At 40.3% G+C, this 288358-nt stretch overlaps 5 protein-coding genes and 1 non-coding gene across 15 annotated transcripts in view; 4 read left to right on the top strand and 2 right to left on the bottom strand.

Moving 5' to 3' along the window:
• Window positions 1-6258, top strand: part of ADGRG2 (adhesion G protein-coupled receptor G2) — a 51921-nt gene extending 45663 nt beyond the window's left edge. For 4 of the 5 annotated variants that reach the window (XM_054050863.1, XM_054050883.1, XM_054050873.1 and 1 more), the window contains exons 24-28: window positions 540-639; window positions 952-1226; window positions 2861-2962; window positions 3637-3789; window positions 5440-6258. In XM_054050863.1, the coding sequence (XP_053906838.1) occupies window positions 540-639; window positions 952-1226; window positions 2861-2962; window positions 3637-3789; window positions 5440-5624 (815 nt within the window). In that variant the 3' untranslated portion in view covers window positions 5625-6258. The remainder of the gene's footprint in view (window positions 1-539; window positions 640-951; window positions 1227-2860; window positions 2963-3636; window positions 3790-5439) is intronic. The other variant, XM_054050893.1, reaches the window with a different exon arrangement.
• A 3726-nt stretch (window positions 6259-9984) lies between these two features.
• Window positions 9985-54434, top strand: PHKA2 (phosphorylase kinase regulatory subunit alpha 2). Of its 2 annotated transcripts, XM_054067565.1 has the most exons (32): window positions 9985-10122; window positions 15454-15612; window positions 16877-16924; window positions 17395-17563; window positions 18421-18503; window positions 19164-19244; window positions 21331-21429; window positions 22295-22441; window positions 22651-22704; window positions 23257-23379; window positions 25542-25637; window positions 27041-27148; window positions 27850-27928; window positions 29308-29442; window positions 30697-30806; window positions 33555-33699; window positions 34205-34283; window positions 35160-35323; window positions 35927-36100; window positions 37226-37287; window positions 38474-38607; window positions 40128-40284; window positions 41757-41836; window positions 42085-42163; window positions 42288-42417; window positions 44133-44234; window positions 44844-44962; window positions 47370-47417; window positions 49319-49486; window positions 51489-51542; window positions 52809-53009; window positions 53465-54434. In XM_054067565.1, the coding sequence occupies exons 1-32, from the start codon at window positions 10045-10047 to the stop codon at window positions 53636-53638; spliced, it is 3639 nt and encodes a 1212-aa protein (XP_053923540.1). In that variant the 5' UTR covers window positions 9985-10044; the 3' UTR covers window positions 53639-54434. The 2 variants fall into 2 exon arrangements, with proteins under 2 accessions (XP_053923540.1, XP_053923626.1); XM_054067651.1 differs by lacking the exon at window positions 47370-47417.
• Window positions 54435-54568: 134 nt separating this feature from the next.
• PPEF1 (protein phosphatase with EF-hand domain 1) lies at window positions 54569-106218 on the bottom strand. Of its 2 annotated transcripts, XM_054067776.1 has the most exons (17): window positions 105808-106218; window positions 98586-98764; window positions 94038-94165; window positions 93187-93238; window positions 79940-80112; window positions 77147-77261; window positions 74782-74828; window positions 70477-70643; window positions 68897-68933; window positions 68285-68434; window positions 66021-66221; window positions 64374-64559; window positions 63601-63743; window positions 62883-62989; window positions 61827-61990; window positions 60916-61000; window positions 54569-60439 (listed from the first exon to the last, which is right to left on the bottom strand). In XM_054067776.1, the coding sequence occupies exons 2-17, from the start codon at window positions 98647-98649 to the stop codon at window positions 60246-60248; spliced, it is 2013 nt and encodes a 670-aa protein (XP_053923751.1). In that variant the 5' UTR covers window positions 98650-98764; window positions 105808-106218; the 3' UTR covers window positions 54569-60245. The 2 variants fall into 2 exon arrangements, with proteins under 2 accessions (XP_053923751.1, XP_053923829.1); XM_054067854.1 differs by lacking the exon at window positions 98586-98764.
• A 6090-nt stretch (window positions 106219-112308) lies between these two features.
• Window positions 112309-112381, top strand: TRNAV-UAC (transfer RNA valine (anticodon UAC)). The gene has a single exon. It is a non-coding gene; the product is annotated as a tRNA-Val (tRNA).
• A 6160-nt stretch (window positions 112382-118541) lies between these two features.
• RS1 (retinoschisin 1) lies at window positions 118542-134468 on the top strand. Its single transcript, XM_009565556.2, has 6 exons — window positions 118542-118664; window positions 127642-127667; window positions 127941-128046; window positions 132540-132681; window positions 132830-133025; window positions 134157-134468. The coding sequence occupies exons 1-6, from the start codon at window positions 118613-118615 to the stop codon at window positions 134307-134309; spliced, it is 675 nt and encodes a 224-aa protein (XP_009563851.1). The 5' UTR covers window positions 118542-118612; the 3' UTR covers window positions 134310-134468.
• A 4119-nt stretch (window positions 134469-138587) lies between these two features.
• Window positions 138588-260602, bottom strand: CDKL5 (cyclin dependent kinase like 5). 4 transcript variants are annotated; one of them, XM_054071407.1, is made up of 18 exons: window positions 260519-260602; window positions 217997-218225; window positions 217456-217490; window positions 191780-191825; window positions 188702-188838; window positions 185620-185740; window positions 184864-184923; window positions 179724-179814; window positions 175044-175233; window positions 171457-171537; window positions 168036-168196; window positions 164716-165742; window positions 161650-161755; window positions 159582-159705; window positions 152060-152162; window positions 148292-148414; window positions 147112-147231; window positions 138588-145833 (listed from the first exon to the last, which is right to left on the bottom strand). In XM_054071407.1, exons 2-18 carry the CDS (start codon window positions 218058-218060, stop codon window positions 145447-145449), a joined length of 2976 nt encoding a protein of 991 aa, XP_053927382.1. In that variant the 5' UTR covers window positions 218061-218225; window positions 260519-260602; the 3' UTR covers window positions 138588-145446. The 4 variants fall into 4 exon arrangements, with proteins under 4 accessions (XP_053927382.1, XP_053927392.1, XP_053927402.1 ...); XM_054071417.1 differs by lacking the exon at window positions 260519-260602 and adding an exon at window positions 257249-257316; XM_054071427.1 differs by lacking the exon at window positions 148292-148414.
• Window positions 260603-288358: the final 27756 nt, after the last annotated feature.

Raw genomic sequence — 288358 nt, 5'->3', positions numbered from 1 at the left:
TCCTTGTGCAAGCACAATGGAACCAATTTTGAATGTGCATACTTTCATTTCCATTTACCAGATGGACAGCATCAGTTGTATTTTGAAAATAAATGACTACAAGTATATATATTCCATTTTTGGAATAGCACTGTTGCTTACAAAAGCAGTATCCTGGATAAAGGATGAAGATATTCTGGACCCGATTATCCTCTCTGATGACTTGAGTAAACATGAGTGAAGGCACTAAACCCAATAGAATTGTTTTCTTAAAACAGATATAAAAAAGAGAATCAGGTATTCTGTATTTGATGTTTTAAATCAGTTCGATGAGTATTTGTCACCTTATTCAGAAAGGTTTGGAGCTGTCTGTGGAGAAGAACCCGTTTCTTTGCAAGTTACGCTCCTGAGCAGTTTGAATACTCCAGGTTTTTAGATTGTCAACAGAATTCAACAGACAAATTTCAGAAACAAGTTGTAGATTTCACAGAAAAAATATAGTAATTTCAAGTCCTCATAATAACTGATTTTCACTTATGTGTTTGCTCATAATCTTTTAGGATTACCAGCAGTAGTTGTGTCCATTGTTTTGGCAGTATCACCAGATAATTATGGACTTATAACCACTGGGAAAGTTTCAATAAACAGACCTGATGAATTGTAAGTTAAAGAGAGGTACTTTTATGGTGTGGGTGGGAGGGAGGTCCTACAAAATCACTTTTCTTTAAAGTAAAGGTAGGGAAGGAAAGGAAGCAATGGGGGAGCTTTGACGTGGTATAGCTCTACTGTACACCATGTGTTTTGTGGTAATTGCCTGTGTGAAAGCTCTTACCCTATAGCCAAAAGCTCTTACCCTTTTTACTAAGGAGGCAAAACCAGTTTGCATATGCAACAAACTACACCTTTATCTTGTGTTTATTTTACTTAATTTCTTTTTCTAATAATGGTTGACAGACTATTCTTGTGTTCTAGCTGTTGGATTAAAAACAGAGTTGTCTTCTACATTACTGCCGTGGGATACTTTTGTGTGATATTCCTGATCAATATCAGCATGTTCATTGTTGTGCTGATCCAGCTCTGTCGTATCAAAAAGAAAAAACAACTTGGTGCCCAAAGAAAGACCAGTATTCAAGACCTTAGGAGTGTTGCTGGCCTCACATTCTTGTTGGGAATTACTTGGGGATTTGCTTTCTTCACAGTAAATGAGGTATTTACTTACCTCTTTACCATTTTCAACACTTTGCAAGGTAAGGTTATCCTTCATGTGACAGCCAATTGCATACAATATAATGAACAAAACATTTGGAGATGGCATTTTCTTGATTCAGCAATAAAGATGTAATTTTGGTACATGCTTTAACATGTTAATTAAATAAGAGATGAAACTGCTTTACTGTAATCTTAAGTTACAATTATGTTACAGTAAGGTACAGGAAAGCTAGCTACTGTTTACAGGTATAGTATATTTATATATATATAAATATTTTTATATATAAATATATATAAATATTATCATTTAAATAATGTATGCAAACCAGACACCACTGGAAATTACTGTATTTTTCTAGTCAACAGATCAGTTATAAATACTCAGTTACAGTAAGTGTTCACTTAATAATGCAAGTAATGTAGTGTCATTTCTTCACTTACCCCTCAGGTTTGGGGGTGTGATGTGACATTCAACAAAGGGCCATTGAGACAGGCAAGGCGCAAGGCTGCAACATCTAAAAGTTAGTGGCCTAACTCTTAAGCATGGCCTTTAGTACTTAAGAACATATTGGAAGTAGATACGATGGCATGCAGCTTCACAAAGGCCAGGATGCTATTGGACATATCCAAAAGCGGAGTTTCAGAGGCTGCAAAAGCTTTCATAGAAATACAAAGTACTGTAGGTGTCTACATTTACCTAAGTATACCTAAATTGCCTTACTGAAGTTTGGATCCAAACTTCTGCTTAAATGGCACTTTAGATGACTGGTTGAGTGGGATCCCAGAGAGACCAAAGCAAGGAATATTGCACAACAATGTATATACTCCTCCTCTATTTACTGTGTTCATTTTTGAGCACTTACTCTTTGGTAATTTGAGGGGTTGAACCCACCTCTTTCCAGGTCTTGCATAGGATTGTGTGGAACTAACACAAGACTAGATTCTAAGTGGTCAGAGTAATCAGTTATATGAAGCTAAGTTTCCCTTTACCCAGTTTTAAGCCAGTTGCTGAGCAAACTTTGATATTAGAAGTAATAAAGCTGCATGAATTGCAGTCAGAAGTGAATGAGAAGCAGACAATGAGTCTGTAATGTGGCACTGACAAGAGACAGGGATGAGCCGCATCTCTTCCAGAAGATATTTGGCTTTGGATTTGTGGTAAAGGGGTTTTCATTTATTATTATTTTAGATATGAGATATTGTCTTTGTATGCATGTCCAACATTTTGTAGCATTGCAGGTTCTCTTACAGGTTTGGAAACAGGTTAGGTGCTAGTAGAAGATGGGATAATGTCTCACGTACTAACAGCTGCATAGCCTGACAGTGTTGTATCATACCCTCTGTTTGACATTGCTTTGAATTCTTTTCCCAAAGTGTTAAGTAAATTTCAGGATCCACAGAATTTTTTCCTTCTTACTTAATAGGAGGAAGCTTTATGCACCTTGTGAATTTGGCTATATTTGTTTTTCTTGGATTTGTGTGTATGATTCCTTTCATCTGTGTACTGGAAAAAATATTCCTCAGTGTTCAGAACTGTGAACATTTTCACCAATGAAAGATGTCATTACTTTTGAGCAGAAATTTTAAAGAAATGAAAGAAAACCAAAACATTGTTCATTAAGAAGTAGAAAAAGTAAATTTTGCAACATTGTCGAATGTTATTGCCTTGCAGGGTTCTTCATTTTTATCTTCTATTGTGTAACAAAGGAGAATGTCCGTAAACAGTGGAGGAGATACCTCTGTTGTGGAAAATTCAGGCTGGCTGAAAACTCTGGTAAATATGAATATTTCTCTTTTATTTTAACTTCTGAATACTTATACTGAGTGTTAAGTTCCTAGTATTTTGTAATACTTAAAAAAATAATAAATCATGCTGCTGCAATTGCATTTCTAATTTATTATCCAAGGTATAATAAACCTCCAAAATTATACTTTTTAAAGGTGGTAGTTTATGCAGGTCTTACATGCAGTTGATCTCTTCCACTGTAGTATAAAGACTTGTCTTTGCAGAAGGCTTTTGATCAGTTAGAAGCTGTAAGATTCATTCCAGCTTCTGAGTCAATGGTTGTTTTACCAGTGACTTCCACAAAAACAAGGGGAAGCATAATGTAAAACAAAAAAACTAGCAAATATTTTATGTTGTTTTCTTATTCAGTAGTTGACTTCTTGTAAAGCTGTACACTTTTTATAAACTTCAACTTACAGGATCAACTGTATTTTAGCTATTTTTCTATGACAGTTGGCTGCTTGTATTGCAAGTGACAAGAGAAAAAGGAACTAGACAGATAATTTTTAAACATGAAGAATCATTAAATTCTTAGAACAATATCTTTGTACAGACGGGAGTTGAGAAAGTCTTGTTTTTATTTTAATTCAGTGGCATTATTAACTATATTTTTATAAATTGCTTATGTGAGTTTGCCATTTTCTGTAACATGTTTATTGCAGACTGGAGCAGAACTGCTACAAATGGTTTAAAGAAGCAGACTGTAAATCAAGGAGTATCCAGTTCTTCCAATTCCTTGCAATCAAACAGTAACTCCACTAACTCTACAACACTGCTAATGAATAATGATTATTCAGTGCACGCAAATGGAAATGGTATGTATAATGCAAAATAGTGTTCGTCAAGCTATTTTTTTTCTTGTCTTAAAACAGAAATGCTGTGCTCTTCATGCTAATATAAAGTGAAGTGCTGGCAAAATATTAATATGTATAGGGTCAGAATATTTCAGGATGCTCTCACAAACAATACTACATGTCTGATTTAGCAAACTATAGACAAAGTTTTAAAATATCTATTTCTCCTACTCAGTAGGAACTCTTGATTTATATATCAAATAATAGGTAACGGTCATTATTAGAGCGATTACTTAGCAGCAGCTGCTGCTAACATTTTTCTTGTCACCTGAATAGATGACAACAAACTTAAGGTGTGTTTTAAAACAGTTCATATTTTAAACCTTAGTAAAACAAACATTGCCTGAAGAAGAGAGAAATATAAGATAACAATATAGCTTGAAAGTATGAAAGAAGTGTGTAGGAGGTAATAGAAACGTTATTGGAATGCTAAGATGGAGCATCCTTATGGGAGGAGAAGTAAGAGAGACTGGAGACTGTAACTTATAAAATCACCTCAGTGAAGAGAGCACTCTGAGAGGGCTGCCTTGCTCCTGGCTGTAGAGGGAGTGTTGAAACTGAATTTCTCTGTAGCTCTTTATTTCCTCTGTGGAGTTCTTAAGGATGTTTTTGCCTAACAGAAATATATCTTTGTTGGAGGAAACAATTCTTCAGAAGTAAAATTCTCTATCCTTCCTGTTTTAATACAGTACTGTCCTCTGAACTGTAACCCTCTGAGAAGTTGAAATGCAGCTGTATGTAGCACTCCAGCCAATTTCAGTAGCAAATTGGTCTGGCTTATTTATCTATTGAGAAAACCAGATATGACTCTTCACTGAATGTACTTACTAAAAAATGATCTTTTTTCAGTGGACATAATCTAGTTTTTCACACTTTAGCTGGACACACAGAATGCTGCTGATCTGAGCTCACATATTTTCAAAGAGAAAAGTAACTTATAAATCGCTAATGCATAAAAGCCTAAGTCAAGCAAAATTTACAGGACATTATTCATGTCTGGGGTATTTTTCCCAACTGATTAAAAGCTGAGGCTAAGAAGACATGCACTCAGCTAGATTCTTTAGTATGAAATTATAGAATGTGCTCTCAGAAGCTATGTTGTCCTCGTTTCCTGGCATATGTTGTCAGAAGACAGCAGATAATCAATGGGGTCATCTCAGCAGTTAATCTCTGAGATGTCCAGAGTAAAAGCTATTGAGTGCCTTTCAAAGATAAAAAAAAAAAAAAATCCTTGTTTTCTCAAACACTTTCTTGTTTCAGATCATGACAAACCTGAGAACCCTTTTAAACTTCACTTGTTAAAGCAAAACTAGAATGAGAAGTATTTTGCATCTTGTTCAGTGATATTTGTTCCAAGTCAAAGTTTACATTCTGAGCATTGTAACCTTCACAGCTTAAAATATGGAGTCCTTTTGTGCATAAATATCTTAAATCTCTTGTGGTTTTATGAAGGAAAATAAACACGTACGCAGTATGCACAAAAAATCCACATTTTGAAAGTGTTGCAGGGATAAAATGAGAGTGCATGAACTCCCTACAGTGACTACAAAAGCATGGGATGCTTGATTCTGAACCTTTCTGATAGGGGATGCACTTCTTTTGTTTCAACAGGTCACCTTTGCAGTGAGAAAAATGGTGTTTCTTTCATTGTACAGAATGGTGATGTGTGTCTCCATGACTTTTCAGGCAAACAACTTGTATTTCAAGAAAAGGATGATACAGGCACCCAAAAAAGCCGAATCTCGGTCAGAAGGACTTCAAAGAGGGGAAGCCTAACTTTTACTGAGAAAATGTGATTTCCTTTTAAACAGCACATTGTTTTACAGCGTGAAGTACAGATTTACTTTAACAGTTTTTCATAATGTGAGCAGACCAAGAACTGATTTTATTTAATATATGGTACTGGAACTTCAAGGCAGCCACACAATGGATTGACAAGGACAATTATTTAAAAAAACAAAAAAGCAAGCTACTATTTTGACAAGGTGTCTTGGATGTCAAATTACAGCTAGCATGTTTCCATTTTGATTCTTCACTAGAGGTTCTTTTTTACATTTAAAGGAATGTTTTGTTTAGACTTTTTTTGTTACAACTAAGTTTATCTGGATATAACCCATAGTAGTGTTGTATAAACCTAGGAAGTTAAAACTTGTTGTACAAATGGTTATCTTTAAAAATGTTAGCTACACTGTCTCAACTTTTTGTACCTTGTAGTAAACTCTATAGAGATGTACATAAGCAGAAAAATATCAACCTTTAAGCATCTTAATGACACTTTTATATTTATTTCTTGTAATATAAATTTAAATATTCCTATGTATAGAAAAATAATTGGTGTTTTGCTTTAACTCTTATTGTAAGTTTGAATTTTTCTTTAATTGAGATAATTAACATAGAACGATGCAGAAGTTGATTTGTTCAGTAAGTGAACTTACTGAACTTAAATTTAAATCACTTACAGTGGTTTAAATACATTCACTAGATACAGAACTGTAAATACAAACACTCTTGGTCTTGAACCTTTAGTGACCCCTTAGTACGCCATGGAGGGATGGAAACTGAGTATCTTCTAAGTAGAGTGCCATGAATGAGAGAATGATAAGTAAAGTAGTCAGTAGGTTATGAAATAGAACTAAGCTATGCTAGTGGCTTGAGTAAGTCAATAGGAGCTTTTGCCATTGATTTCACCAGGGTGAATATTTTATCTTCAGGGCTGGTTCCAGACATTTAAACACTGCCATTTCTAATTTGCAATGATAAAGAAAAGTAGAGAAGTGTTATTTTTTAAAGAAAAGACACAGAGAATAAATGCTAGCTGCTGCAGTTAGTAGCTGAGAAATTGTTTGTTTTGTTGTATGGCTTTTGTTTAAGGGGCAGCTTAATGAGTAATTCTGCTTTGGCCTTAGTTGACAAGCCCAATCCTGAGGCCTGAGCTCAGTAATTCCTGAAACAAAATTTCATTCCGTTTGTGATATTTATCTGAAAGAGCTGGATTTGGGGTCTTCTTGCACAACAGCTGAAAGAAAATAGAGCTCATACAGCATTGTGAAGTCTTCCTGAACAGAAATTAGCTTGAGCCCTGGTTGTGCCTCTTCTTCCTCACACAAATGTGCAGCTGTGGCCATTACTTTTTAATTTTGTGTTCTTGGGTGAAGGTTGGATGCTCCTGAAGCAAGAGCTAGAACAAACTGCTGCCACACTGCAGAGTGCCAGGCCCTGTAAAGGGGATTTTTTGACGCAGATGCACACTGGAGAGAAGCAAGGGCTTTGCATTCCCAGTGGACTTGATAGGGAGCCCTGGAAACACTATTCTCAGCAAAAAGTATCAGTTAAATGCCTCCTATCCAGGATTCTGTTGTATTTCAGCCGTCAGAACTCTTTCAGTCCTCAAACCCTCTTGTGGTTCTACATACAACGCAGGGGTTCTTTTGGTCCCCTGTGTCCACGACTACTCTGAATATGCTTTTAGAGCGAGAATTTAAAGTATTTGTTGTATTTATCCACAAAGTTTTAACTGCATGTTAATAGAAGATGGTACTGGAATGCTAGTAGCTGGAATGCATTTCTGTGAATGCTTTAACTATTTGGCTAATGGCCTTTGCACTGTTTCTTGTAAATTTATTTAATGTTCTTGTATTTATATTTTCAACTGTAAAAAAAGTAATAAATTTACAGCAAGTACAACACAAAATATATAAACTTTGTCTTTTAGAAAAATGTGTCATTATACTGGGCTGTGTTACAATTCTTCAGATTATGTGAGCTGCATTACATAACCCCTTGGAGAAAATGCTGACCTAGCCCATACTTTTATTGTCTTCCACGTATTTTATCTTTCATGGTTCTAGCAGATCTGTTTTTTCAGCAGAAAAAACCCTGACTTGTCTGTCCAGCCAGTGCTTGCCCTCAAGTCTGCTGAACCTCTCCCACACAAATGCTGTGAGCAAAACCACATAGCTGAGTTTGCCTCAGTAAGTGAATTCCCTATGGGAAAGCACACTCCACTGTCACTGACCTGTATGGAATCTTTGGTTTTATTTTTGCACACTAAAACATATGTTAGGACTCTTTTAATCATTTTTATTCTGTACATTCCTGGGGGGAGGGGGTCTTTTCTGACTTAGCCACTTAAAAGCACACAGGTATTGTAGTAAAATTTTGCACCGACAGGAGCATCTATTTTAGCTCAGTGAGTTATTATCATCATTAAACTAGATGAAAAAGTGTGTGCACGTTGAGCGTTGTAGCATCCTTCCGGTACTTGGTCTCTTGTGCACTGCTAGCAATTTAGCCATGGCAGCCCAGAGAGCAACGGAAGTGCAACCCCTTACCAGAATGCAAAGTAAAATTCTGTGCATCACCTTGTGGTTGCAAAGCTAACTTGGAGACATCTGTAAGGAGGTTTTAAGCTTAGTCATAGATACACAGCAGCATGGCACCACCTTGCTCAGCAGCCCTATTCACTAAGCATATGCCATCTTCTTTAAAGAACAGTGCCCTGAAGCAGGAATCTTGTGCAGCATTTAGGGGAGATTGAACTGGTCCGTGCTCCAGGATATTGCAGCCTTCTGAACTGTAGCTGCAGGGCTCTGGTCGATGGAGTTAATGAACCTCTGAGCAGTGCTGTGTCCCCTTCCTGCTGTGCTCTACCTACAGAAATGCTGTTCCACAGCCACTGCTGAAGGAACAGGTTTCCTTTTAAAACCTTTGTCAACCATGGCTGTCAGCTGCACAGTCAATGCAGTAAGCACAGCGAAAAAAGTTACAAAATTAGCGCTGTTAATGCTGTAATTTGACATGAGAAAAGAAATAAGACAACAGAAAAATCCTTTCTGCAGTTCGAGTGTAGCCCACACCTCCAGCTACTCTGCAACATCCTTTCTGTGTTTCAGCACCCATCCACGCTTATTGTTGATTTTCTTCCTGTTACCAGGAGCACAGAGTGAACTCTCTGAATATTTTTCAACTGTGTGTAACACATGTCTTTTTCTTTTTAAATCTTTGTCAAGTTTTCAAGTCTTGGTTCTCTTTGCCTGACTTCCCATTCTGCGCACTCCTGTTCTAGGCATGCTTTGGAACTACAGCATGGAAGAGCCATGCAGGGACAAATTGGGTCAAAAACGCACATTGCCTAATGCCTCTGAGGGAGTGCATATGGGAACAGCAGTTTCATCCCCATCAAAGATCTCTAAATCGGGTGTATTAAGTTGGAAAGGCAAGGCTGGGGTGTGAAGACCTGATAAAATCCTGTATTTTTTGCCTTTCATCGTTTCAGATCTCAAACCAGTATTTTTTACAGATACCCCCCAAAATAAGAAGAGTGTTTGCAACAAACGTTGTGGCCTTTTGCATTTTATCTTACGATCTTGCAAAGAGGATGTATAAAACCACTGTTATTTTGACGGTTTAGCCTGACTTTGGTCCCTTGTCCTGCTATGGCTCAAGCCACTCTCCTTTGCTCCAAGTCAGTCCATTGGGTATTGGCTCCACTTCCCCGGTGTCCATGCTGCCATCCCTCACGCTCGCCCTTCTCCCGCTGAGGCTTGGAAAAGTGCTGGTGCTTCAGAAAAGCTGAATTTGGGATTTCAAGCACCCCAACTGTACGAAGCGACCCTGCTCTCTGGTGGCCCGCAGGCTCATGTACCCGCTCCTGCTCACGTCGCTGCCAAGACAGCCCACCCTCACCGTCCTCATCCTCACCCTCTCCTACTCCCTCTCCCAGCCCTACTCCCTCTCACAATCTCACTCCTTCTCCTTCTTTCTCTCCCACTCCCTTCTCCCTCTCCTTCCCCCACTCCCACTCCTATTCCCTCTCCTAGTCTCACTCCTTCTTCCAGTCCTACTCCTTCTCATACTCCCATTCTCTCTTCCATTCCCTCTCACACTCCCATTCCCTCCCCTTCTCTCTCCCGCTCCCTCTCCCTTTCTCTCTCCCTCTCTTTTTTCCCACTTCTATTCCCTGTCCTAGTCCCACTCCCTCTCCCAGCCCTACTCCTTCTCGCACTCCCATTCCCTCTTCCACTCCCCTTCCCGTTCCTTCTTCCTCTTGCACCTCACTCTCCCTCTCCTCCCCTCTCCCCCTCCGAGCCCCGCTCCCGCCAGCCCGAGCAGGAAGGAGGCCGGGCATCCCCCGCCTCTCCGCCCCTTCGTCGGGAGGGAGGAGCCTGGCGCCATCTCCGGCAGCTGCCGCGCTGATCGCCGCGGGCCCGTGGGGTGATGCGGAGCCGCAGCAACTCCGGGGTGCGCCTGGACGGCTACGCGCGCCTGGTCCAGCGGACCATCCTCTGCCACCAGGTGAGGGCGGCGCCGGGGGCTCCGGGAGCGGGGTGGGAGCGGAGCTGGGGCTGGAGCCGGGTCGGGGGCTGGGGCTGGGGTCGGGGTCGGAGATGGAGCCGGGGCCGAGGCTTGAGCTGGAGCCTGGGGCAGGAGCCGGGGACTGGAGCCGGGGCTGGGGCCGGGGGCGGGAGCCGGGACAGGAGCCGGGGGCTGGGGCCGGTGCAGGGGGCAGGAGCCGGAACTGGAGCTGGGGCAGGGATAGGGGCTGGAGCTGGGGCTGGGGGCAGGAACCGGGTCTGGAGCTGGGGGCAGGGGCTGGAGCTGAAGCTGGAGCAGGAGCCGGGGCTAGGGAAGGAGCTGCTGGGACTGCCCACTGCCTGGCAGCGCAAGAGACACGGCTGGGCCAGTGGAAGGAGGTATCTCCTTTCCCTGTCTCCTCCTTTCCCTGCCTCAGGGAAGCCGGGGCATTGCAGATCCTTAGGGTGCTCCCCGGCAGCTTACATAAATGCAGGTTGGAAAGTATGTGGATACGAGATATGTAGAAGTACAGCAAGTGTGAGCTTGCAGGCACCAATACAGTGTATGGAATGTGCTGATGGACATGTTATATGCACCTTCCCGCTGTGACACTCTCTATATACATGCCTGCAATGCTGTTCAGTCCCAGCGGCACAGAGCTCCCTTTGAAATACATCCGTAAGCATCGGTGTGAATCCAGGACAGCAGCCGGCATGTGCGCTTTGTGTGGTACGTGTGTGCAGGGATGCACGTCCGAGAGATTCCCATCCAAGAGAGTCCCGTCCTGCCCTGCTGGTGCAGCTCATTCATTGTTGGTTTTACTAGAGCAACTTATCCCTGCGTTACCCTGCCTGGGCTCCAGGTTGTCAGGCGGTGCTGCCTGTGTATGTGAGCAGGAAAAGAATGAAAATGCCCCTGCTGGTAGGGAAAAACTGTTTTCCACTTTGTTTTTTTTGGGCCAGCGTGTATGTATAAATGTGCTGCATAGAGCTCTCTGCTTAATGTGCTTGCTCTGAGGATGGGCACTCACTGCCTGCTCTGCAGCATCATGGTTTGGTTAAAACAGTCCAGTATGTAAAGGTGGGAACAGCAGGGCTTTTTGCATGAATCAGTTCCCAAATATACTTAGTTGATGAGGATTATAAGCAACTGGAAAGTCGTGAGGTCCCAAATCCACTTAGGTCAGTGAGATTTTTTGTCACTGACTGTTGTGGGCGCAGGTTCCTGGCACCTGTGAATTAATGTTTGTATACTAATTATTGTAAATTTATTAGAAACAAACACAAGGACAAGGTGTAAGTGGTGTGAGAAGATAATTCTGCTCTCTTACTCAGCTGGGGTGCAGGAGTTGCTTTGAGGTGTGTTCCTGTCTCTGTATTTTGTTTGTGGGATGACCTTGGAGGAGTCACTTGGCTTCCATTGCCTGCCTTGATTTCCATGTTTATAGGGTGGGGATGCTGATAACAGCCTCCATTAGAGAAGAGATGGAGCCTCTGGGATCCAGAGATCAAATGTGCCGCGTGAAAGCTGTGCCTTAATGATATTAACAGTTAACAATAGTAGAAAGGCTAACTTAATGGCAGTATAGGAGTTTATAGAAGTTAGATGGTTGGACTTGATGATCTTAAAAGTCTTTTCCAGCCTTAATGATTCTATGATTCTGTGATTCTACCAGTGACCCAGAATTTTATAGTTTATATTAACAGTGCTAAGATGCCTGTCCACGACTCAGTGCTGCCTTTTCCACTAAATGCTGAATGCTGGGGAGAGTTCAGAGGTAGAGGAAGGAGATAGATAAGTTTTCTTGTGTGTGTGGAAAGTAAGTCATAGGCTAGCAGCAGTGTGGAGAGGCAACAATATCATGAGGGCCCAGAGAGATGCTGCAAGGCAGGTTTATGGGTTTGTTCTCTGTATCTATACTCTTTTTGGTTTTCGCTGCAATACACTGAGAAAGTCCTGCTCACCTGGGTGAAGAGGTGCAGTGCTTGCTTGAGCAAGTTAAGGTGGTTGTCTTTGGTCCACGTGCTGCCCTGGCTTGCTTGGGAGCAGAATGGCCTGTGGTGGGCTGGGCAAACCAATGGCTTAAGTTCCCCTCCCTGGCTCTATCCTGAATGGCACCGGGAGGGCACCAGATGTGGAGGCCTGGCGCATCAGCTGGTGTGCTCTGGGGGAGGGTGGTAATGAGCTTGCTTGTTGTAAGAATGCAGCAAGGAGAACACGTAGTGTGTTCAGGCACATTTTGCTTTAATAAGAAGATGTGAATACACCAGGGGTCAGGTTTATCAGTAGCAGCAATTAGTCATGCATTCTTTCCAATCACAGTACATCAATGTCAGTTTAGAGGCAAATTTTAATGTAGGCTATATGTGTAATAAGGAAGACGTGCATTCAGATCAACCCCTTGCCAAAGGTGAGAATATTCCATATGCGGCACTTGCAGGATTGGATCGATGGCAAACTCTTTCATGTTTTACAGGCAGTGCATTCTGCTGATCAGTCCCTGCAGCATGCTTGGTGACAGATACAATCCTGTTTAAGGTTCTGCAAGGAGGCTAAGGCCAATCTACTGGCTCCTGTCTCGTGCCCTTGCATTGGTTATACTGCCTTGCTGTGGTGTGGGGTCTGCCAGTTATAGCACATGCCAGTGGGAACAGGAGCGGGAGGGATGCTTTAATACTGTAGCCGAGCAAACACAGCATCACCAGAAGGCTGTTCTCAGCTGCTTATCATACTTGTTAATTTGAATGAGATAAGAAAAAATGAGAACATTAAGATATGTCTTAACCTCTATATAAATTTCAAGTGTTACTAGAGTACCATAAGAGAAAAGCATATGGAGCTGATAAGGAAAGTAGGTTTGGCATACATTTATGGGTAACCCAAATTGTGTTATGTCTGGTTTCACGCAAACAATCTATCTGCAAACTTTGCTAGAGCTTACATCAGTTTTCTTCTGACAGATCAATGAGACAGATGAAATAGATTTTCAACAAGATGCTAATTATGAGCTTCCTTGTATTGCTGCTCTGAGTAGAACACTGCTATTTTTGTGCCTGTATTGATGGAGTTCTTATTAGCATCTGGGCCCCTGTAGGAACAGGTGCTGTGGTTTGGGTTTTTTAGTCTTCAGACTAAGAGGTAGATTTAAAGGTAGGATCGGATGTGATACAACTGTTTAAAGTTTTAGTCCATAAATCAGCTTTCTTTTGTGGTGCTCTCAGCTCACGGAGCCCATGGATGTATCACTCTTTGCTCCCTGGATCTGAGTGGGCTGTGCGATTTGCAGGATGAGACCTGCTAGTCCAATTAGTGATCACTGTGTCGACGTAATGATTTGAAGTACTAGCTAAGCTAAAATCCCTTTGACATCTTTGGGGTTAAGCACATTCAGTGTTTTTTGGGGGTTCTTTAGCACCTTGTAAGGGTTGTACTTTTCATGTGGTGTCAGCAGGCAACAGAAGAAAATCAGTGTAGTTTTTAAGAGTAAGCACTTCCTTAAAAAGCAAAATGAACAATTCCTCCCCCGGCCAAAAAAAAATCAAAAACCTCGAAATACTGTGTTTTTCTACTACCATTCTAAATGTGCATGCAGAAAGACATTAATGTATCGTTAGTCTGTGAGAGCCAGCTCCAGTGTGACCAAAGAACTGGGACCTTCTTGTGGAAGAGCCAAAGGCACTGAAATGGTAATAGCTGCTTTGAAGCCTTGAATGTTTATAATGAAGCCTCTTGAAGGCAGGCAGGTCCCTCCCTGAGGACTGAAATGTCTTTTAAAATCCCATTTTTCTGGGATTTCCATCTAGGTACCTGGAAGCATTTTTAGTTTGCACCTGGCAGCCAGACCAGCATGGAGGGAAGGGAGAAATAAACCAAAATAATAGTTTCTCAGACAGCAGGGCAATCTCTGTCAAGCCAGGGCTGCAGGTACTGTAGATTTTTGTTGTCCTGCACAGGAGGGAGGGAAACAGACTGCCTTCTAAAACTACTGTGAACGTGGCTTCTGCCTGTTGACGTTCAGGTTTTTATCGCATGAGTGGAGTGCTGAACTGGGAGTGGGGTCTCCTTTCTTTGCTTGCTCGCTTGTTCTTCTGTAACTCCCTGGTTTGACTTTTAGAGTTCAGAAGGAAGTTTTTTAAGCTCTTTGGGTGAATATGTGCTACTTAACATAGATGAGTAGGTGGTCCTTCGGTTGTTACTTGGTTTGTGAAGCCTGTGCTTTGGGACTGTTCCAGCAGAACAACACATTTCTGCTCTCAGCAACCCACTGGACATGGCTGTATTTAAACTGTAACAATAGCCCTGACTGTACCCAGTCGTGTGTGTCGGGCTGCCACCTGTGTCTCATTCCATTGTCACATGCAAAGCCCAGAAAACTGTGAGTGAAACCCCTCCCCCTTTGTCTTAAAAATAACTAGAGGAGTTGAGTGAACCAGTGTGTGGCAGAAATGAGAAATTGCTGTGTGTATTCTTTTTAATTTTACTTATCTTTATTGTTTTCATCTTTGCCCCCTGCCAAACCAGCCCTGGCAACTGGTCTTTGTTAGCTGAAATTTGCTGTAAAGGCTTGATTTGACTGAAAGCTCTATCGACCTTTAGCCTCTCTGCCTCATTATTTTGGTGATGAAGAATATGCAGCTGGGAATGACGGTCTTAAAAATTAATGATAACGAAGTGAAGGGAATTAATGATGCAATGAAAAATCTAATGGAGTGTTTGGGATGTGGGAGACCACTCAGTGTGCTGTTTTGCAGAAACTGCTGCTTTTCAGCACCATCAGAATTTGTTTATCAAAGGAAGATATAAAAAAGCTTTGCCCGCATTCATGCTTCCACTGTCATAAACCAAGCAGATAAATAAAACTTTTTTCCCTGGGAGGGAAGTAGTGTTCTTTTAATTTCCTTAAAATTATGACACAGATCAGTTACACACAGAATAGATCCCAGACTCAGTTTCTAATGTTGACCCAGTACTTTCTTTTCCTTACAAATATGTACAATATAAATTCTTATTTCCCCAATGTAATTTCAAATTTCGCTTAGTGACTTAGCTAATAATCCTATGTGGATGTGGATGCCCAGCTGGACTCTGTAAGATTTATATCATGAAGTGTTCAAAGAAATTTTGCATTTCACTTGTGTGAGTTTGGGAAAGAAAGACTGAACCTCACTTTTGTTGTGAAATTGTGAGCAGCTGTAGTGTGTAGTCACTGTGAAATCATCTCTGGCTCTCTCTTTTCTTTAGTTACCTTTTGATATCGGAAGAAGTGATGGATTTTAATTGATGGGATTTCAGATAGTAATGTTTGTTCTTTATTCCTTCTGCCATGGTTAGAATCCAGTTACGGGGCTGCTCTCGGCTGGCACGGACCATAAGGATGCTTGGGTTCGGGACAATATTTACAGCATCTTGGCTGTGTGGGGGCTGGGGATGGCTTATCGAAAGAATGCGGACCGGGACGAGGATAAGGCGAAAGCCTACGAGCTTGAGCAGGTATGTCAAAGTTCGGTGTAAAACAGTTATGCTGTTTGTTTTCTTCATATGATGGTGGCTTTCAGTGCTGCATTCACATTGCTGCTGTGTCTAGGATCTGGCAGGGGTTTCCCAGCTTGGACTACGTGTCTTGTTCCTATGGCAGCAGCCATCAATGCAGTGTGTGGTATACAGTGTTCCTTGCAGCCTATGGGCAAGCAGAATTTTGAGAACTGGGTTGCAGAGAGGCTAGCATAGACAAATCAAAAACATGTAGGAGTCAGACTTATTCAGTTGGTTGATTGTTGAAAACTAGGCTTCTGAAAGATTTTATGGTCAGACCTAGCAGCCTCTGCTTTGAGCCTAGAGATCCCTCATGAGATGATGGAGCAGAAAATCAAGCCTAGGTGCCTTGGATCCTAGGGTAGGAATTTATCTGCTAGACCATTGTTACTCATAAGGAGAAGCACGCCATTTGAAGTAGCAGTATTTGAAATGTGCATTTGTGTGATCTTATGAAAGTCGTTTGTGGTGTATCAACATGTTTCATTGGAGCAAACAAGGTAAGGATCTCCAAACTGGTGAGGTTCGTGTGCTGGAGAATTGGAAGGGGAAGTAACTCACAGTTTCTATAATATGCAGCTGGGAAAGTAGGCATCAGAAGTGAGTCTGTAGAGATGGGTTAGATGGGAAATGAGGGACTGTTAGTGTCAGTGTCCTGCTCTTGCTTTGAAGGCACTGGGTAAATTGTCTGCTGATGTGTACTGCTGAAACCAGGGAGATCTGTGGTGACAGAATAACCTTGACTCAGTTTGCATCATAATATTTTGAGGGTACAATAATTTTTGGATAAAAAGATGAGGCTGCTTTCTTCATTTAAGGCAAAATCTTGCGCTTGTCATCTACTTTCTGTATAAAGAGCGGAAGAAGCTCTGAAGGTTTTCCAGTCATGTCAATGTCTTTCAGTCACCTACCACTGTTATCATTATTCTTACAAGACATAGTATTCCTTTTACTTCCTTAGCTGGATAGAAGTACCTTTAGAGAGTTGCTCTGCTGTTTAGACAGGGCCTTTGGGAAAAGATTTGTTCTCCTAGATCGGGGTGTGGGAATGGAAATCCATCAGTATATATAGAAAAAAAAGTAATTTCAAGTAAATGTATGTTTCTTGACCTTTGGCAGTACGTTTGTAGGAGGGGTGACCTTGGTCACTTTTGAATGTTGTTTGTAACAGCTGATGATTCTGGCCTTGTGTGGGTGTCATAAGTCTGTTTTGTTCCTGCAGAACGTTGTGAAGCTGATGCGGGGACTCTTACAATGCATGATGAGACAGGTAATGTCATAGGTATGAGCTGAACTAGTTTGTGTTGTCTTTACAAAGCATTCATCCATAGCATGTATTTCTTTTGTCTTTTATGTAAAGTGATTTTTTTGCATGTGTGTAGATGGTGGTGTCAGGAGTCTTTTTAAAACTCTTTGAGCAAGACTCTGATCTTATGTGCACCTTTTTTGAGATTGCTTGTAGCAAATCACAGTTCTGCCTTTGCAAACTGATTTTCACCAAGATGCCTACCTGTAACTAAGATCTGAATTGAACAAGGTAATTTCATCTTATTCTTTCCCAAAGAGCTGGAGCCTAAGGTTAGAGTTGTGCTTAAGCACTCTGATCAGTTGAAACGCACTGAAGTGAGGTAATAGGCTCTCAAGTTTCTCCTCACCCAAGAAAAGTTGTTTATTTTAAAATAGTTTGGAGAATTTCTTCCTAAATGTTTCAAATTTGAGATTTACAGTGGGTTTTTTTAGGTAGATAAAGTAGAGAAGTTCAAACACACACAGAGTACCAAAGACTGCCTACATGCCAAGTATAATTCTGCGACTTGTGCCACGGTGGTTGGAGATGACCAATGGGGGCATCTACAAGTGGATGCAACTTCCCTTTACCTGCTCTTCTTGGCACAGATGACTGCATCAGGTAAGCAGCAGATGTTTTGGCCTTGACTGTTGTCTCAGTCTTTTTCTATTCTAGCCTTCATTTACAAAGGAAAAAAGGTTGTCTAGCTACAAAGACCTTTACATAATTATTACTCAGAAGAAAGTAATATTTCACTGAAAAAGAGATTTTCCTTAGTTGGGATTTCATGTTTATGGTAACTGGCGGTATTCATTCTCTTAGTGTTTGTTAGTGTACAAATACACGAGATTTTTCAGAGCCATGTCAGAGAAGAGTTTTGTGTTTGAAGACTCTGTAGGGTGTCCTAATGGACAACCAGTTTTTTTCAGACAGTGGCAACACTGAGTCAGGTGCACTAGTGCCGTCTGTGTTCCTCTTCTTGCTGGCACTGTTTTATCTTGTGCTCTTCTCAACTGCACTCCTCCTATGAGGATAACGATTTCTTTCCTTACGTGTTTTTCTGTCCTCAGAGCCCCTTGCAATTGACCCCTGCAGAGCTGACGCGTGGTCATCCTGGTGGTCCCTCAAAAGAGCACTAAGAGGACAGAGGGGTGGGGATCTGTGGGAATTGGGATACACTTCTCATGAAGAGCCAGAGCTAGCTCGGATATCTCTGCTTTCTACCCACTGTGTCTGAATGCCACCCTCCTGGGATGGTTTTTGTTTTTTCTTTGAAACAGCATTTATAGGTAGCATGTTAAGTGTTTTAGCAGCAGCAAGTATTGAGGCTTGCTTCGTGGTCTTTTGAAATCAGCATGAGGTTTTCCATTGATTTCTGTGGGTAGTAGTTGGTAGCAAATAAACAAAAGCATGAAACTTACAGAAGAGTATTTCAGTTTGGATACAGTATAATTACTCTTTTCCCTTCTTTTAATCAGGATTACGTATTATCTTCACCCTTGATGAAGTAACCTTTATTCAGAATCTTGTTTTTTACATAGAGGCTGCCTACAAAGTTGCTGTAAGTAGTTATTTGTATGTAAACCACCTGAACACTGCTCAGATGTGGGTGGAAAATTATTTATTGATGGAGGAAAAAAATATGGACTTCTTTTTCCATGAGAAGTTATCAGAACCTGTTAGTACTTTACGTTGTGAGCAGCATTTTTGGAGATGGTGGGAGGGCTGTGGAGGATTTACTGCTACTTGGGTGAGGCAAACTTTTCTATCATAGTAATAGTTTTCTTTATTTATAATTAATACTATTTCCTGATGTCTCATTAAAATGTTATGAGTCTTTCTAAAAACATCAGTGTTACCAAACGTTTTGGAAAGTGACAGATTGAAGGGACACGGGAGAAGCATGCTCAGGAGGAAGGATAAAGGGCTTTGTGGTCTGTGAAGGCAGTAATTCATGACTATTGATCTTATCCTGATGGTGCAAATCTTTATGCGCAGCTCTTTAAACATGAGGAGGGGCTTTTTGGAGACTTGCAGCCTTTCTCTTTTTTTGTTTCTTTTCTTTCTTTTTTTTTCTTTCTTTTTTTTTTCTTTCTTTTTCATTTTTTTTAAGGCAAATAAGCTAATTTCATACAGGGATATGGTTTTGTTCTGGGACAAGGGGGGGAACATTGTTTTTCTATATAATCATGCCAATTTTTCCTTTATTATGTTGTTGCAGGATTATGGAATTTGGGAACGTGGTGATAAAACAAACCAGGGCATCCCTGAACTGAATGCAAGCTCCGTAGGGATGGCCAAAGTGAGAATGTCTTCCTGACACCTCCTTCATGGCTCTTCTGTCATGCTGAAGGGCTCTGACAAACCTTATGACTTCCTTTGCATAGTCGTCTTGGCCACTGCGATAGTTAACTGATTGTATAAGAATTTTTGTTTGGGTGTGAGTGAGTATTTTTTAGTGTGAAATCTTTGTGATAATGACTTTCATTGAAGGACCTCAGTACAGTTGTTCTGGGGATTGCGAAAAGGGCGCCGGATTCATTGAGTCATGAATCTGATAGATTCATTTAGGTGCAGTCTCATGAAGTGGCCTCTGGTTTTCTGTCCCTCTTTCTCAGTTCACCAGCTTCAGTATTATATGTGATGTTTTCATGCTAATATTAAGGCAGATGTAAATTCTGGAAAACAGCAAAATATCAGTCCAAGAAATTAGCAAGTAATTTACAGAGAAATATGAATAAAGATGTACTTGAAAGAAACTGGATACTTTTTGTTTCCCCCCCACAGCACAAGGTCATGGAAATTATAAATGAAGCTCAGAAGGTCAAAAATGTAGATGTGTAATTGACAACTACCTGTTTACATGGTGTCTGGGCGACAGACAGAAGCCAAATATGATTAAGGCCAAAGGTCTAGTTGCATTTCAGCAGGATTTATTAGTTATCAAGATCTTGTATGACTGCAAGAGGCTGCTGGTCTTGGCAACAGTTCAGTTGAATATGTGTGGGGCAGTGTGTGTGGGAGAGGTCATTCTTAGATGTTCAGTACATGCTGAACAGTCTGGTGTGAGTTGCTGTGGTCTCTGCACAACTTTTGGCTGTGTTGATGTCAGGATCATCTTGCAGCAAAGCTTTGCTTCTCTGTGGATCTGAGTTCAATATGAGTGCTGTTCAGGGTGGGGATTGAGGGAGCACACCAAAGATTTGCCTGCAGAGGGTGAGGTAGATGCTATTTTATTCAATCTGCCTAAGGAATCCTCCCTCTTAACATTTCTCTCCCATGTCTGCTTTGTGTGGCTACCTACATCAGCAGTACAACACAGAGTGTATGCCTTTGAGTGGATCTTGGTGCCTTTTCTGCACCGTTAAGTCTGCCCATGGTCCTGGCTGTTAATTACTCAAAGGAGCTTTCTGGAACATCTACTGCTCTAGTGCTTGGCTAGAGGGAGGGGTGCTGCAGAGCCAGTGATTCTATGTTTGTGTTGGAAGAACTAAAATAACCTTGCCCTTCTGCAGAGAGATAAGGCAAGCTGTGCTGTGCAATCCTTCCTTTATCAGAGACTGACGTTACTGTGAAGCTGCAGGACAGAAATGGACATGGAGCAACGTTCAGTGCTACTGCAACCCTGTGAATGGGAAGGCTTTACTAGCCTGGCTCTGGCTGTCTGGTCCTTGCTGTCTTCCTGCCCCATTCCCTGCGTGGTGCTGCACCACCCCACTTCTTCAAAGCCAAGTGCCTTAGGAGAGTTGGTGGCTGGGCTGCTAATGTCTTCACTAGGCAAATGTGTTACGGCCAGGAGGTATGAGATGTGGAGTTTGACCTATTGATGTGGAGCATGCTGTGTTTCGGTTGGCTGTGGACGGAGCAGGCATCTCATTTCTCTCTGCATCAGGAAGTGATAGCTTAAGAGAGATGGTGATGCTTTCTTCTCTGGGCACTGGCCTCCGCTGATTCTGGGCCTCGAACAAGCCTTCCTCTATGAACAGTAAAGCAAGGCCACTGAACATGAGGGCTGTTTTGGAATATAGAATCACAGAATAGTTTGGGTTGGAAGGGACCTTAAAGGTCATCTAGTTACAATACCTAATATAGCATAGGAAAAGCATTTATAGATATTGTCTCGGTGGAAGCCCGGCTCCCCATTGCTTTGCATTGTCTGTAAATGGTGAGAGGAGTCAACAGCACATCAGTCCTATAGCAGAAAGACAGAAATATTTGGGTTTTTTTTTCTAAAATATTGCCGAGCTTTCCTTTAAAGATAACAAATGTCTATGAAGTTAACTTCTGCCTTATGTGATTTCCCTCAAAGGGTAAGCAGAGATGCTAGGGTCTATAGTTGCCTTAAAAGGTATTTAATGTTTTTGTGTTGTTTGGTATTTTTTTTGAAGGCTGCTTTGGAAGCAATTGATGAATTGGATCTTTTTGGAGCTCATGGGGGACACAAATCAGTGATTCATGTTCTTCCTGATGAAGTAGAACATTGTCAGGTAAAAAATTGTTATCCTTTTCCTTTGTTAGGGAAAACCCCAGCACTTTCTCCCTTTTGTTTTTAAATGAAACACTGATTAACTGAACCAAGAACTTAACATAATGAGGATGGCTTCAGAGTGTGCCATTTTAGTAGATCATGTGAAAGTGAGTTTTAGTAGATCATGTGAAAATGAGTGGAGTGATGCGTTCTCATACTAACTCAGTTAAAAACAAAATTGAATTCTCTCAAGTTCTCTCAAAAAAGTGAGCTCTGTCAGTTTGCAAATAGTGTTCTCTAGTGTTCCGTTTGCACATAGAATAGAATAATAGAATGTTTGGGTTGGAAAGGACCTTAAAGGTCATGCAGTTCCAATCTTGCCATGGGCAGGGACACCTCCCACTAGATCAGGCTGCTCAAAGCCCCATCCAGCCTGGCCTTGAACGCTTCTAGGAAGGGGGCATCCACAACTTCCCGGGGCAACCTTTTCTGGTGTCTCACCACCTTCATCGTGAAGAATTTCTTCCTAATGTCTAATCAAAGTCTTACCCCTCCCATTTTAAAGCCAAACCCCCTCATCCTGTCACTACATGCCCTTGTAAAAAGTCCCTCTTCAGCTTTCTTGTAGCCCCCTTCAGGTCCACTATAAGGTCTCCCGGAGCCTTCCCAACTCCAACGTTCTCAGCCTGTCCCCATAGCAGAGCTACTCCAGTTCTCTGATCATCTTTGTAGCCTGCCTCTGGATCCATTCCAACATTCCTATATCCTTCTCATGCACACAGTATTCGAGGTTGGGGTGTCATGAGAGTGGAGGGGATGTAGTTTTGACATAGCCTTTTGAAACAGGTGAATTGTATTATATACCTCTATTCCTGTTTTCTCAGTCGATTCTATACTCCATGTTGCCGAGGGCGTCCACATCAAAGGAGATAGATGCTGGCCTTCTCTCTATTATTTCTTACCCGGCTTTTGCAGTGGAGGATCTAAACCTTGTTAATGTGACCAAGAGTGAAATCATATCCAAACTGCAGGTAAGGATTTCCTTTATTTTTGTTTTCCGGAGGGAAAGAGAAGCAGTACCTGCCTTTCTGTATTGCCAGATTTGGTACATCTGTGCATGGAAGAGAGGCAGAAAAATTGCTAAGTGACGCTTAAAATTCAGCACATACATTTGTCCTTGTGTTAGTCCGTGGGGAAGAACAGCTTGTGAAGTTTTCTATAATTTTATCTGTTTTTACAGGGTCGGTATGGCTGCTGTCGCTTTCTCCGAGATGGTTACAAGACACCCAGAGAAGTACTTCTGATATATATTTTTAGTAGACATTAGGAAGTATTTTATCTCTTGTTTATAGACATTTTTTGTCTCATTTACATGAAGGGGTGAAGTTCTTTATCACTGTTAAGACCTCTTAAGGGATTTGGAGTTAGTCTAGGTATCCACTTTAGAAATGACACATATCTGAAGAAGACTCAGGGTTTAAAAACCGGTTATTAAGGACAGAACTTAATTCATAATTCTGTAAAGAATGAGCACTTAGATATATTTATGGTTCCTCAGGGGAAGCAATGTCTCTGAGGCATCCCAAAATATGTGAACTGAGGCAGAGCCAAGGTTATTTGGGTGACACCTAGATTCTGAGACTGGGAAGGGTTGATTTGCCTGTGGAATGATCAAATGAGTTGGACGCTGAATGTGGAAAAGGAGTTGAAGCTACATGGAAACTGTTTCTGGTGGTTTTATTCTTTTCCCAGTTTTAATTACTTGTGTAAAATAGGCTACCATTATGATCGGAATATAAGTAACTAATTTAGCATTGTGACTAAACAAATATGTTTGAATTTCTAGGATCCTAGCAGGCTGCACTATGATCCTGCTGAGCTCAAGCTCTTTGAGAATATTGAATGTGAGTGGCCGGTATTCTGGACATACTTCCTAATTGATGGAGTATTTAATGAGGACAAAGTTCAGGTGAGGAAAGGAGAAATTACTCTAAATGGAAATGGCAAAGCTATTTACCCACAGTATTTTGTAGTTGTGCTCCATGTTTATTTTTGGGTATCAGTTGAATACTCCATTAGCAGGATAGGAATAGTCTTCAGTCAATCTTGCCTTCCTGGGGAGTCCAAGATGTGGTAGAGACTGCAGCGTTGTGCATGCTGAGGCCTTGTCGCCCTCTCTACTAGGTTGAGTGTCTCTGCTAGCTGGTGTGGTGCATCTGAGCTTAACAGGGTTTATTTACCTGGTTCTATCTTATCGCCAACCTTGATGCCCTTTTCCCAATTACTGCAGGATGAGCCCAGCTTCTTTTTCCCCCAATCTTTGCGGTTTAGCTGCTGAGAACAGGATTCATAGTACATTCAGTCCTTTTGGACATTTGGGGATCTTTGGGGTTGGATTATGAAGACCCATTTAATTTCATTTCATTTCACTAATTTTCTAAGTTAATTGATGATTTCCTAAATTACTTCATGCCTTTACTCTGTCAAGGTGGAGCCAAATTGATTGTAGGGCTCCAAGAGTTACAGTGGCACCTGGAGAGTACAAGTGAGTTAAAGAGTGAGAGGTAGCCAGAACTAAATGTATTCATAGCAAGACTTCTGTATATTAGTAGGTTGGATGTAGTGAACAATACATTGGATTCAAAATTGACTAGTATGCAGAGGAACAGGAGATTGGTCAACATAATCCCTTAAAATAATAAAATGGCATCAGAAACAAAGTGGGAAATTTCAGACCATAAAGCCCTTTTCTGTACCAGATGTTGTAAACCAAGTGAAATCCTTACTGACACTCGGTAGAAATACAAGATACTTTCCTGAAAACAGTAAAAACAGTCTGGTGGAATGAGAAATGACATTATTTCATGAAAGGGTGTTTGAGCTAACAGTTTCTAACGTCAGTAACTCAAGTTACTTTTGGCTAAGTAACTTCATTTTCTGAAAACCGCATGTTTTTCAGACAGTGTTTGTCATTTCCCCTTTTCCTGGAGGTGGTGGCAGGGAAGGGAATTTGGAGTCCAGCTGCATGGTTTTAGCTGCCGAAATTGGCTAGGCCAGGGCTAAACCGTGGTAGAGGGGGAAAATTAAAAGTTTTCTGAAACTTCAGTCATTTGTAAAATACAATGAAGCAGTCTCTAGAATTTAGTTGCATGATCTGGGACGGTAGGTACCTGGTTGCCTTTATGATGGGCAGGTAGGCTGTGCTAGGGCATACTCGGAGCAGGCAGTTGCTTCCCATTGCCGCAGTTTAAGCATAACTGGTGAGTCACTGAGTCACTTGAGTGAGTGTCTAGTCTTCCCCAATTACTGCTGCAAACAAGTGGTTGCAATGGTAGCAATTGTTAGGAAAAATAAGCACCCTGAGGACTCAAAAAGAGTGGAGAAGAACAGGGTGCTGAAAATGTCAGTGTACCATAATACAAACGTGTGGTACCTTACCTTGCATATAACAGAAGTAGAATTTCTGAGGCAGATGTTGGTCGTGCTTGAAAACAGTTTCCCTGTAAGTGAAAAGTTGGAATGGGATAGTTAAGATTTGGAATACAAGTGATCTGGTAAGAAGAATTCTAAATGTTCTGTTTGTTGTGTCAGTCTGCTGTTCATGTTCACAATATCTTGTCTAACAACAAAGAACAAGAGGATTTCCTTTTCAGTTGACTTTGGTATTTTTAAACAGTTTTCCATAGGGCAAATTTTTAATCAAATCGGAAACTGATTTCCCAATACTGCAAAGCAGAATTCAGAAAATCATACAAATGTCCCTGGTAGAAATATAACAGTTTATGCACCTTACACTTTTATGAATATTGGTGGTCCTGACATCCATGTCACTGCGTTGCAAATTTCAAGCAGGATTTGTTCCAGTGACTCCCCTATAGACGTGTGTTGGAAGTGTTGTACTGCACTGGTGTGTTACAGATTAAAGATTTGTGCCTTTACTTCTGAGAGATATTGAGATGCTGGAACAGTCTCTGAGAATTTGAACCTTGATCTTCCATCAGCAAGTCACTCCCCTTTTTTAAAATTAACTTTCAGCAGAAAAGTACTCTTGAAAAGTACTAAAACTTTAACCTTACTGTTTCTGTTTTGCTCACTGTATTATGATTCTCACTCTCTTAAAAATATTTCCAGGTAGAAGAGTACAGAGAGGCTCTGGAAGGAATTCTTATTAGAGAGAAGAACGGAATAGTGCTAATGCCTGAACTATACGCAGTCCCCTCAGAAAAGGTATTGTGAAAACACAGCATCCAGGTTAGTTTGCAAAGTGTAGACATCAAGATGAATGTAGGTTTAATAGTTTTCCTATAGCTGATAAATATAAACGAGCAATGAAAAAAAAAAGGCTACCGCACGTTATTTAAAAACTAAGAGATCTCTCATAGCTCCAATCGACAAATGGTAAACTTTAGGCTTCCAAGTAGTTGCTGTTCTTACTTGGGAATCTGGGTGCCAGCAGAAATATCAGACCAGGTCTGAAGTTTTAAATCCTCATAGTGAGACACGTATTTAAGAAGTGCTGATGCCGACTTGGGGACTGAAGGTCAAAGATGAGATAAAGCATAGGCTGTCCTGCCTGTCTAGTGTACTGATTGATTGTGTTCTTTCTTTTCCAGAGCTTGTGTGTGAGAGAGAAACAGGTTTCAGGTGGATTAGGATTTGGGTTGATTTTTTTGTTTGTTTTGTTTGTTTGTTTTTCTTTTCCTTCCTTTGCTGTTACTGTTTACCCAATTCTCCCATTGTGACAGAGAAATTCAGATGGGCTTACGTGCTCTTCCATGCTGTTTGCCTTTTTATCCCTCCCTGCCAACTACTCCTGCTCTGAAGTTCTCAGCCCTGCTCATTAAGGATGTGGTGCCTCCTGGGTTGGTCTGAGTTTGGGTAGAGAGCATTGACACCTGATATCTTGCTCACAGATGTGAGGTGGAAACCCTAAACTGACTTCCTAGTGGGAACAAATCTGTAAGAGTTCAGAGCCTTTCTGTGAGTTTTGGTACGATGATGATCTTGAATAATGTGCCAAATAAATAGGGTAGATTTTTGCCTGTCATTTATAAATTTTAAAATGGCTATGGTTAAGATGTTATGTAGGAGGGTTTCCCCCTCACAGTAGATCTGTGTACTGCAGAACCAAGGCATGTTTTCTAAATTAATAAGAACCTACTCTTAATGTTTCCATTGACCCTTGTTGCTAACACAGGAAAGATGAAATAGCCTTCATTTTTGGAAGGTACCTTTACTTCAGGAAGCTAGATAAATGTCAGGGAAGTTCAAGTGTCATCTTGCAAAAGGTTGAAAAGCAGACACACGACTACCTACAGGCTGCCCAGAGGGAAAGGAGCAAAGATGTGATGAGAAGAAAGGGGAAGTGCTAACAGCAAAGCTGTAATTGCATGCAGAGTCCCCGTTCAGCCTCCAGCTTCGAAGGGTGGGGTGAGGTACAAAAAGAAAGCATAGTTCTTGTCCCAGAAAATGTACAGCCTTAAAAGTAAAAGCAAGAGATCTGGATGTGAGTAATAGTAGCAGGTTAGAAAGGGTAGATGATAGACCATATTTTTTTCAAATACTTCCGTGTTATTGATTGTCCTTTAGAACTTCACGGTAATTTTTCTTGCTTATGCATTTGTTTTCAGGTGGATGAGGAGTACGAAAATCCTCACTCAGTGGATCGTATCCCAGTGGGAAAATTGCCTCATCTTTGGGGCCAATCATTGTATATCCTTAGCTGCCTGTTAGCAGAGGTAATTGGTTTTTTGTATAGTAGGTGAGCTTGTATTTTGTTTTGCTTAGGCTTTAAGTACAATTTGGCTGAACAGGTAGGGGACAGTATGTTTTCTAGAAGAAGCGTGTACATGAATCATGGAGGGGTAACTCAGAGCTTACAAGAGCTTGGGGTTTTTTTGTATGTAGATATGCAATTGTCTATTTCTAATCAAGCTGAATAAATTTTCAGATAGGTTGGAGGTATGGTTAGGCTAGAGGAATATTTACAAACTGACTTGGCTATCCCAGAGCTAGAATTTTGCACTGTTTCAGCTCTGCTAGACTAGGCCTTACTCTGTGGCATGAGATACCTATGAAGTTGTCCCTTAGCCATAACAAGCCACAGACTTGTTAAACAAACCATTGAATATCTCTGTGGGGCTGATAAAAAAAAAATACTAGCCTGGCAAAATTACATTAGTTGCTGCAACGCTAAAACAGAAAATCTGAACATGCAGACTGTGTCAGTTATAGCCATTCTCTTTTTCTGAAAAATATTGCAGCCATTGTTCTATTGAATGTACTACTTGGTGGACCTGGTTAGAGATACCAGGCTTTAAATCCTACTCTCCTGATAAGATGTAGTAATTGGTTAAGATTACTCCTATATGTCATCGGAAACCTTTTTCTTATTTTTGTTTGCTTCCTTTCTTTTTTCTTTGTTTTGTATTTATTATAGGGATTTCTTGCTGCAGGTGAAATTGATCCCTTAAACAGGAGATTTTCTACTGGATTTAAACCTGATGTTGTGGTACAAGGTGAGGGAGTTTTTTGAATGTTCTGGATGAATTGGGTTGTGTGATGACAAAGTCCCTAAGTACAGGAGAGAAGACAGACATATTTAAAATAGGCGCATTTAAAATGTGGATTCTTGCATGGGACGGGGATGCTTTGGTGCTACTGTAAGAAGGAAAAAAGGGTTGTTTGCCTAGCTGCTATTTTCCCAGCGGGAAGATCAGGTTTAACAAGTTTTTAAAATATACATATTAAAATCTCAAGAATGGTCAGGGACTGAAGAGTGGTGAACTTCATCTTGTAGTATAAAAGAAGATCTTGGTGGATTCGAGCAAGAAAGGACAGGAAACAGTCGATTAAGGTTTCTATGCAGCTCCCTTTTGGAGAAACCAGAGAGCAGTGAGTGGGGAGGATCTGTGTACACACCGGTGAAGCATCCAGACTCACAGCTAGCTTTTGGCTACCACAGGGTAGTGGCTTCTCTTTTCAATACAGGAACTGCCAGACCCAGAAAATTAGGCAAACATCAGCTCATCATGACTTAAAGGCTTTTCAAGGGCCTGTGCCTCTCTGAAAAAGTAACCGCCTAGTTTATCAGGAGCAGTCTTTGTCAATGATGCTGTGACATGGGCAGGTGCTTGTTTATCCCATTTATGTCTCACAGGTGTGGCATTTTGGCATTCTGAAGTGCTTAATTTGTAGTAGAAATGTAAGTGCTTGCCTGTATCTGGCATTCTTTGACAAGTCATTATAACACAAAAAAGAACACTGAATTGGTAGTCCCAAACCTGCCAGCTAACATGGTCAAAACATCAAACGGAACAAGAGGTTGGATCAAGGACTAGGTTGTAAAATCCTCTGATTTGGGGACCTTTTTTTTCCCCCCTACGTCTGCTATTTTATGGCCTCTGTAACATTCACTGCTGTACAGGTAACAGCCTCTGTTCCCCACTGACTTGGCTGTGTTGTTATCGTGTGCTGTATTAAAACAAGGAAGATTGTTCAAGTTGGGTTCCCCCTTATTTTATGGGTGAAAAGCACTCTCTGCTGAAAGAAATTGCATGATCCAAACTAGTGGTACCAAAAGAAATCAGAAGAAAGCGATAAAGCCATGAAGAATCTTAAGAGCTGCTTTGAATAGGAGGTCGGAGTAGAGGTTGTGAACTCTTGTAACTTCAATTACCATGCAGTCCAATATGGACAAGGATGGCAAGACCAAAGCTGTCTGACACTCTTACAATCCATTTTGATCTCACAGGCTCATAAAGTAAGAAAAGAAACAAGGCCTTTCTTTGTGTGTATTTTGTCAACTGTGTAGTAGTTTGGAGGTGACAATACAGTCAGTCAGTTAAAAAGAGAGGAACTTTGACTCTTACTAGTGTTTTTGTTTTCTGTTACGCAGTAACTGTTCTGGCAGAATCTAATCAAATTAAGAATCTCTTGCAAGATCATGGAGTCAATGTTCAGAGCATTGCTGATATCCATCCTCTCAGAGTGCAGCCAGCCCGCATTCTGAGTAACCTCTACACCATGCTGGGTAGGTATTTGAACATGGAAGCCTCTCTCCACTGCTCTGCAAGGTACCTTTTAAGGGTAGCGTTTTCTTTTATTGTTTTTCTTACTTCACACTGTCTCAATTTCTTGACTTACTTTATTTAAATACATTTCTTTGATTTAAAAAAAATGCATTTATGCAAAGAAGCTTAACAAAATTAGAACTTTAGTCTTAAACAAGGAACTCCAACAGGAAAAATTTGCCTCATTATGAAAGATGACCAAGGTACAAATTTCCCTGTACCCTTGCCGTTAGGCAAGAACTGACTCTTCTTGTCCGGCAGGAACTACTTCCACAAAGAAAATGGCTTTAGTAAAGGGGTTTGGGGGTTTTTTTGTTGTGGTGGATTTTGTTGGTGTTTTTTTAGTTTGTTTCATCAGGAGGCATTTTGGAAGCATCCCAAATAATGGGGCCTTCAAATATATCTTAGAAAGCATGCCCTTTACATGGAAAAAGGGAATTGCATATGCTACTTATGGGAAAGAATTTGTCTTTTTATCAGAAAGAATTTTTAACAAATGAAGCATTTGCAGGGCTTTGCTGAAGCTTACATTTATTTCATAATAAATCATAATAGCTTTATGTCACTAGTGAGGGCGAGTAGGATGATTTGACACATTGGTGCATTGTGTTTAACAGTGACTTCTTTGGGAATGTTTACAGTGGTATTTTTTCAGGCACGTGGTTGGTTGGCTCATGTTTTTTGTCAGACACACTGAAGTCAACTCATGGCTGCTAGACCAAAGAGTGCAGTGTGGATCATTCGCTAATAAGCTCTGCTCAGAAAAGTGTAACTTATAAACCTGATGAAAAGAACGCAAATCTCTTTGTGTTTGAATGTACTTTTTATTTGGATTTAGCCCTCTATGGTAAAGAATTCATAAGGTTCTACAGAGAAAGCACTGCAATTTCTGTTGTATGTTAATGGCCTTGTTTTTTCAAAGGGCATGCCTCCTGTCCTTCTTGGTAGGAAGCTTTGGGTGCTGAACAACAACTATAAAGACCTCACCCTATGGTCAGTGAAGCCGAATTTTTTATTTTTAATCAGGCCTTTGAAGAAGTCTAGCTATTATACTAGTGGTTGCGGCAAAACAGACCCGTCTGTAGCGTCTCACTGTTACCTGTTTTCTACCTTGCTGATATCAATGAAGTAGATTTCCTTGTCTGAAATGGTTGTTGTGGAAAACCACACAGGGAATGTTAGGTGAGACTATTTTCTGTGTCTTTTCTTTACAGGCCGGAACAAGAACATGAAATTAAGTGGGCGGCCACACCGACACATTGGAGTCTTAGGCACCTCCAAGCTGTATGTGATCAGAAATCAAATATTTGCTTTTACCCCTCAGGTGGGTGTGTAAAGCTGGCCGGTAATCACTGGTTACTTAATGGCTGATCATTAGTGAAGCACTTTACTTTCACGTACTATGAATGAACACTAGGTAGCGCAGGACTGATAAAGCAGGTGTGCTTTGTTATTTGGGGTTTTTAGGAGTGCTGGTTGATCAGCATGGTAGGAGTGTCTCTTCTGTCACACAGTGTGGCTTCTTTGGCTTCTGACTTGGGACAACACAGCAAATTGATAGTACGAAGTTGTTACTGATATCTGCCCAAACCAACATTCTAGCTAATGAAATTCTGTTTCTACAGAAACAGGTCACTTACTGTATCTTCCTACTGACTGCTTTGATGGAAAATTTAGTTTCACATAAGCGTGCCGAGCGCTACAACCCCCAAGAGACAATGATGTAATCTTTTCATTATACTGTTGAAAGGGTCAGTAGTGCTGAGAAAGGGTTGTTTTGTCTTTGTTTCCTGTCTAGCACCTCTTTCAGTGTAGCTGGAAGTTTGGATTCTCCCAGGACTAATGACTCTCATTTATACATTTAATGAAATATGACACACTCCAAAAGTGTGCAAATGGAGCAGCATAAAGAATGCTAATACCCTCCTAAGCAGATGTGCGACTAATGTCTTCCTTAAATTCAGGTGTAAGATATTCAGTGGATTCCACAGATGGTCCTGCAATGCTTCCTGTTGTCCAAAGAACATCAGATTTACTGCAAATAATGTGGCTCCCTCCCCGTTGTTCCCTGTGTCAATTGATCACAAGCAGCTTTGTAACAGATTATTTATTGTGTTGTTCTGCCGCACCAGTTTTCACTTATGCAAATAAAGGAAAAATTCCTTAGAGTCATGATTTTGTTCAAAATAACTCTTTATCTGCTTTTTGCAATGTAAGTAGGAGTCAATATTCCAGCTGAAATCTTGCTGTGTATCAAGTATGGATGTGCTTATTAATATCTTCCAAAATAGCAATTATCTTTTCATCAGCAACACGCTGACAGTTCTTGCTTATTCCACGTTTGACTAAAACCTCTGTAACATTTTCAGTTGTACTTTGTGGCCAGACAGTTCCCCCTGACTTTTATTTGGGGAGTGGAATTAATGTTGAATTTCACTTTCCTCAGGTTAGCAGTTAACTCGTCTGTGTTGATCTTGAATAACGTCCACAGACTTTGTGATTTTGTAGTTTGTATTTCATCCTCTTCTCTAATGCAAACACTGATTAGGTATGGGGCAAAGGCTGACCTCGTTTAGATACCCTCTCATTCTAAGAAAAAAATGGTGAATAACTACCTTTTAACAACAATTTTTCAAGCAGTTCTGCCTCCTCAGATGTTTTCTCTTCAGCTCACAAGTGTGAACATATACAAAATTTGAGAGATATCACTCACTTTCTTGTGCCTATTGTCTCGTTGCTCCGAAAGAAGGAAGTTGAACTGGTTTGCTGAGATTGTTTTTTGATGTGGCTGTTTGGCCACCTTGCTTTATCCTATTATTATTATCTTGGCAGTCTCAGGTTGGCTTTGTGTTCCTCTGCTTTCTGGCATTGAAATTACTTGACTAGTCTGTCTTATCCTAGCTCTTCCTTTTTAAAGACGGACAGTGTGTTTACTTCTCTGTGGATTTCTGGGGCTTGTTCATCCTGAATTGTGGCTCAGGGATTGTTTTAGCTAGTTCCTTAAGTTCTGTGAAGTAATTTGCCTAGGCTTTGGCAGCTTGAATTTACGTGCTCTTTAACCTTTTCTTCCCAGACTCAGGCTGGGCTCCTATTGCTTCACTAAAAGCAGTATCCACTACTTTTCTTCTTTCAGTAAAAACAGCATCACGTGCTTCAGCTTGTCTGTATCCTCTCTTCCTACCTCCTTTCTTTCTCCGTCAACAGACCTACAGTTTCTATGTTTTCCTACTACTTCTGTTGGCATTTACAGGATGTTTTCTCCTTGGCTATTATGTGTCTTACTAATTGATGTTTACGTTGCAGCCTCCTTTTTCCACCTCTCCCCAAGGCTTATGTGCTTCCTTATTGTTGTGGCTGATATGACGTACTTTCCATCGTTTCTGACGCTTCTTTGGTTTGCAGCTCCTGAAGTAGCTGTAACAGTCTCTTACTATGATTCTTGGCTTTCCTCTGTAGTGGGAACAGCACACTTTATCATTGTACATTTAATGTGCCTTTTTTACCAACAGTAGCTAGCAGCTTTTCTGAGTTCTGCTTGACTTTCAGATTGTTCCCAGCAGATGTACAGTTGCTAGCTCCTAGTCCCCAACATGTACTTAAGCCATGTTTATTGGGTTTTTTTTGTTATAGTCAGGTTTCCGTCCACTTTCAAGGTATTCCCATCTCCTGGTTCATAGGTTACTGTAACTCATCGTTGGGAAGATTTTATGTCATGGATGTGATTATCTACTTTTTATTTATATGGCTTACTTCTTTCATGGACAGCCTACAAGTTTAAGGAAATGGAGTTCGGCACTGGAAAGGAACAACTCTGCAGATGATTCTCCATGGGGACAACTTTCTGTGGGGAAGGTTAGGTTTTGGGGCTCCCCACAGAGACTTTGCTGCAGAGGGTTGTACTAAATCTGTCTGCGCAAGCATGGATTTCCTTTTCATGGTCATAGGCTATATTCAGTTAATTTATGCAGTCTGTATTGTGGTCAGGAACAGTTTGTATGGCTTTTGTGAATGATTTAAGGGAGAAAAGAGAGTGCTGACAGCTACTCATATGCCATATTTCTCTGTTCTCTAGTTTACTGACCAGCATCACTTCTATCTGGCTCTAGACAATCAGATGATTGTGGAGATGCTCAAGACAGAGCTGGCTTACCTCACTTCTTGTTGGAGGATGACAGGGAGGCCAACCCTGACATTTCCAATCACCCACACAATGCTTGGTAAACTTCATTTTCTCTGTTTCAAGCAGAGTAGGTTACTGCAGGGGAGTAAGATGGGAATTGGTTTAAGAGGAGACAGGAGGAATGACTGTTTCAACATCTGAATTTTAACATTAAAATTATAGTGTTACTTTCTCAAGTGTGTCCTGGATTTGAATAACATGGTAATATTTCATTTTAATTTTACTCCACCTCTATATTCTTGCATCTCCACATCATCTATGTGCTCTTTCTGTCCAAAGAAATTTGATATACATTCCTTTGGAACTTCTTTTGAGTAGGCTGGATTTTTGTCTTGAAAATTCCCTTTGGAACTTGTCTCAGAGTTGGTTTTTTGTTTGCTTGTTTGTTTGGGGTTTTTGCGTAAGGTGTTATTGGTAGCAGTTGTGGGTCCTGTTTTAAATTTATCTGATTTACTTTGTAGAGAATGCTCAGTAATCCACTTTGTTTAGACATGGTAATGTAAGAATGTGTTGCTTCAAAATCTTCTATTATTCTTTTTCAGTTGATGATGGTACTAACATTCATCCAGCAGTTCTTGCCTGCATAAGAAAATTAGAGGATGGTTATTTTGGAGGTGCAAGGTAATGTCAAAAACCCCAACTGAGTCTCTCCATGTTTTTTTAATTAAATCCTCTACAAGCTTCAGGTTTGAACTTGTGATAGTGCGTAGACCTTGTACTGAAACTCTGTAGAACAGAAGTTTTTGCTTTAATTATTATGTCATGATTAGGTGGTAGTTGGACTTAAGATGGAATAGGAAGGATCTGTCTCCAAAGAGGTGTACCATCTCTGACTGCCATTAAAGGATAAGAAAAACCCAATGTCAAACCTCTGGAAATGCAAAAACTTTAGTTTGACTGGACTTCTGTTTTTTGAGAAGTAATTATCTTTCACAGTTATTGGACATATTTTACAGATGAATTACAATTAGTACTTGTAAGTGTATGCGTTTCATTCACTTACATATAAAAGCAACTTAATACGATGTCACGGTACCTCTCCGTTCTCTTTCTGCTTGCCCTCTCTCGGTCAGTATTTTCCTCTTGCAGTCAGATTTGCTTTCTGTTTTTCAGCAGCACTGTGGTTCTGTGAAAAGATGCTTCTGTTCATGGCAACTTCTCATCCCCAGTTTGCATGCATTATCCTTTGAGTTTAGGAATCTGTTCAGGGTCTCTCTTCATAGAAACATGGCACCCTCCATAATTAGGCTTTGGGTAAGGGCTGTACATGTTACCATGACACAGCTGAAGTTCAATTAGTAGCTACAGCAGTAAGTGCTCCGCTGGATCTGCAACTATAGTTTTGCATTTGTTTATCTTGATATTGGTTTCCTGCTTCTTTCTAGTGAGTTTGATAATACATCTCGGACTTCAGAGGAGTTGTTGAAAGCTCAGTGAGCATTCGTCATATCAGAGTAATGGATGTCAGTGCTCTCTAGCGTGTGTTCACATTTTCAGGGTGAAGATAGGCAAGCTATCTGAATTTCTTACCACCTCTTTTCATACGCATCTGAGCTTCTTGGATCCAGACTGTGATCTAAAACTGTTTGATGACCCTAACGAAGGTCGTAATAGTCCTGACAGTGAATATGGAGGCTATCCGGCAGACTTCTGTGAAAAAGGTAGTGGTTTCTCAATGCAGTTTTTTTCTCTTTCAAGTTCTTACTGCAGAGCCTGGGTGTACCTACAATGCAAACTCTGTTTGGAGCACAGTTTGTGGTCATTCAGGTTTCTCATGCATCAGACTGAGGACAGTACATACATGACAGTGTGGAGCAGGAGTCTGTGTGTATTCTCCCCACATTCATAGCATGGTGTTAGCCAGTAACTACTGCAGTAAAGCTGGGTCTGAAGAGTCAGCAGATGGAGGGGAAGTGTGAAAGAGGCTAGATGGGGGAAGAGTGGAAGCTGCTGTGAGGAGTCACAGACGACAGTTTGTTTGGAAGAGCTGATCTTTGAACTACCAGAAAGAAAAAAGCTCTTTTGCTTCCTTTCAAAGGGAAAAAACAACTTCTAAATGTAACTTCTGAAAATGTCAATAACTGATTAAGAGGAAATTCTTTCCAGTTTGTTCAGCTTAGAAATCTCTTGCTTGTGATATAATTGCATTTTTGTTTTCTCTTCTGTATAAACAAGAATAGAGTGGAGTGTTTGAAAAAAAGAAAGCACTGATAAATTATGTTCTTACCTTTAATAAACCTTTTCGGTTTTGTATGTCACACTAGAAAGCCAGGATGAGCTCGATCAGTATATAAATGATGTCCTACAGAGTACAGCACTGAAGTCATACCTACCTCCAACTTCGAAGACTGCGAATCAACCACCTGTGTTCAGTTCAAGCCATTCCACAAAAGAGATACTGTCAATAATGGCCAAGACAAAGGGCTTGGAGGTTCCAGGTATTTCTCTGTATTACTTATTTAGTGATAATAATAGAAAACATGTTTTGGGTGCTTAAAGGAGTAAGTCCAAGTCTTTCAAAATGCTACAGTTTAAAAAGAACTAGTGACACAAGTATGTTGTAGTTTTTAAGAAATAAGTCTACATAATAAGTCTACAGTTGTTGCTGTGGTGTTCCCACAATGTCACATTTCTTGGTGTATATGTAAATAACCTGTTATGAAATATAACATTTAATCAAACTGCTGCAGCTTCTCACTGGGACAGAATTTTAGAATTAGATTTTTCTGTCTTTGTATAAACAAAGGCAGACAAAATGGACTTCATTACTTTAATAAAGTTGTGGTGAAAATAAATGTTTCAATGGCAGAGAAACATGTGCTTTCTACATTTGTGAGAACAAATGGAGTAGAGAGGGGAGGACAGTTTCCCCAATTAAGCTATATTGCTAATTGATTGAAGGATTTGCATAAAATTAATGCTTTTACTGGATTTGTAAATGAATTCCAACATACGCAGTGTTTTATATGTAGGCATTCAATGCGATGGTTAAAGGAAGGCTTACCTCAGCTTCAATGTATATTAATAACTTTCAGGCCTTTTTTTAATCTTCTCTCCTATCTTTCGTATGCAACACCATCTGATCCTCTATTAAATTCAATATATGAAGTTGGCAGACCATTGGCCTGCATTTACATTTTTATCACTTTAGTTATGGTATCTTACTAGGTGGATCGTTTTCTTCATGTCATTCCTATTAAAATGTTTAAAACACTTAGCAGGGTCAGGTCATTGGGCTGTAGGATTTCTGAGGCATGGGCTGTCATAAGAGGTACTAGTTGAGCATGTAGCACGTGAGCCTTTGGTGTGCTGGTCTCAGAAGCTCTTGGAGTGACCCTGCAGGGAAATAAGTCTCAGAGGGTGAGCTTGTCTGCGAGCTCTGTGCACAGCACCTCAGAAGCTTTGCCTCTCTACTTTGACTCCTAGGGGTAGTTCTGTTTGTTTTACCTAGTATAGTTGCTTCATGTAGGTGTTTTCAATTTTCATGTTATTGGTATGAACTATTTTCTTTATTTCCTGATGGCTTTGCTTTCCATCTGTGCTTATGTCTCTTCCCACTGAAGTTCTGAACACACACCGGAAGTCTCTGAATCTTGTTGATAATCCCCATTTCTTTGACACTAAGGTAAGCTGTGGGAATTTTTATTTCTGTATTTTTTATTTTATGTAAAACTACAAACTTGTTTTTAGGATGGAGTACTGTGGCCTTTCCCGTGTTTCCCACCCAAAGCCCTGTGCTGGTTCTTGCTTTCCTTCACAGACAAGCCATTCTGCCTGAGGCACTGGGTTGCTACTCTGTTTTGGAATTGATTTACTTCTGGCTGTATTGAGGGCGTTTTTGTTAAATAGACATTATCAAATGGAAAATATTTATAGTATGTGCAAAAGAGAAAAAAGTATAATAACTAGTTATTTTAAAGTCTAAGGGTAAAGTCTAAAGGTAAAGTCATCATCTCTAGTCTGAACTGAACATCATCTCTAGTCTGAACTGAACACAAGGGAAGGATGGGATGTTCACAGCCCTTAGAGATTTTCTCTAAGACATGCTGCTTACAGTAATGTCTGGGCAGGAGGGAAGTGTGTGAAAGGATGGATGTCCTTAAGGCACCAGCCAAATCCTACTAAAAGACAGGAAGGTGGGGTTGTGCTGAGTACCTGTTTTGTCCTTGTATATGTGACCAGCTGCTGAGGGCATAGGAGGTTTTATCCAGCCTCCTGAAGGATTCTGCCCTACAGGCTCTCTCTGTGGAAATGGGATTCAGGAATTTATATGGTCTTAAAATATCTTTTAAAGCAAAACTTCTCTTCATTGAAGAACTTGCCACAGGATTGCATTATCTGATTAGCTAACATGTTAGTTTCATAAGCTTGGAAGATTTATGATGGCAACATCTGCATTCATTAAGCACTGCATGCAGATTAGAGCGGAAATTCAAAAACCTCTAAATGATTTCAGATTTTAAAAGGTAGTATCCTGCATTTCTGTTTACAAATAACAGCATACAAAAGGGAAAGCGTACAAATAATTGTTTCCTTCTTTTACAAAATATTCTTTGTTTTGTCAAAAAAAAAAAAAAAGATTTCTTTGTTGATTTAACTGAAACTAAAGACAAAATTCCATTCTGGGTATTGTATTTCCTGGGGCTAATCTCCTTTTCATGTCTGCAGTAGTCTGACGTGTAGTAGTCTGTATGTCAAGGGCAGAGTTATGGTGCCTGGATGTTGTATTTTTAATGGGAAGCTGCAGCTTGAATTTCATCTGCTACTTTTCTCAAGATTGTTTCTTTGATTTTTCATCTCTTTGTTACCAGGACTGTGAAAATGTTTTGCACTTGCCTAAAGATGCTCATGGTGATTTGGATTGCAGGAGACTTGTTGAGCAGCTAAAGGAGTGCCCAACGCTCCACGATCAAGCAGATATCTTATACATCTTGCATATACTAAAGTGAGTTATCTGAGTATAAATGTCAGCAAGTTTATAGTTGGTCACAACTATCTGGTTATTCTTGTGGAAAAGCTTCCAGCTGTTTAGGGTTGAGTTTTGAGGAGAGGAGCTAAAATAGTTTGTGCTTTAAGGAGATACTTCCAGTTTACTCCATTACATAAATAATTTGTATACAAAATATACCTGTGCAAATTTCATAGTTGATTGGCGTACAATTGTGAATGCATACAGACTTGGAGGCTCATAAGTGAAATGCACAAATTGTTCCGTGACTGGCACCATACCTCACTGTATTTGTGGCACTCTGTAAAGTTCATGAACATCTGGTATGATTTTTATACACAAGACAGGAAGTGGAAGAACACTTTGTGTTGTCATTTTCTAACTGAAAGCAAAATGCAGTTTTAATGAGTAGTCACTATTTTTTCCTCTCATCCCGCTGCATGATTAAGTGCATCCCTGAGTAAAACTCAGTGCTCTTAAACACATTCTTGGAAATGGTCTAACCCAAGCTGTTGGGGTTGGTAAACAAACGCTCGTTAAATAAGTTTGATGGGAAGAAAATGCAAATGCAAACCAACGGAATAATGTTCTGGAGTGCATATATTGGACTTCTTTTCCTATGCAGGAGAATACTGCTGTAACCAGGTGGAAAGTGAGCTTTCAGTGTGAAGATAAACATGTGTTAATCACAGATGGTCTTCCTTACTGCTACAGAGATTGTATTTTTGTTTATTTTAGTCTTTCTCCTGTGAGGACCCCTTCTTTGCTCTTGCTTCCCCAAGCAAAATGCTTAGCAGCCTCTCTTGAAGAGCAAAGGAAGTCCTGAAAAAACACCATGTTGTTGTTAAACTACATGTTACACCCTTAATTTCCTCTACTGGACTTGTTTCACTGAGGGAGTCTGTGTTGCATGGGCAATTGGACTTCTGGTGGACTCTGTCCCTCTAACAGGTGTTGAAAGGTCATTCTGTGATGCTTCAAAACATTGTCGGCAAGAAGCCATAAAGCAGTGAGTCTCCAAACCGGGAGAGGAACAGAAATCTCCTTTGCTTTTTCGGTAGTGGCATATGCTGTGTGGAAGCTCAGTTAATAGCTAAGAAAGAGGAAGAGCAAAAAAAACCTGCATCTGAAAACGGGATGCAGTCTTCAGCAGTACCAAAGACGTTGCTGCATCCTGCTTTGAAAAAGCACCACATGGACTGTTGCTACAGCAAATTGTGTGTGTGCATGCTCATTTTAAAGTCTGGTGGGAATTCCCTTGTGTGGTTGCTTTGAAGACACGGGCTCGTGGCTAGATGCTTGCTCAATTTAATATGAAATTTCCTGGTATCACAAAAGTTTTGTCCATATATAGTTGATCTCTGGTGATGGCCCACATGTTCTATGTACTTGTCTGTCACCAAAATGTCTGTCACCAAAATGAGCAATGCAATCAAACTCGGGCTGCCTGCTGTGTGGTAAGGTTAAGCAGTGTAGTGTTTAATCTGATGACCATTACCTTCTGTGTTTTCTGGCAGAGGCGCTGACTGGGACACAGAGCTGGATGGACAGTGCGGCGTCACTGTTCATTGCCTACTCAACGAGCTCTACAGAAAGGCAGGCCTCAATCAGGAATGGGGCTTAATTCGTTATATTTCTGGTATACTCAAAAAGAGAGTGGAAGTTCTGGCCGAGGTATGAAATATAAATTATGCTGGTTTGTTTGGTTTCCTGCCTGAAACAGGGATGAAACTACCAGTTTCCTGGTGGGGATTCTGATTGCCCTTCTTCTGGTCTTACTTCACAACGTACACAGTGCAGGATTTTTCAGTAATCACTGATTGCTTTTCTGATCTAAAGCCTTATTACAACATCCTTACGTTTTATCTGTACTGCGAACTGTGATACTGTTGGCATGGACTGAGAACGTCACATTGTAAGTGATTGTGGAGGCATCATTTAGTCCATGTTCAACAGAGAAGCTTAATTATGTGCTTTGAAAGCTGTATTTGTTGTTGCTAATTGTCTGTTGCTGTTGTGATAGCATAAAGACTTTTGAAGCACTCGTACATCAACGTGCTAGTGATGATGCAAACCCATGTTCTACCTTTTTCCATTCCATTGAGCAGACAGTCTGTTGTGTATGTGTATGTTTGGAGGCATTAAAATATCTGGGGCTATTAAATGATGAGATCCACTGTAAGGGTACAGATGTGATTTTGAACATTGCAAAAATGTTTTCTCTCAAGTACTCTGTAAAGTATTTTGTTTAATTTCCTGCTTATCCCAGTGTGTTTCTGAAGAGCTCTTTCTCTAATTCCTGGCCACTTTCAAAGCTTTGACTGTCACACCCGAGACGCCCTGTTTTAGTGATTGTGGGGAGCAATTATTGATAATTGCCCTGTATGGTACTTCATTAAACCTGTAACCTTTTCCATCCCCAAGATATGGTGGATGAGCAGTATAGACACACTAAGAGAAAGCTGTGTATGCTAAATTGAGAAGATACTGACAAAGAACTGGGGAGGAAGGGAACAGAGGTGATCTGTGTTGTTCCATGTTAAGGCAGGGAAAACAGACTCTTCAAAATCAGAGGAGCATCGCTGTGTGAAGTCTTTGATTCAAGATGCTCAAACAAGTTAACTGAACGCTCACGTTTAAGGGAGACAGATATAAAAGAGTAAACACTGTGATACTGAGGAAATTGCCTATTTCCGAATGTAGCAGGGTGCCTAATTCAGGAATGTGATGCAAGATATTTGGTGGTTTTTTATTTAAAGATTTTTTTTTTTTTTAGATAATGCTGCCAAGTTTTTCATTGATTAAAAATGGTTTTTGTCTTAACTAAAGAGCAAATATTTGTTTCATGATAAAGGATAAAGTCCTTTATTGATCTGCCAGCCCCACTGGGGTCCCTAATCATTTTTCTGCTGATTTCACTGAGCAGGGAAGCAGGCTTTCAGCTTGGGCAGACTCTTATAACCCTGTTGATTTCAGAGGCTCTTTGGCAACTAGTTAATGGCATTCTCAGGATCTGCATGTCAGATAATTAATAGAAATGCACTTAAAAAATGATTAAAAAAATGCTTCATTCTGGGGAATTAAAAGCTGTATCACTTACATGTGACTCAGAGAAAGGTCTCTTGCTTTCTGTCCCATTATGACAGGCATGCACAGACCTTCTGTCACACCACAAGCAACTTACAGTGGGCCTGCCACCAGAACCCCGTGAGAAAATTATTACCACGTAAGTTGGAGCTCTGCCTCAGTTACAGAAACAGCCTGACCTTCATATTCCTGACAGTACTGTTCTGCTGCTATTACCTTGTTTTAAAACTTATTTCTCACTTTCAGAAGGAATTGCAGCCATCCAGGTAGAATCATAGTCACCTTTGCACTACAAAGGTGTTTCTGGGTGACTTTGTTCTGAAGCTTGTTCAAGAGGTGAATAGCAGGTGCCTCAGTTGCTGCTAACTGTGGTTTGCCTTCTTGCAGCCCGCTGCCACCTGAGGAGCTCACAGATCTTATTTATGAAGCCAGCGGCCAAGACATCAGTATTGCAGTCCTGACCCAGGTATGCAGCATGTGTAAAAGGGTTCTTTCAGATGTGCTCACCGTGGCACCAGTGTTTGCTCTGTGACTGGGAAAGCCAAGAGGACCCACTCTGAATGGGTGCCCTTATATATTTGTCCTTACAGGAAATAATTACGTATCTGGCGATGTACGTCCGTTCACAGCCTAGTCTTTTTGTGGAGATGCTCAGGCTCCGCATTGGTCTGATAATTCAGGTGATGGCCACTGAGCTGGCTCGGAGTCTGAAATGCTCAGGTAAGAGCAATTTTATCAAAAGAGTGCAAATGGTGTTATTTCTGCCTCACGTCATTTGTTGATTTTTTTCATTTATACATGTTAATTCCTTTTATTAACTTCTTCATGCAGCATGCACAGTTACAAACTTTGAAAATAACTTATCCTTTTGACATAATCAAAGATTCCTGTCCCTCTATCCCTCAGTTATTCAAGCTGAAGTGGACTTAAATACTTAAGTTCCCTGACTTTCAGTAAGTATTTGAGATCCAGGTCATCAAAGTGCCTGTGTGTGTATTTAAGGACCTAATGCACCAATGTCAGTGGGAATTAGAACCCTAGGTGTCTTCTGAATATTTCAGCTTTAATTCATAGTTCTGGTAGTTTTTATTCAAAGTAGCTTCTGATCTTCTTCCTTTTATGTGTAAGCCATCTCCCCTTGAATGTGCTTTGTTGAAAAATATTTGCTGCTTAGATTTCAGCTAGTGATATGTTATTTTGCCAGGAGGTCAGTAGAAAAAAATTCTTACAGGCCCCCAAGATGTTACTTATGCCCTACAAAACCCCAAGAGTTAAGTAACAGACAAGTTGGTGCAAGGCAGAAGTATTTCATAACTCTTTTTGGAAGACAAAAGTGAAACTAGAGAAAAATCATGACTAGAGAGAGATTTGAGAGATCACAGAAGAGTTTTCCCCGTTGAAAGGAGCCAGAAGTCTAAGGAGTAATCGTGAAACACAATCAAATTAAATGTCACAGATATACTAGTCAAATGCTGACACTTGGGAGCATGATCTGGGCCATATTTTTTTGTAGCTTAGCTCTTGTTGCCATTTGTAATGCCCTAGCATATCCTAAAAGGGGATGACTTTGTGGAAGCATGTTTTCTCCCTCATGGAGTGAAGAGGAGGGTCCCTGCTGGTTGGTTAAAGGGAGCTCACTTTGGACACTGCTGCTCCTTAACCTGAGTACTGTCCTCCTGCTGCCACTGGAGGACAGGAAGTTTTCCCCTTAGGAGAAGTTGACAGAAGGAGCCAGGTCATTTTCTGGGATAATTCTGTTTCTGTATGAAGAGTGTAGAGAAAGCCCTGTTTCCCCCAAACCTGTGGCTGAATGGTGGAAGCTGCTTTATTCACAGCACAAAACCACTCTTCCCTGAGGTCCATTTTGTTATTCCTTAGCCTTAAACAACAGCTGCTTTATTACACTGCCCTCAGCTTCATGTCTGCCTTTTCTGTTTTCCTGTGGCAGGTTTGTCTGCACACACATGTGCTCGTGTGTATGTATGTGCTTTCTCTCTCACTTACAAGCATGATCTTTTAATCAAATAAAACACAAACCTTCTACTTGTGTGCTTTTCTTTATGAAATAACTCTGATTTTGTAATTCAGATCTACATGTGATTTGCTGTTGGGAGATCTGCTGTAATGCCAAGATCCAAGTGATCTTGCTCCACAAAGGAGAAACTGCTTTCTCATCACCAGCTTGCTTCAGTGTGATTTTGCACAAGCTGCAGCATAATGTTCACTAGTGTAAATAGTGTTATTTCCATGCAGTGTTTGTTGTTTAGTTCTGAAATGTATTTCCTTTGATATGCGAGTCTTGTATTAACTTTTTTTTAAAGGAAGCATTAGCCACAAAAGTAGGTGATTGGGCTTCATTCAGTCAGCAGTTTACTTGGGGAAAGAAGCTATAAAGTCACCCATAGAGATGTTTGGTTTTTTTTTTTTTTGACTAGGTGAAGAAGCTTCGGAGAGTTTGATGAATCTAAGCCCCTTTGATATGAAAAATCTCCTACACCATATTCTCAGTGGGAAAGAGTTTGGAGTGGAGAGAAGCTGTAAGTTGTTCATTTGGGTACTTGTATATGTTAAGTGACAACTATAAATATATAGTTAGACTGTCTACTATCTCAGCACATAAAACAGAGGTATAGGTAATGTATTAATCATGGGTGACCAGCACATGGGTATGTCTGCCATGGAATAAACAAAGCAGATAGAATGGGAGCTGTCCTGCACAGTTGTATCAAGTTTTCAGTGATATGAAGCAAGCTTTTAAACTGAAGAAATTTATGTGAACATAATGAAAATCATTAGAAGGTCGTATCTTGCCTGCCTTCAAGGAGCATGTCTGTGATGCCCAGATATTCTCATCTGGCATGTCAGCTGTCTCCAGGGTTCATTCTTAGGTTTTCACAGGCTCATTCCAACTCTGACATCTTTTGAAGCTATAGTGTCTTGGAACATCAGGCCTCAATAACCAAGTGTAGGTCTGAGCCCCTTACCTGAGGCAGTCAGGTTTGAACTGTTGATGGGATTTGAAAGGATGCCATCACCAAGAGCATTGTACCCTTCTGAATGGATATCTATTCATCTTTAACCTCTAGATATAATTTTATCTTTTTTCTACCCCTAGAATTTTTAAAATGTCCATTTTCTTCTTTTAGTGCGACCTGTAGATTCCTCATCATCTAGCCCTGCGATTTCTATTCATGAAATGGGGCATTCCGGAGCAACAAAAACAGAAAGAAGTGGTATTACTAAACTGAAGAGTGAGATGAAGCAGGTGAGGGGTTTCTGTCAGTGCTCATCAGAAAATACAGCTGCTCTGTAACTGTTTTATGTTAGGTTTTGTTGCTGATAAGTGGCAGAAGTTTCCAAAGCTCCCTTGATTTAAAGCTGATGACAAAGTAGCAGACATTAAGGGGTTGTTTCCTCCAAAATGTACTTCTTGGTTTTGTTATTGTTTCACTTGCGGAATATATGATACAAGAACTTGAACAAACTCTAACTTGTTCATGGCATCAACTTTAAAACAGCTCTTTTGTCCTCTTTAGCTAAGGAAAGGTCAGTTGTACAAAGTAGAGCTTTCATGCAAACTGTTCATTTTTAAACTCTGCAAGAGCTGCTGGTGTGGTTCACTTGCCTTTTGGAAAACATACACTTGGAAAATAAATCTTGGTTTGTTTTCTTCCTGTTTTGTTTCTTCAGGAATGGAGGATGATTGCTGCTAGAATCTATCGGAATTTACATTCAGTACTTTAAAATCCAACTGAGCATATGGAGAAGTAGGATTGAAAATACCTCCAAAATATTCTGAATGAATGTGACAGATGGTTTTGTTATGGGTGGTTTTGATTTCTCTGTTTTTATGTTTCTATTAGTAGTTTACTTTTGTTATAGATGAATAAGAAGTAGGATACATTTATAAGAATAGCTTCATATTGTTCAGCCTTCATTGTTCAGCTTGGAGAAGAGAAGGCTCCAGGGAGAGCTTACTGTGGTCTTTCAGTACACAAAGGGAGTTTATAAGAAAGGTGAAGAGAGACTTTTTGCCAAGGCCTGTTGTGACAGGGCAAGGGGCAATGGTTTTATACTGAAAGTGGGTACGATTAGATTGGACATAAGGGAAAAACTTTTTATGTGAAGGTGATGGGGCACTGGAACAGGTTGCCCAAAGAACTTGTGTTCAAGGCCAGGTTTAACAAGGTTTTGAGCAAAATGATCTCATGGAAGATATTCCTGCCCATGGCACAGACTAGATGATCCTTAAAGATCCCTTCCAACACAAACTCTTCTGTGATTCTATATTAGAAAAGCATTTTTTAAGAGCCCTCTTTACAAGCAAACCTGTTTCATTTAATCTGAGGCCATTTCTGTAATTTTCTAAGGAAGTATTTAGTGTTTTCTCTTGATTGTATGAAACAGATTTTCTCAGTAAGCCTTTCTCAGACAGGACTGGCATTTCCGCACGGTCTTGACATGGTGGCAATAAAGTTCAGTTAATGATTCTTCATGGGAGAAGCAAGGCACCTGCAAAACGCATGGTGTTGGTTTCACGAGACCTGGTTGCCGTGTTTGAGCCATGGCGCTGCCTGAGCATTGTCATGGCCAGGCCTCATAGTATGGCTGTGGCTGTGAAGGTGCTGCTCGCTGCCTTCCACCACCCCTAAAGTGACTTAGGGTGTCCACTCTGAGCAGGGCTTCCAGTCCTGAACTTCAGCGCCTTTCCAGGAAGAAAGAGGAACTGAGCACTAGATGGCAGTATTATTTTGTTTTAAATGCAAAGGTGGGCCTGAGCTGGAACACTGGAACCTTTGTTGACATTGGAAATGTATATCCTGCATTGCTTTTGTAATAGATGGAAACTTGGTGTTTTGCACAGAGAAGGAGATGTCTGGGTTTGGTTTTGTTCCCCTCACCTTGCCATTCACACTGCTTCCTGTCATGTTTCACTGTATTCTCTGAATGATTCACTAGATGCTATTATAATGTCATTTTGAGTGGGGAAAATCAACCTTGTGTTACAAGGAACGTTTCAAATACTTGTACTATTGTCTCTTTGCACCAGAGCTCAGGTGTTGAGTGAATGCAATGCTTTTGTTTGTTGTTGTTTCTTGAACCTGAATATCAAGCCTTTGCCTGGGTCTGAACCATTAATGGTTAATTAGGAGGCATGGCTTGGGGTAGACTGTTACAGAAAAGCACTCTAAGTCTTGAGGTTCTGCATGTACATTTTGCCTTCCAGCTGTTTGCTTAGCGCTGTCCACCTGGCCAGACAGTCACCCAGAACTCTTCTTGCAGCTGGTGGAGAGAGATGCGTGCCTCCCCAGGCCAACAGGTGCCTCCTTGTACGTCTCTATGACAGGGGAAGTCATTGCTCTTCGGGAATGTCTAGACGAACCTAACAAACCTAGACACTCACCAGTTGCTGGATGGCATGGCCAGCTTGTGGCTGGCAAACAGGCTCCTGGCATGGCAGGGTGTACCTCATGGTGACTGTTGGAATAGGCAGCAGATGCCCCAAAGTCCACTGAGGTGCAGCACTGCAAGAGGCCGGGGGCTGTTGCAGTTTTCCCCTGAGCTTATTCCGTGTTTCTTATCTTTGCATGGATGAGCTACTTGACCTTGTTTGCATCATGTTCTGTCATGTCTGTCTGTCTGACATGTTGGTGTCTGTTTTTGTTTTGTAGTTCTTTCGTGAGGGCCACTCCATGTCCAGCAGCATGTTCGCTTCCACGGTAAAACACCGTCTGCAGCTGCACTCCTGCTCTTCACCCTTTGCGTGTATTTGTGTGTGTGTATGTGTGCGCGCGTGCGCGGGTTTTGTCTCTAGACACCTCCTCTGACCTCTCCTGCATAAAAACTTGTTTTCAAATGCTGCCCCTTTGTCTTGTTCCTGTGCACTGGAAACCAGTTCTCATTAGTGATCTTTTAATAGAAGTTGAGTCTTGCATTTAGATCCACTTAGTTCTTCTGACGCTTAAGCAGTTGTAGCATATAAAGCACTGTAGAAGGTTTAGCCAGTTGATGGTGGATTATGTTACAGGTGTCATTGGGATTTAAAAGTAATGCAGCATTGATAAAATCTGGCAGTCCCTGGATGGTGATGAGCCCAGAATAGCTTCCGATCGCTGAGACAGGGTAGGGTTTATGGGCAGGGGTATCTTCTCGGGTAGTTGTCTTCTTTCTAGGCAGAGAACTGTAGCTCTTCTTTCACTCTTGCTGTTGAGGAAGATGGTTGTTAACATATTCTATCAACAGAAACCTCAGCAGTGTAAAGTAAGTCTGAGGCTCCAAATCTGTCATGAAGAGATGGAAAGTTTGCAGCTATATGTGTGCACTTTGAACTGGCTGTTGTGATTCATGGTTCTTCACATCTGCAGACTTACTGTTGATGGCACACCTCCCAAGGTCCTAAGTACATAACTGCAGAGCACCACTAGCCCTGTGGCCTGGCCCAAAAACCGCCAGGTTGCTGTTCTCACCCTCTCTTCAAACATACCAGCGCAGAAAGGCAGGCTTCCACTGCGTGTTTGATTAAAGTATACTAAATTGTTCAATGAGATCTTTGCTTCTCTGAACCACCTGAGTTAGCCAGATCAATTATTGTATGCAGGTGGTTTTCTCTACTTTGGCACCAACCCTCCTGCTGACCTGCTGCGTCTTCTAGCTCTGCTCAACAGGGTTGGAGGAGGTTCTGTCTGTCTTGGTTAGCATGCAGTGGAAAGGAACAGGAAGCATCAAAACGTCAACCATCTCTGCCTCACTGACACCAACAGGAGTGGAAATGGACTGTATTCTGTTTGCAGAGCTTGGCTGTGTAGAATAAGTGATCCTACCCTTTGCAAACATACAGGTTTTGGTCTTATTTTTGTCCTTCCTTACTACTTTGCTCAGGCGGTTTCTTACTTGGAGATTATGGGATTTGAGATGGGGCTGTCAGTGTAGTCCTTACTAGGCTGAAAGGAACAAGGAAGCAGAAGATCATGTGGTGTCTGGGAGTGCACAGAGCGGGCAGAATGCATGTGTGGAAATGGGAACGAGAATCTGGTGATAGTGGCACATTTTTGAAGATAATTTGCCGCCTAGTTGACTTTCCAGGTCTGGTAGAGTAAAACAATACAGCAACAGTGACAATAAAGGAAACAAACAAGGCTGATACTTACAGAGAGGCAGGCAGGATGACTACACAACCACATTAAGTCAATTTTTAACCTACTTACTTTAATGGAGCTTTTGGCATGGGGCACTTCTCTTGCCGGACTTGTGGGTCCTTTGATTCTCTTACAACACTGAGCCCAAAATCTGAGTCAAATCCCCACCAACTTGAACACTAGTAACACTGCCCTGGGAGCAAACGCATGCTTTTAGTCATGGCAAGTCATGCCTTGTGTTGAGCCAAGCAGTGAAGTTACACCTTGTTCGACTGCTTGCCTGTTTTGTTGAGAAATGATTGAAGCAGTGGATAAGTGAAGGTTGTTGTGAAGGAGAGAGAAAGGGATCAGTCCTGCTCTGTCATGACATCATAGCCTGTATTTTTGCCATGGTTCTGAGGTGGCATTGCAACAGAATGATGGATTCACAAGGAAGTAGCACTTGGGGTGGAAGCAACTGACAAAGACTGTAATTTTTCTTACAGAGGGGCAGTACTCCATCATCTCCCACTAGTACTTCTTCTACTGTCTCCACTGGAGACACGAGCTGGGGTGACCGAAAAGGGCAGTGGCTGCGCAGAAGGAGGCTTGATGGTGCTATTAACAGAGTTCCAGTGGGCTTTTATGAGAAGGTGTGGAAAATCCTTCAGAAGGTAAGCTGACAGCAGTGCAGGGCAGGAAGCAAGCAAGCTGTACGGTAACTTGGGGACGTGGTGATCCAGAGACGGCATGTTGTCAGGAGCTGGAGTTGGTCTTCAGCTGACAGACGGGTGGAAAATAGAGCCATTACTAGGAGGGTGTCTCTTGAATGTAGAAGGGCTCCATTAACAGAAGTTCATGTTTGTTTGAAAGTGTACTTTTCTCTGAAACCACCACTGTTTTACCACTGCGTGTTTCACCTAAAGCAAATTGTGGGCAGTGCTGCTGAGAGGCATTGCAGTGCAGAGAATTTCATGTGCTTCTCTTCAGCAAGGCTGTAAGGAATGAGGCAGGGAACTGCACTGTCTTTTCCAAAATGTCATGAGATCTCTTGTTGGCTCTTCTGAGCTTTATGGCATTCTTAACAGATATTCTATTTGGTTTTAAGTGAAAGGTAAATCCTTGCCAAGCACCTTGGAGATCAAGGGCATGGAAATATCTTGAAGCAATCCTCCAGGAAGGAGGAGAGGGAAATTATGAATTCTTACTCATTTGAGTGGTTGTGCACCTGTTTTTCTGATTTCCCGGATGAAAGTCAGCATTCAGCACCTTGCAGTGCTGAGCTGTTTGTAACTAGACAACTGGGAAAAATGTGCAACACCAGCTGATGTTGATTTTGGTTGTCTTTTTAAAATCACTTATGCTGAAGCTGTTAGTGTTGATGTCAGCCAAGATGAGTTATATGTGACCCTGTGGCTATTTACTAATGGGATCTCTCAGTAGAGTGAGCATCACTTCTGTTTTGACCTACTGTAACAGCTTTGAATGGAATTGTATTGGAATGTTTTTCTGGCTATTAGAATTAGTTATGCTTATTTAAGTTGTCTTCAGTACTTCGCTCTTTGCCTTTCTTTGGACTACTCATAAGAGCTGTCTCCTCTTCTAGGCATGTTTTTATGTCTCAGGTACCCAGGTCTGTCATTTCTTATCCTGCATTCTCACTGCTTAGGTTTTGTCACTCTTTCCTTGTACACCACTTGGTATTTCTAACACCACCTTTCTTCTGCTCTTTTCTTGGCCCACATCCAAGCACCACAACATGTTGATATCCTTAAATTGTGGTGCCCTGGATCTGAAACAATTAAATGTTGTTTTAGCAGAAATTAAAAGTAGAGGTTCTTCTGTAGTCTGTTGTCCTGCTTTTGCATTATCTTTATTTTTTACGACCTTTCATACAGAATGTTCTCACTGATTTATTTTCCTCCTTCATTTTGCCTCCTGCTGTAGTGGCTCTATGAGTGTTTTTTCCCTCTCAGTATCTGGACTGGAGCTCAACACACTCTCTACGTGCCATAGAATTATAGAATGGTTTGGGTTCATAGAGACCTTAAGGTTCATCCAGTTCCAACCCCCCTGCGATGGGCAGGGACATCTCCCACTAGACCAGGTGGCCCAAGGCCCTATCCAACCTCATCACGAAGAATTTCTTCCTAATGTCTAATCTAAATTTTCCCCCTCCCGTTTTATGCCATTCCCCCTGATCCTGTCACTACATGGCCTTGTAAGAAGTCCCTCCCCAGCTTTCCTGTAGCCCCCTGCAGGTACTGGAAGGCTGCTACATGGTCTCCAGGATCATTCTTGCCTCCAGCCTGAACAAACCCTACTCCCTCAGCTTGTCCTCATAGCAGAGGTGCTCCAGCCCTCTGATCATCTTCATGGTCCTCCTCTGGACCCTTTCCAACAGTTCCGTATCCTTCATATGCTGGGGATTCCAGAACTGGACACAGTATTCTGTCAGGCTATTTCTAACTTCTGCCAGATTACATAGTAACGTCTTCAGCAAAAGTGAAATAGTATTTTAAACAAGCTTTTTGTTGTTTGGGGACTTTTGTGAATTTTTGTGTTGTTTTGGTTTTTTTTAACGGAAGGTTGTTGCATATTGGCTGGTATCAGAGAACACTCAGATTTACTTGCAAGAACTGTAATTTCTGTTTATTGTCAATGTTGTTGTTTCAGTGCCATGGTCTGTCCATTGATGGATACGTCCTTCCTTCCTCAACCACCAGAGAGGTACAGTAAAACGCCAATGATTTTCTAGCTCCATAACCGAATGTTTGTTTTGACAGTGCAAGATGCAGCGGTGCTGTTGTTGCAGATCCTTGGGTTTAAGAAGGTGAGGAGATCTGGGCCTTCCCCCAGTACCCTCACCAGCTTCCTAGAGTTGTGGCAGGTTTTCCACTGTGCTAAGTCTGCCCTCTGCCCACCTTCAGTCACCGCGTGCGCCCACAGAGCAGTGCTTAAAAGAGGATGGCTGATGGCAATCCTTCGGGCAGGGTGAGGAGAAAGCATAGCCCTTCTAGAATGAAGCAGACACGTGGCTTGCCACTTGATAATTTTTTTTATCACATCACAGTCACAAAAGTAGGTGCCAGTTAAGGATGATTGCTTCTTAACCAAGGCTTTGACTCTATAAATCTATAACCTTTCCTTACCATTTTTTCCCGTAGTTGGATTGCCATTCTGTCTTCAGGCGCTCTGGCAAGTTTCGAAATCATATCTATTAAACTCTTTTGAACAGTATTGCATTGGTTGAAGAGAGCTGCTTGAGTGCCTGAGACTGTTTTCCTCTCTGGTTCCCTTTGGCTTCCTTCTCTTCTGAGGGATGGTGGTAACAGCTGAAGAGAGGAGCTGGAATTTTCTGCCAAATTTAAACCTTTTTTTTTTTCAGAATGGAGAGCTGTATTTATTCCTATTGTATAGATAAATAGGCTTATATTTTTAGCCTGTCAGACCTAGACAATATCTAATTTTGCTGTTTAAAGGAATCCAATGAAATAAGCACAAACCTCCTCAGGCGGCAGCCTTTCACGTAACATCTGTACAGCTATGCCAGTGCAAGTTAAGCTGCTCTACTAAAAATATAGTTATCTCAAAACAGGTGGCTATATTTAAAACTTGACAGTAATTTCAGCTTTGCAACTAACCTGTGATGCCAAAAAAGGTTCTTACAAGGCAGGGTGCGTGAGACTGCAGCACGAGGAGTAAGAGTTAACTTGCCAGCTCAGCATGAGCAGTCCTGTATGTAACTACAACGTGTGTGTGATGGGTTGCAGGGCTGGAGCAACCTTCTGGAAGTTGCGTAACTGTTTGCAGGATCAGGGCCTAGTGACACTAAAAGTTTCTGTTAAGTGCTAAAGCCGTGCAAACATTTTGTTTGCTTCAGTCAGACTACTCTCATGTGCAGAGAGGAGCATATGTTTAAGTGTTTGCAGGATGTGGGGAACTAGCCTTTTGGGTTTGTCAGTTTTCCTTTCCATTTCCACTCAAACTTGCCAGATGACCCCATGCGAAATCAAGTTTGCTGTGCACGTGGAGTCGGTGCTGAACCATGTACCCCAGCCTGAGTACAGGCAGCTCTTGGTGGAAGCTATTCTCGTTCTCACATTCCTCTCTGACATCGAGGTGAACAGCATCGGGGGCATCATCCACGTGGATCGAATTGTGCACGTGGCCAATGACCTATTTCTGCAGGAACTGGTGAGTTCAAAGGGCAGTAGTGGGAAGCCTCCGCAATTGAAAATTATCCCCTGATGGTTTTTTAATGTATGTGATGAGCTTGATCTTATCTTATTCTTTCTTCTACAAAGACAGACCAAATCACTTAAGTATCTTCTCTGGAAAAGTAATTTAGGAATTGTGGCAGATTTAAAGGGAATAAAATTGTAGTGGCTAACGAGCTCTGAAGTACATGGGTAGATTGAAGTGAAGTTTTGCTTTACCAAGGTATTAGAATTATCAATACTTGAGTAATTCCACCCGCCACACTCATCCAACTAAGTCATGTGGGTCCTGTAACAACCCTGGTGAAGATTTTTGTGAGGAAAAGGAGAATTGCTTTCAGCATAAATGCAAAATCATGTGACTGGTTTTTTTCCCCATAAATAAGGATTACATGCCTGACTTTCTCTAATTCTTTGCTTGTGTCTTTTCAGAAATCATTCGGAGCTACTGGTAGTATCTTGGAGAAAGATGTAACCACAGGAATTTGCCACTTTTTTTATGACAGTGCTCCGAGCGGGGCCTATGGCACCATGACGTACCTTACAAAAGCCATAATTATTTATTTACATGATTTCCTGCCTAGCACAGGCTGTGCAATGCAATGAGCAATGCCTGATGTGGGAGGGAAGGCTCCAGAAGTCCTTTCTCCTCTTTACCCTGTCATGAAGCTCTGGTTTAGTTGCTGCATGTACGTGTGCTGTGCACTACCTCAGCGTTCTACACTAGTTGTCATGTTAGGTGCAGGCCTGCCTGCAGGAGACAGGTAGGTGGAATTTGGCCTGGTTTTAAGAGAGTGTGAGAAATAACAAATAATGAGGCTTCTTCTGCCCAAAGTGCATGAATGTAATTCATATTAAATTAGCAAGAATTACACAGTTCCACCAAGGGGAAAACAAATTACTCTGTGGAGATCAAAAGGCATAATAAAATGAGAGCACTGTATCTCAGACATAGTCTCCCAAATAAGGGAAGTGGTGGAATTCATTAATTTTTCTCTTGCTGTGTGTAAATGTAAATTGTCGTGAATCACTAATGCACAGTGTGAAACATCCAAGGAAATGTACGTTGGAGGAGTAGGCATAACTTAGGTGGTATTTCTAATACATGTCTATGCTGATTCTCATCTCATTTGCACCAAGTCAGTGCAGGGCTAACGCCAGTGGAGACAAATGTCTTAATGTATCCACTCACTTGAAGGGATAGCCTCTCTCAGGAAGCACCATCTCTTTAATCTGAACAAAACAGCTTCCCTGCATCCCCAAGGCTTTGGAGGCAAAATCTCAAAGACTCCAGCTTCTCCAAGGTGACAGACAGTTTTATGCCTGTAATCCCTTCCTCTGAATGGAGCAAGATAAACCTCTTCCACTCAAGGACCCTTTCCAAGTCCCCCAATCCTTTCCCTTGCAAATAGCTTCAGAGTTAAGAATGGCATAATTGCCACCCTTCTAGCACAGCGAGAGTTTATGGAAGGCTTTGATGTTTCTCTTCCCTTTTTTTTTTTTCTTTTCTTTTTTTCTTTCATATTTTTTTTTAATTTAAAGTCGCACTTGTCACATGTAGTTAGGGGTGGGCTGCCTGAAAGTCTCCCTTCACTCAACTCCCAGGTTAGTGCCTGTGCCTTGAGTATTTCCACTGAAAATCAGCTTCTGCGGCTGCTCGGAGAATAGGTGTGTCCTGCAGGAAAATGGCTCTCTGGCCACATAAACTGAAAACAGAGGGAGGCTGCCTTTTGGGGGAGAAAACCCTGCTGGACCCCAAGCATCCCATCAGCTGTGGTTTTCCTTGTGCCGGCACTGCTGGTTTTTCCACCAGCCAGCACGCATCTGGCTGACAGCTTAGGAATGGGGCTGTAGCTTCAGCCTTTCCCACGGCCATGGGCTCCCTCAGCACCACTGGGTTATGCTGGCACTGCTGCTGTGCGAGCCAAGAGGATCAGAGCGAGTCGGTTTTACCAGGTAGAGGGGAAAAGAGCAGATCTTGCCTGTGAAAAGTAGGTATTTTCTGTGCTAATAAGCCTGATAAACATATTTCTGTGAGAACTACTCCCCCCCCCCCCATTCTCTCAAAACATAACTGCCATTTTCACAGGATTTGAAAACTTTTGTAACAATAGCACATGGTGCTTATAAGAACAAGTTGTTTGGTTCCAGTTTCACATAGATGCCTGAAATACTTTGTTGAAAGAAGGGAAGTAAATCCTTATCTACTCTCTGGTTGACAGCACCCATGGTTGTGGGGAGGCCAAGCTCCCGACAGCTATGCCACCCTGCTTGCTGTCACTGCGAAGTTGCTGCTGCTGTAACAATGTCTGGACATGAGCAGAGCACGGATGTGGTAGGCATTAGGAGGTGATCTTACCTTCTTGCAGAGACCAGGAGATTTTGGCAGTCCTAGGACCTAGGAGCCCTTAGACTGGATGCTCTGGAAAAGGCACGTGCTGTGTTAACCACCATGGAAACTGAGGGCCTTTTGAGGGGCTAATGTAAAGGTATGGTTCAGGTACAATTGGCACTTGGATGTGGAAGTCATTTTAGTGGCACAGTGCCTGTTTTGTATGGTTTTGCCTTCGTTATTATGTGTGATTTGTTCTTTTTCATTTTTATATGTGTTGTGAGAGATCACCATGCTTGTTTCCCAGTAAATGAAAGTAAACCCCTTTGTAGAGTTTAAGCAGACAAATGTGACAGTGTGGAGAGTGAGCACACAAGAGCCTGTGGCATTGTTTCTTGTTCTGTCCAGTATCAAAGGAAAAGGCAGTATGGTGGTTAGTTTTGCTTTTCTTGTTGAATCCTAGTTTGAGAGGGATGCGAGGTAATTTTCCTTCAGACCACCTAATGTATTTTGTTTTACATGCAGCTGTATTGAAGTTTAAAACAATAGAGCCTACACTAAAACATACCCAGACACCCCTTAATTCTTTCTTTTTAGTGGAAGTATCATAGAATGGTTTGAGTTGGAAGGCACCTTAAAGCCCACCCAGTACCAACCCCCCAGCCATGGCAGGGACACTTTCCACTAGACAAGGCTGCTCAAAGCCCTGTATAATCTGGCCTTGAACATCTCCAGGGATGGGGCAGCCTTGTCTTTCCTGGGCAACCTGTTCCAGTGCCTCATCACCCTCACAGTAAAAGATTTCTTCCTAGTATCTAATCTAAATCTCCCCTCTTTCAGCACAAAACTGTTCCCCCCTGCCATCATATCCCTGTACTCACTGATAAAAGAGCCCCTCACCAGCTTTCCTGTATCTCTAATTTGAAACTCGTGGTATGACCTAGCTTACAGTATGTTTATGATCATCATGACCAGCTATCACATGGAGTACAGGCGCTTGGGTTCTAGTTATGTGGTAATTTGAAGAGTTTAGGTAGCTGATGGTGAAGGCTGGGATGTGGAAACAAAAGGCAAGTGGAATGAAAACTCTTGTCACCTCTGGGTCAGGACCAGTCCCCACTTGCTGCTGCATTAACATTCAGACCGAAGAGCCATTCCAACTGGAGAGCCACATTTAGTGCAAACTTTATTAAGCAAATAAGGTTTTATACAGCCCCCCCTGCTTTGCTGAGGATCCACCTGTGTGTGTGTGTTGAGCTGTTGCAAAGCAGAGCTGGTGGTGGCGAGGGGGTACTCCCAGATACAATACGTGACAGCTTTGCAGTTTGTGCAGCACTGAGCTAATTGGCATAGGCTTGACTTGTCTGTCAGGCTTCCCAGGGGAGACAGCAGAGGATAACACGGTCAACTTCAAGTCTTTGGAAACTCATTTATGGAAAAGGAAGGCAAAGATAAACAGAGACGCATCGTGTGCCTCAGAAACAAGGGCGTTCATGAATTAAAATAGAGCTGGATGAAACCTGGTCTTCCCAGTTTGAGAGGCACTGCTGCCCTAAGCAGTTTGCAGCTGTGGGCACAGAGGCATCTCCCCAGCTCCAGCGGGCACTCAGCTGTGCCAGTGGGCAGGAGTGGGGCTGGCTGGGGGCGCTGGCCGAACAAGGTGTTACGTCCAGCTCAGAGCATGAACTGTCCACCCCAACCCAGCTCCTCCAGGGAAGCACACTCCCTGCTCGCAGCCTCACAGCTGCTTCCTCCTCCCACTTGATATGTCAGACCAGACAGATCAAAAGCAACATTCACTCTTTGTGGCTCCTGTTTCTGCAAGTAGATGTGAAAACTTAATGGCTGGGGTATGAAATACGTTTGGCTTCTCTCCTGCTAATTGTGGTCTCCTTACTTAGGGAAAGAGCCCTGCCAGGAAGTGGAGTGCTTAGTTCCTACTAGTCCTAAAAAGGGGCAGTCACTTTCTATCACGGAAGACCTGGGTTGCACTGCTTGTGTCCATGGGGCACTGTGGGACCGTGTTGCCCCTCTGGCAGCAGCCAGGGGCTTGAGTGAAGCAGGAGCATGGGGGCAATCCATGTGCAATGTCAGGTACTCTCTGGCATTGTCCATAGGTAGGAGCAGAGTTGTCCAGAAAGTGGTAACAGGAGAGATGCCAACATCAGCCAAGACCTTGGGTCCTCAGCTGCAGACTGATTGAGTCCCTGCTCAAAGGACTGATCAGAGCTATAATATTAAGTAGCTACTGCATAAAATAGTGGAATTGAAAAAAAAAAAAAAAGATTGGGAGTGGGGGTTATGGAAGAACTTCAGCTTGAACACTGGATTTAAGTAAGCAGTTGGGCTATCTCCCACTCCCAGTTTTAGTCTTGACTGGCTTTTATTCCTGGCATTGGATGTTTCAGTTTCTCCCCCCTGCCACACCCTGCTGCTTCTGTCAGGTCCTTGAGTGCCTTGAGCAGCTGACAGGGCAGGCTTTTTTTCTGGCTCTATGACTCAGCTCCTCGCTCTCTTCAGCGCTGCATCCCTGGAAGCCTCCTCTCACTGCCTGCAGAGGGAAATGCAACACTGCAGCCTTAACTTTAATCCCCTCTTATGGAGTGATCCCCCGAAGTGAGCTTTCTGCTAGGGTAGCTTCAGGAGCATGTCATTGGAGGGGAACATGGAAGCTGGAGACTGTCAGCTGTGTTTTGGAACTCCATGTCTTGTTGCACATCCTAGCTTTTTCCACTTTTCTTGGGGGTAGGGTGAGTGCTAGTGGTGGCTAAGGAGGACTCCAGAGCTGCACTGTCCCATTCCACCCTGTCAGTTCATGCCCACAGCAAGGAATCCAACAGTGGGAAGTGAGATCCCATGACACACCAAGGTGTTTGTCCATCTTAGGAGGAGCAGTTGTTATTCCACTGTAATAAGGTGGGGCTGATCCTGGCTGATCCCTAGATTGGAATAAATGCATGCTAGCAGCAGAAATTCGCTGCTACTGATGCCATTGCAATTCTACTGTCAACTTGTTTTGCACTATAGAATATTTTTCTTCCCCCCTCCCTTAGGCAACAGAAGTGAGCATGTGTGCATGTCCAGCTACAAAATACTTCTGCAGAAGTGCAGTACCTTGAGCCTGGGTTGCTGTTAACATGCTCTGATGATAAACTGCTTTTTGATTTTGTACTTCCAACACTGTTATTAAATAAAAACTAGCTTCTTCACTTAGCTTTATCTTTCACTATTAAAATTTAAAGATGCGCTAGGATGGAACCTTTTCCTACCCAAAAAGCACTTTGTGCACACTGTCGTTACTAAGGCTGAATTAGGTAATGCTGTTTTCAAAGAGCCCCTGGCTGGCTGCACTTCACTTTATATTTTAAAGTCGTCCTTATCACTGTCTACAACTACCTGAAAGGAGCTTGTAGCAACATGGATGTTGGACTCTTCTCCCAAGTGACAGGCAGTAGGACGAGAAGGAATGGCCTCAAATTGTGCCAGGGCAGGTTCAGATTGGACATCAGGAAAAATTTCTTCACCAAAAGAGTAATTAGGCACTGGAACAGCCTGACCAGGGAGGTGGTCGAGTCCCTGTTCCTGCAGGTATTTAAAAGACATATAGATGAAATGCTCAGACATATGGTTTAGTAGTGGACATGTATAGTTGGACATGATGATCTCAAAGGTCTTTTCCAACTGAGTGATTCTATGATTCTTTATCAGTGGGGGTCTTTTAGAGCATAGTGTGCATGAAAGTTGTCTGTATCTTTTCGCTTCTTCCCACAGGAGCAGGTAGGATGGTACTGGTGGGAATGGGAATATTGGCTTGCATTTTGGGGGGAGGCCGGGGGCACCAGACTCTTCCATCTTGCTGTGTTCCAAAAGCTCAGTTTCAGAATTTCTTAGTTTACTTGGTAAAGAACTGGTGCCCAGTTATATGCAAGAATATTTGAGTTTGCTAGTACCCAATTTATTTTTTTATTTTTTTTTTTACTTTTGTGTCCTTATTCATCTTTGTTTTAAGGAAACCCAGTTAATCTTCAGGAAAAGCGTGTTGTACTCCAGTATGTGTAGGACACCAGAATGCAGGCAAAAAACCACTACACTTACACATTACTGTTAAAGCTAAAGCTTTATTTTGTGATTCATTTTATGTTACATTAATGCGCTATGGATTTAGTGTTAAGGTGCTGAGTTATGACTGTTTATTAGCTCCAAACCCCAACAAATGTAGGGAAAAGTAACAAGTGGCAAGAAGAAATACAGTGCAAGGATAAATGTCTTTCAACTGAGATCCTTTAAGTTGTGTCTGTAAACTTTAAGGAGGACAAACAGTGACCTGGAATGTTTTAATTTCACTGTATCATGCAAAGGGCAAGATTAAACGTAGGACTATTGTTTTAAGTAGATGGTGGTTCTCCCCTATTTTCTTTCCTGGATTGGGTAGCCTGCAGCAGGCCTCTGTCGTGTATGTTATATCCCAGAGAAGAGTTTGATATGTTTCTTGTGTTCATCAATGCTGTTTCTCAGCTATTACTGCTGAAAGAAACACTAAAGCTTCTCTTCCCATGGGGCTTGTAGGTGTGACCTTGGCAGTGTTCACAGATCAGATTGATGGGGGAGATGCCACCAAGGGGGAGGATAAGCTGTAAGGTACTGATGTGGCAGTGACACAGTCATACTATAGGCAGTGAGGTTTTATCTCTTATGTCTCATTATGACCAGTTATCTGTCATCCAGAAGGGACTAAATAAAGGCTTGCACAGTGACTGCAGTGCTTTCTGTGTCGAGCAGCCTATGCATGGTTTGTTAGGCTGGAAATTGGTTTCCCAGGCTGCTTCTGGCTAGTGCCAGGAAGGTGAGCTTCCATGTCAGCCCAAAAGCAGTACTGCCTTTTCATGAGTTTGCCTTTTTCTCTAGTCTGTGAACCACGTGAAAGGCCTCTAAAAATTCATTGAAGTCAATGTGGCCATCCTTGTTGTAATCTATGTGGAGGACTAACTTGTCAAGGGATTCATCGCATACATCGATGCCCAGGTGAGACATGAAGAGTTTCCATGTCTGGCCGAACTCCTCAAGAGAAATCAGACCTGAGGAAGACAGATGGCAGTTTGCTTTTTCCAGCACTGTTTCCCTTTCCTACATACATGTACTCAGGCACGCATGCACTCTCCTTCACTTCAAGGAAGTTACCTGCCTGCCATGGCTTGGGAGTGTTTGGCGATTTCATGACTAAAGTATATTTTTACTTCAGATAATGATGGAATGCCTTCAAACAGCAGAATTAAGAAAGCAGTGAATATTGAGAGGGAGACTGGAAGGGTTAGAAAAAGCCCCCAAAGAGTGAAGCCTGTGCTGGAGGTGAGATATGTGAGATTTTGTTCTCAAGCTAGGCTCTGTGCACTGTCGCTTATGTGGTTAGAGCCTGAGTGCTTGAATTAGTTTTCATTAAACTGCAAAAATGACATCACCTCTGGTTCCTCTGTATTTAGAAGCCTTAAGAAGGAAACACAGTGGGAAAAGCTAACTATCGTAGAGCTGGTACTGTGAAATTATCTAGACTTACCTGAGTGGTCTTTGTCAATGACGTTAAAGATGATCTCCAGATCCTTTCTGTATCTGCACAGTGTTTCCGCCAAAGCTGGCTGAACCTGGTTTTGAAATTCCATACAGGAAACCATTCAGCCCTTATCTTGAGTTAGTCTAACCACAAAATATCTACTGTACAAATCTGTGTTCCCAGTTTAACTTCTTAAATGTTTAAAAAAAACCCTTATGGTCAAGTTCCCCGGAATGACACTTTGTGTCTTGCCCTGAGGAATAATCAGCTAAAACCTGTCGCTTTCAGATGGTTGGGGGGAAGGAGCCCTTCACACCTCCTACATTCAGTAATTATTTGTGGAAATTTGGATAATCTAGGGAAGATGCTGTATGTCATGCACTTGTAGCAAGCTTTCACTGTACATATGTGAGTGGATCCTGCCATTTAGAAAAAAGATGTAAGACAGCAAAGTACTGCTATGCAGCCGCTTGGCAAAAGCTGGACTCCCTAGAAGAGACCTCAGCTACCATTAAACATCTAGAAGTCTGCCTACAAATGTGACTCCCTCCTACAGGTGCCTTAATTGGCTCTGGAGCACATTTGAAATGCTCATCTTAAAGAGTGAGGGTTGAGTGCTCAGGGTAGGATTTGTCTCATTTCCTCAGCTACGTTATCAAAATGCCCTTGACAGTCAATGGAAAATAAGCAGCATTTCTAGCATGTGATTCATCCAACCTATTTTAGGCATCTACCTTCGCAGGGAATGATGATTCGTACCATAGCAGTGCTCATTTCCTTCCAATGACTATAAAAGGAAGCTTGGCAACTAGTTCAGTTGTAGATGTCTACCTGACTGGCCAAACCACTGTCTTGTGCCTCATGTTGCACTAAAAGCTGTTCCTTCAAGATGTGCGAAGAGATGTTTTCCTCCTTACCTCTTTTATAGGTTGATCTATTTTCAAATCGTAAAAGCACGACATGAAGTCAACTTCTCCATCTGCGTTCGCATGTGCTAACTGAGGCCGCAGCATCCTCCAAGGCAGCCCCAGCTGTAGGACAGACTCCATTGCCGCAGCCCAGTCATTGACAGAAATCTTGCCTGCCGGAAGGGGTCGATTCATTGTTACAAGTGTTATGTGACACAGCACGTACCGGCATTCCTTCTGCCGGTTTTGAGAAAGGTTGCAAACCAAATATTTTTTCTAGCCCTGGGATAAAAACCCTCATAACAATGAGCAGCAGGGTTGGGCTGAACATTTCCATGGGTCCTTTTCAACCTCACCAACTTTGTGATTGTATTATGACATTCAGCATGTTCTAATACATTTTGAGAAAGGAATATGTTAAACAGTTGTTCAGTGGCCAAAGAAACGGTCCCATCATGTTACTGATTGCCCTCTTAGGGGCACAGATGACAACCCAGTCAAGTGAGATCCTGACACGAGGAAAGGTTGTGTTTGTGCTAAGAAATTATTAACTCCTTGCTCCTACATAAAAGGTTTATGTATTAACTTAGCAATGACTTTCCTTCAGCTGATGGATGAGCATGTGTCTGCTACTGGCATAGCCAGTCAACTTTACTCAAATTATCTCTGAGACTCAGGAGACCACTTTCCTCTCACCTGAGACCCCAATTCCCTGTCTGACATCTGAAGACATTCCTAGGTAAAAGTGGTGACCTCTGAGCTTCTGGAGCTGGATTTACCTGCCCAAACCATGCCCAGCAACACTTCTGTATTTGCCTGTGTGTTTCAGTTGTTTTCTTTCTACTTAAAGCGTCATCCTGTCAAGTTGTTTTCTGGGGCTGAGCACCTGCTAACACCTATCTTCCTCTGTGGTCAGGAAGAACATAAGATCAACCAGCCTCTGCTGCCCTCCAGTCTTACACTGCAGGCAAGACCCTTCTCCAAGGGATTTGTCCCCTCTGCCCCAGTTGACGCATGGAAACTGTTTTCCCCTATGGTGGCAACTGGGCAGAGAGGTAGTCTTACCTGTGCCGTTGACATCATATTCTGCAAAAGCACTAGTGAGTTCAGACCTGCGAGCATAAATCTTCTCTCGTAAGGACTTTAAGGCAGATGATTCAATTGTACCCACCCTAGGAGGAAGGAAATGCAGAGATCATTAAAGGATTAAAATCCTCCTCACATTTTATGCTTTTCAACATTCATTATCAAATTCTTACATCCTTTAGCATGTAGTATGTTTAAGGTCATTCTAAAAGACAACACTGGAGGAAAAAAAAAACCCCAAACCCAGCAAAACAAATAAAGCCCCATAAGAATAATCTGAATTTACGAGATAATTGAGTTTATGTAGGTAATTCTAAGCCGCTTTGCTTTAGTAAATCTGACCATAGTGCTAGGTATGGCAAAGCTGTCATGATAAATATTTTGCACTCAATTCTTAACAGGATTTGTTCAGATTAACTCTGCAGTCTTAAAGCAGAACTGACAGACAGGTGCAGGCTCTTTATGAGTCCCTGGCAATTGTCTGTTCTAACTGCTTACCGTGCCTAAGTACCTTTGGGAGTTTCTCAGGAAACCAAGTCAGAGCATTTAGAACATGTTTTGTTTACTGTATTATTTTTTAAGTTGTAAAATAGAAAACCAAACCAAATAGATGTCTGTTTAGTCAGGCAATAGATTTGCGACAGGTACTGAGGTGTTAAGCGAGCACACGCTCACTGCATACACAACACGGCTTTACCTCTCCCGAAGATTCTGCCTGCGTGTGTACTTGCTGACTTGATACTGCACAAAGCGAGGAATCAGTTCAGGATTCAGTTTGATGTATGCTCCCCGGTTGCTCCCTTCCTCATAATAGTTGGAGGCAGAAAATATAGTGATAACCTGATCGTAGGAAACAAAGAAATTGGATTGGCTAAAACAACTCTTCTTCAGACAGATTAAACTGATCTTAGGAAAACACGCAGGTTGCAGAGCTAAGTGCCTGCATGTAAAACCAGAGATCAACAGCTATCATTAGCCTTGTACTTTTTGAGTCAGAGCTGCAGGGTTGTGTTTTTGGCTTGTCACAGGGAGACTTCTGTTCAGAGGGCAGCTCGATAGAATGTTCTGTTAAACAGAAACCTCTTTCTACGATATGGTTTTCAGGACTCTTGCTGACCTTCTGACAGACTGTCAGAAAGACAGGCCAGGAGAGAAATTATTAAGTTAAAAGGTTTCTTAAGCCTTAGAGCACCTCTTGCACTATATTTACAAATAAATTTCCTCAGGGGTTTTGTTGATTTTCATTTTTTTTTCACAAGAGTAATAAGCCCATCCACACTCACTGAAGCTGTAAAGAATTTCTTTTGTCAGAACACCATCATTTATTCTAACATCTGTCTAGCATACAGCTCCCCAAAACCCGCTTTAAAGAATTCATTCATTTTTTTAAATTAACTTGGCAGACAACTCTACTGTGGGTGCGCCTCTGAAATTCATGGGAGAATTCTACTTTACATGGAAGCATCTTACCTTCCCATCATGACTGATCTCATAACCTTCCGGCTTAAATTCATGAGACCTGATGAGCATTTTCAGATTATACCTTTCAAACAGCTTGGCAGTGACATCGGGGCCAAAGTAACAACCTCCTCCTCGACACTTGTTTGGTGTGCAGCCCTTTTGGCTTCTTGGATCACTCCAGAGAATGTCAAGGATCTGTAAATAAACTCAAGGAAGTTAGGACTGGAGGCAGTTGAGGACTGACAGGCTTTGGCTGTCTAAAGTACTGGCCATGGCAAAAGCCTCACAGTACAGAGAGAAAACACACCTGAGCTAACAAGTACATCTTGTGTTTTCTTCATTCCTTTCAGTAGGACATTCTTTTGGGCCGAAACTTTTGTTCTGCTTTTCTTAAGAAACATTATTTAGATTTTGGATTAACTTTTTCAGGAGAAATATTGTTTCAGAAACAATTGCACCTCCTTTTGCAGCTGAAGTTTTCAGACTCGGGTGGTGCATCAGGAATGGTACCAGGTGCCTGGGCTATTGCAATTAAAGCAATAGCCGCTACCTTCACATGTAGGTGTGAGAGGGATTTTCTATTTTGCATCACAGACCTAATAATCATGTGTGTCAGTTATTTTACCTAAACTAAGCTTGGAAGTGCCTGCTCTAAACATGACAGGAGTTGCCTTTGGCTTTATTGCCTAGGGTTAGCTCATGTTTCAAAACAAGATTTTACTGCCATGAGGGTGAATTATTGTGGTTTAAAGTCACCCCTAATAATTCTAGTCAGGAGCAAAGATTAGGCAAAATGTGTTTGTTTAAACCTCACTGGACAAGGTTTGTACTAACACATTACACTTCATGTTTGTGACCATGGCTCAGTGGAGGCTTGATTAGCTGGGGGAGTGTCACATTTGAGGGGTTCCTTGTGCCCATTCCATTAGTTTGTACATTAGGTATATGTCTTGGGAAATCAGATTTTCAGGGATGGATTTGCCTCTTGAGAAGCAAAACAAAGTTGTGTGCCCCTTAAAACAGCTGCCTGAAGAGAAGCTCAGAAAAATGCAACTCAATTTTGAGCTTTTAAATTGCTGTGCAAATTAAACTTTCCAAATTGTCACACTTTATTAAAATTACAGCATGATAAGAGCTTCATATTGCCCTAATATCCAAGAGGAAATGAACAGCCAGAGGACAAAAAATTCCCACTCTTAAGTAATCAGCCTGCAGGTCTCAGGAGCTGAGTAGGTTTTTTCTTTTTTTGGACAATATCAGCATTCAGCTGTCAAAACCACAGCCAAAAGAAGGTGCTCACTACCACTGACAACTGCAAAGTCTGACCTATTTAGATTAACAACCACTTATGTACCAACAGATTCAACCACACGAGGGCATGCAAAGTCATCTCATCCTGAGCAGTTTCCTCCTCCTAACTGCTAAGTAAAGAAAACACTGGGTTAATTGCACCTATAAGGTATAAAATCACAAGCCTTTATCACCAAGTCTACAAAAAGCATCCAAAGAACTAGTAGCTGGGTAGTTTACTCCCAAGAATGATGGGTTTTCTGTTAAGAGACAGGGCCTTCAGACTCAAACGCTGTGCCTGGGCAGAGCGCCTGCCAGTTTTGTGCAGGGCAGATTCCGTATCAGTCTGTCTTCTGTTTCACTTACTTGTTTCCATTCCTTCAGGGAGGGCTCTGAAGGCAAATTTGAGCCTGAAAGCTCAGTTGAGCCCGATGAAGAGACGTGTTGTGGTTTTCCTGCAACGTTCTGGTTGGCAATGTGTTTACTCGGTTTGGTTGTGGTAATTCTCTCCTTCACTGGGTCCTGTCTGTTTCTCACTGATTTTGGTGGCCGCATCAAAGATTTCAACTTTAAAACAAACAAACAAAAAAAAAAACCCAGACATTGGAATTGTTACCAGACTATAAAGATGGTACAGAGGTGTCAGCTGAAAAGCAAATCAGTTCCTGTTTCCTGTACTTAATACTGAACTCTTCACGATGTCCTGAATTCACAGGTTTGGTGAAAGCTGCACGTTTGGCACTTGCAGCAATTTTGCATTCTGTCTATCAGCAGACATCCTCTTCAGAGCTATTTTCTTATTCTTGTGAAGACAGACAGACTCGTTCCAAACCATGTCAATCACCAGGTCTCACTGTAGAACAAATACGGTCCGGGCTCAGGGCAGACACTGAATTGCCCAGCTTCACTGGAAAATTAATGTATATAGTACTGAAGATGAAACAGCAATTGCCACTGCTCTGATACAGCATCATGCTGCAAGGTTAATATGGCTAAAATAAATGGTATATAAAGAGGATAACAGTGAAAGTGATGCAGTATTACATCAGGCCCTTTTATTGTTAAATCAGCCTCTTCCAATATGCATAAACATTTGCTTGTTTGGGGCTGTGTGCTACAGCTTCATGAATGCCCATTAGTACTGACTCTTCTCCAGGGAGTATCTTTTCTTCTCATTTGAAATTTTCTCATACTAACTCATTTTTTTTTTAACAAAAAAAAAACCCACAACCAACGCCCCAAACACCCTACCCCTAAAGATAAGAACTGATGCAAAACAAAATTTGAAACATGGGGTTATTCCTCAGCACGCTGACCAATACCTGAGACCGGCCAGTTGCCAGCTGTGCCAATTAAAATACATCAGTTGAGTAATATTGCCCTGAGTTTTGCCCCACACACATCTCATTAGCAATGCCCTTCTGTGGCATCAACTCTGACCTGTTAGCCTGGCATTTCACAGACAGCACATCAGTAAATATGCTGAACCCAGCCTTGGTGAAAGTGTGGGCAGAACACAGCTTACAGTTAAGACACATCTGTAGACAGGTACCAAATTTCAGTGTACAGTGGTATAGACAATGGAGCCTAGACTGATGACCAGAAATATGCATTACCCTTTTCCATGCACCTGTAAACTGTAGAGCTTTACTGTCCTGTAAAGCATTTATTCCCGTGTTAGAAAACATGAGGATGAGAGAAATAGCTCTAGATTTCACAGATGCTAATGACAAGGTACACAACTGCCTTGTGTCATCTGTGATGCTCTACCATGTCTGTGAATTAGCATGCGCTGGGTGGATATGAACCAGACCTAAATGAGATTGGTAGAGGAGACCTGTGAAGAAGACTTTTGCCAGAAGCAGGCAGAGGCCAGAGGAGACATCCCTTGGCTACAGGGTGCTCCCATAAACAGCACTGGAGACCTGTGTCTGAGCAATTACAAGATCTGGATCTCCACCAGATCTCCTGGATCACCAGTGATTATAAGGAACCCAAGCACCTCGCTCACAAGCAGACATCTTAATTTAGTTGATTGAATCAGCCAATTTGGAAGAGCTATTTGCTCACCATTTCAGAACAAAATTGAGGTTTCTGTCTTCAAAATGGCTGAAAAGCAGTAGCTTCTGTTTTCTCAAGACCAGGTTCTCAAGTTTGATCTTGTTGGAAAGGCTCTCCCACATGTGCAAAGCTCAACTGCTGCCAAGGGAGCGCATCACAGGTGGAGAACTTCCCCCACACAACAGATGGCAGAAGCACAGCCCCAGGGTAAAAAGCAGTGCTAAAAAAGACATGGCTACATAGACTTTTAAAGTGTGTAGAAATGTCTGAAAATTAATACTTTTCATACTTTCTGGCTAACGCATCATCATTACAGGAAGGCATACCTAAAGTGTTTTTAGCTGTTTTAAAGTCGAAAGACTTGTGTTATTTTACAGCGGCCAAACAATTGGCTCCCAAAACTTACAGAAGCATTCCTTCCTAAACACTGATTTTGAAGAAAAACAAGAGGTTTTTGTATCCCTTACGTGCCTTATACTGCAGCCATTTACCTTCTTAATGCAAACAAACTGATCTTAGCATTTCTTTAAAGAAAACCAAATAACCCCCACATGAGTATGATCTCTTACCTTATTTCTCTCAAGTGCATTTAGGAAATCCAAATCTGTGGTGTCTGAAATCCCTCCGTGTAGGATAAGAACTTTGCTATCAATTATAGTGGCAAGGGGAAGCCAGCTAAAAACATCTTGCAAAAGACACAAAATCTGTTTCCCATGGTCCTGTAAAACACACTCTTTTATTAGATCCTGTTTCCAGGAGATTCTTTTGCTTCTAAGTTCAAGGTTTCGCTGAATTGTCTGCCACACACTATATGAACAGTTCCATTCAGGTGCCACTCCGAACCACAGCACTGACAAACATGTTCTGAAATTTACTTGGGGGGCATTTGATTGCGTGCATAGTATTTAATTTTTCTTTAATGCTCACCTCTTTTTGTGTTCTTGAGTGGCCTTATGAATGGTAGTTATTTCTTCCCATAGTTCTCTCAGTATAAAAGGCTAACACTTAAAATTGTTTTGCCAGTTATTCCACTGAAAAACCAAAATAATTTCAACTCCATTACTAAAGTCATTCTGTACTACACCTAAATAAATCAGATGGAAATTTCCTTGTTTACACAGGTTTCGTTTTACATGCGCAAGACTACAAAGACAATAGAGGGGAAGGAGGAGGAATCTTACCTTGTATTTCTTTGAAACTTCTTTCGTGAAGCCATATCTGAAAATAGGACAACATAATGAACCCTTCTTCATGATTTTCTGTAATGTTTGCCAGGAGTTTTCTATCCCTCTTTTCTCCTGCCGTTGTGTCTCACCTCTGTTTAAATGTGTTATCTCCTGCTCTGTCTCAAGAATTGAGTTAAACTGATTTATTGTACATACAAGAGATCAGGAACAGAATCCAGACCAATAACTATTAAGCAGCCTTTTTCCCATCTAAATTAAATAATTTAGCAGTTTTGCCTTTTAGATACTGGAAATAAATTTCGAAGGAATCTAACTGATGATGGGCAGAATTCCCACAAAACCTCCACAGAGCTCTTGTTCTAAATCATTCAGCTTTGTTAGACAAGTGTTGTCTTATCATGTCTTTTCCCTGGCAAGGGACAAGGATTTTGACTCCTCATTCATTTAAAACCAGGAAATCCTTGGTGCAAGGGGAATTTTCACAACACCGTAACTCCCAGCTTTCACATTTACTGATGTTATTTACTGCTAATCAAAATGCCCAATGAAGAGCCATACACAGGAACACATCTTTGCACTCCGTACCACCACAGACTTCATTAGTATTTTCCACTCTCTTGGGTGGGATTTTTCCTACCTTGTAGGTAAAGGAACTGATCTTGGTTTGTGTTTTGGGGATTGTTGTGTTGGTTTTTGTTTTTTTTAAATTAAGTGCTGGAAAAGGAACTATCATGTGAAACTGATTCTCTCAACATTGATAATTAATAGGATTTGAACCTGGGGCTCTATCCCAGCTTTATGCCTGGGCTAAAGAACAATATATTCTGTGTGCATGCAGCGAATGAGAGAAGAGGCAGAACAAGCTATCTGCCAGTTAGTCACCGAAATACTTATTGGGACAGCTGAGAAGTGCAGCTACCAGGATGGAGTTCTTCTCATGTCTCTGTGATGGTTTTGTCTACAAGTCACACTTTCGCTACAGCCAGAGATGATGGCTGCGCTCACTCCCTTCCAGCGCTATACAGCTGAGTACAAATATCTGTGTAAGAAAACAGGGTCCTGGCTGTCCTGCAATGGGGTAGACTGCCACCTCTCAACTAACAGACGTCCATGGTGCAGAAGACAGGATTTTACCCATCCTTTGTGTTTGGGAAGTGACATCTTAGTTTAAAGTTAAGTGAAATATCAGCTCCTGGTTCACTGGTTCCATTATATTGCATAATGTTATGTCCTTTGCTATGCTGTGGAAAGAACCAATATTTTAACTAAAATATAATCCTCCCATCCATCCCGTTCCCCCAAGTTTGGTACTCTGGAAGCTGCACAAGGCCCATAGACATCAATGGATTGTGATTAGGTCAGAGCCAAGACGTGACTCCTGCTCAATTGCCTGTTCATAATGAGGATGTTCCTTGCCCCTCCCCCCCATCCTGAAGATGCAGCGCTACACCTGAATACCTCATAAAATATTAATTTTGGTTTAGAGTGTCACAGCAGCTAAAGCAGAATTCAAAAGCTCCAGCATATTTAGTGAAAGGCCAGATACCCCGTCCCCCCAGCCCCCTAAAATCTACCTCAGGTTCATGATGTAGTCTTCATGGTTTCCTCTATTCAAATGTAAATCATTGGGGTAGATAAGAAGAAATGCAAACAGGATTATAAGTATTTCCATAGAATTTTTCCCTCTGTCAACAAAATCACCATTAAAGACATAACGGTTTTGTTCTGAGGGCAGACCATTCTGTAGAAGGAAACAAAACCAACAACATTTAGAGACGCTTTTATGCTACTGTAATAAAGGAAACAGCTTTTCAAATGAGATCACATTGCTAGAAATTCTGGGAAAAAACACTGCACAATACAGAGATCTAAAATGCTGCATTTCTTCACGTCCAATGTGTTGAACAAAAATATCCATATCAGACAACCTGTATGAGCCATCAGAGGAGAGATAACCTCTCTGACTGTTCTTATGATGCCATCTCTAATCCCTTCCTCCATCTACTAAATTAAATTGAAAGGGACCACTAGGAACACCCTTCTTCTAATAAAATACACTTTCCTGTTAATGCAACTGCCTCCAGGAAGTTATGCACTTGCAAACAGAAAGAACTTATTCATTTTGAAAGGAAGACAAGAAAAATGATGTTCTGACACAAATCTGAATGTTCATAGGCTTTCTTACCTGGTGAAAAATATGGATTTCATATATTTACGCTGTTTGCAGTGTATGCTTCTAAAAGTCTGTAGAAAAAGTCTAGTCCAGAGGACATCAAAGGTTAATACAGAACACTAAAGAACTTGTTTCCAGTTGCTTTAATCCTGAAAGCACTACTTGAATTTTACTCACATTGCTCTGAGTGGGGGCAAAGTGCAAAGATTACTTATATGCTCACAAACCTGAGAGGCTGTACATACAGGTATTTCTTACTTTATTTTTTCTGAAGACATACAGCAAGAATTTATGAATGGTGACTTATCAAAAGACAGTATTGTGTGTTTCATTAGATTAGTTATCAACATGTCGACGGGTGCCATCAGCTTACAAAAGTACAGCAGCAATTGTGTGTAGCTTCATCATTTCCAATTATGAGTATCAGAAATATTTCAATTTTGATTTGCTAGAAAAAAGGAAACCTCTGCTTTCACATTTGGCATGCACAAGAATAATCAATAGAACAACTACAAAATCACATTACAACTGTGGAAGCCACTTTTAACAGGTCTGGCAGCATTGCAAGACATTCCACTCCCTGAATGTATCTACTGTGTCAGTGTCCAGCCCTTCCTATGATTCTATGGCATTCCCTGGTATACTACCTTAGCCAGTTTATTGCATGATGCATGATCTGGCCAGAGACTGAATTAAACATTTAATTTGAGCCCATTAGGAAACCTGGTTTTTTGCCCCTGTCCCACACTGTTACGTCAGGATGCAGTAATAAATCCTGGGTCTCTCCACTCCCACAGTAGCACAATCCTGACTGCTGTAAATTGGGTTTTGCCATAGCTTCTCCCCATCTCTCTCTAAATTAACTTAGAAGAGTAGTGTGGTTGCTTGGTTCTCACAAGAGTAGCAATTTATGAGATTCTGCTACTGCAGCAGGTTGTAGGGGTTTTAAAAAAGAAAGGACAGATTTCAGGTGTGGAACAGACAGGGGAGACTCAGCAGCAGCTCCTGGGAAGATGAATTAATAAAAGCTTTACCTTAAAACTGATAGGCGTGTGAATCACCAGCAGACTGTCAGTATACACACAGCCACTCTGTAACTGCAGTCCTCATGGAAAGACACATCTTCTGAAGCACACTCCAAACTCTCTCATTCTTCTTTTCCAAAAGCTTACCTATAACTCTTAGTTTTAAATGAGGGTTTGTTCTGGACCTCCAACTTCAATGTGACATTTTAGTTTTGTTCCACACTCATGCAAAGTTTTTATTTTATTTTCTGTGGTCTTACCCAACAATAACAGCAAAAGTAAATTAAAGGCTGTTGCAGCCTCTGACATGAGGGACAGGTGAACAAGACCCTCTAATGATTAGCACCTTGCTGCTGGGCATCGTTACTGTACCTGCTGGGTCAGTGATTAATTAATTTCCGTTTGTCGTTTGCATTTTCTACAGCTTCAGGCTATTTCTATCCACAGCATCCATTTAACAATCTATGTTATCAATATATAATTTAAAATTCAAGAGTTTCAAGGAATTTCAGGAAATGCTGTAATTTAATGGAGATTAATGCAGGGACTGAATGGACCTCGCAAACTGGCTATTAAGAAGTAATTATCTTAGCCTCACCCAAACCTGATTTAAGATTTATACACACTATTACCACCAGCATTGTATTGGTAAGTTGTACATTATTGGCTTCTGCGTTTTTGCTTTTGGTAGTTTGTAAAACTGTTGCGATAAAAGTTTCCTGGACGTGCTTAAAGCCTCCAAAATGCTTCAGCAGCCACTTCAGCTCTGCACAGTTCTGCACAGGCCTGAGATCATCACACTCTTCGTGGCACTGTTTGGGATTGCACCCTCTTGTTTAAGGTTATGGGTGGTTCATGTCAACTCAGAAGAAGAAATCCTTTCCAATTGAACCAGAGTTAGGGAAGCAGAAAAAAATGGATCCCAGAGGCTGGCTAGGTTTGCTGCTCAGCTGAGTAAAATGCTCAGAGGGGAGAGAAGATGCTGTGTCATTTCATTTGTTTCTAAATAACTCAGCAGCTCTATCACATGCGCTCTATTTTCTCAAGCGCTTTGAAATGACAAAATATCTGTCCATTTTATTTGGTTTGGTGGAAGCACTCCCCTAGCATTGTAACAGGGAATGACTGAGGGTAAAATGTAGTGCCTGAAGTCAGTGGGACTTTCAGCTCTGAATTCAGAAGTCAGGATTTAGTCCTTGCTTAGAATTTTTTCTCTTTGTAACATGTATTAGAGAGGAGGAAAAGAATCATCTTCTGTTTATTCCAAAAGAATAAAATGACAGCTGATTGCCACTGTAAATATAAAAATATCTATATTTATATCATCTATTGTCAAAATTATTTTTCCAATTCCAGGTCCTGTGTATGAAACCAGTCTGTATCATACTCTACAGCTTCGAAAAGGAAGACTGTCTAATTAAAATAACAGCTAAAAGACTGCAATCCAAGGACCAGCTAAATGCAACTGATCGATTAATAAGAAAAGCAGAACTCTGTAAATAGGTCTGCTTATACTTCAGTGGGCTTCTGGTATGCACTTGAGCAAAACCACCAAGTTTCCATTCAACAGGTATCAGATAAAGCATAACAGAGTTGAAAACAAGGGGGATTTACAACATTTAAACACCTAGTGTAGCTCACTTCAGCCTCCATTCAGTGCAGATGAATGTATAAGGATCATACATAAGCACTTTCTCCCAGAAAGCTCAAATTAAAGATGAGGTCTGCTAAACGAAAGGTGGTGATTCATGCTAAAGATAAATGTGAAGCTAAATATAGGAAATTTCCTGCATCTTCAGTTAAATATATAATTATGGAAAAGATAGCCCGGAGCTTATTTTTTTTTCACATCAGTAAAACAGAGCTATGCTCCCATTAAAAAGTGAGCAGCTGTTCAAGGGTATGTAAAGGGTGCCCAAGGTATTTCCATTTCATGCAGCCTACATGATTGCTTCAAAGACTTAAAAAGCTTTTAATTAGATAACACTCTTTTTTGTTTCCTGTATACAAATAATAATTAAAAAAACACTTCAAAGGTATCAATGGAAGGCCTAAATGAAAGCTTCTGCATTTTTTTCTGGTGGGCCATTGTGTGGTGTTACATCAGGAGCTAAATTAGCTCCTGATTTTAGAAGACTTTAGTCAATATGGAACATAAAACTGTGGCAGGACGTCAGAGACAATGCAAGGAACCCTCTTAAGTTTTGGTTCATGCTCCAGTTCAGCATTTAGGAAGAGAAAGATCTCCCGGATCTCCTCCTTCACAGTGAGCAGGAGGATATCATAGAATCATAGAATAGTTAGGGTTGGAAGGGACCTCAAAGATCATATAGTTCCAACCTCCCTGCCATGGGCAGGGACATCCCACTAGATCAGGCTGCCCAAGGCCCCATCCAAACTGTCCTTGAACACCTCCAGGGATGGGGCATCCACAGCTTCCCTGGGCAACCTGTGCCAGTGCCTCACCACTCTCATGGTGAAGAAACTCCTCCTTATGGCTTGTCTAGATATGGAAAAGAAAAAGCTACAACCAAAAAAACATTCAAATTGTTCCAGAATTTGTATGTGTGGTACACACATGCCACATGTACAGTTGTAACAGTGATAAATCTATCCGATGTAAATACGTGTTGTTTACAAGTCATTAAATGAAAATGCTATATCACGGACTGCCTGCTTACCTTATAGAATATCAGCAAAAGATCATCCAGGTTTCCGTGCAAATCTCCTACAGGAAACAAAACATGATTTTTACTTCTCTTTTTTTGGCTCTCACAAGAGAGGAAAAAAAATGGAATTATAAAACTGGAATTCGTTAATCCTAACAAGTTTCCCCCGTGTTCTCTTTCAAAATTTGCCTTGTTTTAGGATTAGCTTCATTTTAATGTAATGAAGCTGCTTGTAAAATCTGGCAATTAAATACTTGAAAGAGTACACAATTATCTTGCATAAAGTATTTGTCTTTCCATCTGGATCTGAAGATCAGACCAGTCACACAGCCAAAGGTTTGCATGGAAATGGGAGTAAGATGAACATATTATGAACATGAAAAACAGGAAATGTCACTAAAAGACATTTAGATATATGGTAGAATTCTACATACCAAGTGGTTTAAATTTACTAAGTAGGGCGCTATGTACAGCACAATTGTCTATCATAATCTGTCTGATTCAGGGCCAAGTTGTTATTACTACAGGCACGATTTGATGGACAGTGTCAAGAACTGTCCATGCTTGCATGCCTCAGTGCTAAGGCCACAGGAATGACAGATTTGTCCCTTTCCAAGAGTTTTTTTTCGGAAGAGGCAGGGGGATTTCACGCCAACACAAAGGATCATTGCAGCATAGCTCCCCTCTGCATATGACTGAATTTCATGCTTATAGAACCAACCTTCTCATGTCTCTGACTCACCATCACAGAACCACAGATTGGTTTCAAAACCTAACTTGTGACAATATGCTTTCACCACCAGTGAGTAGGAAAGAAGTGACATTTCTGTCCTGTCTATATGTTTTCTATACCATTTTTTATTAATTATGAGCCTGATGATGTCATTCTAAGGAGTCCTTCAAGCTATGACAGATTTCATCACATATATGGATGCAAACATTTCAGGTGCATATTTAATCTGCATTATTAATTTGAAATTAAAATAAAATTGGGAGAGGGATACTTTATGTTAAGGAAATCAACATTATGGACCAATTATGTCTAAAAATAGGTCTTTCATCTACTTTCTGGTTGCAAAAGCTATTAGTTCCAATGGCGGAAAAGGGACCCCTTTAGATGCCGTTTACATAGTGCAAATGCAAGATAAACATGAGGAGGCATGTTTTGCTTAGTAAGAATATGCTGTGTAGGAAACGAGTTTCCTTGATTTGGAGAGAGGTTTGTTGGTTTGCTTAACAAACTACTATTTATACAAAACTGGGTTTAAATAAACTCTTTCCTGGCAATCAAAGTAGGTGGATAACCACATCTTATAAAACAGTATTTGTTTTGCATGTGTCACAGTACCGCTCCTTATACCATTTTACTATTACACACAGCACATGCTGCTGGCTGTCAAGAGTTAATCTCACCATTACTGTTCTGTTTTGCAGCTATTGCATTCTATGGCAAGTCAGGATACTGCATCCCTTTATTCATAAATTACAAAAGTATAACAAAATAGATGGGCAATGAGCTTTTAGTTCTTTACCTTGTGACACATCACATCATTCTGTGAGACTAATTTGTTGGTTGTATAAAGACTGATCCATCCTCTTGGGTCCCTTTAGAAATGAGGGTTTATCGTAATTTCAATTTATTCTAGATAGTCATGCTGTCAATGAAAGCTCTTGTTTGCCACTCCTATTATGCCCTCATTAAAATCATTACTGAGTAAATTATGATGGTGAAGTCTTTTTCTCAGTAAGTGGAGGAAGCGCTGAGACTTGCAGCCAGTGATCAAAAGCTCAGTGGCATTTTAGAGATGGAAATGCAGGAAAATTTAAGCTACACTGCAGTGTTAGCTGAATTAATATTGAGTCATTTCAAAATGTTTAATGAGAAAAGGAAAGAGGAGGTGAGGGACTTCCTTACAATATGCTTAGTGTGACTCAGGAACCTTCTGGTTTTTTTGTTTGTTCCAATTTATGCATTTGTGGGAAAAAAAAAAAAAAAGAAGGAAAAAAAAAAAAGCATCAAGAACTTTCTCGTAATGGCAACGTTTGGAAGTGTCTGTATCATTCTCTAAGCACTTAGAATATCAACCCATAACCCAAAAGAGTTATCTTAGAATTGTAGAATCATAGAATGGTTTGGGTTTGAAGGGACATTAAAGATTGTTCACTTTAAATCCCCCTGCCATGGGCAGGGACACCTCCCACTACTTCAGGTATCTCAAAGCCCCATCTAACCTGGCCTTGAACACCTCCAGGGATGGGGCATACATGGATTCTATGGGCAACCTGTGCCAGTGCCTCACCATCCTCATGGTAAAAAAATTTATTCCGAAGTAAAACATTTCTTCCTAAATATCTTCCATCTTCTCTGGCACCTTACCACAGACAGTTATATCCTTGGAGTAGGAAGTTGAAAGATGGGTGATGTTTGGCATCTCTTTGAGAACCCTCCTAGTTTCACATAGCAGCTGCAGTACATAGCGGGCATGAAGGAGCTGTGGGGAAAAGAAATGCAGGGAGAAAAGGGAGACTTAGTAGTAGTAGAAATACATCTGTCTGCTTTATTAATATCAGATGCGTATTGCCAAGATTATTTATACTACAGACCTCCAGACATGATTACAGTCTGTATGGTTTAGTGCTGGGAATTACAAGTGTTCAGAGTTTTGCATTTGCTTCCTGGTGAATGGATATAGAGCCCTTAACAAACTTGCTTTATTTATTTTCCCATTTTATTTCTAGTGTACTGTTTCTAGTCTTGCCATCTACAGAAATGATAAGAGACTGAGTAATACAGCACTCAGGATCATTGCGTAAGGTTATCTGTTCCAAGTAACTGGAAAAAAAATTAAAAGGATGTAGTTTCAGCTGTAAAAGAAAACAAAACAAAACAAAACAAAAACACCCAACAAAACAAAACCCACAAACCAACCAAAACAACACATAAGGCCACTAATGATAGTTCAGCAAATTGCAAAAGTAATGAGGGGAAAGTCCAGCAAGGGTTGTCTATTAAGAGTTGCTTCCAGTTCACTGTGAAGATATTATCAGAATGCAACATTGACGCCTCTAGCCTTCTCTGCTAATGCTTTTTATGATAATTTTGTCTGTCAGTGATTTTTAAGTCTTTTAATTCAAGCATAGCTCTGAGCAAGCCTGACAGAGGAGAGGTGAGCTACAAACTGACTTTTCAAGATTCATGTTTTTAAAGCAAACAAAAAAGACCCATTACATATAATAATTTCCTTCATAAAATGCTAGCCATAGTAAGAGAAGAGAGAGTTGACGGTAAGGTGAAGTCTAGGTGGGCTCATTTATTATGTGCTTTATATTTTGCTACTTTTAAGATCAGCCTGCAGAGAAAATAACAGGGAAAAAAAACCCCCACCATTATTTAGTAAATTGAAAAGCAAGGTAGATCCTTATCCTTCATATACAGTGTATTGTTAAGCACAAATGATCACAAATTCAAACAAAGCTGTGATATGCAATGCCTCCCTGTCCCACCCTCATCTTATAAGAGGGCAGCAAAGGGGCTTGCTCAGGAACACAGACAGAGGATCAGTAACAGCTTTCTTAGTGTCTTGGCAGCTGCAGACAAGGAGCTCCTGAAATTTGTGCTATCACCCTCTTCTGCTACATTAACACTGTTTATATTCACTCTTCCATTGTAGCAGAGTCTTGCACACTGGAACAAGGGGATTAACTCTTGCACTTCAATTCCTCTAAAAAGAATGGGGGTGGGGGGAAAGAGAGGACAACACAAGGAGCACTTTTAACCCAGAAAAAGATGATAACTATTTTCTAGGTTAGCTTAGGACACCTTAGGTGACCCACAGGGGTCAGCACTGGGACCAGTGCTGGTTACATTCATTGATGATATAGACAGCAAAATGGAGTGCACCCTCAACAGATCTGCAGATAACACCAAGCTGAGTAATGCAGTTACCACACTAGAAATATGGAATGTCATCCAGAGGGATCTGGAGAAGCTGGAGAAGTGGGCCTCACGTTGTGAATCTCATGATGTTCAACAAGGCCAGGTGCAAGGTCCTACAGCCAAGTTGGGGCAATCTGCAGTTTCAGTATAGGATAGGGGACAATGCAATTGAGAGCTGCCCTGTGGAGAAGGACATGAGGGTGTCATGAGAAACTCAACATGAGCCGGCAATGTGCGCTTGCAGCCCAGAAGGCCAACCGTGTCCTGGGCTGCATCAAAAGAAACACGGCCAGCAGGTCAAGGGAGGTGATTCTGTCCCTCTATTCCTCTCTTGTGAGACCTCATCTGGAGTATCGTGTTCAGTTCTGGAATCCTCAACATAAGAAGAATACGGAGCTGTTCGAATGGGTCCAGAGTGGGGGACTACGAAGATGATCAGAGGGCTGGAGCACTTCTGCTATGAGGACAGGCTGAGAGAGTTGGAGTTGTTCAGCCTGGAGAAGAGAAGGCTCAGTGGAGACCTTCTAGGGACCTTCCAGTATCTGAAGGGGCTACAAGAAAGCTGGGGAGGGACTGCAGTGATGGGAGGAGGGGGGGTGGCTTTAAATTGGAAGGGGGAAGATTTCGATTAGAGATTAGAAAGAAATTCTTCATGATGAGGGTGATGAGGCACTGGAACAAGTTTCCCAGAGAACCTGTGGATACTCCCTCCCCGGAAGTGCTCAAGGCCCCATCCAATCTGCCTTGAGCAGCCTGGTCTGGTGGGAGATGTCCCACTGGCAGGGGGGTGGAACTGGATGATCTTTAAGGTCCTTTCCAACCCAAACCATTCTATGATTCTACGATTCTCCAGTCCTGCACCCTCACTGATAACCCCTGCCTTGCAGCTTCTAATGGTTCCCGTTTCATGACCACTGTAATTTCAGTGCTAGAAGAGGAGGCCCCCACTAGCAACTGCCCGTTCCCCAGATCAGTTCCTGGTGATCATGCAGCCAAGTAGTGAATCAAATCTGGGAACTAGTCTGTCTGAGAACTGACCGCTTTTGATTCTGTTGTGTTAGATACCTATATAATCACATGGGGCTAGCAGGAAAGGGGAACAGCATGGAAAAGTAGGGAGAAATTGCTCCTTAGGAACTAGTTTAGCCTTACTTTGGATTCAACTGATTGTGGAGCTACAACTTGATAGAGATGTAAAATGATTAAAAAGAAATCAGACTAGTTGCCACTTACTTGTTCATTCCTGAAAGCATGAAGAAGAGCATTGGCATCTTCAACAGTAAGGGGGAATGAGAGTCGTGGTCCATAATAGGAGTCTGGAACATGAATCTTCTTTTCAAATTCTGTCAAACATAAGCCTTCATCCACCACCTGAGAAACACTAGGACTGGTGAAAAGATGAGAAACTGGAAGAAGAGGGAAGAAAAACATCAATGAAGAAACTCCACCAGCCCCTCATTGGGCTGTAGCAGCATGACCAGAACCAGTGGAATGTAACTGGTGCTTCACTCGCTGCACTGTTGCAGTGGCTAACTCCTGCCTTGTATAATGGAAGAGCTCCAGGTCTTCCCCGATTGATTCACTAAACAAACAAACCAACCCCCAAAACCAGGCAAACCAAACCAAATGAGAAAACAGGCAAAAACTCTGTCTCAACAGCCAGTAGCTGTGCTCAGGATGCGAAACGTACTGCACTGAAGCTGTGGAACAGTCTGCTGTCACAGGAAATGTGAAACATAGCCTGTTGCAGACTTTTTTCTCCTTCCCCCACATAGCAAGGAGATTAAAAATTTATGGCTGATCATGCAGAGACCAGCATCTGTTTAAAGTTCAATATTACACTTTTTATAGAGTTTTTAAGGATTCACTTTTATTGCTTTCATTTTCTATGTCATGTTTTTAGGCTAAATATCAGCAGGTTGGTGATTTTTTGAAAAGTCATCAACAAAATCCTATTTATTCACAGTGGATTGCAAAGAACTCCTTTCTGATACAAATAGGAGACAATGTCAGCTTTTGGTTGGCTGCCATAAAACCATTGGATGAAATAAAGTAAACAGAAGTATAGCATTAGAAGTAGAGCACAGCTTCCAATTTTCCTGGAACAGGGAGAAATCAGGAACACTGCTAATTGCTTCAATCCAACATTTTCTTGACATAGCCTTGAAATGTAACTGAGTGAACAGTAGATTTCAGTGTTTTCTTCTTGCAGGTTTTCTTTATTATATATTATACTAAAGGAGAGAACCAGACCCTAAAGGACTCTGGTAGCTGCTGTTGCGGAACTGCTCTTGTGAGATGATTGCTGTAAACACTTTTTGCTGGGCTTCAGGTAAGTTTTCTGTAACCCTGATTAGATGCAACTGGAAATAAAAATGTATTATTTAATGCTGGCAGAATATCTGTGTCTGTGACTCAAAACTGACAGCAGCCCAAACCAGAATTAGGCCTAATAAATTATGAGATTCATAAAGGCCAGCTTGTCTTGTAACTGGATAAAGTCCATATTAAAAATAAATAGATAAAAATACATCTTTGTTATCAGCTATGAATTAAAAAAACCATCTTTTTTTTATCAGCCTTTGTGTTGTGAGCTGATTAGCACATTCAGCATAGGGCCATGTAAATGGATTAAGGCATCAAATAACAGCAAGGTGCTCCAGGGTTCACCTGTTCCACCAAGTACAGCCTGATTTGTAGCCTTCCGCCACATTTACAGCTTTGCCTGGCTGGATGCCAGAACATCACCAATGGACTGAACTGCTGGTTCCCACACACTGATGAGCCAAGCACATCTGCACCAAGTCTTGTCCCAATTCTAGCAGCATCTCCCTCTCCGCCCTATCTCTCAGGTGGTGGGTGGCTGCAAACCGCAGAGCCTGTTCCTCACATCATGCAAATTCCTCACTGCTTGCCTGTTCTGGACAGAGACTCTCCTCATCTGACACAATGCCTGCAGAGTCAGTGGTCTTCATTTCAAGCCCTTGCTTACTCCTGCTCCAGCCCTCCCTCCCTTCCTGCACACCGCAGGCTACCCTTCCCTTTACCTCTGAACATGAACCTGCCTTCCTTGCAGCCTTGCTTCCTTCTTGGCACATGCCCAGGCTGAGAAACACAATCTTCCTCCCTGCAGGGCATATCTCTGCAAAGTACACCCCATTTTCCACTTCTGGATGAGTCATCAGAAGAAAGTCATGGTCATTAGCGTTCGAGTGTACTTACACATCCTCAGGCAGTCTTTCAGCTGTCAGAGGAGTCAGTAATGGATGCCCTAATGCAGCCTGCGCATTAGCGCACTGGCTGATGAGTACCCCAGCTCACCACAAGCCCCATGCAAAACTAAACCTGAAGGATTCTGCACCCTTCTCATTTTAGTCATCTACTAGTTGAAGCTGTCAAGGCTCTTCCAGTCCATATTGAAAGACAGGGATGAAAACTCTGGATGTGCCTAGTTCAGGAACCCACCTTGAGACAGAAAGGAATACCCTCTGCCAATATCCACATCTTCCCACCGACTACAGAGAGCACAGGGAAAGACCTGCTTTGTACTGACACCAGAGGTATAGCCCAAGCTCAGTGAGTTGAGCCCTCACTATTAGCAGACCCCACGTGTGGAGAGTTTTTGTAGAGACATGGCTTGAGGAGAAGGGACGTGAGAAAATACAGCTGGTGAAATAATAACAGCCTCGTACAAGGCCACAGTCTCCCTGAGCAAGAAGTTAGGCGATAACAGGAGATAAAAACAGGACCTAGAAAAACCACAAACATCCTAGGAATGTAGCAATAGAGGCAGGGCTGACACTCTGTATCGGACCAATGATGAGCCTTACTTTTGTAATATGTATGAGCCTTATTACTGCTATTATAAAAGCATGCCTATCGTATCAATAAATCGAGACTTGTTGATCATCATCGGATGTGCTTGTCTCCCGTCGACTCCGTCAAATGGTGACCCCGATGTACCCCCTGGACACCACGGACGACCCCGTCAAATGGTGATCCCCGACATGCCGGAGCAAAATGCAGGCATTGAACCACGGACGAGCGACGACAGGGTAAAAGTTCGGGTCCTGAAGCAGCCAGGACGGCAATAAGCGCGAATAAAAGTAAGGTGACCGTATAGACGAGCCTGAGGACGCGCCGTGCTCTGGGCGACCATATAGATGGGCCCGGCCGATACGTGCTGCCGAGACCTTGAGGGGCTGCAACAGCGCTGATAAATTAGGTATGGAAAGGCAAGCAGCATATAATTTATTTACCGCTTTCCTGGAAGAGCGGCGGGTTAAGGGAATAGATTTGCAGAAGGAGTTAACGAGTCTTTTAACATATGGGCATGCTAAAGGCTTATTCATAAATCCGCATACCGTACATGAGCTGACAGAGTGGCGAAAGTTCGGAGATGTGTTGTGGGAGGCTACATTACAGGATGATAAAACGGCAAAAAAGTTGGGAAAGCTATGGAGGGTGGTACATAACGAGCTTTTACAGTACCAGGCAGAAAAGAAAGCAGCTGAGCAAGCATCTGCTGCTCACACAAAAAATAGAAACTATGAAAGAGAATGGTCCCAAACTACTCCTTTGCCCCCTACGGTCACGCAGGTGGCTTTACCCACCCCGCCGCCACCGCCTTCTGGCTCTGGCTCAGAGGCAGCTTCTGAGCCGTCCGCACCCCCCGAAGAGCAGGAGCCGTCCGCACCCCCCGAAGAGCAGGGGCCGCGGCCGAAAGCTCCCCCGGCCGTTCTCCCTCTGGGCAATGAGACAACCCCTGGGGCGGAAAGCGAGTTAGCGGAGGTCATTGCCAGGGAGCGGAGAGAAGCTTGGGCTGCGCTTGCAAAAGACGGCTTGGAAAGGGGAGATCACTGTGCGGTTAATGCAGCAGCACAGCTAGCATGCCCGGTGATCTTCCAGGCTCAGGCAGGTGGAGGACTGATGGCAACAATTACTGCCCTCGATTGGAAATTGCTGTCACAGTTGCGATCTACAGTCAGCCAGTTCGGGGTGACAAGTGAGCCAGTAAAGCAGATGTTAGACTACATATGGGGCACTCAAGTGCTTCTGCCCGCTGATTGTAGAGGAATAGCAAAGTTAATATTTACACAGCATCAACAGCTTTTATTTAATGCACATTGGCAAGCGATTGTTAACGAATGCGTGGCAGTACAGAGGCAGCCAGCAGATCCTCTTCATGGAGTGACGGCTGATGAGCTTATGGGGCTGGGAGCGTTTCTCCGCACGGAAGCTCAGGCTATGGTGGGACCAGACAAGTGCCGAGAGGCTATGAGATTGGTCAGATTGGCTATAGATAAGGTAAAAGAACCTGGAGGAGTACCCGTATATATGGGAATCAAGCAGGGTCGGGAAGAACCGTTTGGTGCATTTATAGATAAGGCTGCTGCCGCAATAGAAAAAGCAGGGGTACCCGAATACATGCGAGGGGCACTGCTAAAACAGTGCGCTCTTCAAAATTGCAATCAGGCTACACGGAGTGTGATTAACACCTTGGGTGCAAATTGGACCATAGAGGAGGCATTAGAAAGGATGGCTCAAATGCCGTTAGGATCACAAGCATTTTTAGTAGATGCTATTAAGCAGCTGGGGCTGGGATTACAGGAACAGGCAAAGGCTTCACAAAATCAGGTGTTAGCTGCTCTCGCACCCCTTCAAGCGTCAGCCGCAGTTAATTCGGCTCCATCGGGAACCCGTACGCGATGCTACAGATGCGGAGGCATGGGTCACATGCGCCAAGAATGCCAGGCTACAGGGATATGGTGCCGAAAGTGCCGTTCGGATACTCACACTACGGGCGCCTGTCGGCGGAGGTCGGGAAACTCCGGCAGGAGCGCGAATCGCAGTGGCCGCGCTCAGACACAAGTCGCCTCTGCAGCTCAACCGACCTTCCCTGCCCCCAACCTGCCACCACAGGGAGCCTCGGGCTGGACTTGGCAGCAGCAGTAGAAATCACGCTAATGACATCGCACCCACAAAAGATCCCAACAGGAATTAAAGGACCTATTGTCATACAAGGTCGAGCAGTGGGTGCACTGCTATTAGGACGATCGTCTGCCTCTATGATTGGATTATTTGTGTTACCTGGTGTTATTGATGCGGACTTTACTGGAGAAATTATGATCATGGTGCATACTCCTTTTCCACCCGTTCAAATTAATAAGGGACAGAGAATTGCTCAATTGGTACCATTGGAGCAAATGACAAAAGAGATAAAGCCTATAAGGGAACAAGAGAGGGGAGAAAAAGGTTTCGGATCCACTGGCGGCCTGACCTTGCTGACTTTAAATCTTAATGAAAGGCCCAAGAAAACCGTGGAGGTGGAATATCAAGGACAAAAGAGGTCATTTTTAGGCCTTTTGGACACTGGGGCTGATTCCAGCATTATTAGCCCTAATTGCTGGCCTCCACATTGGCCTTTACAACCGGCTGCCACCACAGTGACCGGGGTTGGAGGTTTAACCCTGGCCAGTTGTTCCCCTCCTATCAAGGTGAACATCGATGGAAAACAATTAACAGCTACTTTCTCGGTAGTCCAATTGCCACCTACCGTGCAGTGCCTTATAGGGCGGGACATTCTGACCCAATTGGGAGTGGTGCTAACCAATGAGCACCCTTTGGGGTAGTGGCCGTTGCCTGGACTTTCCCGATACCCATTACCTGGAAAACCAGCTCTCCGGTGTGGGTTAAGCAATGGCCTTTAAAAAGGGAGAGTCTCCAGCGTGCTCATGATCTAGTGAAGGAGCAATACGAACAGGGGCATCTGCGACTATCCACAAGCCCCTGGAACACTCCAATTTTTGTGATCAAAAAGAAATCAGGAAAGTTTCGTTTGTTACATGATTTGCGTACTGTCAATGCCCAAATGGAACCCATGGGGGCTTTACAACCAGGATTACCTAATCCCGCAATGATTCCTAAGGATTGGCCACTACTAATTATTGATCTTAAAGACTGCTTTTTTACTATTGCCCTTCATCCACAAGACATGATGCGATTTGCATTTACATTGCCTGCACTTAACAGGGAGGGGCCAGACCAAAGATTTGAATGGACAGTACTCCCGCAGGGAATGCGCAATAGTCCTACTTTATGCCAAATTTATGTTGACTCTGCATTACAGCCCCTGAGAAAGAGATGGCCAAATGTAGTGATTTATCACTATATGGATGATATATTGTTTGCCCAACCAAAACCTTTTACTGAACAGCAAATTCAGGAGATACGGACTGCCTTGGCACAATTTTCCCTTGTTATAGCCCCTGAGAAAATTCAAACAACAGCTCCGTGGAAATATTTGGGATGGACAATGTCGGAACAAATAGTTAAACCCCAGAAGCTACAACTGCAAACAAAACTCACAACTCTGAATGAGGCTCAGAAGTTACTGGGCGATCTTCAATGGTTAAAACCGATTGTGGGAATACCAAACGAACTGCTGGACGAATTACGCCCACTTCTCAAAGGTACGGACCCAGCAAGACCGATCCGTGTTACTCCGGAACAACAGCACACTCTTCAGAATATAATGGACTGCATTACACAGGGGCAAGTCCATCGGCGAGATCCAGAATTATCCATAGACCTGACGATCTGGAACGGTCCCAAATACCTCCTTGGGGCACTGACTCAATTGCAAAAGAAAACGGGGGAGATAAGGGTATTGGAGTGGATTTCCCCCGCGTTACAACAAACCAAAACTCTGGTTCAAAAGGTCGAAATGCTAGCAGACTTAATAAAGAAAGGCAAGGAGAGAATGCTACAAGTAGCTGGAACCGAGCCAGCAGTAATCAGGATGCCAATTAAAAAGGATACCTTGGACTGGTACTTGTGTAATAGCGAGGAGCTGCAGGAGGCACTTTTAGGTGCGAGCTGCCCCATTGAAACAGAAAAGCTCCGGCAGGCGCCAGTTCAATGGATTGGGGAATGGAATTGGATCACTCGGCCAAAACGAGAAAATTCCCCTATCGCAGATGCTCTTACGGCATTCACGGATGCTGGCAGAAAATCCAGAACTGCTGCAATAACATGGCAAGAAAAGGGACTATGGAAACATCAGATTTTACAAGCAGAAGCTGCAGACAGTCTACAGACTATGGAACTTTTAGCAGTAGTATGGGCAATATCACAGCTAAGAGGACCACTGAACATCGTAACAGACTCTTTGTATGTTGCTGGGGTCGTAGCTAGAATCGAAGACGCCTCTATAAAAGAGGTGCAAAACCAGAGGCTGTATGAGTTGTTGGTACAGTTAAAAAAGGCTACAAGGTTAAGGGAGCACGCTTATGCTGTGATTCATATTAGAAGCCATAAATGGGAAGCTGGCTTGGGTGAGGGTAATGCTAGAGCAGACAGACTAGTGTCTGTGGCTCGGGGCACTCCACTGCCAGGCCAGCTGCTAGCCAGAGAAGCTCACTCTATGTTTCACCAAAATGCAAAGGGCTTGCACCGAGAGTTCAAAATCACAATGGCAGAGGCGAAGGCCATAGTTAGGGCCTGCCCGATTTGCAGCCATCACAATGGAGGTGGTGGTCTAGGCCTAGGGGTAAACCCACGGGGACTACAATCAAATGAGCTATGGCAAATGGATGTTACGCATGTCCCTAACTTTGGTAGATTGAAGTATGTGCATGCATCTATTGACACCTATAGTAAGTTCATTTGGGCAACAGCACAGGCAGGAGAAAAGGCTATCCACGTGGAAAGGCACCTATATAGCTGTTTTGCAGTAATGGGGACGCCAAAAAGGATTAAAACAGATAATGGGCCTGCTTACATTAGCAAGAGAATAGAAGGGTTCTTAAAGAGTTGGGGAATTGAGCATATCACAGGCATTCTAAACTCCCCAACAGGGCAAGCTATCATCGAAAGGGCTAATGGCACTCTGAAAAGGTACTTGGCAAAACATGAAAAGATTGCTGATCCCCAGGCAAGGTTATTGAAGAGCTTATTTGTGATCAATCACTTGTGCATATTTGGGGACGCAGAGTACCCTCCAGCAGAATTACATCATCGGCCAAATGAAACTACCGAGCAGAAAAAGGACGTGTGGGTGAAATACAGAGACCCTAAGACAGGGTTATGGAAAGATCCTGCTAAGGTTATGTTTTGGGGGAGGGGATATCTTTGTGTCTCTACCCCTACAGGACCGGTATGGGTGCCTGCAAGGTGGACTAAACCTGTTCTCGATGCAACAACTGCCAAGCAATCTGATGGAGGAAGACAAGAGGAGAATAGAGGAGAAGCTGCCACTGATCCTACGACCGCTGCTGTTACAGTCGAAAGGATACTCGAAAGCCATCGACAGGGTTTTGAAGCACTGCCAGACCTTTGAAGGACTAATTACAACTATTGGACGGTTATCGGAAGTATTACATATGGGGCCAGCGGGTCAAAATTGTCTTGATTGTAATAATCCATGTTGTGCTGCTTGGGTAGCTTTGTACTGCAGGGGTTGCGATAAGATCTTTTGGATAGAACAGTCCCTAGTATGTGACTTATGGTGTAACAGGTGTGCATTTAACCATAACTTTAACAGCTGGCAGAAAGAGCTGCAAGAGCAAACAAGGCTAGCAACAACCACGGCCTTAGCATTTTTTTTGAAGCACCTGAACAGAAAATATTGGCTTACTACCGTTGGGAATTGGAGAATATTGTTAAAAGGGTTATAGTTCAAGGTAGATCTCATATTATCTCTGCGAGGTGTAGCAAATTGGTACCCGTAACACAGCATTACGTGGTAGGGCCCATAAGAGGAGATCCTGACAGGGAATTGGATCAGTGCTTGAGCAAGTTACAGGAGTTAAAACTGCAACAGCTAGGAACAGTAAGGACTAAAAGAAATAGGGGGAGAAAGGATAGAAGAGAAAAATGAAGCCTGTTTCTGCTGTATTGCTTAGTGCTGTAGTAGCCAGCATAGCAGGAGTTATACGTTTTACACGCTTTAATCAGCCAAGAGATAACATCTGGGTAACATTGGCAAACCAAACTAGTCAATCGTCATTTTGCCTTAGCTTAGGAGGGGTTACTAATCCTTTCCTAACTTGCCTGTTAGGTTTGCCTGCTTGGTCCCCAGGGGAATTTTGTGGTTTTGTGAACGAAAGCAGCCTGTGCAAAAACTTATCGAGCGCTGAGGGCTGTAGCCAGGTGTCTCCCGAGTGGGGAGGTAACCCTCAGATTGAGGATGGCTGCCAACAATGTAAGATCATACTGTCCTTGAACATCACCCTGCACTCTCCCCCAGAAGAATTAGATCTCTTTGGAAGTGCAAATGCCAGTTTATCCAATGTCAAACAGGGGGGTTGGTTCGGTTTTGAGCCACTGAACCTAAAAGACTTTAACAAGAATCGCAAAATTGGGCCAGCCTAGACTTATCCCTGGAATCAGGAACAGTGAATAGCCAGCTTTACTCCCGATGTAATGGTGCCAACATTACGGCCCCGAAGAAATTGCCCCCCAGGATATTTTTAATTTGTGGAGACAGAGCTTGGAATGGTATACGGGCAAAGCCACAGGGAGGACCTTACTATTTGAGGGAATTTATCGTTGTTCCATCCTAATGTATCCTTATTAGTGCAATGGAGTCAGAGAAAAACGCAGTGTGCACGAGCTAGACTGCGGTCAGATAGGGAAACCCACGTTTTGGAGTCAGATGAACCTTCTTGCTCAGAAAGAAAATGGGGGAAATGTGGAGAGTTTTTGTAGAGACATGGCTTGAGGAGAAGGGACGTGAGAAAATACAGCTGGTGAAATAATAACAGCCTCGTACAAGGCCACAGTCTCCCTGAGCAAGAAGTTAGGCGATAACAGGAGATAAAAACAGGACCTAGAAAAACCACAAACATCCTAGGAATGTAGCAATAGAGGCAGGGCTGACACTCTGTATCGGACCAATGATGAGCCTTACTTTTGTAATATGTATGAGCCTTATTACTGCTATTATAAAAGCATGCCTATCGTATCAATAAATCGAGACTTGTTGATCATCATCGGATGTGCTTGTCTCCCGTCGACTCCGTCACCCACATAACTACCATGCGGGACAACAGCCATATTCCATGTTAAACATGAAAGCCCAGAGCTACGTGGAGTCAGTTTGGCCACAGGAAGCCCAAGGACCTGGTTCTCCTGATAAGACCACCTCACCATAAGAGTTGTTCAAAGCAGGTCAAAAGATGCCACTGCCAAGGATGTATTCACTACCAGGGTAGCAAGGAATCGGGTACTTGTATGTCTCTGAAATAAGCTCTCTGTTCTTCCACCACCCATGTGCCTTCAGACTAACCACTGAGGTGCCTGAGAGCACTTCTGACTTCTGAGGAGTGCTCTTACAACTGCCAGAAACTGATCCCCAGCCATCAGGTCAAAGCCAGGCAGACCCTGAGCCCACTAAGAGGGTGAAGATTTCTATAATGCTCCAAATTCTTTCATTCTGTTCCTGGTGCTGTAGGCTGCAAGCAGCTGTGACTTATTCCCCACTGCGAGAATCAGTCTGTGCAAAAAGACATGGAAGGGTGTCAGTGCTGTAAGGGAGGCATAATGGACACTGAAACTGCAGAAAACAGCACTTCTTTCTGTTCCCTTTTGAATGAAGGCTCCAAAACACATGGCTCCTTACACAGGGCTCCTTGCCCTGGTAACCTTCAGAGGCACAGCCAGGGGTGCCCCAGACTCCCAGTCTCAACACTTTGCTCAGGACATCCTTGCAGTCTTCTCACCCTCAATACACCCACAAAAGAGTGAGTTACCTTGTGCTGGAAAAGCAGTTTCAATGTTTCTCTGACCAGAGATCTTTCAATTGAAAGGCTGAGTAGGTATTCAGACTTTTTGGAGTGGGAGGGAGAAACGCATAAGGTGGAAAAACTTTTTAATTCTTACTTCCCACAAACCCTTGGAAAATAACTTTTAATCAGGAACAGAACAAAAAAAGACACAGAACTGTATAATATCCCAATCACAACTTAAACTGCACTGACATCTTAAGCAGGATGAGAGGACAAAACCAGCTTCAGGCTACATCAAATAAACAATCACATCAAAAGCACTAATGTATTAATGAGATGGTGGCTGCTTTCTTTCCTTAAAGAAATATATTCTGGCAAAGCAGATTAAAAAGATGAAAGTGACAAAATGAATAATGGAGACTGAGTGGTTTTTATTGCAAGAGAAAACACAGATCACAAAATCTTCAGGTAGCTTTCTCATCACATGCTGAGAAGAACAGGGAACATATTCTCTGGTAAGAATATTGTGTACTATCTCTTGGAGAGGGCTTTTAAGCCATATGCTATTACTCTCATTTCAGTGAGCACACTGACGAAAACAGTGTCAGAGAAATGTGGGTTTCAGAAAATGCTTGGGAAATTGATGCCTCTCTCCTTGCTATGTTTACACTCACCATGGCTTACACCTTAAAAACGGGATTCAGCAGAGTTGGAAACAGTTCATTAAGAATCACTTTATCAGCACTGATTTTGCTTAAATCAGTGGGGCTAGTGTGAGTGCTGCAAAGGTCACTTAGAGGGGCAAACAATCGAGAGTGTTAAGTAAAGAATGCACACAGCCAGCAGCTGGACAATGAACCACAAAACACAAATTTGATATGCAAACTCTCATAAGTCAAACCCTAAGTCAACTCTTTTGCAAAGGTGGCCTGGGCCATCTCTCTATTAAATATGTAACTTTCAAGACCTTGCTGTCTTTTTTTGGGTTCTGGTATCTGTAACGTGGGGAGTTAGAAAGGGTGAAGTAACATACTAAGACGAAAATAAAGACGATAACTTCGGAGCAGTTATCAAGTCTTAACAGCTTCAATCCAAACAGATGAAATTTTTAAGCAACCAATACAAAGGGGAACTTTACCACAAACCACACACTTTATCATGTTTTTCAGCCTTAATCATGTCTGCAACTCCCAGCTTCTGCAAAACCGAGAAACAGGTCACCTGTGCAGTGGTGATGAGGGGCAGCCCACAGTACCCTCTGCTCCTCCCTGTGCACAGGTGGGGCTGGGACCTCCACCTGCCTATGAACAGCCTGTGCCTGTAGCAGTGTGCTCTGTACCCAGCCATGTTCTGAGCCCTAGCAAGTCACCTGAGGTGCCTTGCTCCCTTTTGTTCCTTCTGTCAATAGACACAGTTAACAAAAGGTAGATAAATCATATCTACAACGAGCAGCTGTAAAATTCCCTTTTAATATTATAATGAAAATAGAGATTAACACTATTTTTCCAAATCACAGACCCAGCACCACTATTTTCTTTCCCAGTCAGGTGGAAAAGCTGAGCTGAGGTCCTCTATTAGCATGTTGAAGAAGTAGATGAAGTGAGCAGTCCCTGATTTTCTCTGAGTTTGCCAATTCCTTTCCAGGAAACTAAATGACTAAAGCAGATCTTTTTTGCAATGTACAGTGCTAATGGAAAAAAAAAAATCAAAGGAAAGACTATTGTATCATCTGCCTTGACTTTGGAGCAAGGCTCAAACATAATTTCTTTTTCTACACAGCACAGAGAGCATTAGGCTCTCTAAAGTATTTAAGAGAGGAAAAAATGCCATTTATAATGGTTGCCCTTAGAACACTGAACCACTTAACAGCTTTGTTGGTGGTTTTATCCTGCTATTAAAGTGTCTTGTGCAAATTTTAATTGGAATATCCTGTGGCTGGACCAGATGAAAGAGGAAGGACATTGTCTTGTAATTCAATAAGAAAAGGACAGCCTCCTTTTAAACTCCACTGGGATTAGATCTATTCTCAATTTGTTCAGGGAAGACATGTTTGTTTTCTGGATTTAGGAAGTCACTTTCAGTCTGCCCTTCTGTTAAGCTTGACCTCAATAGTAAGGTTTGCTCAAGGATCTCAAAATACTTCAAAAATTAAAGGTTATTCTTTGAATAACTGAGGTTTAATTGAGATGGTTTCTAAAGATTTATCTCCAGCAGTTTAAATTTATTTCATTTTTAATCATTTACATATTGATACAAGTTTCATAGTGAAATCTAGAACAAAATAAATTAAAAAGTGGCCCAGAACTGCTTTGGTGGTGGGGATGGGGAATAAAGAAAAAGAAGAACAATCTTTTTGAAAGCAATCTCTTTGATTGCACACACCCTAGACCAACTAGACTTACTCTTTCTGGATAGCCACATCTTATAGTTTAAGAAAACACGCATAGAAAGCTGTGAAAATTTGAGTCAGGAGAATAGCTTAAGGGTAGTAACATATAAGAAAGCACTCTGAGCACCTTTGAGTATTCTCATAAGCAAAACAGGTCTATGACTTGGCTTACATCCTGACACATTAGGTAGATATTGAGCAGAGTCAATGCTTACAGGATGAAATTCTTATGACAGAATTTGGGAATACAAGCCTCAACTCTATCATGTGCCAAAGGCTGTAAAAACCACATTGAAAATTAACTTTCCTCTCATCACGTTTTTCAAACAGAATCTCCACATTACTTTGATTTTTATCCTTACCTGTATCCGGGTGAGTACAGTAATCTAGCATGAATGTAAAAAAGTTGGATAGCTGAGGACAGAAAAGAAAAAAAAACCAAACACACACTGATTAGTTTAGAGGATTCAACAAGCATTAACATTCTTTCCTTACTCAATTACTATCAATTTTGCTTTTTAGGGAGATCTAAGATGCTACTGTATGTTCCCACAGCATCAGCCTGCAATAATGATACAATTTCTGTCCTACTACAAAAATGGCTTACTCCTTTCCTGCTCTGCTATGAATTAGTAGAATGACACTATATGAATACATACAAAGTTCCAGGGCTCTATCAATGCTGATGACATTTTGGGGTGTGATTCATCTTGCCTGTCATGCAAGCTATTTGCCTAGACTCTCTTTTTACTTCATAGAAAGAAGCTGCCATGATGCACTGAACTGCCTTTAGACACTGGTGCTAAGATGAACATAAAGCCCTGCAAGCTCCTAATTTTCTATACTGACCGTAAGGAAGCCTGAGCTAACATGCTGAGACATTGATATCTCTGTTGTACATATCTTGCCTCAAAGACATGATTAAGATCACCCGTTGGAGGATGACCTGCAATCCCTGACTAACAAAGCTGTTTTAAAGGACACCATGGGCAGCATGGTGTCCTAATGCTTACATAGTTACGTATGTGTATATATATATATATATACACATATACACAACTGAATTAGTTCACGTGTGAGGCAGGGAAGTAGTTTCATTACACAGGACACAGCTTTGTAGGTAGAAATAACCACATACCCGTTTTATTTGTGCAACTTCAGTCCTTTAGGGATAACATAACTGTTTTTAGAGGAGGAACTGAAGATTACAAACCTGCAGCTGATCTTGCTCATCAGCATATTCGATTGACTGAAAGATGCTCAGTGAATAGCGGCGCCTCATCTCTAGCCGGGCCATTGTAAAGCGGTACCAATTCTGGATGAGGATAGCAGCTCTTATGACTGTCAAAACAGAAATCAGTGGAGCACACATGGATGCAGTGTAAACAACAATGAAAACACACCTTTGCAGAATTTTGCAGACAAGATGACAAATTCAGTCCATTGTGCACAGTTGACATTAAGATGAATCTCTGTAAAATTAAGACTTAAAAAGTGTTTTCTGATAATGAATACATGATGCATTTTCTGTTTCTGTCTTCAGGGACAAATACAAAACTAGCTGACTTGCTCAGGCCTATATTGTTAGAAACTTCCCTCATTTTGTTGTCCTAAAGACAGTACCCGTGTGAGAAGTCAGGCATATTCAGCTGATGGGTAATATGTGGGTTTGGGGAAGGTAAGGAAAAGATCAGTTTGGACTACCAAAAAAATGTACTTCTTTACCAGGCTGTAGTAAAAAGCTTCAAGCTAGAAGCAGTAACAGGAGCATCATGTAATGACAAAGTTTGTCAACACCCTCTTTTAAGCAGAAAGTTTTTGCCTGTGCAGCTGTATCAGCAAGGCAGCAAAATTCAAACCTTGGGATAAGATGTTAACAAATGGTGCTGAAGGGCAGAATATGTTGCATAAATTGATGTGCGAAAAGGCACACAGGTACTTATTCAGCTAGCCTGGTGAACAAAGGAAAACTAAGAATTCAATGGGACCTTTCAGAAGACCGTTTTGAACCACGTGCTGAATATGTATCCCACTCAGCTCTTGAAAAAGTTGTGTTCACTATTGTGCCAGTCTAGAAAACTGGAAATTTCACTGAAGGACAATCATCAAGACTGCAACTTAGAGCAAAGGGCTTGCGGCCCGTAGTGCCCAGTCACACCACAAACATGTCACATTCCCTTAGCTGCTCAGATAAAAGTTTATCAAGCAGAACAATATCTGGTGGCACAAGAAGGGCGAGCACTGTCCTGTGGGAATAGCACCTCACATCTAATTCAAAAAGTTAGTGCTGCATGAACAGTGGCCACCAGCAAGAGCTATGAAGGAGGACAGGAGATCCAGGAGCTGATGCCCACTTGATCCCTCCATACTATGCTTACAATTCCCCCTGCTGCTCCTGGTACCCAAAGGGCAGCAGCTCTAAGGAGCAGAGAAGTGAAACAAAGGTGGCAGTAGCACTGCCAGCAGGAAGGCAGGAACAAAGGCGGGCAGGCATGCCCTCAGCATTACAAGTGATCACTGCAGCTCCAATAGACCTAGAGGGAGGAGTGAAAGCAGAAGGTTGGAGTAGCTGTGCTCAGCCTGAAATAACTATGAGTTTGGGAGAGCATGAACAGATGAGCTCGGCAGTAACTTCTGTTTCACAGAGGTGTGACTCTCTAGTGCTTCAAGGGTGATTACCCAGAAAGATCAACTAACTCTGAGAAAAGCATTCCTTGTTAACTCTTTGGGTATTTTTAAGATCAGCTAGAGAGGAATAAATGCACATTTCAGATACTTAGGGCATATCATCATACTTAGGATTTATCATCCAAAGGAGGACACCATTTCCTACAAAATTTCAGAACAAAATGTAGCTACTGCCTTGATGATTGAGCAGCCGAAATAATGGCAAATTCAAATCTAGTCATTTACTTAAATTATGGTCAGAAGGGGACTCTGTGTTAACATACTAACCCCTACAGAGCAATAACAGGGGCAGTCAAGAGTCATTACATGCATCATTGTGTAACAGCGAGAGGGAGACAGAGCAGAGAAGTATCGGGTCCTACACCTGTCCCAGTGCAACCACAACGCCATCACCATACGCTTGCCTGGCAACAAAAAATAGAATAAGGTAGGAGGCTGCTCTCAAGAGATGTCACATTTACTCACTTAAAGTTGAACATAATTCTTCTTGACTGGTTCCTTACCTCTTTTCCCTGTACTCTCAACAGGATACCAGTAAATAAGTATACAGGGCCAGAAATGTTAAGCCTTTGCCTCAAGCCCTGCAGCTAACACCTCACTTCAAGGAGTTCCTAAGAAACTCAACTCTGAATAGCTCAGCATAGGACACAGAAAAAAAGTTTTCATTCTTCTGATCTTAGGGGAACAAGTCAAAGCAGCTGCAGGGCAATTCTACTGAAGGTGCAAGGACCAAAGGAATACACTGAGTTTAGCTCCTGACACTCCCAAGAACTAGAGCACATTTCCGGGCAGCTGAACAGCCAACAATTCATACTAATGCTTTTTCTCTCCGCAAAACAGCAAATAAAGCTCTGTCCTAGAGGGACAACAGTTTACACTAGTCAATTACTTTACCTGATCATAAATATCAGGAATTTTGAGAGTAGGATGAGTGGCACATCTGAGTGCGAATGATTACTTTCTTAAACTCATAGTTATGCAGGTGAAGAAAAATCTCCATGGAAAAGTGATTCTATTAATGAATGTATAACATTAAGAAAGCCTTTTTAAAGAAAAAAAATGCTTACAGATACCATAATAGCACATTGTTTTCTTATTTTACCATTAATAAGTATACAATATAGTTAAAGTGGTGAAGCTTTCTAGTCCAGACAAGGCCAAAATCAGTAAAGACTTCCATCCTACAGACATCACATCCATCCTTGAAAAATCTTCCTGCCTGAAGCAGGAAAAGTAATCCTTATATGACTAAGACCAACCTTTGTTATTTTACATAAACTCTGACATCTCTCTTATTTTCCATCTTTTCTGGAATTCCCCACCACCACAAATCTGAAAGCCTGACACATTACAGCAAGGCTGTCGTCAGCTTTTCTGTCTAGAAGAGTACCTAAGTGGCAAAGCACAGCCACCAGCACAGAAACTGATTTCCAGCATCAGACCCATTAAATTTCCCATTAAAGCCCCCCTGGGCTGCTTAATGGTCCTGAGCACTTAACACAGCACAGTTCCACTGGTATCACATAAGATATATAAATGTACCGCCCACGACGGTTAATGTTGCAAATCTAACAGAATATTTCCTGCCATTTTTTAATTGTACTTATTACAGTGCTGTTATTCTCAGGACTGAATCAGAACACGATTTTCGCACTAGGCTACACTGCATCTGTAAAAGAAATTGTTATCAGTTGCAGAAGGTCTCTACACCAGCAAGTACCTGTTAAATTCCTGTTATTAATGCATTAGAGGGATGTACAGCCTCAGGCTGCAGATAGAATGATAGTTCAGCATCATTTGACTACTCCTGAAATACAGAAACAATACCACCCAGCAGCTGGAGAGGACAAAACATTGTCAAACAAGCACATAAAATCTTAAGTCAGCTCTGCGGCAGCAAAGCCTGGTTCCACATCAATGTGTATTGATGGTTGTAGACTGAGAAAGAGTACAGGTCCTCATGTCTGCTCCAAGCTTTTGCACCTTCAGAAATATTCCCAACTTGTCTCTGAGGCCTTACAAGGCACATATATGCTTAGCATGCAATCCCAAAGAGGAAGGGCTGCTTCGCAGTTACAGTTAGGTCTGGGACTCCGGATGTTTTCCATTCTATTTTCACTGCTGTGTTATACCAGTGATGCTGCTGCAACAGCCAAGAGGTGTAAACAAAGCTGAGGGCTACCTTTAAAGCAGTCAGCTTGGATCCCTGTAGCTATGATTAGGTGTTCCTGCTTCTTAGTCAGCAGTTTCCTGTGACTTGTGTCCTGGCTCGGTAGCCAAAAAGAGCCTTCCTTTTCAACCATCGCAGTTCAGCATAATAATCTCATAAATCCATGCACAGTGCCATGTAACATGGCCCTCGGCAGTCCTGTAAATTGTGCTTTAATGACAAACCTTGAAAGAGAACACGAAGAGTCTGAGCAAAGGTCTGAGCCAATCCTGGAACCCACCTGCCAGCGCAAAGCCCGGCATGTTCATACCAGGGTGTGGTATGATTAAAAGAAGAGGTATGACACATCAGTTTTTAAATTGAACAGCTGTCCAGGTATTGTGGAGACTTTCAGCTGACAGCCTCGGTGACTGTCAGGAAGAATGGCAGGCCAGGCACTTTGCACAGCAAAAATTTGTTTCTGAGAGCCATTGTAATAGCTCTGCGTGGTTACACTTGTTTTGCGATCAGGGTCACTTAGATGCAAGGAAATTGGGGCAGTGTACTCAGAAATCCTGTGTCATAAAAGGCCATAAAAGTCCCCCTCAATACTTTACCCCATAGGCTTGGCCAGTGACAGAGCAAGCATAGACATGTCTAAAATTCAGCTTCTGTCCCAGATGCTGCGAATCTTTACAACCCAATCTGTAGATGTTAGAGGTGGTTTACAATTGCCTTCCAATTTCTGTCAGCATCTAATAGCTATACACCCTTTTAAAAACAAGATAATTGGAAAATAATTTTCTCTGAACAAGTATTTTGACAACAGGACTGGGTCTGGGGGAGGGTAATGTTACCTTGCAATCCTCTTCTCGTGTTACAGAGAGAACAAACACAGACTCTGAAGACAAATGCGGCACTCACCATTCTCTGACCTTCTGTCAGCTACAGAGCTGGTGCACCCCATGGTTCCAATGATGCTGCCCATCAGTTTTAATGGCTGCTGACAAGAAGCATGTTTCTCTCAGCTGCTAGCATCACACACATTTCCTGTGTTCTTCCTCCAGTGATGAGGATTACACCCCTCTGGGTTACTAGCACTCCTAATAGGGAGAGGATTGAGAGAGGGAGAGGGAAAAAAAAGTACTTGACAACACAGAATCTAAAGTACCTACATCTCAAAACAAATTACTGTACAGTATGCCCTACACAAATTGGACCTGATGAACCATACTAGCTTTCTTTCTCACATCTGATCACCATCAGCTTGCATTCAAGACAGATGAATTCAGTAATTAATACAGTTTACTCCTTACATGTTAGCTGAAAGTTAATGTGCACCAGTGATTTTTTAATCTGAAGCACAGCCTTACTGCTACACACAACAAACTAAAGAGGCATATTACTCGTCATTCTTGTGATTTGAAAATCAGAACTGCAGAATTTTAAGGACTTTAAATTACATCTGATAATATTGCTAAAATCCTCAAACCTCAGCTCCTCTACCCTACCACCCCATTTGTCACTTTATCCTTCAGTGTCACCATGCCAAATCTACAAAGAGAGACAGTGCCACAGCAAATTGCTTCATTACCAGATTTCATTTGACTAAATCATCTAATTTTCTGTTGCATTTCTACTGAATCATTCTAAATAAAAGATTTGGTTTCATTAAATAAATGAACACAATACATTTTGCAGTATGGCCTTCTGCCTTTTACTCCTGGCACTCACTCAGCTCTTCACTAACACAATACACTTCCTAATCAACAAGTTCAAATGAATACAATTCCCCTGGGATACAAAATGCATTAATTTCTAAGTAAAAAGAAAGTCAGTGATGCTCTTAGGGAAACTAAACTTCATTTTACTTAGAGATTTCTTATATGATCACACAGACCCCTCTCTCTCTCTATCTCCAGGGATACAAGTTTCTCTCTAGCATGTCTTACATGTCTAAATCTTTGCATTTGTTGTTTTGTTTCATTGATATTAATTTACTTTTAACCTGAGTTTTACAACAAAAAGAACTTGTTGAACTCATGAGGTTCAACAAGGCCAAGTGCAAGGTCCTTCATCTGGGTTGGGGCAATCCACAGTTTCAATACAGGATGGGGGATGATGTGATCGAGAGCAGCCCTGCAGAGAAGGACTGGGAGTGCTGCTTGATGAGAAGCTGACGGTAAGGTGAAATCTAGGTGGACTCGTTTATCATGTGCTTTATATTTTGCTACTTTTAAGATCAGCCTCCAGAGAAAATAACAGGGAAAAAAAAACCCCACCATTATTTAGTAAATTGAAAAGCAAGGTAGATCCTTATCCTTCATATACAGTGTATTGTTAAGCATAAATGATAACAAGTTCAAACAAAGCTGTGAAATGCAATGCCTCCCTGTCCCACCCTCATCTTATAAGAGGGCAGCAAAGGGGCTTGCTCAGGAACACAGACAGAGGATCAATAACAGCTTTCTTAGTGTCCTGGCAGCTGCAGACAATGAGCTCCTGAAATTTGTGCTATCACTCTCTTCTGCTACACTGTTTATATTCACTCTTCCATTGTAGTAGAGTCTTACACACTGGAACAAGGTGATTAACCCTTGCACTTCAATTCCTCTAAAAAGAATAGGGGTGGGGGGAAAGAGAGGACAACACAAGGAGCACTTTTAACCCAGAAAAAGATGATAACTATTTTCTAGGTTAGCTTAGGACACCTTAGGTGACCCACAGGGGTCAGCACTGGGACCAGTGCTGTTTACATTCATTGATGATATAGACAGCAAAATGGAGTGCACCCTCAACAGATCTGCAGATAACACCAAGCTGAGTGATGCAGTTACCACACTAGAAATATGGAATGTCATCCAGAGGGATCTGGAGAAGCTGGAGAAGTGGGCCTCATGTGTGAATCTCATGATGTTCAACAAGGCCAGGTGCAAGGTCCTACAGCCAAGTTGGGGCAATCTGCAGTTTCAGTACAGGATGGGGGACGATGTGATTGAGAGCTGCCCTGTGGAGAAGGACATGAGGGTGTCATGAGAAACTCAACATGAGCCGTCAACGTGCGCTTGCAGCCCAGAACGCCAACTGTGTCCTGGGCTGCATCAAAAGAAACGTGGCCAGCAGATCAAGAGAAGTGATTCTCCCCCTCTATTCCTCTCTTGTGAGACTACACCCAGAGTCTTGTGCCCAGCTCTGGGGCTCCCAACACAAGAAGCACAAGGACTTGCTCAAGTGAGTCCAGAGGAGGGCCACGAAGATGATCAGAGGGCTGGAGCACTCTGCTATGAAGACAGGCTGAGAGAATAGGGTTGTTCAGCCTGGAGAAGAGAAGGTTCTGGGGAGGCCTTATAACAGCCTTCCAGTACCTGAAGAGGGCTTATAAGAAACCTGTGGAGGGGCTTTATAGGATGAGGGAGAATGGCTTTAAATTGGAAGGGGGAAGATTTTGATTAGACATTAGGAAGAAATTCTTCACAATGAGGATGGTGAGGCACTGGCACAAGTTGCCCAGGGAAGCTGTGGCTGCCCCCTTCCTGGAAGTGCTCAAGATCAGATTGGATGAGGCTTTGAGCAGCCTGGTCTAGTGGGAGCTGTCCCTGACAATAGAGGTGTTGGAACTGGATGATCTTTGAGGTCCCTTCCAACCCAAACTATTGTATGATTCTATGAAATTCATCTGCATAAAATGAATGTTTAACTACTATTCTTTTCCTTTAGCTTTACTAGCAGAAGTAACGATAACAAGAGGATAAAAGAGAGGAAAACATAAATACAGAACTAGCCTATTTTCAGTTTCAATACTTAGAATACGCTTATTGTTTGGAGACTATTTAAAGTACGTTATGTTTTGTTACATTACTAATAATATGGCACAACTGTTTATAGTTTCCCACAACACAAGGATATCCTACACTTGAGCTGGGTCTGCCACCTTCTGAATCAGTACTTATTTCAGGAAAGAAGGATTTTAGTTTTTTTTTCCCCTTCCCACAACTAACTCCTTTTCTTCCCTCTGAAGGAACTATAATGAAATTCCAAAAAAGTGCTGTTACATTAATTTTGAACCAATCGATGTCTTTGACAGCTTCAAATACAGCACTGATCTTGCTAATAGCTCAAATCTGTCTTCTCTCCAAACAATTCTTGTTCCCCTAATATTGTCTCCTCACTTGCCCTCTTAGGAGAATCTCAAGTCTTCATTAGTCCATCTCAAACCAGATGGTCATGACTTGAACTGTGATTCAATGAATAGGACCGAGAGCAAAATAGAGCAAACAATGTAAGTCCTGTTGCAGTGAAACCATCTCATTAAAGGGCAGGTCAGTGTGTGCCTAGCAATCAGGCAACAGGAGCCCCAAAGAGAACCATCACACCTCTCAGGACTCCACTCAAGCCACATCAAACTATGGGCTGATCCAAGAAATGGGGATCTGGATCACTATTGCACCCTAGTTTCAAGGACTTAAGCTTTTCTCCCAGTCATCCCCACTCTGCCCTCCACCTACCTCTAAATTCATGGACTTCTAGCGCATCCTTGAACAAAGAAATAAAAAAGATAGAGACATGGGAACCGAAAATTTATGGTGACAGCAGAAAATTAAGCCTGAAACATACACTCAAAGTTTAGAAGAAAATTTGCAGAAATATATCCTGTCGTGAAACCTCTTAAAAAGGCCAAATCTGGCCAAAAAAGAGGTAGACCAGAGGAACAATCATCTCCTCCAATCTCGAATGTCTGCATCCTAAAGTGAATGCAATAAATATTGAAACTACTACCGTATTTCCTGCAGGAAATGTTTCCTTTTCCCTATTGGCTTCCAAGGTGGCTACAGAGCCATCCTGACAACCAACCAGCACGTCCAGACTCCAGACCAGCAAGACCTATTGAATACTCCAGCAAGCAGGGTCTCCATCTCGGCCCAGAAAATTCACTTTCTGCCTTTCTCGTCATACTAAAGAATCATGAACAAGGGGAACAAGGTACTGTGCAAAGAAACCAGTGCCTTCCCCAGGCCAGGCCTCTTCATTGCTCCTAACTGAGCTACTCCAAAGGAAGAAATCCTTCCCCTCTGCCCATCAGCTATGCCAGTTCAAGACAATTCCTAAACCCAGACTTCCTGGGCAAAGGCATAGAAAAATGCCAGGCAAAGGACATGAAGGCCTTCCATGGGGGAGAAGGTTGAAAAATAAGGATTAAAAACATTGAGGTAATTCCTGTGAGCGGTTTACTATGCAGCGTAGCAATGACTGGTGAAGAATCATTTGTGATTACAAAACTCCGCCCCCAACTGATGGCTGATGAAATGGAAAGATGGGCTTTTAACAAGGTATTGAAAAAGGCTTCAGAGACAGAAGGTAGCTGGATGAGAACTTGGGACATAATGCTGTGTTAGCATTCTGGATACAACACCACTGACTTACCCCTAAGAGAGAATCTGTCACATTCACTAAAAAGCAGGCAGTGATTCAATTTCTACAAGCCAGTGATCTGTCCTGTTTTTTAGACATAACTCCAAGAAATTGCTACGTTTCTCTCAGTTCAGCAAAAAGGCAATTTTGTGACAATCAGGCACTGAATACATAGTCCATCCACTGAAGCAAAATAAAATGTCATTCCAACCATGCTAAAAGACATGCACTGAGCTAAGCTGGAGTGGCACATGCTGCTCTTTTTCTGGACAGGAGTCACTGAAGGTTACACTGCAGCATTGCTCAGAAATTTGAGTTTCAGAACCTGAGCTGTTGAGAGCCTGATTTACAGAGATAACGAATCAGAACCACTTGATCCGGATGTAATAAGTGCTGCCCAAAATCAATCATTCCTTCAGTTTGTCAGTCACATAAAGACCAGGCTGCCTCAAAAATAATGGAAATCTTGTAAAGATTTGTAGCTGACTTTTAATGAAATCAGGCTGCAGGTCATTTGGGCAGAGAGCCATCCTTTCAAGTATACCTTATCTTTTAAAATTAGATGAGCTGTGCTACTGGCAGACAAGTGTAAGCTAGGTCAAACCTGAGGGTGTGGAAGCCATACAAATAAGAGCCACTAGGCTTTAATTTCCCATTCTTGCTTTGTTGCGTTTGTTTCTTGCCTTTGATAAACAAAGAATGAAGGGTCCTCCTTTTTTTTTTTTTGTTGAGATGAGATTTCCACAATTATGATACTCCCCCTACAAGTTATATCAAATGGTTCTCTCCAGTAATGTGTCTCCTTTCTCTGCTCGCCCCTTTCTCATTCGTATTTATGAACAGGTAGTTATAGTCATCTCCTATAATATGTTTTAGAAAGTACATGTGGTTGGAGAAGTGATGAGACAGACACTCTTTTCTCTATAAAGATCAGATGGATGGATGAATGGATACTCCAATGACAAGAGGCCTTCCTTTGATGTCTTCTTGCTGTCAATTTTATAATCTTCTGTGATTCACAGACTTCCTTTATAGTTGTTTTCCTTCAGACTGAAAAGAAACTGATGCTACAACATGGGTTTATGATGGATTTGTTTCTGTGCATTGCTAAGGGAATGAAGCAGGAAAGAGCAAAATACCCTAAAGAACCCAGACATTAAATCACAACATCCAGATTAGTAACTGCAGAGGAACAACTCTTCAAACCTGTCTTGTTGCCAGAGTTGGGATTATCGAGGATGGGAATGTAGAGATGAATCAAAGATTTCGTTAGCTAAAAGACTCACCCTTCAGAAAGTGGGATGAAGCAGCCATAGTAACCTAACAGTGAAAGAGAACCTGTGTGTGGCACAAGAGCTGTAATTTTGACACCAACACTGAATTTTGCCTTCCAAGGGGCCAATAAGAGAACATCAAACATAGGCAAAGCAGTATATACTTAGGTCTCTGTTATTTTACATCCATGGGACAAGCTGACATTTCTATTACGTGACTTTCAGTCACTACATATGTCAAAGAAAGAAATGAGTAAGGCTTTTTGTTTAGAGAAAATTTCTTCAGCCTGCTCAGAGAAGCAAAGCTAAGCTCGATATAGAACTGATGGAATCATTTCTAGCAATGGCCACATTGATAGATCTCAGTGTTTGGGCCAGGAATCAATAGGGAATGGATGTAGTAAGATACTGCAATGCCAGCAAAACCTGAAAGAGAATAGGATGAAGACAGACCAGCTCATTAAGGTAGACTCATATTTCTGAGCCCAACAAGGTACTGCAAAAAAGAAATAAAAGCAAGAGCTGCAAAGCTGTGAATGGGCTGAAATTGTTCAAACAATCTTTGAGTTCAGGAACTGCATGCAAATCCAAAGAGAATCTGTAGAAAAATTATGGAAGAAAGCTAGTTCATGTTACTTACAATCTAATAAAGGATATATTTACAAAAAAAAATAATTGCTTTTTTGTGCATAAAATGAACAAAAAAAAAGCAAGCAGACTCAGTTTTTGTGCAGAAAAACTTTGGGGAGAATGTTTTAGAAAAAGAAGAAGAGTAGCAAAGAGAAGTGCACAAATAGGGTGCAGAGCACCTTGAAGTAGAAGCAAAGCCATCACATAACTTTCCAGAAACGTTAAATGCCTCTAGGGAAAACTCCTTTAGGAATCAAGAAAACAACTAAAACTCCTGAAGCAAAGTTATTTCTAGTAAACTGGACCAAACCAGAGCATAAAAGTCAACAATGGTAATAGCTTATTATCCTGGGGTGAAACAAAAATCTGAATTACACACTGTCCTGCAGTTAATGATCAGGGTCTTAAAGACAATTAATTCTCCTTGTTTGAAGAGAGTAAGTGGTGAAAAAGCAAAGCTCCAGAATACAGTAAATTTGTGTTGAAATCGGAGCCAGCTTAAACATTAAATCCATACTTCAGTTGAAATTCATATTGTTTTTAATAAATTTTAAGTTAATCATCAGAACCAGGTTCAAAATTATCACCACAAAAATACCTAAAACAAAAAGTACATGAAATACAGTAGTCTCAAAGCTATTTGATCTTGTCTGTACCTGGAAGTTCTGGATAACTGATCCTGTCCAGGTCAAACTTTATAGCTTGAAGCACATTGATTTTTCTCATAAACAGTCCCACATATACCTGCAATTCCCTACACAGACTTAGAATGAAGTCAGTTTGCTCTTCAAATGTAAGCTAATAGATATATACACATCACCCAAAGATATTACCTTTTTTTTCTTTCTGCTTCAGCAGCACGGAGTTTTTTTCCACAAGAGTACCTTTAGAAGTCTCTTTTTATAAGAGAAAGCAGCCCCTTTTGGGAAGCAGGACTGTACAAAAAGGGGTGCAGCTCTGCAGAACAGGTGCTCCAATTCTCTCTGGAGCTCAGGAGCTGCAATGCATTTGCTCTCCACCTATTTATACAGTTTCCCGAGAGGAAATTTCTTGAGCACCGCTCTTCAGAAACAGTCAGGGGAAAACGTTGATTTCATTTCTCAGCCTGATGTGAAAGCTCATGGCTGCAGCCCTCCAGCTTCGCTGTACGTGTGCTGTTGAAAAGCTGTTTTGTCACCATGCTTCCTGAATCTCAGGCAGAGACAGGGATGGGCTGAAGTTATCTGCTTCGCATCTGAAGTCACATGATCTCTTTCAAGAGGCACAGCCTTTCTGCTGTGTTGAGGCAATGATTTGCATTTTGGCAGATCTAGCACACTGGAAAAAAACATAAAGGCTGTCCAGGTAGCTGGTTATCTGGTGTGACAGGCATGGTTATGAAAGCCCTTAAGGAAAAAAATGCTGAATTTACCACGAGGCATTGTATCTGCGTGCTGGAGATATAGGCATTGTCCAAAACACTCAGTCATACCCAGACATGGGGACAAGTATGAAGCACTCAAATCTTGCACTCAGAAGCACTGCATTAATGCCTGTACCTTTCATCTCTCCATGCGTATGCACATGTTCTCTCCCACAGGTGTGTGCCGGGAATTCAGTGGACTCACTTCATGTTTTTTCTCGTCTGCTCCTCTTTTGACTACTGGAAAAGGATCGGACAAGCTGATAACACTGCAGTGTTGCCCCCCTGTGCGGTCAGGAAGCCATGGTGCTTCATCCTTTGAAATCAAACCCTGACCCCTGGCAGCAGTGCCTGCACCTCTAACCTAGCTCCTCGACAGGCTCTCAGTGACTGCACAGGTGCCCAGGGAAAGTCATAGCCATCACGCCCAAGGCCATTTGTTACTGCCCACTGCTAGCATAACAACCCCTGAGGAATATGCCGCTTCTGGTGTGGGGCAGTATGTTAATATCATGGGGATAACACACACACACACACACAGAGACACCAAACTACTAAAAATTATTAGATGTCAGTAGAAGCACAATATTGCAATATCACCACAACAGTCGGGGGCCCAGTGGTCAGCATCATTCACCCTACACACCACCTTTAGCTCCAGTCTGTCCCTCCATCCCTCCCCCAAAGCCAGGGAAAGGCTGCTCGATACTGTGCAAAGTGATGGAACAGGGCATAGCAGCCACTTCTGTGTGGTCAGCACAGGGGGTTGTGCATCTGAAGAGGACCACAGGTTATAAAGCACGCTGTGGTGAGAGGAAGCACCACATGGATGGGCACAAGACAGGGAACACTATGGTCCTTGCTCTGTAGCCTCTACATGTGATGCAGTCCCACCAGGACTGGACAGGGAGGAAAAGATTTCTGAGAACAGAGACAAACAAAGTAAGACCTTCACTCTCCTGCCCCTGCCTCAAATGTCTAATAATACTGCAATATGGTATTTTCAGGAAAAATTGCCATCAGTCTGGTGACACTTGTAAAGGCATCAACCACCACTGTGGAGGCCAGAGAGATCAAATTGTCTTTTGGAACAGATAGGCAACTGCCCTTACTGTGACAGAATATATACATTTATTAAAGTGCAAAAGATATTTAAAGTGCCAAACCAGCAAAGCAGAAGGCCCTGTGTGAGTGCACTGGTTTGATTGACTGAGCTAGTCCTCTGAGGCTCTGGAGATCCAGACACAAGCTTTCACTTTCAAAGCTGCTCCTCTCCTGTGAGACAAGACAGTAAATGGAATACATACCAGGCGTGATAATTCTGCATGACCCAGAAGAGTTTTGATGTTTGTTTTTCTGGCAGGATGCACTTTCCCTGATCAGAGTTACAGTAGCTAATCATTTATGTATGATCACCCTGCTCTGCCAAAATGCATGCAAGCAAAAATACATCAGAACGTCTTTCCACTGCACTCTGGGGATACACATTACTTATAAAACATTTACTGTACCTGATAAATTCGTCTATATTGGCATTTACCAAGATTTCTGCATAATGAAAGGCTATAAAGTTTGTTCCAACAGCCAACAAATCCATCAGAATCATTTCAATGAAGATCAGTGGAAGACTGATCAAACCTTTAGCTTTTATATCTGAAGGATATAAAGCCTCCACTGCACATTTTCTCTTGTTATTCATGGAAGTTGTTCATCCTCTGTCTCAGTGGTCTGGTGTGACCAAGCAACCTGATAAAGACTCAGTCTTGCTGGACTGAGCCACCTCTCCAGTTACCTATGGGGATCACAATAACATGCAACTGGATGAAACGCAAATGTGCTTTCCAAATTAACCTTTCCATTCAAGTCCAAGGACATAGCCTGTACCAAACAAGGCCATTCTTCTCTCTACATAGGGCAAAGAGAACATACCAGTCCCCCCAACAGGGTAACACATACTAATGTTTTTTTGTTCAGCAGTCATGAATGACATACACACTTAAGATGCTGAAAAGAGTTTTAGTTAGCAACAACAGCTGCAAATGGAAGTAGGCCAAAAAATTCTGATGATATATTGTTGAGCAGTCCAGTATGACAAAAAAAAAAAAAAAAAGTTATGTTGCTAGCGTAAAAATCGGGGCATCCCTTTACGAGCAGCACTTCTTGATGTAATAGTACGTGTTCTGTTTTCCAAGCACTTTGGAAACATTAACCTCCTGAGCAAGCCTCCATGCAGGCATTCTGCATACATAATTCAAATTCTGCTTCAGGCCTATTTCTCAGAAGCACCCACTACAAAATGATGTAACTGATATTTTTCAGAAAGACTGAATATAACCACAGTTGAAGTCAATGTGAGCACTGGCTGTGGTTCCCCTCCTCTCAGTCTGCCAAGCTCAGAAGCATTTTTATATGACCCAACAAAGCATTTTAAAGTACCAGCCAGGGAACAAGGCCCTGTCTGAGAAACCTGGACATCCAGTTACAAGAAGAAAGAATAAAAAGAATAGAAGAAATGGAGAAATAAATGTCCAGAACAATTTTAAACCCTGTTTCAGTCAGTAAGATGACAGAAATCTGTTCTCGCAAATCAGGAGTAGGTTAGTTTAGGTGAACAGGAAAAGAAATCTCCTCCTGGTCCCTAACAATTCTTGGTGAGATGATGACTAAAAGATATCAAAACTAGCATCTTTGGCAAAAATAACACAAAATAAGAAATGTGAAGGAAAGGCAGCTGTAGAGCCTCCAGACTCCAACAAGCTAGACCAGAATACCACAAAAGCATCAGGATACCTTCTGAAAAATGAGAATTTTTTTTTAAAAAAGGAAAAATTCCCAAATTATCAACTGAATGCAGATTATTCCGGGAAGCAGTGATTAATGACCTAATTTGCACAACTCTACCTCCCTCACAAGTAAGCTTCAGCTTCCATTTAGAGCCTGCAAGACGACAGCTATCTACAGCATTCATGTTTTGCCAAATCTTAATAAATCACCATGACAAAAAAGAAACGGGTGCAAGAATTGCCTAATGACAGATCGAGCATTTTGTTGGGCTGGTGAACCATAAGGTACACAGACAGTGCAAAACCTAGAGATCCCAAAGCTTCAAGCCTAGCAGACTGTCTCTCCCCAAAAGAGTTGGGTTAAATCAGGCTCTGGGCTAAATCAGGCTCTCCAAGTCAGGAGGGTACACAGATTTGACTGACACACCAACGATCAGTATGTAAAAGGATTTTTAAAATTTTTATTGCTTTTTAAAGACTGAGAACTGCCACTACTACCAGCTACTAACTGTACTACATCACTAGCACAGCTACCATATAATGGTAGGGAGTCAGCAAAGTCTACAGAAATATTTTTCTTCACCTCTGTTTTAATCTTATTCTTATGAAATGGCTTCTAATGACAAAAAGACAAAATTTCCTATTTTGTAACCATAAACCATCTGCTGCTTCAACAAAACAATATTAATTTCAAGATTCAAGGCAACTATGATATTTAGCTACAAACAATACACTGTTTTGCTTACAGGCACCCCATGCTTCTGAAAATTAACAAACTTACCTTTTGTATTCTAAATAATGCTTTCTGTTCATAACTTTTTAACCACAGTACTTTCAACACTGCACAGGTGCCTTAGTTTGTACTTCTACAAACCACTCTTTTTCAGATGTGAGGATTTTGTACGGTGAGGACTGAGGTAATGTAAATAATGCAAAACCCCCATGCAAAACATAACAGATGAAACAAGACAATTACCGTGTGGTGTAACAGATGACAAAAATGTCCCTGAATGATTGAATGAATGACTACTTGATGCAGATGGACACGAAACTGCACAGAAACAGCTGTGCTGCTCTGCAGCCTTACAAAGGGCTATCTCCTACAGCAGATACACTATGAATCTACAGCCTAAGTAGAATCGTAGAATCATAGAATCATAGAATGGTTTGGATTGGAAGAGGCCTTAAAGATCATCCAGTTCCAATCCCCCTGCCATGGGCAGGGACACCTCACTAATTCAGACTGCCAAAGGCCCCATCCAACCTGGCTTTGAGCACTTCCAGGGATGGGGCATCCACAGCTTCCCTGGGCAACCGGTGCCTCACCACACTCAGAGTAAAAAATTTCTTCCTAGTGTCTAATCGAAGTCTTCTCCCCTCCAATTTAAAGCCATTTCCCCCTGTCCAGTCACTACATGCCCTTGTAAAAAGGTGCTGGAAGGTACTAGAAGGCCGTAATTGTGGATATTGCTGGATGGGAGCTAGGGGTGAGCAGAGAGCACAAGGAGCTCGATCAGCTTCCCTTTAGCAAGGAAACACCTATGTACACTTAAGCCTTTCGGTGCTACAACCACATGTAACAAAGCATTTATTATTTCAAAAATCCAGTGGCAAAGGAGCATTGCACATACATGCACTGGGGTTTAGTGGTGGACTTGTCAGTGTTTAAGTTTACAGTTGCACTCGATGACTCTAAAGGTCTTTTCCAACCTAAAATGCTGGGCTGCATCAAAAGAAGCGTGACCAGCAGGTCGAGGGAGTTGATTCTGTCCCTCTATTCCTCTCTTGTGAGACCTCATCTGGAGTATTGTGTCCAGTTCTGGAATCCTCAACATAAGAAGAATACGGAGCTGTTGGAATGGGTCCAGAGGAGGGCTGCAAAGATGATCAGAGGGCTGAAGCACCTCCCATACGAGGACAGGCTGAGATAGTTGGGGTTGATCAGCCTGGAGAAGAGAAGGCTACAAGGAGAGCTTTTAGCGACCTTCCAGTACCTCAAGGGTCTACAGGAAAACTGGGGAGGGACTGTTCACAAAGCCTTGTAGTGAGGAAGAGGGGCAATGGGTATTAACTGGAAAGCGGCAGATTTAGGCTGGACATAAGGAGGAATTTCTTCACCATGAGAGTAGTGAGGCACCGGTACAGGTTGCCCAGGGAAGCTGTGGCTGCCCCATCCGTAGAGGTGTTCAAGGCCAGGGTGGATGGGGCTTCGGGCAGCCTGATCCAGTGGGATGTCCCTGCTCACGGCAGGTGGGGTTGGAACTATATGATCTTTAAGGACCCTTCCAACCCGGACTATTGGATGAGCTGAAGGATGCTGCTGAAGGGCTCTGCGCTGCCAGGCGCGGGTCGCCCCCTGCTGGCGGCGCACGGTGGTGCCGCTGCTCGGCACGGCTGTTCCGTGCTTAACAGGGGAGGTTACAGAGGAATGGGGGGCAATGGGCGCTGCAACGCTCTGGCTCCAACGCCCAGAGCCAGAGGAGCGCTTTCCCATCCCCTTTCCACGCGATCTACGCCTCCAGGAGCACCCGGCGCGGCAGGGGTGCCGCTGCTCCCTTGGCGGAGCTCAGCCCGCCTCCCCCTGTTCTTTGGACACCCCGCTGGTGCATGGGAAGCACCACCCCGTTCTCCATTTTCCCGGGAGAACAGAGCGGCCGAGCAAACCAAAGGAGCAGCGGGACGCCGTGCCTGAAGAGGGGGTTGCGGCAATCGGTGTCTAGAGGCGAACAGCCCGAAAGCAAAGGCGTTCCCAGAACCTGCCCGGGAAGGAAGCGCTCCCCGCACCCGCTTCCAGGTCGCAGCGGGAGCGCTTTGGCGTCCGGGCTCCCCGCCTGCCTTTGGCGTCCGGGCTCCCCGCCTGCCTTTGGCGTCCGGGCTCCCCGCCTGCCTTTGGCGGGGCAGGGCTGGCCCTGAGGCCGTCAGCTGACGTGCCCTCACACGCAGAAGAACGCAATTGAAACATATTAAATCGATTTGGTTGGACTCGATGACCCAGTGAGTCCCTTCCAACCTAGTGATTCTATGATTTACCCCCTGCCCCGCTCCTCAGTTGCTATCCGAGCTGCCCTTCCCTCCGCTCGCCAGGATTGCCCAATGGAGCGACGACGCCTCTAGATAGAGGAAGCGCCGCAGCCGCTTGTCGACATGGCGGTTCCATAGTGTAGTGGTTATCACGTCTGCTTTACACGCAGAAGGTCCTGGGTTCGAGCCCCAGTGGAACCAACGCCGAAACGCTTGTTTTTCTTCTTCAGCTCTATTTTTTTCATAATTTCCTTTACAGTGGTATGTGGGGTTTTTTTGTTTTTGGTTTGTTTTTTTTTTTAAACTTCCCAAGACGGGAAATCTCATAAGCGTGCAAAGAAAGCGTGGGTCCTGCCTAGAGCTGGGGAGGGGTGCTGCGTGGAGTGAAGCAGAATGGCTTTGCAAGCAAGAAATCCCAGCCCAGCAGGATTCTTTCCACCCTGCTCAATAACATATTTTTCTACCAGTATAAACATAATTTAGATGCTGTTATTGCAGTGAATTTTTTTTTTTCTTCCTAAATATAATTTCCTGCAACAACCTCAACCAAAATGCAGAGCCCCAGTGAGCGCCAGCACCCTGAGGTGCCCAAGCTGCTGGCACTCTCTCCACCCACCCGCCTGGCACAGCTCTGCCAGGCAGGATTTACAGAGTTTTAATCGGATCACTCACAGTACCGTACTCCCTGGGCACCACTCTGCGGTGGTCGGTAGCCCCCACGCCCCTGGTGCAGAGGGGAGACTCAGAGGAAGGCTGCGCCTTGGGTTGCCTGGGCAGGCAGAAGCCTGATGAGAGTCTTGCTCCTTCTTTTAGGACTGCCTAATATACAGGCTGTTGGGGGCATTCTGCATCTTCCCCAGGGCACTTCTTATGGGTGCCATTTAGGCACAGGCTGAGCGCTGCGGGGATGTGCCTATGGGGCCTCTCCCCACCACAGGTCAGAGGCTTCGTCCTTGGCAGAGCTGAACATCATCTGCGAGAGGAGCCTTTCTCTGCCAGCATGGACCAGGGATGCCCACTTGACTGTGGACTCTCAGCAGGCCAACCAAGCCTCATGGCCCAGAGGCAGTCATGGCAGCTGCGAGAGGAGCTGCAGCGTAATGCCCGTCCAAGGAGACCTCTCACCTGGGCAGGCTGGAGCGCTGTTGCTTTCACCTCTGTGTTTGGAGAAGTGTTTGATCCCTGGGGAAAGGCTAGCGCTTCTCACAGCGCACAGCTTGCAAGCATGGTTAGTCCTATCTCCGTTTTCCCCTGTACTATGTGTATTATTGCGTTTATTATTCAGGAGAGAAAGAGCCGTCTCAGCTTGCATCGGAGCAGTTTAACATTTGAACCGTAGCATGTCTCATTTCGCATGTGCAAGCCTTTAGGAAAGAGTAACCTCTGGGCATGGATGCTGCCATGGCCTCTGTGCGTGGGAGCCCTAATGAGTGCTGGGGCCAAGATGTCTCCACAGGAGGAGAAGGAGGAGGGTCCCTTAACTCCACTGAGCTGGAGTTTCCCTTTGCAGGATCAGAGCATGTGGGTGTAATTTGCTTATCTTGAAGATGAAAGAGAAAAATTGGCTTAACTTACTTTAATTGAGATCTTATTAAGAAACTTACCTTAATTATCATCATCTTAAGAAAACTATTAACCTTTGTCAGTGCTTGCTCTTACTAAAGAAACACTCTGGGTACAGGCAAACTGCAGTTAGATGTTGCAGTCCAATGCAGGGATACCTGGGCTAGTTTGTAAAAGCTCTTTTGGGTAGAAAGCACCCTTATATCACATAGAGACAGTGTCATAATGTTAAGCACTCTAATGGCACTAAGGACCTGTATACCCTCCAGCCTGAAGGGCAGACATACACAGGTCTGGCTTTCCTCTGCGTGACTGGATTAGTGGTGTGTGTATAGCCCACAGGAGGTGAAGCCAAAGTGATGTATCCTGTTTCTCGGATAAACTGCCTTCCACAGCTGGGAAGATGCAGACCCAAAGCTGAATCATTTTTAGCCAGACTTCTAATCATAGAATCATAGAATCACCAGGTTGGAAAGGACTTACTGGATCATCGAGTTCAACCATTCCTAACAATCCCTAAACCATGCCCCTCAGCACCTCATCCACCCGTCCCTTAAACACCTCCAGGGAAGGTGACTCAACCACCTCCCTGGGCAGCCTGTTCCAGTGCCCAGTGCCCCTTTCTGTGAAAATTTTTTTCCTGATGTCCAGCCTGAACCTCCCCTGGAGGAGCTTGAGGCCATTCCCCCTTGTCCTGTCCTCTGTCACTTGGGAGAAGAGGCCAGCTCCCTCCTCTCCACAACCTTCTTTCAGGTAGTTGTAGAGAGCAATAAGGTCTCCCCTCAGCCTCCTCTTCTCAAGGCTAAACAATCCCAGCTCTCTCAGCCGCTCCTCATAAGACTTGTTCTCCAGCCCCCTCACCAGCTTTGTTGCTCTTCTCTGGACACGATCCAGAGCCTCAACATCCTTCTTGTGGTGAGAGGCCCAGAACTGAACACAGTACTCAAGATGTGGTCTCACCAGTGCCGAGTACAGAGGGAGAAAAACCTCCCTGGGCCTGCTGGTCACACCGTTTCTGATACAAGCCAAGATGCCATTGGCCTTCTTGGCCACCTGGGCACACTGCTGGCTCATGTTCAGTCGGCTGTCAACCAACACCCCCAGGTCCTTCTCCTCCAGGCAGCTTTCTAGCCAGACTTCTCCTAGCCTGTAGCACTGCATAGGGTTGTTGTGCCCCAAGTGCAGGACCCGGCATTTGGCCTTGTTAAACCTCCTGCCATTGGCCTCGGCCCAGCCGTCCAGCCTGTTCAGATCCCTTTGCAGAGCCTCCCTACCCTCCAGCAGATCCCCGCTTCCACCCAGCTTAGTGTCATCCGCAAACTTGTTAAGGGTGCACTCAATGCCTTCATCCAGGTCATTGATAAAGACATTGAACAGGGTTGGACCCAGTACCGAGCCCTGGTATACAAGCCTTTGGTGTAGGTGTTTCCCATCTAACTGCAATAGTGATCCCACAGTGCCTGCCCCGCCAACAACAGCCACAGCTCCCCCAGGTGCATGGTTACAGGGAGTGTGCCCGATCCTGGTGGACAGCCGCAGGTAACTGGTCGCTGCATTCTGTTTTGTTGTATTCTGGAAAAAGGCTCCTTTTCAGAAAAGGACTTAAGCTAACACTTCAAAGTCCTTGAAAGAATAATTGATTTCATGAGGTAGATCTTCAGTGTGTGTAGACCATCTCAGATCCATCCATTTCAAGGACCTCCAGCTCCTGAGGATCTGATTCAAGTTCCTAAAATGTTGGCAGTCTTGTTGTCTCAACACGTCTGTATCCTGCTTCTGAGAGATGTCTGTGATTCACACGTACATGTGTAAATGTGTATGTTACCTAACTGTGCTAAAACCAAAGTGTGCCAGTCACACATTTGTGCCGAGACATTGCATGCCGTGTGTGTTCAGCTTCCAGACGCACGAATCCGTGCACGCTGCTCTAATTTAACTGTCTGGCACTCTGAGAGAAATCTGAAATCGCTACATGGAATTGCGCTTCTTTCTCACACATGAGTGCTTTTACCACCTACTTCCCCTTCAAAAGAACTCGTTCACGCATGCTTTTGGTCAGTTAAGCAGCAGAGAAGGCTTCATGCCCACGTGTGCGTTTCGAGAGCTCATGGATGCACAGCTCTGCCATGCTCGGAAGCAAATTCATTTCTCATAAAGAGACAGCTACAGGCATTAAGTCTGTGAAAGAAGTTGGCATGGCACTCCTTAAGGTACAGTCTGCAGTACTGGCCTCTGGTCATCCATGCTGCCTAATTCTTAATAAATTCCTGATAAAACTGTGGTTCAGGCCAGCTAACCTAGCTGGGGAACGACATGTGCCAGGTAGCATCCCTGAGGCAAGGTGACAGACAGCCTCCACTCAGTTGGAGCCCCCCTCCTGCCATCCCATGGGTTTCACACCTTTATGTATCCATGTACCTTTGCATCGTGCCCCTGGAAACACAAGCTGTGCTCTCTGCTTCATGCAGTAGGAGCATCCCACTGGTGCACAGTGGCCTTTGTGTAGTTACCCATTATCTGCCGGAAGAAAACACACCAAAATATCCGAGGGCCATAAAAACATACAAAAATGTCTTAGAGCCAATGAGTTGGACCTGGAGAAGAAATGTGGCTGAAAGAGTGAACCTGTCCTTGTTTTGTGTAGCAATGGGGATGTCATTGAACTGTCCTACTTTGGACTGTTTGTACCAGGCAGTTTTGTTCCATAATCAATGCCAGGCTAATTTTTATCCTTTTTATTATTATTTTTTTAATAATGGGCAACTGTAGGTCTTCCTGGTGCTTTATTGTGCATAGGGTTCAAAATGTTTTCTGCCTTCTGTACCTGAAATATTTGTATGCCTGCCAGGAATTAACTATGTGATTCATTTAGCAATGCTGTCTGCAGCAGCAGCACATTTTTGCTGTTTATTAAAATGAAGGACCGTCAACAACATTAGAAACAGAGGGTCTGAATTGCGTAGTATTTATACAGAGACTTTAATTTTCAGGCTCTTCTGCTCTTCCTGTGGACAGTTTTGCTTTTTCAGTGCTGCAGACACATTTTTAAACAGAAGGCTGCCTTTTTTTTCTGTAGGAAGCCTCCAGTGTTCAGGGTGTCCCTTTGGATGAAATGTTCTTCGATAATAGCTGTGCTATTTCTGAACACGATCCCTGAGCTATTGTATTTCTTACACGAAATCAAGACCTATTTGAAGGATGGAATTGACCATAAAATGAGCTGATTTAAAACTGCTTGGGGTGATGGGGGATAAACCCATCACTTTTTTAAGATACAGTAGGTGATTTCTCTCTGGGTGGGCAACTTGGTTCCCTGGTGACCTGTGCTTATGAGACCATAAGGTAAGAGGCTGAAACTCTGGTCTGGTTTTCCAAGAGATATGTGGATGAAGGTATTTAGGGATTTTTTTTAAGCTGGGATTTTCAAGCCCATGGGATTTAGATACCAAATGTTCATCAATGCAGAGAGGGAATAGATATCTGAGTGTCTTCAGCAGCTGTGGATCTCTCTGTCTCTGTGGCAGCCCATTTTAGACTGGACAGCAAAAAGAGGGAGAAAGCAAGCCTTGCCCAGATACTGTGTAGAGCCTGGAGCCAGATGCCACACCGCAGCAGATGCCCAGAGGTTTCCCTGGTGCCCTCAATAAGACACATTTGTTCACCCCATGGCTGGATCTCTTGGTGGGTCTCGCCACCCCAACAGGGCTGCTGCATATGAATATGAAGCCTCTGAAAAAAAATCAAGAGTAACCCCCTGCCCTTCGGAAAATTATTCCCTTTTTGTTGCCTGGTATGAGCCACCTTGCTTGCTTGCCCTGTCATGCATTGAGGCTCCCCAGTGTTTGGAGTAAGTTGGCCCAGGTCCATGAAGCTAGTGGCTGTGTCCCTGCAGGGGTCTGCCTGCAATAATCTGCCCTCTTCCTGAGGGTAAGAAGTCAGCATCCTTGTTTGCAGAGCATTTTTTTGAACTTATATAGACCAGAAGACTAGAGACAGCTCTAGCTTAATTCAACAGCGGTTCAGGTGATCTATGCAGCACTTTCATCTTCCCACTGCGCATACATCCAAGATCTTTTGGAACAAAGCAAGCTGCTTCTGAAGCAATTGCTTTCAAAACCTCCATTAAAAATTCACTGCTAATTGCACACACTTAACGGAAGTTGGAGGAATGGGTACAAGATCCACTAGAATCACTAGCAGTCTGTTGTTGTCTTGAATCTTTCAGTCATTTTAGAATCAAATGTATAACTCTTCAGTGTAAACTGGTTGAGAGGATACTATAGGTAGAACTGTTAGCAAAGGAAGGTTTACTTCTTCTACTTTGAGATTTTTACAGCTCACCAAGTTAACAACAGAAATGTGGTATGTCTGTTTGATCTGCTAATTGCAGTTTTCAGCAATTAGGTGACTGAACGAATAGTAAGGATGGGGCAGATTTCTACACACAGGTATTAGAAGGAAGGGCATTGATAGTGCAGAGGTAAATAACCATGGTGGAAGATAACGAATACATACTATATACAATAGACAATGTATATGTATCATCCCTTAGTCTTCTGCATTTCTGTGAGGGGTATATGTGGTTTTGCACATCCTTGTTTATTTGACTATATGTCTGCATACACAATCGGATTCACACTTAAGTGTCTGTACCTCAGTACTTTTTTACATTTTAAGAACTGCTACATGTTACACATCTTCTAGGATGGAGCTTGACCGTAATAATTGTGTGGTTGGCTTGGTGGTGCTTGACAAAATCATGGGAATGGTGGAGAGTAAGGTGCTTAGGCAATGCTTAAGTTAATCTCATGCCTTCCTAACAAGCCAAGCAGCGAGCTAAGGAGCTATTTCCAAAAGAGGAAGGGAAAGATGCGGTTCAAGATGGGAAGCGTCCTGCTGTCTCTTCTTTTCTGGTACAAAGGTACGCATTTTGCCTCCTGAGAGGCATTTTCAGCTGTCGCTCTTTGTATTTCTTGTTTCATCCACGCCTCTTTCTTCTGCCAAGGGCTGTGGGGTACAGAGGAAGCTTTTCTCTATGTTCTCATGGAAGCATAATAATTTGGGGAACGGCAAATAGTGGAGGAAATGTGTAATTTACGTACATGAGCAAGCAGTGTTCTTACAGCTCTATGAATATTCAGTAGTAAAACTCTGCTTCACAAAGTAATTGCAGTGTAAAAAAATTGCCATATAATTTGTCAAAATATGAATTTGCAAAGAAAATTGTAGTGCAGCTGAGCCAGTGAGTAAATAATAATGCTGATTTGAAAAATGAGGTACAGTATAATATGAAACTCTGGTCCTTCATTAATCAAAGTTCTTGATTAATCAAAAAATGACCATTTTTTTTCTAACAGCAAGGCACTGCTGATGGAGATCTGCCTTTTTTTAAAGGCCCTTTCAGGTATTCTGACCTAGAAAAGACTTCCAAAGGCACTTTGAGAAAAAAAAGCAATCATAAGTCAAGAAAACGGGAAAAATATTTATCAATGTTGAGGCTTTCTCAAAATTACTTTTCAGAAAAGTAGTAATGATAGCAGGTAAATAGGAGCTAAAGGAAGGCAGAAAATTCAGGGTCAGGGTCTCTTTCGATTTTAATTAACCCAGCTGTGGATTGAAGAGATAATTTTCTGGGTTTTGTTTGAAATTCTGGCTTTGTCAAAGCTATGGCAAAGCTGCTATTATGTTAAACAAGGCTGATGTTGCTCTTGCTAAGTGCTGGACAATATCTCCAGCATTCATGTGTGAATAGAGTATGATCTGCCAGAGTGTGGGACAGATTTATCAGACTGTCCAGCTTTTCCCCCATGGATGTTGAATTCCCAGTGTTTTGCTTTGCCTAGTTTTTCCTATCCTTCCCTGTTCCAAATGAATATTTTGGTCTACCAAGTTTCATAGATTGGAAAGTGTCCCTCAGCTAGCCATGCCTTCATTTCACTCTGTTACCCTTGGAAGTACTCTGATTGCTCTAATTAACAGGTCATCCTTTTAATCTTCGAGCAAATATTTGTGTGTTCTCCCCATGCCTTATCTCTTCACTCTTCTTCGTTTCACATGGGAAGGTTACCGGTGTCTGAGCTCCTTGGAAGGAGGTTTTTACCCAGACTCCAGTATTTTTTCCCAGTGGGTGCCATAACTGCAATTAGTCCTTGGAATGAGTTCATACCTCGCTCTGAATCCCAGACACAGCTTGCTTTTAATAGACACCCACACGTCAGGATATTTTTTCGGAGCCTGCAGTGAATATTTCTTGCAGGATCACTTTCTAGGCATCATTCCTTCAGCATTTAGTTTATTTTCTTAATTTACTGGCTTTCTTAAATTACTGTTTTTCTCTGCTTTGTGGTCTAAGTGTCCTCTTCTGGATAAAGAGTGAGCAGCAACCCTTTGCCCACGTCCGCCTCGTACTCCTGCCTCTGCCACCATGGAGAATTTGCTGCTAGGTCAGTCCTCTGAGCCACGTGTACTGATGCCATGATAAGCTTCTTAGCTTATTTTCTAAGCAAGTGGCTTAGAGGAGCATCCCCAGCCCCCAATCCTTGGCTGGGCTTGTGTTTACCAGGGACACCACCGCAGCAGCAGCAGCAGCAGATGGTGCGGCACATAGGCTCCTGCAATGAGAGCCGCAGCAGCTGCCGAGCCCCCTCCATATGGTGAGGGGGAGCACCCCAAGCCCTGGATTGACACGAATATGCTTTTAGCACATTGAATGTGACGTACCTGCTCTGGAATACTCCATCCCTGCTCACTACACGTCGGGGAATAAGCACATCTCAGCAGTTTAAAAGAGTGGATTTCTATTTCTCCTCCCTCTCTGTTTTTTTCAACTTTGAAAAAAAAAATGCAGCACAAAATCAAAGGTCCAAACTTGCCCGAAGATCACAGTAAATAACAACTTTAGTACCACTCTTTGGCATAATCTATACATCTGATGAAATTGCTGTGCTGGAAATGCTTTGCATATCTCTAAGCAGGAAGGAACAAACATGTCAATAAGATCGGAAATTGCCAAAAATTTTCAAAGGAACACTTAGGAAAAAAGGTAATTATGCACCTCTTAAGAAAAAAAGGGGAAAGGTTGATTTTTTCCAAATTATTTGCTTTTTTTTTTTTTTGCAAAGATTTTGACAATATAAAAAAAACTTGTGGAAACATTATAGAGACAGAAGGCGTAAAAGAGAAAATTATGTGAATCAAATAGGTATATTTGGAATTATTTAAATGTTTTTATCACTTTCAGACAAATAACAGTGAATGTTAAATGAGACACAATGCAAATGAGTAAAAATAGAAACCAAATAAAAACTATTCAAATGAGGAAAATGAAATGGAAATGAAAATAGTAAAACCGTGAAAAATCTCCACAAAATGATGAAGGAAAACAGCAGCTGTGTTAAGGCATGAGAGAGGAGCTTAACAAGAAGTATGAGCCCTTCTTCCCTCTGCAGGCTGATGCTGATGCTGATCCCTAAGTCTCTGGCTCTGACCATGCCTGTCAGCATCAACAGAGATGAGTCCTCACAGGGTGATGTGTGCTGGCGTGGTGGTGCCCTCCTGGGGGCTGTCATGGCGAGAATATCATTTACAGGGGAAACAGACTTAACATTTGGCCTGGTGCAGCTTTAAGTTGTGAGAGCTCCTGGATGAACACCCTGCTTTCACCAGGCCAGCTTGGCTCCCAAAATCTTTTGGTGGACAATGCGTATGCCTTGGGGGTCTCTGCCTGCCACGTATCTTCCAAAGACCATTTAAAGCCAGCACTTCTTAGAAAGAAAGATGCTTTTTGCACAACATTGTCGTGTGGATCCTGCTGGCTGCCTAGCACAGCCACGGAAAAAGCCCTGAGGAAAAAAACAACAAAAGCAATCACAAAGTGACTGAGTTTGGGGGCTATGCCTGCCAACGGGGACTTGGGACAGGCCACGGCTGTAACAAGGGTCCTTGGAGCTATCACCACTGGCACAGGGGCAAAAAGAGATGGGGAAAGCACCACATGCAACAGTGGCCCAGGATACGGCAGCTTCCCAAAACACATGGACCCTCAGACACATGATGTGAACGTTTGGGTTGTCCTATGCAGGAACAGGAGTCGGACTTGATGATCCTCGTGGGTCCCTTCCAACTCAGGACGTTCTATGATTCTATGATTCTATGATCCTATGATTCTGTTGCTGCCGAGGCTGGTGCAGGCTGATGTGAGTCACCTCGCTCGCCTGGCACGATTTCAGGGCTGGGATGTAAAAATAGCCTAGATTAATAATATAGCAACCCACAAACTAGCATAAAGGTACCGCAATGCTTTTTTCAATGTCTCAGTCCTCTGTGTTGCTCAAAGACTGCTGCACCTAACTCTGCTTCCTGGCACTCTCTAACGTGGAGCTGAAGGAGATGAGGGACGTGCAATGCTGTGCCTTTTAGAAAATGTGATAAAACCAATGCCATGCATTCAAGTCACCCTTATCATTTCCGTGACAGCTTTTCAGGGGTTTGAATCATGTTTTTCTGTTTTTCAAGCTTTCCCTTCCCCCACGGCCCACATGTGCAGAGGGGAAGCAGGAGACTAGTTATGCAGCAGGAGCGACTACACGTGAATATGAGCCAGCTGAATATAAGCTGGCTGAATACGAGTCAGCGATATGCCCAGGTGGCACAAGCATCCTGACTTGGTCAGAAATGGCGTGGCCAGCAGGAGTAGGGAAGAGATTGAGTCTCCGTACTCAGCACTGGTGAGGCTATACTTTGAATACTATGCCCAGTTTTGGGCCTTTCATTACAATAAAGACATTGAGGTGCTGGAAAGTGTCCAAAGAAGGGCAGCAAAGCTGGTGAAGGGTCTGGAGCACAAGTCTTATGAGATGTAGCTAAAAGAAATGAGGCTGTTTAGTCTGGAGAAAAGAGGCTGCGGCGAGACCTTATTGATCTCTACAACTACTTGGAATGAGGCTGTAGCGAAGTGGGTGTTAGTCTCTTCTCCCAAGTAACAGGTGATAGGATAAGGAGGGAGGCTTAGAATGGGCATTAGGAAAAAATTCTTCATGGAAAGGTTTGTCAAGCATTGGAAAAGGCTGCCCAGAGAAATGGTTGAGTAACCATCTCTGGAGGTATTTAAAAGACGTGGATGTGGCACTTAGGGACATGGTTTAGTGGGGGACTCGACAGTGTCAGGTTAAGAGTTGCACTTGATGATCTTAAAGATCTTTTCTAACCTAAAAAATTCTATGATTCTAGTAAAGCACAGTGTCATGAAGGGAGTTCTCTCTATTGGGAGAAGCAGAGAGAAAATAATTTTACTTGTCTCCATGAGTGCTGTTAAACTGAGATGTTGCTTGCAGAAGTGAGAGGCAAGATTAACTATTCTTCAGCTGAAGCTTTCAGGTCACTTAAATTATAAAATCAATAAATAAAAATAGTCATTAACATTTTCTACATGCTTTGCCTGCAATGACCTGGTTTATGGGAACTTATTCTGGTAAATTGAGTGACTGACATTTATTCTGTGTTACATTTTATTTCTCTGTTTTATTTTATAATGTGCTTTCTCATGTTTGTACATCTGCCATTAATTCTAGCCACAGTAAAAAAAGGTGGCTTGATGTCTTGTATCTATGGTCAGAATACTCAATATGATATCTCAGAGCTGACCTTATCAAACTGTGGTCAGCCTTTGGCAGTGTTACTTCTGCCCACACTTACCTTCCTCTCGCTCTTATTTAACCACATTCTTAATGACCAAAAATTTTCTAAGGCACACAGTTACCTGCTCCTGTTATTAAAATGCCAGCAGCTGAGCCTGCTTGCTACTGCTTGCCGCTTCCTTTTCTCAGCTAGCCACAAGTTGTGGCTGCTGCTTTATCCCATTTCCACCTCAGGAAACCCGTGTCCTCCACATCCTAGAATACCAGGACTGCTTCTGTCAGCTATTTTCCTTCTTCTCCAAATATGGACCAGTCCCTGAGGTATCTCTCCCCTCTATTCTACTCAGCAACAGATGCTGAGCAGGACCATCCCAGGGCCTGTGCTCTGGCCCAGCCCCACCAAGATGGGCAAACTGGCACAAAATCATCCCGTGGTACTTGCCCAAACCCTGGTCCCCAAATGCTGTCCTATGAGGTGGCATTTGTGCACAGTGGTGTATTGGCTGAACCATGGTGCAGGGTGGGATGGAGGGACAGAACAAACCCTATCTCCCTGCGTCTCACAAACACTCACAGACAATAATTTATTCCACTGAACTGATGGTTTGATGAATGTCCTGGGGCACTGCGGGGGCTGTAAATAGGGCTCTTTCCTTTTTGATGTTTGTTTCTTTTTTTTTTTTTTCCAGTCCTGTACTTTTAAAACAATAGCCGCCAGCGGTTGTGCAGGACTTATGACTCTTCCACGAATTGCAGCAATTCGTTCTGTCTGACCTACAATTACCAATTATCTTTGTAACCTTCCTTGAAGGCAAACACGCTCACTATAAAAGCATGTTGGCCATCACATTTTTAGACTATTGGCAGCCAGCTTTCCTCTTCATTTCCTTTGTAGGACAGGGCCTGTCACAGCTGTAAACACACCAATATATCAATTACTACTCTTTCCGGCCAACTGCAGGCAAGGGCATCTTTTCCTCTCATTTCCCCTCCCAGTAGCAGGGGTTATTGGGCCATGTTGCTCAGGCAGGACATTTGGCCCATCTGTCGCTGTGCTTACCCCAAGCCAAGCCTCCTGCTCCCCTGTCCCGCAGGCTGTGGCTGCCAGCAGTTGGATGGTTGAACCACTTGTGGAAGTGAGCCCTTAGCGGTTAAGTTCTTTTAGCTCAAAGAGGCAAAGTTCTCCTCCTTTTTGAGATGGTTGAACCAGCAATCCATGCAGTGTGGGGTTTTGACTCTCAGCTCACCAGGGACGGCCAGAGGGGTGAAATGCTGGCAGCCCTGCCCTGGCACTGCTGTTACACTACTATGCATCACAGTTACATTGAAGAAAGGAGGTTTTTTTTTGTGAAATTCACACCCTTGTTTGATTTGCAGTAATGTCCCCTGGCTGACAAACCTAAAAACCCTAAAAGTCTCTCCTGTAGCTCAGGAGCAGGCATTGCCAGCCAGGTGCAACCATCCAAGCAATGCCAGGGAGGCCAGCATAAGAGGATTTATTCCTGATGGCTGAATAGGTGCTACCATACAGCCACACACCTGAAACCTATTCCTGTTTTTCCTGTTGTTTCACTCGCAGCCATTGGGTTTCCAGCTGCATCTGTCAATGAGGTGTCAATTCTTTACCTTGGCTTCCAAATACCTGGGCAGGGACTCAGGAGGTCTCTTGAAGGGCTGAGCATGGATCCAAAGTAAAAGCTCTTATAATTCATGTCCCTTTTCCCCACCACAGGTGCACAATGCACAAGAGTAGCCTTCACCACAGCAGTCTTCCTTATGCTGGGCAAATGTACCTGACATATATGTAAGCGGGCTGCTGGCATATACTGGAAAACAGTAAGATTTATTCATTTGCTAGATTTTTTTCACCAGATTTTCTCTCTAGCCCCTAAAGTCCCCCTTGCAGCACGTTGGGTGGTGCAGGGCAATGAAGGCAAGTATTTATGAGCAGTCGAGAGGGAACCATTGCTTTCATCTCTGTGTGGCTCTATTTGTCAGGTCATTGCCAGGCGAAAGTGCATTTAATCGCTGAGAGAAAAACATGAAACAACTCACAGAAGGTTTTCCACAAAAAGCAATCTTCTAAAGATGAAAGTAAAAAGATTAAAAAACACATAGTAAGCACACATCTCTAAATGAAGCCTGAATGCCTGCAGAGTGGAGAAGCCAAAGCTGTCCCTTGGAGCTCAGACCTGGGCAGTGAGATGTATGACGGGCTGTGCTGGCTAGGGAGTCAGGCTCCCAGATCCCAGAGTAAGGAAGCTAGCCCTTGCAGCTAGTGCTCCTGGAGCAGCCCACCCATCCTGCTGGGAAAGGCCACCGTACTATGGGCTGGAGGGGCAGAGGAGGTACCTGTTGGCCTGGCTCCCATGTCCCTGGAGCTGGTGTTGCTCCAGCATCAGTGTCAAACAGAGCATCAAGCAGGCAGGAGAGGCACTGCATTGCTTGTATTAGCAAAAATGGTACAGTTTTGATACGTGATGAAGTCCTTGTTTGTATCTTACTGATCGCTTACTCTCGCGCTGGTTTAAGTCGACCTGCTTTGCGGTGTGTGGCACAGCACAGATACGGCAATGCTCTGCATGGCCTTAGGCTTGAACCTCTGCCTTGGTTTTCTTCTTGTACGAAGGAGTCACGGTGCTTGGCTGGGTAATATCTGTGCTGGGAATGGTGGAATGCAGTATTGTGCATGGTCCCCAGCCTACACTTTCCAAGAAACCAGGTCCGGAGACATGCGCCCATGTTTTTCTGCTGAGCTCAATGGGGGTCTCAATGCCCCCCTGCCTCCCTCTTGGGCCTGACTAAAAGCCACATCTTGTTGATTAACGTTTACTTCTTCTGCCAGGGCTGATAACTTGGGTTAACGCAGTAAGTTTCTGACCAGAAATTTTGCCTGGAGGCACTGAAGCAAAGGAAGCCATCTCTGTGTTAAAGAAAGGATTTTTTTAAACTGTCTTTATAATTTTATTCTTTGCTGGGGTCTTTGTTTCGGACTCTTGATACATTCAAGCCCAGCGTCACACCCAAGAAGCAGTTGCATTTCAGTAAAAAACAGAGATTTGTATATAGTTTATATTTCAGCTGATTATAATTGCGCAGTGTTTGTGTCTCTTTTGAGATGAAACTTGCTATAGAAATGCGAAATGTAAATTCCCAGCATTAGTTGGAGCTTCCTAGGCTCAGCAAAGTGGCAGTGTCTGAATGAATAAATCATAACTAGATTTCAGTGAATAATTCAGAGTCTAATTCATTTGATGAAAAGATCCTCTTTTCCTATTCACAAAACTTGTTTTTGGAGCTGACGGGTTTCTCATGGTTCCTGAAAGCAAGTTTTTACCAGCTCAATAGTTTGTCCCTTCGTGGCTTGCAGACTCCCTACTGGTATTGAAAACATGATGCTTGACATTTGACTTATGTTGATGAGTTATCAGCAGTTTGGGGACTAATTTTTTTTGAAATTATTTTCTTTTCATATTTGTTTGGGCACTATTATGCAGGTCCAAATGCTATGAACACAGGCTGCTTTGGACTTCACTGGGAAGCAGGCGACCCCATTCAGCAAGGAAAAGGTTCATAAAAAAGCCATTGTTCAGTGACAGGCAAGAGATAAAACAGGTCAGATGTTACAAAAATAGCGGCTCTTCCTCTGCAGCCACGACAACTGGTTTTCCTTAAGTAAGAAAAAAAGGTAGTCTTCTATGTAAGATGGATTGGTAAGACCTATTTACATTTCATTTTCCTCCATCCTATCCAGAGTGAGTGATCTCAGGTCAGGCACCTTGTGGGGTGTCCCTTCTCCTCCAAAGGCACAGAGATTTGCAGTGGTGCCAAGCTGGGATTTCACCCTGGGGTTCATCAGCTCACAGGTTTTAAGGGTAAAATGGGAAAAGACAGCTGTTGGGCAGGAAGAAGACAAAAAGGGATAGAGAAAAAATTAGCTGTAAAGCAGAGGCTGAAGGGGCCGGCATGATTTTTTTCTAGGGACGTTTCAGGTGTGTCTGATTAGAAAGAGGAGATGCCAAAGCCACCAAAAAGAAAACCCAGTGGGGGAGTAGTGTTGTTGTGGGTACACACAGTACCCTGTTTCTGACCACATCCCCTGGCAATCAGCTTGAAGTAATATGGTAGACACATCAATCCTTCCTGAATTTATTTTTCTCCAACTCAGGAGTAAATGTTCATAGCATTTCCTGACATTTGCTGGCAGCATCTTTGTTTCTGATGTCTCTTTCTCTCTTCTTCCCTCCATGCCTGCTGCTGCAGCTGTGCTGGCTCTCTCCCCAGGAGAGGTAAGTCCATCCAGTTCATCTGGCTGACAGGTAAATGCTGGTGGCCTGGCACTGGCACTTTGGGGCAGAAGGATGGGTGGCACCTGGATCTCCAAGCCCAGGCGCATGTTCTGACCTCTGAATTCAAGGGAGTGTCATCCAACGTTTTGTGCTAGACTGGCCTGAAGGAAGGGGCTTAGAGAAAGCACAGCAACTCAGGACTCAGATTTAGCCTTATGTCACTATTGTAAATGACTATGTTGACTTCTTATTGTTTTTTAACCTTCCCTTTAGGATGAAAGACTGGAGCTGTGGCACAGCAAGGCTTGCAAATGTGACTGCCAAGGAGGTCCTAACTCGGTGTGGTCCAGTGGGACTAACAGCTTAGAGTGCATGCCAGGTAATGGGCCATTGCACTTTTAGCCATGTTCGACAATCTTCAGCAGCTTTCCTTGCTGCACCCTGTGTTGCGGAGGTGACACATTATGGTGGTACTTGTTCAAACCCCAGCTGCTGGTGGGACTGGGGGAACTGCACTGGTGGGAGATGCAGGCTGACCTTGCGCCATTGGGCAGAGGGGGCAGCCAGGGCCATGCTTGCGCCTAGGGAGGTCACTCTTGAGTGGCTGAGGCTGTCTGGTGCTGGCAGTCAGTTATGTGCCCTGTCCCTACAGCCCTCAAGGCTCGTGCTTCCAGAAACTGCTTGGAGCGACTACCACTGTGTACGGGATTTGCTGTAGGAAGCCTTTTTTACCACCTAGGCTGATTCTGCCTAGCTGCAGTTTAGCCTGTGACACCTTCTCCTCTCCCCAAGGGTCAAGGAAAATAGTTTATTCTTCCTTTGCAGCATCTTTTTAGACAGTAAAAGACATTTGTGTTTCCGTCGCATTTTCTCTGGGCTGCCCCTTCCCAGCTCCTTCAGCCATTTTTTACAGATCATGTTTTATAGGTTTCTGATCAAGATCTTCCCTCAGTATTCTCTGCAACTGCCACATTTTCCCTGGTGTGTTACTCCAGCAAGGCTTTATCAGTGCCCAGCTGATCCTCAGCTCTAGCTTATGTGTCCCACAGAAACTGCACTCTTATCCAGGCCTCTGTCATGCAGATGTTTAGAGGTGTGCATCCCCTTTGGGGCTAGGTGCCAAAAGTGGTACCTGCCTCATGCCTATCATTAGCAGCCATCTCTCCCCAGCTCCTGCGAAAGGCTGTGCAACAACTTGAGGTGTGTTTTGCTGCCCTCAGTTTCCTTAGGGGAGTTAAATGGTGGAAATCATCACCCAAGCGCTCAGCTTTTGGCGTAGCCGCACTGAAGGAGTGGGAGGTTAAACAAGGTATTGCAGAAGAGCTCTGAGTGGGAGCTAGGATGGGCTAGGAAGCAAATAAAAATGTATATTGGCAAGAAGATATGACACCGTTGACAGATCTTGCAGGAATACACAAACAGAAATGAGAAGGGGAAAACCCCCAGGTGTTACTATCCCATGCTTGGGTTGGACTCAAAGTTTCTCTTCCGCAGAATGAGGTGTCTGACAAGCACAGAGCCTTTCCAGTCATCCTTGCTGGGCCACCTGCTTCCTCCAAACTCTCTCTCCATGTACTCTGCTCCTGTGTAGGCCATGTCCATCTGGGGCTTGCTTAGTTTGAGCATTCCTCACAGGCTTCTTCCCTGCCCAGAGAACCTGCAAGGAGAGGATTCATCTGCCATGTATGAGTGACATCTTTCCCTCAGGGCAGAGCATACCCAGACATCCGCAGTAAAGGGTTATGGCTTCTCAGGCTCTGTCCTTCCAGTTTCTGCAGATGATATCTTCATAGAGGTGTACACTGGGGCATGCTTGAAGAGGAAGAAGATGTTTGCTGTAGACAGCATGGGTGATGAAGAAGAATCACTTTGAGGAACTTCAGAAAGAACACTTTATACCTCTTGTCATGAGGTGTTCCTCCAATCACCCACAGAAGAAAACTACATGCAATCCAAACACAAGACTGAGCCAGCATGGCCCTACCCAAGCTTGCTGCTCCCTTTCAAACAGCTGCCACCACAACTCTTTTCTTGTCACAGCATCATCACAAAGCCCACGTGTGCTGGGCAGGTCCTTGCAGTCCTTATATCCTTGTGTGAGTCACCCTCCATTTAGAAGGTGCCCCTCCTGCACCTGCACATCCCTCACCTGTAGCTGTATCCCTTTGGATGGAGCTGCAGTAAAATGAAGATTACTGCACACTCCAGGCCACCATGTAGAATATCCCTGCTTCCCACGGCCCCAGCAACGTGCAAGGAGCAGCATCAGCACACTTGCACACACCACAGAGCTTTACAGTAATACTGAATCACAGCCAGCCCAGCAGAGATCCTCAAACAGCCCCTTGAGAAATCCTTCCTCTCATGGTGGTTCCCTACCAGCACCTACACCTGGCACGCCAGCCTGGTCTTACTGCTTTTCTTGCTGTTTAATTTTTACAGTACAGTGCTCAATCTGAAGTCTTGCAACAGCCTGGTACCACCCTCCTATCACTTGCACCAAAGAGTCACAGAATGACAGCATGGTTTGAGTTGGAAAGGACCTTGAAGTCTAGTCCACCTCTCCTGTCATATGCAAGGACATATTTCATTATACAAGACTGCTTAAAGCCCTGTCACACCTGACCTTGAACACTCCCAAAGATGGGACACCCACAACTTCTATGGGCAACATGTTCCAGTGGCTCAACTTCTTCATCATAAAAAATTAGTTACGTCCAATCTAAACCTACCATCTTTCAGTTTAAAATGATTGTCCATTGAAAAGGAAGGGAAGGAAAGGAGACATGGCAGGTTTCATTAATCTGTTTATGGCTAAGGGATATGTGAGTGAGAGGAGCAGCTCTAGTTTTCCTGTCCAGGCTAGGTGTGAGGGATGCTCTCATGCACTAGCGTTATGTAGCTGAGTAATGAAGGCATCTTCCTTGATTGATGAAGGCTGTTTTCCTGAATAATGGATATTGTCACTGTTTCTCCCAGCTGTCTCTTTCGCCAGGCTTTGCATTCTCCTTGTCCCACTCAGAGCAGCCTTAGTGGTGTGGTTTGCACCTCGATATGGTTTGCAGAGCAGCTGTGCTGAGGTATTGCAGAGCTGTCTCCAGCATGGCTGGGGGGAAGTAGCCAGCCTCACAACCGCTGCACAAGTTTTCTCCAGGTCGGTGATAACAGTGTTGAAGGACTTAGCTAGTTTGGCCAGACAGGAACCAGGCATCTGTTTTGTGGATCACAAAATTATGTGGCACAGCCATATTATGTGGCACAGCCATATTATGTGGCACAGACAGACATGCCAGAAGGTGACCTGCTAATTGCATTATGGTTGTGTGGTCTGCGGATTAGTGTTGCTAAAAGTAAAGTTGCTTGGTGTTCAAGATAAGCCTGCCAAGTAGCAAACAATTGGGGCCACTCCACTCTCTTGTACAAGGGTAGCAAGGGTTTTTAACGCAGTGGAAAAACATGATGTTTCCATGCCTGGAGGAAGGTGGGTTGATGGCTATGTATTTTCATGGGGAAAAAAACATGTTAATGAGGTACCAACTGAGCAGGATATGTTAATGAGATATTGATGCATATGATATCAACCTAGTGGAGCTTGCTAATGAGGCATTGACCATGCCACTGCAGTGCTGGGGCACTGCACCAGGGAGGTCGTGATCACACCAGGCTCTGGGCGCCCATTGAGGATCCCTGCGTGTCGATCATTTTTAACACAAGGCATCATGCTGGATGGTCAGGCATGGCTAAAGTGAGGAAACGTCCTATCCTTGAGTGAAGCTATGCAGAGCTTTGCTTGCTCCTTTATTGCTGAAATCCACGAAACGGACTACACTATACTGGAAGGCATGAGATAGTTACCCTTGGGGGCACCACAGCTGCTCCACAGGCCGCAAAAGTAGAAAATGCTACCAATGATATAGGTGTTTTCCCAGACAATTCCCATGTGATGTTTCTGACATCTTCTTTATGTGCATCTAGATAAGTAATTATAACCTGCTTACATAAAAACCAAAAACCCCAACTAAGTCCAAGGAACACGCAGGCACAGTGCATAGTGGTGTCACTAAAGGCTTGCCTTCCAGAGCACTGTGTGGTGACCCATCACAGAAAGTTTCAGTGATGGATGTGTATTTCTGCCCCAAGCAGTTCTGACAGCCAGTGGGAGTCTTGCTGAACCTCTCACTACTGCAGAAGACAGCTGTGGGATGAGGTTTGGTAGCCTGAAGATCTGAAGGCAAAATCTCTCAGGGAGATAACTGCGCCTTCAGCAGGACCAAGCATTGCATCTTGCTGGCATCAGAGTACCCCCAGATTTCCTACAAGATCATCTTCATGTACAAAGATAATGCCCAGAGCAGAAAATGCAGAAGAGTGGAGGTGGCTTGTGGAGTGGTTGATCAGGGCAGGCTCAGCAATTTTGTCATGCAGGCACAGCCATAAATCAAGACAATGAATGGAGAAGCAGAAGGAGAAAAGGCTCAGCAAGAAGTGTCATGTCCAACATTTCTCAAGGACCAGGCACAGGCTAACAGCCTGGAGATTTTGTCCAGGAAGATGGATCCAGCCTGGATATGCTTGCATGTTCTTGCATGGAGATTCAGACTGCAACTTCCCCCCAAAATGCTGCAGGTAGCACAGGTTTAGGAGGTTGAGAATGAGTCAGAAATTCCTACAAGAGAAGAGTTAAAAATGAAGACCCCATGGCCCTGGGGCAGCAGATACTGCAGGGGTTGTTCAGGTTTAAGAGCCTCCCCAGCATCCTGTCGAGGGAACAGTGAAACTACAGAGGGGTGTCAACAACAAGCGTGCAAATGCAACCAGGATACAAAGCTACTTGAGGTCTTAAGGTAGCATGTTTTTTCCCTTGTTCTGCAGAGTGCCCCTACCACAAGCCCCTGGGCTTTGAGTCTGGCGCTGTCACTCCCGACCAGATAAGCTGCTCTAACCCTGAGCAGTACATAGGCTGGTACTCCTCTTGGACAGCCAACAAGGCCCGCCTCAATGGCCAAGGCTTCGGGTGAGTCCAAAAATGCCTCCCCAAGGGGTCTTGTGTGCGGGCAGGTGGGTGTGGGGGGCTGAGGGCTCCCCTGGCAGAGTGAGGGCAGGAGGGGTTGCCCAGGACGGTAGTAGTGGAGGACATAGCAGGGTTGATGCTGTCTTTCCAGGTGCGCTTGGCTGTCCAAGTACCAGGACAATGGTCAGTGGCTGCAGATTGACCTGAAGGAGGTAAAGGTGATATCGGGGATCCTCACGCAAGGGCGCTGTGATGCTGACGAGTGGATGACCAAGTACAGCGTGCAGTACCGCACTGACGAAAACCTCAACTGGGTTTACTACAAGGATCAGACCGGGAACAACCGGGTCAGTGGACTCTGTGCTTCTGCCACTTGGGAACGGGGCAGGGGAGCATGTTTGGTGACATGAAAGCATCAGGTCTCAGTGGGGAGGTGCCCCAAGAGGTGGCTCTTTTGGGAGCAGCAGGGTGGATGGGGTGCAGTGCTCACCCCACAGCCAGAGGCAGCACTGAGGGGGACATCCTCTGCATGGTGAGATCAAGTGCCACACTGGCCAGCCGCAGAATGTATTTCTTATATTTTCCAATGACAATAGCGGAGTCCAGCTGGTGAGGACAGAGGCATTAGGTGGCATCACAGGGGAATCAGCACCTCCATGATAGAAAACCCACTCTTTCTTGGCTTGGGCTGCACAACCCCAGCCATGCTGGGGCAATGCAAAATGGGGGCTCCTTCTTTTGCTGTGAGTCCAGAGCTAGCGCTCAATGACAATGCAGAAAAAAAGCTGAGACAAAATCCACAGCTAGTTAAGTCACAATGCACTGAACCATTTGCACGCTGCACTTCTTAGTGATTGAAGTGAAAAATTGCCCTGGAAGGACCCTGTAGTGGTGTCTGTAGTATCTGTGCAGCTGAAGTGGGCTGGGGTACCTTACAGATGCTGCTCCCTGGCCATCCTCACCGTCCATCTGCGTGGAAGGCCCCATCCTAGCCAGGAAGGCTCTGTTGGTTTTGCTAAAGTGATGCAGCCCGGGGACGTGCTGAGCTTTCCCCAAGAAACAGATCATGGCAGCAGGAGGGATGGCAGTGTGGCCAAGCAGTGGGGAAGGGCCCTTAAATACACTTTTTTGTCTGTATTGGTGCATCTGGGAGCCAAGCTCATGAACAGCAAATGGCCATAGTCAGCCTCACTGACTCAGAACACACGGTGCCTTGCTGCAGGAAGGAAAATGAGATAGAATGGGTTGAGCTTAAGTCTAGACTAACCACAAGAAGTGAAGGAAAAATGGGAGGAAAGTGACATACTCATAAAACCCAGTCACAGTGACACACATCTTCTGTGTCCAGATATTTTTCAAGTCTTTTACTTTAGGGGGAGGAGAGAGGAACCCTCCTGCTTCTCAGCTCTGCACAGGCACCCCGAACTCGGGGAAGGATTTCCAGCCCCCTAACTGCCTGCTGACATATTTTCCCCCAGGTTTTCTATGGCAACTCGGACCGCTCATCCTCTGTGCAGAACCTGCTGCGGCCACCCATCGTAGCCCGCTACATCCGCCTCATCCCGCTGGGCTGGCATGTGCGTATTGCCATCCGCATGGAGCTCCTTGAGTGCCTGGGCAAGTGCGGCTGAAAGCCCACCTGCCCCGCGCCATCTCCTGGGATGGATGTGCAGGTGTCCGCCTGTGCAGCCACCTCGCCTTGCCACCGAAGCCTGCTGCGGCCATGGTCCTGCGGTGTAACTGCCCAGCCTGCAAAGGAAAGGGCTGTCTTGAATAAAATGTTGCTTCAAACTACACCTGGTGACAAAGCTAAACTCAAGTGTTTATGGGGAAATCACACATCACTGATGGCATGTTCATGGCTTTGATCCCATAAGATGTGGTGCTTCTGGCCCTCCCTGGGTGTTAGATTGGGTAACATGGCAGGGCTTGGACTCTCTTGGGGAGGACAGGTCTGTGCTTGATCATTTGGCCCTGAGCCTATGCAGCCCCTGTTGCTGAAGGGACAGAGAGGGTTCTTGCACCAGGGCTAACATCTCAGCTTGTTTTTCCTCCTGCTGCTCCTGCTCATCTCTACCGTCTCTGAGACAGGGTCAGGGCCAGATCTGGACAGTCTCCAGTACAAGGGGCCCCACCTGTATCTCACAATGTCAAGTCACCTCACGTCCCCTTGTATCAGGTCCCCTCTGGCCTGAGCTGTTGTGACTGGTTTTGGGACAAGCATCAGTGCCTTATGCACTGGGTGGCCAAACTGTCCCATATATGCTCCACTTTTGCATTGACACATCCCGGGGAGCTCAGGGTGCTTCAGTCCCCGTGGATGCTTGGGACAGGAACAGAGACTCCATCTCATTAACTGCCTTGATCTCCATGGCCCGATCCCCAGTGGCTGCTGAGCGCCTGAGGAATTTGAGGCTCTTATGGTGCACCCGTCTCCCTGGGGTGAGTGCCCTAGTGCTGTGGCTCATGGCCTTGCCTTTGTCCAGGAGCCAGCACCCAGTATGTCCCAGTTGGGAACCGTGGTCCTCACTGTTCCCTTGTGGGATGGCCATGGGGGGCTCTGGGACAGCAGCTGTTGTTTTACTTCCCACATGTCTGCAGCAGAAACCTAGAAGGCACTGGTGACCTCTTTCTTATTTTCAGCATCCATGACAAAGGGCTGTGGCATCAGCACTTGAACTGTCTCAGTGCAGCAAGGAGAGGCATGAAGGTAACAGCACTGAGGCAGCCACCTGCCTCTCAAGCCCTCTTGTTACTTTTATAGGGACAGAGATGAATGCTCAGTGTGCAGGGCAGGAGAAGAGATGTGGCTAAAATCAAATGAGATGTGACAAAAAACATGAGAAAAGCCTTTGGAAGTCTGTGCAATTCATCACATTCTATTCATTCATGAGGGCAGATGTTTCTGTCTTATTTCTTCCTGTACGTAGAGACAAATTGTAGCTGTCAGGACAATATGCTGTTCCAGCAAGTCTGAAAGCTTCTGCCTGATGATACAAACAGTATGAAGTCTACAGAGATGTAGAAAAGACCAGGCCCCACTTGCTGAGATGATTATTACTATGTCACCAGAACTCCCTTCCTTCCCTTCCAGCTCCAAGTAAGTCTTGCTTATCTAATAGGTCTAAGAACATGTTTTCTTAATGAGAAAATAATGAGTCTGCATGGTTCTCTAATGATAACCAGTCCAGGCAAGCTCTACTGAAACGGTCCACTGACCCTAAAGCAAGATCTCCATCCATCATAGAGAACTTTGTAGCAGCCACCCTGGAGGCACTGTATATACAACAATAGGGAGACAAGGGCTCTCAACCAGCCATCACAGGGTTTGTGTTAGTAATACCAACATTGAAAGCTGAAGCATGTCCAGGCCCTGGACACAGCTGCCGTCACGTTAACATACTGCTCTCCCTTCCCTAAACGCAGCACAGGCAGCTTTGCTCCATGTCCTGGTGGATGGTGACCGGAGGGAAGGAGGCTTGGTGCCGCTGCGTTGTTGCGTGACTGAGGAGTTGTGGGGTGGGACTGGAGGGGTGAAAGGATGGACTGGGCACCGGCTGACGAGCACCACAGCATACCAAAGCAGCTAAGCTTGACTGTAACCACCCAAAGCCTTGGCTGCGTGACTGGCCTTTTGAGAACTCCCATGTGCAGTCTGGGGTTTTGCAAGTTGTCTGGCTTTGGAAATGCACCCTGCAGAGAGCCAAGAGTTCCTGCACAATTTGAAGGAGCCTGGATGGATGGACCACGCACCATCATACACCATGGCACCACACTAAATTATGTATCTTCACATGACTGATCCTACATATAGGATATAACAAAACCTCAGAGGGAGAAAAGACTGCCCAGGTAGAAAGGACCTGTGCTATCACTCTTCCAGCCTCACAGCCTAAAAGAAGTCACTAGACCTGTTTTCTGGATTGAAACATACAGTGATAAATAAGGTGGAACTAACTGGTATGCCCGCCCTGCATTTTACAGTTCTTTTGCCTCTTGCCTCACCCTGTCCTTGGCCTGTAGTTCACCTTTCCAGCACAGGGAAGGGACCTACTTCTCACTTCCGTCTGCAACATGGAAATGGTTCCTGCCAAAGCCAGAGTTTTTGTTCTGATCTTAGCTATGCAGCTTGCTTGTTAATTGACCTCTGGAAATCCACTTAACCTCTGCCTCTGATGTAAAAAGAACGGTGCTGAGAGGCTTAATTAAGTGGTCCTAAAATGCTTTTAGAATTGCACTTGACTTCCACCTTTGCATAAGCGCAGCGTGGTGGAGTAGCAGTGCGACTGAGAGCATTATGAAAGCGGGATATAACCAGTCAAAATCCAATTAGAAAAATACAAAGCTTTTCCTCATGAAGTCTAACTTTTCCTAGCATATCAGCATTATTATAATCTACTGGCACAGAAGCCTCCCATCACAATTAAACAGAACAGAGACAGCCAACTAAGGCTGCAGGAGATGATGCAAAGCAGTGCTAAAAATGTTATTTATTTTCTGAGTGAAAATCCTGCAGGTCCTTCCTTGCAGATGTAGGGAGACTAATACATGGCTTTGCAACCATGTAAAAAGCGACAGCTTTGAAACAGGAGGCAGGAGCAAGAGCTGCCTTCAGCTTCATGAGATGAATTTTTAGCCTCAGACACTCACAGAGAGAGGTGAGGGAACTGTGCTGGGAAGTCAAACTTGCCCAATGTAAACTATGTGATAAGAGACTGCCTCAGGCCTCCAGACCAGCCACACCATTTGTAAATCAAAAGCCTGTTTCTCTTCATGGGTTCAGGCAAGAATTATCCCTTCACTGTGGTCTGAGAGAAAAACGTCCATACCCACCGTGTACTCTGCCCCGTGGTGGACCAACGCTGACTACACGGGCTACCACAGCAATGAGCTTGACCTCTTCAAGGAGGTGGCCACTCCCGTTTTCTGGAGCCCTGCATGGGGTGCAAAAACATTTCCTTTAAAGAGTAAGAGCAAAGAAATGTTGTAAGAGTTAGGCACCTCAATGAAACAGGCATGGCAGATGCGTTTCTGGCTGGCACTGGTGAAATGCTGAACCACTAGTCCTGGGTGGAAGTGGAAGCCACCAGCTCAGGCCAGTGGTTTCCCCATTTGGGAGGTGAGGGGTGCAGCCCAGCGAGGGGGGCAGCAGCATGATCTCACAGCAGCTGTGGCTGCAGCACTCCCCATCAGGCGGCTCTTTCTTAACAGACTACAAAAGTCCTGGCTTCCAGCAAAGCTGCTGCTGGAGTGCAGAGGGAAAGAAGGAAGGCTAAGGCAAAGTGGTCCCTACACCTCAGTTTGTTTCCAGTTACCCTGAAGAATGAAGGACCAGTAGAGAAATACTTAAATTTTTTTATAGCTGCACGCAATGACAAAAAAAGTCACGGCCAGGACAGTTTAAAGAGGAACCCATCAAAAACTGCATCACTGACACCTTAATGTTTGCTTAGAAGAGTCTCAGCTTATGTGTGGCAATGATGAAATGCCAACACAGTACTCAAATGGATCCCCTTCTGCAGCAAAGAGTTTAAGGGCTGGAAACCTTCAGGGCCATTTCATTTCCAGATAGTCCTTGCTGAGGGCATTGCCAGGTAGATGCTGTTCAAACAAGAACAGAAATTCTTGCCCTGAAAGAAGGAAACCCTTGATGTCTGCAATGAGACTATTGGAATGATGGGCAACTAGATGCTTCAGAGCTGTGCTCCTGCAGAAACATCAGGCTGGTGGACAGATACAAGCTAGCTTCTCAGATGGGGAGTTAGCCAGGACCTGTCAGTGACCTGTCAGGCAAAAGAGTCCAGGGGTGGTTCTGGCCAGTTCTGCTCATCTGAGCCCAGCTAACGTATGAGGAGAGCCTCTGGAGGGGATGTGTCGGGGAATAAGATCAGCTCCTGAGCAATGCCAGTGTTCTAGTGCAAAATCTGCATTTTTATTAAAGACATATTTTGGAAGGCCCATTCAAAAATACATTGTGCTCAGTAAAAATTAACCATTTCCATGCTGATAATTAGGTTACCACTGGAATTTTTTTTTCTCTTTTAGAATATTTACAGGAACAATAGAAATTGTACAGAAGTTAAGAATGGAATACATGCCCCAAAAAAATTTGGTAAGGTGTACCAACAACATAATACAAAGGGTTGTATACAAACACTTTACAAATGGTTTATTAACTTGCATGAAGTCATCCTTAAATATTCAACACATTTTAAAATCAATTTGTATTCTAGGATTAAAAAGGTTAACACCACATCACATCCCTTCCACAACAGAAAGCATGGTAGATTTAAAAGTTTGTGCGCTTTAGATTTCTAGTAGCTGTTAAAAACCATCGGGTAATCTTATCCATAAATTTAGAAGTTTTGAAAGCTACCTCCCCAGCCTGTTATTTTTGGAATAGTCTGTATTGGCAGATTGTGAAAATAGATCACATTTTTCTAAACCTTGTTCCTCCTTCCTTCTCCCAAATGACATGAATTCAGAATTCAGCATTTCACAGTGGAGATCTAAGCAGTCCTGGAAGTCCTTAGCAAATTAACCAGATTTTAAAAAGCCTGCATAGAATTTCCAACAGAAGCATGGTTTCATGGAAGATTTTAGTTTATTGTTCCATATAAACCAAATGTATATAAGTGTTACTCCTTTTGATTAGATAGATCCTTCAGTAGTAGAAGCCTAAGGTGTGCACTAGCAAAAAAAAAAAAAAGAAAAAGTTACCTACACTTAAAAGTTCTGCCTTGTTACTAAACAGTTAAAAGCTCTGCCATTGGATTTACACATCAAGAGTTTACACAGAGGTTCGTATCCTACAGGAAACTTGAATAGCTGCTTCCATCTTGTGCTATGAACATGCTTTAGTGTTGCTAATGGAAAGCTCTATGAAAGCAGTTACTTCACAACGCAGTTCTACGCCTGTACAATTAAGATGCCACCTTGCATTTCTCAGAATGGATCCAGAGAAACAATGCCCTGTGAAAACAGAGACCTGGTGGTACAAAACGCCTGGTAGGCAGCGTGTTTTGGTGGGGGCACAACGAGGTAAGGTATCTCACCCAGATGAAATGGAAAATTAAAATGAAGAAAATCCTGAGCAAGTCTAAGGATAGCTGTTTGAATAAAACAGCAAACAGGGTGGAGTAGTAGATAAGGCCTCTAACTCCCTGATAATCTGCACTAGAGAAACAACAAAGAACAAGGCAACTGCAATATTTGAGAACCGCAAAGGGAAGGGCGAGGGAAGACTGCAAAGCAGTGCAAAGGATGGCATTGGGATCCTAGAGGGAGAGCTCAGATGGCTTGGAGGTCTCAAAAGTAGATCAATCAGATGAAGGCCCATCAAGATTTTATTACTTGGTTGCTAACAGTACCTAGAGGAAGAATCTTTTTATATGTCTCTTCAAAATTTGGAGTCAATAATAAGCTTGGAACAAACAAACTGAACCTCAAACACATTCTGCAAGAGAGAGGAGGTAGATTGACTTGCAGAGAAGACAAGTCGAGTCACTCTTAGCTGAAGTCACAAATTTTTGAGTGGCTGAGCCATGTCTTAAAAGTCACTTTTGCCTGGCTGCATATTTTGAGTTACATTCTAAAGGAGCCTGAGAAACTATCTGGTTTTGGGGGGAACGAAAGCACCCAAACATAGCAGGGCTGGTTCTCTCACATGTCATGCATCTTCCACTTCATTTGTCAAAAGCCAACTTTTGCACCAAAACATTGGTACACAAGTTAACAAATAAGCATCCAAGTAGAACTTGGAGCAAGTAAAATTCAGACCTAATCCATCCGATTTACCTATGCTGTCTCATGCGGTAGTTGTTAATACAGACTACAGAGAGAACAGATGACCTGCCACAGCTTTTCTCTTCCCATTGAAAGAAGATCTCCTATAAAATTTGCTGTGCTTAATTTTCGTGAAATTTGCTTCATGATTACGGAATGGAAACATCTTGCTTCAGTACAGCATCTGAACCAAGCGATATGCACCATCTTCACTCAGGCCTGATGAGCCTGAGTATTGATGCACTGCTGCTGTTTCACCCTTTGAAAATGGAGCCAACATCTAGAACTTCCAAGCTGCATTATATTAAAAGAGGGTACTCAAATTGCTCCCTTTTTAACAAAGGCCAGAAGTTAAATGGCTTTTTTCCTCATTCACTACAAACCCAGTTAATGAATGGGTAACATCACAACACCATTAGTGAGGGCTGTGTAGGGAAAGGCACCTGTTCTTAAATGGTGTGCTGATTTGAAGATCATTTAAAAATGGTTCAATAGGGCACATCACCTTTCCAATCTTCTGTGACACTCCTACTTCAAATGGTGGGCCTACTGACATGAACAACAGCCCAGATGCATGGTTTATGATATAACCCCATTAACAGATGTATTATGTATGCTATCTGGAATGGAAAAAAGAAACATTCATTGCCACCCCACAACTTGCAGTAAATTATATATGGCTATCCTTGTCACACTCTTTGTGTTACTGGGATACAAATAGTCTCCCAACTCTACTCTGACAGTGTTCAACACAGAGAATTAATTTGATGCAGATATTTTTGAAGCATACCTCACTATCATTATAAGACAACAAAGAACTGAAACAGGAATAAAACCACCAAACACTTCTAGAGCATAGTTCCCCTCAAAAGCGGCTGGGTTTCACCTTAGCTAAATAGATCAAAACAGTGCTTTCGGAGCTATACAATCTGTTCCCTTTCTCATACGGGAGGTTCCACAGTACTGAATTGTTAAGACGTCATACCTGGGTGAACATAGGAGCCTACTCAGCTAACAGCAACAGCAGCTTTTGAAGAAAAAAGAAAGTTGGTAAGTAGCTTTTTATATTAGTAAGAATCATCTGTTAAGAGACCTAACTGCAATGACAAAGAATGGCTAAAAGCCTATCACAGGACACTGCTTCTTGAAGAATCACTCAGGCTTTGCTTCCAGAAACAAGTAGATGTACCAGAGAGAAAGGCAACAAACCTAGGGACGGCCCGACAGTGTCTCAGGCATTTGGAAGTTGAAGTTTGAAGCCTGCTTTAATATTGATCTAAAAGAGCAAGTATCTGTAAACAGAATAGTGTCAGAACCCACACATTTAGGTGGGTCTGATTTGGTGTCAGAAATCAAAGCTTGGGGTCAGTCCAAGTCTGGTGGGATGGAAAGCATTTTAGGAAGAAGGGACTGAATCTGAGATTGCTGACTTCCTGCCAAGAACTCTGCCCAGTGCTCTGTGCTGGCAGCCTCTGAGAGGAGCAGTGAATCTTGGGCTGTGATAAATGGAGCAAAAAGTTTTAAATAGCTCTAAGGGACTGTTTGCTGTGGTCAGGCCTGTTGAAAAAAAATATGTTGCTTTAGGTTAATACATTTACATGACAGTTTAAAAGGACAGCTTAAACACGTATACAGTTTCAGTTAAGATGAGCTTAAGGTGCTTCTTTTTCAGTTAACAAGAGCTCAAGAGCTATAGTAAAAACATACAGACAAGTTTAGGCAGCTTGAGTTCTGCAAAATGACTATAATTCACTTCTGAAACTTAGTTTCTTTTCTATTCACATCATTAGTGATGCCATCAAGCAAAACAGATTGCCAAAGAATAAAATTCAGGTTAACTACAATACTTAATACTAAGTAAATCTATAGAACATGTAGCACAAGACTCACAGATCAGTGAAAAGGAAAGCTCACACTTACAAAGTCATTTGCTCTGTAATTCTCTTCCCCTTTATTGAGCCAGCAAATATCAGTCACTATAAGACTCCTTTGGAAGTCTTGGCAAAATTACATTAGCAATATTCTAAATATTGGGAAGTTATATCAGGTTAAAAATACACAATTTATCCCAGCACCAGCTGGCCGAACTGCTGGAAGTTCATTCCAGCATAAGGAAGAAAATACTACATACATTCAACAATATTTAGTATTCAACTGAAATCTACCACAGTTTGTTCAACGTGAGAAGAAATTGCAGTATGAAGTAGAAACAACTTTCTGTAAATATGGGCCACCAAATACTTGAACATTCCTTGGTTCACCCTTGAAGCTTTGCTAGCTACTTTAAACAGCTCTATGTACAGTCAGAGAAATTTCTCTGATTTAACGTAATGGGTACTGAGAGAAAGAATCCTTTGGAAACATTTTCGCTTGCTAGAAATCAGAACAGACACACACACAGCCCAGTATCATCATCCCCAGTACAAAGCTCTTTCCAGCAAGCTAAATGTCTTTCAGAGGCAAAAGGATACGTATGCACAAAGAACAGAAGAGTCCAGTCTGAATCCTCCCTCGGAGACATTCAAATAGTACTGCTTAGAGCCCCACTCTTGGACACTGCTTTTATGATGGATTTCAGTAGCATCAGCCCATTTCAAAACAGAGAACAGGACTAATCTAGCTTTGACCAGCTGGTGAATCCAAAAGGGATTGCTAAAATATGTTGCTAAACTCTGATAGTGATGACTAGTAAGTATCACAATGTCTTTTCCTGGATGCCCACTGAACTCATAAAAAACTGAAAACCCTTTCATGTCTACTGTATTCATATATGCTATATATATGATATACCAACACAGTATATATCATATATATCTAGATCATGTACCATATATATCTATAGAAAATCACATGCACATCCCTTGCAGGCAATTGACAAAGAAATAATTATTATTTTGTAATTTTTCAAATTTACTAGACTGACTTCTAGCCTGGGACAAAGCTGACACAACATCCTTCCATAATGTATTTTTTGACAAAGGTTTTTAGAGTAGTGGTGCCAAATTCGCTGTTGGTATGACTTTGGTATGATTCGAGAGGTACTAAACAGCATGTCCAATCTGCATTGTTATCCAAGCAGGTAGTTCAGCTCTTTCTGCCTGGCTGCTTCTGTTAACTACATCTATGGCTAAATCATCAGATTTACATTCAGGTTGATCTCTTTTTGGGAAAAAAACAATGTATTTGCAAGTACAAGTGTTTTATGAAGGCTGCATCTAGAAAACAAACTATGCAGCGGACTAATGAGGGAGTTGAACTACTGTCTTTAAAAAGTAAAGATTGTATTGTTCTGACACTACAGGCCTGACCTCCTCTTATTGCACAAAGTTTAGACTAGCATAACTCTTTTGACTCTTACTGGCTCACGTTTGATTTAGTTCCATGGTAGCAACAGAGGAATTGGGTTGCGTATACGCTACACTCGACATTCACCAATGTAAAGGCAGTTTTAACAATGATGTACAGGAGACTGGAACCTAAGATCCAGTATTTTGCTGAGACTGGTAACTGAACTGTGTACGGGAATATATGGATAGTAAGACCTAAAGAGAAATTAAGCTGCATGGCAACCTTCTCCCTCAATATCCGAATATCAGATGTGTAGCTTTAAATACATCCTGAAATATAATAAAAAGTGCAAGAGTAGTTTAAATTTAAATACAGTGTTTATCTTATTAGTTAATAGATTGCTAAACAAGATGTAAAATACACATATGCATAAAAGCTTATACCATGATTTGCAGTGCCATGCTATGCGTAAGTGTCAAAGTTCTGCATTTCACTTGTAATTCATGCTATGCTTCTTTGGTTTTCACCCCTGTTATTAAGTGGAAGAAAGCACCTGCTTTAGCTTGTAGTCACGGGGCACTTTATCTCTTCAGAGGAAACAAAAATTTGGTACTGGGGCTCTGTGCTCTTGATGCAGATGCAGAAATCCCATTAATATTACTGGGAAAGCTAAGGACACAGAGGAGAACACACCACGTTTAGATTTCTGTACAGTTCTGCAGTCTCTTACATTTAGCCAATAATTCCAACAAAATAGCCCATAATAAAGCTTGAAATTGAATGTTGTCTTTTGTTAGTTACCAGTAATGCCTATAATATTGGGCTCTCATAGCTGAGCAAGATTCATACTGTTACAGTCACTTTTATATCCACACTCAACTTCCTTTTATTAGAAGTATAATACTGCACTTTATATCACAAATGTATAAAAATATGGCAGATAGTGTCATAACAATACTTTTCTCTTAAATGAGTATATTTAAAAAACAGACAGTTATTTCCCATTTATATATATATTTATATATAGAATAAAATACTCCTGATGCAATATATAAATGTTACTGTTAGTTTTTTTATAGAAACTACGGTAGCTGTTGCACTGCTTCACAATGTTTCAAACAGCTCAAAATAACTTTACATTATAACATAAAAGATATGATTATAACAGTACGATATTAGGTCATCATAAATAAATATTACAAATCCTATCAAATATGGAAGTTTAAAAAACAAATTTAAGACATAGAATTTAACTTTAAACCCTTAAAAGGGATACACTTTTATCACATAAACCCCACTGTTTTAACTAGGCAGCAAAAAAAGTAGTAAGGGCATAGGTCTAGACATGAATGTTTTCACCCTTATAAGTGCCAATATATACCATAAGTCTCCCAGCTTTCAGACAGAGATGTGCACTAAGCTGGAATGTAAATGAGAGAAAACGGCAATGCATTTTTCTCCCTGACCGGCACATTCTGCCTGGCATCCAGCAACATTTCTGATGACTGGTAATTCATAATTCAACTTGTTTTACTGTATAATCCCTGACTCTCACTGTGGTGCCAAACAGAGCAGCTCCACATGTACATATTGCACACCTTTATAAAGCTGAAAATGCGGTCTTACCATCACCAGAACCACCACCACTCCCTAACGCTGATCTCCACCTGAACTGGCCTATTTTCTAGAGTGCAATTACAAGGCTGTCTCTTTTAAATCATTCAGATTTGGCATTCGCGATCGGTTTGGTCTGTTATATGTGTGCCCGTTCTGTCCGCTCTTGGAAGGCAGCTGATCGGAGTAGGGAGGCCCATCACTCGCGCTCCTATTCACCGGGGAGACATGCCAGGTAGGTTCCAGCTGGCTCGGTATCTGCAGCGTCGGCCTGCTTTTCGGCTGAGCCTCTTGCCGCACATTGCTGCTGCCACTGCTCGAGCTTTGACTCATAGGGTGAATTCGTGCTTCAGAAAAAGAAGCTTTGGCTGGCTGACTTGGTAAGGGCTGGAAGCGAGGCTCAGCAGGGACAGGATGATTTGAAGAGGAGAGGTGTAAGAGCTTTCGGAGAGACTTTAATGGCTGGCTCTGAAAGACATGGCGAAAAGCATTTGACCTTCTGCTCTTCATCGTATCAGTTAATAAAACTGTCATACCCTAAACTGAACATCTTGAACTTCACAGGACTTCTTCACTTTCAGTTTGTATTGATTTGGAATATTCCATTCCAAGCTACGACTACACACCTGAGAAAAATGTCTACTCATAGTCTATTAGACACCTGAAAAGATGAAACCTTTTGTATATTAGAAAAAAATAAAGGGTCCCGTTAATTATTTTGTTTCCTATGAAAATGGAGGCATAGAGAACCGTATTAACTGTCCATCTGTCACTACCCCCACTATTAACTTTGGAACATCATCAACATTTTATGAGGCACAGATATCAGAAATACAAAGTTCCTAAAATTTTTGTGAACATGAATTGAGGGTTAGAGAGAGTCTTGAGTAACCATCTGCACTGAAATAAGGGCTGGCAGAATACAGCAGTTAGACATTTTGTTTGCTGGCAGCTAGGTGGGTGATAAGCTGCTATAGTCCCTCACAGTTTCTTTAACTGGTGAGCAGACTGAAGGAAAATGGAAACATGGGGTTATTGAAATGGGTAGCAAGAACCTGGGGAAGCCTACATACACAAAGTGGTATAAAAAGAATCTCATCTAATTCCACAGCTCACAGAGCAACTTGCTTCTTCAAACACTACAGCTGCAATGAACCTCCTTCTTCAGCTTTCAATGGTGTAGTGGCAACGGAGCATGGCACTGAAGCGCCCTCCAAAACCCTGCACCCCAAAACAGATTTAGAACCAGAGAAAATAAAGTTGCATTAAGTCAGTGCTGTGCTCCAATAGTGTAGCCTGCTTAAACTGCAGTCTGTGCCAGTTGAACACAGCCACTCTGTAATGTGGTCATGATGCTCTGGTGACTCCCAAGTATCAAATCGTGTCAAGTAGGATCTTGACAAGCAGGATGCGCTATTCCTTGCAGAGCTAACCTGAAAGCTTTTCTACAGTGTTGCACAGCTACCATAGGCAAGCAATGAAACCTTACTTGCTCCTAATACAAAAACATGGCCAGCATTTTGAAAGGCTCTAAGACTGAATCAGGGACATTTAGTCTCTCTTCTCCTTGTCACTTATGTCAAGATTTTCAACGAATTAAGCAGGCACAGCATTTTTTTTACATTCAATGAGTGGGGAATGGGGAGGCTGGGAAACAATGCCAAACAGTTTTTCTATTCACCAGATAAAATGCTGTCAAGATACCTCAGTGATGCTAAAACACAGGGAATGGATAATACCACTTACATGAGGTTGGATTTCTGTCATCTTCTCAGGATGCCAATCCTTCTGCCTGCCGCTCTGATGATTAGAAGAATGAATGGCTTTCTGTAATGCCAAGAGATCCTGACCATCAGTGCTAGGCATCTGCAACAAAATATTAAATGCTGGTTTTCTAATATATTCTTAAGAATAGCTGTAAATCATTTTCCCCCATTAATTACAGAATGCAAGGAAAGCCCATTAAGGCAGCAGAATTACAGTAACCTTTTGATATTTTTGCCCACAGTAAGAGCAAGGGGCTGTGGTTATCATGCAGATTTGCTTACCCTTAGCCCTTAAAGCATTCACATGCTGTTAGTGTTATTTGCTGTAAAAGAGAGCAGTTATACAAGGCTTCAAAATAATAATAATAATAAAAAAAAAGTTGAGCCTCATCTTCATTTAAAAAGCATTCCATACTGCAGTTAGGACCATGGATCAGTTCTATAAATTTTTTTCTGAGTGAAGCAGATCAAAATCTGTCTCAACTGCTGTCTGGCTGATTTTGCCATCACAAAACTGAGGGCTTTTCCTTTCCCAGTGTTTCTCCTCCTCCACAAATATCCCAAACAAAAGCAAAAATTAAGATACTTCCCATCTCCCCCAGCCACTTTGTTTTCAAACAAGCTGAAAATCTAACAAAATTTATGGCAGAAGGATAATGTAAAACTTCAGATGTAGTTTTATCTCATTTCAAAAATCCTAAGCAAAAAAGGACTGTTAAAGTTTAACCTATTTTTAATGCAAGCTGTCTTTTATCACAAACAATCAGGACAAACAAAAATACAACAGAGGCACAAGCTAGAATTTAGTTTTCAGATAATCTGTCAGTAATATTTGATTAACTAAATTTATATATAAATGGCCAGTTTGCATAAAAAAAATATTTTTCGAACTATTTTCCTCCTTTAGTCTCAGCCCCAGGGCTCATCCTCTGTGGAACCATGTATTTTATATTTTCAGTATATCAGATACTAAAAAGGTTTTTTTAGGCACAATCTATTTTAACAGAACTGACAACTTGACTTAAATTTATTGAACTGGCCCAAGATTCTTAACTGGCATGAAGAGAAAGTGAACCCATGAAAATAAAACATGCTGCTGCAGTCAGTAAAACAAGTTTACTGGAGCGTTTTATAGTGCTACTGTACTTAAAAATTAATACCATGGGTAGAGTGACTACAGGAAGCTTTTTCAAAGAGGAACTATGCTTTAAATTATTCTTTGAATTAAAAAGAGGAAAGAGGGATTTCTTGATGCTTGGATTCTCCCCGCTGGTTGAGTCTGTCTGCAATATAAGACACAAAAACTAAATGCATAGTATTTCAATTCAAGGGATCTGTCCTCACTATATAGTTCTTTCTCCTTTTCTTAAAAATTCTGACAATATATAGTATCAATCCTATAATTTGCTTTGGGAAAATACAATAGTGATTGAAAGAACAAAGCATATGGAAGAAATTCAAAGAACTCAAGGCATAAAAAGCATGTAAAAAGAGATCACTACACCTATTCTTATATCCATGTTCATTAGGAATGCAGAGTGCATTACAAAGCCTTTTGGAAACAACTGATAGGGCTTGTTGTTGACTTTACTGAACTTCGGATCAAATCCTGTAATTCTGGCAATCATTTGTTACTTATGATAATGACCTAAAGCGTTATGACATTTCTTATTTTCATATAAATAAAATATCAAAGATATAGTAACAGTAATAGCTATCGGTTTCAGAATGAGCAGTTGATAGCCACCTCCAGAAGAATTAGAAGCATTCTACTTTTAACTTGTAAAAAGGGCCAGTTCTTCAAGATGAATTACTTCAGTTCTCATAAAAATATGCCTTCAACAACATCCCATATAACTGCAAGTGCCCTGGCTGTTTTATTCTAATTTCTGTAATGCAACCAAAGAGCATACCAATGGATGCACAAACAGCGAGCAGAACTATCAGGTATTAAAATTATGAATGGGACAGCTTAGGACACATATGCTGTGTCTAGCATTATTCTATCTACCAGAAGAGAACTTCATAGTACAATATAATGATTATATGACTACAGAGAACGATTGGTGCACTACAAAAAGTGAGAGTTTTCAAACAGCTTTCTCAGCTTCTAGATTCTGTCCAAGTTAGTGAAAGACAGACTAAACTAGTTAGCATGGTTTATTTAGGAACTTTATGGTCACAGTGTACTGTTTGAAGTCAGTAAATTAAAAAGGAATCAAAGAATTCTAGGAGAAATGCTCACCTGCAACTGTTTTTTCCAAAGCAATTACTTTCTTCAGACCCATAGCTTGTAATATGTGCCACAACCTGCAAAACTCAGGATCCTCTGAAAATCATGCCTATTGACAGACACTGTGCACAACCCTTGTAGATATCAAATTGGTGGCAGATGACAGAAAAAAAACTGTGACTCCAGCAATCCTCATAATCTTTTTCTATATTATTTAAAAACTCCAAACAAGAAGAAAAGGAAAATAGATAAGAACAGCTCTGCAAAACCAGTATTGCAAAGAATTTCCATAGCAGGCAGTAATGATTATTATCCCATAAGGAACTGCACTTGGAGAACTCTCTGGAGAATGATTAACGGGAACAACTCTGCAGGAAGAAGTGTCAGGGTTTCAGATCAGTTCCGGGCTATTAGAGATTTTGGGAATTATATTACTAAAATGATATTGTCGATCCAACATTAGACATCTTTTACGAGCCTTATAATCACCACCAGCAAAATGAGACTTGCCAGAGGACATCAGGAGGAAATAGGAGCTAGCTATGATGTGCTACTTAGTGTTGTGACAGTTCTCACATCTAGTTTGTTATTTGCTGCAGAAAGTCTGTGTCAGAGAAAGTAAGCAGAATTTCATGCTTCTAGAACTCTGTAAGAATTATAAGCCTCAGAAGAAAACCTGGATAGTCACAACCTACCTATTAGATTTTTAATATGAATTCACAGGAAACATTATTGATGTTGTCAAAGAAGTAACATTCCAGTGCTGTTAACAGCTTTTACTACTGAAATCAAACTTGGCGCTGAACTGAAGGTAATAATTGTTGTTTGTGCCAGAAGATCCTAATGAACACCTCAACGTTTGTTAGGCAGCTGTACTCAAATGGCAGATGAAGAACAAGGAAGAGCACTTGAACCATGCTTGCACACACATGGGTGGGTGCAGTCTATCTCTAGATGCTGTCCTGTTAAACAGTTATAAATAGAAATGAAAAGAGGTTTGCCAGTCTCTGGTTGGGTCCAACAATTAAATGGATGTCAGCAAGTTTCTATCTGAGGATCCACGAGTTTTATCACTGTCTTATTTCACTAATTTATCCATCTTCCAGTGAGATACTACCTCTAACTAGCCAACATAATTTTCCCTAATGCAAAACCTCTCTCTATCCCTCTCCCCCTCTATCCATCTTCTTAAGAGTAAGAAGAAACAGCAGTAAGGATTATGTATAAATCTATCCTGTCTTGTAATCAGTGATGTTAACAATCAAGCTATTTGTGATTTAGATGTTTTGGAAAGTGCTGGCTTTTGAGATGCAACATAATCCAATCTATATTTCTTTCACAGAGTTCAATCTGGAAGTAGTTGATACATCATTATAAGCTGGGTGGTTCCTCGCCACCATACGCGAATGGCTGGAATGAGAGTAGACTAGAACAGTGCAAACAGAACACTTTTTGTTTCGAAAATGCATCACTGGAGCCAATGGCCTTCAAAGTGCTATCCTTTCATGGACCTTTCAGTAACAAAAAATCCCAGAGTTATAATCTAGACAATTTGTTCAGTTCTGTAATGTAAACAGTCATATTTGAACTGATGAACAGGTTGAGTTCAGAAGGAGAGGTACATGCTACTGCTCTAAAACCTGTCCAGCAGGAAGGTGAGGCACTTTTCTGAGTGCTAGTTACACAGATGCACATATTCCATACAGTTCAAAGAAACTAGAAAGAGAAAAAAAGAAGTCTGGTAATCACTCCTCTCTCCCAATTTTCAACAGATCAACCCTCCACCAACACTCAGAGTCCTGCCACTTCACTCTATGACAGCAGATATTTTGATTTATTTACCCCCCTTCATCAGGATGGGCTGTATCTCCATTCTGAGAACCTTCAAAACTGCAACTGCAGTTACACTTACAGAAACACTGCAATTACATGTAAATGAGATTTTAAATATTTTACTGTTTCCAGAACTGTGATTTGAGACTGAGATGAGAAGTTGTTTAGAATACTTGGGTTCTTAGGGAGATTTTCAATATAAAACTTTGTGAAATGTTAATATACCACTGCTCGCTGATGAAAGAATATTCTTCCTCCCCAAAACTAGAATAAAATGTAAACATGTATAGAAGACACCAAAGGCTTATATCAAATAACAAAAGCTACAAACCATTCCTCCAGTAAAACATAAGTTATGGTTAAGACATATCATCCTTATGTGTGCCACAGGTTGCAGCAAGAAGATGGAGGCTGCAATCAAGACACTGTAATGAAAAATAACTGGAAATAATTCTCATTTGTAACAGTTAGATCTCCTCCAAATGGATGTCTGAAATTATTCAAGCTCTGAGGACACACAATAATGCATTTGCTACTGTTGGAACGGTATCACTGTATCCTGCAAAAGAATTTCCTGCAATGTCAGCTTAAAACTTGCATGAAAACTAGCTCTCAAAGAGTCCACGTGAAAACAAAGAAGCACAGGAGTTGTAGTTGAAGAAATATTTGAAAAGGCAAATAAATAAACTCTGAACAGGGTAAGAATTTGACTCTATGAGTGAAGAGAGAATTTAAAAGAAGAAATAGATATATGTGGGCATGATCACAAATAATGCAAAGGTACCACACTAAACTCACGTAATAAAACTGTACAATTCAAAACAGATAAACATACTTTCTTTCAGAAATACTCTATACTTACCGTTTGAGATTTCTTCTTTTTCTTTTTTATTGCCCTGAAAAAACCTTGCTTTTCTTTCTCCTTGAGCTGTTCTGAGTGACTGTTAAGGTTTTCAGGACTTTTCCTAAACATGAAATAAGGTATTGTAAGAGAGATTTTATTTTGATATTATGTAAATTCTGTGTTATAATGAGATCTTGTGCCAAAGAATGCAAATTATTGGTTAAAGCAAAAGGATTCCTAATGTTTTAGCATTCGTTGGTTCAAGGGTTACTACACAAATACCAGATAACTAGTCTTATTAAATGGGACAGGAGGAACACAGTGTTAGGGTAAAATGATTAGCCCAAACAAGTGAATAGTTATTTAAGGAAAAGGAAAGTATGCATGCCTTTTTTTTTTTTTTTTAAGAAGTCAGAATTTAATATTCAAACTAAAATATCACACAGAAGGTCTTTCAGAAAAATGAAAATTGTATATGAGAGAACATACAAGTGGTGATGAGGTACAAAAGCACAGGTCCAGTTTATCCATTGCTTGCTGGAGATCCAGGAGTTGCAAAGTTCACCAGAGAACCAATTTCACTCAAACCTCCTGACCTTTGCTGACACGGTTCCAAATTTATCACCAGGGAAGCAGGGGATCTACTGTTGTCCATTTCAGCTTAAAAACTTTAGTTAGTTTGTTATATGTGGGTGAGATACATAAAGATGATGACCCGAAAGTGGAACAGGTGACTTGCCTGAAGACTGAATTTCCACCTTTTAACTTGTCTACACAGCTGAATTAACTACATCTGATAAATAACATGTTACTTCAAGTATACAGAATAAACTGTGTATGTAAAGTATTGATATGGGGTAAAAAAAAGGGTCTACAAAGGACATTCATTTGACATAACTGAATGCAGCTCTAGTGCCCATTAAAATAGTTTGAAAATGGGAAATAGTATAAGAAAGTGTCACAGAAACAAGATAGAAAGAATGGTCTACGTTAACACAGTCAGAGATTTCAATCTCTTTAGTGTGTTAAAAAACACAGCAAAACCAGCCCCAACATTTAGTTTCCTTGATAGCAGAGTGCAGATACTTATCCAGGAAGAAACTCCAGAATACTAGAATGATCTTTAAAGTAAGGGCAAAGACAATAAGAACAAGTAGGTGAACAATGAAGCCAGAAGTAATATTAAAAATAAGGCGCTGATTTTAACAATGAGAACCATTAACTGCCGGAACAAACTTCTTAGTGAAGGAGTGGATTTCCCAGCTTGGACATATCAAATCAGGACTTCATACTCTTCTGGAAGACACACATTCATCAGGTATGCTACCGGGCCTAGATTCCTGAGAATGGATGGCATTTAATGGCTACTCACATTCAGAAAATCATACTGGGTGGTTTTTCAGTCGAAAACAAAAATGAAATTATTCTATTGTCTTGATGGAAAAACCTAAAGGAAAGCCACAGATCTAAGAGCTATGGATGACAAACAGGAGCTGCTTTTCTTGGAGTAACTGTAATGTAGCAACACTTAGCTGTCTGCTATAGTTATCTTTGGGTTCTAATTCTGGCTTTAAATGCTATGCTATCAGCTGGTGATTCAGCTGCTACTACATGCCAAGCTGGTATTTTTTTTTCCTAGCAAACGTAAAAAACATAATTGGGGTAGGAATCACTGCAGTCATCCTCCTTATTGATAAGAGTATCTCCACTCTGATAGGTGGTTTGATCAACTCCTCAATTTCCACACAAAAACACCTCAAGCTAAAAATGCTACCTGGTTCTAAATATAAATGCATGCAGTGTTTAAATGCTGCCATGAAGTGTAATTGTTGAGTAAGAGAATGTACTTAGAGGAAAGATTCATTGGCACAGACGATGGTGGAAATCTTCCCAATTTAGGTTTTTGGAACTCATGTGTGGATCCAAACAACACGTTCAAATTCTCAGCAATACAGATTTAATGTGAAAACTACAAAGCTAAAAGTAGCTATGGGAAAAAATCTTCAGTTTAGTACAACTATTAGATTTTTACCACATATTATAAATATACTGCATTGCTAAGGGTTCGTGTAGGAGGCTGAGGGGAGACCTTATTGCTCTCTACAACTAACTGAAAGGAGGTTGTGGAGAGGAGGGAGCTGGGCTCTTCTCCCAAGTGACAGGGGACAGGACAAGGGGGAATGGCCTCAAGCTCCACCAAGGGAGGTTCAGGCTGGACGTCAGGAAAAGATTTTTCATGGAAAGGGTCACTGGGTACTGGAACAGGCTGCCCAGGGAGGTGGTTGAGTCACCTTCCCTGGAGGTGTTTAAGGGACGGGTGGATGAGGTGCTGAGGGGCATGGCTTAGGGAGTGTTAGGAATAGCTGGACTCGATGACCCAGTGGGTCCCTTCCAACCCAGTGATTCTATGATTCTGTCATGTCTCTGCATTTGTTACTCTTGTGTAACAGCAATAAGGCAGTCCTGTATTATTCACTTAAACCACCAAGGAGAGTCCAAGAGTAAAGACTAGTAATAATTTTACGGATTCAGTCAACTCACAAGCCTGGCGTAACACAGACAAAACCCCTACTTAATTATTTACCAGATGATTTTTACTTAATTTGTTAGAAAACTTGGACGAAAGCATGCACCCTAGATACACTGCTTGTACTCTGAAAGTCACGTCAATGGGGCTGAGAAGAGAATCTTCAGAGCCTTTCACCAGAGGAGCTATTGCACATCCACATCTGCAAACATACCCTAGACCACAGTGCCAGTGCAAATTACCAACACGGTGACTACATTGCCCACTGAGGAACCGATCTTAGATCATAGAGAAGTCTCAGTGTCATTATTCTGCATTGTCTGTAAAACTTTTCAATGTCTTGCTATGGCTTTTCTGTTCCAAAGTCCATTCCGAACTGGAGATGTTGTATTTTTAAAGGCAAACTTAATCTTCAAGGTAAAGCTTGGACAATTTTGGCCATACTTTTAGACAGGGGGTTCACTCAAGTGTAATTCTTTTCTTTGGCCCAGCGAACCTTGATGGAAAAACTGCTCCCTACAGCAGATGAGCAGAGAGGAGAGAAATGAAATTTTGCACCATCATTTCTTCATTATGACTACAGTGACCATCCAGACGAGAAAAATGAGGGGCTTCAAACTCATCTCATTTTCAGTTGCTGCTTACCCAAAAGCCGGTGTTTTTACACTAACTGGTGTATGTCATTAACTCCTATGACTCATATTGCAGTACAGTTGTCTGAAAAAGCATTGACCTTGAAAAGAGACTGCTTCAAAACACGTACTCATTATGTGAAGAGAGGGAACATATATAGCATTATAGCAGGAAGTTTGAACACCAGGATTTTGTACTGAGTAAAAATAGAGCAGAACATTTTGATCGATGAGATGAAACACTAGGATATTTTAGGCATCCCAAAAGATGATTTTCAGACAATGGACAGTACAGGAAAAAAATTAGGATTATAAGAAAAAATCCATACGGTGTAGTCACTCAACACTAAACTCTTACAATGTAACTGCAAGCATCTTGGTATTTTGCATAAAGCTTCAGCTCTTGAAAGCAAGCAGTTACATGAGAATGTGCTAGGCAGTGTCTCTTTTACTAACAAGTAAGGCTAGTCCTAGAAAAAGCCCTCACTCAGAGAGCTCACCCTCAAGCAGAAGCCAAAGGCAAAGCGTGCTCTTCTTTGTTATTTTATATTTGCGTGCCTTCTGCGTGTTTGGGACATATAACGTAGACCACATTGGTGATCCTGGTCTTTTTTTTTTTTTTTTGACAGAATAGTAATGACTAAAAATTCTGGAAAGCTTCCTTGTAAATAACATTAAACTGCAACATCTAATTTTCAGTACAAAACAAAATCACCGATGACTGTGGAGGGTCAGGGAAGAGGCACTGGTTACTAAAAGAGACTGGCAGGGAGGCTTAGATGTTGCCAAATAAATGAATAAAGCAAACATATTGGATGACAATGCATATGTAAGAGTCTTGTGCAGGGAATGTCAGAGCGAAAGCTATACCATTAGGAAGGTGAATATCTTCAATCTAAAGAGCAGAATCCTGAAGGCTCAACCATTTTAACAGACATAGGTGATTCTTAAGTTTGCAAGTTACAAAATTGTAACTTCCCAGTATTTCTTACAAATTCAAACAGGCTATAAATGCCCTGGAAAGTATTTACAATGCAGCAACAGCTGTACTGCAGACACCTGAAAAACTATCTTGCTCAGATATTGGTAGCCTTCTAATTTCAGGAACATTAAGTGTAACTACATTGTTACACTGACACAGAAATATTACAAGGAGTCATATAATGTTTATGAAACAGCATTATTTTGGACTCTTGAAAATTAATGGCAGATAAGATAATCATAAGCCTTTGACAAGTAGGATGTTCTTTTCTTGAATGACCGCTGTGTGTGTTTATATGTATTATATACATATAAATATAATAAAAATTATACGTTTCACTTTACTTTTATTTTTGCAGGAAGGTACGACACATGATAGAGAAGATATGACAAGCTGTTTGTCATAGAATGAATAAATTTAAATGGACATAAAAGGTCTAAACAACAAAGCGTTCCAGAACCCCCCAGATATCTTGTAAGCAGTCGATGCAAACACATCCAATTTGATGTGAGATAAAGTACTGCATGTTAGAGTTTATTCCAAAGAGATATTTAGAATCGTAACAGTGGTAAGGATAACTCAGGTCAACATTTTGGCACACTATCAGAACAAGGCTAAGCATTTTGCTTATACCTACTGATTTAGCCCAGCTCAAGACAAAGCTCGTACAAGTGAAAGAGAATAAAACATCTGCTCTTCTATCAAAAAGGAAAAATTGAGCAATATCAATGTTATTTACAGAAAATTAAATTCTGGCAAAGAAAAAGAATTTCCTAAAAGAATAGAAGACTTGCCTTTTTAAAAATCAAGTTACCTAAAGTTCAGAAATTATCCAGTAATTTAAGAGTAAAACCTGATGACAAAAGTAGAGTTTATAATGTCTTTATTTTAAAGAGGCAGGACAGTGGGGACAGAGTGAAAAAATGCACACAAAGACAAGGGAACATCCGTGACAATTCAGTCTAGCAAACATTCACAAAATCTTTGACAGAAGGGAGGCAACACAGAGCAATAGTGTGAGAGAAGCAATATTTTACAGTAGTGCCCAGTCCAGGTCGAATACATGTCACTCATAATTCGAGATAAATTGTCATGTACCAGTTAGGTATGTCAGTCAAACATCGAATATTTACTTCATCATAAAATTGATGAAAGCAGAATCACATTCCATTAGAGCTTTCAACATTTTCATAAGCATGTACACAACTTCTATACAGAAAATTAAGTAGAGGAACATAGACTCTACATCACTCAGGAATCTGATTAAGCTGCATTTATGGCACAAAACAATTTTGCAACAACATCAGACCATTGCCAGGACAATTTGCACAGAGTTAACATGTAGAGCTGGGAAGGAAGCATTTCAGGAAAAAAGGGAGAAGGAAAAGCAAAGAGAAAGAGAACCGCATGCCAAAATAGCAGTAACTTGGTGTTGTGGACACCACCATTCCTCCCAGTTTCAAAAGAAGAAATGCCTTCTCTTCTGCCGGTTCTTCTCTCAAAGGAGCTGTTCCACTTTGTGAGAATATTTGAGTACATTAATTGGAGCAAGAACTTAAATCTAACTGTCTCAAAGTTAATGAAGGGCTTTATTTGCTAGGCCGTATTCAACATCTCTGTTGTCCTTTCACTATTTCAAAAAGATGAAACAGCTTCAAGAGAACGTATTGAGAGAAACAGAGAATGTGTTCCGGAATAAGCTCTAACTTCTTGTTCAGGTTGTTCACATATTAGAACTAAGATCTTCATTCAAGCCTCTGATTTAAAAAACAATGAACAATGGCCCTGCACTCGATTTCCTCACATTCCAAAATATAATGCTGTCCCCAGATTATTTGTTATTTTTAGTGTATCTCTGGTTTTGACTGGCAATTCCATTCTGGAGCTTAAGAATCTTCCCAATAAAAGGTTAGTGGATATCAGTCTGTTCCTTTCAAAAGCTTTGGTTTCACTAATTTGGCATTGTAAGCAAAAAAATACTTAGTCAAAATATTCCCAACCAGCTCTAATAACATACGCTATTACTTCAATTCAGAGATAAAATAACATTACATGTTTCTTTGCAGTGACCACATAATAAAAGGTAATATATTGCCAAATGATATATAAAGCAAAACAAGATTCCAGTTGACTTACGTTATATACAAGATAGAAAGATTCAGATAGGAAGGACAACAAAATATGTAAAAGGGTTCAAGAGTAGGAATAAATACCTTCTTTAGCCACATAAGTCACAACATAAATACCACCTTTTTACATAAATGACTGGATTCCCCAGCTAACTTCCACAAAATGGATGTAGGTGGAGCTACTGAAGGACAGGAAGCAGACTCTAGTGAATCAGAGCAGGTGACAAAGCTTCTGGAGTAAACATCTTCTTTTACTGACATGGGTATAGAACCTGAACACAAGGTGAAATACCAGTTGTTTCCCTTCCCCTCCCCACCCTACCGTTTCTTTTTTAAGCAGAAATTTCACAGGTTGTTCATATCAGAACATGTTAAGTCAACAAACCACTGAAACAGTTCTTTAGATAGCATGACTTTATCGCGCTTTCGGAGAGCAGTGTTTTAGATAGTGTATGAAGCACAGCTGAACTATGTAAATGCATGGTGTCCACTCCTCCCACCAATCCTTTGAAACTCCATTAGCTTATTTCTATTCAGTGTGCTTTATTGTGATGGAACAAAGTAAAGGATTAAGAGTATTTTAGGAGTGAACAGCTCTCAGAGCAACAAAACTAAGATATTTCTCCTTAAGTCCTGCAAAGCTATGCAAATGCCGTCATTCTACTAACATAATTATAGTTAATTGTTCTATGTTATATAATGGAGGCATGTGATGCTTTTAGTCTTTTAAAATCAATAAACACCACTGAGATGTTGCTTAGTCCATTTTCCCATAGAACGTACTCATGTCCTTCTGTGGTGCATAAGCAAAAAGAGCAGCAGTCCCCATTGCAGGGTGAACATTACATTCTTCATTAATACAGTCCTATTTTTTATATGGAAACATGCATTTTGATATTTTTTTCCATTTGTCTGACAATTCATGCTTCTGGAATCCACAGATGAAGCTACAGCTTTACTATCCATACTATACGAACACAAGCACTTTGTATTATCTTTAACCAAAGATTAATAATGGATGAAAAACCAGGAAAGACTGGACAAAAGTATATAATCTTGGATGCATTCAGGGTGATATTGTAATCAAGTATTTCTTATTGCTCAAAAGGGGACAGAAAACATGCAATGCTATGTCAGTATAGTCAGAGGAAGCTACTAAGCACATACAGGCAACTGCAAAGTTTGAGAAAAACGGGGTTCTTTCCCTCCCTGTTAAAAATCCCATTTGTTTCCTGTCACTCTCTACACATCTGTGTAAATAACAACTCACCAGGTATCAAAGGTGGTTTGTCTCTTTGAGTGGTTTGCCACCGTGCTGCTGTCTGCTGGTAACACAGAGGCTCTGTTTGACACATTGTTTTCTATGTACGTACTCTCTGGACGTGGAGATGGAACTGGACAGAGAAATAGCAGTCAATGTCTACCGAGCTCTGCTAAAATAATCACATCTTTCAGTTGTCTCTCTGCTCTCTACCTCTTTTACAGAAAAGAGAAAGTGAAGACACAGTTGTACTTTATCTATGATTGAAAAAAGCATACTTTTTATACAGTTTGGAAAACTGCTGTTTTGTGATATTTGCAAGGTAATATTGGTTGTAAAATGAGACCATCATCAGAACTTGGGTAAGTTGTTACTAGATTCGAGAACATTTCTATCTGTAGTGAGCCACAAGTGTGATTGATACTTAAAACCAGAAAATAGAAGAAAAAGTTAGAAAACTGTTAAAGACAGAGAATACTGGAATTTATACTTCATCTTCACTTAGATTTAAAAAAAAAATAGTACTCATCCTGAAAAAAAGTTACTTTGGATTTTAATATAACTAAGAGATTACTCACTAAAAATTAAAATATAAAGATATTATACATTTTTCAAACATGCATATTGTGGTTTTGAAAATAGCTTATAGATACCTACAACATATATTTATTAGAATCAAGAATAACACCAGAAATACCTGTACTGGATTAAAAATTGATCAGACACCAGCTGCAACATTACTGCAACATCACTCTCTACTATTTATCGAAAATGAATCTAAGTTTTTGTTCAAGCTGTAGTACAAAAGAGCATGTTAATAACCTTTGTATTAAGTCAGAACTTCAGAATTACACAAATATGAATTTACTTTTTTCTTAGCAACTTTTTTCCAATAGTTTTTGTATATACTATTATCCATGTATTATTTAAATACAGTATATTTTTTTCAATAAAATAATTAATTCTGTAAACTAAAATATTAGTTTCATAGTTTAATTAAAGACAAAGAAACCTCTATAGTTTATAAAAACAAATTGGATGCAACCTCAGACCTATAGGTTCCTTAGCACATGACTTGGGGGAAGTCATTCTTCTGTTTCATTATGTATAAAAAAGAAGGATAATCCATGTCCAGTTTTAGAAGAGTTTTAAGGATTAATAAAAGCAATTCAGGACTGAGGGTTCTTAAAGATTCTATTTCACATGCTAGAAACCTTACACTCAAAACCATAGCTCAAAACAGTACAAGCTTTAATACTGCTCATAGGTTTTAATATTGCAACGGGACATGTGTAAGGACTGGCAGATATTAGCATGTCTAAATCAGGCCATCAGCCAACTAATCAACCTGAAGAGGATCAGAGGGAGATTTGTGACTCTACTTAAGGTTATTAGGTGACTCGTAATCAAATTTTAGCTGATTGGGACTTCTTAAAGTTCAGGGGAGCCCTACAAGTCTCCTAACACTCGCAGGTCAGTAATTAGCTGCTTAACAGCCTTGCCTTTTTTGAAGGGGTTACCCAGGTTCAACCACAAGGCAGCTGCTCAGAAATCACCATCTTTTGTACGCCATAATAAAACAATACGGTTGGAGTTCATGATCTCTAAGGTCTTTTCCAACCTAATGATTCTATGATAACATCTATGTGTGTGTGTGTGTGTGTGTGTATAAACATATGCATAGACACATATACATACATATATACATACATATATATATGCACATACACGGTCCTGTGTTGTTATTTATTCTGAACTGGGATTACTTGCAAGAAACCAAAATAAATGAGTATAACTTTCGAGCAATGAAAAACTAGCATTACATTTCCATGCACCACGGTATCTGAAATAGACCAGTAAGCATATATTTTTCAATCATAGTGACTTATCATTTGCAAATAGGTAATATGATACTAACAGTTACTGTATGCAAATCAGCAGGTATACAAACCCATTCTCTGAAAGTTCAGTAACAATTCCTTTTCCAATAAACTTTTTTAGTTGTTCACATTAGTTCTCTGTATCCATTTCTACTACTTCATTTATATTTCATGTTAAAATTCTGCCTTAAAATTACCTCTGTAAAAGCTGCCAACTCTTCTCGGAACAGGGTCATTATACAGAATTCTATTTTCTTTAGTAGATGCTCCATCTTCTGTGTGTGGATCATGATATGCTCCACCCTAAACAAAAGAATAATCAGCTATTTAAAATGAAAGACTATAACGTGCTTTGCAGTTTTTAACCAACACGCCTAAGCAATAAACCCCAAACTTAACCACGTACAATTTTCATGTTATTAATTAACTATCAATATCAAATCACAGACTATGCAATCAGTAATTATTTGGCTTTGCTGCTGTGTTGCTTTTTCCAAAAGGTCATTAACAAAATTTTGCCTCTTAGTTGTAATTTTGAAGACTTGACCACGATTCAGACCCTGAGATTTTTGCTGTGAGTGAAACGCAGTTGTAGCATCTCTGTAGCATCTCTATAGGAATCTTTTACTGGAGGCTTTCTTAAATTAATTGCTGATGGAATTTGGTCACTCTGCTACTGGCAAATTTTAAAAAACAAACAGGAAATGCATACAGTTTGTGATAATTGCAACATGAAAGCATTCTCTCTTACCAGCTATTACACAGCATGTATATTTTGCTGTATATTAATGAAGACCTGGCCTTGCTGTTGCAGATAAAATAACCCTTGAAGCTTTGCCAATATGAGCAATACAGCTAAAACAATGCTTTAAATCACACTTTGATTCTTCTAAAATTTACAAGAGGCTGAAGCATTTGACTAAATTACTACTTCTGTAAAATACCTCTTCTTTGTCAGCAGTTAAGTTACAAATATGAGACAGTAATAGCAACTTGTACTTGATTTTCTTCTGCTTATCCCCTTTTGTGCATGTTGAATTTAAAATGGAAAAGAACCCTTAAAACAAAAGTGTTGTACTGAGAATTAAAAAGGCCCCAATCTAACAGTGAATGTGAGCTTTTTTTATTTTGCGCTTTTTTCTTTTTAAATAAGACTTAAAGCCTGGCAAACAAATAATGTTTTTCTTTAAAAAGACTTGGTAGAGCTAAAGAGAAAATCAATGAAAAACTAGAAACATGGGAGTGAGGAAACTTCATGAAATATGAGCAGAGAGAGAACCAGCAGAATTGAATGAAAAAAAATAGGAAAACAATAAAGAAGCTTTAAGAACACTTATGTTATTCCTGTTTTTTTTTTTAGTTCAGTAATCCTGAGGGAAGTTATATTTTCTGATTTCTATTGCAGAATGTAGGAAAAAAAGGGAGATGAGGGACAACAAGGAGTGAAATAGTGACTTCTTTGTGAAAACACCTTTATGAGGTATAAGACGACTGACAAATTCTGATTTGTTATTGAAAGCAGTATAAACAAACAAAATCAGCCTTGTGCATTTATGGATTTGCCATCCGTTTCAGAAGAGTATTTTTCCTTTCACACTTCTGATGACTGAAATACAAATTTAAAACAATTAACTGAAGGCTTAAGTTAAAAAACTTAACAGATGAAGGCAAGATCTTTACAAATGATTATGCATTCTAAAGGAAGCCAAAATGGATGAAAACACAAGCGATAAGGCACACAGCTTTTCTAATTAAAAATCAGTTAACCAATTGTCAAAAACCAAAGAAGGATGTAATAAAACCAATCTACCTCTACATAATATGAAATAAAATTAAAGTTACTTATGAAATTAGAATCTGCTACATAATGAAGAAAAAGATCCTAATGTTCTGAAGAACGGAAGCTAGCACGAGCTTTTATTGTCCAAAGCTCAAATGTTGGTGTTACTGTCTTTCTGCAGTAACATCCTGAAGAATAAGTAACATTTAACTTGACTAAGTTACAGAGAGAAAAAAATTACTATAAAAAGAAAAGAAAAGCACCTGGTTTTGAAATGGAGCTGCTGTAATCCCTTCTGCTTTTTTTTGTTAAGAAAAAAAAAATTACATTGTATTTCTGCTGTTTCCATGGGAGGAGATGTGATAAGGATGAAAAAACACATTATGCCTTTTTTCCCCTATTGGATCAAAGAGGAAACCAGTACTTGAAAACTCCTTTTTATGGCACTTGTAGACCAGTATAAAGTCAGCTACACATATTTCTTAAACTAAGTAGGCAGAGCTTTTTAGTCTCTAACAGCAAAGCATAATTTTTAGACCTTAAATAATATCTACAGCTCTTTGACTTCCTTCAATTTGTCAATAAATGTGAACCAGATGTTCTCTCCTTAGAAGTCACTTTATCACAGATGGATGAATAGATAAGTAAACACCCATTTCTGTACTACTTTCTACACCATTTTCTCCAATTTGGATCGATGGTGTAGCAATTTAAAGATTTGGGGACAAATGCAGTCATCTTCACATATATCACGTGCAAAACATTAGATAATTCAGAAGTGTTCTGTAAGGAATATAGATCAATACCAGAATAAACCCTTCCTCTGCTCATTAAATAAGGCTCACAGTAAAAGACAACAAGGTATATCTAGTGACAGTTATCACTGTAACAACTCAATTTACCCGGGGCTTCTCCAACATAAAATCTCTAGACTGCCCCAGTTATCTATCACACTAATCAAGAGAAATATTGCAACTTTTGATATTCCTTTAGTACATTATGGCACTTCAGCAATTACGTCCTGCTCTAAGTGAGTGAAAATCTCACTTCAGGAATTAACATAAGCATTCATAACAAAGACATATAAGAAAAGCTAAATAAAAACACAAATTAGCCGGTTAAATAAGCAAAACAATACGATAAAAATGACATCAGACAATGTAACTAAAGACTAGGAACTACTAATGAAATTTTAACTTGAGACACAAGTTTTTCTGTTCTTGTATTTCACTACTTCAAGAGAATGGTATTCATAGTCTATTAAAAAAAATAATCTTTTAAATAGCTTCTGATTTTGCACTTGAAATACTTAGTCCTTCTGAAAAAAAACCCAAACCCAACACCCTTGCCTTACAATGGGACAAATAAATAAATAAATATGCAAACAAATAGAAGAGAGAAAGCAGGACAATCTCCCACTGTCGTAGGACACATGAAACAGAGGAAGGTCAGCCTTACATAATAGGCAAGATGTTAAACTAACCCTATTAGTATCTTCCGTACAGTCTTCTCGTGATGAGCCAACAGATCTTGTGAGTGACTTATGCTGCACCTGTGGAGATAACAGTTGCAGGCTGTTTGCTCTGGCTGCCATCCCTTGCCCTATGCTTAAGCCACCCTCTGAGCCCTTTGACCTCACTCTGTCCCGGCTCACATACATAGAGTGTCTATGAGGGCGCTGCTGTGAAGAAAAAGGACTGGTATAACCTAGCCCATAGGAAAAAGATTCATGTGGGGCAGAAAGAGAGTGGGAATGGCTTCCATCCATGTGATCTGGCAGTTTTAACTCCTCCATTGTTTTGGAGTGTCTTGTTGATGGTCTTCGGGTATCCAGGGTACCCTCGCTGCGGTTATTCCTCCCGGATGGACTGAGCAAAGTTCTGTTATCGCTGTGTCGGGGAGCAGTTGGACTGGTAGGAGAGTTCAAGTCCATACAGCTGGATGGAAAATACCTACTGCTGTTTGGTTCTGCAGCTTGGGCCCTAGCCTCAGAAAGGTTGCCCACGGATTTGGAGTCTGTCAGAACCCCATGGCTCTTTGACTTTGTCCGATACGAAGGACTCTTAGAAGATTGTGGGATAGTATCAATATAGCTGTGGCGACTGTGCTTATCGCCAGGTTGTAGTGTCCCAGTTTTGCTCTGAGAAGTTTCCATAAATGAGTGCCGGTTCTGCTGAGATCTGGTGTTAGACTTCAGGTACTTTGTGCCTGGACCATCAGAACTTTTTGGGTCCACATTAAAATCAAACTCTGTTTTTCCTTTTGTTTCCTTTGGGCTGAGAAGATGTGGCATGTTATTATTGGCTAGATCCTTGTTGCCAGATGCAGGTGTGTTGCTTGATTTTTTTGCATGCATTGGACTAGGTGAAGCTCCAGGAAGGTTTCCATTTAAAAAGCTTTCATTTGCTGGAAGACCCTCTTCTCTTGGCCCGCCGACCCCTAGTGTCTGTATATCTTTGCTGTTTGATCTGTGGTGTGACTGCAAAGCAGAACTTTTGCTGGCTTGATTTCTACATTAAAAAGCATAAAGAAGCATTAATATACCAGATTACATATTCATGTATCAATAATTTCAACAAAAGCACACTCAATTCAGAAGGGAGTTGCCATTTTAAAACACAAAATTTAGCTGCAGTAAGATCAAATACTGCCAAGTAGGCATCAGAAGCTCCACTAAAATAACAGATTTGCAAGTGTTAGTACATTGTCATTTCTTTCTGGTTATAACCTGATGAACAAACTCATCTTTGGTTAATAGATTCTGCGAAAAAAAAGAAGGTATAGAACCCTTTCATAAAAATTCCAACATATGTTTATGCATTTATGCATGTGCGTAATACACATGCACATCAATAATTTAAGCACTACATTACAAAAACTAGCTGTATATCTATTGGAAAAAAACCTTACATACACCTGGCACATCAAAGGGAAGACAAAACAATAAAGTATGTCAGCACTGTTAAAAAAAATTGATACAATCAGTGCTAAAGGCCATCTAACATATGTTTGATTTGCAGGAGGAGGGGAGGGGGGAAAAAAGGATATTGTGCTGGTAAAGACATCCAGATGCAGTGAGCCTGAGCTCAGTGCAGCAGAGCAGGCCCTGTAACACCAAACCCCAACCTAGGTCTAGCACAAGAACTCCAGCTTCTGTGGAACTTGGCATTATCCCAGTTCTTGGCACACTAACTCATTCCTAAAACTGCACCTGAAAAGCTCTGCAACCAGACTGACTTCGTGCAGAGTCAGTGATGTCCTTTGTGATGTCCTTAACCTCTACTCTCCAGCTCTGCAAACACAACCTGAATTTATTTGAGCAGGATTTATTATCTCAGGTTTTCTGGCATAAACCTGGTTCTGCTTCTGAATTTAGGCTGGCATTGCAAAGGAGCCATGACTGAGCAGTGCTGCAGCTGTACTCGTTAGCCTTGATGGACCTGGACTGGCTGTGAACAGTTAACTTATTTCTGTATCAAATCTATGATAATGCAACTCCGACGTATTAAAGAGAGAGCTCATTGTACCAATGAGTTTCTACCTTTGTTGATCTTGTTGATAATTGTAATGGAATAATAACAGCCATTTTTATACTTAGGATTTTTGCCTTACCCACTTTGACCAATCTAATTACGTACTCAATTACAATTGCTAGAAATTTAGCAATTTTAATGACAGTTTCAGATATTTTTAGTTAACGGTGGCATTTTTTTAAACATAGAGATGTAACAAACCTAGAAATTTCACATCAAGCAGTGAGGCAAGATGGCTTTGTATTAGCCAAGAAGTTTCCCATGGATCGAGGTTTTCCTTCGTCATGCCACACCTTAATGGTAAAACTTATGCCCTAGACATCTATAAAGGCAGCTAAAACTTTCTGGCGTCTATCTCTAAGAAAATACAGATTGTAATCGTCACCATCCCAATCTTAAAATGAGGAATAATTTTTTGAATCTCACAGAAGAGCTAAACAAAAACATGGCTAGGATTAAAACCATCTATCATTCTGCATACTTCAGAGGGCGACCTTTAGGAAAGCTTTTGTTAGAGGAATAGTATGAGGCTTTTTGTACTTAAGTATTTTAGCCACTAATAAACCTGGTTTGTTGATGTATTAAATATTCTTTCAAGCCATGTGGGTCCAACAAGGGAGTAACTGAGCAAACGCATCCTGCTTTATGTTCCAGGAGACTAGACTTGTTTCGTAACTGCAACTGCAGACAAAATTCTGTTCATCCCCAATTTGGAGCATGATCAATGCACATGATTTTCAAGACATTTAGCTGCTAAAAATCTGTGTGAATTTTGAACTTCTGAATATCAAAATCTTTGACAGATTTGTACATGTACATTAGCGGTAGCATTCCAGCTAAAACAGCATTCCTTTGGAATCTCAGGTATCTTCCAAGCCACAGAATTCCCACTCTTGTTCAAGAAAAAGCCTATCACTTTTTTTCAAGATGGGTAAGCCAACTTATTTTTCCTTTGTTATATTCAGAAATGGCTTTAACATTGTCTTTGGTTGGTTTTTTTTTGTTTTGTTTTGTTTTGTTTTTCCTATAAGCATTCATCCGGACACAGAAAGTTAGCAAAGATTTAAGCTTGAATAACTTAACACAACAAAATCGTGTCTACTTCCTTCATTCAGTCAATCAACATGGAACAGTATAGATGTCTTAATGCGCCTGAACTGTCAAAGAACGACTTTTCTCTTCTTGAAGACAATGATGTATGTAAGCACGATAGCAACTCATTCATTGGCAGAGCAAGTGTCACTGATGATGGTGACATGGCTACATTTACCTGTTGGATAATGTGTTGCTGTCGACATGGTAAGGTTTTCTCTTAGCTGACCGCGAAGGTGAGCTTCCACAGCGATCCAAGAGTCTTTGGGTTTGAAACGAAGGATGGTTCAAACATTGCTCTGTCAAATATCTATCTGCTGGATCTAACTTCAGTAAGTTCTTTGGAAAACAAATCCCAAAGTTTACATGTTAGTATTGGTATTTCCACCAGCAAAAAATGTAACAAAATAAAGAACATTATTGAGATAGATTTTAATCTCCAGAGTTTCTGCAATTAGATGCAAGTGCCAGAATAGTTTCATATTGCATTAAATTAGATATGATAAAGCTCAAACACTTTCAAAAAACAATATTCTACTGAAGAGACTGAAGGCCTCAGACTTGTTTATTATGAAACATACATATGCTATATGTATATAATGAATATACTCATATATGATTATATACATGTCCTTAAAATATGTTTAAAACCCCAAAATATCTGAAGATGTAAAAATGTTTTATGTATTCACCTCTACATGTGTAACATATTTATTTTAAACATATTTTTCAGTATATACTTTACAATGTTGTTTAGAATGAAAAATATTAAAGTTAAGAGTAATAAAATGCTACAGTGAAAGAGGCTTTACAAACAGAAAAAGCATATGCGAATATTCTTATACAAACAAAAATATATTTTTTAAGTTAATATTTTAAAAAATACAGTAATTTAATCATTCTGGTTTTTATTTCTAAAGTTCAAATCCAACTCATATTTGTAAAGAATCATCTAAACTGTTTACAATGTGCTCAAAAATAAAATTTGCCTTATAATTCTGCTGTGATTCTGCATGAAGACACTCTTTGACCTGTAGAAAATATTTAGTCACAATATTAAATACTAATAGGTTAGGTACTCCGATAAGTTTGAAAGGTTTCTTGCAGGAGCAGGACAATACAATACTTATCTTGGAATACCAGAATACGCACGACTGCCAGTAAGGACAAAAGTTTGAATAGCTATTAAATAAAAAAAATAGCTATTTTTAAGGGCTGTGTAGGTCATACAGAGAACAACTCTATGAGTATACATGCTTATGTGAATGCACACATATACACAAATGCATACCTGTAGATGTATTAGTATAGTATTCAGTCACTTGACCACAAACTAGTTTTCCCTTTGCAGGATCCCTGCACTTCAAAATGGAAAATGCTCAGGAAACAAAGCAAGTAGGAAACATCATTCCTATGTAGTTTGGACACACCATGTGCCTATCTTTTCCTCCTCAAGTGACATGAATACTGAATAATTAACTTCTTTCCCTCTTCTTTCTGGTGCTCGTCACTACAGTGCTCAAATGGCCCATACACACACGAAGGCCACATGAGATTTCCACGTTTCTCCTCAGAAGAGAAGACATCCAGAGGTTTCCCTCAAGTGCATGCATGCTAACTTTCAGGGCCTGAATCACAAGCAAAGAGAACTGAAAGTGCATATGAAATCACAAGGCCGTGAACCTGCCTGGAACACAGGGTAGTTGGATAGAGCCCATGGCTGAGGCGTGGTCACTGGTGGGTTCAGTTGGCTTCAGAAGGAAGGCGGTGGAGAGAGAAAAGGGTGACACTCCATATAAATGAGTTCCTGGATGGTACTAAGTGCCACCATGAAACATTATGTATCCATTGACAGTCTCTGTGTCCGGATTAGAAGGAAAAGCAAGATTTGTCATGTTATGCTGCAGGATTGGCACCAACCATGCACTGAAAAGCATGAAGAAGATTAAGAGGACAACTCTCCATAACAACAAGAAGAGAGGTCTCCTCATGACAGGTCCTCATCCTCACAGGAGACTTCAACTACCCAGACATTCAGCCCATGCATACGATGCAGGAAATTTCTAGACTATGTTGGTGGTAATTTCCTAGTGCAGTTGCTGGAGAGCCAAATCAGGCAAGGGTAGGACTTCACTCTACATGACCTGCTGCTCACCAACAGTAAAGTACTGCTGATAAATCTGATCAGAGAAGACAGCCTGAGCTGTAGCAACCATGAGATGATTACAGTTAGGATTCAAAGGAAGGGTGGAAAGATAAGCATCACGGATAGGACTCAGAACTTCAGGAGACCAGGTTTCAGCTTCTATAGGGAATTACTGGGCAGAATCTCCTGAAAAATGGCCATCAGAGGAAAGGTGTCTAGGAGAGCCACTTGATGTTTAAAGAAACTTTCTTGAGCATTCAGGAACAGAGCACTGTACAGAAGACCACAAAATTTTGCAGGTTGGCTAAGCAGAGAGTTTCTTGATGAACAAAAATGCAAAATGAGAGTATATAAGAAATAGAGTCAAGGATAGGCTACAAAAGAGCACCATAAAACCAGCTGTTGTGACAGCACAAAGGGTAGGCCAATTCAGAATGCCAAAATCCAGCTGTGAAGTCCAGCTAGTGAAGAACATCAAGGGTAAAAAGAAGGAGTTCTGCAAGTATTCTAGTACTAGATGGAAGCTCAGAGAAAATGCATGTCTGCTGCTGAATGGGGGAGACAACTGAATGACAGATGATATGAAAGACTGAAATACTCAATGTCTTTCTTGCCCAAGTCATCACGTGCCAAACCCGCTCTGAATTCCCAAATGCACGCTTGCAAAACAGCAGGATTTGTCAAAGTGGGGGAAGGAGAAAAGCAACATAGCAACAGGGCCAAATGGATGTCTCTATTAATCTAGTCCAGAAACGCTCTCTAAATAGAGATACATTAGTAACTCACTACCCCAGCTGGTGTAAGCTGAAGTGTAGGTTATTCTGTAATCTAGTAAGTAATCAGACCTGAGGTCCCTGGGAATGCAGAAAATGAAGAACATACCACGCATGGACATGGGCCAGACTGTACAGTGTCTGGAGAAAAGACAGGCATACAGCAAAGTATGTGCAGCATCTGTAGCATGCAACATAACCACAAGTGTCTTCAGTTCTCTTCTTGTAGTCTTGTATTCATTCTTTAACAATGTTCCAGCTCCTGAATTAAGTAATGTAGGTCAAACAAAATATCCCCTCTACAGAATCCCTGACCTTTCTCACCTTGCAGGGAGAAATTTGGACAGAAAAGTGGAAAATAATTATTTGAAGTCGAATGTAATTATTTGGAAACCTGTATTTCCCTAAAAGTCCAGTTCTTAATATCATAACTTTGTAACTTTCAAATTGTTCAAATGTTCAAAAGACATTAAGTTAAAACATAAAAATTAGGATAAAATGAAAATAGACCCTGCCTCAACACATGTAATAGTGGTCTGAAAAATAATCTTGACATTTACAACTTTACAAGTACTTTCAGCAAGTACCTTCAAGAGGTATTATACTAGGAAGCAAAGATAAAAAGTCACTTATCTCTTTCCTTACATATTACAAACAGAAAATAAAATACATTTCCTTACCTTCATAAGATCAAGCAATACACCACTTAAAATTCCCAAGTATCTTCTTTCTAAAGACTGTGGATGATTGACTGCTGGGAACTGTAAAAATAATATAGCATAACTATACTGAGAATGTAAACAAGGTATGCAATGTTTAAAAAAATAGAAACTACACAGTGAATTCAGTGGTTTATGAAACATTACAAAACACTGTAAGAAAACAAATAACTCAATTTGAATACTAGAGATGCCTCTGGAAATAAAACCAAACAAAAACAACAATCAGCCAGCCTTTTGGTATTAATCATAGTTTATCCAAAACTATGCAACTGAGATCCAGACACTTTGCTAGCAGTTCCCAGAGTTGTGGAATCTGCCTAATAACATGCAAGTGTTTCAATTGCAGCCTGGCTTGATCCCATCCACATCCTATGTATTTTTTAGAAAGCTCTCTTAAGCCAACACATGAAAGCAAGGATACCGACAATAGGAAGTATGCAGCGTTCCCCTCTACTGGTACATAAAAGCCATCACTATATAAGCAAATGGGATCAAGTCATACTTAAAATATACCCACATAAAATACTGAGTTAGTGTTAAAATCACTGAAAATACAAGAAAACAATAAAATTCAAGCCAGTGATTAAAAGACACAACAACAACAAAAATCAAACATGAAGATAAACAAGCATTTTATGTGGAAGTTATAGGATAAAAACATATCAGAATTATATGTTTGGTCTAAAATCTCAATGAGCAGGAACTCTTAAAGACTTTTATTCCTTTACTTTCACTTGCGCATTTTTCAGTTCTTATGTCTAGGCATTGTTAGTTAGGTGCATATATTTACACGTTCACCTTCCTCAGATTAAACGTTAACTTCAAACCTATGCTTATAGAGCAATCCAGTACAAACACTCATTTCCAAAAATGCATTTTATTTGGAAGCAAAACACACTACACACGCACTGTATGTGCATAAGTGTTGAACCACCATGAATTGGTGCCCACTGTTTGTACGGGCAATACTTTTCACAAATTACATTATGTGAGCTTTGAAGGAAAATGAAAGAACATCAGCTTCAATATGTTTGCTCCTAAATAGTCTCTGTATTTTTCTTCTTACTTTGCTTTCCTTTGAAGTGGTTTACTAATGATAGAGAAGTCTGCTGTGTTGATCTCAGATAGGAAGTTAGGTGAATGAAACTTCATGATTCCTCCACTTTTTACATGAACCAAACCGCAAAATGTTGTCTTCACGCAGAATGACCATCACAAAAAAGATTTTACGTCTTGAATGATCAGAGAAACATCAAAATGTGCTGAAGCCATGCAGAACAGTAAAAAGAGAGGCTGTTCCCTGGAATTGTTCAGAGTCTCCAGCTTATTTGTAACTCTTTTGTAGAACAATATTTACAGCACTACAATACCACTCACATTTTCCATAAAGACATGAGTCTATTGGCACTTTCTGATCCCATCTTATCTGTTTCTTTGGTCCTTCAAGATATCATGGACATTTTCTTCCTCAAAAGGACTGAAAAGGGATCATTAAACACTCCCTAAACCTCAGGAATAAGGAAAGCTCTGTGTGTGTGTGTGTGTGTGTGTGTCTGTGTGTGTCTCTGTGTGTGTGTATAAATATATGCATGGAGGAAATGAGTAGGAAGAAAATACCAAGTTTGCACATGTGCATCTGTAAACATGTGCATGTGGTGCTGCAGTATTCGAACTAGGGTTTTTTTCAGATCTTGTGCTACAATATGTTAGTACTCACAGTTACTGTAACGTAGAATTTCACAAACCCTAACCATATGGATAAATAATTGCACATCATGGGCCAGTTTCTATCTTGTGAATACCCAGTGTCAGATCCAGCTGTAAACAGTATTTGCATGACCACAACATACCTTCTATCTGCTACCAAACAGAAAATCTTCCAATATTAAGCACTATGCTATATTCAGAAAAATATACTCTAAGGTTGTCGTATAATATGGAATAAATTTTTCACATTAATTAACTAATTGATACCACATTCCAAACCAATATTTTTTGTAGTATTTTTCATGTGTAGGTGACTATCCAGACTTTACCTCCATATTCAAACACTAGTCTCTATTAGAACACATACGTCACTGCTGTCATCATTAGTATCCTGACTTTGACTTTACAGATGGGGCTAGGAAGGCAGCAACATGTCTGAGGCCAAGTAATAAACCATTGATCCAGGATGAGAAAAGAAAGTTATAACTCTCATCCCTGTGCTAATCATATTAGGTCCATGCTGTCTTCTTGAATTACTGTACTTTAAAGCGACAAAACAAAGATAGCTTGTTCTCATCCTAAGACATTACAGAGCAATTATCCAAATAAGATTACACTGCACAAGTAGAATTGCTGTAAAATAATGTTGAAGAGGCAGTCATTTATTTTGCTTACAACTTCTAAAGCACTGTTATCCTGATAAGGGGTTATAATTTTTTATAAACCAAAAATCCCATCCAGCCCACTGTTTTACACAGGATCAAATACAAATAGGACCTCGCAAGAAATCCTTGTCTAATAATTTTTTTTAAAGCTAGCCACTGACAAAGGGTCTACAAACTTAAACAAAAACTCTTACGAATTAGCTGTCCTTGTAGATAAAATAATTATCCTAACACTTTAATCCAACCATCTCCTTTCTTATCAACATCAGCTAAACCCAGTTTATGGCAACTTTTAACACAACTAGGCCTCCCTCTCTTTCCTTTTCTCACTGTCTAAGTTTTCTCTTTAACAGAGTAAAACTCAAATCTCAAGTCTTTAGCACAAATCAGGTCTCCTAAAACACTTTTTGTGTCTTTATGGGATTTTACACTAGTTATTTTAGACCATTTATCAAGATCATAAAATCACCCTTAAAAAAGAAAACCAAAACTGAACTACAAGGAAACATGAATACAACTACTGACCAGGTATTGTTAAAGATAACAGAACTAATACTTTTATACAGCTTCTGGGATCTTGCTGTATTGCACAATCCAACCTGAGCAGCTTCTCCACACTAGTGACTCTCTGTCATTATATGGTACTGGCAAAACCCTGAAAGGCGAACAATGCTGTCAGCAGAAAGTGCTTTTTTACTCACGTGGCTTATATCAGCTCCCCAGCAATGCAAGCAAAAAGTTGAAAAGCGTTTCTACCATAATAGCAGCATCTATGGCTCAGATATTTCAACAGAGTAGCCTGAAGACAACAGGCACGAACTTTCCACACCTTGAAGTGACAGAGCTATGCTACTGAACTTCATAATGCAAATCTGGCTGGGTAATGATAAGCTGGGTATAAATGCTAAATTGTATGCAAAAAAAGTGAAAGAAATGAAAGAAACTTTTAAAGCAACTTTTTAACAGTAAACCCCCCATATTTATAAAGATCAGTACTGGTGCAATCAGAATTTTATTTTAAATTATTAATGCCTTACAATCTGAACATCCTATACTTACACAGAAACACATGCTATAGATAAATGTAAATGAAAAGAACCTTCATAGCAAAAATGACAATACTGCAAATACTGTGTTGTAAAATAAAAAAAAAAGAACAAAGTTTTCTCTTACCCGCAAGCCATGGAAGCGTGGGTTGCTATAGAAGAGCTTCATCTGCTCAGCAGGCAGTGGGCCTAGCACCTTCTGAATGGTAAAGAGCTGGTCAATTTCACTCTCGCCAGGAAACAAGGGCTGCCCATCACTCAGCTCTCCAAGGATACAGCCTACAGACCACATATCCACAGCCTTCCCATAAGGAGCTCTGTAAAGTGAATGTACAATGTTTGTCAGCCACTGACACTGTCTTCTCGCTGAGCTGTTTCAAATTATTTGCCGTATTTCCCATAGCCCACTTCCTTACGAGACAGAAAAATAAACTTTGATATTACAGGAACTACCTCAAATACCAAGGTGTCTATTTCTGCCCTGGTTTGCCTGATTTATCGCTGCTTCAAAGGAAGCAGAAAAGGAATTCTTAAGTACTCCCAAAGAACTGGGTACGTTTGTGAAAAATCTTACATACATGAATAATCTTTTTGACTACAATGCAGTTACCATTCTAAGTTAAACTAGCACTAACTTCCTTTCTCTCTAGGGGTTATTAACTGTGTTTTTATTTCTGCATTACATTTCTTCTCCCACTGTGCTTAACAGGGGGATAGGCATATTGGGTCTGGCCACTGGGAGAACAGAAGTGGTAAGTAATCCCTGTTTCAGCATTCATACAGTGAAATTTTAACTAGAGAGAAAACGGAATGCCCCTGAAAACTATTCCTTAAAAATTACAGTTATGAAAGCATCATAAAATAACTAATTCCTGTTCTGGAGCCAAGCCACAGGTCAAGTTTTGAGAAGGGATTCTGATGGATGGTCTCTGTGTGTGCAAATAATGTTGTGTGGTGAGTAGGATGGCACCTGGTATTTTAAACTGCTAATGACAAAAAAACCCTAGTTCATCAATGAAGTGGTGTAAGGAATTAATCAGAAACTAAGTGTGTGAGTTTTACACCATCAGGATCTGCATCATCTTTTCTTAAGACTACATACAAGGGTATTTAATGGAAAAGAGGTAATAAGGATACCGTAGTCAGGACAGATTATGGACTTGAGGATGGTTTGTAAGGCATGTAGGACAGAAAATTGGAATGTAGAGAATGAAAGTTTGCATGAAAATAAGAGAATGGAGTGTTAGACTAGTGCCACATTGAATCTAAAGGCATGCACACTGAAGAAACAGTGTCCTTTAGGACAGTTTCTGACTTTCACTCTAAGGTTCTGTTCCTCAGCAAACTTGTTTAGCTGTCTACCTCAATTGTGCAATAGCTAACACGCTGCACGCTTTTGTTTTTTCATTGTTCCTACTACAGAACAATGCAATGCTTTTTCAGTACACTCGCGTTCTCGCTTGTTGAATTTGTAAAAGAATTTTGGGAAACATCCAACTTATCCCAAGAATCTCTTTTAGATGTTTAGGTTTAGAGCAGAATGGCTGAAGAATTCTTCTCATGTCAAAGAAAAAGCATATAAAAAGAACAAAGACTGGAACGCAGACTGAACTGAAAACATATTTCACTGAGTCTCTTCTTTTTGAAACTTCAATAACTCAACCTCAGTTTCAAGAGACTTTTAAGTTACAGCTGGCTTGGCTGTTTCTAGAATGAAACAGCAGCAGGAGTTGCAGGTGACAAATCCTAAAATAAACCTATTCCCCAACGCTCCTTCCTTACACCGATGATTAAAGATGTTTCGAGAGAGAACACCCCCAGAAAAAAGAATCTGACTTTTCTCCATTGATTACTCATAATTTGTTACTGCACTGTGCAGAGGGCACCTGGCCAAAGTACTCTGTAACCCTTGTGAAGATTTAGTTAGGTGAAGGTGAGAAAGCATTTCTAGCTGGACAACTGCCTGAGTGAAACAACGGGCCCACTGAGATGCCTAGAGCAGAAGTCTACAGTAGCTAGGAAACCTGAAGTAGGACACCAGAATTTCAAGAACTGTTTGCCTTTCAGAATATGCCAGAGGACACTGCAGTACTTACACAAATAATCATCACAAAATCTAAGTTTGCCCCATTGGAATAGATTGCTGACAATGATCCACCAGTGTCAACAAGCATGCCAAAACTCCTGAAGTACTACTACTACTACAATGGCTCTGTGGATTCATAATTCCCTTACTAATCTTGAATAGCGGCTACTTGTAGATTTGCTGAGAGACTCAATGTTTCTATGATGCTGCTAGTCCTACCCACCCATCAGATCAGTTATGAGTGCCAAGGAAGGACTAATTTTTGCCAATGCTGCAAAAAGCTACACAGACAAGAACAGCCTCCAAAGCCATGCACCTGCTCTTCAGATATTCTGTGCCTGTACTGGAAAACTGAGGCTCTGTAAGCAAATCAGTTTTTGAAAGTGCAGCTAAAAAAACAACCTACCTTTTATTGCAACAGAATAAAAAGCGCATCTTTATTTGCAACCCCTTTAATAGGCAGGTTTCTCCTCCAAAGTGTGAAACGTGGAAAAGGCTGCTGTAGGCTGGGGGGGGCCTTGGAGAACAAGCTAGTGTTACAACTGTGGAATGGGTTAAAACTCGCATGAGGCAGAGACTGTTACCTTTTCCTCCTCACAACAATAAAGAAAGCTGAATTACAGTTTAAGAAGTGTCTACTATTTACTCTGTAGTCAAACAGCAACAAATCAAGAAATGCCCTTTTCTTAAGGCGGTGGCAGGGTAGTCTGCAACTTTTTGTTTTGAAGACACCTGAAGACTCCTGTTCTGCTGACTGTCACGATCAGTCTTGCCAGATCACAAGAAGCAAACAATGCAAGAGTGATGTGCTGGATAAATTAAATAACTCCTATAGGACAGAGAGGCCACAAATTAGAAGTACTATAGTTTACTCCTGCACAAATTAGATTATCCAAAAATGTTTTGATTTAGTAATTTGGTGTGCCTTCAAATATACTGGCTTTTAGCATTACTTTGTCATCAAAGGGTACAGAGTACTCCACTAAGTTACCCAATGCTCTCCAATGTGAGAAGATTTTGGATGTTCTGCGATTAGTTAGGCAGTGATTTCTTTTCTCTCCTGAAATTTACATCTTGAACTTTATTGCAAAACAGAAACCTCTCTAGGACATGTTTTAAAAACTGGAAAAATTGTACTTGGTAAAATGTAGATATTTAATAACCCTGGGAAGGCTTCTAAATATTAGATGCTTATAAAGACTTGGTAAATTCAGGGAAAGGAGGAATAGGTAAGATGAGTGTCTGGGAAATAAAACAGGATTGCCAAGAAATTGACATGACTTTGTGCCAGAGAAAACTTGGCATTAAAAACACACGCCGGCAAAGTTGAATGTATTAAATACACATACTCAGCCCTTCTCTCTACAAACTAATCAAAGAATTTTAGTCAATTACAAACACATGTGATTCCTGCTAGATTTCCTTTGCTGATTAAATAGTTTTGAAAACTGCAGGTCAGAATCATACTACATCTGTCAAGCTTTTCAGGTCTTTCCTCCTAAATCCTCATTACTACTCTGGCAGAAAGTAAAATGTCACGTAACTAAAAAGGCGACAACTGATGCTTTCTTTCCCAATATTTTTTACACTTATCTATACACATACACACACGCAGTTTGCTGGAAGCTTAATATATCTTTTTTTTCCAAAATATAAAAACCTGATATTTGGTGATTTTAATAGTAACTTAGCATACAATTCTGCATATAACAAGGCAGATATCTACCAATTCGATTAAGACTGGCACAGCTCTGGGAATACTGGGAGGACTTTATTGACAGAATAAAAAACTTTACCTATTAAAGAAGTATCTAGTTCAGTGTTAATCAAAGCTTCAACAAAGCCTCGGTTCACAGCAGCATGAAACATTTTGCCTAAATAATCTCAGAAGTGACCAATACTTTTAAAATTCATCCTGTGGCTAACAATTACTTATTTCTAGGATATATGTATATAAATACTATATGCTTCACGTATAGGAATTGTGTGCTATGAGAATGATCATGTGCTTTAGAATAATGCACTGTTAAACTTCCCATTGACAGTAATGGGAAGATCACATATAGTAGGTCTCCAGTTATTTTTTATTCTTCCTTTTCTCTGTTGGGTCCTATGATTCTTTTCATACAGTATCTGAACATCTGCTTAGCCTTGTGAGGTAGTAAAACACTCATTTTACAGATTAATAAAAGAGTAAAATTAGTATTTCCAGCTAAGGCTACTCGTGTAACTACTACTTTCACAGGCAACGCAACACTAACTTCTCAATGCTTTATTAAAATGATTTGTACAGCCTCCCTCAATAAATTCTTCCTGACTAGTATAAAGCTAGCACCATCCTTCTGAGCCACTTCAGCAGTGCTGGGAAGGGTAACTGGGAGTGTAACTGTGAATGAAAACTAAATCATTCCAGGGTACAGAACTACCATGGAAACCAGTTCTGAAGGGAATGGAGAGGCAGGAATCTGAAGTATATCTGTTAAAACTCAGCTTTATATTTTAATCGGTTAAATAGTACTCAGCTCAAGACAGATCAACATATCAATGATTCACGCTGACTTACTGGAAATGAACAAAAATTAATGAAAATCTAGAAGCCTCTTGAAATCTTCCTTTTAAATCAACCACAGCTCCCCACGGATAAATCTTACCAAAGATACTTGAAAAAAATGTAAGGAATCAGTCAAGATTTACCACAGCAGTTCCACAAACTGTACTTACCCAAGCAAGAGTTCAGGTGAGCGGTACCATCTGGTAGCCACATATTCTGTATAGTTAGCATTGCTTCCTTCAGAGAGATTACGAGCAAAGCCTGTCAAAGGAACAGTGCAATTATATCCCATTTTAAGTACAATATGAAATCAGTATCACCACTGACTTTGGCAGTAAGAGATCACATCTATCTAAACAGAGGTAAATTGTTTACAATCCCTGGTGCAGAATGCCTCCAACAATTGTTTGTCTATTGAAATGCAAGCTTTTATTAATATGACACTGAAAGTCAGCATGTCTGCTTTAATGACTACTTTACTTATGTGCTCTCCTAAGAATCGTGTGGGGGTTTTGCTATCACTTTGGTGCTTTGCCATAATCAAAACATACTGGTAAAGCCACCTGTCAGTATGCCATCCAAGCTATTGAACTATTGCCACTAAATGGCACTGAGATGCTGTTTGCAGAAGAAGATTCATTACACTAGAAACATAACACACGCATGGGGAGTAGAGTCTTCCAATCATTGATCACAACTTCTACAGTCTTGCTGCATTCAGTTTTTTAAACTGGTCAAGAAACTGTGTGTGATTCTCATCTAAGAACACTGCCTTCCTGGAAGGAAGGAACAGTGTCATCTCCCCAAAACTACAAAAGGCAGGAGTCTACCAAAGACCAGCAAAAGTGCTTTATATCTGCATTTGGCTCACTCCACATGTGACAGCTTCCCATGCAGACTCTGTTTGCAGAAAAGTATCAAGCGTCTTACAGTTTTCAAACAAATAATTAATAACAAGGTGATACTGAGGACAGATGGATCTTAGCAGCAAGACTCCAGATGTGCAGGCTCCTTCCTAGAGCTCAAACTGAAACAATTTTTTTTGAACTGAAGTGCAGAAGCAACATTTTCAAAATGCTTTCTTACTGGGACATGGCAATAACTGTCCACTTGGTTTAAAATTCACTTCATTGAAATCACTGAGTCTTGCATGAATGATGAAGAAAGGATAAAATTTCCAAAGTGTATTTCATTTGGCAGCTTATTGTGAAGAAGCCCTAACTCACTGACCTCTATGGAACGCTAATTTACTCCCAGCTGAAGTAAAGGTTTGGATGCAGATTGTTATTATTATTAAACTAGTGATTTGAGAAAACAACAATAAATTTGTTACTGACATAGGTTACAGCTGTTACTCTTTGCAATACACCTGTACTGTCAAGAGTTCGTAAACCAAAAGTCATGTATAATGAGGAACAGATATTTTGAAGTTCTCCCAAAATAACAATTCTGATCTGTTCCTATGAAGTCTAATGAATATTACCGATGCTGCTGGAGAAAAGCTGGAAAGCACTTTTTTCTTACATGTTATGTTGGGTTTGGGTAAATTTCTAGACATTATTATATTCAGAACTGCTTAGGCAGCCCTGTTTCTGTTTCAAATTTCATGATCCATCTGATTAATTTTGTCAGTGAAAAATACAATTGTGTGTTTAAACAACAGAGGCAGGATAACCAGGAGCTACACTGAGGAAATGGGACAGCCCAAATGAAGAGTGGGAAGTCCTAAACTGGAGGAGTGGTGGAGGCATCACATGATACAAATAATCACATGTGCTATTGTAAAGCACAGGCCTGACAGCCCACCAGAAGAATCAACAAGTCAAGGATGTGTCCCCTTCCCACCAGGCCAGTCTATTGGAACATAGTCAAAGTCAGCAGCTACTATATCCAGGGACTAGCAGCAGCTAAAGTAGTCTGAAAAGAAAACGATCAGCCCCCAACTCTACAGACTAGGTGCTAAATAAATTTGAAGTGGCAAGACAGAAAGGAAAATTATCATCATGGGCTTCACTGTCTTTATATTGTTGGGTGATGCAAGAAACCACGTGCTGGATTTACTACTGCTCTGACTCTATGACAACATGCTGAAAGATGATGGACAATTAATAACTCAAGAAAGCATAATAAATGTCTAAGGCCACCATTACTTATTTTTTGTCATGGTGGATTTAGCTTATTGTTCCATCCTCCAAATTGTACTGAGGTATTTAAAATAATTTTTTTATACAAAAATAAGAAAAGCTAACTGGGGAGAAGATTAGACTAATTTTAAACAGTGAGAAGGTAAAGGCAGAAGGCATGGGTAAAAGCATCCTATGAAAGCAATGGAGCTAGCAAATACACCATGATGCCAGGGGATCAAAGAAAATAAAGACATTTCAAAGAACAGTAAACAACTCAGAATAGGATAGGAGAGGTGTCAAGAAAAAAGGTGTTAGGGAAAAAGGAAAAGATTTTCAGTTCCTTATAGAAAAATAAGGCAAATTTAAGGTAGACAAAGTAAATCATTCTAACATTAATGACAAGCAAGTACTTAAATAGGTGCCTAGGCATATTAGGGAATCTCCATCATTGAGAATTTTAAGAATAAGCTAAGCAAACATCTGTCAAGAATGACACAGACATGCTTAATCCTTTCTTTGAGTAGGTGGATGAACTAACGAATTTCTTGAGGTCTTTTCCAGTGCTGTGCATCATGATTTCTGTGCTTATGCATCTACAGAGAATAAAAGATCACCAAAACAAGTAATTGGGAAGCGCTGGTGTTGAAGAGGCAAATGCACTAGGCAGAAAGCCTAACTATTTCCAACAGTCAGATGCATCTGCTGCAACCGGCATTTTGTACTGTTCTCTTTTTCCACTTCCATTGGCACAAATGACACCCACACGACATGTGTCCAGGCAAGCACCACATTCAATCTCATTTTTATCTAGCACGATATGTACAGAACACATGGCACAAGGACTATGAAGATCCATCTTGTTAAAAATTTATGAACTTTTCTACTCAAACTGTTTTGTCCACTAGGCTATTCAGAAACACCCAATTACTTTAATATCTGCCTTGGGATGGATGCATAGACCTTTCTCTGCATTTGTTATCACATGAGGAACGTGGCACTGTATGTGACAAATACTTGTCCTCCAAAACATGAATTAAGTTAGGCAGGCAGACAGCATCCGTTAAATCATGTTAAAAGGCCAATATTTATAGGCTTATCTGTACATGTTCGGGAAACACTTGCAGCTAACACCTTTCTGACAGATATTTTACAGCAGTAGCTTAAACTACTAGCAATAACATCAATTAGCAGTACAGCAAACAACTAAAATTGATCCCAAATGATATGAGTTGCTTGGAATTTTAAATTCAACTAAATCTGAAACACTGATCAAAATTCAAACTAACCCACATGAACACTAAAAACAACAAAACTTCCGATAACATAGCTCGTGCCAAGCCCTGCGAGTACATCATGATAGCACATCTTTTCCAACAGCAGAAGGAGAATATGGCTGGAGTGTATGGCCTGGTCAAGCCAATAGGCCAGAACATCACTGCTGATGGAATTCACATTGCCTCTATCTAGTCAGAAAACTGTTGTCCAATATGTGATTGTACCATTTGCCTTTTTATTTTCCTGTAATACTGCTGCACAGAGGATACCGGCACAAGTTCTCACACATAAAAGATCTGTTAGCTGATGGCATACACCAACTCTAAGGCTAACATTACTTTCAGGGGCAATATATTCCCCACCTCCCCCACAAAAAAGGAGGTAGGGAGGGTGATGGCTAGGGAAGATCCTCCTGGTAAGGTTCTTCCCCATGAGGGGATAGGAGGTGAGAATGAACAGTCCCCATCAGGACCCACCCCTATTGGCTATCAGCCTTGACTGGAGCACACAGTGATCAGGGACAGGCACTGCCTCCTCACTGGTTGCTATGCTCTGTGCAGTGCAGCAATTGGGTCCCTTAACGAGGCAAAGCCAGTGCAGGGGGTAAAGGGGTAGAGAGGGAGCTCTGGCACCAACAACCCCAGCGGAGTTTGCTTTGCGAGGGAACGGCCTTGAGAATAACCGTGTGGATTAGACAAAGATCCTGCCCGGTCAGCTCTGGGCAACACTACCATGGCAGCCTAGGCACAGAGATGCCAGCAGAGGGTGGTCACAGCGGTGTAGACAGGAGTCCCATGGCTACCAAAACAAGTAAAGCACACAGGGTACTCTAATACCCTGATGATCTGTCAGAGCTGTGCAGTTTCTTACACTGCAAAATAAATTACCCTCAACTGAAAGAACTCACATGGACCAAACCTTCTAAGGCTTTTTCTAGAACAGTTATTGTTTCTGATTGCTTAAGCAAAAATGCCTTCAGGATTACGAGAAATATGCAGTACTGCAAATGGCAAATGCCTTTTTTGTGTTCCTAAAAAAATACTTCATTTTTTTAACAGTTCTTCTTTTCATTCAAAATTGCAGAGGTTTGAAATGACAGCTTTCAAATCGCTCTCACTGAAAAGTGCCCTTGGGAAGCACTATGGAATTGTTTTCTATTTACCAAGCCAAACTGTAAGCTTTTTAGAGGGAACAAAATTTTATTCTGTGTTTATGTAGCATTTAGAACAAAAGTACAAATTGCTGGAACAGTGTATATTCTGCCTTGTCTTCTGGGGATTAATCCCATGGGCAAAGTTCAGCTTGTGCTTAGATGCTGATTCTTCAAAACCTTAAAGCAGATATTAAACAGGTATTGATAAATCAGGAAACATCAAAGTTAGCATTACACACAAAAGTCTGACTCTATCCCCTAGCCGTTCAGTCATTAATCATATGTAAACATGTGATTCCTTGATTAATACAACAATAAAAGTTGACCTATATACAACAGTTCACGAAAGCCAGTAGTTTAAAAAGTATATAAAAAGTATAATTTTATTCTATCTTTACTGAACAAGGAAGAACAATTTCCTTTAAAATGCAGGTCAGATAAACGTAGTTTTTCTAGGCTCCTACTCAGCTTATTACCTGCACTGTTCTCAGCTAAGTGCCAGTAACACTGCTAGTAAAAACCTGAAATACAGGAAGAGAAAAATGCAGCATTTCTATTGACATGTTAATACAATTATTTCACAGGCTATGTAAATTAGAGCCCAGAGATCTTTCAAATTAAAATACCAGCCCACAAACCTGAAGAAGAATTCAATTCTGACCACTAAAAGGGTTTTAAACTCTGATAAGAATAAGGTGAAACTCCACTGCAAGACTTTGGTTAAAAAAATAAGCAGCAGGTATCCATTTCACTTACCAAAGTCACACAACTTCAGAACATCATTGTGGCTTATTAAGAGATTCTCTGGCTTGATATCTGCAGTAGCAGAGTGAGACAGAGGAAAAAAAATGCTTTTAATGTCTCTTTTTAATTTTGAACTTTGTTAACAAATATTATTTCATTATAACTTATTTAGAGATATTCAGGCAATCATAAATGAAGCATTACAAGAGCAACTGCTGAAACAGCTCCCAGCAATTCTGTTTGTGAACATGTAGAATTAATTTTCTGCCTTTTGAAGTCTTCTAAAGTGTTTCCCAATAAAATATGGGAAGATAAAAGGTGTTTACAGATGTGCCTGGGCAGCAAACCAATTCACAGAATAACTGCAAGCAGCAAAATTACACAAAGAACCGACACTTAATTACCCAGTTAACCAATAAAACATTGAGTGTGTTGTGTTCAACATTTTCAGTTATTATGATCTTTATAACCTCTTGTCAATTCTTTAGAAAAAATATGTTTTCTAGTTTTAAGTCTTTTTTTTATTCCTATAAGGTCTCTCCTCAGCCTCCTCTTCTCCATGCTAAACAACCCCAGTTCCCTCAGCCACTCCTCATAAGACTTGTGCTGCAGACCCTTCACCAGCTTTGTTGCTCTTCTTTGGACACAATATAAAGCACTTGCATATATTTATGTTAAATGCAAATTGCTTCAAGTTGTAACATCTTTCTCTTTAGAAAGTAAATTCCTACTTGGGGCTTATTTCCATGTAGAGAACTATACACTTACCTCTATGAACAATATCGTTCTTATGGCACCAATGAATTGCTTTAATTAGCTGATAGATATAGCTTTTCACTTTTTCTGGTGGAACTCCATTTGGCATTTCTTCTAGCAATTCTAGCATATTCTAAATGTTTAAAAGACATTATTAAAAAGAGTTATATACAGTAGTTGCTAGAAGATAACATGCTTTCAGCATTCTGAATCAACATACTTAGGCCAGTGAGTCTGGCTACGCAAAACCAGCAGTTTAATATTCATAGAGCGTATTTTAATCGTAAGCATACTACGAGCTTTTTTTCATTCCAGATAAAGCACTTGTGAAGACAATAATCCTTAGAGGTGAACGACAAATATATCACAAGGCCTAAAAGACTGTCATCAAGCCACTTGTCCTAACTATCCTAAAACTTCAGTTACAAGAAGTTGCTTAAACAAACACCACGTCAATGTAGCTACATAAAAAGTTTAGTAGAGCACAGCATTTTGTAAATAGCGACTGTACTTTAACATACTGTTTTCTTTGTTATTAAGATACTTCTGCTGCTTGGACATAGCAAGGCCATGATTAATCACAAACCATATATGTATGTATAGCTGTAGTTAAAGAAACACAAGCCTGTTAGTGCAAATGAAGTAACAGATATGAAAATGTCTCAGAGGCATAAACTGCAACCTAGAGAGTACCCTATAACTGTTTTGATCTTTAACATATTCACACTACGGTAACCACGGCCATATTAACTGTTCTATGGGCACACCTAGGGGAAAAATAAACTGATTGTTTAAACCTGTAAATTTCTTCTTTGAAAAACAACACTTAGATTTCCATTATGTTAGCAAATGTCTCCAATTTCGCACAATTAGAAGTACAAAGGAGTTTGTTCTCTCAGTCCTTAATGCATAATGGACAGCAGTCACCCACTTGAAGACAGAAGAGTCTTATTTACTGAAATCTGAAATAGAAATAGGCATTTTGGCTATATTGCCTTACACAACTCATTTAAGCATAGATTTGAGTATTTGGTCAGATTTTTCATTTAAAATAAATCTGCCTTGTCTTTGACAAATATTTTCTTTAGCCATGTAACAATATTTTTGAGGTTTCTCTTGTAAAATACTTTAAAGAACACAAATAGAAGACAAATTAAACGGACACTTTTGTAATATTTGAAAACATTTCTAAGTTTCATGGCCTGTGAATAATTACTGGAGCTTATGTGCTTCATTCTAAGTTTCCTTAGAAATACAGTTCAAATGTAAGAAAAGGAATTTTCTGTTAAGAAACCATATTGATTTTAGTTAGGCTCTTCTTCCACATAGAAGCCTGTGGATCTGGATAAGTAAGTCAAAAAGTTAGTGTTACAAATATGAACTAAAATAGTACCATCAACACAGTGAGACATAATCCTACATGAAGACATTAACTAAGGGGATGATGAATAAAGGAGATTAGACTAAATGTGAATTTAAGTAATCTGGATTTGAGCATTGCAGAGCTAAGACTCCCTCAAGGCCACAAGGGGCTCATCACCAGTTAAAGCGAAAATTAGCCTACTACACTACTTTTTACTTAATTCCTTCTACACTTCCCTCATCCAGAAAAATACAGAAATCATCCTGGTCTTCAAAGAAACTACTGTGGAAACTATCTGACATATCTGAAAATAAGAAACATTTATGAACTGTGAAGATTACCTGAAAATAAAGGTGACCATTAATACAGAACTGACATTAGGCACGAGCTATACATAATGTCTACCTTTATCATTATATTATTTTATTCTAATGCAAATAATGTTAGATTTTGCAGTCTGATGTCTTTACCAATATTAACAATTTTTGAAGTATACTCAATTAAATATCTTTTACTTAGGCTGCTCTTCTAACCCACTGCTACAGCAAGCTTAGCCGAGTCAGCTATAATACAAAATTAAATGTATGTTCTAAGTTGGTGTATGATCAAAGGAATTCATGTTTGGAAAAATTACAAGGAACACGAGTGGAACAAGTCAAGCTTTGGATGTTAGATCTAAGTAACGTACTATGCTAGAAGTTGCTGATCTGCCAAAACTGATTTCTGCCAAACTGTGGGCTAATATAGGTCATCTCACATTATGCCATAAAGTTAAATGATATAATAAATTGTAAATTGAGGTAAAGGAGACATGGTATTTAGGGTGAGGAAACTTCCCACGAGAGAGAATTGACTGATGAGGACTATCACTCAGACTGCAACACCACACTTGCAGGACATTAAATCAAAGTTTCAATCATCGGAACAATATCTGATGAAAAGTACAAAGATATATATATTTAAGCTTGTGTTTATTTTTTACTGTGTGTATCCAAATACCATCTAATTATTTCCATGAAGAAATGTTAAATGGTTAGAATTCAGAGGGAAGGTCTGCCTTCATAACAAAAAACCCTTAATGAAAGGCCAATCTGTTCTAGGTTGTTTCTACCTGGAAAAAGACCAGGATGCTTGGCAGTAGTAGGCCAACCTAAAGAAATTTTGGAATCGTTTCAAACAATGTCAGGATTGAAAATAATGACAGTGATCTTTCCCAAATCCCTCTAAGCAACTATTGACAGTGGCCTTGTTACAGAAATACAAAACAAATCCTATTTTTAACAGGGAAGGATGGAGAAAGTTGAAACAGATTCCAAGGTCAAAAGCCTGCGATCCCGTTTTGGAAGACCATGTCAAGACTCATTACAAAACATAACACAGGACAGTTAATTAGCTTTAAAATTAAACTGGAACAGGAATTTTGCATGTTCTTTTTTTTTTCCTTTAAATTATATGTATTCCAGTCTACATAATTTGAAAATGTTTGTATGCCTATATGGAAGTACTTTTTTCTAATACCAAAACAGGAAGTAAAAACAATAGTAAAGTTACCAGTGTTGCTTTCTCATAATAAAGGTCTAATTACAACAACTCAGACTGTATTAAACTGTACTCTCCTGTTCCTGTTTTTAGACTAAAATAGCTTAATTTTCGACAGTAAAAGTAATTTTGAAGACTCTTCCAATAAACTGATGATTTAGCTGTAGCAAGGATAGTACAAACTCAACTCACTTTTTCCACATATTCAAAAACTAAGTATAATTTTCCTCTTCTTCTGAAGGCTTCCTTCAGCTCCACTATGTTCTCCTGTTTCAAAGTGCGAAGCATTTTAAGCTCTCGTAAAGTGGTTTCTTTGACTTCTTCATTTTCTAGAGTGCAAAATAAAAGTGATAGAGTAAAACTTAACTAAAAATGAAAATAGAAAGCCCAAGTAACAAGTGTTATAAATCTTTACTTTGATTAAATTCTGTTTCTAGATATTACAGAAGAAAATAATTATTTTCCAGTGTGGACTCTCTCTGCTGCCTGGATGCTTCTGCACTGGAAGAAAAGTAACTGGGAACTGTGCTATTAATATGTCACCCTCATCGATTTCCTGTCACTACTATACAGATTTTCAGTGGGAGAAAAAGTCATAAGAAACTAATCATTTGCATTTCTATTTTTTTCATGTTCAAGAGCACCGATATGCTTTAAAAATATGTATGCATGTGTACAGACCCATCTTCCACCCCACAAACACAAGTTACATGCATAAAGCACTGGAAAGGTTAATATGTCTTCAGCAGAAAGACTGGAATGCAAACCTCATGTTTGAACAATGTTAGATAAATCTATTTGATTCTAAAATCATTTTATTCTCCCAAAGCCATGAGAAATTTTAAACTCAAGCACAGATCTCTTAAGACCTGTAAGTTTCCCCCCCAAGGCATTCAATGGACGTGCAACAAAGCAGACTGGTATAGCCACCACAGAGGGCAGTAGAGTCAGTAGTGATTCAACAAAGCCTTGAATCCGATTCGAGGACTCAAGACATTTAACTGTTGTTTTGGCAATTTAATTGCCTGAAAGTTGATGAAGAAAGGAGGAGTATTTTACTAAAACTCTGTACACTGCTTATGATCAAGGTGTCTTGAACTGACTGGATTCTAGAGGATACTACCAACAAAACATCAAGTACATCACATTATATTAGGTTTTATTTTTCATTTAGTAAAAAGAAAACCATTGATTTAGTAAATTTGCCCAGGTACATGTAGAAGTAAGGTCCTTAAGAGATTAGGAACTGTTATCCACAACAGAAGGACAGTAAATAGGATATGACTGCATATGTTCAAAGATAAATCACATTTGCAGGTCATGTACCACAAAGACGGTCAGAGATGCAGAAAGAAAAAAACAAGGAAGAGAAATTGGTTTTTTCAAGCAAGCAAAAGGCAGAAACAGGTTTGCTGGAGAGAGAGAATAACACAGGTCGTGCAATATAATCATCACCAGAAGAGAGGCGAAAAAAAATGTAGCAGGACAGAAACCAAAATACTACCATCACAAATGTTTTGATTAAAAAAATATATAGTTTAGAGCAATCTAAATAATTTCATTTTAAAACTGAGCGCTTGGTGTTGGTTTGCATCAGCTTGATTACATAATTACATCTATAGCGCAACACTCCAGCGCATTTACCATGCATATGTCAAAAACAGCAGCAAAAAAATCAGTGAAACAAAAATGGCAACAGAAACAATTACAGTATATTCCGATTTCTAATGTACTACCATATTACTGATACAGATGTGAAATCAGCTATATCAAATCCATCAAAAAAACTTCTCTCATATTTCCAGAAACTTATAAACAACTAGCTACAACCCTGAACAGCAGCCATCAATCATGTAAACCGATATTACTAGTACTCTTGGAAAGCCAGGCCTAATGGCACTGTTACATTTTTGTTTCTATTTTTTTAGTAGCTAAGCTAATATAGTAATCTTGTTTAGGATATAATACTGAGATTCACTGCCTAGGATCTGTACTGAATAGCCATAATGAGTTCCAAAAAATAATTCTTAGGTACTCTAATGACCTGATCAAGATTGACACCACAATGAAATGATCTCCCACGTTCTTTTAGCAGGAACTTGAAACATATTTCTCAACAGCAGAGCTAAAGATTTACCAAATGCATCCCTCAAGTGTCTGGCAAAATCAGCCACAAATGAAGAGTTTGCATGGCATAAAATAGACACAAATCAAACTTTGCCATGTCTAACTGACTGAAAATTACAGTCCTTGTAATCAACGACCAGCAATCCTAAAACAATAACAAAAAAAAAGTTTGCTAAAATAAAGTGGTTGCTGTTTCTTCAAACTACATTGTTAGCTTTTAGCTAGAGCCTTGATATATGGCAAATCACAGCTGCACTGTCTCAGACAGGGATGACTTCTCTTATTACTTCATCCATGGCTTCTCCTTCTGTTTGCTCTAGCCCATCAGGGACCAGGGCTAGCTTCTGATGTACACAAGGTAGTTGCTTTTGCAGTTGACTGCCAGTTTTGCCTGTAATAGGATATTTGGATTCACCGTCCCCCAACAAACACAGGTCAGAGAGTACGTCATGCCTTGCACTATCTTTGGTTTTATTATTGCTGAGTGAGGAACAGGCGTGTGCAGCACTGGCAATAATTTCCATGTGTCCCGCATCCTGCCACCCACTCTGCCAGCCACTGTAAAGCCTTGCAGGCAGTTGGCTTCTCCCCCTACTCAGCAAACTCAGCAACACTGGGGAGCTGAGAGAAGAGGCCAAAGAGCAAGTTTCCTGTGGAGAGTGGAGCCTGCTGAAGAGAGGGCAGAGCTGCTGCCTACCATCTTCAAATACTCTCATGGATCCCTGAGAGGTCCCTGACTTTGTACCGCTGAAATGCTCAGTGACCTCTCTCTGCCTTGTCCATTTACCACTTCAAGTGCTCCGAACAGTTAGATCCCCTCCCACAGATGAAGGGTGATAAAGCCCAAAGACTGTGCAAGCTATGTTCTGATCGCATCCAGTCTCCAAGTGATAGAAATCAAGATCACGTATGGCACCACAGTCTGAGCCATATTAAGACATGTGAACCAAGAAAGAAAAGTAGTTAGCTAGCTGAAGTCTACAATGCAGTCCCTAAGCAGGTATGAAGGATCAAGTACCTTGAATATTCAGAGTAATAAATCCTCATCATTTTAAAATCATGTATTGATATGATACTTATTTTAACTGGAGAGTTAAACAATGCAGTTATAGACATGAAAGATTATGCAGCAGCAAAGGTTACCTTCACTGTCTTTGAATTTCTTGATAGCCACAATTTCATGTGTCTCCTGCAAGAGAAAAGCAAAAAAAAGGAAATGAACAGGATCTGTTGTGATTTTTCTGTTTTCTTTTTTTTCCTCTGAGTGTCAAACAAGGAACAAAAAAGCAGTCAGAAACATTTCACAACGCAAACCAAAATTAATTAAAAATCCAGTAAATACTTCAGGCAAAATGCAACACAAAAACATGTGTGGCAAGAAGGCCACAAAGAGGAATCTCAGTATGATAAAACGGAGTTAAATGAAAAAAAATCATATTTAAATACCTTGTACCAGATATCAATTAAGATTTCAGAAGAGTTGCTTCGGTGACTCTTGTTGCTTAGTTTTTCTGAATACCAAACAATTTTTTATCTGACCAAAGTATGAGTGTGGGTACTTGTCTTAGTAAGCTGAAATGAAAATACTGTACTAGCATGTGGGCAAGGCTTACAATGAGACCTGTAATTTTGGTTACCACAAGGTTTTGGGTTTCAAAGTTCAAATACTCCAAAAGAACCTGATTTTAGGAAGATAAATTCTCTTTCCTTCCTTAAAAACAAGTTGTCATCTTAAGGCAAGCCTATCCAAAATTAGAATCACTAATTGCATTTGAAAGTGTTAACCTGTGCTTACTATATGGTCATAGGTGACAACTTCTTAATGCCTCCCTACCTTTGCATTCCTCTATTATTCTCTGTTCTCACCAAACCTGCTCATCATAAGTATCATGGTTTAGCAAAAATAGGTCACATTTTTCTCTTAAATGAAAATTTCTCTTGTGTAGGCAGGAACTCGTTCATCACACAGCCCAAACATAGACAGCATGACATGACTAGTGCAGGTATGTTCATATAATGACGCAGCACCTGCATTTTCATATTGTGGTGGAGAAGGAGCTTTGAAGTCACAGAATAAGGATGTGTGAGCAGACAGGCAATAGGCTACCTGGGTTACCTGGTGAGCTAGATCTAGCTTACACACCTATTCCGAACATCACAGTTTCATAAAACCCCTGACGTCCCACTATTTAAATTGCATACAAAGGCAGATTGGAGAACTGCAATAAAAGTGTGAAGCCCTTTTGGAATACCTGAAGATGTGTCCATAACCAAATGAATAACAGAAACATTTACTCCATTTTTCACTTCGAGTGGTCATAACACATGAACCTGTAAAACACCTGATCCCATTTAAAATAAAAGCATCTGGAAAGACTACTGTAATTAATGCCTTTTAAGGCCTTTAAAAGAAGGTCAATAATATTTTTAATAAAAATGAGCTTGCAAACAAACATAAGAATACACACATATATATATATGTGTGTGTGTCTAATTTTCATGCTTAAAAATTATATATACTTTGATCACCATTTGTAATACCTGTCCAAAAAGCTTGGAAGCATTATGTTGTGTATTGATTTAAGTGACCAAGCTATACCTACCTGCCACCGAAGAACATCAGTTCAGCAGAGCAGCACATGCTACTAAATCTTAGAGAGAACTTGCATTGCTTTTCGGGTACTGAAACCTACCCCTCATGTATACTGGTCTAATCTTAAGGCTGATAAATTACATAAATTCAGCTGAAATACTGTGAAGGTCCAAGCACTACCCTTTGCTCAACCAATTTACAGAACAGCAAAGAAAAGGATGACAGAATGGAGGACATAATCCACATTTCAGGTTCAGAGTGATTCTGAAAGGCTTATCTATCACTTAGGGACATGACTTAGTAGTGGACAGGAACCATCGGACTCAATGATCTCAAAGGTCTTTTCCAACCTAGTGATTCTATAATTCTATGTCAAATTCAGTCCCTAAATATTTTTATTTCAGGAAGCTTACAAACTGACCCATCTAAACTAAACTGAACAGACTATTTTACTAATTATATTATTACTAAGTTTCAGCATTGTTGTATTTAATACCTCTAATTATAGTAATAATAGTAACAGTTACTAGCACTATGAAGGAATGCTGATAAGAGTGTAAGTAAACATAGCTTATTTGACTTCTGGTATCCACTGTTAGGTGCTCTGGCAAATTAAGCCTCTGAAAGGTTTTGCAGAAAAGGAACACTAATTGCCCTAAAAAGCCTCTGCTGACTGAAACATGCCTACATTTAGACAGTATGCATACATCACTTTGCAGATGAGCCAAATTTATCCATTTCACATGAAGGAAAGGAAAAAATTCAGCAACCATTGACTGGCTGTTCTTTTATTCTTGAAGCAATGACTAAGTACACTGAAAAAAACTGTGGAAGTTAAAAGCTGTTGCCTCACTCAGAAAACAATTCTGCATCATTCAAGGAATCTAGTCCATGTGGCTTCTCTGCTATATGCTACTGTCCCTGATATGTACAGTTAATTTGATTATTTTGGAAATTAAGTTTTAAAAATTCTTGGGTCACAGTCTTGCAAAGAGTGATGTAAGAGATGTTATCAAATAGCCTGTGGGATTTTGACTATTCCCAGTACTTAGAACAAGTGTGGCGATACGAAGAACTAGCACATAATAGCAACACACAGTGGGAAGAAAGTTACCCAAACAGTTCAAAATATATTTAAGAACTGTTCATTTGAAAAGCTTTATCACCTTATTTTTTAATTACTAATTAATGGTATTGTAATTAAGCAACCAAGAACTTACAGATGACATCTTCTCTATCCCAACAAATAATATATTTAAATAACCTGAAGTGAAAAAACATCAAAATGAGACTAGACAACAGGTGCTTTGAGGTGCTGCACTACTAACAGTTTGTTCATCCCTAAGCAGAGACATTCGTGTCTAGGCTTCTTGGAGGACCTCATCCTAGAAAATTTGACACAAGGCATAAGCACAGAAAAAGGTTCTTAAAAAATAGGTAAGATTATGTCACTCAGAGAGTTACATCATTCAGCTATAATTTTACTTCCTGACTCGATATGCTTAAAAGAATTTCTCAAGCATGGAATTTTTAAGCAATCAAAAGAATAAGTGTTCATAAAAATCAACAAATGTGACTAGAGATACTGATATTCAATACTGAGCACATGCCATGGAGAAACAGCATATTGCTGCCTTTACTTAGATGGTGGTTCTCCTGCAATATCTAGTACACTGCATCACAGTTTTATGGCAATATATCAAGTGGCATCTTAAGATAGGATATTGCATGTCCTGTGATTGGCACTTGTTTTCCATTTGTGCAAGTAGAAGGGTATAATGCTCAAAGATAAAAGTATGCCTGACTTCTGCTAGGAAAAGTGAAATCAATTGCATTCTCTACTCATAGCCAATATTTACATTTTATAAAAATAATCTAGAAGCAGGAAGGAAACTGTGATCTGATCCTCACTGATTCATAATTACATTCACATAATTTAGATTATCACAATAGCAACAACAAAAAAAATCAAAAAAAAAATCTGCCAAACACATCTCACAGCTAATATCTTTTCTGAACAAAGTAGTACGGTTTGACTTGCATAAGCATGATTACATTATTCAGTATTAAAGCATTTAGGACAGATCTTTCAATAATCTTGATTCCAGAAAAAAATCACAGAACATTAAACAATCACCAGAGAGGCAACAGAAGCTCATGAAACCATTACATGACAGTAAAGGATTTATCTTTTTAATGAGTGACTTAAAACGAAGCTTTTTTAAAACCAGCAAATTCATTTTTCAAAGTTACTCTCAAAACACGAAGATAAAACATCACCATTTTAATCCATATTGATCAATGTATCATAAATGTAACGTTTGTCGTGATAAAAGTCATTAAACTTAGGCCAAGCTACCTCACAATGCAAGTTCTGAGAAGTAAAAGGCATCGTTACCTGCATGTAAATCAGGTCCTTAACACACTGCCCAGACACTGTCCTGACTCCATTTGCATTCTGCCTTAAAACGCTCTACATTTGGACATTGCTAACAGATGAGAACACAGCTTCCCATCTTCTCTAGACTTCTAATATTAGGTGCTGGTAATTTTGCAATATTAGAATAGTTTCCATAGACCAGAGAGATGTGCCAGGTGACGGATTCAATTTCTTCTTTCAAACTGTTTGACACTGGGAAGTAGAAACCATAGCACTGTGTATTCTTCTACACCTAAAATATTTATGGAAATTTCCCTCAAGAAGTGTTTCGCTGTTTTTACCTTGTATTTCTCCATTGAGAAAACTCCGATTCTCCTATTTTTCAGTATTAAAAAAAACCCACACCACCACAACTGAAAAAAACAACTATGAAAAATCATTCCTAGCACAGGAGAACTTTCAGGAAATTACCTCCTAATCCCAAAGTCCTGTTTATTTTTAGAAAAAGACAGAGCCTCTGGTAAATAATGATGGAACAGTATACCTGAGTTTTCATAAGGCCTTTATTTACTGGAAAATTTATTATAATTTTTCCAACACATATATGTTACAGATGGCTTCAGAAGCATCTAGAATGAACTGCTACAACTCAATTTTATATTTCATGAAAGCAGAATATTATTTACTAACCAGCTAAGTGCAGCAGAACACTTAGCAGAACGAAGATCTATGTACCTCACATACCCACTTCAAAGATAATGTCCACAGTCTCCTAGTTAAGGAAATATAGAAGGAAGAACTACAGAAAGCTTGAACCACTCTGGTAGGAAATATCAGGAAGTCTGTGCAATGATGAAAAGCCTTTTTTTTTTTTTTTTAATGCAAGCAGATTGACATAATTTTTCATATTTCTTTATCTCTGTCTTTCAGAAAGGCTTGCAACAACTGTGTTGTCTGTTCAGATGTTATGGGTAAATCTTTGCATTACCCATTCTACTTACCTGGTTTAAATGAAGTGTAATTTAAGGGAATTATAAATCGCAAGAATTTCTCAACCAACTATTGGATGAATCTGTAAGCTAAATGACTGACCCATCTGTATCCACATACTTGCAGACTGGGGTTCCCCTTTGAACTACCCCAGCCTCCAGCAGCAGGCTTGAGAATGACCAAAGGGCTCCCTCTCTGCAGGTGGCAGAAACTCTCCAGACTGCAGTAAGTTTACAGGCTCACAGGATGGCTGGGGCTGGAAGGCATCTCTCAACCAATCTTATACGCCCCTCATCCTTGGGGCTATTCTGAATAGCCTTGGAGAGATTAACAATCTGCTAGGACAAGATTTGGAGCAACTTGCCGTAGCTGACCCTCCTTTGAGCAGTTACTAGGAGACACACCTGAATTCTGCATTACAATGTATGCATTTTGTATTCTTCAGAAACTTGAGATCTACCAATTTATGGCACCCCACCCACTCTACCTTCCATAAAAGTTACATGCATATTACCCTTGCAGGCTAGTCCTTTCCACCTTCATCTATGACCAGCAAAGGTGCTCAGAGTGATTCAGCGCAGGATTAAAGTCAATGTGCTCTTGCTCCTCTCTGCTTAAATGGAAGAAGTGACTTCCTTAGTCTCTCAAGGAAGCCTAAGGGGTCCCATCCCTCTGGACGGAAGTTAGCTCTGTGCAAATTCTCCGTGCATCCTCTCTTACATTATGCTAAGTCTGGCTTTTCAAAAACTTTGGGAATTACCAGTTTCTTTAACCCACGGTTATAACATTAGCGTTTTAAAATCCTGACAACCCTAAAATACCACCCTGAAAACAACACTTGAAGGAAATGAACCTACTCAGTAATTTCTGCTAACTACTAGACTGACGATAGTGGTTAGCACTGTAACTTCCATTGTTCCAAATGGGGTTTTCACATTTATTCACAATTTTCTCCAAACAAAAAAGTAAATATGTGTTCCCAAGAATTTGCACAATAGTGTAATGAGAAGGACCTGGAATAAAAAGTAGCTTTTTAGTACTATAAATGCAGCTATTCTGGCTCTTCACAGTAAACTAGTACTACTGTACAAATTTTTATTTTTTTTTAATAATCTGGCCTTCATTTCATCCTATTGTTGCACTAATCTATGATTTTAAAATATGACAGTACTGTTAATTCCAATCCTAGATGTGATACAGAACTCAAATTTGGTAAATGGCTATAATTTTTTTCTGATCTTGAAAGCTCAATAATAGTCATTTCAGTTTCATACTCAGTCCTTTTCCAATCCAATTTGATATTTTTGCCTCTTAAGTCTGGAAACTGTGATGCAATTTTGGAATAAAATAAGGCTACTCATAAATAGCATAATATTGCATTGGGCAGATACCGGTATTACTTGATTACTTCTTATACCATGACCTTGACATGCAGAACACAAGTGATAACAAAGTGATAGAGTAGGAAGGCAACCTGTATTACCTTTATGGTTTCTTTTAAGATACTCCTGACTCCATGAATGCAGAGGGAAGCAGGATGCTTATAATTACACAGTATTTCTTAATTCCTTGTTATTACTAATGTAATGTTCTTTCCCTGGGCAACTCATAACCCAGGAGCCAGTAGAATATATTGGAAAATACTGCTTTGGGGGTTTATTTGTTTGTTTAGTTGGGTTTTTTTTTTGGTGGCGTGGTGTTTGCTTTAAGCATGCATTAATGTCAATCTTCAGTATTATTCCAACTTCAAGTGTCAAAATAGTCCCAGTGTGACTGGCTAAGCATCAAGTTTTAATTTTGTAATCTCTCCTTCTGCAACTGATACAATCTATTTTTTATCTAGTGCTTTCACACTTTAAATTTTGGTGGTTTTTCTTCTTATCAACAATCTGACAGGCATTATTTTAATCTGTAAAACGAGACCTACTATGAATCAAATTCAGACTTGTAAAGCAGGTTCCTGAGGCTAAAACTCTTCAGGTGGAATTCAGCTGTAGATTAAGACACGTAAATTCAGATATCTGCATGTCAGTTGGGTGTTCAAATTTCTACTTAAACAAGCAGAGCTGAACAGCATTAAGTTGACCAGTCACTCAAGACATGAAACAAAGGCATCTTGTAGTGTTTCAGATTCCCTAGGTCTTTACAATACTCACTAGGTATTGGCAGAAATGACAGAGGATTTAGAGATGTGCACTTCCCAGAGGAAAAGCTAGAGATAAGGTATAACGTACCAAGTGTCACCAATGGCAGTAGGAGCTTATATTTAGGTAACTAAAGTGCACCTTTCATCCCCAAAGAAGCATGAAGCGAACCTCCCTCTATTGCTTGACTACATTTCTATTGACTATACTGGAAGTTTAGACACTTGTACAGGAGTATATATATATAACTAAATTTGTATCTTAATCATGTCATCTTTCCAGATCTACAAGCATACGAAAAGCAAATCAAACCAAAGCACATATTCAGCTTAAGCATGTATGGGAAATGCGGGGAAATCACATTTAGATTTCCCAGTCGTGGGTAAAGTCAGTTGGAGTAGAGATTTCTTTTTGTTTAATTTGAAGAAAAAAATGTTGATCTCTTCTCTTTTTATCAAGTACCTCTCCTTGCCTCCACAACCTTTCAAAGATAATCAAGAGCTGTACTGCTGCAAGGACTCAGTACCTTTGACTGCTCCCTGTCCGGTCTCATTAAACTGTTTTATTGAGTAATTCCTAACCCAATTCTCACTCACTGCTGGTAATTCACCTTCTTCCTCAACCCCTTCACTAAGCATATAGACCTGGAAGACTTTGTTGGTGAAGACTGAAGTAAAGAAGGTGCTAAGCACCTCAGACTTATCTGGCTCTGCTGTCAATACACTGCCTGCCACACTTCACAAAATTCTAAGGCAAGTTGTTACTATTTTCTTGTCCTAATTATTTTTTTAATTGTTTTAGCATTACAATAGTTTTTTTGTTTGTGGACTGGTTTTTGGTTTTTTTTGTTTTTTTTTTTTTAATCAGTTATTCTCACTTCTGACTCTTTCCTTACCAGCCCAATGGATGCTCTACAGAATCCTACATCAATGCACTTCCCTATGCCTTTCAATTTAGCTATTTTTTTTCAAGTTTGGGTTTTTTTCCAGCCTGTATATTGACCTGGATTTCAGTGGACACCTTCATTTCTTCTCAAAGTCTCTACATTCAGGTTTTCAGAGAAAGAAAGTTTTTTCTTCTCTAGGATTATACAGACAGTGCATTCTCTGGGCAATAAAGCAAAAATTCTTCTCTCTTAAGAAAATCACCATTCTCCTTCTGCCAAGCATTTAAAAATGCATTCCTTTTAGAGATTTTCTCTTCATAGAGTAGCATTAAGGATTAAATTCAATCCAAACTGCCTGAAAAAAAAAAAAGATAGCAGGCAAGATTCGTACCTCAAAATCAAACTGGTTTTACTTATCACTGTGGCAGAGGTCAGAGAGACAGGAAGGCTGCTTCTACACAAGTTGCGTGGTAAGTTAACTACCTTGATAAGCAGAACACACATGAGGAAATAAAGTAACCTGCACCCAAAGAAGACTTCCATTATTACTAATTGATGAAGAAGGAACAACAGCCAAGTCTTCATAGAAAAAGCATTTCTACAGATGAAATTTCAGCTTTGTAGCTAATTTAAGAAAGACAGTTTGTAGACTTATTTTGAGCAGTTTCTGCAGCATCCAAAGACTCATGAATAGATTGGTATATTTTCTCTTACATTTCAAAAAGAAGAAAAAAATAGTCTAAACATCACACAAGTTGCAGAAAGATTAAAAAAACTACCCCAATAAAAATTGCCTGTACAGATAAGACTATCTAACGCATCCCACTTTTAGATCTTGCACACAGTTGCACTTTTGAGCTAGGGGAAAAAAAAGACATCATGCAGAATTTAGGTTCACTGTGAAAGTTTGTCCAAACGTGCCGTATGAATACTTCTTGCGTAAAGGGGAAGACAAAACAGTGTCTTGATCTCACCAAGTTGTCCCAAAAGACTGGAAACAATACATGGGGAGACGGGATTAAAAAAAAATACAGAATGAAGAGCTGACAGCCAGGAAGCATACAGACTAAAGAGACTACGAAAAGAATGCAGAAAAATGCAGGCCTAAAATAGATTGGAAGAAGAACAACGGGATAAGGCACCTGGGTTCACAAGTAAGCATTAAAGCCAGCATAACAAAGAAGAAAATGAATCTGTGAACATTTAAAATTTTACTGAAAGCAAAGGAACAGTGAGAATTCAGAAATAGCTGCAAACTCACTAAACCCACATATGAGTATCATTCCACTGAGCTCTGGTATGCATGGGGGATGAAGGCAACAGGTTACTAGCTACACCATCTCAAATACTAGGAGCTGACAGCTGTGTGACAACTGCGTGGGTATCCATATGGTTTATGTGATGAATTTTGTATTTAAAAAGTCTAGAAAATTATGTGCAAAAAAGTAAGTTTATCAGAGTACATATATAAGCAAGACTGTATTTGAGCATTCTTTTATTAGAACTACTGGTTCAGGCGAAAAACCTGAAGCCCTTCTCCAGGTCTAAAATAGAAACAGATATCTCCAAAGCTAAATTTAAACTGAGAATAAGTATATTCTGGGTTTAAAAAGAATCAATAAATCTACCGAAAAACTCAAATAGTTCCTAAGGTAGAGTCCATTTCTTGTCGCTTTAGCGAGGTGAGTTATATATCCTGAAAAGGCTGAAAAATGTGCACTGAAAAGGCTTTCCCCACAGCTAGTAAAAGCAGGGGAGGGAGGGATGATTTGGCCAGGAGATAACAGATTTTAACAATTTCCAGATACTTTTTGGATGTCGGACTCTCAATTTCTATAAACTAGGGAGAGTGGTTACGCAAGACATAGGTGCTGAAACATTAGGTGAGATTCATTCCATCCAAGTTACTTGACTTTAAAACCCTTCTGTCTCTATGTCTTATTTTTTCACACACATGCTAACTTCTACGAATTCATGCATTTTTCAGGTACCTTTCAGAAACAGTGCTCAACTACTAGTAACTTCAGAAATATTACCCTCCCTGTATCAGTGTTTTTTGAGTTACATTGTTACATTAAAATCATTACTGTCCACTAAATTGTTTGTAATACACATGCCAGAAACACAAATAAAGTATTCCCGAAGTAAGAGTCTCTCTATTGCCAATGTAACCGTGCAGCATCGATTCTCACATCCCACAAAGCAATCTGGCATAGCTAGCAGTAAGACCAGAATTTCTGAAGCTTATCCTTCTTTAATCTGCACATCAGAGAATAAAGTACATGTTCTCTGACGAGTATCTTCATGAAACTATAAATAACTCTGCTATGATATTTGCATTTCCTTTTCCTGGTATAATTGAAGGTACTACCTGAGATCAACAAAGCCTTAAATAACTTGCAAAGAACGGCCCATCAGAAGCAACTCCTTTCCTTATGTTAAGCTTCCAGGAGAATGTTTTGGGTTAAGATCATTGAGTAAGAGCACAAGGGTTTGCATGAGAGGCTGTCATAAGAAAAATATAGATTTATATGTTGATCTCCTAGAACTGTATTTCTTTCCAATCCAAGGCACGATAAAGATTCATTTCAACTGAAATGAAAGAAAAAGTAACAATCAGAAGATTTTGAGAATTCTGTATGGAATATGGTTTCCAATATTTTATTTAGTAAAATTTCTCATTAATATTTAATGGCATTGTTACTTCAGATTTGATTAAGGGGATAAAAAACATTTAAGATTATTGCAAAAATCCAAAAGCTAAAGCTCTACAAGTAAGCTTGGAGCCTCACTGTAGTACTTAGTCTAAACCACATACAGATACCAAAAAACCCCTAAGTTTCTTTGGAGGAAGGTTGCCTTCTGTCCTTTGTAAGCTGCTAGAGTAGCAAGCCTTCTGCTGGTACAGAGTGTAAACAATAGCTCTAGCAGCAGTTTGTTGACTCATGTTTGTGTTCAAATGTACTAAACCTGACTTGGTTTCATAATAACATGATTTCGCATGTGACACTTTCTTTTTTTAAATGACATCACAACAGAAGATTATACAGCCAAAGCTCTGGATGTGATGAGTAATACAAAAGAAATTAACAAATGAATCATTAATTACTCTAAATCTAGTCAAAATCCTCATTTAAAAAAAAGAAAAATCAACTTGTCTCCTCACATAGGTTCCATTCAGGTAGCACAGTGAATAGTCAACTATTGCCATCTCTTCCAAAAAGAAAAGGTGGCCTTGCAGAATGTTAATTGTTAACCTACCCTAACGCAAAAATCAAGAGGAAAACCACCAAATAAATCCACAGACAAAAGATCCCTGGACCTAATTATTCCCTTACTTTTGTTGCAAAGAATAAACCTGTGGGAAGAGAAGAAACTATGCCCTCATAGTTTGATTCCTAGCCAGATATTTTCAGAAAAGGCATGTTGTCCTGTTGAGAAATTCTGAGACTTCTTTACTGTGGAACTAGAGTAATCAAAATTAAACAGACACTTCATTTTAACTTTTTTCTTTCAGTAGCTCAAAACGGTAAGAGATTACCTTCCTCCACACAAATATGTTTAGGAAAACAGCACAAGATGCTTTAGCAATGAGAATTTTTCAGAAAGTTCCTGAAAAATGATCTTCAGATGAAGAGATGAGTAAAAACTGAGAAAATATAACCATTAGCCTTTACTTCTGAAGTTTTTTACTCAGATTTTTGTTAAAGATTTATCAGAGTATTCATCCAGAGCATACAAAACAACAGAATTACTGCCATTTGTATTTCATACTGAGGTACAAGTGTTCAGTTTTCCACATGATCATATAATAATGGACCAGCATAACAGTGTGCTTACTAGTGCATGTAAAAAAATCTGCTAAGAGCAAACAGAAAGAAAGGACTAGTATCAGTTTCTAAAACTGGCAAGAAGAGATCACATGCTGTAACTCATTAACTAAATAAATGTGTGCATACACACTTGTGCCTGGCTCTGTACAGGTACATATGTGAAATTCAAAGGATGTTGGTCAAGCAACAGAAGCTAATCTTCAGTAATACAAATGAAAAACTATCAACGTCATAAGAACTGTAGTGAACAGAAAGTAAGAAATATTACAGACAGGCTGACCTCTCTTGATTTGCTTCTCTGATACCAACATCATCAGAGAGGTCTGGTCTGCAGTCTCTATTTTATGTGATCTAGGGAAGAAGAGGGCACCATGTCCTGGAATTTCTAAACAGGAATACCACACACACACCCTTTTTGTCTTCCTTCCCCCAGAGAGAGAGTCTATGGAACAGCTGTCTGGCCGCTCTTAAGTCTTCCTAAAGTCACTGCTGAAGTTACCACAGATTCTTTTTTGTCCCCCAAAGAGTTTTGATTTCTTAGCACTACAGCAACATTTATTGCAGTAGAAGCAGAAAAGACAACTAGAGCCAGTTCAGAGCCCAGGCTGTAATTCCATCAGCTACTATGTTGCATACATTTCTTAGCACCATTTTTCACTAGCTGATGACTTTTTTTGGGGGGGAGGGGTGGAGGGGAGGCGGGTGAATTTTTTCAGTGAAACAGTCACAGGAGATTCAATTCTGTAGAAGCAGCAGCTAGCCAGCTTTACTCTGCAGATGGCATTGCCTGTAACATATTTCAGCACATAAACATTGCATTATTCCATCTCTGTTGGAAATGTTAATTGATTTCAAGAAGATAGCTTGCCTCCTGGTCAAGATGTGCATTGTCAAAAGAAGAGGTAGGTGTAACCAGCCAACCAAGTTTTTTTGGTCCTATAGAACTTCATCTTTCCACACTTCACTGCATGAATACATTCATAAATGTCAAAATGTAACCTACCTCTGTTTTTATACCTAAAGCTTCACAATTAAAAAAACAAAAAAAACAAAAAACCCCAAAAGGAAAATTGATAATGATAGCAACCTTGTTCAGCCAAAGTTAAGTCTAAGAAAACTGCTTCACAATTAATTTTCAGGATACTGGAATCTGTGGTAATCTCTTATTAGAGCTGTGTGCAAAAATGCTTCATAACACACATTTGGGAAAAACTTCAATATCATAACTGCTTGTAGACTGAAAGACTAGGAGATATAGCAGCAACCAAACTAAACTGTCTCTCTCAAAGCATTTTATGGTCCACTGATACTCAGTTGTTTAATAAGGGCACAATTCTAAACTACAAACAGAAAACAGAGTAACAAATTTTTTAGAGCACATAAGCATTTATGCATCTTGTTTGTGCTGAAGTATGTAACAGATCAGGGCAAGTATGAATAGGATACTGAGTGAGGCATTGAGACAGTATGTACACAAACACACAGAAGCACAAGAAGAAACTGCTCAACAAAGTTTTGAGAATATTTTTTATTGATAAACTGTTCCCAGGTTGTTGCTCCAATAGCAAAACTGAGAAACACATTATGACAAACCCAGAAGGTTGCTACACAGCTGAGACACAAGCAGAACCTGCATCCTAATAACAGGAAGACAGCAACACGGTTGCAACGTATACTAGCCTTTCTCTTGCTCACACACCGGGGAAACAGATTACAGACACATTTCAAAAACAAATTCCAAACACGGAAAAACATATAACTGGCCTAAGATTCACAGAAGCTAAAGCTAGCCTCAGTCTTGCTTATGACTGTTCCATAATAATGGAGAACTTCTAAACACAAACAATATACAAAAGACCTGAGAATTAAAGAACTAGTTTGTCGTCACCACCAAGAGGAACTGTAGAGAAGTAGAAGGGACTTGACAGCTACATCTCTCTTGCACATTGGAGATACTGCCCATATGGGCACATCACCCTTTCTATACCGGGGCGGGCATGAGTGAATGAAAGAACAGGTGTCAGTAGGCACAATCATCACGATCCTGTAAATATTCACCTTCCCCTTCCAAAAGATACACATTGAACTTTGTTATGCTAATCTTTCTATACCACAGTACTCTACAGAAATTAGTATTCACATGGAGGAAGAAATAGAAGATGCTTTATCGAAGTTTTTAAGGTGCAAGCAACTATAAACAGGAGAGTAATCTTGGTATGTTTCCAACAAAGAGTTACCTTTGCTATAAAGAACAAATTCTCACTTTGCTGCGCATCTGAAAAAATTAAAATAGAAGTCCGTAAAGCAGGTGATTTTTCATAACGTGCAGAGTTAAAGCATTTTGTTTTAAGGAGTTAGGATTTAAAAGGGACTTGAATGAAGATTGGTCTAATTTACAAATGTAAGCTAGAATAATTCATGATAACATAATAAAAATTCAGATATTTGTAAATCCGGAGGGTGTTCTGGTTTCCTTATTAAACTAGAAGAAGCTTACATAGGTGATCTCTAGAACAGGAGAAGCTAGGATGCAAATGGACTATATCCAAAGCAAGGAGCAGACTCAGTGAGCTTTATTGTCCAGGTGCAGTTAAATAAGCAAAACAGAAGCATGTGTTCTGGAGAGTTTCAGAACAGTAATGTATAAGGGATATAAGTTCTGTGCAAACCTGTAATAGTTGCTATAAGTAGAAGAAACACTGGGTACTACGCAGTCTTAACAGAGCAGTCTCTGTGCTTAGAACTCTGTCTGGCCTCTTATTGTTTCCAAAATTTCTTGATCATCATGATCTGATGCCAGTCTTGTCTAGTCCCTTAGGCTTTTTGCTGAGATCAAACACCACATACCTTTAGCGCGACTAAGTTCTCTGCATAAAATTTTATAATGTTGTAAGTGGAAACTACTTTCCTTTTCTCCCCCTTTTATTGTTACTCAGGCTCTGAATGAGAAGTACTGCTACACTTGAGAAGTTATATCTTTCTGTTCTTTCTGAATAAAAATTCCTGAAAGTTTTCCAGATTTTCAGAAGGGCGTTTCTAAAGTAAATATTTTAAAAACAACACTGTAATCCTCACTGATGAAAAAGTAAGCATGCCAAGAACACCTATAGCTTTTAGATAAAGGGGAATGCTGTTTAAGTTTTTACTATTGTTATCAATGTTTCACCTACGCTGTCAAATGTTTCTTTCCCAAGACTCTTAACCTAGGAAAAAAAAAAGGCTTTAAAGTGACAAAAACAATTAAGAAAATAAGTTTATGTAATTGATACATTCAAGACACTTTAGTGTAGTAACATTTTAGATCAACTCTGCTTCCACAAATAATTTTGAAGGCCAGCTGGGTGATCCAGATCCATTTTCACATTCAATAATCTACATTAAAGATCATCTCAAAAACTGAACTATCTTTTTTGTTTGGTTGTTTTTTTTACTGGTCTTCATTTAAATACATCATGTCCAGAGATCACTGATCAACCTAGTGCTCTTAGAGCTGCTCACATGTCCTACAAAAATTCCAGTAGTCCACAAGAATCCGTTGCAGGAAAATGGAGCCTAAAATTTAGAAATACAATTTTCTTGTATCAATTATGTGTCATAGTAATTTGCAATTTGATGACGAGACTAAACTGCATCAAGTATTCAAGCAAGTTCATGCTACTACAGATGCAGTTCTATAATTAGCCATATGTTGTTCCTTCTCCCATATATTAATTTGCATTAACTATAAATTCACAGAATCATAGGGGCTAGAAGGGCTAGTTAGGGCTGGAAGGGACCTTAAAGATCATCTAGTTCAAACCCCTCTGCCATGGTCAGGAACATCCCACTAAATGAGGCTGCCCAAGGCCCTGAAATTCCCTAGCCTGCACCACTAATTGCTTAATGATGCAAGACCTTATATCAGGTCTCAAATTCTCATCCATTTCCATTTATTCTGCTGCTTCCAAGAACCTGTAGTCAGGTTCTTAAACTTTAATTCTCAGCATAACATTTTTAACTTTTTGCATGAAAGAATAAGTTGTATGAATAGCCTTGTTTTGTGTGCTCCTCACATCTACATTTAAAAATAAGAATTCATTTACAAGTGCACTAGAATGAGATACAGCACTACAAGCTGTTTGCAATTAAGAGCCATTAGGGGCAGCCACAGAACACACTGCTGCAGGTCTGAATATGATTCCCATATTAATACAAGTGTAATGATATATAATCCATTTGCAGATGGGAGTATGCAGTAACTACTAAGGAACATGTTAATTATTTGGCAATATTCCAAGGAAAAGGTGTTATTTGCAACATAAGCAGCAACCTTTCACTTTGCCAAATCAGCCCCATAGCAAGAATTCAAGCAATGTATTTTGTAAAAAGACTATCAGAAAGGCATGCAGTTTCTTTAAGAAATAAAGGAATAAGTGCTACAGATGTCTGGTTAATCTAGAGCCACTAGTGTGACGAACTGCAAGAAGCTGTGTGACTAAAAGAAATACTGAGATACTGTGACTGTAACAAATTACTTATCTTAGACTTAATTTAAATTGAAACCCATCAGTAGTACATTCCGCATATCCTTCCCAAGGTAAGATGAACCACTCCTGCTATTTTTAACTCGGGCTCCTATGCCTCCTTATATTACCTGCATTACCAGAGTATAACAGTGTGCACCTGTTTCTCTCGGTTTGTTTCAAAGATCTTCTGCAGCATCAAGTCTCTCTCTATCCCAGCTTTGTGCTGCATGAAATTCTATTAACCAATGTTAGAATGGCTTCCATCCCAATTTATGTGCTAAGAGTAACACCCTCACATTGTACTGCTTTAAATTCAACACACCTGAAAAAATATCTTAGCATCCCCTTCCACACCAAGTTAGTTTCTCCCCTCTGAAAGCACACTCTCTTCCTTCCCGTGCACCTTCTATTTCTAAATTAGCCTTTGGGGGAGGAAGGAGGGACACCAATTTTGAATACGGAATACCACCCACATTTGAGCAGGGTTCATAACATGACAAGCACAAAGGAGGAGGTAACGGTATACAGTATCATACAAGGGACCTTTCATACGGTAGACTGGATTGTCATAAACAACTCGAAGGGAAACAGCACAACTGCAGGCAAAGCAGCACCATTCCATTGGTCTGACCAACGTGAATAACGAAAAACATTAAATTTAATACACTTATTTTCATACTTGCTTTGTACAACCTTGCCATGTCTTCTTAAAGAAATCATTATATGTGGCGGGAAAAGACAGCAAGAGTTCATAAAGAAAATAATATTAAAACTCCTTGAAATAGAGCATACCTTACCAATCTGTAACAGAAGGAGTGGACAGAAGACTGCATAACGCAGCAAAAGCAATCAAAAAGAGTCCTGGACTACCTTACTTTATCCTTTCATCCTATATAGCCTTAAAAGTGTGAAAAACAAATGTTTATTTTGGTTAATCCCATGACTCAGACCTCTAGGAAATGGGGACAACATCAAACAGATATAATTTTGTTTTTATTTATTTCTCCTGGAGTGGGTAAGTAATTCTGGAGTTGGATAGCTTCCTCAACATTAGTGCTTTAATGGTTTTTATTAGGAGATACCTTATGATACAACTCAAAAAATGCAGAAAGCAACTTGGGAATAAGACTTTGAGGAAAAGAAATAAAAGGTAGCAACTTTGTGATACAGAAAATACTATAGTCCAACTTGGGTGTGGGAAGCAAAGAGAGACAGAATAGTCTGTAGTCCTCTCAACCTGTGGGATCTCAGCAACTCAGTTTCTACCCTCCAATCTGCACAACTATCCGATCTTTGGAGCAATAACAGTACACATATGAATCTTCCAGTTTAATAGATTACCAGACTTCATTGATATCAATGACATCTTAAGAAGTATTAATATAATGCTGATTGTTTCCCCCGTCACAGGGAACTGAGATGACTATGCTCACCTTCCACTGCACTAACTCAAGGGACCACCACAGAAATAGAGTATGCAAGTGCATGAAAGAGACGCTATAACACCTAATATTTCAAACCAGAGTCCTGGAAGCAGTTTGAAAGATTATGCATTGCCCAAAGGTGAACTTGAGGCAATCGGGTATGATTTTCAGCACTATAGCTTGCCCAATAGCTCTATTTCCTCACATAATACTCAAGACAGATCTCAACTCCGACTACTACAAACATCAGCTACTAGCACACTCTTTTTACTTCAGAGGCTCAACACAGGTCTCATGTTCACTGCATGTATTTCACACAAGTTTCAGCACAAAAACACACCAGTGAGCTACTGCTTTAGCCTAAAGAACAACAGCATTAAGTACAATAATCCTCCACAGGTAAGCTGCCATTACTGAAAGAAAATGGTAAGCTGCAAAAAGATTTACCCTCAGCCATGACTAAAAATAAAAATCTTGCCGCAGACCCAAACCACAATTGATTAGCAGTGATTGATTAGCGCTGCAGAGTAAGACTTGGGGGTGCTGGTCGAAGAGAAGCTTGACATGAGCTGGCAATGTGCGCTCGCAGTCCAGAAGGCCAAACGTATCCTGGGCTGCATGAAAAGAAGCATGCCCAGCAGGTCAAGTGATTCTGCCCCTTTATTCCTCTCTTGTGAGACCTCATCTGGAATACTGTGTCCAGTTCTGGAATCCTCAACATAAGAAGGATATGGAACTCTTAGAACGGGTCCAGAGGAGGGCTACAAAATGCTCAGAGAGCTGGAGCACCTTCCCTATGAGGACAGGTTGAGACTGTTGGCCTTGTTCAGCCTGGAGAAGAGAAAGCTCAGAGGAGACCTGATAGCGACCTTCCAGTACCTGAAGGGGCTACAAAAAAGCTGGAGAGGGACTGTTCATAAGGGCTTGTGGGGATAGGACAAGGGGGAACGGGTATAAACTGGAGAGGGGCAGATTTAGACTGGACATTAAGAAGAATTGCTCCACTATGATAGTGGTGAGGCACTGGTACAGGTTGCCCAGGGAGGTTGTGGATGCCCCATCCCTGGAGGTGTTCAGGTTGGATGGGGCTTTGGGCAGCCTGATCCAGTGGAATGCCCCTGCCCATGGCAGCAGGGTTGGAACTGGATGATTTTTAAGGTCCCTTCCAACCCTAACAATTCTATGATTCTATGAAAATTAGCAATGTGGCTTTTAATTACATATAAAAAAAAAATCAAAGAAAAATATCAGGAAAAAATCTGAGGGCATAACCAAATAGAGGCAGCAATGAGATAGCAATAGCAATAGCAACAATGACAAAGAAAATGTGACATCTTAAACATAAAACAGTAAGATCTGGCCCTGTACTTTTTACCTGGCTTTAGGTGACGGATAACTATATGTAAATTGAGGTATATAAAAATGCATAAGGACAGAATAGACAATATACAGAAATACCAGTTAATACTTTAAACAGAATGCATGGGCAAGTAGAAGACTTAAAGGACAGATGGCTTTAGGCACAGGATAAGATAATAAAAAACACACTGCTGGCATAATCTGTGCTAGAATATTCTGGTGATAATGACTTTCCAGTAGCACTGTACCAATTAGAGGCTGTGAATACTCTGGGGAGTATCACAACCTGCCTGCCCAGTTCTTAATACATTGTTTACCTCTAACAAAGTCACTTTTATGACACTGAGCTAGCCGAACTCATCTGACTCAAAACCATTCTGTTGTGTATATCAGGGTATACATAGAGATTGGGAAAAGTCTATGCATTACTGAGCTTTCAGCTTTACTTTGAAATGACAAAACTGAGCGTTCAAAATGCTCCTAACATAATTCAAATTTTGCTGGATGGTTCTAATTTTGAAAATCAATCATATATGAAGAAACATAAATATTTAAAATATGCTTTGCCTGAATTGAATCACTTGCCATGTAATGCTAAATGCTCTGCATTACTTTCTATTGCTTACCCACTGCAGTCTGTTTGCCATAACTTTTAACAGCAGTATTTCCATATTTACACACAGATCAGTCATTAAAAAGTTGAATAGCAATATTATACCTAGTATCTATCTCTATCAAAAGCAGGCAGAAACAGCTCTCCTAACTCACAGTACTACAACAGGTTTCATGAAATACAAACACCAAGAACCAGAAACTTCTGAATCAGTACAGCTAGTATTCTAGGGTTCAAATAACAGACAGTGATAGTTTATTCTCTAGGTGAGTAGAAAAGTCTTATGTAAGCTCATACTATGTCCATTATGAAAAAAGATTGTAACATTGAGTGGAAAAAATGCAGACAGCAATCTGTGCTCAATTTGGGAACTCTGATTTTTCATTTACTCATCATTTCATTTCTCAGTCATTCAAACAGGAACTACTGTCAAATCAGTCAAATCCAAAAGTAAAAGAAAAACAGTTGTATCCATTTCAGTACAGAAGATAATACCAGAAAAAAAGTTGAAGATAAACAATGAAGACTGCATTGTTCAGTCCGAGCACTTGGCTTAACACATGGAGAACTAATGAACCTCAAAAGCCAGATCTAAAGCAAAAATGTTAGAAAACAGTACACACTTAAGATAAACACAACTTTTAAAAACAAGTACACTTAAATTTTAATTTTGACACTAACGAGAAACTCATTAACATAAAAAGAAGGTTTAGCAGATTTCCAGTCAGAATAGTAAGACATTGTTAATAACATGAGCAGATATAGAATTTGGAAAAGGGATTCAACATCTACCAGGCACATTCAGGACTCCATTTTTAAAATTATAACATCAGGGAGGTCCCAGATTTTCTGGCGGTAGGAAGCACTCATTCCCTCTTTGAAAGCAGCATGACCAGGTCACAGGTGCCAGCACACAAAATTCAAGTGTTGAAGGAAACAAAAAGGAAGAACTAGAAGTCAGTGCACATTTATAGAGACATGCATTATCTTGCCATCCAAGATGATGAAATCACTCCCTAAAATTACATAAAATGTGGTGGGATAGCTTGTATGACTGGAGCACTGTCATGAACAGATGCAGGATATTTTGAGGAGGATGAGCTATGAGGGCAAGGAAACTTTTGCAAAGGAAAGTGGGATTTTAATGCACAGACATTTGCTCTGAAATAGGTAAGAAACAAGTCAATTTTTGTATGAGGGTTAGAAGACAGAAAACCACAGATGACATTAGGGTAGGTGTCTGCTTCAAAGCACCTGATCAAGAGACCAAAATAGACCAAAACTTCTTAAGAGAAGCCTTACAATAAAGTCCAGTTTTCACAAAGGACTCTCAGCACTACAACATCTGCTGCCAGGGCAATATAGCATGATGGAAGCTATCGGGAGATTTTTGTAAGATGCAGAAGGCAATTTCTTGACACGCCTGAACAATGAACTAATAGGAATGCAAAGGTTGATGAGAACCTAAGAGGCAACGACAATGTGCAGTCACCCTGACCAGAAGGCCATTGTACATTGAGGAGTCGGTGATGCAGATCAGAGTTAACATGAGGAAGCCCAGGCCTGTGGCACAAAGCCCTTGGCTGCAGGACACATTCAGCCAGCTCACTGTACCAGAGGAGCCTGCAGGCAGCTCCCACTCAGCAGCTACAATTTTATCACTTGCGAGGCCTTGCCTTTAATCTAATAGCACAGCAAGAATTTTGCACATCAACATCCGTTCTGTTTGACAGTAGAAATGGTTGAGTTTTCTTGTAACAAAATCCCATAACAGCATGAATAATGGGGTAACCCTTTCTTACGGACATGGTCTGCATAGTACTTTGCGCCCTAATCAGAGGCTCATTTGATGCTGCATAACTCAAGGTTGCCAGCATCTAGAGAGATGCAAGATTATCTGTACTATTTTTACTTCATTAAAGCTAACAGTATAAAGAAATAGCACTTTAAACGATATATTACAGAGTCTGAGTGCCTTTCTTACTGGGATTAAAACAGACCAGCACCTCCTGATGCAAACCACCATGACATAGTGGAATTTAAGATCTGGAAAGAATTAAGAAGGAGGGACAGCAAAATTACAATCCTGGACCTTCACTAGAATAGATTTCATCTTGTTCAAGGATCTGCTTAGAGGAAGCCCTAAAGAGTAAGAGGGTCTAGGTGGGCTGGTTGTTCCACAAGCATGACTTTCTCAAAGAACAGGAACAGCCCATTCCAAAACACAGAAAGCTGGGAAAAGTTTCTCAAGCTGGCCAGCACTGGTAAACAGGGAATTCCTGACTGAGCTCAAAATACAAATAAATAGTGTTAAGAGTGCAGAAGTGGAGATGGGCTACCCAGAGGCACAGTAAAACATCGATTTCAAAGGCAAAATATATGACACTGCTGATCAGTAGGGGATTTAGTGATAGAATACATGGAAAAGCCTCAGATACTTATATGACATCTAATGATTCATTTACATAGGTGTATCCATTACATTGTCTAATGCATAAACTATACCCTTCTTTAAGAAGTCAGAAAATATTTCTTTCAGAGAGTCTGAGACACACAAAACTTATCAGTAGACAATGCAAGAGTGTTACTGAAGGCTCAAACAAGACAAAATTAAATATTAAGCTAAAAGGAAATTGCCCAAGAGTAACAAACGTAAAGGGGTTATCCTTCAATATTCATCAATAAACTGCAGTGGCAAATTGATTCTATAAAATAACATTTCTTTTTGTCTGTTTTTAATAAGGGAATTCAGTGGTGTTTCTCTTAAAGAAAAAGGTCAAAAAATATCTTATACTATAAAGAACAACCAAAATCAGACACATATCTGAAAGAAAAGACCAGAAAAAGCATCTTGTTAGGCAGGAGATTTACTAATAAGAACAACTGGCATTAAATTTCTAAATCATTAAACTGTATTCCTTCATGCTCCAAGGACATTGGTAACATGGCACACTGCAAGAGAAAGGGTAGATCTAAAAGAATTCATGCACTTCTGCTGTGCATTTAGATTTGCATCACCATGTACCTTCCTGCACACCCAGCTAACCTATAACATCCCCATACATTTACAGATACAGGTACATAGGCATCTTCCCTTTTGCATATTTTCAGTGTTTTTTCCTGCAAGTTTCTACCAGCTCCCCACACCAGCAGGTCTAAAAGTAGAAAATGATCAGCTACCATACTTTGCTATTTATATAATGATCAGCTTTAGGTGTCTGAGTGTTTCACGCTCATTTGTTGAGATACAGTCTACTCCTTATCTACCAGATAATCATGAAATCCTGCTCTGAAGAAAAAATTACTTTTGTTAGACTTGTATCTTTATCCTTCTCAAAGATTCAACTGAACATTGACAAAATCCTGGTTAGAGAAAGCAAACTGTTTACACTATGCATGCTCTGCGGATGGGAACTAAATCAGAAGTTTGAATCACTGCTTTCAAAGCATTAGAACAGCTCTGGTTTGATTGCCTGTTAGCATGAATCCTTTTAAGCCTGGCTCTATGGTGAGCTCTGCCTTATTCTGACAAATGAACCCTTGTTCCAGTGTCATCATCTTGTCTACCTAGACACAGTCTCATCTACGGATGCATTCACCTCATTTCTCTAAACACCTCCTACGTGTAGCTACAATTTTCAATGTTAGCCCTTGTATGCACAGTTTTTTTATCTCACAGTATATCATACTGACTTTCAGCCTAATTCTTCCCTCTAGGCTACTTTCTTCGGTGTGTCTGTCTTTGGGCACCACCTATGGCCTTCCCAGCAGCTCTTTTCTATTATTCTATTGATTTAATGTCACAATGTTGTTCTATTAGTTTTTTATCTGATGTCAGAGTTCTCCTAACACTTGTGCCTAAGTCCCTATTAGCAAAAGATAACTCTGCATGAAGCTGCAAGCCCACACTGCAAAGTAAAGGGGACAGTGGTTTTGCTTAAAGGGCAAATATTTGTCAAGTCTTAAACATAAGCAAAGATTCTTTTCCTCAGCCGTGATCTCTGAGACTGCTGAACTGTTCAAATGGCTTTTCTTTTCAGAAAACATAGCTGAGATTCAGTAAATAAGCCAAGATAGCCTACTTTAGTAGTCTGTTAATATAAAAATGTATTTCTACTATTTTCAAACACACCACACTCCAGCATATTTCCTTATGAAAAGTGCTCTCATTAAGAGAGAAAAAAAAAAAGCTTTTCAGAACATCAGATCTGCTTTATCTCAAAATTATTTGTATTAGCCTCACGTCAGGAAAAAAACCCAGATAAACAAGTAATCTTTATGCACAAACCACAATTAGCAATAAAGCATGATTAAAAACATGCTGTATAGTAATGTAAACACAGTCATTCTAGAGGATCTACTTTAGCTTTTCTGATAATGTTCCCTTGGCAAAGAAAAAAAAGTATATAATAATGACAAGGTATTTGTTCCTTATGTCATTCTCTCCTATTCAAATCAAACACACCCTGATGAAATGCACTGGAGCAAAAAGCTGCATATTTAGTGAAGAACTGGTGGATTATATGATGGAAAATTATTGCAAGTGGGGGTGCAGGTCCCCATTTCACACAAAATCTACCTTTTCACCAATACAATGGAGATACATTGACTTAAAAACAGCCAAGAATGTGATCCTGGCATTATTTATAATAAACGCTACTATTCATAAAAATGAATACAAATTACTTCTATGTTCAAATTCTTACACATAATTGCTAGCTTCGCACAAAAAGAAAAGCAGTATATGCCGAGGGAACATGACCAAGGTTGGCCTAGTAGATACTATACCTGCATCAAAAATACTGCAACGCTAACAGGCTGTAGGAAGAAGCACCTTCTTGTGCTAAAGGAAAGCCTTGCCCTTCTAGTCATCTAGTATACCATAAGGTTTTCTTATAGGAACTGAGACAACAGATTATTCTGCCGTTATGCCATGCTTTTGGAGTTCTGAACTCTTCTGGACAAGGACATGACTATAGACATGCAGAGGCTAAATTTCACTCAGCAACGCAGGAAATCCAAGAAACTTGAGTCTTGGTGAGGTTACCTTCCATAAAGATGAAAGCTGCCTCAAACTTTCACCCTGAAATATTATCCTAAAATATCCCATTTATCAAAGCTATTATATTGTTTTAGTCTCCCCTAAGCCCAACAACGCTTCACCTTGAGATAGGATCTTTTCAAGTTCTATTTTTAGTTCATTTTTTTAAGGCAATATAATAGTCTAAGCCACTCCAAATACAACTATATGTCCTCTGCAACAGTCCTGTGTACATGCTAAAAGCCACCACAGGAATGCAGGTCCTCTTCAGTGTTAACTTTCTCTAAAGTTATGAACTATTTACAAAATTTCATGCATTCTTGGATCACTACAAATGATTCCTTTATGATTCTGAAGCATTTTGCCTCAGAGAAGTAGAAGTTGTTTTGACATATGACTAAACTGCAGCTCCAAAGACAGCAAAGTAGTTCACATCAGAGTTCGCTGCTGATGAGCAGCAAGTTCAAATACATCCAACTTAAACAGTAGTTAAAATAGTGTAGACAGGTTGCCAGGCTTCATTTTTGTCTGAAACAGAATTTTTTACTTTTCTTTTTTAACTTGTTCCTCTTCCAAATTAAAATCAACAAGCATAAAAGTCAGTGCTTTCTTGCTGCAGTCTGATTGTTCAGCAGCTGAACAAATTTCACATGGATCCCACTCCTTGCTCCCCAAAGACATGTAAGTGCTTATACAGTAGTATTTAGCAATTAAATTGGCATTCCAATTGAGACTGCTTGAGTATAAACAGCATTGCAAAACAATGTGTTTTCTTTCTAAAAAACTCTTACTTGAGATTAATGAAACAGTAGTAATAATCAATATATTTCAGACAAACACCAAACATCAAAAAAAAAAAAAAAAGAAGTTTGTTACTAGATGTAGCCATCTCTTCTTACAGTATTGCAATTAAAAAACTGAATAATTGCCTGCAAGGAAAAGTCCAGCAGAGTTGCCATATCTCATACAAAGTAACATCTGAGTTCTCATCAGAAGTCATTGATTCACCCAAACACCAACATTTCTCTCTGACTTAAAGGACTTTACTTACCTTGTGTCTGCATTTAAGTACAACACCATAAGCTCCTGAAACAAAGAAAAGATAAACCATCTCAAAATAGAAAAAGCAGCAATATAAAACAGTCTCTAGTCACCTCCTCGCTATAGAAATAATATTGTTCCTAGTATTATTTTCCAGAACTTGCACATACAGGTACCACACTAAGTTTCTGTGCAATGAAACCATTTCATAAAAATTGCTTGAAAGTAAATGGTTTTTAAAATGCTGGAATGATTTTTCTAAATTTTCTCACAGAGCAGTTTGATAACTTACATCTCCCCCGTATCACTGAAGAGAATTTAACATAATAAACTTTAAAAAAAAAGAACACAGGCGGAAACCCCTCAAACCCCACAAAACTGTCCCATTTCCCTTCCATCTGAGAATGGAATTAGAAGGAGCTGTAGAGAATAAACTAGTGTTTAAGATCTGCGTGCAAGCCATAGTTTGCATACAAAAAATTACTACCATCAAGAGGACTAAGTCAACCTACAAAAAATTCCAATTCATTTCTTATTAGAATACTACTTACCTTCACCTACAACCCCAAGGATCTCAAATTTATTCATCACATTACCAATGTTAGGAATCTTCATCAAGACAAATTCCTCTTACAGGAAGAGCCACAAAACATGGCACAATGGGGAGCGTCCAAAGATTTTGCAAAAGGCAACTGTGAAAAGGCTCTTGGCAAAACAAGGAATTCCAACTTGATCAGCCAGACTTCTCACACTCTGAATTTCTAGGCAATCAGTAGCTTCCTGGGGAAAGATGAGAAAATAATGTAATTAGTACTTTGTTTCATTTCAGTAAGATAGTGTGGTGGTAAACATACAAATCACACCAATATACAATTGTATCAGACAATTAGTTTACTTCTACATTTCATGATCAAGAGAGCTCAGCAACACCTGTAACAGATGGAACCTACTGATATCATGTATCTGACAGAACAGTCGGCCTTGTAATCCCATACTTAGGATGTCTTCAACAATAACAACTAACTTAAAGTTATTTTCTACGCAACAAAAGCAAACAAAAATGTTGATAGGAACTACCTCAGTGAGGAAAAAGACACCTGTAATTACTTATGTTCTCAGTTTGGTGTATGTTGACAGCTAGGTATAAAAAGAAATCATGTTTAGTCAACTCATTAGTTGTCCACTGTAATGACAAAAAGAATAAGGTAGAAAGAACACTGAACAGTACAAAAACATTATTCTACTACTATTTTCTGTGATTGTTAAAAAATTACAGGAAATTATTTGATGAACTGACTAGCAATCATATTTAGAAAGTTACTTCTGTTATCAGTTTATTTAACAGAAATATAACAAACAGTAAAAAATGTTTTCAAAGTTTTTTTCCCATGTTTCCCAAACACTGAAATAATTTGTCAAATCAAGCAGCTATACACAGGTGAAAGTACAAAGTTTGTCTCTGTTTTAGGTTCACATCTATCAAACTCCTACGACTGAACAAGAAACTAAACACACTCAAGTTTGGGTTTGCTAATTCAGACTGCACTTTTTCCACTATTAAAAGGCATGTATCCCACATTCAAAAATGGGAAAAATGCTAAAATAACATCATCATGAATCGGAAATATATAATTTGCATGTTACAAAGATGATCGGAGGGCTGAAGGACCTTCCCTACAAGGACAGGCTGAGAGACTTGGGCTTCTTCAGCCTGGAGAAGAGACGGCTCAGTGAAGACCCGATAGCGACCTTCCAGTACCTGAAAGGGCTACAAGAAAGCTGGGGAGGGACTGTTCATAAAGGCTTGTGGGGATAAGACAAGGGGGAACGGGTATAAACTGGAGAGGGGCAGATTTAGACTAGACATAAGGAAGAATTTCTTCACTATGAGAGTGGTGAGGCACTGGTACAGGTTGCCCAGGGAGGTTGTGGATGCCCCATCCCTGGAGGCATTCAAGGCCAGGTTGGATGGGGCGTTGGGCAGCCTGATCCAGTGGGTGTCCCTGCCCACAGCAGGGGGTTGGAACTCGATGATCATTAAGATCCCTTCCAACCCTAACTATACTATGATACTACCATACTTCAGTGCTCCAAGAGCAGGACTGCTTATGAGGAATAAGATGGTAGGATAGAAGAGAATCCATTTAATTAACTTATGTGTAATGGGTGAGTGTGACCAAATGATACTGGGTTCAGCTCACACAAAGGAGAAGTCTCACTGCTATTTCATTGTAAGCTGTGGGTGCTGGCCAAAAACCTTGTGTTGACTAAGTCACACGTAATTAAAAGGATGACTCAAGAGTGGAGGAAAAGCACAAGGACAATAGCCTCACTAAGACTCAGGGAGATAACCTGTGTGTGTGTTATTTTAAAAGCAACTTCAGGAGTTAATCAACCACAGCATTTTGGAAAAACTTTGAAAATAAAGTAGTATTTCCTAAAGAAAGGGATGGTAAGGGATTTTTCGTTTGCTTTTGTTTTTTAAAAGGTTACCAGCTCCTTAATAGATTATTTCAGTGGTTTAATTTACTGTTTTAATTAATTAGATTTTTTCTACACTTGTGAATTGTATAAAATACCCTTTACTTTCCCTTCCATATACTCTCGTCCCATCTCATTTGGCACCTCTTTCTCACAAAAGTCTTTGTGCTGTTTGGCCGGGCTTTCTGGTTACAGTAATCAACTACAAAATGGGCTCCTGGAAGAGCAGAAGCATCTGCTCAGTTGCACCTAACAACATAAGAACAGAGCCTGCACTGAGCTGCTTCAGTTTTCTACTTAAAAGGGCTGGTGGCAGGCACACTGGTGCAGCTGGCTCTCCCCATGCAGCCGAGTAACAGAAATACCGCTACAGAGACCATTACTGCCATAATGTAAACAAGAAACACAGCAGCCACATTTAGAACAGCAAAAATACTTTCCAGAAAAAAAAGGAACTGTCAGAAAGCATATATCCTGTTTCCTGTTAGAATTATTCAATATCACCTAATTTGCTACTTCAGTTCCCAACATTATTCATTAATAAGTTTGTGATAACATTCATTACTTATCTGCTAATGTTATTACCATACATTGTCCTTCTGCCTTACAGTGTGCACAATACTTCTTGGATTGCAAGGAAACAGCGCAGAAGCTTGAGATGTATTAGAAACTCAGATTTCCTCTCATTCATAATTTCTAAATGTCCTATGAAGTACTTAAAGCTACATAGGAATGCAGCTTGTGATCCACTATTTTTTATTTATATTTTTAACACTTCTGTAAGTGTATTCACAGTATGTATCCTTTTAATTGTGAAATAAGGGTTAGATCTGCAAGCAGTTGACTTTCTTGAAATTCAGTACTAAATATCTCCCTCTCCCTACCAACCATGCAGTTTCCCTTTTCACTTCATTAAAACAGCTGTGGAAAGCTGATCTACTTACACTGGTGCCCCTGGACTCAAGGCACCTAGAGCAGCACCCACATGTAAAAGCATAACGGTAAGAGTCTGTCAACTCACTTATTAATGTTCATTCACCAAAACCACAGATGAGCATCGCATCTCTTCTGCGCTAGATTCAGAGGTATCTTTGTGTACAACTCCACTGAGAGCGCTTTATGAGAAACTAATCTTGAAATGATTGAAAATGAGAAAGAGAACTAATTAATCAATAAGCAGCATGTAGTGGTAGTATCAATTAAAACCCCAACACTTTTTGTCCCAGCTTTTTTTGCCACATCTGCTCAGGTAGTGCAGTAATTCAAACTAGTTCTCCTCCGCAACATTAGTGAACTCAGACTACCTAGACTCATCTAATCCCTAGACAAGACGTATATACTTGTTTGAGATCTCTGCCTTCAAAAGCTTCTGAAAGACTGAGAAACTGCTAAAAAAAAACTTGTTCAGTGGCAGCACCCATTGAACTTTTAGGGATTTTTCTGCCATTCTTGTTTTTAAAATCACCCATTCTTGCAGGGAATCTGGTAACATGAACTCAAAACTCCATGAATGACACAGTCTCATGAATGACAGAGAAATTAACTGTAATAATAAAAATAAAGAAAAAAATTCAATCTAGAAGTTTTAACCGGGAAAGTAACTTCAAGAAAGCTATCCATAGCAAGAACTATATTTTTCTGTAACTTAGAGCAGACAGACCAAATTATTTCAAGCTGAACTCTGGAAATAGCAAGGAAAACCTTATTAATAGCCACCACTATTTCATTCCTTGCACTGTGCACCATATAGGTCTGTTTTGATAAGTTCCCTGTTGGCTAGAATCTCCCCTTGCAGAAGAGGAAACAATGCCATTCCTTACCTCTTTAAGGTTCTCAGTGGGGAAATATCACCCATTCTCCTAACACCTCTTTCTGAGGCAGCCCGATTCACACTACATCAACAACTTATGAACTGAAGCAAGAGATCTCAGACATGGTCTTAATGTTACCACGGCATTCTACAAAACACAGATCCAACTGAGCAAAATTAAACATCGTTAAATGAACAAGCTAGTTTTACTTACCCCAGAATTATAACAGTGCAAGATTTTGACACAAATGTGGTTGTTTTGCAATAGCATATGAGGCTTGTATGTAAAACCCAAAACTTGTATGAACATTCTGGGAATGAACATACAGATTTTTACAGCATTAAGGTACCTGATCATTTGCATTTAAATTAAAACAATGGGGGAAAAACGTAGCTCTTCCCCAATTCCTTTTTCCTTCACTACCATTAAGAATTCTAGAGCATCACCCAAAAGGATCCAACTTAGCCACTCACTCCAAGGCCTCAGTCCTAAATAGAACTGCTATCCATCATTTCATACTCATCAATAGCTGGGGGGAACACTTTCTACACAGTTAGTTGTGACATTTAATGACAGTTACAAAAAACTTGAGGTAGACATCTGTCTTCACAAAACATACGAAAAATCTATTCTAGAAATACAGTTAGATTCATATATCAGTATATTCTATATGAAGTATACAGTTCATTTAATATATCAAGACAGAAAGAATGCAATTTGCACCTTGCTGAATACACCTCTCTTGCTCTCCCAAAACAGGAAATAAACTTAATCTTTTATTTATTACTTTTATTCACGAAGAAGATACTATTGAGAATTTCTAGAGGCTGGATATGTTTTCATCCGCTCACTGACAAAAGACAGGACCAGTAAACAGACATAAAGAACTCATACTACGTAAGTATCTGTCTCTGATGGTTACGCATTAATCCCAATCCCGGCACATTTTCTGTTGTACAAGGTACACACATGAAAGGAAACACCACCTCTATTAGTCATGATGTATCACTACTATAGCACCTCTTCCTTTTACTCCCCTTTTTATGTGTAGTTCTATTTGAGATTTTCCAAGAAAACCCTAATTGAAGTTACAAGCACCCAATTCAGTGTTATAGCAGAATATACAAGTGACAGGATTAAGAAAACAGTTGGGAGAAATTTTAGAGGATTTCTTGATCCAGAAGAATGCGTCAAGAGTATTATGAGGAATTAGAGATAAAGAAGAACCAATTCAGTATCTGAACAGCTGTGATTAATAGTACGACCTTAAGAATGCAGGAAAGAAAAAAAAAATAATCATATTGCTAGTGAAGTTCAGCCAGTCTCACTCCTGCATTTGGAAAAAATATACTACTTATTTTCCAATTTTATGGTGGGACAAGATTCTAGAGGAAGAGATATCAAGATTTCGTAATATGAGGAAACCCACAATATGAAAGTTGAAAAAAGGAAGAGCTGAAGAAGTGAAAAGCAACAAGAATATGGAATTATGCTAGCCATTTTTCATATACTAAGCTTTAATCTATCCTCCTCTGCTCATTAAAAAAAAAAGGAATGAAAAGAACAGCTGGTGAAAATAAATACAAAATTCAGAAAACTGACAAACTTGGACAAATTATAAAAAGTAAAACACCAAGGTTTCTAGCACAAGCTCAGGGATTTTAAAATTCAGTTCCAGCAAGCTTTAATTGACATTGCTAATATCATCACTGGAACTTTACTTCACTGTTGCTGGTTTTTGGAGCAGTTGGTTTGCCTTTTTTTTTTTAATAGCCGAAAAACGCAAACTCATCTGGATGAGTCATACATCAGGGGAAGTCACTGTCACACATTTGTCATTGGCCTAAAAAACAGCATACCTCCACGGCAGCAGGGCCAGGGGTGCAGGAGGGAAGAATCTGAACAATGCTCCCATCCCGCAACAAGCACACAACTAGGAAAAAGGCTTAATCAACTCCCAACTATTAAAGACACCTGTCTGGTTAAATTCCTAAAGGAAAACCGAGCTTGAAGACCAGGGCACCTATGACTATTTCATTTGGTTTATCTTGTTCTGCAAGTGATCTTCCTTTCGTATGCAAGTACGGATTCAAAAATAGTTTCAGCTCATCCTGGATGTATGAACTAAATGCACTTCTCAAAGTTAAAACACAGGATTTATGAGCTTTGCTAACAGCTGTGGCCAACTCAAAAGAGTGGGTGCTTAGCAGGATGCTTCTAAGACCATAGTAACAAATAAGCAGACTGATTATCAAAGCGTGGAGTACAAAAGCAGCTCCCATGAGTCATAGCAGAAGGACAGGAAAGACAGTTTTGCTTCCATTTTAGTCTTCCTCTCAGATAAAAACCTTAACAGATCTGTTGCGGGTGTGACAGGTTCTTACGCAGTTTATGCTGGTCCTTACGTATGCTGGGTGGTCTTCACTATACTTGTAGCAATGCTGAAGAAAAACAACCAGAGTGTGGATAACACTCTCAACAGCAACCTGTTAAATCCAAAGCCTCTGCAGTTTCATCTGCAAGGAGGAGCCTGACACTTGGCATTCACTTCAGTCAAATGGAAGTGTCCAATATTTGTAGCTGAAGATAAACACACTTCTGTATTCTAAGACATCATTAGGCAAAGGGAAGCAAGGAAAAAAAATAAATTTTTTAGATAAAAGAAGGTCTTATTTCATAATAGAATATACTCCTGTGGAAGAAGCTAATATTTATTTATCTGACAGAGTATTTGTAGTCTACTCCTCGGAAGTTGGTTCTTTCATTTTCATCTTTACTTCTCCTATCATATCCTATATTAATTTACCATGTTGCTTACTATTTAAGTCCCATATTATCTTTGACAATCTGCCATGGACTTTAAATCTCCAGGCTACCAAATCATTTTACAGGCACAGCTTTTTCATCTTAAATAATTACTTGAAAAAGCTACTGTTTTCTAAGAATTAATCATCAGGATTCACTTTGTGACTCAATTTCTATGTTTGTGTTTGAAGGTTCATGCTTAGAAGAAAAACAATGGCTGAGCATAAAAGTCTTCCTCTTCTACCACAAAAAAAAAAAAAAAAAGCACATTCAGACAAAGTCTCGAGCAGAGGGAGTTCGTGTCCAATAAAAGTACAATATATTATCTTTAAGGGAACAAGTTCAAAGCACTCAGGAGCCAGTCGGTTGAAGGACTGCTCTAAAGTTTGGGCTCAGCAGGTTATTTGCAGAACGAAAGGGCCTCTGGAGTTTTTCCATCATGCTCTCTGGTTCCTATATTCTCTGGCAGCATACTGTCAAAAAGCACACTGCTAGGTTCATCTCCACAATGGCAGCAACCACGAACTCTGCATCAGCAATCCTATGCCACCATGCTGTCTGCACACAAAACTGATGCAGTAGACCTGGCCACGTAGACAGAGTCCTCTGATGCATTCCTAACTGAATCAACCACCAAAACTTTCACAGATCCACCTGGGTGATTTGAAAAGACCATCTCCTAACAAAACACAACCGAAATTCTTTTAATCTGACAAACTGTCTTCCCAGTTTGTCTTCATTGCTCTAAAAATAATTCCTGTTCACATTCTAAAAGTCAGATATTCCTCTCTGCACTGGCTTTGGCTGGGATGGAGCTTTCTCATAAATGATCAGAAAAGTAAAGGTGAATATAAAGTGTTTATAAATAGCAAATGAATGCCAAAAATAAATTCTGTGGTCATTCTAATGCAGATCAAAGTAACCGCAATGATTATTCTTCCTTATAATTTACCAACGTATCATTAAATAGAGATTACTCGCTCACTATCTACAGCAAAAAGAAAAAAAAACCCTTTTTCTTGTAAAAAGACGTATCAAATACATGGAACAAACAAAAATATGAGGAGGGAGCCCCTCAAATTCAATACTAAAATAACAAGAGAATACAATATATGCAAATTAACAGAATTCTATTGTAATTACAGTAAAATATTATTTAACATTTCTTCTTGATGTATTTTCCAGGCAAATACTCAAAGGCATTTTCTTGAAATAATACCATACCATCTTTTACAAAGTTAACCTTGCAAGCAATGTCATCATAAATTTGCGATAGACAGAGAAGCCGCTCAACTACCACCAAATACAGGTAACTTCACAAATAAATTCAGATTAGTGTGCAAGCATATGTGCAGGAAACATTTAAAGAAACAACTTGAAGGCTCTTCACTATTAATTCTTCTTTCACTGAAGTCATTACAGATAATTAAACCACATAGCAGGCAAATGGTGTACAGCAGGGATTTTGTGGGGAGTGCTGGGGGTTTTATTTTGTTTGGGTTTGCTTTTTTTTATTAGACAGACTCAACTCCATCAACCTCAAAACAGCTTGCTTCAAAAAACAAGGAGAAATTGAAACCTATAGAAACATCAAGGCCTTCGACACAGTTTCTCACACTATCCACCTAACAAAAGGCCCAACATAGAGCTCTATAAACATATAATGCAGAGGGTGAGCAATCAGCTGACAAGTCAGGCTGAAAGTGTCATTGTGAATGGGATTACACTGGTCTGGTGACCAGTCACTAGCAGGGTTCTGCAGGGATCCATCTTAGGACCAATACTCTTTAACATTTTCATAAATGACCTTGATGCAAGATTTGAAGGTTTAATAACTAAGTTTGCAGATTTCCCGAAATTGAGGGGAGCTGGTGACACTCTTGAGGGCAGAGAAGCCCTGCAGAGGGATCTGGACAAACTGGGAGAGCCGCACAATCACCAATCACATGAAGCTGAACCAGGGCAAGTGCCGTGTTTTGCAGCTGGAATGTGGCAACCCTGGATAAACATACAGACTGGGGAGCATTAAACCGAAAACCCTGAAATAAATTCTATCTTCAGTACAAATCCACTGCAGAGAAAGCACAGCAACAAAGCAATCAACTTGTGCTGTTACTACAGACGCCCTCATGCCGAGCCACCTGAAACACCTTCAGGTTGGTAAACTTCAGTCTGCTATGTAAATTACTGCCAACATACTTGGAAGATCTCTTAGAGTGACCTAGTCAATTTGCAAAATGTGTTAAACAGCTTTCCAGTGGAGAAAAAAAAAAATGCAGTAACAACCCAAAAATTTATGGTGTTCCCATCAAAAAACAGCAAAAAATCAACTTGAAAATAGAGTCAGGCAAAAGCAACAAAGACCAGAATATTATCTTTTGCACGAGATTATATGCTTATCTCCACCACTGCTAACCGTATCAGTGAATGGACACTAAAGAATAATTCACCTATATACAATTAGAAAACATGCTGGGGGCAACTCTTAATTCATATTAATACACCATTTGTTTTATCTAAACACAAAATTCAAATTCTATTGAAATCATAGTGAAACTAGGTGATGGTAAAGCAAACAGGCTGTTGCGATTTTTATCTGCTTTTGAATATTTGTACTCAAAAATCTCTTCAATGATCAAAAGATCCACTTTCAACTCATACAGCATGAAATAAATCTACTACAATCAGGATAGTTCAGAGCTTAAAAATGAGAAATTCTAGCAGCTGCAGATTTAAAACAACTAGAGCATTAGCTAAAGCAGAAGGTCTCTGTCAGAGAGAAGTGAGCCATCGTTGTTTCAAACTGCAAAGTTGCAAGTGAACTCCAGGTTGGAAGACACATACTTGTCTTAATGTGTTCCAAGGCAAGGAGCAGTTCTGCTACAAGGAAACCTGTAGAACTACCTTCTATACAGATGAAAGGAAAACGAGAAACTAATAACATAGTTCTAAAGGCTGACAGTCTGCCATCCCCTACAATCTATCCAACGACTGAGGTACATCACACCAAGGCTGAACGAGAACCCTGTAGCCCAGCTTGCAACACTGGAGAGACTTATTTCCTTAAAAAGATTGTTTGAGAAAACCACTGAAATGTATAGAATACTTCTGTGTTTGAAACCATGCTATGGTACTGGTTCTTGGCATGAACAGAATTTTCTGTGGTAAAATATGAGTCTGGACGTAAATGAAAGTCTCAACAGATAACCCAGGGAAAAACTTCAGAAACATTAGGAGGCCAATTTGATCCATCTCAGGAAACACAATATGGTAATAAAATTACTTTTTTTAAATAATGAACAACGCTGTTTCAATGCAAGCCTCTATAATTACTTTAGAAAATGAAGTAAGAGCTTGTCTTGCAATTTTAGCCTAGCTGTTTCCATTTAATGGTTAAAAGAAAAAGATATTTTAATTCTCACATAACATGGAAACTATCCTCATAATTATAAGTATGAAGGTTGAGACAAACTTCAACACAAATACAGCCAGTACCTGTTCTATGCCTTCATACACCACCATCAATATATTGGCAGAAAATGCATATCAAACCAGCCACTCTTAACTAGTATTTTTGTCAAAAATTTTAGTATTGAAAACAAAATCCCAGTTCAAGAATGCCACAGCCCTAGTCTACATTATGAGTCTGGCAAATATTCCCTAAACTAAATAGAAAAGTTTTCTAACATAAGGCATGAGCTACCTCAAAGAAAAAGAAACTGCTTCGTAAGTGCCAACAGAGCTTCTCTCTGGAACAGTAGATGGCTTCTTGCATGGAAGATTCCCATAGCAGCAAAAACATGTCTGAATATGTAAGTGACCCAAAAGAGGACCTGAAAAACAGGTCTTGAGAAAACGGAGATGCATCTAAACAATAAACAATGTTGACAAGCCTACCAAAGGGAAGGTAATAAAAAAAGCTCATAATCCCGATTTTCATCTTCCATGTGTTTCTCTATCCTTTGAGTCTTCTAAGTTTAATTAGGGGGGGGAGGGAGAAGGGAGAAAAGAGGGAAGGCAATGCCCCTGGCAAAGGGCAAGAAGGGTAGGTGAGGAAAGAAGGGAAGGGAATTTTTTCCAAGGAGTCACAGAAGACGGCAGTGAAAGGTCGGCATATGGGGAAGTTCTGGAACAAATGAAAAGAGGAAAACAACAATCTAATGAGAAGATGTTTCAGGTGTGAGCGGTCAATTCATCATGAGATTTCAGATTTATTTTAGCTTAAAAAAAAGAAAAAAAAAAAAGACTTGCAGCACCCAGAAATCACTATTTGCCTAGCTGACTTTCCTATTTATCTAGTCACTTTGTGTACAAATACTCTTGTAACATTAAGGGAAATAGAAGTAATTTGGGAGATTGGAACACAAAAGTCTACTGCCAGCAAATTGTTACTATTTCCGGTAAAAGGAAAATAAAAAAACGTAAGAAAATAAGGGCTGGCAACACTATAGGCTACACCACATCTAAGAGAACTTCCTGAAATTCAGTGATGGAAGTTGCTAGGGAGCTTTCGAGGTGAAAGACTTCAAATAAAAATATGAAACAGCCCTCTCTTGTCTACAGTAAGCAAGTTGTACAAAATCATACACATGTAATGTCAGGCCTAAATACTGACTATCAAGAAACTAAAATTGAATGGGTGCATATCAAGACATTTCATGATCTTCCACGATCAGAAAGCATCAGTACACTAACCCCATGCCTAACCCAGCACACGCAGTCAAAGAAGTCACTGTTCAACAGGGAGGGAAACAACACATAAAATCACAGCTCTAACTGCACCGTATTATTTCTTTGCACTAACATTCTCTTTGTGCCTTTCTAACACTGGAAGAACAATCTCTACTTTCCTTTGTAACCCAGGTAGAATGGGGGACACACTATTTACTCAGACAAAAAGTCAGAAATAATTCTTGTAATCATCTTTGGGTTATCGAATCATAGAATAGTTTGGGTTGGAAGGGACCTTAAAGATCATCTAGTCCCAACCCCTACTACTTTCTTTGCTGATGAGGCTGCACATCAAACCAATTCAGATGCATGTTTAACACTAATGGCTCTTGTGGTACTAGAGATATGCATTCCCTATTCCCATCTACTCATAATTTAAAAAAAACGCAACCAAATCTGACCCTATCCACCAGGACATCAATTTACAGAGCTGAATATCTGCTGCTAGAGAGATTTTTGTAATGCGTTGTGTCTGCGCTGTCATTTCAAACATGGATGTTAAATGCATTTCATAGACTTATTTGCACCCATTTTTTCAACTGATCAAAATACTTTGTGGTTTATAATAACTCCATTTCTTTGCTTGTGTGCTCAGATTTTTTTAAAAAAGCAAAATACTTTCAAGACAATTTGCACAACAGCATTTTGCAACAAATCACAGCTAAAGCATTCTTTCCCACTGCAAAGTATTTACTAGACTGCAGCAATTCTCTCAGCACTTCTTGAGCTTGAAACACACCTTCTGTTGAATGCTATGAGTCAGTTTTAATGACAGTGTTATGTTCTATTGCTCTGTAGCTTATGCAAGAGAATGAATTTGCATTAAGTATCCAACTTTAGAAGCCACCTTCTCTTCTCCATTGTTAATTCTGAATAGTGGTAAAAAATAGGCCATATTCCCTGCATGCTTTCTTATTGTTTTAAAATAATAAATCTAATTAGCTGCCTGCAGTGTAAAGTGGACATTAAAATTGTTACTGTCATCTTATGGATACATACTTTTTTCTTGCAGGAAAACAGTACAAAGAAAAAATACAAGGAGTAACAACTGTTTTCACATTTAGTAAAATTTCAAAATTTTAGTAAATTGTTACTAATTAATGTTATTATTCTCCTTTGCCCTGCTCACAGGAGAATTTACAGTATCTTTAAATTACTTCTTTTGGAAGAAAACTAACTGTTAACTTCACAAGGAGGATGATAAAACATGCTAATTGTTCAAGGGAGGGGGGAAGAAAAAAAGAGAGAGTAAAATTATCAGTGAGTTTATAGATTAATTTTTGAAGACTGTCACTTCTGTCATTAGGGGGAATATGCAATAGCTTTGCCTTTTTCAATAAATTCAACAAAAGAAAGTTATAACGTGACATATCTCTTGTCAAACAATGGTCCAATCTAAACATGCTTTTCTTTCATTTGCTTTGTCTCCTCATTAAAATCCCTTAAACACCATGTCTCCCTAGAACAGTACATTACACATTATACTTATGTTGGGGCATTTATTTTTTGTGATTAAAAACATGATTACACTTTGCTCAGCTGGACAAAAAACAAGCTTTCGCCAATTTGTTACTCAAAATACGGCTGGCAAATTTTGTTTTGCAATTCTCATGCAAACCAATGGCCAAAATCCCTTGCAAATACACCCACAAGTAGCTGCACAGACATACGAAGTTAATGTGTTTTTTTAAAATCTCTACATACATGTGCATACAAAGACAGACGTACATGTGCATGTATCCACTCCTAATGACAGTAAACAAATTCCTCCCTCCAGTAAATTTTTTCTTAGAATTTCAGCTAAACTATCACCTTTCTTTTCTTTATTGAAAATGAATGTGAATAAATATCAGATTACCTCTTCTATTCCCTCTACTTTCTAGAGATGAAGCATACATAAGAAAAAAATATGCTCTAAATTAAAACCTTCTTTTTAGCACTTTTAAATAGATTCCAAGTTGCCCAAGCAAGAAAAAATGCCAAGAAAACCAAGAGAAAACCAGATCCCACATACACACCTGTAGACTGAAGACTGACACAGACAACTGTTTTCTGAATGCTGTATGTACAAAACACTTGCAAAATAAAGCAACACTTTGGACAGACAAAACTATATATTTAAAAAACCTGCAAAGATAGCAGCTTATGAATTAACAAAGCTACTGCATATACATAAGGGTATAACAGATAGGTGGATCACACCACAAGCTGTTAGAATCACAGTAGGAAGTAAGAGATTTGCCCAGAATATTGGAGAACAATATTCACTTTAAAAGACAACTGTAATGAGAATGTCAACTGTCTCCATCAGTAAAAGAGGCAATTTCTCAAAATATGAAATCTGCCATTATTGCTGTAACATGTGAAAGCAGATTATATTTCCATTTTCATTAATTTGCAATTAAAAACGGACTTTTCAGATGCAAAATCTAATACCATTCTCATCTTGTTTGGGGGTGTGAGGAGGAGGTATCAGCCCTTTTCTTTTACTTATGTAAAATCAAGCCTTCTCCTGGCTTTTTTTTTCTTCCCTTATAAGAACTTCTCCTTATAGTACTTGAATCTGCTCCAATAACAAGCTCTCAATTCACTTCAGAAATATATTCTAGCTCTTGAAGTTCAACTAATTGGAGGTAGGGGGTGAAGAATCCATCAGCACATATTCCAACTATTAGAGACTTGTTTCTTGGCAAGCTGAGAACTTGGCCAAGTAAGAACCTAAAAACAACTCTTTACCCTTGGCTCCAGTGGTGGTGAAATGCAATGATCTTCTAACTCAGCCTGTAAGCACTAGCAGCTAAGTAACACCAGAAATAGAACATCAAACATTGTTAACTTCAGGCATTCTGAGACTCTCCAGCACACATTAACACATGCATCCATCACACAAGAAAATGGTTAGTGAAATATTTAATGAAGGTTCAGATAGTCATACTGCAAGCAAAATAAATTATTTTGAGTCTGCTGAAAGAAGTGCTGATGGACTTTTTCTAAATAAGGTTATGTTATTTTATGTTCAATATATAGTTTTATTTATAATTTAAAAATGGAATGTCAAATGTCATTAGGAAGACAAATACATTCACACCCAAACACCGAAAGCAATGGGATCTTGCAATACTTGATTCCAAAAGCAGAAGTAAAAGATACACTGTGACATCAAAAATAGTTTGCATCCTCCTCTACTGTAGGAGGAAAGGGAAAACCCTTTCCCAGACACACTGTACACAGGCAAGGTTTCCTCAAGGCTGCTTGTAAACTGTGTCTGCTTCTTCAGCAAACATGCTGAAATGAATGTTTAGTAAAAATAAAAAAGAGAAATAGTATTTATCCCTATCTCAAGCATCCAAATGAAGTGGCAAACCACTAAACTTCCAGAGTTCAAGAATTTAGGAGACTAGAAGTTCAGGCATAATACAACACTTACTTCAGTTTTCACAGAGGTACTGTGAAGTGCCCACTAAGCAAATGTAATTCATACAAAACCCCAGAGCTAATTTAATTTCTGTCCTTTTAGCAGTTCTTTGCCCAATGTAAATTAATCCAGCTTAGTTTGTGTAAACTGTTTGGACACAGAATGTGCCAGTTTGAATTTGGCAAGGAAAACATGCTTTTAATATGTAAAGCCTGGTTTATTTTCATTTCCAACATAATTAGTTACAAAGAAGTTTTTTGATGGTAGATTTAGTAAAAATTAAGATTTTCCTTGGTAATATTTATACGATATTTAAAGATATCAAGAATAGTTTAAAGAAAAGCCACTGCTATAAGAAGTCAAATCTGTCTGGTACTGAAAATATTCTTTACAGTAAGATTATGTAAACTACTTAGGAAAAGCGTACAAACCAAAGCCACCACAATATAAGGTATCAGCCACTGGTGTTGTGTTCCAGTTCATTCACAGCCGTAGAACTACAGCATTCACTAGCTTCACTAGCAAGCTACCTACTGACAAGGGTGAGGACCCTAGCCTGGTCACACCCTGAAGTACATGACCACATTGACCTCAAAACACCATTTCTCCTCACTCACACAGCTTCTAGTATAAACAAACAACAACAAAAAAAAACACACCCAAGTTTACTTAATTTTTTTCTTTTACGTCTAATCAAAGTCAGTTCTTGAAGAAATAAATACTTTTCATCCTAAAAATAATCTTCTCATGAAGACTGTTACACCAAATCTGCAAGTAAATCAGCAAGAGAAAACTGAGAACTGAGGAGTATAGCACAGCCGTGTCACTGGAGGCTCTCTATTAAATGTCTATTAAATTCCATGCAGAATGACAAGCCTTCAATTAACACTAACCAATTCACTTTCACAGGGTAACTCAAGACAACAGGAAATAAGAGCACACGGTTCTAGTCCTCTCCATCGCCTTCTTCACCAGACCCCAACACTAGACCTTCAGCTCCAAACTCCTAATCAAAAAGATTTGCTGCAGTACGGAAAAACAGCTTCAGAAACTTAGCTCAGAGGAGCCATACAATCTTAATATTCCCCCAAGTTATTTTACAAGGCAAATATAAACAGCGGGTTTGGGTGGTGGAAGTTGCAGAAGGAGGAGGACCTGGTTTGCATGTAGTATTTCGGTTGGGATTTTGGAAAGCAAAGCAGTACCAGGCACTGTTCTAGACACTGTTCTAGAAAGTCAGTTTCTATTCAGTCACTTTAATGGTGTAACTCTTTACAGATCACGGGAATAAGCACTACCTCTGCCCTACAGCCAAGCTCCTCACCTTACTGTGGAGAGCATCCCCTTTCACCCTTAGCACAGGTAGCAAAATGCCAATTTTAAACCCCTTCCAGAGATACTGTCCAATCTAATCTCATGTCATTAGGGCACAAGAATCCACTGTTTCAGTAAGATAGCCACGTACATTTTCCTCACAAATAGGAAAGTCTTTCTAGTTCTATACACGTGTAGATACAAGAAAAGGAAAAAGAACAGTGAGACCACACCAAAGAAGTGTCAGTCTGCCAAGGACATCTACTAGCTAAATCTATCTACTACACTCATACCTGTAACCACAATACTGAACTTAAACACTTCACCTGATCTGAAATGAGGACAAGACTCAGGTAGGAGGGTTGAGGGTCTTTTTGGAAGTAATTAACATCTGCTAATGGCTTGGCTTCCAGAAAAGCTATACCTACCCTGAGCTTTTCTTTCAGCAAGTAACTTAGATCAGTGTGCTTTTCAACACTCACAGGTTACTTGTCATCAGTGTGCAAACCAGCGATGCTCAAATTAGATGTTACAAAAAGTGAGCATTTTAAATTAAGGTAGTACATTACTACATTTAATTCACTGGAAAGCCCTTACTGATTTAAAATCAGCTTCTAAATCCATAATTGAAGTTCCAAGTATCACCTTTCAATATAATACACTTTTAACATCCCATAACTTGTCAGACAGTAGAAGCAAAGATGCAAGAAGCTCTAGATACATCAACCAAGTGTCAGCAGCCAGAAACCCACTTGTTGTATATATACAGTTTATCTTTATATATAAACACACATATATATTTATAAAAACAGACACATACTATGCAGAACAAATAGTTATTAAGGAAAAATAACCAAATAGAAAAATGTAAAGAAGCATTTTCCTTTGAGAATGCCTGGATGGCATACCAATAACCACACCCAGCTCGTGAAAAAAACCTAGTTTCCAGGAGTAAGCAGCAGAGCTATGAAGAAAGAGGTACACCGGATTAGAATCACAGAATAATTCCGATTTGAAGGACCAAAGGATATACCTGGTCTGCTTTTGCTCAAAGTGGGACAAAGACATTCAACTCAGGACTTAAGTCAAAAATCCTTACTATCATTGCAGAGCATTTCTAACAAAACAAGCCAGAACAAGATGACAATGGAAGTGCTCTGACTGTAGTATCTGAAGCAAAAAAAATAATCCCACATCAGATTTACAGCCAAGTGAATAACAACAAGAAAACAATCCACACAAAATCCAAATCACATCAACAAACATAAGAGTGCAAGGACGAGCAGATAATTAGTCAGCAGTCTCAAGGGAGCTTCTGTACTGAACACTCTTGTGTAAACATAAATATGTGAATAAAAAGCTCATTCAAAGGTTGCCCAAAGTTCAGGGTGTTTTGTTGTTTGTTTGGCGTTTCTCTAATTGTTGGCACGGTCTCTTAATATCACACCAACCCATTACAACATGTATATATACAAGAATACTGAGGTCTAAATAAACTTCTAAGTTTCGTTCCATCTCCTCCTCTTCAAAGTTTTTCTAAGGGCACCCAATTAGTCTTGAAAAATCTCTACAGGAAAATCAAGTTTTTCATCTTTGCAGTGAGATTAAATGGAATCTCATCTTTTTTCTGTAATGTCATTCAGGCTGATTAGGTTCTCTTTTGCACTCAGGTAAGATCCCAGTAGTAGACTGGGAATCCCTCTGAGACTGCAAATCAATATGCAGAAAGGAAAAATGCTTACCAATCCCCCAAAATACCACTTTAAAAAGCCTTGAACTTACTTGGTTTCTCCTGTTTAAATGAGTTCAGTACACAACAAACATGTTCTGGAAGGAGAATCCAGGGCCCAGATGAGATGAATAATCAAACAAGAGAAAGTAAGATTGTGGGGTGCTTTCTCAGATGTTATCAGATGTTCTTTCTCAGACTGCTATCAAGTTTTCCACAGGGCTCACAGCCTAATCTATCTGAATAAGCCATAACAGAAATGGATGACTGCAAATTCCACACACAAGATTCTATAGAGCTTGTACTTTCTCCAGGCCCAAGAAAAATAACCTGCTATTAGTATTTTCATGTTGTTCAACCAAAGAATATCTTTTTTTTTTTTTAAGGCAATATTTTAGTCTACTTAAAAGAACTTTTAAGAACTGTGCTCTAAAAACCCCATCAGTAGACAGAACAAGGACTGTAATGAGGCACCACAGTCAACTAGAATAGGTACAGTAAGCAAAAGGCATTGACAAAGTTTCTTCTCAAGAGAACAGATGATATTTTGCAACACATATGGTATTTATTTTTAGACATTAGTCATACAATAATACTACAAATTTTATTTTTCTTGAGAATAACAAAGTATTTTATGTTGAGGTGCTTTGCTGATATTAATTTTGTACAGCTTAACATTTTATTTTTGCTGTTACAAAAGGTTTGAATATTTTTCAAATCATTACCATAGTGTACATGGAAAGAAATATTCAGTATTCCTATAACTATGCAGCTCACCTTTAAAAAGAAGTGCAAGTTTTCCCAAAAAAGCTATACTCAATTCAAACACAAAAGGCAAAAAAATGCCATATGCAAATACATGCCCTGATTTTTTTAGTATCTATTATCTTTTCAAACAAATCTCCCCAAAGTCTCATTACACATGAAACAGCAATAGATAACTGGCTTTGGGTTGCTGCAATGACTGTCAGGCTAGTACCGTGTAGGCAAAGAGGTGTGAAATAATATCAGCAACAGATTCCATCTGGACTTCAATATATCCTTGTTGATTTATCTAAGCAAAAAGTGTTCCAAGACATTATAATTTTCAATATTCTGGGTTTCTGTATGAGACAACATATGAAGGGACACATCTTCTACTGATTGTTCCCCTCAGATTTCAGTTTATGCAGGTTTTGATTCAAATCTACACATCACTCTTCCAGTCATTTCAAGAATATTTCAAAGTTTATTTAATGGAATTATTTAGTATTAACTCTCAGTTATTGTAATTAGATTCTTCAGGTGAGGTTGTTTAAGTATTCTCTAAGTAAATTTGGTACAATATATTTTCATGCCTCCACCTTTGTTATTTCCCTTCCCCTTTCACTAACACAAGTAATTCAAGGCTCTGCTACATGAAAACTTCCATGTGGCATCAAAAATAACTGACAGTATCTGTTCAATAAAGTTAAAAAAAATAAAAAACATTCTCCATCTAAAAAGACTTCAACTCGATTCAAAGAAGAAATCTAATAAAAAATAAGGAACTTTGCAGACACAGAAAACTAACCTTGTTGATTGTAAAAGCAGCACTTGCAGGCATCAGCCCACTCAAAGAGAATGTAACAGAAGTTGGCCTAAGCTTCATTATTAAAAAACAATCTCTACCATAGTAAGCCTTGCATGTGTTTGAAAAAGTAAAACACCCTAGTATTACTTTATGATGTTTGAACAGGGATTTGGTTTTCCTTAGAGAACCATTACAAAAGACTGTACAGTACACTAGACTTTTTTTGTTTGAGTTTATAGAAGGTCACATAATCAAAACCCAAAACTAATAAAAGCATCCACAAATATTTGTGAGAAAATAGTAAAACATTTAGGATACAATCAGATACTCAATTCTTGCTGCTACTGATCCATACCAAACTGTCAGCAAATCCAAGTAGTACCCAGAGCTGATCGCGAACCCTATTTCTACCAGTTCTACCATAGTTCTAGTTTAAAGTTTTATACTAATTCAATATATATAGGGTTTTTTTTTTTAATGTAAGAAATGTTCACATACTTAAAAGGCTTTCTTCTTTGAAAACGAATAATATTTTGAAAACCTTTTGCAATAAGCCTACTGTGTTGTTTTTTCAGGCCAGAGGACTTTACACAACAAACAGAGAGCAGATCTCCCCCCAGGTTTTGCTCTCCCTTGAGGCTACCATCGCAGCAGGCTCAAGGAGACACTCAGGAATAGTTTTGCCATCTGGATCCCACACTGCCAGATTAATAATGCTCTTTCATACAGTGACTACCAGAAAAGAGACTAAAGCTTTAGAATAAAGCTCTATCAGTGTTTTCTCTTGCTAGATGACAATACTAGCCTCCTGCCATCAAAGACAATTCACAGATCAACTACTTGGAATACATGGATTCTCACACACCTCCTCTTAACACAGCCTAGGTTAACATTTAATATTGCAACACTACAACTTGATTCAAGATTGCCTTCTAACTCTATATGTAACAGAATCAACTAAGTCTCCACTTTATCATTAACCGATTAGTAGCATGACAATTGTTTTTCAGTAGCATAATAAACTGCAAAAAAAAAAAAAAAATCACACCTGTTGTTTAAAAAAAGCCTGAAGGTGTTCCAGTGCAGCACTGATTAGCTTGAACAAAGACTGGGAAAGGGTACTTGTTTAAAAAGCAGTAAGTGCACTTAGTTTTAACAGCTACAAATGTGTTTGCCATGTCACATACTTAAATCTGGGTATATAATTACCCTGTAGCTGTTTAATTCAATGCCTATGGACACTAAACATAGATCATTAAGGTACAGTGATGCGAGAACTGGAGCAAGCAAAAAGAAAACATAATTGATCAGCATCCCTATATATCTACAAAAGAAGACATGTCTACAAGGTCACTACCATGAAGATTCAGTATCCACCCCTCCCTTTCTAGTGTAAGGGACAACATTATTCTAGTACTTGAGGTAAAATATTCTTGGGTTAAGTTTAATATTAAAGACTCGTAGGAGGATATAAATACACTGAAGCATTATGACTCATCCTGAGAAAACAGACATATTTTGTTTTCTCAAAAACCCTGCATCATTCAAAAAAGTGGAAGTTTATCTTCTCTCCATTCATGGTGAGTTATTTAAACATTTGAAAAACCTATATTGGGACCACCACCCATTCAGTTAAAAAATAAAATATTACCTCAATACCAGCAAGCTATTAAGGAAGAGCCAAATTTCCTGAAGGTGATCTAAAAAAACATTAGTTATCTTCACCCTCCCACTAATTAACCATACCCACTAATAGGCAAAGGAAGTTAGCACAAATAATCTAGTTACATGGCCAGGAAGTTTCTGGAATTAAGTTCAAGAAGCTCTAGCACATGACAAAAGTAATTTAATTTAATACATTTAATTACTTCCAAATGGACTGTGTTGAAGCTCCACAAAACAAATGCTACAAAAAAAAAAAAATCCGTACAACATGGAAAAACTCTTCTGTCAATCTTCCCTGGGTTCCCATCTTGATAGCTTAAGCAGGTTTTTCCAAGCATGTACAACACTCATGGCAGCAAGTGATTTCAAGAAGAGTAAAAACAAAGGACTGAAGTATTAAATGAAATGTAAAAGCTAAGGTATCTAAAATAAGATACTAACTACTAAAAAATATTGTAAATCTTGTGCCTGCTCAAGTCTGGTTAAACGGGAACACCCACCCTTCCAAGTATAACACAAAATCAGAGATTTGTACCAAGTGCTCACACCATACAGGTACTCAGAGACTAAAAGAAAGCAAACAACTTTGCTTTCCTATCAGTGTTCAAACATTGTTTAAACACTTTACCGTTTTGTTTACTTCGTACAATGTGCAACGCTCATTTAATAATGAGTTACTCAATATTTAATTTCTTTTAAACTTCTGTTTAGTGTGGGCATGTAGTGTGATGAATGAAAAGCAAACAGGCCATGAATTAAGCTGCCACAGGCACCTTAATTTCCCCATTTCTTAACCGAATACTCTATTTCACTAACCCAATATTTTAAAAAGTTTGCCTATGTGCACACATGCATACCTTTATCCTCTCTTCTATCCCATTCTCAATCTCTCTCTACCTTGTCCTCAAATACCTTCTTATCCTTCCCCTCCCCACAACATCATCCCAGCCCTTAAGCCTTGCCTCCAGATAAAGTCAGATCAATTTTCTACTCTCCTCATGCTTTTAATTTTTGGGGCCAGGCAACTACTAAATTCCAAGCAGCAATAAGCACATTCGAAAAGGATATTTTTTATTATTTTTTTTAAAGAGCATGAAGGATGGCCAGACTTTTACCATTATTTGTGAAAACTTGACCAAATGCATAAGCATGAGGAGGTAACCCTTCTATTCCTTATTAAATACTGGAGCAGCACTGAGGTTGTTTAAAAGAAACCTTTTAATTTTTTTGTTCTGAAGCAGCTCCTTTCTCAACAACTAACTGATTTGTGTTGAGTAAGAGTCAGAACCAAACCACATGCAAATTAATAAATAATCAGACTGAGGCAGTCATTCAGTATAGGGAGGATGAAGAAAAAAAATATTCAGCCCAGATACATTTGGCAGAAGTTATAAGCCATTTAGAAGACAGGTCTTAAAGGAGAAGCTTTGGGAACCTTAATTATAGATTTTAGTTCCAGACCTGCATACCAAAAAGCACCTGACGCTTCTCCTCCCCCAGAAAAAAAAAAAAAACAAAACCAAAACCAAACCAGTAAGACCAGATGTTTCAATTTATTCTTTTTGTGCATTTGGTAAAGAAACACCATTTTTTTTTAAAATAAGCTTAGAAACCCCTGTGTATGTGTGTATATATCTCTCTCAACATCTATTCTAAGCTAATAGATCTCACATTTTATCTCCAAATCTGTCCATATCACAGGATACAATCTAGTGTTACAGTATCCAATTATAAAATTTACGAATTTCAGGCTGACAACCACGGTATTGATGAAAGCTTTGTTCCATTTAGATTTGAGACAAAGGGATGGATTCAGTATTACGTATATAGTATGAAATTGATGGTTCCCTTGCTGAGTGACAAATGAAGCCAACACTGCAAGATACATGAAAGACTGTTTTAAATGTATAGGCTTTAATCTTTAAAGTAAAAAGAATTCTTAATATGAGCAAATTGCAAATCATAAACAGAGCAGCTAGTGGTCTTGAAAAAAAAAAGAAGAACTAAAAAAATGAAGAACTAAAAAATTTCACATATTTGCACTAATATTGAACTGGGGGGGGTGTTCTTTGGATTATTTTGTTGTTAGTTTTCTAATTCCTTAAAACTGTCTCCTGGTCTGATGTGAGTTTAAGACTGTATCAAGAAGCCCATATCAGTTACACAAGCATTTCATTCCTGCATAAAACTGCCTCTTAAACAAGTTTCACTTAGTAAAATGAAACAAAATAGGGGTTAAATAGAAAGAGCAGTAAATGCAAAATCACGGGTATACTAGACTTCTGCTAGATCTAATAAAGGAGAGAGACCTGCAATCAGGAACAGATGAGTTGCTGCTAGTGAAACAGGAAAAGCTGAAATGAAGAACTGCAACAAAACAAAAGGTCAATATCACCAAAAAAAAAAAAAAAAGGGAAAGATCATGGGCTGCAAAATGGAAGCCAATTACCCAAGGAAAGTGTTTCAAATCATGCATATCAGTGGGGAACCACTCCCTCCTGAAGTACTGCAATTCATTAGATATTACACCAGTACAATTTCTTTACCACAAAACTTAGATCAGCAAACTGATACAGACTTAAAACAGATGTGAATGTAATTTAAGTTGAAGACTGCCAGTTGCTTACTTCGTAGGGCATTTTCAGGATTACCTGAAGGGAGCAGAAGTTTCTTAGTAAAGTGGCATTTTGTAGAATGGTAGCTGGGATAACACCCCTCAAGTCCTAGCCTTTTATATCCATTTTTATCACAGCTTCTTATGACTTGGGCTTTCTAAAATGTTTTGCATGGATTTCTCTGCTACAACTAGAAAAATAAAACTCTACAGCTTAACAAGAAACAATAATAAGTGTTTAATATTGTTTTGTACTAAGTAGAGACTCAGCATACTTTCACCAGAGCCTTCAAAACTCATTTCTGAGTGGTGCTATGTTGCCATTTCACTACCATGAAAAGCATTAACAAATTCTGCATCCTGGATTAACACTGCAGATCAATATACATAAACCAAACTATGCATTACATTTTCTTTGCAGATTGAATGTTCATTCACAATACTTCTTTAAGTCTTAGCATCACTCACTGGATCCACATGGTCAGAAAGTACCACATAAAAATAACTTGTTTATTTACTGCAAATAAATGCTTAATTGTGATATTTTTCCTAATAAAACTTATAACTTCTACTTGTAATTATAAAACTTAAAAGCTATCAGATTCCATTTTAGAACCACCTTTGTGCTCCTGTGAAGAGGGACACGTTACACAACCAGTTAAAGAATGGTATTTGGGGCCAGTGTCCTCAGCAGTTAAATATTGTTTAAATATAGATCATGGAACCTGTTTTGCAGCTTAGTTAAATTGAAACTAGAAATGGAAGCCTTGGAGAAAAGCAAACAATATTTTATAATATACACTCCTTAATTACTGGTAATACTGTTTTCCACAAGCCCAAATTTCAGCAAAATCTCAAGTTCATTTATTTCTCAAACTGTACTGCAGTGTCAATCTCTCTCAGTTCCTATCTCCTCGGGCCACTCCAATTTGGTAGGCAAATCAGTTTGCATCAGAGCACACAAGAAGGGCACAAAGCCTGCATTCCATTCCATTATTAGATTTTACAGAAGATCCTTCAGCATTCATATTTTTCTCTACACTGCTTTACCCTAGAAAAACAAACCAAAACCTGAGGAATCCAAATAATAACCTATTTTGCTGAAAATAATGACAAATTGTCCTGTTCTCGTATAACATTCACTTTTAAAACACAATACGTAAGAAAAGTCAATCACCTCATTGATTCCAGTATCGTACATACAAATTATAAAATTCTGAGAAGACACCGAGATCTAACTTTGATATCATTCGTTACAAGAAACTAAACCACTACTTAAGTCTCTAGCACAAGTGCTGAGCTTGGCTATACAGAACAGTAACAATGGACTTCATAATACCTACTATCGCCCACAGCAACCCCAGTACAGCCTCACTCACCTAAGTCTTATTCATTGCTTCTATATATACTAAGCACTTTTGCTGTACTAAATTCCCTTTCATACAATCCAGTTCTATACACCTTTAACCCTTATTTTAGGAATTACACAGCAGAATATTCCAAGAATAAACAGAGACCTAAATAAATTCATAATACAACGTTGCAATCAGAGTACTAGGAGTTACTTTTTTCTATACCAACAGCAACAACTGAAACAACGCACTGCTTTAATCTATACTATCGCACAGTAACAGTGATCACTGCAAGCACACTGGTTTGTAGAGACAAACAAAACTCCTTGTAAATCAACCTCAGCAGTAACAAGCAAATTGCAATAACAACATTAAAGTTCTTCGATCAATTGTTGTAGCAGCAGGAGATTGTAAAAAAAACTTCAACTGAGTGTGAAGACTTTTTCTCACATGTTGCTTGGTTTGTGTGCATTTAGGAGATACAGCTGAAATAGCTGAGGTCAACTGATAAAGACTCACTCAGAAACCTCACAATTCCAGCAGTGGCTGGGAAGTCCTGAGATAAAAGACAAGATGCTTGTGGAAGGCTACTGAGGTTACCTAGTTACTCCAACATTACTGCCAGCACCTGCAAACTAACTATACTTCATAAACTCAAATGCTAGCAAGCATTAGTTAGCCAATTTCACACTGGAAAAAAGCGCCAGGACTACTGCACTCTGCCCCTTGCAGTTTTAACAATGAACGGTAATGGCAAGACATGAAAAATCCCGACAGCTTCAGATTAATAGGGGTTCCCAAATTCCCCTTTTCTCCTAAGCTCCTACATTGAGAAAAGGTATTTTTTCACTGTGCTCCACAACCTACCTGATCACCATGGCAATCTCAACAAAAATAACATTGCTTGTTCATGACTAGAATCTTTAGCAACTCGGAACCTCTGCGATGAAAAATCAGTATTAAGAGCACGTTGCCACAGAACAACCCATTCACTCTCATCATCACAATCATATCAATAAGATTATAACATTCTCCTTGTCATTTTGTTAATTCAGAAGCTTAAGCCACATAAATAGAAAATAAGCAGAGTTTATCAGTGAATTAGAAGGAACTGTGTAAGAGACCATTAACCAGCTGCAGGTTGAACGTGTATTCCTGAGACTGAAAAGGATATGGTAGTGTCTCATGATCAGATTACAAGATATTGAACAACATTGTTCAGAACTGCATAAGCAATACTTGTGGATATCACTGATGGCTGAGAGAGAAACAAAATGCTCGACACTCTCCTCATTCAAAGGATTTTCCGAATACATTCCAAATTAGCAGGGTTCACCTCACAAGTTGGAGAACAAACTTTTTTCCTTTAAATTTGAAAACAAATGTTGCATAGCAACCCGTTCAGGGACATACAGATGCAAATAATTTGTTAAGGTCATTTGGAGAGTTAACAGGATTTTGCAAAGTCCTCATATACGTTTGCTAAATATTATTAAATGAATCTTGAAATTTCACTTTAAAAAACACCTTTTTGTAAAGATCCATAAATACAATAATCAGATATTATTTATTATTAAACAAAAAGTCAATTTTTTTAATCAAAAACCTAAGAGGCAGCATGAATTGCAACTACACAAGCCCCAGGCTGAGATGGTGCTACAGGAACTCCAGGAATGCTCAAATCTTCTGGGTGGTTTTGTGAGCGAACAGGCATTGCTACTCTCCATACCCTACACTAGGATGCCAAGGACTTCAAGCAGGTGACCAGAGAACGACCTTACAAATGTTTAAGTGTCTGATGGGAGAATGCAAAGGTGAAGCCAGATTCGTCTTGGAGGTTGGCGTGAAAGGACAAGCAGCAACAGGCATGAACTAACACAAAGAAAGTTTTGTCTGAGCATCAGAAACACTAACAGTGAGGAGGGCTGAACACTGGAGCAGGCTGCTCTGCAAAGCTGCAGTTCCTCCATACCGCAGATGTTCAAAACATGATGGGACATGGACTTCGGCCAACCCGCTTGAGGTTATCCAGCTTGAGAAGAGAGTATGAATTTCCAGAGGTGCCTTCCAATCTCATCTACTCTATGATTCTTTGACACTTTTGAAGTTACTTCAAACAATAGCGCATGCTGTGTGCCATAGTCTTCCTTAGCTTCTGCCCACACTTCAAGGCAGCTAGCAGTCTTCTAAACATTGTTATCCACAGTCCCTTCACATGTGCCTACATTAAGATGGTTCTTAAACTTGGCATTGCTAATCTTCGCTTAGATGCCCATTCTGCCAAAGGTCAATTGTCTGTTGTGTTCCAATGCAAAGTGAAACATCTCTTGACTTTTTGGATGTCTTTACAGCTTTCTATTAAAGAAACCCAAAAGATCGCTTTGCTTCTTTATTCCCCAAATCCTCTACTTTAAATAAACCAATTTGTTATGTTGTGTAGTAGAGGGCAGTCAATACTGAACAGATACCACAACAAAATCAGTTACTTGGGCAAACAGAAATTCAGAAACGCCTGTGAACTTTAGGGATGGATCAGCAATCACAACTTTTGTTTTGAAATAGTTTCAATGATCCATGGCCAAAATGCTAATAAAACTAAGGCAACAGATTATTCACTTACAATCCCCATCAGAGGCCCCCAGGAATGGAATGATTTCACTGGGCTAACTTCTTATACTAGAAGAAGCAACAGGAGCTGTGCCATCTTCCTTTGTGACCATCAAACCAAAACAGAGATACAAGAACATTAACTTCCTTTAAGGTGCTGCACACAGCCTGAAACAACTGTTCAAGATATTTCAGGCTACCGATGTTTTTTGTCACCAGTGGATTATCCCCTCTTTGTGATTTTATTTGTATAGCAAATGATTTATTAGCTGCTTAAATTCTGTAGTTCATAATGCAAACAGAATACTATTGAGTCTAAAAAGGCATGACAGAACACTGTGGAGTATAAGTCAGAGAACACTATGGTACAATGCTACAAAACTTCAGATCTACAAGCAGGACATTGGTCAAACTGTGAACCAAACACGTAAAAATGCATCACTAACTCCAGTTCTCCTTAGGATTTTGATCTTTCTAATTCACTGTGGAGATATAGAACAACATGGAAAAGTTTACTGCTTAGAACACCAAAGAGGAAAAAAATATTTCAGTGAGGAGTTACTAAAAGGGACCAGAAAATGTATTTTCATTCCCACAAGAAGGGCAAGTATTAGCCTTTCTATTGTTTGCTAAACTAAGCATACTTATGATTTCTCTGGAGTGTACCAGTGCCGATTAGGCAATAGCTGTTTGAAGACAGCTTCCTATAATCAAGAAAGGATGATTGGCTTTTATTCTCACTCCTACTCGCCACAGAGTAAGCTGGGAATATTGAGAAAACTCCTGCCTTACAAGATCCCTTCTCTCTAATATCCCTCTCCCATTTCAGCATGTGTGGACAGACAGCATGGCACTTAGTAAAAGAGCTCTAAGAAAATAGATTTTAAGTTTCTTAACTCTGTTTCTAAACTGATGCCTGCAGTACCTTTTACTACTAGACTGCCAAGGCGTGATGCAAAGGCTATGAAGTCACATCCATATATCAAAGAACCGCTTAACGTCACTTCCCCACAATGGCACAAGAGTAGGAAAATGCCCAGGTCAGCACATCCATTCATAAACATCATGTGCCTATTATAACATTTAATACTTATTTGTGGTCCTTCTCCCAGGCACAGAGTTTGAGCATAACTGGCACTGAAACCATCACTTTTGACCTTCTCCAGGCTCTTTCATCATAATGATTTAATCCATCATAATGGATATATATTAAAAAAACCCTCTCATTTCTCAAGTTTAAGTTTTCAGTTGCCTCAAATTCCTCCATCCTGTTATCTACTGATGACATCTTCTAAATGCTGACAAACAGAACAGTTAGAAACATTATTTTAGTGCACCCTAGTCCTGATGCAATACAAGAATCACGCCAGAGCAGGTAGAGGAAACAATAAAACCTCCTGACACAATCATCTGCCCACAATTTAGTACTCTGTTCAAAACATGTTGCTTTATTCCTTGTAATAAATGCAGTTATGCAGTATACAAACAAAAACTCATTTAAGAGCTAAAATTCAGCTAGCAAACTCCTTATCTCAAACTGCTTGAGGAATTTTATGAAAATACACTGCTCAACATTAGAAAATAGAAAATGTCTTGCTATCACACTTCATCATTGAAATACTTGCGAAGAGATGGGCACAGACACTGAGTCCTCCACATTTAAGACAAAAGCCAGTAATTCAGAGTGAACAGCCAGGCCTAGGTCCCGCAGTTTAAAGCAATGGTTAAGATTGGTACTTCCAAATATCTTAATAAAATAAACCAAAATGTCTATTTACTGCCCACTTTCCAGCTAATGAGCAGAGAAGAATCCTGTTACTATTTCATCTCCTATTTGATTTTAGTCCTGGTTCTTCCACCTTCAGAGAGTCACCTTATGTTTTACAAAAGTCTAAATGTTTCCTCACAGCTACCAATTCAGGTATTAAATGAAGAAAAGTAAAAATCTAATTTGTAACACTAAAAAAAGTACCTGCTAAAGACAGACTCAGACTAGGGACTCAAGATCCAATCAATACGCCTAAGCCTCCAAATTTTCCATGTCTTCAAAATCCCTTCCCAACTCCTCTGATCAAGAAAGAATACGGGCAGCATCTTCAAAACACATTATTTACACATTTTTCATAAGCACAGTATCTGTGCCTTTAAAAGGAGTGGAAGCTACTGAAAACTCTCTATACACTTTATCTTTTTTTTTAAACCAAAAGTAGATCATTAACAGCAGTAAGATCTGCAGACCACAGGTAATCCAAAGATTCAAGAAACTGATGACATAAAATGTCTATATGAAGATCTTTATTAACCTTTAAGAACATGAAAATAATTGCACTTGTTTGACCACAAGTCTACCAAATCCAGCATCTGGTTTCTGATAACAGCCAGAAGAGATTACAGAGTACAGCATAAAATGGTACAAGCATGTAAAGACAACCCTGAATATTCTCCTAAAGTCTCTGACCCATAGAGATCCCCTCAAACATCCCACTGTCCGCATAGTGTTCGCTGCAGCCCTGTTTTGCACACTTTGAAAAAAGATCATCTATTTAACAACACAGTAAAAAAGCTAAAAAGGGCATGATGTCATGTCATGTTGTCAGTAAGATGGTTGTAACAAAAGGAGTAATTCAATAGAAGAATAATTTACCAAATATGGATTTGCGAGTAAAGACTAGTTTAGCTCAAGCTTGATGTTATCATCCTTACACACAAATTACTGGATGGAGTTTTATAAACTAATTTGTAGCAGACTAAGGCAGTTGATTACAGTATTTACTCCAGGACTTAAAAACCATTAGCCTTACCTTATGGTATATAGCCATATATATATGGTATAGAGCATACAGTCATAAGGAACAGAGCAAGCCAAAACCCATACTGCCTTAGCTAACCAAGAGTCACAACAGTTCATCCAAAAGGACTGAGTAAAAATTCAGCCATATGTTCAAAATAGTCTTTTAATAATGAATGCGACATTTTTAGAAAAGGCCACAAAACATGTAGCTTGTTTGAAAAACCTGAACTGGTTACACCCAAATGCCAACACAAAAGGTTAGGATCCCAGAGAAATTAACAGAGTGCTATATGATTTTTCACTAACAATAGCTCATGTGAAGTAACAAACAACTAGAGCACTTCAGAACTACCATGTGTTTAGATTGCGTTCACTGAATATTGAAAATAGTGCTAAGTGTCTGAAAGAACACAGGAACCAAGAAATTTAAAAGGCTGTTAAGTTACAGCTGTAGTCACAGTTTACCTGTCTTCTTATGCCTGCATCCAGTCAGGAATGGTTATTTTACCAGTCAGTGCTGTCAAATGCAGCAATTCAGCTACCCCAATTAATTACAAATTTTAACCAAAAAGGGAGTTGAACAGGGCAGACAGAGAAGAGAAAACAGCAAATTTGTTGCACATTTTTATAGAACTGTGTTTCAAGTAAAGAATTTGCTTTCTTTCCCTCAATTGTTCAAAAATAAAATAGATTTCAATACTGTAAAATTATCATTTAAGTTTACTAACAAAAACAGAACATCCCTTACCTGCTGATGCCTTCAAAGAAACCCTTTGCCCCTTGGTTTTCACAGGTTTGTAATATCCAAACAACAGTAACCATCTTGATCTTTGTCCTTTAAAACACAGTACTGTTATGCTGATCTGGTAACTATTAAGTGTAACATCCCATTTAAGTAAGGGAACCTGACCACTAATATCAAGTTAGCACACAGCAGCAGTCCTATTTGCTCTTCTTTGCCTCTCCATTTATTTTACGATGTTATTTGAAATAGAATTGGAATCAAAATTGAAAAGGGTGTGTTTTCAGTACTTTGAGAAATTTATATCACTTGATTCATTCATGTCATCACTCATCAAGACCCGTAATAAATTGCTTTAATTTCAAGTTTCAGTATCAGGGGTTTAAATATAGAAAATGTAAACAAAACATATGGAAGCCTTCCTAAGGAGTCACTTATTCTTCCTGGTTTAAAAACAACTGTTTAGCTGATACAAAACCATAAATTATAATACAGAGTTACCGCTCATGGTATTTCCTGATCTCCTTCAATGTATTTCCTTTGATTAGCACAAAAACATATCACGTGAACAACAGAATCCTATACTCACCACCAAGAAAGACCTGATCCTAAATACACGCATTTACTTTACTACGCCTTGCATCTGCCATAAACATGCAGAGTGAACAAGTGTTATGTAGAGCCAATTGTAGAAAAGCATCAGCAAAGCACTAATATGGGAGACACTGACACATGATCTTATGCTGTAAAGCAAACCCTACAGACAGTAACAGTGAATTTTTACTGTCAAGTAACAGAAAGTTTTCATACCTGTATAAATTCCAGTTATGAAATACAACTTGATAAAAATCAGAATTAAAAAATGTAAAGGCTGCTGACAGTAACTGCATAATACCACTATATATTAAGATGTTACCCACAGGGAAGTGCAGCAGAAAAACAGTAGAGCTTCCATATGCAGAAGACCACTGAAAAAGTAGAACTAGCTACACCCAATACCCACTAGCAGAGCCCATTAAGCATTGTCAGTTTTATATGTATGTATCAGTCTCCTCAAGGTGAATGAATTCTTGCATGTTCCCTTCTTTTAAAGTACCCGACTAACGCATTATTGTCACACACAAACCAACAAATGAGCACCAGCTTTTACAGTCAATTTGAGATAGACTTCTTATGCAAAAAGTATGATTTACTATTACAACAGCTTGCATCATTCTCTGTTTTCTGGGATCTCTCACAGCAAGCTGGACTTACGGGGACAGTTCTAGTTCAGTATTCCATTTTATTACTGTTACCAGTATGGATAAGCTATCATAGCCATACCTTTAAACAAGAACAGCATGGTCAGATTTTTTTGTTCTTTAAAATTTGACTATGCATTATAAATACCTAAAGGTAATGGTCAGAAAAGCAGCAGGAATATAAGTTGTACCACAAATTTGGGGATATGTGTCTTTGTTGGATAGTAAAGGTGCATGGGGCTTGGCAGTTTGTGCATTTTGGTGGAGGCTGTTCTGTTGTAACTATTGCTGTGCTTCACAAGGTAAGAAGAGAATAAAAATAAAACTAAAGATCAAAATCAGGAAGTGAGCAAGAAGTTACATTAAACCTTAAGCAATGTAAGAAAAAAAGTTTGATAGTCACAAAGTGAAAGTTAGAACCATTGTTAATAAACTCTTTAAAGTCTGAGATATTAAAAACGAGCTATTACTTTTTAAATACTAGTTTTGATCTTAAAGTGGGAAAGTAAATTTACTAGAGTAAAATTGTTTAATCTTATTTTCTATAATTGAACAACCTTTTTTCACTAGCATTGAAGCTTTATGTAGTCTAATTATTTTGAAGGACAGCGCAGTTCCTCTTAATTTCTTTGAAGAAGAGGAAGCTAACAAGCTTGATCTGCTATTCCTTTTTCAATGAAATAGCCAACAAAAGCTCAAATGTTATTTTAAGTGAATATAACTGGAACAGTCAAACAAAAGGTCACCCATTTTACTGGTGTGGAAAAATACAGCAGAGGCCTCCTGGCTTCCCAGGGCTGTTCAGCACTTTGTATGATCAAAGCTGAGCGGACTTTGGCCTTAATACAAATACCTTCCTATTTCCCCTCATCAATACATATTATTTGCAACACAATTTTAGTTATTGTATTTTATGGTGACTGGTACAAACAAATTTTATTTACCCCACAACAAAACAAAACAAAAAATACACAAAACAGAAAACATCTCCCAGTCTCCAAACTTACAGTTAAAACAAAATTAAGTTTCAAATAAATTCATTACAAATATACATGGATTTTTTTTATTGCATCACATAATTTGAGTCAGCAGAGGCAAATGGAAAATAATTAGGTTATCAGAAGTAAAGCCTTGATTATTTTTCAAATATGCTGTTCACTCACAGCGCTTTAGGCAACTAAAAATATCAATATGTATAGGATTTACTGAATCAGATTTAATGATCTCCAAACAACAGGAATAGCTATTTGGTTAGGAAAAGCATAGTCAGGGTTCACCTTCTGAAAACACCATGTTGCTACTATTATCGTATGCATCCCACACTGTCACCTTTACACCAAAATCTGGTTTTGTTTACAGCAGTAATACAGTTTTTAAAGAAAGTCAAGCAGTTCATTTGTTGTGTTGAATTCTTGAAATCCTGAAATGAACAAAACATTTCAGTCCCTTAAGTATTTCAAGAAATATTTCAAGGACTTCAGTTTGTTTTGCTGTGTTACAGCACCTTTTCTCTCTCTGATCCCCCTCTGTTCTATATATGTTGTTCTATGTTTGAAGTTCCTCCTGGTTGGCTGCCACTCTTCTTCCTGCATCAAGTTCATATTTCTGACACTGATTTTGCAGGATATGTACAACCTCTTACCCACGTACATCAGATGACATGTTTTCTATTCCACCTACAATTCTCTGCTTTCCCTTGCTCTTTATATGATAGGTTTCAACTGAGCAGTTCCCCCTGCCCCCTCCTCCTGTAAAGATGGGAAAATCTTTAAATTTCTGCATAACCTGTATCAGGCAATATTAAACAGGTCTCCCAAAATAATTCTGGGTCTTATGTCCACCCATGAGAGCACCCTTACCTAGAACAACATCCCCAAATCCTTGCCCCCATGATATACCCACTCCCCATTAAGCACTGTGAAATAACCTATCGCACCAGCTCCATGTCTCTCCTACTCTCAATACTATCTTTACATTGCACACTGGCTTGGCAAAGGCTGCAAATGCCACGCGAGGTATTACTACAGGCAGACCACAAAGATGCAAAATGGAGTTCCCCGTTTCTTGCCCAGTCTCTTTTCTAACCATCTGCCTATTTCTGTAAGACGTGTAGGTCTGCAACACAGCTGGAGATCACTGTCCCTCTGCCAAAGTTGACTAGGAATTGAACAAGTGGTTCAGAAGTTACTGGCAGGGTGGGAGGACCAGCTAACGGACAGATGGATGGACAGATGGAATAATTGCATAAGCAACCTTCCCTCAAACTAAAATAAAACTTTGAAGTCCCACCTGTTCCACAAAACATTTCATCAGCACTAGCCTCTCCCCATTTCAATGTTTTCTGTTTTATAATAGGCTATCCTGCATGAAGTAGTAGCTTTAGCCTATCAACTTACCAGATCAACACACTACTGACTGTACATCATGATGTACAGCTACAGTGCTCCATAAATAACTGTATTTAAACACAAGCTGTACCCAAACAAGACTTCACAGTTAAGTAGAAAAACAGCAGTTGCATAAAAAAATTATAACTGCATGCAATTTAAAACATTCTTCCTAACAATAATATCAACAACAAAAGGAGAAAGAAGAGACGAGGTTTTGGGGTGGAGAGTTTTAGTGTTGGAGAGGGCTTCTTTTTTCCCCAAGAAATACAAAAATATGTAGAGAAGTAAAAATAAAGACTACTACCAATTAAAGGATCTGCAAAGGCGTCTTGCATTTCATCAGCCTAAGATTGTGCGAAGGGATAGAGAAGAAGCTGTGCTAGATGAACAGATGGATCAGAAAAGTGTGAAGAGTTCCATAAGCTAGTCTCAAGTTTTTAAAGCATGAAACTTCTGAAGCGAGTATAGACTTATTGTAGGTGTTCTCATACAAGGATTAGTTAAGGAGAGGGATCTGAGAGGTTTCTTGTTTTGTTTTTTTTTTAAAGCTTATAGATTTAGGTAGATAACAGCATACTATGTGTGCATGTCTGGAGTGGTGGATTTGGGAATACTGAAACTCCACCCTAGTCTGACAAGTAATGCAAGGAAGACAGGAAGCATTTTTGCACAGGTTAAGCAAACAATCAGATGGCAACATCGTGGATGTGGTAGATTAAGAATCAAAAGGAGAAAAGCTGCGTGGACCCAAGACCTTTGCTTCCTTTTAGCTTTTCAAGTGCTTAGAAGATAATGGAGCAGTGTTATTAAAAGGAGTTGAGCATAGTGAGGGAAGGGGGAAGAGGCATTCCGGAAAGAGAAGAGTAATTTAATTTTACACAACTTATTACTAGTGACATTTTAGAAATAAATATCTTTTTAGGAAAATACTGCTTTTGAGCAGGTCTTACTAGACAACCTCCTGAGGTCCTTCTTCTATCCCTTCAAAATTCTCTATACAATCCTAGTAAAAGCTGCAGCAAAAAGTTGTGGAGGGAGTATTCTATATTTGTTAATAGATTCAGCTTCACTGCAGTGAATGCCCATCTTGCAACACAAAAGCATAACAGTAAAAGTGTATATTCTGAGGTTCAAAACTGAAAATTATTAACAATTTACTGTCACTGCTGTGACAACTGCCTGCTCTTTGACTAATAAACAGCTTTCACGTTTGGATGAGTAGTTCTATACATACACAACCCATAAAAAAATTAAACTTTTGATCTCAATTAGTACTTAACACAAAAATCAAACTTGTTCTAAGTTACCACATGTCTATGCCTATCCCCTATATTTCATGCCAAAACCGTATTCTAACAACACAGAAAATACTTCAGAGCTGCCAGTATGTCTACCATTTTGAACAACGTGAATTTGAAATACCAGTTAAAATATTAGATTAACAAGTTTGATATACTATATGAGGTGCTGTACGTTTTGACAGTTTTAAGATTTCTTCACCTCTGAAGGGAATCACATAAAAAATAAAGTCAGATGGGTCCCAATCCTGCATATACTTCTCCATAAGCAATACAATTGAAGTTGAACATATGTTTAACTTCTTACATGCGCACAAATATTTGTAGAGAAGGCTTAAGTGACTTCAGGGAATAAACAAAATGCTGCCAGGAGAAATGAAAAACAGAAGAAGAAAATTTTCCTGCAATTTGTTTTCAGCTACTGTAAGCTTTTTACTGAACGCTGCAGGTTAACAGGAATTTGGAACAAATGTAATAGCTCAGACAAGAAGAGCTTTATGAAGAGCTATGACATATCCCCACTTTCTATGCACCTCACTTTTGCTATTACTATTTCAGATAACAGCCAAAAATGTAATCTCTAAGAAACCCATCATCTTGGAAGATGCAGAACAATCAAACCACATTATGTTTATCCATGGAAAAATGCTCTGATGAACCTGCAATTGACACAATATGCTGCAGCATGCAAGGTTCTCTTACCAGACTTACTGAAATTTGTTTTAAGAGCCAGCATACAGTAATATCCAAATCCTTCCGGCAATTTTTTGAGGCTTATCCGCTACAGGAATCCTATCAGGACAGCTTCTTCTCCACCATCATCTAGATGCGTTGTCCAGATGAAAAGGTGGAGGACATAAAAAGAGCACTGTACACAACCAAGCATTGCGAGTCTCAACACTCCAGGCACACTGGACCTTCTGCTCTACCAACATCGGCACAGTGGTGATGCATGCATAGGCAAACACAGGGAGTTTGAGAGACGTGATTTACACAAAAAATATATACAACCATCTCGTAATTAGGAAGCGTACACAAATTTACTGTGCTCAAGATTAACTCAAAATTTTCTATGCTTTAAAGATAAATATATCAATACAAAGCTCTACTTGCTGGTACAAAGACTGAAGAAGTCACCAGCTGGCAGTTGTTTTGTGGTCATAAAATGAGAGTGTTCTAGCAAGTTACAATGTTGCCCAGTCTATTGCATACAGACCAAACAGAAAGATCTACCTTCTCCAGGTCAGGAAGTCACGAAACTGTAAAACAGTGAACTGATGTACATTTCAGTAGCTAATATTACTTCACATGTAAGTGGAGCTTTACAGCTGAATACCAGATCACTTCACTAGCTCACTCAAAGTAAAACAAACATACTGAAGAACTCCCAAGTGATTCTATGTCAGATAGTTACCCCAAATAATTATCAATTCAGTAGGAACCTAAAAAAAATCCATTTCAAGATCCAAATAACTTCTATGAAATAAATCATCGTACATGTTAACCATTTCTCTGAATTCACTTGGAAATGTACAGTTCCTAGAATATACGGCAACTTTTAAACACTGACACCTAATCATGAAGAAAAGTGGAGGGAGTGAAAAAGTTTTGTTTTCATATTCAAGATCCAAGAAAAATTATTTTTTATGCTTAATAGTTGAATAAATGTTTGATTCTGCTGAACCTTACAGCCACATCCTCCCTTTCCTTCAGCTGAATGAAGCAGTGTGTTACCATTACCATCTGTATATATACAGCCATCTGTAAAAAAAGGTTAACAGAAACAGTGATACAATTCACCAAAATAATGGAGCATTATGTGGCTGGCACAATGAGGATTCAGTTAAGAATTGATTCACATTTTTGTTTTCACAGAGAATAAATTTGTTTGGGAGGGAATTCTCTCCCCTCATTTATTTTTTCTTTTTAATATTGATAGGCAAGTATTTCTTTGTCAATGCCACCCACAGCAAGATTATGCTCTTTTTCCAAATTAAGTGTCAGTGTTAAATTAAGTTACCCTATGGTTAAGAATACATTGACTAAAGAAGTACTTTTCAATCATTAATGGGCACTTCCAACACTATGAGGCTCAAACAGCTTAGGAAGCCAAACCTGAACTCACTAACACCTTTTCTGAAGTAATGCGACAACTGCACTAGAGCAAGAATTAAAAGCTTCTGGAGAGCTAAACACTTCAGCACCATAGGTAAGTATGGTAGTTAAGATATGGTGACTTTCTATTTATTTATTCCATACAGATTTTCCTCAACACAAAAGATTATTTTGACTCCGAAGCAGCTAAACATAACTTGGGTATCAACCTCCATATGGAACAGAGAAGCAGAACACAACTCTAACTTGAGAGCCCATACTTTGATTTCTGAAAGCCACCTTGCCTAAAGATAACGAGCATGGAAGTTGACTGAAGGCTAGGCCATTCCTATGAAATTCTCATGGTTGCCTCAGAGAAGTGAAGAAAAAAAAACATGCAAAATTTCTATAGCAACAGAGTTTAAGAACCCTTTAAATGTATTTTGCTTTTTCATCGTGATTTCATCAAGATATTTAACACAATTTATGCTATGCTAATATATCTTAACACTGCAACAAAGAACTATATTCTCATATTCCAAATTAAAAAAAAAAACTTATTTTTTAAAGCTGAATACATTATTGTTGCTGACATTCTGAAGTTTAACATTTTCCTTCATCCATATTCAATATTATGAAATGGCACATTAGCAAGAGGGCTGATGTTGTAACAGTGATTTCCTCAACTTATTTATGTATTGTTTTAATGCTTATTTTAATTTATATTATGAAATTAATTCCTCTGATGCCAAAAGCTGGTATTACTATTCACAAACAAATCTACATCTAGATACTAAATCACTATGGTTAGAATACAAAGTTTGGAACCGGGAATTAGGTTATATTACTTGTCATCTCACATACATTCTTTAGTGATAGCAAGTCACTGATCTTTCTCATGCTTTGACGTTCCGATGTGAAAATCGGGATAAAAATCTACCGTTGCTAGGTTCAGCTCATGCTAAAATTCTTTAGAATTCTCAAACAGAAGTTATGACAAACATGTGCCATTCTTGTACCTTTCACATGATGAGCGCGCAGTTCACAATTACTTCATTTATCCTCCACGTCAACACATTTTCAGGGTAGCTGAAATTACCATTTCATGACCCATGCTCTGCTCAAAGGAAGTATATAAGCTCAAGAAAATTTTCATAATAGGAATTCATACCTTAATCAGAACTTAAATAAAATCTAGGAAAACTGCTGCTTGTTTTTTCTTTCCAGATTCTACTGACGAGGGTTGTGTGTTCACAAGAGAGAACTGCTAATGCTTATATGTGAACAGCTTTCAAGAGCATTCCATATATAGTCAGTATTATAAATAGCTATTTTTATAACAGCACTGAACTGGCTTTTCGTTATATATAGAGAAAGAGGGTGTTTTCTGCACACAGACATTATTCTGTTATTCTACCTTGTACTTGCAGTCTTAGCTCTCCTCCCACTCACACAGTCCTGCTCCACATAACAACCGAAATAGCCACTGCTCATGTCAAACCACGCTGGTACTATAGTTAACTATACCAGATAGTTTCCAACAGACTAGCCCAAACCTCTTTATAAAGAGAGGTTCACTTCATACTGACCATACTTCTTTTATACATTTCCCTGTAGTTATTTCACTAGTGAAAAAGGCTTATGAAATTGATAGTCTCAGGGGTTTTGGTAGGAACATAAAGCTACAGTAAACATTTCAGTATTTGAATCTCAAAGCATATTTTTTCCTCAGCATTATCAAGCTAAACCGAAAGGATCTATGAGAACATTAAAATGGATCTGCCATTTTTTTGTTTCAACATTTCAATTTTTGTAGACTAAGCCAGACCAGACCAGCTAAAACACTAACAGGTTTGTTACAACTCTCATTTTAAAATCAGACAAAATAAATCAAAACAAATTCCTAGTTTCAGCTTCCATATAGTTAAAATCTAAACCATAAAAACACCCTTTAACATAAATCAATGTTGGATTATACATCAGATTAATTAAAATTGTCAACAGCCAATTAAAGTTAAAAAATGAGCATAATGCAAGTAATCATTATGTGTGTATTTTTCAATGACAATAACTGTTTTCAACTGCAGGTCTAAGCACTGGCTGAAATTAATTCAAAAGATCTTGTTCCAAAATGCCGCACTTGCTCCTTGCAGTAGTTGATTCCTACAGCACTGAGATTTCTCCTGTTTCATATAAACTATGCTCTTTCACCCACTGTAATACATCACTCAGTTTTTCTGCAGAAAAATCCAAGTGGCTAAAACATGGCAACAAGATATTTTGATACAATTTTGATTTAAATCCCGAAATACTATTGCTTTAGGTAAATACTGACAAACAAGCCTATACTCCTGAGAGTTATTCAGTGTAGAGCCTTCATTAGCAGAGAGGTCTCCCCTTGCTGAACATCTTGCCAGAAGTATAAACGGGATGGGGGGGAATTTTCCTCCCTATTGTCAAATGAGCAAAATGAGAGAAATCTTAAACATCCCACATACAGGCAGTATTTATGTCTGTACAACAGAAAAATCCAATACTTGTATTAGTCAATCCACCTATAAAAATGGTGCTTCGTGTTTCTACTACAGGCAGGTATAAAAAGCTTGCTTTTTTTTTTTTCAGCTGCAGATCTCTGCTGTTAAGTCAGCACAAACGTAGTAACACAAGAAAAGTCTTATAGATCACATTGGTTTAGGCAAATCCAACAGATTAGGTTAAGATTTAACACACCCTTAAACTTAGATCTGGAAAAAATAGTCAAGTATTCACACAGACAGTAACACAAAGTGGGAATTGTAGATTTTAATAGCCAAGAAACCATTATCAACCGGCAATACACAACTTCATCACATTATACTAGGAACCAGCAGGTGCTCAAGATCACTTTGAAAAACAGCAGAGGTGTGAGGACAACAAAAGAAACTAAGAGGACAATTTAAAACTTATCTCCTACAATACTGCAGAACCTGAAGACCATTCACGATCTGCATTTATCAGTATGCCAATGGATTTTCCTTGCCCTTCTCCGTTTCGTATTCTCTCACAGCCTATAGAAGACGTTCTAAAGCTTTGCTAAACAAATATGCATTTGAAATGAATAAGAACTCTTCCAGATACGACTGTAGACTGAGATATTACTCTCCTGACAAGTCTACTGAGTAGAAGCCAGGTCACGGCTTTCCTCAGCCAAGGGACAGAGGAATTTGCATGACCATCACTAATTCCACTATGGCATTTCCACACTGATGCTGTCTCAGACAGAGCTACCTGCTGCAGCAATGGGAGGCAGCACACGATGCAGACGGAAGGAGGATCTCCGCGTAGTTCAGCAACACCAACAGCACGCAGAACCCTCACACACACCAAAGAGAATGGAACAAGAACACAGCATCTTGTTCCTCCAGCCCTGGAAGAGGCATGGCTGCAAACACACAAAACACTGCTTGAAAAGAGAATCCTTCTCCCTTTCATGCACTTGAGTGGAAGGATAGCAACCGACTTTTTCCCTGCTCACTGAACAATACAAAAGATGAAACCTAACGGCAGAATCAAGGAATAGCCCAGCAATGGGAATCCCGGCATCCCTCTTCTTCCTAGCAGCTAGAACAGAGGAAGAGCCCTCTCTCCTGGGTGTTGTCCCCTCCGATGCTCTCCATCACCACCCACCCACTCAGGAACAACTGATGTATTTCCTCCTAACCGGCACAGAAAATACACAACCCCAGCAACAGTGTGACTGATTGAAAAACACAATCCCACCCCAAAAAAATACCAAGAGAAACGCTCCCTCCCCCAAATCTTCATAATCTAAGGACTATCTTTACCGAGGAAAATAAAAAAGAGGCATGAGCCTTTCCAGCCAGACGGAAAGGGCATCAGGAAGGAAGGGAGGAGGGAGACAGCGCAAGACAAGGAACACGGGCGGAATCCCACAGGCGGAATCCCGCAGGCAGCTGCTGACACACACCCCCTCCCGGGGCCACCAGCGGGAGACGGGGAGGGACCCGTGGTGCGGAGCAGGGCAGCGCCGGGAAACGGCTGTTGTGGAATGGGAACCGGGATGCGAAGCAGGATGCTGCGGGGGCGCAGCTCGATGCCCCTTGGGGGGAGGGAGGCAGCTGGATACTCTTTAGGGGGCGCGCGGCTGGATGCTGCTGCTTGGGGGGGGGGGGGGGGGGGGGGGGGGCGCAGCTGGATGCTGCTGCTTGTGGAGGGGCGCAGCTGGATGCTGCTGCTTGGGGAGGGGCGCAGCTGGATGCTTCGGGGCGGGGGGGGGGAGCCGCAGCTGGATGCAGCTGCTTCGGGGGGGAGGGACAGAACCGAAGGACCGGGGTTAGGCACAGGGCTGCCCCGCCGCTGCAGTAACACCAGCACGAGGCCGGCAAGCCGGGAGGTGCCTCGGCTGAAGGGGGATCTCCCGCCGCCGCTAGGCTGCCCCTACCTCCGCTCTGCCGCCGCTCGCCTCACGCCCGACTCTGCCTCCCTCGCGCTCGCTCGCTCTCTCCCTCTCTCTCCCTCTCTCGCCACCACCCCCTCGCGCCGCTCACGCCGCCCCGCCCGTAACGCGGCGCTCGCCCCGCCGCCACCGCCCGCGAGCTGGCCACGCCCCCGGCCCCACTGACACCGCCCTCCGCCAATAGCAGAGCAGAGAGACGTAGAGGCCACGCCTCCAGACCGTATCGACCAATAGGAGTGCGGCGTTTGCCTTAGCACCGCCCCCTCGCCTCTGGCCACGCCCCCGGCCCCGGCGGGTCCAGCTGAGCCGCGGCTGCCGTGCAGCGGTGTGCGGGTTGCGGCGGGGATGAGGACCGGGGGGTGGCGGTAGGTGGGGAAGGGGGTGCTCCATCCTCGAGAGAGGCCACAGCACTTACGAGGGGCGCCTCGGGCAGGGGGAGGCGCGGGGGCTCAGCCTCCGGCGGCAGGGCAGGGAGGGGACGAGCGGCTTCTCCTTAGGGAAAGGCTTACCCAAACCATGTGCTTTTTATTGGTTTTTTTTCCCCTGTTTTTTTTTTGGCGTGGGAACTGGTTCCCGCCCGCGGCAAGCAGAGCCGTGGGGTCACCCGTGTGCGGAACAACGAGGAAGGAGGGAGAAGGGTTGTAGGAACGGGTGCTGCTTTGGATGGGGATTGGAAGTAGATGATCTGTAAGGTCCCTTCCAACACAAAATATCCTGTGGTTCTATGGATGGATGGATCGATGGATGGAAAAAAGAGCAGCCAGGCATGGTAGAAATCAGTGTCTCCTTTTTCCCCATATTGGCTCCTGAAACAGCGAAAATATCTCCAGCACTAAAGCATTTCTCCAGCCTGCGGAAAGCCGTGATCCCAGCTTGCAGATCCCGCTGCTGGCACCTGTAAGGCTTGCACTTCCCACCTTTGCTCACACAAATTAAAAATACGGTTGAAAACGGAAGCCGTTTGTGGCTGCCACTTTCAGGCAGGTGTTGAATATTAGATGCATCATGGCAAAATGCAGTTCTGCAAGTTATGGATGCTTGGACTCGGCTCCCATTTTCTTGGCGTGCTTCAATGGTTATTTAAATCAGAAAACTGTTATGAAGCCCACTGGACATAATGTGCTGTAGGAATGAGAGGTGGTCGAGTATTGCTAATCTAACACTAACCAAAATAATATTTTTTTGTAAGGGCAGGCACCTTAAAAAACACCTGAACAGACAGATAACAGAACTGAAGGCATTGCGGTACATAAAAATCAGGCTCCTCAGTTTAGTTTGTCGTTGCACACGGACTGCTTCATGAGCCTTGGGGCACTTAAATTTTTAGTCTGGATCGGGGATGAACTTTTGATGTAAATGCTGTCATCATCTCTTTTTACAGTGCTCTGGTTCACGATGCGAAGGGTATTGGAGTGTATGAAGTAGATCTCTTTTGGATTAAGCTAAACTGACAGAGGTGCTCCAGAAGTGCACCTAATGCCTTCTAGCCACAAGTGAGACCTCAGTGGGACTCAGACTGAACTAGTCGAATGTTAGGAATCTCTGAAATGGGTATAACTTGGAGATCAGGCCCTCAGCATCAGCTGTTGCACCCTGCAGGTCTTCTGTTAGCCTTGAAGCTTGCAGCGTAGTCAAAGACTGGGAGCTCTGTAGTTCAGAAGGAGGGTCCCAGGGGATTTCAAATGTAACATCTAAAAGACCTCATTCATGGTTCACAGCAGGCAGCCAAACTGATCTTTTGAAACTTTGATGCTTAGAAGTCTGCCAAAACTCCCAGTTTGTGTATGGATCTTCCCATATTGCTGTGTTCAAGTATATCACATCATCCCTAGCTATAAGGATGACAAACTGAAGTTCAAGATGTGAGGCTGTTGCCTAAAGGGTAGCAAATGTGCTACCAGTGTTGCTACTCCAGATACTGTCAGTGGCTTTTGTGGTCCTTAATTATGCCCTTATGCCTGTAACTGATTCCAAGGGAGAAGGCAGTGGTGCTACGAGTTAAAAATTAAGATAAATGACTGCTTAATGCTTTAATGCTTAAAAATAACTAAATGAATTTCTGGCAACATATGCTAGCAATTAAAACAATTTTTTTCTATCAGTGTATCTTGTCATTTTAATAGGAAGCCAGATTGTAAGTGATGTAGTACATGTTGAATTTTTGTGAGAAGGCATAGACAGAAACACTGTTGTGGCAAAATCTGAGCAGAGAACTGTGGATTTTTTTTTTGTAACCTGCACAAATTCAATTTCCTTTTCCTACAGTGCTTCTCATGAGTAGCCAATTTCATGCACTAACATGATGTGGTTACTATTTTTACTGAGCTCTGCCTTCCTTTCGATGCTTCTAATAATATGGTATGTGATAGAGTAGGTAGAACACTTTATTATAAACTTCAATATTGAGCTTTGCTTTAATAAGGACAGCAGTCCATAATTTCACATCATAGCTCACTTGTCTTCTGGGCTTCTTCAGTATTCATTGTAATAGTTTTCTCTTGTGGTTGTAAGAGAAATGTTAGAGTGCAACAGATTTTTGTTTACTGTGTCCAAAAGCTTAAGGCTGATTTCACTCAGCTAAAAAAGATGGAGTTTTCTAATGTGAAACCTTGCAAATCAGGCATGGATGTGGTCACCAAGCCATTTTTTTTTGACTTGCACATCGTGGTCATAATAGACATGTTGTTTTGAGAAACCAGACTAGACTCCACCAAGTCACTAAGATAAAATATAGAAAAAAATACAGTTTACCAGATCAAACAAGCATATATGACTCTGAATACAAATAAGCAGCAGGTCTCATTTGTAACGAGATACCATTTTTAGACATTTTTTCTGCAAAAGGGAGGGGAAATGCCTATGTTGGGCCATCTAAGTGCGTGTTAGCAGGGACCTAAGAGGATTGTGGAGTGATCCAGGCCAGAGACAAACACTTGAAGGCAGCAGCCAGATTGTCTTGGCTTCCTTTTTTGGTCCCACAAACCACCTGACTTGGTGTCCCGCTGGCCCTCCAGTGCATATCAGAGTAGTCGGAACTGTAAAAAAAGGCATGAATTGCCAAGTCCTACAATTCTCTAGGGGCACCTATGAATCGTTGTATGAGCTGGGTGTGAGGGCAGCTGCTGGTTTAGTGGCTAATGTCATACAGTCTCAGTAGGAAAATGCTGCTTACGCTTCTCATCCATATTACACCACTGACACTGAGAGCCAGGCAAGAATAAAGAGCATACTGAGTTAAGTATCATTATCTAGTTGGTTTAGACAACTATAAATGCAAATACATGAAGCAAGATACTGTCACAGCATTTTAGAAGATCCTTTAAACAAAAATCTATGGGAGTTTCACCTAGCTGAAAAATGCAGAAATTGGCTTACACATAGGAGCAGATTATTCATTTATTCTTTCTTGCAGTGACATTTTATTACATGTGGGAGAAAGAAAAAACATGAAGTAGTGAATAGATATTGTTTCTTTCCTAGGGTCTTGAGAGAAAACAATGCAACAAAAGGGAGTGATGCTGGTTTTATTATTATTCTCTACAAACTGACTGTTGCTTTCCCAGGAACCAAGCTCTCAGCTGAGCAAGCAGTAATTTAAAAAGAATTTTACCATAAAATTCCTGTACAGCGTTGCATGTTTAATATGTGCAATAAAGGCTGACGGTCACAGTTCTCAGGTGGTAGAGTTTGCTATAACTGCACTGACATCCTTTTATAAAGCTTCTCTTAAAATGTGTAATTTGCAAGCATTGGTTTTGAATAGGGTCTTTTCATTTCGAAAATTTGGCTTGTGATCAGAGTTAGGGCTTTATTCCTCCCTACGCAATCATTTCCATGCAACGGCTACAAACCAGTTTTTTCCTCCTCCATTTGGTGGGTGCTGCAACCATTCTTCACCAAAACAGCAAGTAGTTCACTCTTCAAGATTTGCCTTGTAGGGATGTTTGTGGAGATTCAGCAGGGATGAGGGTTTTCAGTGCATCCCCACAGCAGCGTTGCTGCTAGCTGCTTTGCCAAACAGCCCTTCCAGGATGAAGGAAAGTAAAAGAAGAAAGAGCGCTCATTCCATAAGAAATAGTTTAACTGTCTCATTTAACAAGACTTGTTTAGGCTATGAAAAGTACCAGTGATCTAGAGCTTACCTACTCTCTGCCTCTTAGTTTAAAAATAGTTTTTCTGTGCTGCTTAGCCACCTGCTGTATGCTCCTCTTATGCATTACCACTGCCCTTTCTCCTGGCTTCCTAAACATATGTGGGTAGATTGCAAGATACAGATTCTGTTTTTACAGAGCCAGGACTCAGCCCAATTATAACCTCCAAGATCACGATGTGTCTGTTTTGACTTGCAGAAGCAAAGATGAATAATTGAGGGTTTTTTTCATTTAATTTGTTTCGATATCCGGAACTCCGTCCCTTTTTATTGTAACTTCTTGTGACAGTTCTGATACCTGATGAAAATTATCTGTGTGTGCGAGCTAGCATTCGCATTGCATTTTCTGATGAAGTAAACTGACTTTTAGCAAAGTACAAACATTCTTGTTGTTCTTTTGTAATTCTGAAGTCAGTGTTTTTTTATAACTTTTCCATGACAAGAAAATAGTACACAGAATAAAGTTAAATAATATTTCATTCCAGACTACGGTAATTTAGACAATCTGACATTTCTATGAACTATACATCTGTATCTCAATAATAATGACCAGTTATGGTTAATGGATTTCATTCCTCCTAATATCTTACTGTGTGTAATAGGCACCTTCAGTGTTCACAGAGGTAGCTTTGCCCATGAAGTATTTCATCCTTAGGCATAATTAATAGTTTTATGTTAGTGTTTGGTTAGAAGAAGACAAGGGGTAAGGTGACATGGTTGCAAGGTGGCTTTCTGTTGCAGTAGTCTGTGTCTTAAGTGCTAAGGGCAATTCCTGTATGTCCAGACCCATCAACACTGCAGTCCTCAGCTCATCTCAGAATAATAGTACGATATACATCATTAGAGTGTTACAGATCACATCGTCTTCCATTCCTTTTTCCCCTATGGAGTTCTAGTGTCCCTAGCAATGATGTCAGAATGAAAATAGATTAGATAAAATTGCTTACATATTTTTCCAGTGATTATTGTCTTAAAATCAGCTTTGTTTTCAGAGCATTTGTAAATTTCCATAAACAGTTATCCAAAGCATACCCCTCTCATTATATTTACATGCTGTGTTTTCCTTCTCTGTCTGACTTCTCCCTGTTACTTCTTTCTCTCTTGCTTGCACTTAAACTTTACCTAGTTACTATTGTTTTCACCTATGCCAGCAGTAAACCCCACTTGGGGCTCTTTTCTTTCCACAGGAAAGAAGAATCACCCTTCATCTCTAGAATAATTAGAATTTATTAACTCTCTTATTAAGCCAAGCCCAATGGAGAGCCCCTGCCACTGCATCTAGTATCTGTATGCAGAATGCCGAAATTTTAGGTATGAAATAGTAATATGTGAAATTCTTCATCTAGGCTGACATTGTCCCACTAGATGTAATCTTTAATTAAGTCAAAGGTATAACTCAGTATTTTTAACAAGGGAAGAGATGTGTATGTTTTTTTTCTGTAGCCTGACATACAGAAGAATATGTTTTAAAATATGAATTTAAATATAGCAGAGAGAGAGGAGTTTCACAATAGTATCAACACAGCTAAGATACTACAATTTTTACCTATTGTAACATGTATTATCAGTCATCACGATTGTACTTAAGAGTGCTACTCCTGAACAGAGTTCTTATTTAGGTGGGTCAGGTGCCATAGAAAGACAAAATAAGACGATTCCTGCCTCAAAAACTGGTAATTCAAGAGGTAACGGGTGGGAGAGTATTGGGAAATGATGAGGTAGTTCACACAGCATGTTAGACAGTTGCCTAGGTGTATACAGATCTGTAGCATCATGACAGAGGCGATGTAGATAAAATTTCTTAAGGAAAATACTGACGTGGCTTTGTTGATGTTTGAGAAACTCAGCAAGATTGTGTGGGAGCAGTAGGGGCGATAACATGGATATGTATACCTGGAATTTTAACAAGCAGATGATAACTATCACCCTGGGTAGGCTGGATGTAAGAGCTTGAGATATGATAGATATAGATATAGATATAGATATAGATATAGATATAGATATAGATATAGATATAGATAGATATAGATATGGATATAGATATAGATATAGAGATAGAGATAGATATAGATAGATATAGATAGATATAGATAGATATAGATAGATATAGATAGATATAGATAGATATAGATAGATATAGATGTGTGGCAAATGGACTTGAAAATGAAGGCAGCATACACTGGTGCTGTAAAACTGGGGAGAACAAAGAATGGATTGTAAGGGAGGAAGATTTAGAACTTACCATCTCCCTGAATGATGAGGAATTATCAAGGTAGTGCATGGCAAGGGCAAGGAAACAGATGTTGCAGCAATCAATGTGTGGCATAATGAAAATTTGGATGAGTTTTTATTATGCAGATGAATGCAAAAAGCCTTCTACTAGAAATGCTAGAAGAAAGTCTTGTTAGGATTATGGCACAATTTAGCTATAGGAAAAAAGATGGAAGTGGAAACTGCAGAGAAGTGGCAGGCTAGATATGATTTGTCAAGGTGACTGCAAAGGAGTTGTAGCTGAAAGTGTTTTAAACATACTGTTCTTGGGGTCATGTCCCTGAAAAACAAATCTGAGCCAGATTTTTTGAGACTTTCTTTGAATAAAAACAGGCAGATCTGGAATGAAGAAATGAATATTCAAAATAATTTAATCATCATAGGGTTAGATCATCATAAATGCTGAAGGTGGGTCTTGAAAGAACTCCAAGTGGCTTGAAGTGGCAATGGGCAGAGGCACAGAGGGAAAACAAAAAAAAAACCAAGACATTCATGGAAACTCAAGGAGGATAAGTTTTCAGTGACAGGTTATTATTTTTGAACTTCACTTCAATACCAATTGGAGACATAGGAAAGAGCAGATTATAGGAAAGAGCTTTGTCTAAAGGGACAAAGCTAGTTTACAGATGTTCTGGGATGAAACTGGAGAAGAGTTATGTTTGATGAGTATGGAGATAGGAAAGAGGAGCAGATCAATCTGTAGCTGGTGAGAAAAGGGGATCAGAAAAAGAATGTTTTTGCCGGGAGCGTGGGAACTCAAGGAGGAGTGAACAACAGTTTGCTCAAGGTGGAAGAACTGAGGCAAACGGAGAAAAAGAGTAGTTCTTAATATGTTACATGGAAGAAGGAAAGGAGTTACAGGAAGGGAAGTGTTAGAAAGCAGATGTCTTCATGTAGAAGATATTGGTGAGACCCCAATGCAGAGAGTGAAGGAGATAGATGATTCAGGGTGGCAGAAAACCTACTTGAGATGGCAGATGTTCTCCAACTGGAGAATGGAGAATTACCTAACTAGGAAACTGGAAGAAGTGAAGATGGATAAAACATACTTGCAGTAGAGAAAGACAGTTCTTGGATGAAAAGAGTGAAGAGTAAAGCAGGAAGAAAATGAAAACCAGTCCTTGAGATAGAAGGAGAAAGTAAAAAAGAAATGTAGGAAAAGGGAGGGGAGACAAATACTGATGACCTGGAGATTGCACAATGACCGAGTGACCAGCCAAGAGGGAGAAGACCTTAAGTATGAAGCGGGAAGATAGATGATAATTGTTTAAAAGGGAGGAACACAGCACCACACATATGAGACTATGGCTGGTGAAAATCAGTGCAAGACAGTAAGCTTTGCATAGAGTAAGCTGAAGGGAGGGAGAAGTTGGACTCTTCAGCAAAGGGATTGGATGAATCAGCAAAGACTTACACAGGATATGGTGAAAATAAAAGAATGCCTTGAGATTAAACCAACGAACAAGACTGAAGAGAACTGCTGCATGGAGAGCAGACAGCAAGAAAATTATAGGGAGAAGTAGAGAAGGGTTGTATTTAATGCTGCCAAAGATGGAGAAAGAGTATAAGGGATGTAGCCAGATAGGAGGAAATGAGGAGGCATGGAAAGAGCAGAAGCCTAGTGTGACTACTGTGAAACAAAGCTGGGTGGAGAAACATGTAGAAGAGAAAAAACTCTAAAGGAGAGGGAAGAGAAACAAAAGGATCCAGGACTTGGTGAGGCTGAAGGGAGTGACATATGAAGAAGTCATGGATGACAAGGGTTTTTTACAGAGACAAAGAGTGGGAGGAAAGAAGGGTGTGGGTGTGAAATTTGAAGCTGTGAAATAAGGCAGGTAGAAGCAGCAAGAAAGGAAGATGAAGCATGAAGCAAGAAAAAAAATCTCAAACTTTGATGGTAGAAATAATGGTCCTAAATTCTGTTTAGCCATGTCAGTAAAAAGCAGCTTTAAAGCATAGTCCTTCAAAATATTTTTCTCTTTTCTTTCCAGAGCTCATCTGCAAATAGTTGCTCAGATGTGTGGGTTTTCCTCTTGGGAGGGCAGAGGGAAATGTGCTACTGATTCCTACTCTTTCCTGTTCGATGTGTTCATTAGACCTGCAGAAAGGCTGGCAGAAGCCATTTTTAATAAAGTAGCATGTGAGTGATTTAGCTAAGAGAAGGCAGAGATGTTAACAGCGTCATTCCTAAACAAATTTAGATCTTTCTGCTTCCTCACATTAGGCACATCTAGTTAGATGATGTCTGTACTGATGCTTAATATGGATGTGAGCTTGTATGCAACCTAGATGGCTGAGACTGAGTTTATTTCAGCAGTCTGCACTGGAGGGCTCTGCTGCTTGATAATGGTGTTGGTTTCTATCTTAGGAACTTTCCCGTTTCTCCAGCTGCCTGTGCAGATTAGCAGCAGCCATGAAAACTTCTTTCAGTGTGAGCTCTGCTTGGAAATCAATACCTTTTTCTCTGGGAATGGGCCTCACTGCTTCTCTGTGCTTCTAAAAACTGGAGATTTGGTTTCTGTAGAGAGCACTCCATAAAAAACATGCGTAGAGATCAAAAGGGAGCTTCCCCACATGAATGCAGAATGCCCACTGGCTGAACGAGTTCTTCCTAATGTTCCAGTGGACAGCCTTGGCTCCTGTGAAATTCAAAGTGTGTTTTTACATGCACTGCAAAGCTTTGGGACAGGATTCGTCTCACTCAAATACTCCACTCGCTCCTTGTAATAACTCACCAGCTGGGGTTCTTCAGGTCTGAAGGGGTTCTGCTCTCTCCTATGTTGGTGAAAGGTCTGTTGATCTCACATCTTACACGCTCAGCAACGTGCTCTCAATCAGCATTATTATTTCAGTCATTATGTCTACAAAGGAGCCTGAAGGTACAGAGCCAAGATAAGCTTTCTCCTTCCTGTTTTTGAAAAGAGATTTGGTTGTTAGGCTCAGGGAGCTGCAACAGACTGCGGTTCTGGTTTGTTTTCTAGGAATGACTAAGAGAGGAGGAGTTTGTGCAGTCTGACTAAATTGCGATGACTTTGTTAGCAACCGCATTTCTTTAACTGTACATGAGCTTGCTGAAAGTATGTTTTTTAATCTTGTAAAACCCAAATGAATTTCTCGTGTTGTTTCTCACGCACATCTTGATATTTTCCCTTTTTAGCTTCAGTCGTTCTGTGTTTGACATAAAAGCACTTCCAGGAATATTTTTAAAAGGATTTTTTCAACTTAGTAAACATATTACTTTCGTATCTTTTCATTGTTGGCTAACATCTGAAGATTTATTATTTAAAGTAAAACCCCTCAACCCTGGTTAAAAGAAACATTTTGTTTTACTATATGAGCAGCCAACCCATCTTAAAAGTGAACTATATTAAATCTGACAAATGGAAAACTAATCTGGTAGACAATTTGCTTTCAAATTACAGCAAGAAATGCAGAGAGAAGAGTTCAAATCTTGATCAGAAAAACACATGTGAGGTTAAGGACTTGATTGGGGGCTGCATCAGAAAGAAGATTGTGATTTGGGTCCTCAGAAGCAAAATGAAGCACACAAAAGCTGCTTTTCTTGAGAACGGTGGTTGTCCCAGACTGGCTACCCTTGTGTGATTTCAGCTGTGTCCAACCATGATGGCGAATAGTTTCCTGTGTTTAATCTCAAGAAAAAAATTGGATATGAGAACGGATACTCAGTGCTGCAGAAAATCGGAAGGCATAAGGCTTCAGTTCTCCATTGTGGACCACTCCCTATTGAAACTCATATTAGCCTTTTCCCAAAAACTGTGTTGGAACTAGTTATTCTGTGCTGCAGTGACATCTACTGAAGGAAAGCGAAAAACACCTTAGGGAAAGCAGCATTGGCCTCTCTGAAACATAATGCAATCATCAAAGCTTGAATGTATTTTTTAATACCGAGGGGTTTCATCTTTTCCCCTCTGAATACTTCAAGAGCTATTATTATCTGATTGTTAGTCAGCACCCATCGTCACAAAGTTTCCAGACTTTAAACAAACACATACCTAACAAATGCGGTTTGCAACTTGTTTTGCATGCAGATATTTAAGACCTGAGAGACTGTGCTTTAGTCTTAGTTCTTCTCCTTTTGAAAAAGGAAATGAAAGGACTTCCTCGCTGAAAAAAAAGAGGAGAGATTAGAATTTGGGGGGCTGGCAAATAAACAAGGTATTCAGATAGAGCCGGCTGGCACCTGCATGCCTCAGTAGGTGGAAAGAGGTGGAAAGGACAAGAATTGTCACTCCTGCTATTAAGGTGAGCTGCTTTGTATTTGTATTACATTTACGCAGAGCACAGTTAACAATGTGTTTTCTTTATGCTCTCCTCTTGCCAGTAAGCACTGCATATGCAAAATGAAAATGAACCCCGTTTTTATTTGCTAATTACTCAATTGTGTTACAATCAGGCGTTTTGTAGGGGAAGGTCTGCCTTTTTTCCTGGTGAAAGTCTGCAGCTGCCCCACCTGGATACTTCCACCTCTTCCTTTCGAGGAAATGGATTAGGGCAACTGTGGTTGCAGGTCTCTGGATCAGGAGGAAAGTGGGTTTCATGCCTCCACCTTCTGAAGCAGATAGAATCATATCTTTTTAGTTGTGAGACCCACCTTAAAGGGATACCTCCTGGCAGAAGAAATCCCTGGAGTGTATGTGTGTGCCAAACTATCAATGAAGTAGAAAAACGCATAATGGAGCTGCAAAATGTTGCTCAATTGACATTATTGTTGTTGGAAAAAGACCTGAAAATACTGATGGGAAGATTTTATGGTTCTGCTCTCTTCTTTATTTTTTCTAGTCTCCCAGCATGCAACACTTACAGCCTATAATTAAAGCAGCTTGCTGCTATTTGCATTTTCATGAAAGGAACCTCTTCTAACATACCACTCTTAAATCTTCTACTTGATATAAAGTGAAATTTAATTCCAAGGCTTTCTTCTTTGCAGATCATTTAACTCTTAATGGCTTTTTAGCTTAAATCTCTCTCTGGTTCTGTTTAAGCATGTGTGGTTTTCTCCTCCTCTCTCTGTCTCTTTCCTCATTATTTGTTCACCTTTAAGCCATTCCAAAGCTATTGGAAAGACAGATTGCAAAGACAGAAGCCTGAATTTTGCTATTATGCTCAACAAGTCTGGCATGAGTCCCTTCATATTCCTTTAAGAAATATGCCTGTAGCTGAAAATCCAGTGAGGAAAAAATGGGCTTTGGGCTGCTTAATAGTTCTATATGGCTCTGTCTCCACATGGGTGCCTTATTTATGGATTTAGATGAACAGCGGCATGATACTTTTGGAAGTGCTGAATTTAAGGACATATATAAGATATTTGTGCACGTGTTAAGTGGTAGGTACTTTGTGCAATGCTACTGAGCAAGGCATCCCTTAGGAAAGTAATAGCTAGCAGCGAAGGATGTCTAGCAAGTGGAATTTTCTGTTGATTCTCTCATTCCCCTTCCTATCTTTCCATTTCCTGACAGAAACAGATGGAATTTTATTTTCGCACAATTACTATGAACTGAGACTAACAGCTCTTAAATTGGCAGTGAGGAGGTGGAAAGGTGTGGAAAAAAATAAAAACATGCAAACCCTCTATAACAGTCTGAACAGTGAAATGTGGAAATAAACCTTGTTGTATGAGTTACCCATGACTGGCCTGGGACTTGTGGATTATACCTAATATATAATGATCCATCAGCTCTTCAAGCAATATGTGTACATTAAACAATAACACTGTTCTGTCACCCTCCTACTGACTGTTAGACCTCCCAAACTATTATGAATAAGAAAAGCACTGCCATGTTATTTACCTAGTGTTGAGGCTTGCAAAGGTTTTTTTTTAGCTTTGAAACTGGTGTTTAAGCATGGTCTATCTGGAAGCCATTAACTGTCTTAGAACATTTCCTTTAGATTCCTCTTTGCCTAGTTTCCTTTTTTCCCAAACTCTGTATTTATTTTTGTGGCCATTATCTTATTTTTTAAGTTGTATTATTTAATCAGAGGGAATCAGTGCAGACTTCCACATGTGCAGGGCCTGATGCCACAGTGGGGAATACTCACCGCCTGAGCCAAAGGAAGGGTTCCCCTTCACCGTGAAGAGGGTGAGGATATTCTTTCACGAGAAGAATAAAGTAAGAGATTTTATGCGAGGGAAAGAAAACAGGAAATTACACAAACAAGCTTCACAAAAAGGATCTAAATCTCGATGAACAGCATAGTAAAATCAAACAGCAAAGAGGACTAATTGGGGAAATATAAAGCATGCACTAATTTACCTGGTTATTATGAAAAGCCAAAAGTCACAACAGACTTCTTTTTTCTGGGCTTAATTTGGTTTCTGATGAAGATGTTTCAGATATTCTGGATTTCCTAATTACAACCCTGGCCAGTAAGACAAGGCAGTAGTGCCAGGGCTGGTGCCCACTGTCATGCCTTGCTCAAGGAAGAGTGCCAATTTTTCTGATAAAATGTGATGACCTTGAGTGCAGGGTGGTCTCAACTGTGTTTCCCTCTCCACATGCATATTTTCAGAAGAACTGGGAAAGAGACATCTCCTTCACTTCCAAGGTGAAGATGACCTCAGCTACAGTTGGGATATATTTCAAGCTCAGTTTTGGCACTACCAAGATAACGCTGGTCCTGAGTTCTGGCTCTATGTTGATCAGTAAATTCGTTTGGGTATGATGGACTTTGCAATTGATACTGTTATTGGTGATCATGACCTGTTGTTTCAAAAGCTGAAGGTCTCTGCATTCTTGGTAGTGCTTGTATTGATTGAAACCCTCTCTAGAATTGATTATCAATGCCAAGAGATCAGGGTTGCTGTCTCTGGTCTGACATGCATGTGTCCTGTCCCCTGTGCACCAATACATCCATGATTCAGTCTATCTGACACTTACTTAGCCTGGAATAACCCCACAGGCTGTCAGCGATTCCTTCTCATCACTGAGAAGCTGAAATATGGAGGTTGCTGATGGTTACAGACCTTAAACTTAAGTAAAATTTCCAGGAAGATGACTCTGAAGCACGGGATAAGAGATGTTGAGTACATTAAAATTATTCAGCTACATATTTTCTGCCAAGTGGACCTTGCATGTTCTGGGAGGGTTGCCAGAGTGATGGTGGTAGATTAATGTTTCTGAGCTATCTTGTCCTTGACTGCAGGAAAACAGAAGTGTTGTTAGATCAGGACATTTTTTTACAAGGCAACCCTCTCTCTGTTTTGCTTTTCTTCATATGGAGTCTTACCAAATACTGAGTCAAAAATCTTAAGAGTCACTTTTGATGGTGCCCTTCTGGAAAACCATGTGTCAGATTAAGCTTTTAGCTATGCGCTTTACATAGATTGCACCTTATTTATTTCTTTGATACCTCGTACCAGTATCATATGCACCTTCCTGGGTTTTCTGTGTTTCCATTGTTTTGCTGATTCACTGCATACAGCACGTCACTGAAAATGCTTATTATCCTTGTGAACACAGTCAGCCTGATTCACTTTCCATATACTGCATGCTCACTTCATGGAAGACCCAACTTCAGTCTGCCTCCATGTATACAGTTGTGAAAGGTTTGGCCCAAGTCATATCTGAAACCTCCTTCTCGAGCATTTATTTGCTCAAGAGGATTCTACACCATATATTGTCTTGTATTTTGGACTTTTGCACCTGTGTCTAAAGGTAGCGGATATTGAAATTTGTGCCATGCTGTTTCCTTTATGCAGAACTGGCCTCTGAAATATGGCTTGTTTGATTCTCCCAGCTATTCTTTACCTAAAAAAATTAAAAATTACTACCACTGTTGCATTATGATTGTCTGAATGACAATCTTTAGTTCTAGTAATTTTGGTGAAGTTGGAATGTTTCTGTATAACGATGTATCTTTGCTAAGCCTTTTTTAGTACTTTAAGGCTCTACTATTATTGTTCTCATAATGGTCATTGTTATTATTATTACTACAGTTCTAGAGATTTCTGTTCAGCATAGACAATGCAGAGAAATTTTCATTTTATGTCCAATGTTGTAACAGGATGAATTCTTTCTATTTAACTTCAATATCTTACACTGATTGATGTTTTTGATGGTCTCTTGCATGCCATACTCTAATAATTGTAACTGCACCTTCAATGAAACACTAATTTCATATTATCCTCTTGTACTCTAGTGAGATTTTCCAGTGATGTAGAAAAGTAGTCTAAGAGCTGTTAAAGATTGTCCAAAATAATATTTTTAGTTAATTTTTGGAGCATTTTCTAATTTTTGATCCCTGTGAGAGCCACAGGAGCCAAATCAAGCATATACTAAAATATTATGCCTTTTCATTCTGTTATATATTGCTATGTGAACAGAGAGAAGGGAGTGCAGGGGGTGCTGAACACATAACAATCAGTTGACCTGCAGCAATAATGTCCCACTTAATCTGCAAAATGGTGGGTTTACAGTCACTGTTAAGAGTTTTGGATTGTATATGACATTAATAGTTCTAATCAGATGTATCTTTGTCTGAGGTCTGCAGATTTATTTGAGTATGCTGGTATGATGATCTGAGTTGAAAGATCATCATACTTATGTTTGCTTAACAATAGCTTCAAAAATGGAGCTACCACTGAAGGACAGAGTAAAATGTAAGGTGCTGTCTTCTACTGAGACTCTGATAAGAGCAGCTGAAAAGCCTTTGTAGAATCAATGGACAGCAAAATAAACACTGTTTTATTGTTTTGCTTTGGGGAAAGGAAAGCTTGGAATTATGGAGGTCAGTTTGCTCCTGTTTGACTCCTCCTGTGTTCAGGGCAACAGGGCTGTGTGAGAAGTTTCTGTAAACTTCACTGAAGACAGCAACAAAGAAATATTTGTATAATCCGTGACTGGTGTAATTAGCAATTTCATAGTGGAACTACCCCATAAAGCCCCATATACTGGCTACCCTGGTGATTTAAGGGACAGAAAACTGATTTTTCAGCCCTAAGAGTGAGTGCAGCACATCATTGCACACAGAATATCTATGGAAACCATGAAGTGTCTTGGTAAATATAAAAGTGGTGATATATATGGAAATCTACCATGGCACACGTACTTCAAATGCAGCTAAAGGAAAAAACCAAACCAAATCAATCCAACCCTGTACAAATCTATCTTTTTTATGGGTTTGCTTATACTCAGATTGAATGTAGACTGAAGGTGGGGTCACCAGGACCTGTAACATCATGCATGTCAAGGCTGTTATTACGTGGGAGTTGTTCAGAACAATGTGATTCAGATTCGGTGTTATTTGAGGCCACATTACCATAGTCCTGAGTCACAAGTGAAGGAAGGGTAATTTGGGCTGGATCTTATTATTCTCCCTGTGAATCCATCTTTATTGGAATATATGCCTCTTTTTGATCAAATTCAGTACCTGATTTTCAATGTAGTCCTAGTTTACTTCTTTTTTTTATAAGATGTGCTAGGCTTTTCAAAGTTGCAAAATGAAAACAGCAGTTGCTCTTAATTCTGTGCAGGCTACTGCTTTTGCCTTCCGGTGGAACAAACACCATCTCACAAAAGCTTGTAGCCTAATCTTCAGGTTCAATGTTTACCTTTCTGTTTTCTGTGTAACTACTTTAGCTTTTTGGAGCAAGGCAATTTTACGTCCTCTGGCTATATTTTCTCTAGATCATTGTTTCCTTAAGCTACTTAAGCACTGAAAATGTGCACAAAAGGGTCTTTTATTCCATTAAAAGGCAGTACATTAATTATAAAAGAAGAAAAACTCCATCACTTCTTTGTGTCGTCTCTGTGCAGCAGTCATTTCTCCAAATGCCTCAGGCATCTTGGAATGTCAATTTATTAAACTTGGCTCAACAAAGAATTCTGGGACACAATTTTGCAAAGGATGTTTTATTACAGAGTTAACATCAAGAAACATTGAAAATAAAAGTTACTGGCTTTGTATATTAAAATAAATTAAACAGTCTCTTTAATAGGGAAAACTTTCTATCTTCAAAAGGAGTTTCCTGTTACCAGGACTGGACAGAGTGGTGATACATGGATGGGGACAGTGCAATTTTTTCCCATCTCATGATCTCAGAAGCACTGGTGGATGTTACAGTGCTGTCTTTGTCCTTCAACATCCCTCCTTGAGGTATCTGCATTAGATCAGATGAGAAAAATCAACCAGATAAACCACAGCTATGTGCTATTGCATGGTGGGCTCTTTTCAGCTGGAAGCTAAAACACCCCAAAATGTAGGTTGGTGCCCATAAGAAAAACTGATCACAGTCCCCATGATTTCTATGGGCTATTCTCCTGGTACACTTCTACTATGCGTGGGATTTGGTATGTGTATTTAAGAGACAGCTTTCAGCCAAACGTTACGAATTAAAAGGGCACTGTAACTAAAACTCCACTGCTGCTGAGGAGTGTCTGACTGGAGCATCACCACAGCTCGCTGGCCATAGTCAAAAGACTGGCAGATGGCATGGATATAGCAATGGTGCCATGAACTGCAATGGTTCGCTGTGGACAAAAGTCAGGGGCATAGAAGGCCCTATTCCAAACATGGAAACAAACCAGTTTCTAAATGAAAAAAGAACAAAAAAAATGGTTTGTTTTTATCTTCAAATGATTTAGATAACCATACACATTCACAAGTTATCACAGTGGTGGTGGCAAGGGACTGGGGAGGAATGGAGAGTTGTGTGACATCTTTTGGAAATCCAAAATAACCAAATTCTTCATTGTGACAAAGTAGTTGTAAGCAGGACATTACTAATGTGATATTTGTTTATAAAAACAGTCTGGTAGAAAGATGATTTTTAGCCTAACTGAGAGGAAGAAAAAAAAACAAACCGTCAAAAAAAAAGACTATGGTATAACATGGTCTAAGTAATCCATGTTTTGTCAGTGTATTACCCTTCAAGCTTATTCTTCACTTGTCACAGACAGCAAAAGAAGTCTTTGTCCTGTGCAAATAAAAAGACATTTAAGTACTTCTAAGTAAAACTTTAAGAGAAAAAAAATATTTGCTCAAGACAAACAACCGTTTTGTGACAGAACTGTTTCAGGTGAAAAGAATGTAAAACTCTAACCGATGTGTCTCTGGTGTATAAATAAAGGTCCTCTAATTATCTTCTCTAAAAGTGGAGGCAATGGTGTTGAAACAATAGATTCTATTGAAAAATGAAATCCTGTAAAGTGATAAATGTGTAAGGTCAGCTGAACTATTTGAAGGTAATAATTTTCCTTTCCTTAGCCAGTGGCATCTTTAATCTGAGAAAGAAGACATTCAGAAATTAACTCTATGTGTTACACAAAGGTAGGAAAAGACCTACTTCGGTATAGGATCACATCTGCCACTTTGCTTAGTGGGAACCCCTTCATTTCACTGAGTCTTGACTGGATTAGACAATTTGTAAGACAAAAATGTCCAAGCTGTGTTCAGACACGCTCAGCTCCCTCGTAGACAGTTTCATGCAGATGGCTGGCAAGACTGATGAGACCAATGCATTTCTGACCAGGTAGCAGCCAAGGGGCTAATACTTCACATTCCTTCTAAGAGGCTGGGGTCCTTTAAACAGGCAAGGCACAAAACTCCTCTCCTATACACAAAGAAATGCCAGGTCAGTGGGCCCAAATCCCATCTGGAGCTCCCATCTGGAAAGGAGAGCACTGACTAGTAGGAAGTTACACTTTAGGGACTCTCTGACTACTCATACAGCACACCCAGATTGCCATAACAGGCAAAAGTGCAAATAGCCTCCAACGGGCTGCACACCAGGTAATGCCAACAAGATAGGAGCACAGATTTAGCACTGTAAAACCTTATTCAATCTTATTTCAGGTCAGCTTACACAGTCATATGGTGTACTTACACCATCCTTTCTCCATTTGTCATTTTTCATTTTACCTTCCAGCCATTCTCAATTCAAATCTCTCACAGCTCCCTCAAATTTTCTATGTATTTTACACGTATAAAATACAATATATATTATACTGTCTATACATGCCTGATATGTACATCTATACAGCTCTGCTGCTGTCCCAGCCAGCAGCAATTATTTCCTGTTACAAGGTATTCTCCACCCAACCACATAAGTGGAGCCCAAGAATCCTTATTGCATAACTAGAAACTCTCCACTTGTGATGGGTACATCAAACTGTGCACCAACAACATGTTACAAGTGCAGAGGGCTTAATCTGAAAAGGTTTTGGCTCTGTCTCCATGCTCATATCCTCTTTTACTTTGAATACATGCGAAGTTTTCCATTGGAGCATATTTTGTAAAGTTATTTTGGGAATAACTTCACAAGACACTGAAAAAGAACAAAGGCATAGCACAAGAATAAACACATTGACACTGAAAGAATACAGAAAAAGCTGGTAATGCCAATTGTGTAAGAATTCATGAAAAAGAACTACTAGAAAGAAAAGCACTATGTTCTGATAATTCAGATATTTGATATCTTACTTCTTACGCAATTCATTTTCTTTACATCCCTGATGCTTCCATTGAAATATGATTCTGCTTCTCTGCCTCCTGTTCAGCTGGTATTTTGGTCATGACAGTTTTTCATCTTTTAAGAACAAAGGAATTCTTGTGCTTTATGAGAGGTTGGTACAGTCCCATGACTTTCCTTTGACAATGAGAATCCAGCTGATGTCAAAAAAAGTACGAGCAATTGTTACAAGCAAAAAAAAAAGAACTTTCTTACCTTTAGCAGCTGTCAGCTGCAAAAGAAAAACCTAAAGAGGTGCTCCCTATTTAAAATTGTCTCTATTATTATCATCATAAGATGGTCAGGCTCATTTTAACCACTATAGGTGTATTCCTTTGTGATATCCTCTTAACTCTTGATAGCAATATTATATTGTGGCAAGGCGTTTCAAAGATTATTCTATTTTAAGTCTTCACATTTCCTGATACTGAAGTTCAGTGTATGTTCTCATGTTCGGAATAAAAGTCTATATGAGTTTACATTGTACGTATTTTTTTCTTTTTTAAAATATTTATTTATTGCCCCTCATTCATCTCTACATTAAACAGCCCTGTGTGTATGCTGTCTCCTTGTATAAAGCAGCAAGAGAATTTCTATTTTATTTCTTCATCTGTTTTTGAAATAAATTTATTTGCATTTTTTGAGATGGAAAGAATAAAACTATACACAATAGAAAATAAAACTCCTATTTAAATAATGCTTATATATTATCAGTGTTATTCTCGATCTTGTATATAGGCCTTTCTTGATAATGATCCTTTTATGCAGACACTTCCAAGGTTAGGCAGGATTTGCCTTAGGGACCATTGGCATCTTTGACCTTTTGTTAGGAAATGTTTGAAAAAAATACCTTAGGCAGAGAATTTTTTTGCTAACAAGTTCCTAAGAAGTATCTCTTTGTTTGGGCTAAAGGTGAGTGCGTATTATTTTAGCAGTTCTACCATTTATTTCAAAACTCTCTGCATGTACCATTTAACCCTGAGGACTTGTCCTTCACTTTAGCCTGGTGTTTCAACACCTCTCCCTCCAATTCCTCAGTCTTCATCTTTACTACCTGGTGGTAGAACAGAAATGGAGTAGGGCTCTTCTGACATTTTCTTACTGTTTCTACCCTCCTCCACACCTAAAATTTACTCACATTCTGATATTTTTAACAAAGAATACTTATGTATTGTTTTTAATATGTAACAGAAGGGAAAATGTTTCATTTTCCTCACCCAGATACCGAAAGCTGAAGGTAAAGTGGCATATATGGGAGTATGGAAAAGTACGTTATTTTTCAGTCTTTTTAAGAAATACTTACAACTGTCATAACATCATTTCTTATGCTAACAAACTAAACTATGTATTTATTCAAAGTATTTAACAGCAATGTTTTGACACAGTGTAAAGAAAACCCGTACTGCTGATTTAGGTTTGCCTATTATTAATTCAAACAGTTGCCTTGGGAAAAATAATCCTTACTTATGAATATTAACCAGGCGGCTACATTTGGCATTCTTATTCTGCTTCACAGCTTGAGATATTCCCCGTCCCTCCCTCACATGATCTCGTCACTGCGCAGATGAGGGGCAGCCCCAGAGGGGGACAGGGACGAGTGGCAGGAAATGACCACTCTTGCTCACTAGAAAGGGAAAGACATAGGTGCTGGCAGCTGCTTCTGTGACTTGTCCCACCTTCTTTCCCCAGCTACCTTCCCTTTTGTTCTCCCTCCACACTCTCCAGCAACAAGGGTACACTGGATGGGGGGGGGTTCTGGGGGAGACTCTGTCCCCCAAAAGCTGAAGAAGGCTGGGCTTGGCAGAGACCCCCACATGCCACCAGTGCCCACACTGTTCTGAAGGTGTGTTGAGCACTCTCATGGGCAGAAGCATCTATTCCTAATAAAGCCAAACAAACTAAACTATAAATAAATAAATACATAAATGATTAAGAAGATGAATAAATGATTCAGCAATTTGTGTATTCTATTTATACCAAGCTATTCTGTTTACAAAACCAGTGTTTTAAGGAAAGCAGAAGCCACCGGCATTTGTGAGCTTGCAAGCTGAGAGCTGCAAGTGCACGGCCTCTGTCATCATTTGAAAACACAACGCTGACAGATCCCTGATTTGGCAGTAGCACTAAACAGGATTAACCACTTTGGCATCTCAGGTTTCATTGTACTGAACTGGAAATAAGTGCTGTTCACACGACGGATGGCGTTTGTCATATTATTCATGCCTGCGGTGGCCTCTCAGGGTGTACGTAGTCAGTCACATCTTGCCAAACATCATACGACTTGAAAATAGACTTTCAAGAGTGCTTTAATGCTTTATTATCAGTTAATTCTTTGTTAGTCCTGGGGTATTAATTGAAAGAGATAGCTACCTGGCTCAAACATCCTGTTAGGCCTGGCTTCAAGAAAAGCACAATTTGGGGTTTATTCTTACAGACCGCTGTAAGTCACCTGCATTTCATCCAGGACATTTTCACCCTGGGTTTTGGAGGAGCAGGATCTACACAGCCATACTTTAGAGGCAAGATTAATTTGATGTCAAATTGGGGATCCTGTCACCAACCAAACCTGGCTCCCCCAGGTCACAGCTGCTGCAGCACCCTGAAGGTAACCCAGGCAGTGGCCAGCTTATACTTCTGTCTCTCTCCCCCTCCCTGCTCACCAGCTGGGCTCCCCCTTGCTCCCTCGCCTGGTGTCTTGGCCCTCTTCTGCCTCTTCCTGTGCCAGCAGAGCCAAGGAGCCACTGGCAGCTGCCAACAGGTGCTGGCAGGGCAAGGCAACAAAAGAAAATATCAGGGAGCTATCAATAGCAACTGGCAAATCCCATGGCAGAAGTGCTTGGTTCAGTAGCATCATAGAAACCACACTGAGTTTGGAAGCTGTGGGATCACAAGGTCCAAAGGTTGTATATGAAAAAACTCACCCCATACCTGTATGATTGTGCCACATTGCCTAGAAAACATTGAGAGACAACAGTGCACTTGCTTAAATTTGTTCTTTTTCTCAAAGTTTTCCCACAGCTGGAAGAGCTGGATTTTTATTTTTTCTTAAGCACTCAGAGAGCTGCCAAACCTTGCCAGAGGGACCTCCTGCTGCATGCCTGGGGCTGAGTTGGGCGGTGATCTGCCTGGACAGCTGGATATACCCCGGTGGCAGGGACGTGGCAGTTAACATCAACCGCTGAATTGAACAGCAAGGATTATTAGCACTTCATCTTGTTTGCTTTCCTAGGGAAAAGGGTGCTCTATTTTCCTTGAATTCCCCTTTCATTTTTAAAGAGCATCCATAGGAGAAATTTTAGTATAATAAAGAAAATGAGACTTTGCTTTTGTTTGTCAAAATGTGAACCTCGAGGCTGAATAGTTCCTCTGTGGTAACTAAAGAGCTCAACCATTCTGTACCCTCCTGTTGGATGATGCTCGCAGCACCCCTTGGAGAGATTCATTCTTACCCAGACATGCTGAGAAACCAATTGCATTAAAAGGGGTAAGATTGCCACCTTCCGTTTTGTTTTATGGAGCACCTCAACTGAATGAGAATAATTAATCGTTATTTTTAACTGCTGCAAAATCACAATTTGGGTCAAGTGCATTGCGAAAATATTTGTTGATGCATCAGGATCGGTGACTTAGGATGTGTATTACAGCTTTTGCATTTGCTCCCGTAATACAAATCACTGATCAGCATTATTGTGACCCAAAAGTAGAAGTTTTGTTTCCTGGTGCTGCTGCTTTATTTCAAATCCCCTCTTTATACTGATTCTATAAAATGTTTTCTCCCATTTTATTCGTGTGGTTTAGACTAGTGGGAAAGCTTACTACTACATCTGCACAAGTAATTCTGCTTCACTGAAACTGTCTCCAGTAAGGGGATGATCTTTCTGCTATTCCTAGATCCAAACAAAAAAAAGACAAACTAAGGTTGGATATCTTGATTCTCAAAATAGGATATTTAGAGCTACAGGTTCTGAAAACATTTGATTCACACCATTTCAGTTCAAACACAATGCAATTTATCTGAAAACAAAAAAAGAAAGGGTCAAAATGGGGTATTTAGAAACAACGAAACAAACTATTTCCATTTACTGAAACAGTTTTACTAGGTCAGCTCATGAACGTGTTCAGAATTTTGATATTTCAGCTATGGAAAAAATACCATAGAAATGGAAAATTCATAGGGAAGGAAAACAAATTTTCTGTCCAGCCCTGCATATCATTTGCCCAACCAAGCAGCAGCCTGAAGCTCCAGAGAACTTGATAGATGTCAGGTAAAGAGCCTCCTCATCACTAGGTTTTAGCTTTCTTTGGAATTACAAATCCATTGCAGGATTTTGTCCCAAACATTTTGGGAATAAGCATTATTTTATTCTTTTGGCTTGTCACTGTGTAGGAAGCACTCACTTTAAGTAATACAAAACCAAATAAAACAAATCTGTTTTCCCTTGCTGGGGCAACTTTCATCACTATCCATCCAATGTTAAAGATCACCCATAGCTTAAGTCTATCTTACTAAAATTGGTTCCTCCCTGCCTTTCCCCTACAAATCAATTTAACTAATACACCAAAATATTTTAACAAGTTGGGTGGGCAGTATTCGGTTCCTGCTTATTTCTGTGAGCTTCCTGGACTTCAGAGAAGTAATTCTCAGGTTTGCAGCCATACAAATGAAAACAATGTAACTTCTTTTCTTTCAGCATTACCAGTTCTTAAAGGCATGTCTAAACACCTTATGTAGCTACTGTAACATTATTGCATTAAACTGCTTTAGAATGTCGGAATATTTTTACTTAATATAGTTTCAGTGAGTGTTCTTTACACTTGTCGTCTGTAATTATTCCTGTTCTTACTCTACACAATTTAAAAATTGCAAAGGAGGTGATGGCATTTCCTACAAGCAAGCAGAAAAGAAAAAAAAATGAAAAAAAGATGTTATTAGAAGAATATGTCACTGTCATACTTCAAGCCTTGAAAGACTTCTGAGGCTGTTCTGGAAATGATAAACTTCATTGTTTGTAAAGAAAGAAATGTTAACTTGCTGTCAGATAAAAATCTACAATTTCTGTTGAATTCACATAACCGAGAGTAGAAGGCAGACCTATTTATGTCTAAATTACAGCTTTCTTTGGGTAGTGAAACTGTGCATCCTCTCATGTATGTATAATATACTTAGTCACACAGGGCAATCATATTGTGACAGCTTGAAAGAAGGAGGACTCAAAATAGGAAGGCAGTTTAAAATTCTTATTGAAACAATTTACTTCTGGAAGCTAGTGGCTTGCTCACTGCAGGAACAATAAAATCATTTCCCTGAGGAAGCCAATACTTTCCAGTGGCCTTAAAGAAAGCTTGCATTCATTGAATCATGTAGCTGGCAGGGGCCATGGATGGTCATTGAGTCCACTCCCTGCCCGAGGGCCAGTCTACCTGTGTCAGCTCTGACTGATGGTGTCTAGCTCTTCTTGAGGGGTCTGAGGTTGGAGGCAGCACAACCACCCAGGCAACTTTCCTCCCTATCCTTTTAATTTTTATTTTCTCATGCTTCTTGCTGTGTTTTAAAACTTCTCTCCTGACCCATCCGCTATGGAATCGCAGAGCAAATTAGTCCTTTGTCCTTTACAGCAGACTCTCATGTCCTTGACATAAATTTGTATCTGTACTGTATATCTATGTACGTTATCTTATCTTCTTCCATTTTCCCTCCTTCAAGATAAATCCTTATTGGGTTTTTTTTAGAATTTCCTTACAGGGCATATTTTATAGATATCCGTTATTCAAATGTTTATTTTCTGCTCTCTACATGGGCTACATATTACTGAAGCCAGCCAGACCACAGTTAACTGAGCTTTTCTAGGGTCAGGTAAATGAGGCTGTTAACAAAGAGTCTGTTCTGTGCTTTCTTTCTGTACTGTTTTATGTGGTTTGACTTTCCCGCTGCAGCTCTCTGACATTGTCCCCTTGGTTTAGATTGTGCTTTACATAACCAGAGATATTTTTCTTTCTTTTCTTTTTCACATAATTGCGGCATTTTTCCCTGCAGAATACCCAGTAGTTTCCCATTTTCTATTGGTACAGCTGATCAGATCTGCCTCTGCCCAGTAGTGCACACTTATATAGGTTGAATAGTACCCTCCTTTTTTCAGACCCTATCTCCAGTGCATGAAAATCCCTCTAAATCTTACATCTGTCCTCCAGCATGCTAAAGCCTCCTAGTTTGGTTTAATCCGCAGTTATGTAAACACGTTTTCTGAACTATCGTTGAGTTCATCAACGCTTTTCTGACAATAAGCTGCTTGTACCACCTCCCTAAATATTTTCATCTACGTTATTTCCTGTATTTACTTAATGAATATCACATGAAAGCACATCAAAAATCTTACTAAAGTGACATCCAAAATGCCATCCAATGTTTCTCCTCCACTGACGATTCCTTTTACTTTCTTGCAAGACAGATTAGATTTGACATCTTTTGTTCTTGACAAAGCTGTGTTGGCTGTTACTTGTTGCATTACGAGTCCTTAAAAATATCTTGTTTACTTGCTCCAGTATCTTTTCTGGACACTGAAGTTAAATAGATTGGTTTATAACTTCTCGTTTCCTTCTTTCCTCTCAACAGTACTATTTTATCCCTTTCTGTCCTACAACATCCCTCCACTGTAAATTCTCAAAGATAACCCCCATAAACTCAGATTTCATCAGCTAGTCCTTAAAGTCCTGCTGATATGAAAGCAGCAAATTGCCTGAATAATTTCTCACTTGGTCCTTTGACAATCAAGTCTAAAATCCATCTGTTTTCCCAAGTATCAGTAATGCCTGATGCTGAAAAAATACACAAAAATATTAAGCACCTTGGCTTTCTCAGCACTGTCTGTCAAAAACTTTCCAGTTCTGCCTGATACTGCAGTGATCATTTGCTTGATTCCTTTCCATTTCTGGTAATGCACTTAAAATTATTTCATGTTATTCCCCATACCCCTTGCTATTTGCTACTTTCATTTTTTTATTTCATCCCTGAGTGATCAGGCTACACTTTTATAGCTCTCCAAAGTTACCTGACCTACGTTCTTTTTTCTGAATGTTTCGTTACCAGCTGAGGTTCAGGAAGAGTTTGTGACAGGCTGATCTTTCACTGCGCTTCTTACCTCTTCTGCATGGATAGTTCATTTATACTCTTGATGTTGTTACTGTGAGGAATTGCCATCTCTTTTAAACATCTTTTTCATCTGCATCAACCTCCTAGAACATCACATTGACCAATTGTGTGAGTTCATTTGAGTCTACCTCCATGAAACATCCTGGTTTTATTTTGATTTCTTCTAAAATCACAGAATCTCCTTGCAAAAAAAACTTTGAAGCCACAAATATGTATACATATAAACAGATATGCAAACATACATATATTTGTGTGTGTGCATACATACATGTATGTATATACACATACACGTACACATACATACATGTATATACATATACATACACATATATATATGTGTATACATATAAATATCATAGAATCATAGAATCACTGGGTTTGAAGAGACTCACTGGGTCATCGAGTCCAACCATTCCTAACACTCCCTTAAACCATGCCCCTCAGCACCTCGTCCACCCGTCCCTTAAACACCTGTAGGGAAGGTGACCCAACCACCTCCCTGGGCAGCCTCTGCCAGGGCCCAATGACCCTTTCCATGAAAAATTTTTTCCTGATGTCCAGCCTGAACCTCCCCTGACAGAACTTCAGGCCAATCCCCCTTGTCCTGTCCCCTGTCACCTGGGAGAAGAGGCCAGCTCCCTCCTCTCCACAACCTCCTTTCAGGTATTTGTAGAGAGCAATAAGGTCTCCCCTCAGCCTCCTCTTCTCAAGGCTAAACAACTCCAGTTCCTTCAGCCGCTCCTCATAAGACTTGTTCTCCAGCCCCTTCACCAGCTTCGTTGCTCTTCTCTGGACACTCTCCAGAGCCTCAACATTCTTGTGGTGAGGGGCCCAGAACTGAACACAGTACTCAAGGTGCGGTCTCACCAGTGCTGAGTACAGAGGGAGAATCACCTCCCTGGACCTGCTGGTCACACTGTTTCTGATACAAGCCAAGATGCCATTGGCCTTCTTGGCCACCTGGGCACACTGCTGGCTCATGTTCAGTCGGCTGTCAACCAGCACCCCCAGGTCCTTCTCCTCCAGGCAGCTTTCTAGCCACTCTTCCCCCAGTCTGTAGCACTGCACAGGGTTGTTGTGCCCCAAGTGCAGGACCCGGCATTTGGCCTTGTTAAACCTCATGCCATTGGTCTCAGCCCAGCGGTCCAGCCTGTTCAGACCCCTTATATATATATATGTATACATACACTGAGAACTTAAAATTGCCTGGCTTTCCTGAGACAAATAATTCAGTTTAATACCTATAAAAAAGAAATGAAAGATGGCGGGTGAGTCACCAGAAAATAAACTAAACATTTTGCTGGAAAGTGGAAACAAGCAGGACTCTTTATTCCTTTTCTATTTATCCTGTAAATCATTATTTCACATCAGCTATAGCTTGTAAGTGAACACATGTGAAGGAACTGTGGACCTATTTGACTCCTTGATTAGAAGAGAGCATTAAAAGTTTCTTCTATTCTGCTCTTTTTACTGGCGATGTATCTGTGACCTTGTAGACTTTTATTCTTATGTCTATTGTTTATTCTCAGTTTTGCCACATCAGGGGTTTAATACACAGGACTAATGCTGGCTAGGCTTCCAGATTTCAGCCTCCTGGGAAAACTACAAGCATGCAGAGGACTGCTCCAGTTCACGTTGGACAGGCTCTGCCACAACAGCTGTAGAAACCAACAGTACGGTGTCCCACTGCCTCCTGGGGAATGAGTTCTTCAGATCTTATATCTAGCACTGGCTTGGCTTTAAAGGATATCTTTAAAATATGTTTTCTTTTCCTCCATGTCTCCTGAGGAC

Source organism: Cuculus canorus, chromosome 1 (genome assembly GCF_017976375.1).
Source record: "Cuculus canorus isolate bCucCan1 chromosome 1, bCucCan1.pri, whole genome shotgun sequence".
Lineage (NCBI taxonomy): Eukaryota > Metazoa > Chordata > Aves > Cuculiformes > Cuculidae > Cuculus > Cuculus canorus.
Note: the sequence above shows the minus strand (reverse complement) of the source record. Positions and strands in the feature narration are given on the sequence as shown.

Coding starts and splice junctions, on each gene's coding strand:
- CDKL5 (XM_054071407.1), bottom strand. CDS start 218,060: ATGAAGATTCCTAACATTGGTAATGTGATGAATAAATTTGAGATCCTT. Junction 217,491..217,996: donor CCTTGGGGTTGTAGGTGAAG/GTAAGTAGTATT, acceptor TCTTTGTTTCAG/GAGCTTATGGTGTTGTACTT. Junction 175,234..179,723: donor TCACCTGAACTCTTGCTTGG/GTAAGTACAGTT, acceptor TTCACTTTACAG/AGCTCCTTATGGGAAGGCTG.
- PHKA2 (XM_054067565.1), top strand. CDS start 10,045: ATGCGGAGCCGCAGCAACTCCGGGGTGCGCCTGGACGGCTACGCGCGC. Junction 36,101..37,225: donor AAAGGGCTTGGAGGTTCCAG/GTATTTCTCTGT, acceptor TTCCCACTGAAG/TTCTGAACACACACCGGAAG. Junction 53,010..53,464: donor ACCTATTTCTGCAGGAACTG/GTGAGTTCAAAG, acceptor GTGTCTTTTCAG/AAATCATTCGGAGCTACTGG.
- PPEF1 (XM_054067776.1), bottom strand. CDS start 98,649: ATGGGCAGCATCATTGGAACCATGGGGTGCACCAGCTCTGTAGCTGAC. Junction 94,166..98,585: donor TGACAGAAGGTCAGAGAATG/GTGAGTGCCGCA, acceptor CTGTTTTGACAG/TCATAAGAGCTGCTATCCTC. Junction 68,435..68,896: donor AAGTTTCAAAGAAATACAAG/GTAAGATTCCTC, acceptor TGTGTTTTACAG/GACCATGGGAAACAGATTTT.
- RS1 (XM_009565556.2), top strand. CDS start 118,613: ATGCGGTTCAAGATGGGAAGCGTCCTGCTGTCTCTTCTTTTCTGGTAC. Junction 127,668..127,940: donor TGGCTCTCTCCCCAGGAGAG/GTAAGTCCATCC, acceptor CCTTCCCTTTAG/GATGAAAGACTGGAGCTGTG. Junction 132,682..132,829: donor CTCAATGGCCAAGGCTTCGG/GTGAGTCCAAAA, acceptor CTGTCTTTCCAG/GTGCGCTTGGCTGTCCAAGT.